Genomic DNA, 282,428 nt, shown 5'->3' with positions numbered 1-282,428 from the left:
GCCCCCATACTAAATCCCACCAATATAAACAATTCTGGGGTTATTACTAACTTAAATTATGTGCTTATTCTAATTGTGTACAAACAAGCCTGCTTTGGCATATAGGACGAGTAAAGGTTCTTGCTTGTTGATAATACTGGAATAAAGAGAAACAGGATTTTACACTACCTATTAAACATACAGCTGACCCTTAGATTTGCTTGCAGGTTTTACTGAGATACAGAGGACTTGGACTCGCATTTAATAAAATACAGGAAAAATGTCCCATTATACATTTTAGTTGTTTATGTTGGAAAATAGCAGCATAGACTAGTCCATAACAATGGCCCTTTTTCAGCTCAAGATGAAATACCCTGAGGTTTTGTTTGTGGGGTGCTTTGCTTCAACTGTATATTTGCCAATGTATTAAAACAATAGTCATATAAAGAGAAATGAGCCAGGTTTGTAAAAATTTTATTGCAAAATAAATAAAAAACATAAGTTACAAAAAAAACAATAGTCAATGGTAACATTGGCAGTAAACAACTACAATGAGTTATGTAAGACTGACATGAATTAATTTTGTGATGACTAATGTTACTGGCATTTTGACTTGTAAATAACCACAAATATGCTTTTTTTTTTCATTTTTTTGTAAACTAAATTGTACAACATAATGGGCTACCACCATTAAATATTTAACTTGTCTCATAGCTTTCTGTCAATTCTTAGCAGTAAGCAACAGAGATCCATAGCCTGCTGAATATCTAAAACTCTGCCTTTGTACTCCAAATATATAGCAGCTGTATACTCCAGAAGAAAAGTTCCAGCGTTCCAATGCTAAATCTCTCATCATCCTATAAATTGAGGGACATTGCTATGCAGTTTTTTTTTTTAGTGAATTGAGCTCTGATCAACTTAGCCAAGGCCCTGGTGTATATAGAGCATGCAACATTTTTACTAGAGGATCCTCTTGCATTAATTGGGCCCCCGGCCCTTGAGAGCTTAACTGAAAACACTGTAGTGAGCAGTGTTGCTTTAATATTTAAACCTTGAAGTTACTGGATAAGTTGGCAGCCCTATCTACTTCTGGACCAAAGGATAATCCAGTGCAAGAGCCAATGAAGATAATTAAATAACCTGTTTTTGAGTTTTGGCAGACTAAAGAAATCCAGGTTTATAATACCGGTATGGGATTCTTTATCTGGAAACCCGTTATCCAGAAAGTCCTGAATTACAGAAAGACCATCTTCCATGGACTCCATTATAAGCAAATAATTCTAATTTTTAAAAATGATCTCTTTTTTCCCTCTAACTGTAAAACATGAACTTCTACTTGATCCCAACTAAGATATAATTAATCTTTATTGGAGGCAAAACAATCCTATTGGGTTTATTCAATATTTAAATGATTTGTAGCAGACAAAGTTATGGAGATCCAAATTACGGAAAGATCGCTTATCCGGAAAACCCCAGGTCCCAAGCATTCTGGATAACAAGTCCCATACCTGGATATATTTAGGGACCCTATATGCCACACAGTACTGAATGGATATTCAGCATTAGATAAAACTTCATAATATCCCATTACTCCCAGTAATGTTGTTGCACATGGTCCCCTGAAGTGTTGTTACATATTGTTATATTTGCACTAATGCAATTTTACCACCAGCGGATGGTGTTGCTAAATGCTCTTGCAGGTTTTAAACCTGCCTAATCGACGATATTTGGACAGACATCAGTTGGTCAGGCCCATCTGAGGGCCCCATAGATGGGCGGATAAACTGAGACCACTGGCAGCTTTTATCAGCCTGTGTATGGACCCCTTAATGAAAGTTTACCATACTACTAAAGAAAATCCAGATACCTTATTGTTACATAGTTGAGTTAAAAATATACTTCAGTCTATCAAGTTCAACCCCTCCAAATGCCCCTCAGTACACATACACAGTCATACAGATCTATCCATACAATCACATATATAAACTATAAATGCCACTATCTATGCTAATTAACTGTAATATTTTTTAAAAACCCATCAGTTAATAGCACTTCTCCAACAGAATCCTGCATTGAAATCTGTTTTTCGAAAACACAAGCAGATTTGCTCTGATTAACTTCAGTCACACTTTACTGCTGAGCTGCAAGTTGGAGAGATATCAACCCCCCCCCCAGCAGCCGATCAGCAGAACAATTGGAAGGTAGCAAGATAGCAGTTCCCAGTAGATATCAGAATTGTACCTAATAGTATGAAATCCAAGTCTGGCTTGGGACTCCTCCAGTTACATGGGAGTAGGAGAAACAATTGGTTACCTGAAAGCAGTTCTAATGTGTAGCGCTGGCTCTTTTTGAACACTCAGAAAAATACATATCTTGGTTCAAGAATAACATTTTAAATCATAGTGAATTATTTGCTATCTAAACAGTGTAATTTAGAAATTAAAGGTACACCATATAAACAGTATCCCTTTATCACAATCACAATGATCACAATAGCCTTGGATACTATGTTCAGAAAATCATCCAAGCCACTCTTAAAGGGGTCAAAATTACTTGGCAGGGCATTCCACAAACGCCCCGCCCTCACTGTGAAGAACCCCCTATGCTGCGTCAAATGAAAGTTATATTCCTGTATTTTAAAAGAGTGCATTGATCAGTCCACCCTCATAGTTTAAATCCTCCATCCCTTTTATATGAGATTTGTTATGACAGTAATTCCCTCTGTAAAGGATATACTGAATTAGTGATACATGTAATCACTAGACATGCTTCAGAGGGGATTTCCATTATCATACTCTGCATCTCCAAAATATATCTGTTTAACTGTGCCAAGCAACATTTTGAGAGTGGACAGTGCTGTGTATATATCCAGAGAATATAATTTAATTTAATTATCTGTGATAACAGTACAGGTATGGGATCCATTATCCAGAATGCTCGGGACCTGGGGTTTTCCGGATAAGGGATCTTTCTGTAATTCCGTTCTTCTGCCTTAAGTCTTCTAAAAAAAATCATTTAAACATTAAATAAACCCAATAGGATTGTTTTGCTACCAATAAGGATTAATTATATCTTAGCTGGGATCAAGTACAAGGTACAGTTTTATTAGTACAGAGAAAAAGGAAACCATTTTTAAAAATGTGAATTATTTGATTAAAATGGAGTCTATGGGAGATGGCCTTTTGTAATTCTGTAAGGGGTCCGATACCTGTACTGTAATATTCACTTAGTTACATAAGTCCGTTTTTTCTATTTGAGAAAAAGTCTTGATCCCTTCTTTTAACGATTCTTAAGCATATTGGACTGTTAGATGAGCAGTGGAACAAGGTGTGACATTGACACGGTAAATAGTGTCATTTGAACCTCTTTAGTTGCTTCAATGTACTTGTCAGATGTTTATCTACTAAACTGACAAGGAAACATTCCCTTTTGGATAAACCCAGTATTGAGACAAAAAGTTTTAACAAATGTGTCATAATGCCTTGGCAATTATTTACAGAAACTGCAAATATTTAATGTAGTGTTGGTCTTGTGGGGGTGAGTATAACTAATTGGTGTTACTGCTGGTGTACAGTAAACTGAAGGAACATGGGAGTGCAATATAATGTGTGCAGTACAAATATACTGTAGATCTTGGGAGTGTACTGTGGTACACTTTACTGTACTTTTGGTAAATATCACTTTTTATAGGTTGAAAATCTTGTATGTTGCCAGTGCTAGAGCTACTTTTCAGGCCCATCTCCTTCATGTGGTATCAATCTTTTATCATAGGCTAGTGAACAAACATCAAAAGCAGCTGATATATTTAGGGAGATCAGGCTTTAAAATGATCTTGTGCGGTAACATCCCAACAATAAATCATAGGTCCAACAGGTCAAGACACTGACCACATGGGTTGACTTTTTCCTGAATTCATCTAATAGTGTTTAGTATGACTTCCTTTCTTCAAAACTCCTCAGATTGCAGATAATTATTCTTTTTCTCCTGTATGTAGTAGTTTGTTTTTTTTTCAAGTAATGTGGTAAAGACAGATATTGTTCTGTTTTTAAGATTATGAGAGCTGTGTATAGGGTGCAGTTAGAGTGTATGTTTCTAGTTTTTATATTTTTTCCAGTACAGGTATAGGACCCATTATCCAGAATGCTCGGGACCAAGGGCATTCCGGATAAGGGGTCTTTACGTAATTTGGATCTCAATACCTTAAGTCTACTAAAAAATCAATAAAACATTAATTAAACCCAATAGGATTGTTTTGCATCCAATAAGGATTATTTATATCTTAGTTGGGATCAGTTACAAGGTACTGTTTTATTTCTACATAGAAAAAGGAAATCAATTTTAAAATTCTGAATTATTTGATTAAAATGGAGTCTATGGGAGACGGGCTTTCCGTAATTCGGAGCTTTCTGGATAACGGGTTTCCGGATAAGGGGTCCGATACCTGTACACTATTATTGAAATGTAAATAATCATTAGCATTGTGATCCTGAGATGAATTTTGACCTGGAAACTATATACACTGAGTTTTTATGTTTTACTGGTTATTTTGGTTTTCTTTAACACTTAAAGAGCTTACAGTCAGGCTAATTGCCTCCTGAAATTGACCTTAGTGGTTAGTGTGAATGAATGGACCTTAGACTTGAAGCACCACTAGAGAAGGGAATAATGCTAATAAGGAACAACCTCTGTATGCACTATATCTGCTTCTCTTTCTCTCCTGCTTTTCTGAACATTTAGCCTGCCTTATCCCTTAGGGGCTGATTTACTAACCCACGAATTCGAATCCGAATTGGAAAAATTCCGATTGGAAAACGAACATTTTGCGACTTTTTCGTATTTTTTGCGATTTTTTCGGCGCCTTTACGACTTTTCGGAAATTATCGCGACTTTTTCGTTACCAATACGATTTGCGCGAAAAAACGCGAGTTTTTCGTAGCCATTCCGAAAGTTGCGATTTTTTCGTAGCGTTAAAACTTGCGCGAAAAGTTGCGCTTTTTTCGTAGCGTTAAAACTTAAAAGGCGCAACGTTTTGCGCAAGTTTTAACACTACGAAAAAATCGCAACTTTTTGCGCAAGTTTTAACGCTACGAAAAAATTGCAACTTTCGGAATGGCTACGAAAAATTTGCGTTTTTCCGCAAAAATCGTATTGGTAACGAAAAAGTCGCGATAATTTTCCGAAAAAATCGCAAAATACCGATCATTACGAAAAAAACGCAATCGGACGCATTCGGCCCGTTCGTGAGTAAGTAAATGGGCCCCTTAGTGTGGAGGTGGAAAAGCAGAAATGTTGACATACCATGCATGGCCACTATACAGTAGCTTTCCTTTCAGCACAGGGGGTGATTGGTCAGGTTCCATTTGCAGTCATGACAATAGCTCCCTGGTGTAGAGCCAGGGACCTGAGATATACTGCCCATTACTTTTCTGGGCTGAGTCACATCAATATTTGCTGCCTATCCTAAGCCTGTACCTGGTTTGCTTGTCCCCTGCCTTGACGGTTTACCTGAACCCAAACTTTTTTTTCTGCCATCCTTATATACATTTCTGGACAGATCAGTGTTTTTTCAGTTTTTGTTAATTAAAATAATATATTAAAACATAAAATCTAAATCTGGGCATCAGTCAAAACCCAAGTGTGCATTTTATACTCCATCCACCCAAGAAGACAGTCCTATCCCAATGGTTGTTCTTATGTGTTTAGACATTGCACATAATAGGCACCACAGTAAGTTTTACTAAAAGGCTTTTCAAGATATTGTAAAATATGTTTGGCATTTTTGGCATGTTTGCAAAATAACAGCAATTTAAGTGGGAAAAGAAAAAATTCATTTGAAGTTATGTACTTTGAAAAAAAGTCTCATATCACATATGGCAAATTAGGGTCGGAATTCATACTTCAATGTAGTCATGGATTGTCAGAGCAATGATGCCTGACACTTCAGTATTTATACATGTTTACTTAGCATAATATATCATTTGCTGATTCTCAGGCAATTCCATGCATACTGACCTTTCTTTTAATGTGAATGTGCAAACTGAGCAGCTCCTATTAGGAGAGATTTATATCAGAACGTGGTGCTTCCAGATTGCCATCCATCTCCTCTGCATACCATCAGCTGCCCTTTCACTTTACATTTTTTAATCATTGCCCTTTAAAACAAAAGAAATACATCTCTTATCTAATTAACCCAACTTGCACCTCCAATTAACAGATTCATTATTCATTTATGGTTATGAAAGACTGATGATTTGAGATGTTCTTAGTGGGGTTTAGAACTAGACAGTTTGTCTTCCAGAAAGAGGTAAACAAGAGATATGTTCCATGTGTGTAATACATTTTGGGAAAATGTCTGAAATAATGACGAAGAAAGAAGACTGTCTCCCAAAGTCCCAGGCCAATGATATTCCAATATAATATGGGCAGACATTTTATGTCACTCATTATCATTATCCCCTCGCTTATGTGCATTTTGTGCCCTTACCAAAATTCTTTTGAGTGGAGTTGCACACCTTCAATATGTAGTAGGTGGATCATTCAGACACAAGCTAGGGAGCACTGGCAGGGATTAAGTACAGGCTGCCTTGCCCCCACTGCAATGCACTTGGCAATTTGCAGAGCACAGCAATGCTCCAAATGTAAGTGTATATTTACATTCAACAAATCTAGAGAGAAAATGAATCTGAAGTTATAGAGTCCCTTTAAAGGGCCTTTGAACAGGTCAGTGTAAACATGAAACTGGGTAAAATAGATAGGATGTGCAAAGCAAAAAATGTTTTCAATATAGGCAAAGTGTAATCTATATAGGATGTGCAAAGTAAAAAATGTTTTCAATATAGGCAAAATGTAATCTATATAGGATGTGCAAAGTAAAAAATGTTTTCAATATAGGCAAAATGTAATCTATAAAGGCTGAAGTGGGCAGATGTCTAACATAATGGCCAGAACACTACTCCTTTACAGCTCTATAAGCTGTTAGCAGTCCATAATCAGTGACTTAAGAGGGGACATATGGGACATAACCGTTCAGTTGTATTTATAGTAATGCTTTGTTTTCCATTAGTTCAAAGCCTCCTCTGTGCTATTATGTAGTTTGAGGACCATAGTAGATATTTATCATTCAAATATATTTCTTTCACACCGCTTCTTCTCTGGGAATAACTTTTTTGTAATCATCAATCCTGTCTTGTATTCTTATATATTTTATTTTTTTTAAAGAAAGATATGGGATGAAGGGGTGCCAGAGGTTTGACTTTTGGTCACACAAAGCACACAAACAATTTTATATACACACAAAAACTCATTATTGGTATGAATTATTGGAATGGACTTTCTTACTTCAATATGCGCACAGCTTAACAAAGTATACACAAAATGTATTTTGTGTGCAGTTGCTTAGAAGTAGTTCTGCTCATATGGCATCTATGTGTGGCTCATATAAAATGCAATCATTCCTTACTACTTACTACTAGGGTTGTGACACCCCCAGTGTCAGACGGGGAGGTGCAAATTGTACAAACATTCTCCAGAGTGCAGTGCAACATGGATGAGTATTGTGATGTAAAAATATTACATATCCCCACTAGAGCAGTAAGCAATTATATTTGAAACAAATTTATCGGTGTATACATTGATATCTGTTTAGCGAATTACCATGTAAGAAGCTATCTAATGGTCACGTCAGACATGCATTTATATGAAATAATTCTATAAGTGAAAGTATCAAGAACTACCTTGTTCGACAGAAATATGACATGAAAAAAATAACAAATGCACATGATCAAAAAAAGTTTACATTATTAATGTATCCTAAACAAAGTAAAGAAGGTGCTGGTAGAACCTGCTGCTTCTACCATATGTCATGAGTAGTTATTAATGCACTGGGACCACAAACACACTGCTGTTATTGGTCTGTGACTGTTCACACATATTAAATATATTTCCTCAGCCTGTTGTCTCACAATTTCAAAGTGCCCAGTTGACCCTAGAAAAAGCATGAAATATCTTAAAGGCAGTGCCCCTAAAGATGGCAAATGCACAACAACAGACATAGACTACACAGAATGACATTGTACATTGTAAATATAATGAAAGTATGTCTTTTATGAAGTTAGTAACAAAAAACATATCACTGCGGCACAGATCATTGTTTCAAACTGGGTAGGTGGCCATCCTATCCAACCTATGTCCACTCACCCCTCCTTTCAAATGGTGTAACTAAAATGTAAAATACACATCCCTAGCCTTGTTCTTATTAACAAATGCAAACAAACAAAAACCCAGGGATTCTATGCAGCCCAAGTCAGAAGGAAGGTCAGTGCTACCGCCAAGGTTCTATAGTTAAAAGTTATATTTATCTTATTTTAACTGCATGTAATTGGCTTTGCTGTCAAGTAGGAGGTGAGAGGGTAATTTTCTTGATGACATTTTTTTCCATACCTCCCTATTATCCTTGTTTAGGCAACAAAAGTCTCAATCCAAATGAAAAACATATTGTGGGATTACTCATATAAACAAGTGCCCCAATAGAAACAAAACACAATAGGTCAATACTCTATGTCCTAATAAATTAATTTTCAATTTTAACTATTTCTCTTTGATATTTTTTTTTTGGGAATCCAGCATTATCTTTTTCATTTGGATCTTGTACCATGTACCCAAAGATCGGGGTGGACTGTAGGATATTCCCTCAAGCATATTCACTGGTTATATGCACCACCTAAAGCTGGTGCAGAACTTTATATATAACTTTTTATTACTCAGAGCACTTTTACATCGCTTAACCATGTCCTGCCCCCCCCCCCCCCCCAGGAGAGTAGTGTGGGATTCTTATGGAGTTTAAAGAGTTTATCACCACCTCACTTTTAAGGGTGAGGTAATGGAAGATGAACATTATTGATCCTATTTAGAAGGCAGTCTGGTGGATGCTCAGGAACCTTTAAATGTTACACCACAGAAAGGAGGCCATAATCATCCATTTATTAGTCATTCCAAATGCCTCATAGGCCTGGACATGAGCACAAGCTTTGTATTATGATGCTATGAGCAGTTTTTACCATGTCATATCACATTTATAGTGTTTTGCATAAAATTAAACCAACAATGTGGCTCAAAGCTTTCACTTTAGGTCCCTGTATTTTTTGTGTGGCATATTAGTAGCCAAAATAAATTTAATTTTAGCTTGCAATCCATCATTATTCCTCCCATACTCAAAATGATTTAAAAATAGAAAATGATTTCATTCTGGCCACAAGATGGCACTCTAATTGTTCTTAGAATACATCTCTGGAGCAGTAAAATACCTTACACACAGAAGCATAAAATTTAATGTGGTATTATTAACAATAAAACTGAAGTTGCTCATGCATAAAAGAACATGTTTAACATTTATGGAGGTTTGTACAAAAGTTTACGCATAGAATGAATCCCTCCCAACATGCCAGCTGTATATATAAATCGCACTGGTGGCTTTCTCTTTGTGGTATAATGTATAATGCATTTATATATGTATAATATGTATATAGAATTTTTATGTAGAACCAAAAGACATTGGCAAGGAAGTAGGATTGTGCCAAAAAAGGACTGGATCTGGGGTCGACTTCCCAGAAAACTAATTGCAAAAATGACAGAGGGTGTTACCCCTAGATAATTATACATTGGTTACAAGCCATTCTGCAAACCTGTTCAAGTTAAATTTTGACAGATCTACATTTGTAAGAATATTAACTCCTAAATCATGGTACACATGGGCAGGTCTGCATATTTTTTACTGACAGATTAACTGGCAGATCATTGGTTAATTTGGCAGAACATATGGCTAGGCAAATTAGCTAATTCAGGCCAAGATCTGGTCTTTAGACAGTCATTCCGAAGACTTGATCCATTGGAGGCATTATTATAACCCTTAATGAAATATTTATAAACAATCAATACAATCATATACATATGATTATATACAAATATATAATCATTGGCTTAATGAATTTTCCAACATTTTCCATTTTCTTAACGCTGTGCAGATTAAACTTGCAAAATCATAAAACAGACCTAACTGGCTGGCAAAGCTTTCTGTGCTGAAAATGCTATGTGTGTACCAGCTTTATCAGTTATATAGAAATCACAAGCCAACAATTACTTTAAGGATTTAAAAGGACACTATACACACAGGGGCACATTTACTAACCCACGAACGGGCCGAATGCATCCGATTGCGTTTTTTTCGTAATGATCGGTAAAACTTGCGCGAAACGTCGCGCCTTTTAAGTTTTAACGCTACGAAAAAGGCGCGACTTTGCGGGCAAGTGTTAACGCTACGAAAAAATCGCGACTTTGCGCAACTTTTGTAATGGCTACGAAAAACTCGCGTTTTTACGCAAAAATCGTAAAGACGCCGAAAAAAATCGCAAAAAATACGAAAAAGTCGCAAAATGTTCGTTTCCAATTCGGATGCGAAATCGTGTCTTAGTAAATCAGCCCCTTAGAAACACCTTTGCTAAAAATGAGCACATTAAATAGGATTTATGTTGAAATTAATTTCTACCTATTGTTTTGATTTTATAAAATCAATATTTTTCTATTTTTTGCCATGTAAAGCACTTTAGTTGTGCTAGGTTACCTTAACTTACCGCCCACTTTTTTTTATAAACAGGGCAATAGAGCCAGAGCTCCATATCTGCATTTAAACAAAGTGTAAGCAGCGGGTTTTGAGCAGCTCATTGTCATTGGCTTCTTATTCAGCTGGTAATTCATTTTCGGGGCTCTTTTGATAAACCATTCAGGAGAAACTGTACAAGAGTGGAAGGAGTGTCTGCAATTTAGGAGAGTGTGGGATGTGTATGCTATATATGTATGCTATATATGTACATATCTAGATTGTGTGATTTGTGCAACACTTGAAGAGGTGGTTTACCTTCAGAACAAAATTGTTTATATGGTTTTCTTTTCTTTCTTTTTTTTTTTAAATATATTTGCATTAGCACAAAAATAAATGGTTTCGGAGATATCCGCTCACAAATTTCCAGTGCACCGCAATAAGCTTTCTGAAGGTCTAAGGTCGTACGTCACACACAGATTCCGCAGGGCTTGAACGCAACTTGCACATGTGTTCACCCAGTCTGTTCTGTTGTGTGAATGTGTACCTATTGGTGCAACCCACTGCAGTCAATAGGTGCAGGATACAAGCACTTAAATAATCACATGCAGAAATCACTGCCAGTGGCTTGCATCAATCAGCGCACCAGTAAAACTGTGCAAACCCAGCAACACAACCTCCACTCTGAAAATGCTTGGCGTAGCTTGCACCCAGTTTAAATCAAACCACAATTGTGGATGGATGCCAGAGCATTGGCACATTTACACTAAAATTTTAGGAGAAACAGATGAATAATGGGTAAGAAACACTACAGTTTGCATCTGAAATTTCCCAGCAGGAAACTTTTTCAATCCATATTTCCATTTTAGTGTAAATAGACATTAGCTATGCAGTGTATTACATTATTTGCAGTTTATTAACTTGCATCAGTTTTAACGGCGTCAGTTTTAATCTGTTTTCCTTCATTACTTGCATGATGTCTCTGGAATCTTAAAATACTACCATATTGTAAAATTGGTGTCACTGTGATTGTCACAGCATTATATATTGTCACATTGTAAAATATATTCTTGCAGACACAAACACAGCAGAGTAATCATAAATGATACAGATCTGTGTAAGTATGAGCTACGCTGCAAAGTGCAGTGTCCAGGAGTCTTGACCAAGACACAAAAACCAATTTGATCAACATTAAGAGACACTTTGAATTAAAGCAAGCAAGGAGCTTGGCAAAGAAGTAGATTAAAATGCAACACAATAGAGCTAATTTATTATTTTCCAGGGCTCAAGTGCCAGAACACTAAAGGGCACAAGGGTGAGCCCCCTAATTGTGCACTTACCAAGCACTTGTGCCCGAGGGAATGCTGCTCTCTGCACTTAGTGCCCAATCAGAACCAGAGTGCTTGGCACAGAGAGCAACCTCAGGAGGCGCAGCAAAGCCCGTCCTTACCACCTTCCTTGGGGTAAGTGGTAAAACAGGGCCCCAATGTGTGAGACTCCCTAAAGTGCATGTCTAAATGACAGACAACTTAGGGGGTAGGTGGTGCCTATGCTTTTCCTCCACACCTGTTTTGTATAAAGTGTTGCATAATGCAGCAGTGCTCAGAAAAAGGGGCAAACCACAGGTCTCTGCACTTCAGAGACTTGCAGCAATTTATAAAATGCAGGATGCAGAAGAATTGTCTATTGCCTTTTTTTGCACATTGCGCCCTGCACTGTAAATGACACCTAATATGTTTTGGGCTTCTATGCCAGCCCAAGGTAATCACGGCCCTTTATCAATAAAGATCTGTGCCTCTGATAATGGCCACAGTAACTCCATTAATTCAGATTCACATTACATGGCAGAATTTCATCATCAGGCCTGTAACATCAGCTACAAAAGACCAATTTCATTTCCTGCTTAATGATACCCAAAACCCCTAAGCAGGTGCCATGTCACTGACACTCAAAAGATGGCCTTACAAGATTCAAGATGGAGAGCACATGGTGACAGCTTTTAAGTCATTAATCCTTACTGTTATATGGCTGTATTTTTTTAGTATGTAAAATACAATATTTCTAGTCATGTTTATAGTACACTTTAATAAGTTATTTGGCAATCATAATGATGGAGGATAGTGATGTTATCCTTGCCATATCACAGTTTGATTGCTGTGTCATGAGCTTTTTATTGTTGCTCCATAATTGGATAGCTCAATAGTCATCTTTTCTTAAGTATTTTTATTGTTTTAATCCCAAAGCAGTTATATCACTTTCCCTACAAGTCCTTCTCCTCATTGTTTTCTCTGATCCTAATTGTGTTCTGCCTGCCTGTCTGTCTGGTCTCCAGGTAAGCTCTGCTTTCTATAGTGCTTTGTAAATAAATATAAGTAGGGAAGATCACAACTACATGTTCCCTTAAAGCCTCACTGCTCCTCACCCCTTTCCATGACCCAGGCTAGGGCAAGGACTATAAAGGGATGACAGTGTGCTCTCCTATCTAATAAAAGTAGAGCTTGCTCTTTAAAACAGAAAATTCAGCTGCTATCAAATGTGCTTTGTGAGAGTACAGATAACTGTTTTTCTGGCTGGCTCTTTGATTGAATTTTTCTTTTTCATTATAATTGTTCCATCTGGTGAATAGGGTGCCCTCCTGATATTTCAATGAGAAAAGCCTATACCTGCATAAGCTTTATTCTTCTTCATCTGTAGTTGTATTCATAAAGATTCTTTTAGTGTCTTTTTCATAGGCTATGGTAGACAAGGCCATGCATCACCATTGCCATCAATGTGCTATTTTCATTCTGTATGTATGCTTTAGCATATTTTATTCTGTTTATTCTTTACAAGCTATTTTTATCTTCATTCTGCTGGGAATGTTTTAATTTTTTATAGAAACTTACATAGTGCATATACAAGCAAAAATGCTAAACAGCTTTATGTACTGCAATCTATTCCAGATGACAGTTGCACAAGCTGTTTTGTTGTAGAAATGAATGAAAACACAAAAGATCCATTGTTTTTGTGATAGTTTGTGTTTCATTCATTCCTGTAAGTTTCCTCTTTAAGTTGGACATCCAACAGATTCTCATTATCCAATGCCATGTTTGTAAATCGTTCCATGATATACAGTTACCCGCTTCTCTTAGGTAGACCTATATCACTCAATAAAAAGCTCTATTTGAGTCATAAGTGCTCTGGTGAGTTTATTTGGTTTTCTATGTGCAGTTTCTGTGGTGTAACTAGAACAGCTTCATATGTTCTTTTTGGTCCTGCTTGAGGCAAGTTGTCAGAGTTGCTGACGTGTTTGGATTGTGTTATCACTACCATCATCATCATTTATTTTTATATATAGCTCCAAAAAGTTATGAAGCATTCCTTTATAACAAACAGGGGTCCTGAAATAATTTTAAAAGCAAGGGCTACAAAATAAAAATGGAACCAGAGGGCCCTGCTCACAAGAGCTCACTATAGAGCTCCATGCCACAAAGACTTGTCCAGTGTACAGGTATACTAGTAATTTACAAAAATTATTTTTGCAGCTCAATATATCGTAGACACCAAGTAAATATCACAATTCAAGCTAGTGTAATGCATAAATACATCCAGTACTGTCATTTGTAACATGAAATATTTGTTTTTCTTTATATACCCTAAATGCCATTTATTATCGTATACTAAGGCAGTGTTCTCTGCTGTAGTAAAGACAATTGAAACAATGTTGGTATGGCAAGGCCGAAATTCCTGTGCTTTAAAGTGCCTAATATAGAAAATAACTTATCAGCTTTAATCATATACCAGGGAGAAACAGAATGCTAGAGAGCATCTCCATAGTAATCCAGTCAGTGGATTTACATTCATATGCCTGTATTTGGTACAACCATTAACTTAAGGGTGCCTCATTTTTTCTTATTTTACATTTTATAAGGTATCCAGGCATACTTTGCAGGTAAATGAACAAGGAGTGTATCCTAGTAGCATCCTAGTAAGATCCATTTGTATAAACTGGTTTCAGTACAGCTTGGAGAGCAACATTTTTAAATTAAACATAGGAAACACAAAACTGGGGGGGTTGTGCTAAGAATGAGGGAGTATCTTTTTGGTGAGTATAGCACCACCTACAGGAGGCAGCTCAGTTGGAGGGGGTAGTCTCTCTTCTTTTGCTTAGCCACTAAAAGGATTACTCTGTAGGATGCCAGTGAAGCTCCAGGCCAGGACTATCCAATAGTGTTTCCCCTTACACAGCAATGCAAATGGCTGAGTCTTTTTGCACTATTTGTAGCCAAAGTGGCTCCAGGGTTGAGTGTCCAACAGAGGGGAATCTTTCCTCATTGGTTTCATGGTTGGTTTACAAAACTTCATGGCAGTTTCATGGAGGGGTTCGTCAGCGGCTGTTTGTTAACCCCATAGACAACAAATGGGATCCATCTTAGAGTTAGCAATTTTAGGTAGGCTTCTACCATAGGTTCCTCAACTGGTCCGTGGAGTGCATCTCGGTGCACATCCCAAATACAGGATCAGTCAGGGACAATAGGCATAGCTGAGGTTGACGTGGTTACTGTTAGTGATGGTGCCAAGACAACTGTTCAGGCTTATTCTGCTACCTTGACTCTATGTAGAAGGCTTATAGAGTTTATGGAAGTTAATGACTTATACAGTATATGGCAATTTCATCAGGGGATGTCAGACATTCTCTTGTTACACAGGGATCACAGGGATATTAGCCTGTGGATGTGCATCAGAGCAACAGAATCCCAGTAGGAGTAGTTAAGGCAAAAATCCATTTCCACACACCCCAGGTGGCCCAGGGACTTTGTGAATGTCTGTCTCCCATTGGAAGGACCCAGAAATCAGGTCCCGTATTAGCAAAAGTCAGGAGTGAGTGAGTAAGTTAAATTCTGCCATGGCTGGGCATGACAAAGACACAGCATAATTGATTAGGGAGGATTTGGCTTTAGAATTTCTTTTTCAAGAGGGTAGACAAGGTCAAGATTGCACAAACCAGTTTTGGTGCACCCAGATGTAGTTAGGGACGCGCTTTCCAAGGAGGTGGAATTGCCACTTGCTAATTTGTGTTTATCCCCATTGGGCATGGTTCCCACTTGTCTTATCTCAAGCTATCATCGGTTAATGATAAGATTCATTAATCTTATCATTAACCGATGATACCTTCAGATAAGAAGCTTTTGGTGATGCAGTTTTGTTAGTAAAACAATATAATTGTGGAGCCTTAATGGTGAAAATTGGTATTGAATCAGCATTTTGGCTATTACCAATGCATCCAGATTGATTTAATTTGCTGGGCTATAGATTTGAATGTAAGATGTACATAGATAGCCTTTCCATGGGCATCTTCATCTCTTGTGCGTAGTTTGAAGTCCTTAGTTCTTTCCTTGAATAAGGTATAAGGGAGGGAACACATCTAGATGACTAGCTCATGCACCATGCACAGGAAAAAACTGAAGGCCCTTCAAATGTTGGAACTGATTCTCTGGCAATGCAGTGCCACCTTCCTCTAGAAAAAATAGTAGAACATGATTGACTACACCATAGGGGCAAAAAAGATTACCCTGCGGCAGCTGCAGTATCTGCTTGACAAGTTGAATTTTGCTCACCGGATTATGTCATTGGTAGGGTTTTTTGCAGAAATCTGGTGTTGGCAACTGCAGGAGTAGTCTGTCCACTCCGTTTTATTAGGCTCAACAAACAGCACAAACAGATCTAATGGTGTGGCAAAGATTTTTGTATGGTGTGGCAAAGATTGTGCTCACTTTGACTGGAGGGAGCACAGACTAATGAAGATTTGGAGTTATTTACTAATACAACTTAGCTATTTTTCCAGGGTCAGTGGTATGTTGGGAGATATTCTTTGGAACCTAGCAAGCCTTGAGCTTATTCACATTGTAGTAGCAGTGGAAGTGTAGGGTGGTGACCTGTCTAATAAAGCAGTACATTTCCATTCAGTTAACAAGGCAGTGGTTTCAATCAATAGCAATCAATAGCCTCACATCCAACTCCCCCTTTCCCCCCAATCCTTTTTCTGTTGAAGTGCTTGGTCTAATTATACCTGGTTTACAACCTCACATGTGCCTCGATTTCAGCTGGACTGATTGATACTGTGGCAGATGCCTTGCAATGGGGATACAGTTTAAAATATCCAGTGTAATAAGTTTTGATTATACTTCTTTCAGTTTCCTCTCTGAAAGCAGTGCAACAATGTGAGGTGGTATGGCTCTGTATCTTTTTTGGCATGTAACCCTAAGTACTCACCATGCTAGAGACACAAATCAGCTGGTGGTCTGGTTCCATGGTCCTGCAAATATTTAGGCTCATTGCCAGAGAAAGTCAATGTGTTATTAAGGTTATTAATGTTAATTTATTGTTGTTATATAATACCTGTTATTTATCATTGTGCATTGTATTCTTTACTTAATGTCATTAATAAAGCTGTTGCCATTATGTAATCATTCCACTGAATTTTAACTGTGTTGTAGTCACTTATTTCTAAGCCAAGGGATTGTTTGGATTGGGTCGGGGCAGGTAATTGATAAAGACATTCACCTGGAAATCAACATAGATCTTAGTCTGTTTTTACAACAAAGCTCCAGTCGCTGTCTTAAATTCTTGTCCCAAAAAGCACCTGATCTTTAAGCCCGTGAAAACTTAGGTGAGGATAACTAATAACTGTAAAAAATTGTTGTGCAAATTATGTATTAAATTTGTTACATGTACAACATTTTCAAGGCCCAAAAGTATGTGCTAACATTTACACTAGAAACTTGCATGTCCAGTGTGATTCCTCTGCTATAAATGCATACGCTCAAATACAAGCTTGGCACTATGTCAGGCAGCAGCATGGTGTAAGCTTAGGAGTTGGCAATCATGCAAGCCTGGGCACACTCACTCACCATCTAAAAATATATATAACCTTTCCCTCTTATAATCTTTTCCCTAAATGAATAAAATAAAAAAACAAGCCTAACCTCCATATGCCAGCTTTATCTTTCTTTATCTTTCTTGTAAAGAATCCATCTTTTTTCTGGGCGATTGTTTGAAGATATATGAGACAAGCAGCATACTGTATATTAAAATAATGCAGTTTTTTAAATTGAGTACTTTGTGACCCTCTAAGTATATTTATGAAATTGAAAAGACCGCAGAAAATCACTGGGTAAAAATCTCTACATGTATAAAATGAGTGCAAATGGCTTTTTTTTTTTTTTTACAACTGTGCTGTTATTTATTCTTAACCATTGATAGCTTCCTGTATATGTAACTGCAACTACATGGGATCTAATCTGCACTAACTCATGTTCAGTCTAGTAGAAGTAAATATAGAGCAACTGGACTTGTTTAGTAATCATTAAAGACGTTAAAGAAGTTTCACTACTCATCCAAGCAGCTTCTTCAGTTCAAATGACTGGTACAGAAAGTACTAAGCATATAAACTCTTCCAATAATCCAATAAACCATCACTGTAGAGCAGAGGCAACTGCTCACCAAGCTATTCATGTTAAGGTAAAAAAGCCATCCCTAAACAGAGGCGGGGGCCTTCGACACCACATGTCTGCTACATACAATGCTGTTCTAACATCTGAACTCTGGCAGTTTCAGAACACTTCACACATCCATTTATACAACTCTCACAAGTAACAACTGTCTCTATGAGTTGCATGACACCTTGGTAATCCTATCCCAGTAACCTCACAGCATTCACAACCTCTGTGAGTTTCAGTTCTTACCTCTCTGAAGAGTTACATTGCACCACTGTGATTGGATTATTGGAATAGTTTATATGCCAAGGACTTCCCATACCAGTCAGTGAAAAAGCTGCTCAGGTGAGTAGTAAAATATCTTCAATGATTACTCAGCAAGTCCAGTTGCTCTAGATTTATTTCTACTAGATAACCATGACCTGGATGAACGACAACCTTTATTGACAACTCATGTTCAAATAACCTTATTGAGAGCAAATTACAGGACCATGCTAGATCAGCGTCCCTTTGTTCTGTAGGCTCCCAAACTGTGGGGCTGGCCCCAGAAAGCTTAACGCACTGGATGAGGGGTCCTAGAGCAAAGACAGATTAAAGAGAAATTTGGAAGTATATAGCAGTGGTTACATCAATGTTTCTATTTATCTATAATCTTGTAAAAATCTAGAATAGATTAAATCCCATGAAATAAAGGTGTTCCAACTAGCATAACTAAAGGGTTATGACCCATGTGGCGCCTCTCAGCCTGTCATATTTCAGCTAGCTGAAAACCACCCCCTGCAACTGAAAGTCAGTTCAGTGGCAAATTTGTTTAACCCTACAGTACCTGATGCTTTTCAGCCCTAAAACTTTACATTGGGGGTGAATTGATCCGACCCCACCCATGATCTATAATATAAGGGGATAAATAAACAATGGAATGATTTACCACTGAATTGAAAAATTGAAGAATCCAGTACAAAAGCACAGATAGAAGGATAAAGACCACATATCCCTTAAGAGGATGCTATTAAGAAAATGATGGTAACTGAGGGCATACACTTTAATAAATGAAAAGGAAGATTTCATTATCTGTAGTTACATGTTACAGGTACAGGTTTGGGATCCGTTATCCGGAGACCCGTTATCCAGAAAGCTCTGAATTACGGAAAGCCTGTCTCCCATAGATTCATTTTATTGAAATAATTCAGATTTTTAACACTAATTTCCTTTTTCTCTGTAATAATAAAACAGTACCTTGTATTTGATCCCAACTAAGATATAATTAATCCTTATTGGATGCAAAACAATCATAATGGGTTTAATTAATGTTTTATTTATTTTTTAGTAGACCTAAGGTATGGAGATCCAAATTACGGAAAGCCCCCTTATCCGGAATACCCTTGGTCCCGAGCATTCTGGATAACGGGTCCTGTACCTTTACATGTTCATTTATTAGCTAGATAGCATAAAGCATATTAACATTATGCAACCATTGTAAGGTAACTGGCAGCTATAAAGTAGCAGTTTCATATATTTATTATTACTGATTTTTCAAGTGTTTATAAAGCACTACCATTTTACATACCATAGAAAATGACAGTATTCATGAAAACAAAAAGAATCAAGAGGTGAGGAGAGCCCAAAGTATGTCTTTTAGTGTCTGAAAGAAGCTGTTCTAGCTCATAACATATGACAAAATATGCATTTTGGTGTATCTTTGTGAAAAGTGCTACATTTAATATCCATCTTCATTTGTGCCTATAAATAATGGAATTCAGTGGTATATAAGGGACCAGAATTGCACTTTTATAAGCCATTAAATATATTTCATTAAACTGAAAGGAAAGCAAAATTATTATTTGCTGCAAAATGGAAATTACATTGAAATAATAATAAATACGTTTTATTCTATTTCACTCGTTTTTCGTTTTTTGACCAATGGAAATACAGGTATAGGACCCATTATCCAGAATGCATGGGACCAAGGGCATTCCGGATAAGGGATCTTTCCGTAATTTGGATCTCCACACCTTAAGTTTACTAAAAAATCAATAAAACATTAATTAAACCCAATAGGAATGTTTTGCATCCAATAAGGATTATTTCTATCTTAGTTGGGATCAATTACAAGGTACTGTTTTATTTCTACATAGAAAAAGGAAATCAGTTTTAAAATTCTGAATTATTTGATTAAAATGGAGTCTATGGGAGACAGGCATTCCGTAATTCGGAGCTTTCTGGATAACGGGTTTCCGGATAAGGGGTCCGATACCTGTATATTGATTTCCATTTTGTTCCTTATGCAAAAAAAAAGCCCAAACTATGTTTTAACCTCCCTTAGGAAATAAAGGATTTTGTCAAGTCTAGTGTGGCAAATAGATTTCACTAAAAGCGTTTCAAAATGTTTTTTAAAAATCAAAAGATGCTAAAAGTGAGTTCTGAATTCAAAGTGTTTTATAAATACAGTAAAGTTTTATTAACACTAAAGGTAGGGAAAATAGGAGAATTTGACCAAATTCAACCCATGCCAGATTATAGATAGGATATTTATTGTCTAATTTACATCCCACCACCAAAGATGGATCAAGCTGTGTATGATAAGAAGAACTTGGAATAGCCACACATTATATTCCCCTGGTTGCTTTCAGCATGTTAACAATGCATGGTAAATACCTAGTGATAAGAGAAAAAAGCCCATGTGTATACATCCTGCTGAGGGTGGGAATATTTCAGGACAAGGGGTCAGTTTGCAGGGAACCAATGACAGTGCAAGCACAGGACTTTCCTGGCACTATATGAATCAGTCCTTTTAGTGAAGCAATAGCTCACGCCTTCCACGTGTGTAAAGTGTATCTGAGAAGCCAAAACGGCAGAAAAAGAAGATGTCTGAAACTGACAGGAAAAGCTCCAATTACAACAGTCTGACTATAAGAGTTTACAGAAAGTTTAAGCATAAAATAGCTCTGAAGAACAGCCTGGCAAAAGAGACACTCTCTGAGTTTTTCGCCACATGTTTACTGATAGTAAGTATCAGCTGCTTTCCTGTTTCTACATGTGCGACTGTGCTGGGGTGGGAATATCACTGCCGCTATGTGCTGTTTGGCTACAGTTTTCATATGCTGTGAGTGTGGATTGTAATTATCCACAATGCAACTAACTTTTGTTAATTAGAACTACCGCTGACACAGAACTCATTTTATTTCCTGTTTAATGCCAAATTTGACTGTAAGTTTCGATTCAGAATTCAGTTTCCTGTTATCATAATATGCAACATGATTAGTACTGCTGCAGACTAAGCCAAAGTTCCCCCACAAGGCATATTCAGCCAACTATAGCGTTTTTAGGAACGAGAACTGTACAAAAGGTTACAGTGTGAACTCTGCAGACACCACATACTGATTTCTAGTGCAAAAACTTTCTTTCATATAACTTAGGTAATTAACCACAGCGGTATTGAAAGATATGAGAATATGAGTTATTATGCATTCTGAACATTTTATACATTGATGGTATTTCATACATTTGTGTTTGTAGTTCATCAGATATATTGGTGGGGGGAATATGTTTTACAATATTAATGTATGTTGAAATCCCAAGTGGTGTAAACTTTTTGCAATGTTTGAATTTCACCTCGTATTCCCTGTAAATGTAGAAATAATCAGGCATTCCATCTGTTATTTGCTGTTTGTTTTTGCCTTGAGTGCTATGTAAATAGAAAAAGACAGAAGCTGAGTACTGCACAGCATGGAGAACAGACTGCTTGTGACCCTACAGTGGTTGGACTACAAACTCCACCACCCTTAATATCACATTTAAATGGCAAAGTAGATGACAGTGTTTTAAAGTAAAATTTTATAAAGAGATTAAAAAAAAAAAAGAAGAAGAACAGAAGTAAGAGCCATTCAGGCAAAAGATTGCCAAACACCAACAGGCATATAAAGTGACCGGTGACCCGTAGCAGGGCGTAGGGAGGCAGGGGCATGACAGCGTTGTAGGGGTTGTAGGCCACTCCCAGCTGGTTTGGGATTGGTGGGTTCAAATGGCTGCAAGTTAGGGGTATAAATAGGTAGCTCAGTGCTTTCCTGCTTCCAGTCCATTTTAGACAGTACAGGAAAACGCCCACCCTCCCTCCCCAAACAGGTGAGTTGGTATTATAGTTTGGCTGGCGGAGTGGTTGAGTCCAGGAACCAATGGTTGCATGGTTATTGGTGGTTGTCACGCCTGTCACCTCAGGGGTAAGGAGGTGTGTCAGGAAGTGAGTTTGTTGAGAAGTAGGTGGTCCCGGTCTAGGATGGCAGCTGGCAGCGCTAGTGGCGTTGCACAGTTATTAGATTGTTATATGTTATGTTTGTTTATGTTTATCATATGTTTGTGTTATGCTATTTGCTTACGGCAGGGGGCTCAAACTCAATTTACCTGGGGGCCGCAGGAGGCAAAGTCAGGATGAGGCTGGGCCGCATAAGGGATTTCACAAAAAATTGGCTTTCAAGGGATAATGCAAGGCACGGCGGGCGGGAGCTGCTGATTGCGGAAATTACGTTATACCGTAACAGTTATTATGGGAAGACGTTCTGTGTGCACAATTAGCTGCTAAGGAGCTAATTGTGCACACAGAACGTCTTCCCATAATAACTGTTACGGTATAACGTAATTTCCGCAATCAGCAGCTCCCGCCCGCCGTGCCTTGCATTATCCCTTGAATCGCAATAAAAATCGCGACCCATTCATTGCTTTTGAGAAGGCGTTGGTGCGGGCCACAAAATACTGTACCGAGGGCCGCAAATGGCCCGCGGGCCGCGAGTTTGAGACCCCTGGCTTACGGTATGTGTTAAATTAAACTTCAGTTGTTAATAAATGTTCTGCGGCCCTTTCCATCCAAAAATTTGGTGTCCGTGTAATTCTTCTGGGATAGGAGGGGTGGTGTGGTAGGTTGATAAGAGGTGAAACAAATCCCAACGATGCACCTGTCATGTGTTTTCTTATGCTTGATAATATTAGGTTTGCCACTGGATTATTGGGTATTGGGGGGGGTAAGAAGATGTTTGGTCCAGGGCTGGAACTAGGGGTAGGTAGAAGAGGCACCTGCCTAGGGCGCAATGATGGGGGGCGCCAAGCTTGTAATTGCAATCCCCCCCTGTGATGTCACTGCGCACACACAATCGGGGGTAGGGTGCATGGCAAGATGGCTGGCCGGCTTGGCCCGCCTCTGGTTTGGTCTACCACTGTATGACTGGGTGTAGGAGAATTAGTAAGACTGATGTTGCTACATGGACTTTGGTGGTGATGTTTAGAGAAAGGCCTTACTTATATAGTTGTACTTTCTTCTGCAGCAGCCTGAACCTTAGAAGTCTTGTTCTTGTGCAAGAGAAATGCTATTGTTGTAGGATCAAGAGGATGTTTCTTGAGCTTTTTTGCTTTACTAAGTGCATATAGCTATCAGTCACCTAGCGCAAGTATGATTGTTTGCCTGGTAGCTGATGGGTATGTTTGCATGCCTTAGTCATAAGTGACACTAGATTGCCACTTGAATTGCTAATGTGCTAATTACCCTGACCAAGGCTTTTGTAGATCCCTCTTTTCCAATCACCTGACATTGGAAGCAGGTGCTTTGCAGCATGACAGGAACACAGGATGACATGAATGCTGAATAGTCCTAGATCCAAAGCCCTATAGTGAGAGGAAGTATAACATGCAATGTGAGAAATCAGGATTGAGCAGAATAAAATAGCTAATTAATTTCAATTTCATATTATAATTTTCTGTTCATATATACATACTATGGCATGCATTGCTCAGAGTACAATTTCCCCATGTATTATATTGATGAGTGGGGGGATTAGTCACAAGTGCTGTATGCTGGTAGAAGTTTATAGTTTTAAAAGAGCTTCTGAGTTATTGACTGGGGTTTATGAGGCTTGGTAAAGCTGGGGAAATTCAACTGCACAAATAGGGCATAGAGATAACAGTATAGGGGATAGAGATCGCATAGCACTGTTGTGTCTGTCATGTGAAATGCAGCAGTTAAACCTTGGAGGCTGGAAGACCTAAGAAGGATACAGACATGTATGTGTGATTAAGTATATAGCTGGAAATGATTGCTATGAATGTGTCCAATCTGCATCCTATAGTGTTTATTAATATAGTTTTGCACTAAATCACACTGGTAACATTTATTTTTTAATACAATAAGCCAGCGAAAATGACTACTGGAAATCATTTGAAAAAAAGGCCTGACTGACCAGATTAAGATAGAATAACAATGATCCATCAACCCACAGATTAAAAAAAGACTGAGTTAATTCAGTCCCATTTTTGAAGCAAAAATGACTGCACATATGCACATTCCAGTGGCTTGGCTAATATAGCTGCTGAGCCAGAGGTTCTAAATGCTCTTCTTGCAAGATCCTGATATCTGTGTTGGCTGCACACTTAGTGATTCTCAGACTTCACTATCAGTGCTTGGTGCTGTAATCAGAAGTGCCCCAGGACAACTCTCTCATCTAATGTTCCATAATTTATCAAGATGTACACGGGTATAGGATCTGTTATCCAGAAAGCTCCAAATTAAGGGAAGTCCATCTCCCACAGACTCCATTTTAATTAAATAATTCAAAATTTGAAAAATGGTTTCCTTTTTCTATGTAATAATAAAACAGTACCTTATACTTGATCCCAACTAAGATATAATCAATCTTTTATGGAGGCAAAATAATCCTACTGGGTTTATTTAATGTTTAAATTATTTTTTATTAGACAAAGTATGGAGATCCAAATGACAGAAAGACCCCTTATCTGGAAAACCCTGGGTCCCAAGCATTCTGAATAACAGATTTGATACCTGTACTATAATAAAGTCACAAACAGGTACCGTTTCCTACAGTAACACACACTTTATTGTTTAAATTTACAGCACACCAACAAATTATTTATTCTAGAATAGTTATCCTTATAAAGGTAAAAAATTAATGTAAATGTGCACATTTGTTTAATCTACTACCAGATTAGTATTGTTTTCTTATCTTGCATGTATTTAATATTTGGTGTTGAATTGCTTAGATTAGATTAGGTGCTTTAGTAATGAGAATTTGCCAAACAAAACTCTTGTATTAAACCATTCTCATATGAAAATGTGGGAGCTGTTATCTAGAGCAGTGCTGTCCAACTGGCGGCCCGCGACCCCCCTCTGTGTGGCCCCCCACCTGTCTGGCTGCTTTGATGGCTTACTCTTGTGTAAGCTTTAAATGGTATCAGTACTGAGATTAACTGGCCCCCTGCATGGTTCTCACCTCAGATTCAGGCTGTAATCAGGCTGTATTGTTTAAATATGTAATCCCCTGTGTTGTTCACACCTTTTAATCTCTGCATTGTTCACCCCCTGCAGTGTTCACACCTCAGGCTCAGGCTGTAATCACCCCCATTGTTCCCCTGTTCACACCTCAGGAGCAGTAGAAACCCACAAATAATCCCTGCATACTACAAAAAGAACATGTACTGAGGTGGTACTGCAATTAAAAAGGTTTTTAATATATAGTTATTGTGCAGACTGTAGGAGCAGTGCCAGCATTGTGTCACTGTAGGCTGCCTGTGTGTGCCATACAGTATGGCACACACAGGCAGAGTAGGGAAGGCTGAGTATGGCACACAAAGGCAGAGTATGGCAGGCAGAGTATGGCACACACAGGCCAAGTATGGCACAAACCAGCCAAGAATGGCACACACAGTGAAAGTATGGCACGCAGGCAGGGTAGGGCAGGCAGAGTATGGCACACACAGGCAGGGTAGGGAAGGCAGAGTATGGCACACACAAAGGCAGGGTAGGGTAGGAAGAGTATGGCACACAGGCAGGGTAGGGCAGGCAGAGTATGGCAGGTTTTTGCTGTACTACAACCATTAATATGGGTATGGTCATGTGATAACACAGGTGTGGTTTCAAGTGGGTGCGGTTTCAAAAAGGGGAGTGGTCAAAACTGGCTTCCATTATCGGCCCTCCACCATGTAGGTCGGAAAAATTCTGGCCCTCGGTACAACAGAAGTTGGACAGCACTGATCTAGAGTGTTCAGGGCCTGGGGCTTTTTGAATAAGGGATCATTCTGTAATTTGGAGCTCCATACCTACTAAAAATCATTTAAACATTAATAAAACCCAATAGGATTGTTTTTCCTCCAATAAGGATTAATTAAATCAATTACAAGGTACTGTTTTAATATCACAGAGAAAAAGAAAATAACTTTTAAAAAATATAAATTATTTGATTAAATTGTAATCTGTGGGGGATGGCCTTGCCTTAATTCAGAGATTTTTGGATAACAAATCCCATACCTGCATCAAGTTGTTTTAGAATCAGGAAAAATGTGGCTGTATCTGGAACCTTCGAATTTCCACATTTTAATTTAACGAATTTCAGACAGGAGCATAAATAAGTACCCAATATCTTAGGGAACATGAATAGTAATCTTTTGCTTGTCCTGTATAGACAAACAGCTATACAAAGCACTGAATAAATATATGCCTGGTGAGAGTCAAGGTGTGCTGACACACCTTGAAGCAAATAATAATGGGCATGAATCAATTCTGCCTGATTAGTTCAGTGTAAGTAAATACAGAGCTAGAGAACCCACCCAAAGAATTGCTATACAGTTACATTTGTCTTTTCAAAGGTATATAAATATAACTTTAACATAAATGTTTTGTTGCCCAGTCTAAGTGGCTTCCACCGCAGGTGACAAACGAGAAACATGTTGCTCACCAAACCCTTGGATGTTACTCCCAGTGGCCTCAAAGCAGGTGCCTATTTTTGTATTTCTAGTTTAAAGGCAAGTTTTGGTTTCATACAAACCAGGTGTCCTGCCACACAGAGCTTCCTATAGGCCTCCAATCCACACAGAGGCTACCAAATAGCCAATAACAGTTCTTTGGCACCCCCAGGTACATTTTTCATTCTGCGTTGCTCCCCAACTCTTTTTACATTTGAATATGGCTCACGGGTAAAAAAGAATGGGGACCCCTGCAGTAAAGGAACATTCTTAGTTGCAAGATGTTTTTTTTTTGTTCACATAAACATACTAAACACTACTTCTAAGTAGATGCTTTTCTTTTAAACCTAGGGCACATAGGTTATTTGTTCTCATAATAAGCTGGTGGCTCAAACACATGTAACCAGTGCTGCTTGTGTGTGTCTTTTACTATGTCACATGGTATTTATAGGCTGAAATAGCACAGAACTGTGGGCCATGTTAATATCATAGTACGTTTATCATCATTATGATTAGTGTTTATTTTAAAGACCACATACTTAAATACACCATATATTTTTATTATATGTCTGCTTGTCCTCAGTCATTGTGTTTATGGTATAACATTACTTTAAAAGATTTTAATCAATGCTCTATATTGAAAGACACATATTATTTAGTTGTTTTTACTGTTGTTCATTATATTGCTTCCCCTCAAGGGCGACATGTCATGGTTTGCCAGGGAAAAATTACGGAGAATTATATAGCAATATATTGCCAATATCTAAATCATATTTACTCAGTTCTGTGATCAATAGAACGTAAAAATGCTTCCCAGTAGTAAAAACAAAGAGGTCAGTTCACTTGAGATTAATGAAATCAGAATGTTCACCAAAACCAGGAGATGATTCCAAGACTATTGAATAAATGCCTTTCCCAATGATTAATGAGTCGTTAGGTTTATTTACTGGACACATTCATTGCTACTGAGTGTTCAAGTCAGTGAGAATTAACATATAACCAGGCTCCTGAGTTGATAAATCTGAGTCCTAGAACTTAAAAGAGATGAATGTTTTCTCAGGATTTCTTACCTGAGCATCACACATAGCAAGTTATTGTCTGTACTGCAGGCATATTATCTAAACGGTTGTCTTTTTCTCATACAGATTCTTGGCTGTGGTTGTGTTGCAACCTCTGTCCTAAGCAATACTTCAGATGCCTACCTCACAAATAACCTGGGTTTTGCAATGGCAGTGACTATAGCAGTTTATGTCTCTGGAGGGGTCTCAGGTAAGTAATTCATGTAAACAAGTGAAATTTCATTTATTAGCAGGACCCTTGTATTTTCCTGTAGAGGTGTGCTTAATAGAGGGAAATACCTATGTTGTACAATGGTTTCAGAGTAATCCCTGCCATGAATAGTTTAATTTACAGGCATATTGTTGTTCCTATTATATAAAGGTAAATGCTTTGGTTCAGTCATCAAGCAAAAATTTCTTAAATTCTTGGTTTTGCACTAGGCATTCAACTAAATGCAAACAATAGAGGTCAAATCTTATGATCTGAATGATCATATATTATGGAAGTACTGCTCCAAGCCAATAGCTATGGCAGACAGTAAATTACACAGTGGGTCATTCAATGTAAAGAATCATTTTTGTTTCACAACTCTGAAGCAGCGGAAATGTGTCCTGGAAAGGAATTGATGGTTTTGGCAGAGAATTCCAGCAATATTTGCTGGAGTAGGAATAATACCTGGGCCTGTTCTATGGTTTGGGCTAGGGCCCCTGGTTCCATTTAAAGCAAGCCTTAAGGTTGCATCATACAATGACAATTGTTATGATTCTATACTTCCTACTTTGTGGCAACAATTTGGTGAAGGCTATTTCCAGTTTCATCACAATAATGCACCCATAAACAGGGATAAATGCATTGAGTTTGCAGAGATAGGAGTAGAAGAAATTGACTGGCCTGTGCAGATTCCTGATCTGAACCCAGCTGGAGACCTATGGGATGAATTGGAATGTTGAATGTGTGCCAAGCCTGTTTTTAGCATCATTGCACTGCCCATCCTCACTAATGCTCTTGCGGCAGAATAGAAAACCTTTGCAGAAGATCAAAGTCTATTATAGCACCAAAGGGAGACCAACTTCATATTAATACCCGTTATTTATGAGATGTTGGATGGGCGTGTGTGTCTATGGCCAGCTGAAAACCTGCACATATTGGGCCAGATTTAATGTGATGAGAAAATGTATCACAAGTTCAGTTCATTCCAGATTTCCCTAAGAATTCTATTGAGTTTTTACAAGATAAACCATGAGATACCTTCCTCACTTTCCCTCATAGAATAGAATTTGACCTATTTTTGAAGCATGCATATTCCCTCCCTCAAGTAAAAGCTGAGAATGCAAGAGAAGTATGATTAACTATGTACTAACACCTAAAATCTTGAGTACCTGAAAGCCTAGGCATTGTGTCTTACATAGCTTACTGGTACATTCTTATTAAATAAGTGCCAACGTCCCTTCTTAGATGGCTCACTTAAAGGCCACTGTGGCTAAAATTACATATTATAGTGGATTTGCCGCAGAGTGGAATGCTCCGTCAAACCTCTACCACATTATTTATTCATACAGTACATGAACACACAATGTATGTCTGCTGTTTTGTACATTCTGATAATCTAGAAAAAGCAGTAACACAGGCACAGAGCCTCTATGAATTTTTTAGTTCTCCATAAGCCCTTCTCCTGTTGTATAGCATCACTGATGTGTTAGTGCATTAACTTATATCACAAAACCCCCCAGCAAAAACCATTTCTTTCTAGATAAATTTACAGAACACGGAGACTGGATACAGAGAAATCATCCAGTTCACAACCAGTGGGTTTTGTGAATTCCAGATGACAGAAATAATAGTTTACGTAATATGTCAAGCATATAATAATTTTGAAATATGGTCTTTAATAACAAAAAGCAGATCAATAGTGGTCAGAAATTTAAATGCATTTATGAATGGAAAAGGTCAGGTTTTAGAACCTCAATACCACTTAGCTGAGCCTATTGGATTTGCAATTACATGAAAGCACTCAGGTAGGCAACAACCTGTCTAACACTAGTAATTCATAATTTGAACTAGACGATAAGGAATAGCTTTAAGAACGAGTGCCAAAAAGCAAAAAGATGAATACCATTTTTCCCATATAAGGTAACATTGCATTTTGTTATTTTTATTATTAATATTAACGATGGAAAAGGGGTTTTCAAAGATGGCGGAGAGTATAAAAATTGATAATAAAAGGCTATAAGTACTGATCTAGGGACTGATATGATTGAGGTAGATTGGACACTGCTTAAGAGGAACACTATATATCTAGTAGTGCTATATGCAATAGTAACCTAGCCTCATCTCTAACGATTAGCAGTAAATGAACAAGGTTATTCCATGCATTTTATAAACAATGTTCCCTTTCCCATCCATAACAGATATTTTCTTAACATGGTATAATAACACACTTGCTAGTTACATGGTTAATCTTACAGTGGGGGTGTCAGTTGCTTAGGTGGTACAAACTATGGTAATGCATTACTTTAATTTGGGGTAGGTAATTGGGCAATATGCTGTCCACTCATTTGCATGGTCACCAAACTAGCAGATATTTGCCAGAATTTGCCCTTGCTGTTAGTCCACTACACAAACCAATACGTTATTAATCTGGGCAAGAGCATTTGGCCAGCTTTAGCTAAAAGATTTCCTTTAAGGTGAATGTGAGATCATTTTCGATAGTTCTGTATATATTAACACCATATGGGCAATTAGCAAACTGCAGGGTACAAAATGCAACCAACCCTGCCCTGGACTTTTTTGAACTGCCACAGGCCTCTGCCCTTTAAAAATTGAGCTCAGAGACCTGCATTTGCCCCATAAATACGGCAATGCTTGTGTTCGGCAAAATAGGTACAGAGAGCGGCCAGACCCTGAGCAGAAATACTTTTTGATTGAGCACCAAGAGGTGTGCCTTTGCATATGGTAAATGACTTCTTGTGACTTTTCCATCAGTACTGATTTCATAGAATACCAACACCACATATGCCATGCCCCATACAGTATATACATAAATATATCAACCTTGCTTTACACTATGTAAGACACTGCTAGCACAAACCAAAAAAAGATGTTACACAACTGTGCAAGACATATGGACTTATTTATCAATTTTTGAGTTTGTTTTTCTAAATCGAATAAACTCACGCACATTGAATGCTTGCTTATTTATTAAGGAAAACTCGTTTAGGTTTACAAACTGGAAAAACTCCAAAAATTTGAGTTTGAAAATATGGCCTGATTTTGCCCACAACAACTCCCATTGACTTCTATATAAATGCTTGCGCCTTTCAATAGAAGTCAATGGGAGTTGTTGTGGGCAAAATCAGGCCATATTTTCAAACTCAAATTTTTTGATGGAAACTCGAAAAAACTTGAATGGTAAAAAAAATTAAAAATCAAACGTTGATAAATACCAGTAAGACCACTGAAAATTGACTAATAAACATTCTATTGACTCCACACATGTCAGTAATAACCATAAGCACTCTATTAAAACTTGGTTGGGTTGAAAAAAGACCAAAGTCCATCAATTTCAATGATTCCAAGTGAACCCAGTGACCTATCTATACACTTGCATACATAATATACATATACAATATACAGTATATACACTATATATACCAATATTTATACTAATTGTAGATTTTAGCATAACAATAGTCTTAGATACTATGCTTGTTCAAGAACTCATCCAAACCCCTCCTAAAGGCATTAACGGAATCTTCCATTACCACATCACTAGGAAGGGCATTCCACAACCTCACTGCCCTCACTGTGAAAAACCACCTACGCTGCTTCAAATGGAAATTCTGTTCCTCTTATCTACAGGGGTGGCCTCTGGTGCGCTGATTGATTTTATGAGAAAAAAGAACTATCTGCCTATAATCCCCTCTAATGTACATGTAATGAGTAATCATGTCCCCCAATGCCAGTAAAACCACTGAAAAACGGACCAATAAGCACTCTATTAACTTCAGACATGCTAGTAAGATTACTAAAAATTAGCCAATTAGCACTCAATTAACTTCAGACATGCCAGTAAGATTACTGTGTAGACTGAAAGCATTACCTAAACTTGCACAATACCAGTTGTGATGTTTTCTACTTGTGCTCCTACACACCCTCTCTCATTGCCTTCCTGGATAGCTTAAAGGGATGTTTCTCCAATCAGAAGAGGCAGTGGGGAGCAGCAGAGAGGGGCGGGAAGGCAGTGGGGAGCAGCAGAGAGGGGCGGGAAGGCAGTGGGGAGCAGCAGAGAGGGGCGGGAAGGCAGCAGGGAGCAGCGGGGGGCAGGAAAAAAATGTATTTAAAAACTAAAGAAATAGTGGCACAGTGGGCCCCCCAAATTAGTGAGCCCCGGGCAGAAGCCCCTTTTGCCCATTTAGTAGAGCGGCCCTGACTGGGATATAAGCAATACAGCCTGTACTTAGAAATGCTGCATGGAATACAAACCAGCATGTTATCTGGAATCCTTGGGAACTGGGGGTTTCCTGGATAAGGGTTGTATTCTCAACTTGAAGCACCATTCTTCAGGGCTACTAAAACACATTCACTTAAAAAAATCCAATTATTTGTTTTGTTACCAATAAGAATTCATGCAGCCTCGTTACTATCAAGTACAATGGTCTGTTTTATTATTAAAGAGTAAAGACAAATAATTAAAAAAATAAGATTTTTTTTTTTTTTTAAATTGGGTCTCTGTGGAATATGGCATTTCCATATTTTGGGACATTTGGATAATGGATTTCAGGTTAATAGTGCCCATACCTGTTGATATTTATAAAATGTTTTCAATGCAATTTTGTCCCTTGTTAAAAGAAACCTTTGAACTAAGAGAGCTTCAAATGGCCTTGATGCTTTTAGTTCATGTTTGCTAGACCTGAGGTCACAATTCCATTGAGCAAGTAAATATAGATAAGGTGTGATCAGAAAGGAAAGCCTTATATTTTTAAACAGCAAAAAAGAACACAGGATCTAATGCATAACCTTTTGTAGGGATTTTGTGGGTATATCTGTTCTGAAAAGGCATATCTATTAGTGGGCATGCAGCACACTGATAATTCACCTTTTCCATACGATAGATCATAGAATTGTCTATTCTTGGCAACTTTTCAACTGGTCTTCATTTTTTTAAAACATTTTTATAGTTGTTTTGAATTATTTGCCTTTCTTTTCTGACTTTTTCCAGCTTCCAAATGGAGTCACTGACCCCAGCAGCCAAAAAACTATTGCTATGTGAGGCTACAATGTTATTGTTATATTTTATTACTAATCTTTCTATTTAAGCCCTCCTCTATTCATATTCCTGTCTCTCTTTCAAACCACTGTCTAGTTGCTAGGTTAAATTAGACCCTAGCAACCAGATAGCTGCTGAAATTTTAAACTGGAAAGCTGCTGAACAAAAAGCTAAATAATTCAAAAACTGCAAATAATAAAGACTGATAGTTACATAGTTACATAGTTACATAGGGTTGAAAAAAGACCAGTGTCCATCAAGTTCAACCCATCCAAGTAAACCCAGCACACCCAACCCACACCTACCAATCTATACACTCACATACATAAACTATAAATACAACCACTAGTACTAACTGTAGATATTAGTATCACAATAGCCTTGGGTATTCTGATTGATCAAGAACTCATCCAGGCCCCTCTTAAAGGCACTAACAGAATCTGCCATTACCACATCACTAGGAAGGGCATTCCACAACCTCACTGCCCTCACCGTGAAAAACCACCTACGCTGCTTCAAATGGAAGCTCCGTTCCTCTAATCTATAGGGGTGACCTCTGGTGCGTTGATTGTTTTTATGGGAAAAAAGAACATCCCCCAACTGCCTATAATCCCCTCTAATGTACTTGTACAGAGTAATCATGTCCCCTCGCAAGCGCCTCTTTTCCAGAGAAAACAACCCCAACCTCGACAGTCTCACCTCATAGCTTAAATCTTCCATCCCCTTTACCAGTTTAGTTGCACGTCTCTGCACTCTCTCCAGCTCATTAATATCCTTCTTAAGGACTGGAGCCCAAAACTGCACTGCATACTCAAGGTGAGGCCTTACCAGGGACCTATAAAGGGGCAAAATTATGTTCTCATCCCTTGAGTCAATGCCCTTTTTTTATACAAGACAGCACTTTATTTGCTGTAGTAGCCACAGAATGACACTGCCTGGCATTAGACAACTTGTGATCTACAAAAACCCCAGATCCTTCTCCATTAAGGAAACCCCCAACACACTACCATTCAGTAGATAGTTTGCGTTTATATTATTCCTACCAAAGTGCATAACTTTGCACTTGTCAACATTGAACCTCATTTTCCAGTTTGCTGCTCAGTTATCTAATTTTGTCAAATCGCTCTGCAAAGCGGCAGCATCCTGCATGGAACTTATAGTTTAGCACAATTTAGTGTCATCAGCAAAAATAGAAACAGTACTGTCTATGCCCTCCTCCAGGTCATTAATAAACAAGTTAAAAAGCAAAGGACCAAGAACTGACCCCTGCGGTACTCCACTAACCACACTGGTCCAATTAGAAAATGTTCCATTTACCACCACTCTTTGTACTCTATCCTTCAGCCAGTTCTCTATCCAATTACAAATATTATGTTCTAGGCCAATATTCCTTAATTTGATCATTAAACTTCTGTGAGGTACTGTATCAAACGCTTTAGCAAAGTCCAAGTAGATGACATCAACTGCCATTCCAGCATCAAGGTTCCTGCTCACCTCCTCATAAAAGGCGACTAAATTAGTCTGATAGCAAATTGTCTTAAAATAACATTATTTACATCATAGTTAAGTTAATTTAAAGGTGAACAACCCCTTTAAAACAGAAATTTGCTGTTTTACCTGTGGAGTCCCTGTGTGAACGTAACTAATTAAAAACATCTCTAGAAGTTATTTTAGCCTTGATTATTATTTGTCTCAGTTACAGGAAGTGCAGTACATTGGGAGCTGCTTAGAGTAAAATCTTAGCCATCGCCTGTTTGAGGTTAACCAGCTGCTACAGATATAGCTAAGCAAATTAGTTGGTTTCATAATACCGGAACACTGGTATTTTAAGCTAAAACATTTTACTAAGACACTTATGCTGCTTTCCTTAAACAAGTGCAGTTGCCCTGGCAACCAATGTCTTTGCTTTCATTTTCTCACATTAAAATAAAGTACTGATTGGTTGCTAATCAAATATCTATTGCATGGAACTTACCATGTACAGATCAGTTTATTTAAATGTAGAAAATGTTCCTATGTGGGACAATTATTTTTACCCTCCTTTCCTACATACTGAAATGGCACAATTTGTCTTAAGGTGACAGAGCTAAAAATGTATCTGAAGACAGAAAGCGCCTGGGGACAGGGAGCGTTTGGTCAGCTTCTCTCAGCCTGCGTTTTTTCTTCAGATGGAGAGAAGCGGATCTGCTTCCTAACGCAACTCTCTGTACCTGCACAGAATAGTAGTAGAAAAAAATAGAGAAGAAAAGAGTACAACAGAGGTCCACCCAAAAAACAAGAAAACAGGCATTTTCGGGCCATCCTCTTCTCTGTGTAGCTGTATTCTGTGCAGATACACAGAACTGAATAAGGCTAAAGTCCGACAGAGCGATTCAGATGTCCATGATAGAGGTCTTCTAATGCAGGTGACTAACCTCTCTGAAATTCCTTTCCACTGGCAACAATAGGTAGAAAATCCTACGCATCACTTTGGCTTTCCAAAGCCTGCAGCAGGAGGAAAACTTTGAAAAGGCGAAGTGATGCACAGACCTTCCCACCGGCGATTCCTATTGTTACCAGTGGAAAGGCATTTTGAAGTGGTTAGTGGTCCACGGTAGCAGAGATCTATTGCAGGCAACTAACTCATTCCATGGGACATCAGCCTTAGGGAACAGACCCACTTCTCTCAGCGTGTATAAAAAAAAACCAGAGGCTGTAAAAAGCAGCCCAAACGCTCCCTGTACCTAAAGTGTTCAATATATAACAGATTGCTTTATTGAATGTTGGTTTTGCACATAAACTCAGAGAATGTGCCATAGCCTCAAAATGCTGACAAGCAGATGCTCCAGATTTAGGCGCACATTTACTAAGCAATTTTGATAAAAAGGCCTTTTTTTTTTTACTTCTAGATATTTTTAAACTTATAATAATTTGAGATTTATTAAGGCTTAGGTTACTTTCTTGGAAAAAAAAATTGCAAGGTGTGAACTGTCGAGTACCATTGAGTCCTATGGAAAGCTTCAAATATTAGAAATGTTCAAGTTTAACTCGAAAATGATTAAAAAAAGTATATTCATATATTCATTGCTACACACTTTCAAGGGGAAGTTAATCCCATCATTGTTTTCTATTTCATCCAGTTTTAAGGGAAACTTAATCCCATCATTGTTTTCTATTTCATCCAGTTTTAAGGGAAACTTAATCCCATCATTGTTTTCTGTTTCACCCAGTTTCAAGTGAAACTTAAACACATTATTGTTTTCCAAGAATGAGAGCCAATGCTGCAGGAGCAACTCCTGTTTGGGAAAAATAAAGAGGATTAAACTCAAATTTTTTCGAGTATTGTTTAACAATACTCAAAAAAATTGTGATTTTCTAATGGTTCATACAACGATAACAGCATTATTGTGGCAATTTATAAATACAACAATGATCGAGTTTAATTCCAATTTATACCATGTCGAGTTTATACGACTTTGAAGTCCAGAAAAAAAACAAATTTTGTTAAATCAGCCCCTTAGTGCTGGTATTTAGTTATAATGCTCAGTGACAAAAACACTTACAAGATATGAGAAAAAAAGTGCCTTCTTGGAAAGATAATAGCCAAACCAATGTAGTTCATGGAAACCAACATCCCTTAAGCATCCCCATTGCAATGTAGTGTTCTACAAAGCTTTCCATGTGACTGGCCAATTGTATGGGGGCCTGAGTATAATAAATTATATCATGCAACAATATCAATGGCACGTAGGGGCTGTGACAGATGGGGAGATTAGTCGCCGCGCGACCAACCTCCCTTGTCGCGGGCGACTAATCTCCCCAAAATGGCAGCCCACCGGCGAAAATGTAAATCGCCAGTGGGATGGCATACGCAGCACAGCAATTTGCAGAAGTTGCCTTAAGAAGAAATTTCGGCGCCGCGTATGCCATCCCACCGGTGATTTACATTCTCACCGGTGGGATGGCATTTCGGGGAGATTAATCGCCCGCGACAAGGGAGATTTGTCGTGCGGTGACTAATCTCCCCGTCTGTCATAGCCCTAAAGGTATTCAAGGGGTAATATAATCTCTTGGAGGGCTGCATCCAACCCAAAAGCTTTTACCTGGACAGCCCTGATTTAATTATATGTTAAATAACTGATTAATAATATCAATTTCAGAGAATCAGTTGATGCTCCTGGTTAGTTCTGTTTACCATGTATTATTTGTGCAAATGGAGAAGAATGGAGTAATTTAACTTTTCAGTTTGACTGATCTGCCTGTTTTTTACTTTGATTTTTACCTTAATTCAGATGCTCTTACATTTAAGAACCAGCCAAAACATTTATGAATACTCTCATAATAAACATTTTATTAATGTAATAAAATTCAGTAATGGAAAAAAAAATTGCAAAGCAAAAATATATGCTTCAACAAACAAATTTGCCTTTGCCCAATGTGGCCACTTCCAACAGTGGAAGAAAGTTTGAGAATTTTATAGTTTGCGCCAGTGAGTAGTGAATGTAATAATGCTTCTTAATGAAAAAGTTATGATTAAAATTTTTACAATGCAAAAATACTCTAATGAATTATACTAAATCGCAAAATGCGTTTTTTTTTGCCTTTATGGCTTTTATTACGTTCGCCAAATAATCATTCAATACTAAAAATGAATAAGGCTGCTGTACAAATTCCCATGTTAAGTAGGCCAGTGCAAATGAAGGCACCCACTGAAGGCACCCATTGGATTTGCACTCTTATTTATTAACTTGCATTGAAATATTTCATGCTTTACACAGCACATCAGACCCGTTTTAGCTAAGGCATAGCAACTCTTTCCTGCTAACCCAAAGTGGGTACATAAGGGCAGATCTGCAAGTTTGTCCCAGTCATTGAATGTACAGCTCATTGGCTAATGTACATACAAAAGCTTGCCCAACACAGGTCTTGATCCAACCATTGCAGCAACAAAACAAATCTGATAGTTGGCTCACCTAATCCATATTGCCAGTGATAATATAAACTCAGTAATATATTCATGGGCTAAATGATTTACCAACATGTTCGATAAGAATAATGGCAACACTGGCAAGAATGCACACACATATATATTATATTCGTCTGTGATTTGTTTGCTACAGTGTATCCTTGGCATGTATCCGAATTTAAATAATGTGATTATAAGTTTATATTTTTGACATTTGATGCAATATAAGTGGCTTTATATGCATACAGAGTTCTTGGAAGTTTGCCCTATCCTTCAGCTGAAACAGCAGCTGAGTGTCATGTTTTGCCCTTTGGCACAAGATACCACAATCCTACTGTGAGAACAGTGCTACAAATTCAGATTGGAGTGAGAGCATGTTTTCCTTACTGTAAAATGAACAGATGCAGGAAGGCTAAAGACTGTCTCTAATACACTCAAAGTCTTTCCATTCTTAGTGCTTATACTGGGCACGCACATCGCTGCTTAACAATCAATCTTTGGCCAAACTATATGAGTATCTGTTTTTCTGGGGCCCCCAAAACAATTGATTTGGCTGATAAAACTCAGCAAAAGTGTTTTATTACTTATTATACATGTTAGGTGTGCAATATAGTACAGTACTTGGTAACACTTAACAGTTCCACTTCTTCCTCATCAGGTGGCCATATAAACCCAGCTGTCTCCTTTGCCATGTGTTTAACAGGAAGACTAAAGTGGGCTAAGTTTCCTTTCTATGTAAGTGCACAGTTTTTGGGTGCAATTGCTGGATCTGCAGCAGTTTTTGGCATCTATTATGGTGAGTAGTGTTTTCATATGACAATATATAATTGTCTGCTGTATGGTTTCCCAGGATCTGCTTGGCCCCATGAGTAACTCAATCATTTGATTGACCCCTAAACAAGCATTAGCACTTTTTTGTGCCCACAGTTTCTTCTGTACTATATGTCATCTTTATGATCATAGCAGATCACACTAAAGTCCCAGCAGTTAATAAACCTAGTTTGCTTAATGCAAGATGCAAAGCCCATGTAGACTGACACAAGTGCTGTCATTGTTTTGTAAAAATGTTACATTATTTAGAGGAAAAAGCAAATTATCCACTGCAGCAAATGGCGTTCAGCCACTGTACGAGAAAAGGTCAGTGTTTTCCAACCAAAAAGTTGGCTGAGCTTGGCAGGCAAAATGCACTTAATGCCTGTAACTGCTTCTTACTGAACAGACTAGAGAATGCTATGCACATAGTAAACTGTGGTGCTTATTCATTAAAAGGTGAAGCAAAGCTTGCCACAGAGGGAATTTGGCAATACTATATTCACTATATGGGAGTTTTAGGGGCATATTTATGAAAGGGTGAACTCTCACTCTAACCCTTTCATAGGTATGCCCAAAAATCCCATAAAAGTGAATGAAGAGCAGTTGGATTTCCCTCTGGCAAATTGTAGCAAGCTTTATTTAACCTTATAATAGGCAGTGTTCTAAATTCAGTATTTCAAGAGGTTTTCTGTGTGGATCAATGCCATGCAATTACGTTTTGGCTGCCACAGTTCTTCATAAGAGCACTACTGAAAACCAAAAAGTATGAACGCAGGGGCGGTTTATTCATTTAGTTCATTAAAGTTATACCCATGGCATAGGCAACTAATTGATATTTTAGGGCAAAGACACTACTTAGTAGCAGCTACTTGTCACGGCTACTAAACACAGGAAAATACCCTGCCATAGACAATACTGAGAATTACCTCTGCTAAAACACACGTAGAGACAATTATCAGTAAATGATCACCATTGTCTATTTTTGTAGCGTGGCAAGTAGCTGCTACTAGTAACTCCGTGTGTCTTCACTCTAAGGGCTCTGGCACACGGGGAGATTAGTCGCCCGCGACAAAACTCCCTGTTCGCGGGTGACTAATCTCCCCAGATTGCCATCCCTCCGGCGAAAATGTAAATCGCCGGTGGGATGGCATACGCAGCGGCGCGATTTCAGTGAAATCGCAACATCGCTTATGCCATCCCACCGGCGATTTACATTTTCGCCGGTGGAATGGCAATCCAGGGAGGTTAGTCGCCTGAGACACGGGAGATTTGACGCGGGCGACTAATCTCCCCGTGAGCCAGAGCCCTTAAGGTAACAAATTTGTTAGAATCAACCAGGAATCAGTTCAGGAATACACTTGTATAACACTATGTAGTCTTGATCACAAACTGGAAGTTGGGCCAATGGTAGCCAGAAAGAAAGGAACAGAGTAGTTGAGTGCTTGCTAGTTTATTTTATGTTGCAGCGCTGGGAGCAGTTCACGATCATACAGAGAAAAGACAAGTAAGCTATCATAGCTGTAAGCATTCAAAATTCTGTACCATTGTGGAAACAGAAATATACACAGTTGTGTGTTTTAGAGATGTCTGCAGCCCTCAGCTGTAAATACTGCATCAATCATCCCCAGTTACAACTGTAACCCCCAGATTTGCTTTTAGGTACTAGAGGTACACTGGGACTGGAAGTTTGGCCATGGAAAGCTATATATCCCCCATATTTTCATTCAACAAATAGATAACTATTGCTACTGTATATCAGCAATATGAGGAGATACAGGAAACCTAATGTAAAATCATTGCCCAGCAACTGTCTTCTTGAATCAATGTTATATATCTTGTACATAAAACATAAAAAAACAGTAATTCTTAAATGTTGTCATATATTGCAGATGCACTTTATAATTACACAGGAGGGATCCTTACAGTTGATGGTCCAAATGCTACAGCATACATTTTTGCAACATATCCCAAGCCTTATCTGTCTATTATGGGTGGATTTGTAGATCAGGTGAGTGGAAAAAAAAAAGCACAAGTCAATCCAAAATATAATTGTTTGCCTAATAAAAGAAAACATACTTCTAAGCAACTTTGCAAAATATATTCATTACAGATGTGCACTGTTTTTTTTACTTATTTGTATATATAATTGCTAGTAGAAGTAGTGTTTGTCTGTCCTCTCTATTCTCTGCCCTGGTGGATCTGGCATTTGAAACAATGTAACACAAGCAGCAGACTGACAGACCTGACTTGCTGCAGGAGACTGACCTTTGCAACATTGCTTAAAAAAGAACAACCAGGAGTTCAGCAAATTCTGCTTTCAATAGTAATTACATCTACAAATAACTTTTAAAGCACTAAAAAAATCAATAAACTCACATTGGAAAGTTGCTTGGAATTATGTTTTCTTTTATTAGGCAAAAAAATATTTTTGGGGTTCACCTGTGCTTTAAAGGAATGCCTTGTGCACCAGAATTCATGCACCACAAGCTCAATGGTTTCTTGGGGAAGTTGGTATTAATAAGGATACAAAGAGTTCTACACTTTCTCTCCTCAACTATGGTCTTTTATCATGCTGATAAAATACAGTAGTTAAAATGAACCAATGTATAGTTTAATAAACGCAATTTCCTAAGATTGCTGTCTGCACAGTCTACACAGAGCATAGTGACCTCGGGGATGTATGCCATTCTTCTTCTTACTATTTAAGTGGAGTTCTGACTTAGAGAACTCAGCTCCCCAAGAGTGATACCCATGTTAGTTAGGACTAAGGCACTGTCTTGATCGGGTACACCAGCTTATGGTTTATGTTTTGGTAAGATTTTAGGAGAGAACATTTTTATTATGGTTTAACCTTTGTTATGCTTTAACCTCAGCAACAAAGCACTCTGAATTGCTATTTACATGTGTTACAGGTAATGTCTACTGCTCTCCTACTCATTGGAGTGCTTGCAATATTTGACAACAAGAATTTGGGAACTCCCAAGGGGCTAGAACCCATTGCGGTTGGTCTACTCATTCTGCTTTTAGGCTTGTCACTTGGAATGAATTCCGGATGTGCAATGAATCCTGCAAGAGATCTGGGACCAAGGATCTTTACAGCTATGGCTGGATGGGGCATGGAAGTATTCACGTATGTTTTGTACAATGTTGAATTAAAGTTGTAGAAATATCACACTTATTTTTAACTGTTGCTGATCTATAAAGGTTTTAATTCACCCAGGTCATGAAATATGTAGTAAAGGTAGGTCTAAATTAAATGGGCTTATTCAGTAGTCTTGAAACGTTGTTTTTTTAATTAAAGATTATTAAGAGATATTTCATATTTGCTGTGGATGTTCACACTTCCAGACATTATACTAATATTAGGATTCCAGCTTCACATACAGATTTCTAGTACAAATAAAGAATATTTGCATCTATACCTGAAGTGCAATAAAGAATGGAAATAAAGCTCTGTTCTGTATACAGTACTTCCATTACACGATGACACTTCAGTTTATGTTGTTTTTTTACTGCTCTTCCATAATGTTATATTTGTATGTTATTGCACAGATCTGGAAATAGCTGGTGGTGGGTTCCTGTCGTGGGGCCTATGCTTGGAGCAGCTATTGGTGCCTTCATTTATGTTCTCTGCATAGAAGCTCATTTCAGTGATGACATGGAAGATGTACATAATAGCCTGGAAGCAGATCATTATGAGAAACAAGAACTTACCAGCATGGCGTGAAATGCCCACCTGGACTAATTTAGTCCTGTGTTTGGACTGGGAGACAAATACTGCCTTGTAGTATTACAGCAATCACCTACCACCATAATCTCATCTAAGGAATACAACATTTTACTGTGATGAAGCACACGTAACAGCAGCAATATTACCAGCTCACTATGAAAAGGAAAATGTGCACTTTTTTAATGGCTTGCATTTAAATTTTTATTCCCAGCCATCATTCACACAGATAAAAGTACTGGGGCCTAATCATATGACCTCTTAATTGCTGGGACATAAATCCCATGTATTAATGAAGCACTAATGGACCATACACTGGGTCACTAAGGTGTATGCAGGTGATTGGTCTTGTCATGCATTAATGTGTAATAGGTGTGATCAATCATCAGTACCATTAAAATATGCTACCTGGTAAAATGATTTTACTGTCAAGGGCCAACAGCTTTACGTCAATCGGATATTGTTCCCCATCTAAAAGGAAATGTATTTTACATTGTCATTAATTATGCTGCTAGAGGGGGCAACCTATGAAGCAATAAACCCACTGTGCTCAGGATTACTAGGACCTGCCAAGCCAATGAATGGCCCATTCCTAATTAGCTCTAATGATACAAAGGATCTCTCCTTGCTGAAAGCTCCACTGATGATCTTCTTTCTTTCTTCCGTATACACTTATATAGAGGAAATATAAAAATAGGTAAAGTAAGTGTTAGAAAAAGAGTGGAGTTAAGGTTGGGCAGAAAAAGAAACTACTGGTTGTTTGGTCTAGTGTAGAGTCTTTGTGGCCACTTCTTTCATTCATCTACAGCCAAGGACTGCATATTCTAATTCAATAATCAGTGAATAGTTGGGGTGAATTTCAGAGCAAAATGTTTGCTCCCTCTCCATGTGTCTGCACTCAGGCCGAAGCCATGCCTTTCAATGCAGACAGAGAACGAGCAAAAGAGAATGACCTCGTCCTGGCCCGAGAAAGTGTTATGTCTGCCATTAGCCTCAGGGGCACATAGAACAGTTTTCATTTTTTTTGATCAAGGGCCTAGATTTTAGTTCTAGCAATACAGTACTAGGAAAATAATAAAGACAATTCAAAAATATTTTTGTGTCTGTCTTTTGTAATGGCATGTCCATTTATATGTATATGAATATGAATATTTTTTGTTTGTTTGTTTTGCATAGAGGTGGGTGCAGCATCATACCTGTGCTGATCTTGCTTGTAGATTTCTGTATAAAGCATAAGAAGAAGGATCAGTAAAAAGGCACTGAGGAGCAATATGACGGTCTTCCAAATGACATTCAGCTCAGTTTGTTTTATATTTACTAGTAAATGGACAATCACAGGACCATTAACAAAAGGGATAAAGACTATTATGTGGTATGAGAGACTGGCCCTCCTGAGTGTACGGAACCCATGCACCACTGGTTAGGTCGCTGGTATAATATTGGTGGAAAAAATATACTCTAAACTGGTTTCACAAATTGCGACTTTCTATTCGCAAAAGAAAATCGGTGCTAAACTCTCGCATAATCAACACACACAGACGGCATGCACATGCTAATTGCGAACTTATTTGCGAATTTTTGTGCACAATTTGCATTTCATATATTCAAAATATATATATGCAAAATAAGGAAAGACGGCCCCAGAATTAAGCATTTAGGAGAAAACATGCACAAACAATCATTTGTGGAATAAAATATGTGCTGCCCAAACTTTATAAATGACCCCCACTGTGTCCAGATAAGAGTGTGGGGACTGGGGGGGATGTGGCCTAATGGCAGCCTAATCTGTAGCTCAGTGAATGCTCCAATTAAAGTGGATCAAAACTGAGGCAAACTGAGAAAATTCTGTCCAAGGCTAGACCTTTGCCTTAAATTAAACATAAGAATGCCAAGATACTTATTCTGCAAGACCTATCCTGGCACCCTCTCCAGCAAATATGTCTGCTAAAGCCAATAACAGATAAACTCAAGAAAAGGCAGCTATATTCTGCTGGGGCATCCCTTTTTAGATATACCGGATCACCCTTCTCCCTGGGAGAGAATCCTGGCATGATGTACAAACTCCAAAAATTAAACAGAATAAAGCAAACACCAGAAAAAAACAGCAATAATTTCTGATACAGCAGACACTTGAAACACGTGTTTAAACACTATAACATTGGAAGTGTTCTTTTTCCCTTCCACAGAGAAAGCCTTTCTACTGTTTGGTCCACTATAATTTTATTGCAATAATTATGTTGATTTTAGTTACAGAGCAGTAGGAGAGTCTCTGCCCATCAGTCACCTATCCCCCCCTCACACTGACAGGAAATATCAGGTTTACCTCTGTTTTCATATTTCCATCTTTAGTCTCCAGTAGTACACACTACGGCTGATTCACTAAAGGTCGATAAGTTTTATTGCACGCTTTTTTACATTAAAATTGACGCGAAAAAAAAACCGCGTGATTAAAGTATTAACGCATGTGTTAAGTTGCTTATTGCGTGCGTTAATTTACGTGCTACCGCATGCGTTAATTTTAATGCATGCGTTAATTTACGCCCCTAAATAACACTAACGTATGATTCACAAACACTTAGACACGGTAAATATCGCATTTGTCTGTGTGAAAATGAACACCTACTTGAGGCAGGCGGTAATTATAGAAAAGTACAGTTAATGAGCTTTTGGCAATAAAATATGGACTTTGAAGTGTTATATATTCAAGTCTGTGTTGGCCCTAGAGTGATGCAGCCTCCAGTTTGCAGGGAAATGGTCATTTTCAGTACAGTAATTTTCCGAAAGTAATGGCATGTATGGCTAACATGGCCTGCGTTTTTTCACACGCAGCGATTATTTGTACGTGGTGCGTTCCGTCAAATACCGCACAAAAATAGTCCTTGCGACTAAAATAACGCAAGCAGCATCGCGTGTAAATTAACGCAAATATGCTTTTAGTGAATCGTGGGTTAATTTGCGAAAAATTTGACGCAATAAAATTTTTAACACACGCTATAAATAACGCACCTTTAGTGAATCAACCCTACTGTGTGTGTAGAATCTACAGACCAAGTTTATTATTAAATATAAATGTAACATTTTTACAAAACTTCTGGCACTTAGGTTACAACCCTTCTTACCATTCTGGATACACAGAGACCAGGAAGGCAGAGGAGATACCATAAAAATCAATAAGTTAATAACCTGGGCACAAAAGCTTCAGAGGCTTTCTCTGCTCCTTTCTACAGATGCAAAGAGGGCCCTTGAAATAGTCAATTGTACTTTTTTAGATTTAGCACTAGATAGTATTGGCATTGGTCCATGGTTTAAACATAAATATATGACATTATACATCCAACTGTCTGGCAAAGGTAAAAGTCGATAGATTGCTGTCTAACTCTTTTATGATAAGTAATGTTACCAGGCAAGGTTGCTCTTTGTCTACTATTATTTGTTATTTGCTTGTAATATTTATTGTTGGGCATCTGCAACAATCCTGACATCACTGTTAGGCGTTTGCCGATGATTTATTGTTTGTAATCGCTAACGCCCAAATTTCTATACTGAATCTACTTTAAGAGCTCTCTCTTATGTCTCTCTCCCCAATTATAAAATTAATATGGAAAATTCTGAAGCTTTACTTATATCTCTTTCTCCACTACACAAATACGACAAATCTTTACTTTTAAATGGAAACCTGATAAAATCAAGTATTTAGGTGACTTAACGTTGTAGGCATAGATGTTTTGAAAGTTTGATGCTATAAAGTTATACCATCAAACTTTCAAAATATCTACGCCTACAACTTTAAGCCTCAAGTAACACAAATTGGCAATCTCTTATGATCCTGGTCCAGGAAATGTTTCACATGGTCAGGAAAAATTAACATTATCAAGATGTCAGTTTTACCGAAGCATTTACCATGAAGCATGGTTGGACTACTTTCCAACATGCAATCTGGAATGCATCTCCTCTTAAACAACCAGAGCTAAAATCTAATTTACAAATACAAATTTGATACTGGACTGGCTTCTTCATTTGGAATTTCTCAACTTCAGCTACATCATGTACTGTCAATGGTAGTATTAATCCAACTATTTAGCTACTTAGGGATGAATGAGATATCTGCATATTTCACACTACCAATAGGCCACTCTCTGAATTTTAGTGATCAAAACCCTACCTCACCCCAAATCATATCATACTTATACAAATTGTTACTAAATAAAAATGACTCCAGTTTACCTCCAAATCATGGGAATCGGGACTCCAAATCCAACGAACAGAAGAGGAATGGGATAACATAACACAAAAATGCTCCATAAGCAATATATATTAGGGAACTCTTTACAGACCTTTGGCCTGATGGTACAGGGTGCCAGAGAAACTCTATAAAATGTGATCAATTTGCAGCATATGTAAGGAGATCACTGGTAACCAAATTACCCTAACCCTTTGACAGATATTATTATTACACTCTTCTTATGAAGTGAAAAGCTTTAAACAAAGCCTCCTTCTCCAACTATTGCTGCCAGCACATTATTTGATACCAAAACACCTCATTTATTGCTACTTGGTTGCTATGGGTCTCCTATTTTGCAGAACGATCATTCTCTTAATTATATTACAAATCACAGGGACTACATCATCATAGTTTTATAAAATACTGTTTTTTTATCTATTCGCCCTATTTCCATGTTAATTTTACTGTGCAATGTGTTGACAAAGTGACAAAATAATGTGTACTTCTTTTTATTGTAATAATAAATGACCTTTTTACAAAAAAAAAGAGAGACTAGACTGGCCCTCCCAAACATTTCCATCTGTAATCATATTAGAGGGTTGAGGGTGTTAATAGTAATTGTACTGGAGGGTTAAAGTGTAGCATTGATTTCCTAGGATCATAAACGGGTCTTTATGTGTTTTCTTGTAATGCTTTTATGGCTATTTAGAGCTCCCTGAGGGATTTATTGAGGGCACATTATGGGGGCTTTATGTTTCAGATTCATATAGTACTTTAACTCAGTGTTTCCCTAACTGTGGGGGGATTAGAGCAGTGAAAGGGGGCCCAGCCTTTTGACCAGTGAGGGTGCATTTGCTGGCCAAATGTTAGACTAAAAAGGAGGGCATGAACATAAACTTTTTCAGCTCCACAATACCAAAACTTTAAGGCATGGTCTCTTAGGGCTCTGGCACACGGGGAGATTAGTCGCCCGCGACAAATCTCCCTGTTCGTGGGCGACTAATCTCCCCGAATTGCCATCCCACCGGCGACAATGTAAGTCGCCGGTGGGATGGCACACGCTGCGCAGGCGATTTCGGCAAATCGCCAAAGTTTCCTCGCGAGGCATTTTTCGGCGATTTGCCGAAACTGTGCCGCCGCGTGTCCCATCCCACCGGCGACTTACATTGTCGCCGGTGGGATGGCAACTGATGGCAACTCGGGGAGATTAGTCGCCCGCGAACAGGCGCAGGCGACTAATCTCCCCGTGTGCCAGAGCCCTAAGAGAGTCTTTGCAGTCTGATGGTAGGGCACAAATCTACTGACCACTAAACAGTATCACATGAATACTGTTTGTATTAGTGATAATCATCATAATCCCTGTAATAAAAGCATATATCAGCTGCAATCTAGGTGCAGGGTGGGGATTGGGGGTGTATGATTCATAAATATCTAGTGAGAAACAAGGAAGGGAGTAATAGTCATGGGCTTATTCAGTTGATTTAAAATAACTTTTACTTTGAAAAGAATATACATGCAATGTAGGTGCTGTCCTTTGGATGCTTTAGGGACATTGCCACTAACCCAACAGGGTGTACAGGTATTACTGAGGCTGAAGAATGACTGGTATATGGTTCAGGTATTGGATCCAATATCCAGAAACCCATTAACCAAAAATTCCAAATTACAGGAAGGCCATCTGCTATAGATTATTACAGAATCATTTAAAAATGATTCTGTAATAATAAAACAAACCTGGTACTTAATCCTAACTAAGCTGCATGAATCCATATTGGTGGCAAAACAATTCTATTGGCTTTATTTAATGTTTAAATTATTTGTAAGTAGACAAAGTATGGTGATCCAGATTAGAGAAAGAGCCTGATTTTTTTTTTCTCAAAGTAGCAGAAAAAATAATTGTCACCAAAACTGAAAGTACTTTTCAGGAAAAAAAAACAAATTTTTTGGGTCCACTGTAGTATATTAAATGACACACAGTAACAAAACTTCCATCACTTAATTTTTCATAGACTAGTGTATGAGAAAAGGGTTATATTGTAGCAACAATTAACTTTCCATAGAGCTCACACATGGAAAATATTGCAAAACACTCCACAGCATATAGTAGCAGAGATATATGCTACAACAGCACCATCCTGTGGTATAGAAAGATTTCTACTACTGTTAAAAGATATTATGCAGTCAGTCTTTACAAATCACTTAAATGCCATAATATTCTACATTATAGGCAGGCAAAATATATAACAATGTGCAATTTGTGATATTTTTAAAAGTAACTTTAAATATTAGGCCATCTTGTACAGCAATGTGAATTGCAACGATTTAAACAGCATTTATCTGTTTCGCACACGTTTCCTCTAAAAGTTGATTTTGAATGATTATTTTAATCTGTTTCTTTCCTGAGTGAAATCCTCCTAAATGTGCATGGTGAGTTTTTATTACTATTATTATTATAATTGCAGCCTTCCATCATTGCACAATAGGATTTTTTTTTCTTAAAGTGATCTTTCATCCAAAAATTGTTTTTTTGCACAGTGAAAGCAAATTTATAGCAAATATATATTAATTAAACATTTTCCATGGTTGTAAAGTTATTTTTAAATGTAAATGCCATGAAAAGCAATATATGGCTGTTTACACTCCTGGCTCTGGCTCTAGATCCCAGAAAATGATTAAACGGCAAATTCCCAGTTGTCTTAACAGCATTTTTTTAATTTCTTCACTCTACTCCTAAAATGGTCTTTTGTTTGTCAAAACATTGGAGTAAAGAAATGTCATCAGTTTACCTCCATCTTTCAGAATTGACATTATTGACTCCAGCACTCCAAAAAACTTACATCATCTTTAATTTGATATAAATTGCACTCCAGATTTTATGGAGAAATGTTGAACTCCAAACCTGTATAAACTATTTAAATAATGTCAGTATTTGCACAAAGTCGTGACCCTCCTTTTGTTGTTGAACACTGACTTCCAGGATGCCATTTTATGAACTTGAGATCTCCCTTTCACCCAATCTCTTACATATTTACTGGCAAGTTGCTAAACTGATAATGGTAGAATTTAGTAACTTGTGCATTATTTAGGTGAACAATTCTTGCCATGCTGCTATCTGGCATGGCATTTAATGCACAAGGGCCAGTGGCTGTTGCATCTCCCCAATATAACCTCTTACTACTATCCTAGCAATGGCTTTTGGCCTAAAGCCCCACTAACAACAATGCCTGCATACTGGTGATGTGCAGGTCGAGAAATCCTCAACCCGCACCCGAACCTAAAGCACCTGCTCCCAACCCTCCCCGACCCGGCTTCCTCCTTCTATTTATAGACCCGCCCCGCAATGACATCACAAAATGGGGGCATGCCAGGCGTGCACCAATAAATTTGAGAGCCGGAAGAGGAATAGGCAGTGTAAGGTTTCGGGTGGGGAGGGTGAGCGAAATCTTTCAATCCAAACCTGCCCGCAAGCCACAATTGATGTGCCGAGGTCAGCCCGAACCCGCCCAACCTGCGGGTGAACCCTGAAACTTGTGTATTACAGGTATGGGATAAATTATCTGGAAACCTGTCATCCAGAAAACTCTGATTTATGGCAAAGCCATCTTCCATAGACTCCATTTTAATTAAATAATTACAATTTTAAAAAGATGATTTCCTTTTTCTTAGTAATAATAAAACAGTACATTGTACTTGATCCCTACTAAGATATAATTAAACTAAACTGGAGGCAAAACAATCGAATAAGGTTAAATTTTTCATTATTTTTAGTAGACTTAAGATGTGGAGATCCAAATTACAGAAAGACGCCTTATCTTGAAAATCCCAGGTCCCACGTGTCCACTTTGGCCAAAATGGAGACACCATTTTGAAGTGGCTAGTTTGGGGGGTGTACTGGTAGCAAACAGCTATCCACGCAAAAAAATAAATAAAAAAATGTTATCTCCACATTCCTGCTATGGAATGGTCTTCTGCGGGTCCTACTGTATATTGATAATCTTATTATCTACCTTGCAAATACCAAATATGGAGTAGCTTCAGTTTCCTTGTCTGCCCTGTTTAGCTCAAGGAATAACAAAAACATTTATTTTTCATTACTACAACAATAGACAAAACTTATGTTTAAAGAGATACTGACACCTGAAATTAAACAGTTTTTTAAATATATCATTACACTGACTTTGCATAAGCGTTAGAATTTTGCCATAAAAGTATTTGCCCAATGCTTGGACATCACCTATCTGATCCCCCATGTTCCTCTGTGCAGCATTAGGCCGTTAGCAGTACAAGCTATAACTAACAGGCTGAGAAGGGACAGTCAGGTTGGCAAAACAGTCAGGTTTAGTAACTTCAAGTAACAATTACATACAAAAGCAGCCCTAACAGTGAAAAATTATCAATGTGACCTATAGGCAACTTTTAATGTACATTCATATTTTGAAAAGTATTTTTTTCATGTCACTATCACTTTAATACAAACCCTGTTCATTGCAATCAAGTTGAACAAGGAGCTATAGTGCCCCTTTAACACTGGACACACACATATATTGAACAGTATATATATATTTTATTTTTTTTTTTTTTTTACTTTATGTTTAAAGATTTTCAAGTTTCCGTATGCATACCACATCAATTTACAAACAAAGTAGGAGAAGAAAAAGGAAAGAAAAGAGAGACAGGAAGGTAAGATGAAACCAAGAGCAAGGGGGCAAGAGAAAAAGAATATAACTGGGGAAATCTTGATGTGTATTAGGTATATTAAGGGGCTGATTTACTAACCCACGAATCCGACCCGAATTGGAAAAGTTCCGACTTGAAAACGAACATTTTGCGACTTTTTCGTATGTATTGCGATTTTTTCGGATTCTTTACGAATTTTTCGTTACCAATACGATTTTTGCGTAAAAACGCGAGTTTTTCGTATCCATTACGAAAGTTGCGTAAAAAGTTGCGCTTTTTTCGTAGCGTTAAAACTTACGCGAAAAGTTGCGCATTTTTCGTAGCGTTAAAACTTAAAAGGTGCAAAGTTTCGCGTAAGTTTTAACGCTACGAAAAAAGCACAACTTTTTGCGCAAGTTTTAACGCTACGAAAAATCGCCAGATTTTACGCAACTTTCGTAATGGCTACGAAAAACTCGCGTTTTTACGCAAAAATCGTATTGGTAACGAAAAATTCGTAAAGAATCCGAAAAAATCGCAAAAAATACGAAAAAATCGCAAAATACCGATCATTACGAAAAAAACGCAATCGGACTCATTTCGACCCGTTCGTGGGTAAGTAAATCAGCCCCTAAGTCTAAGGAATCTATATGTCTATAAATCTAGCCAAAGTGTCCTCTACTCGATTTTTGCTGGATTTCAGTTAAACAAACCTGAAAATGAAGGCTGTTCCTTAGCCAGAGTAATGCAAAAGTCTATTTGATGGCAGAAAAATTCACAAAACAACAAAAATTTGCCCCTATTATTGGCTTTATTCAAGCATTTAATGGGTCAATTTAGAAGCAAATGGAGTGGGGAGTTTAGAATATCTTGATTTAAGAGCTGTTTCAACAGATTGTTTAGCCAGAATCCTTTAGCTATGGAACAAGACCAAGAAATATGTATCAAGGAGCCAGTGTCTGAACACCTCAAAAGCAGGGTGGGGAGGCTATAGAGTTGATTTTATGTTTCTTTGGGGGGGAGCAGATACCATCTTGAAGAATGAATGAAAATTTCTTGGTGGTGATGTTTCTAGAGGAATATTTACTTTTGTCCTGTTATTTCTAGGCCTAAATTTTGTTCCCACTGTGCAACGCATGTAGGCTATACATTCTAGACAAAGCGCCTATGCCATTTTGGACACATATTTTAATTTCAAATATATCATGCATATATATATTATTGATTATGTTCTCTTTATTTTTTGCCTCTTTGTTAACACATTGTTTAAAATCTTTTGATCATGGTTTTATAATATTGCACCCATATGGAAACCTATTGATGCAATAGTAATTTTCCACCACAAAAATATCATCTCCATATTAAGAATCTCTGTATTTCAGTATTCCTGCAGGCCTTTTTTTTAAAAGCAGTGGAACAGATATAACTAAAACTATAATCAATATAACCATAAAAAGTGTATTAAAAAGAATTCCAAATCAAAATACTGTAGCGTTATAAAACACATTTATAATATTTTGCACATTGTAACTAAGCAAAGAGTTATATCTTAAGAATAATGTGATGATTACCTACCATAATGCAATTGTTTAAATGGGCTATTATTGCTGCAGAGAATATGCAACTCTGTCTTTCATAATGATTTCTTATTAGAATTACTTTTTTATCTAATTATGGAAATTTGAATTACTTGAAGAAGTGATATGACATTAGCATTTTGAAGACTCTGCTTTTTCATCCCCTAGTGCTATTCTAGCAGGCAGTGAAGCCCCAAACCAGAGCATCTCAAGTGGACAATTGGATATTGGGCTGCATTCTTCTCATTGTTTTTATAATGTGGCTACTTTGTTGTAAGTAAAGAATGTGGAGGTTGTAAGTGGAAGAAATGGGAAAATTAAACTGACTAGCGATGAGCGAAGTTTTTCGGCAGGCATGGATTTGCAGCAGATTTTTGCGTTTCCCCATTGGCGGAGTATTTTGCGAAATCAATGCAAAAATTCCACGTCATAAAAAAAGTTGCGGAAAAAGAATTGTGTCATTTTTTTGCAACTATTTTTTTGCAGTGCGTCATTTTCTGCGTTATACAAATTTTTCACCACTTCACAAAGTTGTTGTGCTGTTTTGTGAATTTTTCAGCGATGCTAAATGGGACAGATTCACTCATCACTAAAAAGAATTGCATCTCATGAAGAGTTGTGCCCTTATGGTCATCATTGGCATCTTGCTCTTTTGCTGTGGTTATCACTGGCATTGGGGCAGCAGTATAATCACAATAGGTATACTAGGCCACTAGGTTCATGCTTGAAATTTATGCTCTAGGCTCTGTGTTACATGGACGCCATACATGTACAAAGCAGAAAGTAGCAAGAAAGTGTATGGTAGGCTAAAGCAGTGTCACTAGTTGACTAGACAAAAAAGTGTCTTTTGGGTAACAAAGACAGATGTAATACAATACAAACTGATACAACAGAATAAGGACTTAGAAAGAAGAGAGGGGAATTTAAAAAAAAAAATTGTTAAAGAACAACATGAACCAAAAAAAGCAGGCAAAGGGATACTGAAAGCTTTATTTAGAACAGGTTGCAGTAGACAGAGATGAAGTACAAGCTTGAAAGGCCAAGGTACAGTTTTAGCAATGAACACACATTGGCTGGGGTGCTAAGGTATGCAAAGGTAGAGAGAAAAGAGGGTGTAAAGCCACATTTTGATGGTAATGTGATTATACTTTGGATCTACATCCAGAGTGAAACTTTTAAAATGAACATTCTATATCTAAGTTATAGTTTTGGCATCATTCTAACAGCTGTGCATTAAGGGATTTGAAATTAATGCCGATACTGTGCAAAAGATGAAGTGGTTTGGCAATTGCTGCTTGAAAGACCACAGGCCTGTTTAGCAATACAGCGGCAAGGCAAAACTCCTCTAAAATGTTTTGATTACTTAAATAAAGATAAACTGAGAGTATTTTGAGTTAAACAGCTGAGGATTATACTTTGAAGGTCAGGAAGTGAATTGATTATGAATAAACATAACTTCTTTGGAAAATCATTTGGATTTAGTTTTAATAGCACTAAAGAAATGGAAATGTAAGTAAGTAGATTTCTGCTTTTCTCATATTTTCCATAGAAAGGAAAATGTAGGACTGCAAAAACTTCAGCCTCAGATACCCACTGGTATTAGAGCAGGTTTACAGGCAATTATAAAAATATGTTGGCTTTCTTTCTCAACTCATATTTATTATTAAAGCTGGCTTATTGTGGAAAGTTGTGAAATATAGTGTGATCCAGATTTTATATTGAAATCACTTTATTTCTAAGATTTACATTTCTGCAGCCTATTAAATATTGTTTCAGCAGGCTTATGATGATAAAATCCAGTTCAGCATTTAAGAGGAAACTGTTTTCATGACTTAAATCATGGCTGTCCAGCTGGAGACCTACCGGATGTGGCCCGTCAAGAGATTTTTATGGCTACCCAGTTAATCCATCCATTTACCAGAAAAGCTGCCAGGTCTGACTGAAGGGCAAGGCAGCCATAATGATGTGATTAAGAGTCCTCCAGCTGCCCGATCTAATGTTGCCAACACCTGATGCTACCATCTGTGCTGCCTTGTATAGCATACGAGCAATATTGTTTATTCCTCAGGCACGTAGGTACTGCATACACACAGCAGTACAGTTTCTTCTACATATATACATATTACTTTGTGTAAGAATACACAACTATAGAATATGGTATTCTGGAGTGTATGAGCCTAGCCTTGTCTAAAACAGATAGTTATATCTGTAATTCTCTGTTAAGGTTGCAATTGCATTTCAGTAATAAAGGTTACCATTCTCTGGAGCTTTATTTGTTATGTAGACCTACATTACTGCTACATCTACCTTGGAGAACACTATAGGGGCACTTCTACATGTGCAAGCAAGTTGTGTAGCAGCACTCAGTGGTTGACAATTAGGCCCTCTTCCTTTTATACAAGAATCTCTGCAGAGTTGCAGAAGATTGTGTTACAATGTCTCCTAAAAAAAGTTAACAAATTAGGAGTTTAGCAACTTTCCTTGCTTTAGTCATTCTTTCAGTGGCAAACACGGGTAGTTATTTTGGCTTATACTATCTACAGGCTTCCCTGATCATTTTAGGCTAGACTTCTTTCTCAGCTCTCAGCTCAATATCTACTTTCACTGGACAATCAAGGTCCATCCTGGGCTGAGGTCTAGGCTGAATTGTACTTTTCTATGCAGTCCCTTACTTAACTGACTCACCAAGATGGTAGTCAGAGACTTTTAAGAGGTCCTGTCAATCATATCTCTCAGAGCATATCTCTCAGCTGTTTCAATATATTTCAGGTGGATAGAATTAAACTTGTACTCACAACTTACAAATTACAAGCACTAATTTAGTTTATATCTATAATACAACATGTATGCATTCACACAAAACCTCTCTTTAATAGTGCTATGATGCACCACACACAGAGATATGCCTCCCAAGGGATGCCTGGGACACCGGTTGGAAGGTAAGTAAAATGCCAGGGCAGCGCTCATACAGTTTTTTTTACAGGCCGGTGCAGTTTTCTCCTAACAGGAGCATTGACCTGGGGAAAACATTTAGTGATCTATTTCACTGGTGGGTGCTTAAAGGAACAGTAACACCAAAAAATGTATATATTTCAAAGAAATTAAACTATAATGTACTGCTGCCCTGCACTGGTAAAAGTTGTGTGTTTGCCTCAGAAACATTACTAGAGTTTATATAAACCCTGGTGTGTAGCCATGGGGGCAGCCATTCAAAAGAAGAAAAGGCACAGGTTATATAGCAGCTAACAGGTAAACCCTGTAGAATACAATGGTGTCTTATCTGTTATCTGCTATGTAACCTGTGCCTTTTCTCCTTTTTTCCAGCTTAAATGGCTGCCCCCATAGCTACACATCAGCTTATTTATATAAACTATAGTAGTGTTCCTGAAGCAAACAGCCCAGTTTTACCAGTGCAGGGCCATGGTACATTATATTTCAATTACTTTAAAACACTTTCATTTTTTGGTGTTACTGTTCCTTTAATCTTTTATATAGATGGAAACAAAAATTGTAATTAGATCAACTTATATTTAAAATTGGTTTAAGGTATTGCTGCAAAAACAGATCACAATCACTTGGCCAAACCCAACATATTCCTTGCATGCACAAAGACACAAAAATGCAATATTAGATGTTATTGCTTTTAGAAAATCAACCATTTTGTTGATGAAAATGCTTTAGATGTAGAAAGCACTTTTCTGTACTTCACCTTCTTAGACCAAGGGCACATGCAACAGATCATCAGCTTTCCTCTGCCTGCATTTTGTAAGCATGTTGAGAAAAGCGGATCCGTTGTCATGCATTTCTTCTTGTGAGCGATGCCACCTGTCTGATCTTTTACCAGCCCAGCCAAGGCCGGGGCTAATTTATTGCCAGTAAATTTGTAATATCCCCTCATTTAGCTCCTGGCCCCCCTCCTAAGCCCTCCACCCACCTTAATCTTACCTTTTCACTTTTAGAATCTCTCCTCGACCCTTTAGCTTCCCAATGTGCCATAGCTCCACCCCTTATGATGTCACACACCACTATGCCCCCATTAACATCATCACCTGCCCCCTTTTGTCACCACCCCACAGCCTGTCAGTAAAAAAAAAAAAAAAAATTCAAAAGGTGGCAACCCTACTTTCTGTAGTTTCATTGACAGACAAGATATGGGCCTGTGCGGAGACACATGGAGCTGATATCTATGCCATGTATCTCCACACAGGCCAACACTATGACTGTTAATGGAACTACAGGAGTGCATGACCGCAATTCCACTATCCTCAGTCTGCGTACAAAGCACAGGTGGAGGAAAGCAGATAATGTGCGCCCTTGGCTTTACCTTGCCAGGTTATTAGTGCTAGGTATTAAGGCCAGTCTTTTTTCCAGGGAGGTATCAGCAGGGCTCTAGTAACAGGGCAAACAAACCGCAGAGCAACAGTATAAACAAATTCATTGTTTTCAAAAATCATACAATATTTTGAGGCTGTTTTCAAGGCAGAAGAACAGAAGGAACTCTTATCTGCTATTTGTATCTGTTCAAACAGATTAGAGCACACGAAAGGAGAAGGATTAATATGGTTAGAATGTGGAAACCTGTAACCAGCACTTCTGCATTTAAACTTGCAAGGGTTTGTCCTGCTTCACTCGACTTGTGTGTCAATGACACCTTTCTACTTGTGATCAGCAGCGAGTTCTATGTCTGCTGTGCAGAGTACAGTAAAGCTGGGCTTACACCTTATTGAAGAAGGAAAGGTGAAATCACTGCAGATTGGCAAACTGTTACGAACCATCAAGCTTATAGTTGCTGAGAACAAACCACAATTTTTTCCTGTCTTCCACATGCCCCCGTTGGGCTTCGACCATGTGAAGTACAGAAGCAGATCTGGGAGGATGAAAGAAAATGCCAGCCTTACACTCAGCAAACAGTACCCTAATGCATGTACATTTCAGGGCTCAGTGTCACCCTGAGAAAGCCTAGTCATTGCCACCCCTTTCTCTACGTACTTAGTTCATTTGCATCAAGGAGGAGCCACATGACTATTGCAGTAGCAATAGCTCTTTTTGCACTTGAAGAGCCAAAATCCCAATTGAAAAATTGTGATTTTGTCTCTTGAAGTTACCGTGAGCGTCTTTTTGTCTGAGGCAATTTTCTGAAATCACCTCATGGCAGCAGCACTTCAGACCCGATGGTGCATTGTGCATTTTTTTAACCAGCCTGGGGTAGCAGGTAAGTGACTAGAATCACTGGGAGTTGCATTAGAACTTAGCACCCCCACAGTGACTTTCCCTTTCCTAGTGATCTGCTCATTTAGCAAAGTCACCACACAAGCAGATCTTTAGCTGATTTAGCCACCATGCAGGGCCCAGCTGGGATGATCTGATCATTTGGGCCCTGAGCAAGTGATCAAATCATAATGGGTCCTGTGACAGACCTCTCTCTCTCTATGGAGAGTATTCCATCAACCCACCATTGTCAAACCTGCCTGACAGATACCTGGCAATTTTCAGTTTACATAATAATCCATGTTTATAAATAAATCGGTTTTCCATGTCATCAGAATCAGAATATATCCTATTTTGGGATAATCTGTCGAATATCTGCAAAGTTAGACATTACCTAAGAGGCTCTGCATAGTGTTAACATTTGTTATCATGCACAGTAGTGCAGGGGCAAACTAGTTTTAGAGGGTATAATTCTGTAAGTGTAAAAAAAGAAGGGAAGGTCCCCAATTTAACTTCAAACACATTTCTCAGCTACAAAGCATAATTTTATGCCTGAATTTGAAGTATTTGTATTTAGGTGTTGCCATGGCACAAAAACCCGATTCATAGCTGTTGTTCTAATTGCTTGGCACGAGGTTTGACAAGAAGGATTAAAAATCATCCTAAAACCACTAGGATATGGATGATGTGTAAGAGATAACAATAGCAATGATACATGCAATCGGAACATTAAAAATAAAAACAGTTGGATAGAAGCTGCAAGCTAACCTATTTCACTCATTGAGGAGAATAATGTACTAGCTCACGACTGGGTGATTAAATTATTGTTTAGTGTCGGCATTTAATATCTTGTGGCTCTTGGTTTGTAGAACATAACATCTGGGGAGATAGACTGAAATCAAAACAACCCAGGGAGCAAATGATTTTGCTAATTTGCTGCTTAGATTTGTTATCTTAAAATTGTATCTATAAATACAAATACTTGAAATGCGATGCAAAACTATGCAGTGTTTTATCAACCTTATATCCTTGGAAACTACTTAGGTGATTACATTTCACTTTCAAATGGTTTATGAGCGTCTCTTGTCATTTTTAGGCTCTGCATGAATTGAGTGCAATATTCAAGTCTCTAATCAAACTTTAGAAAGGCAAATAAAGTGTTGTTTTGGTTTTCAGAGCTAGACAAAAATTGTTTAATGCCTTTGGTGATGATCATACATTACCAAGAGAGTCAGTTGTAAACATAGCTGCCAGCATTTTCATAGGGGCATCTTATTGCATTAGATGGGCTGTTGGCCCTGGTGATCTGCTGTTGCAGTTAAGAAATCTTTGGGGGGAACAACACTGCTTTGGAAAGTTTATGTCCCCTCAAATGCCCTGGGGCATAGACATAAACTGGTAAAAGAAAGAAAGCAGATAAGCTACAAGTAAAGATTATCCAGGTTGGGTATGTTTTCTCGGAAAAGGGTATTTGGGATGGGACATAATCATTCTTGAATCTTTAAAAATAAATTAAAGGTCATTATGGAATTATAGCAGGGGAATTTTTTATACAGAAATGACCAAACCTCTTTACACTGCTGAAAAGGCATTTTTACCTGAAGCAAAGCAAATAGTTGTATATGTGTGGGAAGTCCTCTAACTCTGGTCCATTTCTGGCACTCATGCTGGCTGAAGCTGAGGTGGGGGGCCCATCACTAGTGCAGAAAGGGCAATTTAAAGTAAAGTAAAATTTTTGGATTAAAAACTGTAAAATATGGAGATTAAAACAGAGATGACTTTTTTGGTGCAAGGATTTCCTTTGCCTTATGACAGAAGCTCCCATGCTCTAACTGATTTTGTGTTCTCTGTTGTATTCTTATGCTGTTCCACTAAGGCTACAAATAGACCAACTGGCGGGAGCACAACTTTACAACATGCCCAGAAGGAACACTGGAATTTTAAACCTTTTTGCTCTTATAGTGTGTGCAAAACTCAGATATGTCACACAAAGTACTCATGGAAGCATACAAGGCTTCTGCCATGGGAGCTGGAACATTGGGGGTCCACATCTCCTCATAGCCAGAAATAAACTGTATTGCCAATAAAATAAACATCTTTACTTTAAGCCCCCACCTGAAACTCGGCCAAGGAGCGTGGGTGATTTCTTCTTCTACTGGTTCTGCAAGAAAATGTCAGGGAGCACACTGTGATTAAAGGTAAAAAAATGACGGCAGAGTTGGAGCTGAGATTAGGGGCACAGTTACCTTGGGTGCTGGAACACCTTGGGCTGGTGATAAAACACAGCAACTTCATACATAAATATTGACCTTTGGCTAAACGTGCCTGTCACACACAAAAAAAATCATAGAATATATATTTTTTATCTTGGAGCTGGTTGTGGTTAACTATTGTACAGATAATGAACTACAAGTCCTCTCATTGCTATTATTGCAACACAACAAAAACATATAACTTTCCCTGAAATAATCTAAGCTACATTGCTACATCCCCATTCACCTATCTAACGAGTACGTTTGTTTGCCTTTTGGCTCATAACAATGCAGAGCAGCTAGTAAGTTGCTAAGGGAGCTGTCATAAACATTTCATTAATACTGCTAATGTGGAAACTGTTTCGCACACAGCTTTAAACTCAGGATCAATGTTATGGATAACAGTAGTGTACCTTAAGGACAGTTAAATGGTAAGTTTATCTTAATTTAGCAATTTAGCAAGTAGCATTGATATGATCTTTATGCCTTGTTCATAGTGAAAATGCATGTTAATGTTGTTTAAATATCCATATACCTAGTGCTTCAGAAATTACAAGTAATTTCAAATGTTGTTACAGTAACTCCTCTTTCCTTAGGAGACAACAGCCAACCACAGGCTGATCATGCTGAACTTAAACAGCAATGAGATTCATCAGCAATAGGTAGGGAGACCCAGCAGGGTATTAACATCTAGGACACTGTTTTTTACCACCTTTTTTATACACTGAATAAATCATCAGACCATTGTACTCCAAGCAAATGTTACAGTACTAGAGACCATGAGACTTGTCACCTTTAGCTAAGGTAATACATGGGAGATGTTTTGGGCTATTTTATATGTTAACATACAGATTGGCATGTCTGCTTTATACAGGTATGGGACCTGTTATCCAGAATGTTTGGGACCAGGGGTTTTCCAAATAAGGGGTCTTTCTGTAATTTGGAACTCCATACCCTATGTCTACTAGAAAACCATTAAATAAAACCAATAGGATTGTTCTGCCTCCAATAAGGATTAATTATATCCTAGTTGGGATCAAGTACAAGGTACTGTTTTATTATTACAGAGAAAAAGGAAATCATTACTAAATATTTGAATTATTTGATTAAAATGAAGTCTATTGGAGATCACACTCCCATAATTCAGAACTCGTTGATTAAAGGTTTCCGGATAATGGATTCCATACCTGAACCATATACCATTCATTCTCCAGTTTCAATGCAAACAGTAATATTATATATTCAGGAATACCTATACACCAAGCTGGGTTAGTGTCAGTGTTTGTAAAGCATCCAAACATCATTGTGCTGCCTTGTTGTTCCTATATACTAACATGATCTATGGAACTCATATTATATGATTATATTTGAATCATATTTATAAAGTTTAGCAGTCATTTATATTCCTTTATTATTACATTTATTATTTAATCGATATATATGATGTCTTTTTTTTTTGCTGAAACTCCTTAATGGATGAAATCCTAGACTCCAAAAAGAAAAGCAAAAAAGCAATAACAACTGGGGATACAATAAGGATTTATATTATCTTGGCATGTTCTTACAGAAAGTCTCCAAAACAATGTAGGATGAGCTGTAATCCATCTGCAGAATGTGCTCTTTGCTCTGCCATGGCATTTCCAGCATTTTTCCACAGTGTAATAATGAACTGATACGATTACATACAAAAGTCAGGTATCTCCAAATAAATCGAGCCTTACTAACTTGAAATGTTAGGTGTCAGGCTGAGATCTAAGTAGCATTATATATATGGCTATTAATAGACATATAAAGCCACCCCAAATCTCTGTATTGCTTCCAGATTGTTCAACATTAGCCAGAGCTTAACAATGAAACTGTAGTTTATTGGTGCCAGAATGCGAAAGTAAGCACTGAAAGGCCAAATAACCAACAATAATTGTATTGCTTTATTTTATGGTAATATGAAATTAAATGTATTTGTCTGTGGATATGAAACATGATGGCATTTCTCATGTATTTTACTTGCAAATTAATAATAGGGAGAAAAATTTGTTTGTAATTTAATGTGGTTCTCCAAAATTAGTTTAATACACGCTTCTTGCAACTTGCGGCACTTAGGGGTATATTTATCATGGTATATAAAAAGTGGAGTGAAGCATTACCGGTGATGTTGCCCAGGGCAACCAATTAGCAATTAGATTTCAACAATTAAAAGCATCACGCCTGACGCGTTTCGTGCGCAAGCGCACTTAGTCATAGGAGTGCAATTGCGCACGAAACGCGGCAGGCGTGATGCTTTTAATTGCAAAAATAAAGTCAATCTTTTAAAGTGATCTTTTAAACTCCTATCGTCTGGTGCATTTGGAGTCATCTTTTTAGTGTATGGCTATTAACCACAAATTTCATATATGAGTTGCAAAAGTGATATTTATGCAGTAGTTTTTTAGTTCATTTTCTATTAGAAAATATTTATGAACCAACAACAATTTTTTTTATATTGTAGCTCTCAGAAAGTTTAAAATGGAAACCTCCAAGAACTCCTCAGATGCAGGCTCAGTAAACCAAGAACAGGATAAAGTACATTTCTTGTGCAAAGTTGCAGCTGAATCTTTCAAAAATGATGATATTCAGACAGCACTGAGAAAGTTCAAAAAGGCATATATGCTATCCTGTAAAGTGTCTGACAAAAAATTCCAAAATATATGTTTATTTAATCTTGGGGCAGCCTACATTTGTGTTGGAAAACTAAAGAAAGCCCTAAAGTGTCTTCTTAAATCAACAACGGAGGGTGGAGCACAAGACAGAAATGGAGATCTGTTTTTCAACTTAGCTGTCACCTATGATGAAATGAAAGAGTATGGCAAAGCAGTGAAATTTTATGAAAAATCCATCAATGTATATGGGCTGGATGAAATAAATAACATTTCAGATGCACTGATCAAACTTGGTTACTGCTTTGTCAGTCTTGGGGACCTTCCCTCAGCAGCACATTCATTTAGGCTTGCGGGTCATTCATATCAAAAGATTGATTACAAGGAAGATGCTGCAATGGCCATGAGAGAGGCAGCAAATTATATGATAAAGAGTAAAACCTTTTCAAAGACTGAAGTTCTCCAGACCTTGGATTCTTGTTTAGTGTTGTGTGAAAGACTGTCAGACAAGCAGCTACTGGGTAAGTCTAATTATTCAGCGATTCACAATATGATATTGGTGTGTGATATACATGGTAAGTTATTTAAGGTTCTCTGCTTTTTTAAACACAGGAGTCAGGTGTCATTTATGGCTGGCTACATGTTACATTGTTTTGCAAAATAAGATTGGTGCTTCCAGAAAAGATGTTTGTAAAATGCTAAACAGAAATAATAATAATCTCCCAAGTGTATAGCTAAAAGAAAAAACTGATACAACTCCTTTTGGTTTCCTGGTTCTACAGTCCATCAAAAACAGGAATGGACAGGAATATGAATATGACTGAACCCAAAAAGAAGTGCTTTACACATTTACGCTAAAAATATATTTATAGGTAAAGTTATGTGATCTGTTTTACAGACCTGCGGTTTTCTGGAAAAATGGGTCTTTTTTTATATTTACAAAAAAAATAATTGAAACATATAATAAACCTAATTGGATTGTTTTGCCTCAAATAAAGGATTAATTATGTTTTGGTTAGGATCACGTTCAATGTACTTTTTTATTATTACAGAGAAAAAAAAACATTTTTATAATTTTAGAAATTAGAATTATTTGATTATGATGGCCTTCCTATAATTCAGAGCTTTCTGGATAACAATTTCCTGAATAATGAATCCAATAGCTGTACTGCATTGAGTGTAATGGTAAATGATAATTACATTTTTCATATTTTGAGGTTTCTTGTCAGGCTAACACATTTATTGCCCAACTACAGATTTGCAAGTCAATTGTGCAAAGAAAAATGTGATCTTACAGAGATTTATCAAAGTTACATTTTTATCCCATTTAACTTGTTGAAGTTAGGGATTTATAAACAGTCATTTATGACTTCAAGAGTGCAAATTTCAGTCCTAGATACAAATGCTCATGTTTTTTATTCATAATAACATTTGCATCAGTTTTAGTGCTTTTGGCTGCGTTCGTCAATGACCCTTCGAAACGATAAACTTAATAGCCTTTATGGCAAGTTTACAATTAGTAAAATCATGTTATATTGATCCCTACGTAAAGGTGGAAAGATTTATGAATCTGGTATTTTTTTAACAAGTAACTATAATAACCACTGGGAAAAATAAAACCAAAAACCATCTTTTTTTAGATCTGGCCCTAAACCCAAACTTTTCCTAAAAAATTAACCCACCAGCCAAATTCACTCAGTAAAACAGCATGGCTGTGTATAAGTATTTGTGTATGTGTACGCTATTGCAGCTTTTGTTTGTGTTATGCTTTAGGGACACTTTATAACCACCTGGGCCTGCATTATGCTGAGACAGAGTGCTTCAGCCAATCCAGAAAGTGTTTCTCAGAAAGTATGAATCTGTGCAGAGGTACACAATTCTCTGTGAGAAAAATGGCTGTCTTACTGCAAAACCTAGGAGCAGTGGACAATGCTCTTCACCAATATGAAAAATCTCTTGGGTGCCATGCAGAAGCTGCAGATATGTATGGTAAGGTATTCAAATCATATTCATTATGTGTATTATTTAAAATATAGGAACATACTGGATTCTGGATCAACTTTGACTAAGAGCTATTTTCAATAAACATATACATATTTGTAGATAGTTGGCCTTTGGGCCTCAGGTTTGGGGCCACAATGCTATGATGAGCAGCTGAAGAAGCAGGTCAATTGTTTACCAGCTTTAAAACAACCCCCCCATTGTTTGAAATGATGCCTCTTTGTATCTTGCCTTGGACTCTCCAGGTGAGGAAGGCATTGACTTGCATCATAATAAAAACTTTTCTATATTTGTTCCCCTAGTGATAAAGAATAAATTCTGTGTATGCATATTTCCCAATAGCCTCAACCCCCCCCCCCCCCCCAACGTGAATGATTTCTGTTCTCAAGCTAGCCTGAACTGCAATGTTTGAATCTATACAGCAAGGGTTAACCACAGATTCATGCACCCCCTTCAGTGGTCAGTGTAGTCTCAAGGTACCCTTGCTTTCTTGGTTACATCTCAAGAGCGGGTCTTATTAGCTACTATGTACTGTGTTATTGTTTTCCAGCTGGAAAACAACCCCCCTGAAACTCCCTTTTCTTTACCAAGGACTCCCAAGAACTCCCTATACTTCCTTCTGCAGAGCTTTGGTATAATGTGCTTGTGTAAAGGGTATACAAACCCTCCCAATCATTTAGCTGATTATTCTGAGCAGAAACCATGCTAATCTGCAGCAGGGTTGATACTACCAGAACAGCATTGTGGTGTATTGATGAGCTGTAATTCTATGTTCTGATGTATGTACCCAGCTTTGTGACTTATATATTCTTTTTTATTTAGGAACTTTGGGTGAAAGAAATGCACAAGGACAGTGTCTGTGCAACTTGGCCTTTGCCTACAGCCAACTGAGAAAGTACAAGATGGCGGAGTTCTATTACCTGCAGGCAATGAATGCATTTGTGGATTCAGGTAAAAGCCAAAGCAATAGCCAGAAGGTGCACTTCTGCATTTAATACATTAATAATTTAATTATTACATGTTGAAATTAGCTTAGTCTAGCAGGAAGCTATTAGTTCACTTTATGCGCGTAAGTCCTTATCCTCCATAGTTATCCTCTATGTACATTGATTTATTTAGCAACATCATCATTGGTTGTACTGTAAAAACCATGGGGTAAAAATGTACAAATAAAAATATAATACATGAACATCCAAAGGGTAAAACATATTTCACATTCATTTACTTATATCCACAGTCATTTATTCTTCTTATATTTTTATTTTTTATTCTGAGGCAGTCGTTAACTTTAGGTTGCCATACATAGATTGACATGCTGAAGTTTTAGTCAATATAAACCTGACAATCACTGTATGTATTGGCTTATTAGGAGGCAGTCTCATTAAACTATTCTCTCATCCCGCCAAATCACAGTCTGTCCAACAAGAAAATGCTGTAGGACAGGGATCCACATTTCCCATTTCCTTTTTAGGTCTATTTAATTGGGCCGATGAGCAGATCAGTGGTATGCAGTTGGTCACCAACTTTGGTACATCTACAGGTATATGCTCTCTTATAGATTTGGAAACTTGGATCACTAGATAATTAGTAATTGGATTTATGCCACCTGGAACTAGTCCAAATTCCTTTATTTTTCACATTGTGGCATTCAGCACACTCTATCTCAGTGATCCCTAATCAGTGGCTTGTGAGCAACATGTTGCTCCCCACACCTTTTGATGTTGCTCCCAGTGGCCGCAAAGTAGGAGCCCATATTTACATTTCTGGCTTGGAGACAAGTGTTGGAAGCACAGAGACACAGTTTTACTCCAAGCAGAGCCTCCTGCTGGGTACCAGCCCACATGGGGCTAGGTTGGGGATCCCTGCTCTATCTGATGAAACAAGCAGTATGTTAATCCACACAGCCAGTGAAGGCACTTAAACAGTTTACATTCAACATAAAGCACACTTGAATTTATGTTGTCACAGCAAACTGCTCACCAAGTAACGCTAATAGCTCAGGTGTAGATATACCAGATTTGATATATCAGATTTGTGACAGTCAGTGTATTAAATAAAATGTAACTTTTAATACTATATCTAAAATAACATGTGCCTAAAAGAAAATTATTAAAAACAAAAGGAGGGTAGAGAGGACACTAATTGCTATCACCAAAGAGCATAGTGTACCAGGAGGCCACTTCTGGGAATCAGAACATGGTAACCAGCAATAGGCTAAAAACCATAATACACTCACAATCACCTTTAACACCTATAAGTGTCTCAAAGGTTGTTGATAAAGCTCAGGAGACTGAGTGAAACGTGCCTCGGGCGCTTTTAGCTGTGGGTAGAAGGGTGTTGATTGGGGACAAAGGGCTTAATCTGCGCTGAATATTGCTAGTTCAGGTATAGGACCCGTTATTCAGAATTCTCAGGACCATGGGTATCTTAAGATAAGGGGTCTTTCTGTAATTTGGATCTTCATACCTTAAGTCTACTAAAAAATCAATAAAATATTGATTAAACTTAATAGGATTATTTTGCATCCAGTAAGGATTAATTATATCTTAGTTGGGATCAAATACAAAGCACTGTTTTATTTTTACAGAAAAAAGGAAATCAATTTAAAAAATCTGAATTATTTGATTAAAATGGAGTCTATGGGAGACAGGCTTTCCATAATTCAGAGCTTACTGGATATTGGGTTTCCGGATAAGGGATCCCTTACCTGTACACCATTGTAATAGGAGGAAGGTGTTTGTAAGAATCAGTGATCTGATTTGCACATCATACCTCCTTTGAGACACTAATATCAGTAAATATTGTCCTTTTATATCTTTTACCTTAATCCACCATTATGTGGTGGTCTGAGTGTTCCCTCAGAGATCACCTGACAGGAAATAATGCAGCTCTAACTGTAACAGGAAGAAGTGTGGGAGTAAAATTTGTATGGAGTGGACTGTGAATCCTATGATCCCAGGGGCAGCGCTTAATTATAGTGGCAATTTTCTATTCTACTACTAAAATAGTGTATTTTTATGAACATGGTTTATTTAGATCATATATGTCAAACACAAGGCCCGGGGGCCAAATCCGGCCCACCTGGCTGTGTTATGTGGCCCTTGGTGAATGTGTCTGACCATCCAGCCTGATCAATTTCCATTTTCCTCACATAGTAACTAAGACTAAGGGGTATATTTATAATGCTGTGTGGAGTGAAGCATTACCAGTAATGTTGCCCAAGGCATCCAATCAGTAATCAGATTTCAACAGTAGCAAAGCATCTATTGGCTGCTATGAGCAACATCACCGGTAATGTCTTACTCCACTTTTTACACATTGTGATAAATATACCCCTTAGTATCTTACTAAGTATATATTAATTAAAAATTTGGCCCGCGACTTAGCCTGTGTTTTAGATTTTGATTGAGTTTGACACCCCTGATTTAGATGAAGCAGGGTTTTATGCAATATATTACATAATATTACTCAATATATTGCCGTTTTATGCAATATATTTTTACAAAGACCTACATTGTTCGTGGATATAGTTTTCCTTTAATATTGATTCTGCATTGCCACTTCTGATGAGAATTTTATTTTCGGGAAGTTAATATTCCCACCATTGCACACTATGAAGTGCCTCCTAAATTAGCTACTCTGTTTGCCCCACTCAATATCATTGGTATACATCCTCATTCTACACTTGAGGGCCTTATTAGTGGAACGTACCTATTGCTTAGAACAACCCCTACAGATTAATAAATAGTCTACATCAGTGCTGTCCAACTGGCGGCCCGCGACCCCCCTCTGTGTGGCCCTCCACCTGTGTGGCTGCTTTGATGGTTTACCCTTGTGTAAACTTTAAATGGTTTCAGTACTGAGATTAACTGCCCCCCCCTGCATGGTTCACACTTCAGATTCAGGCTGTAATCCTCCTGTATTGTTTAAAAATGTAATCCCCTGTGTTGTTCACACCTTTTAATCTATGCATTGTTCACCCCCTGCAGTGTTCACACCTCAGGCTCAGGCTGTAATCACCCACATTGTTTGTCTATTCACACCTCAGACATTGTAGTGCCTGGACTATGCTGTCTGTGTGTAGGCAGCATAGGGTAGGCAGAGTATGGCACATAGGCAGCATAGGGCAGGGAGGGTATTGCACAAACAGGCAGCATAGAACAGGGAGGGTATTGAACACACAGGCAGCATAGGGCAGGGAGAGTATGGCACACACAGGCAGGGTAGGGCAGAGTATGGCACACAGGCAGCATATGGCAGACACAGGCATCATAGGGCAGGCAGAGTATGGTACACACAGGCAGCATCGGGCAGGCAGAGTATGACACACACAGGCAGCATATGGCAGACACAGGCATCATAGGGCAGGCAGAGTATGGCACACACAAGTAGGTGCCTGTGAGAGGTGAACCTGGCAGGGGTTTGTTCTGGGAGTTTGTTAGCAGTTGGAAATAGCCATTAAATAATCCCTATGGTGTGTAATTATATGCTGGGGGTTGCTGTGCTATCCACAGGGGAGGAGGAGGCATATGGGTTTTAGGGTATGTCTTAATATGACATAATATAATTCTTTCACATATGAATGATGGTTGATATCCCTGCAGTGAGGACCAAGCATTTGGGTTTTTGCTGCACTACCACCATTGTGATAAAATGGGCGTGGCTTGAAGTGGGTGTGGTTTAAAAGGGGGGAGTAGTCAAAACTGGCTTCCATTAGCGGCCCTCCACCATGTATGCGCGAGAAATTCCGGCCCTCGGCACCACAGAAGTTGGACAGCACTGGTCTACATAATGGGAGTGGCAGTTCACATAATCTTGCATCTAATTGTTCTCCTTGTTATACTGCTTCGAAAAGACCTAGAAATGTTAATATATTTGCCTTCTATGGCGCACATTATCAGCGTCTTCAATTATAGATTGTATTCAGCACACTGTCAAAATGTGTTCTTGACATTTAAATAACTTTTTCTTTATGAAAAAGTTACTTTTTCCAGTATCTGCAACATAAATGAATATCAATATGGCAGATCACCAGCCAGCATGAAATATTTGCAGACATCAAAATGACCACATGACTGTGAAAATGACCAGGTTCCAAAGGCACATGCCATATGTTTTGACCAGTCAAGCGTTAGTAATAATAGATATTGCTCTTTGTTGTCAAGGAGAACATCTAAAGCTGCCTTATTTTCACAGCAGTCTATGTGGAGTAAAATATATGTATGGTATAACTAAACAAAATTCATAATATTTAACTTGGTTCTAGCTGTTCTTGATATTTGACACAAAAGCAGGACTTGTGACCCACTACAGGTAGCGGAACTATAAAACCTGTCAGTCCCTAGCAACCAAACTTTAGAACCTGGTTACAGATAAAATTATTATAAGAGAATGGAAATCATGTAGGACAAACTGCAATTAGTAAAGGCCAGGAAGAGACTGGGAGTGGGGACTCATGAAATGTTTACAAAAGAGATGGTTCAATGATTCAAACTACACGGGAAGCAATAAGACTAAACCTTGAAACTTGGGCAATGTTTCTCTCATTTGTGTTTTCTTATGTTCTGTCCCTTCCTACACCATTCTACTCCATCCTTTTTTCTTTTCAACCCTTCTTTTCTTTTCTCTTCTAAATTTTTTGATCTCCCCATTTTATTAGCTTCTCTCCTCTTGCTTCCTGCCTTGAATGGTGCATTCAGTCTTAAGTAGAGGAAGCACATATAATTAACTATAGGCAAATGCAAAACAGAAGGATCATAATAAAAATATATAATTTGACAATGCTAAGACTATTATATACTCCTGCAGTCCATGCAGAGGAGGATATTTTTAAGGTCTAATAAAAGTCCTGCCTTGGCAGAGACTAGGGGCAAATGCTATGGTGTTATATATCCCAGATGACTATAGCTAGTGAAGCCTCTTGTTTCCCATTGTTTGCTCTAAACTTCACAGGGTGGGGAAACAGAGTAGCTTTTCATTTTTAGAAAAGTGTTATTAAGTGCCAGAACTCTTTGAATTGGAATAATCAGTTGCCTATTGAGGGGAGGAGTTTAACATCATTCTGCAAAGTGTAAGTTTAGGTGATCTGCAACAATAATGGTATAGGTGGAGGGCTTTGGACTATGACCAATGTCGATCTACTGTACTAAATAGCTTATAATAGGTCACAGCAATGTATATATATATATATATATATATATATATATATATATAAATAAACTGTAACTGTTTTAAGTCTGAGTAAACTTTAGAGAACATTTCATCATCCTAACACCATTCACCTTTTTGACAGGCGATCTGCTGAAACAGTGTCAAGTCAGTGAGGGATTGGGAGCCACGTATTTTTGCCTAGGTAACCAAGATCAGGCCATATTCTACTACAAACAAGCTCTTACTCTGTTTGGAAAGTCAAAGGTAATTTCTGTTTGCACAACCTATTTGTTTTGCATTGCAAACAATAAAGTGTGTGTGAGAATGCATGTATCTAGAGAGCACTGGAGGAAAGTGTGTGAAATCTTTAATGAGAAAATACATACAAGACTTAAGCTGGCCATACACACACTGATACTATCGTACGAAACCTTGTTTCGTACGATATTCGGTGCGTGTATGGCATGTCGGCGAGTCGACCGATATCGCAGGAAGCTGCTGATATCGGACGACTCGCCGATCGGCCAGGTTAGAAAATTTTGATCGGGCGCCATAGAAGGCGCCTGACCAAAATCTGCCATCAGGGCTGAATCGGCAGAAGGAGGTAGAAATCCTATTGTTTCTACCTCCTTATCTGCTGTTTCAGCCCTACTGTGTGTGGCGGATCTGACGATGTTTCGTGCGACCGATGGTCGCACGAAACATCGTCAGATCGCCACGTGTATGGCCAGCTTTAGCTAGGAATCTTCACCATTCACATTAATTAATGAGTATTCACATATTTTTATATTCCTGTTTTTTTCGTTTTTTTTTTTTTTTTTAAAGTGTTAACAATAATATGTAAGGGGTTATTTTGGAAACTAAATCACAATTATTTCCGATCAATGCATTTCCCCCCCAAAGTTCTAGCATTGTTGAGAGCATGGTGAACACTTATTAGTATGTTCTTTTCAGTGAATAGCATGCAAGTTGCTAAAAATGTCAGAGTATTTTAGATTGTAAGCTCTTTTGAACAGGCCCTCGATCCCATTTTTATTCTTAAACCCTTGTTTGTTAAATTTTTAAAAGACCCCTGTTTGTTATAAAGTAAACTTATGAGAAACTTGTTGATGGTATATAAATAATTGTGTAGATGAGTAGAGATGGCACCACTTCAGGCGTTAGTGATGTCATGCAATTCTCTTGGCTCAAGTCAGTAGTGGCTATTGACTCTACTGATTAGCCACAGAACTATGTCCAGTCTGGAAGTAATTCCATGTAATTCTCATGCATGAACATGTAACTCATATGTGTCTTTAATTAAAAAGAGGAGGAAGCTGATTTCACTACTACAGAGGTACAATAAATATATAATTCCCCTACACCAGAAGCAAACACAGTTAAAAGTCTTCACATACATGAGGGCTCAAGTGGTAACACATTTTTGTTTTCACCAGCACTGATGTTTCCCTCACCACCTCTGTCCTTTGCATAGAGCACACTTTTCGTTTTCGTTTTACCCCAGGTTTTTTAACTCTTATACTCCAATTCCCTCACTTTTGCCTTTTGTGCTGTGTAAAATACAGATGACAAAAGTGAAACAATATTATTGGTCCAGTGCTGCTATTTCCAACTCTGCATCAAGGCAATCTCAGCTGAACTGAAAGTTTTATTTCCACAGTGATAGGATTATTAAAACGCAAAATTAAACTGTTATGAAGATTTGATATCCCTCAGTACCCAAGCTTTGTCCACAATAGATTTGTATATTTTACCATCTTATCTGGATAATAACAGGCCTAGTGTGGTGGGAATTCTTTTATGCAGAAACAATCCTCATTGTCATTTCAGATAAATCATATTTAATAGGATTGTTATGAATTAAAAGCATCAGCATGCTATCAGTGTCTGCTGCATTGTCAAAGGATATGCCTAATCAGACAGTGGAGTATCTCAGCAGCACCACTTATGCTGGCACTCTGAGCTCAGGCTGAGAATGGGCTATCATGTCTTTGACAATAAAAAAAATGCATTTGCCATGACTTAGCAGTAGTGTGTTGGTTATTAATGGACCTTGCATTGCAGCGACTCACCGACTCGAAACGTTGGATCTTTTTCAATAAATACATTTTGTTTTTCTTAAAGTCCCCGTGTGTGGCACTGTGTTTCTTTATACATATATACCTATATCAGTAAAAGAGCCTATTGTGGCATATCTTTGGTATATATATAAGATGTATACAAATGTTGCAGTAGAAGCAGTGTCGGACTGGCCCACCAGGATACCAGGAAAACTCCCGGTGGGCCCAGGTGCCAGTGGGCCCTCTTGCTTCTGACTATTTGGCCAATTGCATGGTCATTCCCTATTTCTGTATTGGAAAAAGAGATGGAAGGATAGAGTAAAGAAACTTGGATAATAAAGAGGTTAAGGGAGGAGAGAAGGATGAATAGTTTAGAAAGTGGGCCTATGGTCCAAGCTTTTCTGGTGGGCCCCTGGCATCTCAGTCTGACTCTGAGTAGAAATCAGTAGGAGTATTCCTAGGCAATATGTATGCGTTTTTATTTTTTTTTTCAGTTTTTAGTCCGAATTTTTTAATTGTTTGTAGACCCATTTAAAATGAAGATCAGGAGTACAAAATCAATGCATTTGAGTCTTTTTTAATTGATTTTTTTTAATTATATCAAGTTGTTTTATTCTATTTTTTCCATAAATCAGCAGACATTCGAGTTTAGTAAAACTTTGAGTTTATTTAAATTGAAAAAACCTCTATAACTCCCAAATTCGAAAACTGATAAATAAGCCTTCCCATACTGTGATGGCTGCCATGACTGCACTTTTCATAAACATAGCCATGGCTCTAGACATTTCTTAGTCTGCTCTAGATTTTGCTGCTGTGGTAGAAAAGTATATTTTTTCCAGTTGTATTTATTACCTTTTTCTATAAATCTTCAGGCACTTTGGTTACTTCTGCTTTACTGCTACAGACTCACAGTTTATTTAAACCGATACAGTATGTCTGCTTACTCAAGCCAATGGACTGAATTAAATGGGTTTTACACCTTTAAATTAACTTTTGGTATGATGTAGACAATGATATTGTGAGATCATGTGCAATTCTTTTTCATGTTTTATTATTTGTGGTTTGTCAGTTATTCAGCTTTTTGTTCAGCAGCTCTCCATTTGGAGTAGCAGCAACTATCTGGTTTCTATGATCTGAATGGTGGGTAATGAAAGACTGAAATATGAATAGGAGAGGACCAGAATAGAAAGATAAGGAATAAAAAGTAACCATAATAATAAAATTGTAAGCTCAGAGAGTAATAGATTTGTAGCCCCCCCCCCCCCCATTTGAAAGCAGGAAAGACGTAGAAGACTAATAAATCAAAAACTATATAAAAAAATGATGACCAATTGCAAAGTTGCTAGGAATAGGACAGTCTGTAATGTATTAAAAGTTTACCCAAAAGGTAATCTACCCCTTTTAATGTGGTGGCACAATAGTTCAGCACCCTTCTGGTGGCCCTGATCACATGACAATATAGCACAGCTTTACACCTAACAAAAATCATAATATTCTAACCATGTCATTTCTCTGCCTACACTTTCTATTATAGAAGAGAGTTCTTTACATTCACATTTTTTTAGGCTATATCAGCAATTATGTTCCTAGTTAAATCAGCTTCCCCAACCTTAGCTGTAATACATTTCACAACTGTCACAATAAGGCACACTGCATACTATTCTCTTTGAGATTGAAGTTGCATGGAATAAAATTGTTTATTATGTAAGCCACCATAGATATCTTCTAGCTTTCAGAGAAGCCTGATTTTACTTGATTTCCCAGTAGTTAAGGAAATGTATTGCCTTTTACTGACTAAGCAGTAAGAGATGTTACAGTTCTCGTGTATGGCCAGAAAGTATAAAGCAATACATTATCTGCATCAAACAGAATGACAGCTCTTATTTATATGATACAATCATAAAGGAATTTTACTGGAGAGCCAGGCAATTACTGAACTAGTGATCTAGTCTCCCTGAGGCAGAAAAAGAAATATCTTAGTTAAAAGTCAGTTCACATTAGACAGAATTACCAATGCAAACTTATTAAAAAGGCAGAGCACAAACATCTTGAGTGTTAAGCCATGGAGCAATGAAAAACATTATCCAGGGCTCTCTTTACACTTCTCCATGCATTCCATTACCATCCTTCTGTATTTACTCAGTTTCTTGTGTGCATCTTATTTTATATGGCCTTAAAAATTTAGCAATATGAGTATTTTCATGTTCTGACCCTTTAATGAAAGTGCCTTGTGCCTGTAAATTATAGATGGCCTTGACATAAGATGTGTATTTTAAAGGATGATTGGTTAATTCACTATTTAGCCAATAACCTCAAAACCTTTAGGGCTAATATCTGGTATGAGTATCTGTGCAGTATCTGGGTAATGTAATAAAAGCTGCAAAATTTGCACCAAGTGTCTCGAGAGCAACATGTTGCCCCTCTATGTTTCTCCTAATAGCCTCAAAGTAGGTGCCCAATTAAAAATCAAATGATGTCATTTTCACCTAAGAAATATTTCCAAAATATGATTTATCACCCAAGATGTTATCAAACTTCTTATTTACTCTTGCATCAAATCATGCCTGGACTACTGTAGCTCTCTATTAAATGACCTTCCCCTCCAGAGACTGTCCCCACTCCAGTCCATAATGAGTACTGCTGCCAGGCTCATACACCTCTCCAACCGCTCATAGTCTGCCATGCCACTCTGCCAATCCCTGCACTGGCTTCTGCTACCATCCAGAATAAGATTCAAACTTATGACCCTAACAGTGAAAGCAGTTCATAACTCTGCCCCACCCTACATCTCTGAACTTATCTGTAGATACTCCCCAAACTACTTGTTACGCTCCTCTACTGACCTGCTCCTCAGTTGTTCTCTCTTTACCTTCTTCCTTTAAAATATCACTTAAAATGCATTTATTTAGAGAAGCTTACTCCCATAAATGCAATACCCTGTACTACATCTCTCATCTTGCATAATTCTAATCTTGCCCATCGTCACACCTTGTGTCCCAACCCCTTGTAAGCTGTTTTGGTCAGGGCTCTCTTCACATCTTGTATTGGTTATTGTTTGCTTTGTATGTGGTTCTGTCTGATGTATAAACCCACTTATTGTACAGCACTGCAGAATATGTTGACACTTTTTAAATACATGTTAATAATGATAATAAATTTCTTCCTTGGAGCTAAGTTTTTCACAGAAACACAGTTTTACCCCAAACAGAGCTTTCTGCAGTCCAGCAGTCCACATGGGGCTACCAAATAGCCGATCCTGGACCTTATTTGACATCCCCAAATAGTGTTTTTCATGCTTGTGTGGCTCATCAACACTTTTTACACCTGAGTCTGGCTCACAAGTAAAAAAAGTCTGGGGATCCCTGATCTATAACAACCAATCAGATATTTGCTTTTAAAGGGGTGACTGCTTAATGATTGAATACTATAGGTTATTAGCCACAATTTAATATCACATTCTTGTGCTAAATGCATTGGAGTCAATGGGCAGTTTAGCTCATGTTTTATTTCGTGCCAAATTCATTGGAGGGAATAGACGTTTTTTCTTGCATTTTTTGCAACAAACATATGGTAAGATTCTAGCCCAGATTGCTAAAAATTTTCTCCATTCACAAAAACTCAAGTGTTGCCATGAATCCAAACCAAGAGAAAACATTTGCTCATCCCTATTATTTGCCAGGTGATGATCTCGATAATACTTTTCAGGCATTAATTTATATAGCTCACGCTTTTAGACAGCAAAGTTTACCTACAATTGTTATCATAGAAATATATAAAAAGCAAACATGGTTCTTATTAAATGCAATCTGTTAAAAGGAACTTACATTTAATAGCATCTAAGGTCAAGGCAAAGTTAATACATTTTACATTTGCTCTTGTAAAATATTGTACTTGCTCGTAATCTAAGTAGCTTTTTGTGTCTTTATTTATTTTATTAATTATTTGCCTTTCCCCTGCTCTCAAAGTGTCAGTGACCTCAGCTGCCAGATGTAGACTGATTGTGAGTCTTGATTATTTTGTATCCTATTTCTCTTTCTGCTTTCCTTTCCCTTTCCTATTTATTTTTTACTCTGTCTGCAATCCACACCTGGCTGACAGACTTAGTGCTCCAAGGTAAATGATCATTGTTTAAACGTCTATTGCTGGGTATAGCACACTATCATACATATACAGTATGCAGGCTAAAGGTCCCCATACACGGGCTGATTCTAGCTGCCGATATCAGCAGCTAATCGGCCCGTGTATGAGGACTATTGACGGGCCTGCCCAACCGATATCTGGCCTGAAATCGGCCAACTGCCCCATTGCCACCAATATAATTTGATCGTTTGGCCCCAGGGCAAAACGATCGAATTAGCCTACACGCTCCCCGATATCGTCCACCTGTAGGTGGGGATATCGGGTGAAGATCCGCTCGCTTGGCGATCTCGCCAAGCGAGCCAATCATAACGTGTATGGGCACCTTAACACTGGCTGCCATCTTGGCCACTCCAGACCAAGTCAGCATCTTACCAACCCATGTATGAAGACACAATCCAATATCTGATATGGGATAGAACAGTAATCTACTGGGCAAATCTGATCAAGACCCAGTTATGATCTGATCACTTTGATTTGCCTCATCATGTTTGTGAACAAATCAGGCAACAATGCACTTGGCAGTCCCACCAATCAGGAGGGTATTTTCTGTGTATAGTTAGCTTCCTTGGAAAGCTACAGACAAAAGTATCTTTTAAACTACAGAAAGTCAGTGCTAAAGCCCAACGGCAGCTTACAATAAAATACCAATGCACACATCTTATTAAACACGTACTTATTAAATATGAGATTTGTTATTTTACAGGAAACCTCTGATATTCCCAGAGAGAGAATTTTGGCCAAACTTACAGATGCCATTGAGTATAAATTGGCAAAAGGACACCCAGTATCAGAGTGAAAACATATCTAGAACAATTCTAAATGTGAGTCAAAGTTTCTTATAACATTGTTGCTAAAAGAAGCTATAAATCAATTGTGATTCTTCTTCCCAGTACGTGTTTATACCATGCACATTATGTGAATCCAAATGGACATTTTTGAAGACATAATTATGGTGTTTTTAATGTTATATAATGGTCTATGAACTGTCAACTCTATTTTGACAATGTATTTGATGAATTGCCTTTTAGTATGATTAAACTCAAAGCCACTGAGCCATCATCAATATGCATTAGCCACAAGAACAGAAGTTTGTTCATATATTCATATATGCTGAAGATGTTTAGTATATCATGCAGTGCTACATTTTGCCAAGATCAAGATTCACAACAATGGTAAAAAAGGCTTTATGCTGTGCCAGGTTAAGCAGAGCAAACCATGCCCCATGTATTGACATTTGATCCAAAGCATTCTGTTAACTCATTTTCATACCTTAGAGCAGTAATGTTTTTGTAATTGTTTAAACAATCCCTGAGCCAATTCCTAGTGTAAGCTGGTTTCATAGATTTCTAAGACAATCCACAGCTCTGAGTCAGTGTGGTGCAACTCATGGCCTCATCCCCTTACCAGCAGGGACAGAGTTAAAGTAGATGATACCATACTAAGAAGAAGTACAGGTGACTATATTTTCTTACTCTCTTGTGGTCCTTTTATCCCAACAATTTTTCTTATATTTTATCTAAAATGTAATTTACTTTCTGTGGGTGATAAACAATAAAATTCAATATCTGTCTTTATATAATGAATGGTGTTGCACATCCAGCCAGGAGGCAGAAAGCAGGGCTTAAAGAGTGTTGTCAGAAAAAAAGTTGGCTTTACGCCCCCCTAAACTGGCACCCCTGGGAGGCTGACATTGCACACAGCTTTATCTGCAGTAATAAATTAACTCTTGAGACCAACCTTGCTTTAAATGTCTATCTTACATAATCAGAGCACATAATGGCTGGAGAGAAGTGGGATACTCAGATAGCTGTAACCCCCCCCCCCCGCCCCCCCATATTATCAACCCTCACAGTGTTAAAATTTTAGATTGTAAGCTCTAACAAGCAGGGACCACTTTACTTATTTTCTACTGTACAGCACTGCGTACATAAGTAGTGCTTTATAAATAAAAATATACATACATACATACATTGTATAAGCGAGTGTTGTATATGCGACAGCCTGGAGATTTGATATATACACCCTTTTATATTGGTGCTTTATAGTGTTAATAATAATATTTCAAATTTGTAATTATAAAAAATACAGTGTATAGACCACATTCTGTATGCTGGTCAGTATTAATGTAAATTGAGTTTATTTGATACATTTTACAAAGTAATAATTGGACAATCTGTTAATCTTATGGGTTTAGACCTCAGTAAAACTAAACATGAGTGCTGTTAAACATGGCGTGTCCTCACAGGATAAATATGACTAAATTCATCGATATAATCGATAAACCCTCAGACTGGCTAACACTGATTAAATGGATTCTTCTACCAACTCACACACCAACCCAAACCACTGCACAAGACTGCTACAGCATGCACCAAGGGTACAGTCTGTGAAAGGTCACATTATAAAATAGTTGGGCCAGTATTTAAAAGATTGACTGTGCTAGGCAGCAGAAGACTCCCACGCTGGCAGAAAAGTGTTAGATATGCCTGCAAGGGATTCACAGTTCTCTAAGGACAGATGTCTACAATATAGGTAGACATATGAAGGATCAAACAGATCAGTGCTGTCCAACTTCTGTGGCACCGAGGGCCGGAATTTTTCCGGCCTCCATGGTGGAGGGCCGATAATGGAAGCTAGTTTTGACCACTCCCCTTTTTAAAACCACACCCACTTGAAACCACACCCATGTTATCGCATGACCATAGCCATATTAATGGTGGTAGTACAGCAAAAATCTGCCATACTCTGCCTTCCCTACCCTGCCTGTGTGTGCCATACTCTGCCTTCCCTACCCTGCCTGTGTGTATGGCACACACAGGCAGCATAGGGCAGGCAGAGTATGGCACACACAGGCAGCCTACAGTGACACAATGCTGCCACTGCTCTTACAGTCTGCACAATAACTATATATTAAAAAACTTTTTAATTGCAGTACCACCTCAGTATATGTTCTTTTTATAGTGTGCAGGGTTTATTTTTGGGTTTCTACTGCTCCCACAATCTGAGGTGAGTCTGAGGTGTGAACAGGGGAACAATGTGGGTGATTACAGCCTGAGCCTGAGGTGTGAACAATGCAGGGGATGAACAATGCAGGGGATGAACAATGCAGGGATTAAAAGGTGTGAACAACACAGGGGATTACATTTTTAAACAATACAGAGGGATTACAGCCTGAATCTGAGGTGTTAACCATGCAGGGGGCCAGTATTGATACCATTTAAATCTTACACAAAGGTAAATTATCAAAGCAGCCAGACAGGTGGGGGGCCACACAGAGGGGGGTCCGCAGGCCGCCAGTTGGACAGCACTGAAATAGATGGAAGAACTGGAAATCCAGCCACATCTAGCCACTGGTTGGGGATCATTGGTCTATAATATATTGGTCTAAAATTTACCACTAAGGATCTGAAGAACATTGCACAACAACCCAGCAATTAACATTTCACAACCCCAACCCAATGTCAACATTTCTTTCCCTTCATGTCACATTGCAATGGCACATTTTTTACTTAGTTACACTGCACTTAAAACTAAGCCACTCATGTAAAAGACAATTGTATAAGCCATATAGTAACAGTTCAAGAATATATATGGTAGAGAATAAGTCAGTACTGTTGCTGGCCAACTGTTTCTGGATAATAGGCTGGTTTTAAAATGTACTATGAGTTATGTTTGTCCCTTTGGCCTTACATAGTACTAGTTAATGGCACATTCTCTACTTGGAGTAAGGTTCTCAGTGGGGTCCCTCAGGGTTCTGTACTGGGTCCACTTTTGTTTAATTTGTTCATAAATGACTTAGGGGAGGGTATTATGAGTAATGTATCAGTGTTTGCAGATGACACAAAACTCTGCAGACCAGTCAATTCTATCCAGGATGTGACATCCCTGCAGCAGGATCTTGACCAACTGGCAATCTGGGCAGCTAAGTGGCAGATGAGATTTAATGTGGATAAATGTAAGGTCATGCACCTGGGATGTAAAAATATGCAAGCCCCGTATAACCTTAATGGGACTGCACTAGGCAAATCCATAATGGAGAAGGATCTTGGAGTCCTTGTAGATAATAAACTTGGCTGTAGCAAGCAATGCCAGGCAGCAGCTGCAAGGGCAAACAAGGTTCTGAGCTGTATTAAAAGGGGTATAGATTCACGGGAGGAGGGGGTTATTCTTCCCCTTTACAGAGCACTGGTAAGGCCCCATCTAGAATATGCTGTTCAGTTTTGGTCTCCAGTGCTCAAACGGGACATTATTGAGCTAGAGAGGGTCCAGAGAAGGGCAACTAAGCTGGTAAAGGGTATGGAAAGTCTCAGTTATGAAGAAAGACTGGCCAAGTTGGGTCTGTTTACACTGGAGAAGAGGCGCTTAAGAGGTGACATGATAACTATGTATAAATATATAAGGGGATCATATAATAACCTTTCTAATGTTTTATTTACCAGTAGGTCCTTCCAACGGACACGAGGGCACCCACTCCGGTTAGAAGAAGGGAGGTTCCATTTAAATATTCGGAAAGGATTTTTTACAGTGAGAGCTGTGAAGTTGTGGAATTCCCTCCCTGAATCAGTCGTACTGGCTGATACATTATATAGCTTTAAGAAGGGGCTGGATGGATTCTTAGCAAGTGAGGGAATACACGGTTATGGGAGATAGCTCTTAGTACAAGTTGATACAGGGACTGGTCCGATTGCCATCTTGGAGTCAGGAAGGAATTTTTTCCCCTCTGAGGCAAATTAGAGAGGCTTCAGATGGGGTTTTTTGCCTTCCTCTGGATCAACTTGTAGTTAGGCAGGTTAGGTATAGGCATTATGGTTGAACTTGATGGACGTATGTCTTTTTTCAACCCAACTTACTATGTTACTACTATGTTACTATGTAGTTGCAGTTCACGAACTGCCAGAGGGCTGTATTCTGTACAAGTACTGCAAAAAATAATAGACACAGACATGTTTTCCCTGTTTTACGGAAATTTGCCAAGTAGAACAAAACAAAGAGCATATCCTACATCCTTTTTTGCATACATGCTGTTAGATGCAAATTACACAAATGCGTTGACATCCATCATTGGTTTTAGCATTAAAGTGCTTTAACTCTTTGAAGTGCAGAACAGAGCCCCTGGATTATGTAAATCACTGCATACACACACACACACCCATTGCAAGTACTCTACTCCTGATATAGTAATAATATTCCAATTACTAAATGATTTGCAAATAACATAAGAAAGAGAACAATGGCAAGCTCTAATTGTATTTAATGCAGACTGCCAAAAGTAAAATATAAACCTTGCTTTTCTATAGCAATCTCCTAGCAACTGTGTTAATGATGCCTACAAATCAGTCACCTCTCAATATCATGAATGCTGGTGAGTTACTGAAGAACCACCTCGACAATACATTTTGTTGAAATGGGAGGCTTGGAAATAACCCTGAGATTTACAATCCTCGGCTCCACAGCTCGCATTCCTAAGCCACAGAAGATCAACTGTGATTTAAAGTTTCACATCGGCCAGGAGTCTTTTTTAGTATAGAAGTGGTCTCAGTTCTCAGTTCAGTTTCCACTGTACAACTTGAAATCCAGGAGATTACAGAATACAAAACATAATCAGTTGTGTATTTGAAGTGATGAAATTGGAGTTTATGGAGTATCAAAAACTGCAGCTCTCCATAATGACCACTAGGTGTTACATTCAATTGTTTATTATTATTATTATTATTATTATTATTATTATTAACATTTATTTATAAAGCGCCAACATATTCCGCAGCGCTGTACAATAAGTGGGTTACATACATTGGACATACAGAGTAACATATAAAGCAATCAATAACCGATACAAGAGGTGAAGAGAGCCCTGCCCAAAAGAGCTTACAATCTACAAGGAGAAAGGGTTGAGACACAAGGTGTGGGAATGGGCATGACCAGAGTTGTGAGAGGTGGGGCACAGGGTATTGCTAAACTAGATTAGGGTAAGCCTCTCTAAATAAATGTGTTTTTAGGGATTTCTTGAAGGCAGAGAGATTGGGAGAAAGTCTGACAGTTTGTGGGAGCGAATTCCAGAGAAGGGGGGCAGCCCTTGCAAAGTCTTGAATGCGAGTGTGTGAGGAGGGAATGAGAGAGGAGTTGAGGAGCAGGTCAGTAGAGGAGCGTAACAAGCGGGTTGGATGGTACCTAGAGATGAGTTCAGAGATGTAGGGTTTATTTTTCGTTATTTGTTTATTTATTTTGTCATGGCACCTGAGACAGTCAAGTTGGTTGGTTATATCAGTCATTTAGCCAAATAGCCAAATGCAGTCATGTAACTCTCTGTAGATGATCAGATCAGGAGTAAAGTGGCATTTGCAGTCAAGTATTTATTTATTGCTATTTGTAAAATACAAAAGATGTTGCAGATGTTGCAGCAATAAGCATAACAATCTAACTAAGCATGGCAGCCAAATATCTCAACTTTTCAGACAGTATGGATTAGTAAAGTGCCCTAATTAATAAATCTATTCATCAAAAATATGAGGATAATGTAATAAAGGATCATACTCCAGGTCTAATAACACTCAGGTTATTGTTTCAAACAGCAGCTCTGTTTTGTTCTATTCCAAAAGGACATATATAATCCTTCAAGTTATAAAGCATTTAAAAACTCAGACACGGCTTAATTTACCAGAATACTGCATAGTGCTTCTATAGGCTGGAGAACTGATTACATTTGTACTTCAGCCTATAGAAGGACTAAGACATCCCCAACCCAGAGTATAAGTATCAGTAAGTAATGCTGGGTAAGGAGGGTAAGCGTGTTTATGAATGATAATATTCTTCTGTTCATTTTAGTAATGTGTCAGTCTAATTTCATATAAAGCACTGAAGAGAGAAAGACAGGTTTTATATAATATTATAGAGTCATAGAGCTGATACACACGTCTAACAGTACACTACCTCTAGGAAAAGTAAATAATTCAGCTCTGAACACATGCTAACTGCCTTCCCTTGTGTGCAGGCTCATAAACATGTTGCTCCCCCCAGGGCTGACTTGCTCCTAGCTTAAATGAACAGTCCAGCCTCAATAGCCAAGGGCAGGCAGCAGTACACGGTTGACTTGGCCAGGGCACAGAGCTTATTGATTTTCTTTTCACACAGCTGGTCTTCTCTTAAAAGAATATATAAGCTCTCTGTTGGGGGTTCATTAGATAAAGCTTACATTTCTACAGTGTTTTTCTTGCAGATTTAAATACAGGAGGACAGGTTCAGCAAAGCTACAAGGACAGAGTCGGACATTTAGCCTATGTAGCCTACACCCAAGGGGGAAGGAGGGCACTGTGTATTGTAGCCATAAGCCACTCTTAAGCGGATCCCTATATTGTTTCTGCATATGGCCTTCTGCTGCCTGTACCTACTGCTATGCAAAAGCTTTATTTATAAAGTTATCAAAGTGTAGTATGTCATTTTACAGATGACACTAATATTTGTGACAGAACTGACTTTGGAAACTAATGCATACTGAAATCATATATACCATGGATAATATACTAGCAATTTGAACAGGAAAACTAACAGTTTATGAATTCAAATATGTATGTAATAAACGTAAATAAAGGTTAATGGACGTGCTAGATGTACCAGCTGGCCCTGGCCTTACATCAGTTTCCATGTTTCTAACATAATTAATTGTGGGATTCTGCAAAACTCGCTTGTTTAGTTCTGGTGAGAAAAGCTAAGTACTTAGCAGTAGACTTAGAAATGACATTATTTAAAGAGCATCAAGTTCTAATGGGAACAAATTCCTATTTATGCTCTATGATCCCTAGGAGATAGTGTCACTATATAGTGCTGGGTGAAAAAAGCAACCTCCTCGCTGCATGTAGTCTGCATTTTACAAATATAGTTCTCAGTGTATATATTAATAAGTACTCGTCACCAGGCTACGAATCGTGCACAGTGGCATTTATTGTGGGTGTGAGTCAGAGCTTGAAATGGTCGTCTCTGCAGAACCACTGCTGCTGCTGCTGGCACAATTTTTCATTAGACCCGTGCTGTGACTTTTGTATATAATATAAATAGCATGACACACCCACACGCTATCTGCACTTATAGCTATGTACAATACAAGCTGTATGACAGAAGGAATATTATTGGGCTTCTTATAATATTGATTATATCTTGAAACCAAATATTCAGAAAGCTCTGAATTACGGAAAGGCCATCTCCCAGGACTCCATTTTAAACACTCTCCCAAAATATTTGTTTTAACTACTATTGTAAAATAACCACACAGCAAATTATTACCAGAAACCAGAAAAAAAGATTATTCCCAATACTAGTTAAAGATCCTCCACTTTACATGTCAAAATCTATAATAAAATGAAACAATATTTCTTCACATTGCTGCATTTAGTTCCCAGAAATAAGTTAGCCACAGGGACAAAAAGGAGTCATTTGTGTCTCTACCCATAATTCTGTTACAGATATAAGGGGGTCAATTGAAATCCCCTCTGACTACAGCTGTTTATACTACATCATTGTTACATTGTGACTCTCCCTCTCAGCCTAGCTGTTGGTGCCTGTGGTTCTTACCGTGAAACAATGGTTTACTACCATGAGGTACTAACTTTGTACATTAAAAATACATCTCAGCATTTGAAAAATACAAATTGGGACAAAAAAAGAAATGCTGCTCGTAGCTCGTCAATTTATTTTTACCCACCTTTGACAAAATTTATCAGGTTATATAAAGTTTGAACACATTTCTTGGGGGGGGGGGTTGTGGTCTTGTTTTAATGAAGGTGAAATTGCCCTTTAAGATGCAAGTCCCCCCCAAGAGACCTGTCTATCCTATTGCAATTGTATCTAAGTGCAGGTGTTGAGTATTCTGGGATCTCTGCCAAAAGCCTACTTTTCTAATTAAGTTTGAGAAACTTTGTATCTTTTTTGACGTTCAGTGCAGGAGATCAAAGAAAAATGAGGGACTTTTCAGGAAGAATCTATACTGAGGCCTTCGTCCACCTCAGGCATCTCACCATCTGACAGATCCACCTCCTGCTATGGAGGAGACCAGAAACTGAATTTATTTTCTCTCCCCTTTTATACAATAGGGAATCAGGAACCAATGTTATACTCCGGGCCAACAGGGAATACTTCACTCCCATAGTACATTGGTTACTGACTCGGGACATCATGACCAGAAGGAGAATGTTAACCATTTTGTTCCCCCTCAGTTCCTAATGTAAAGGCTAAAGTCTCTCAATTATGGTTTTAAGGCTAGGTGCTAGGTGAGAAGCATGAAGCACATAAATAACTTCTATTCTAGGCTTATTATTATTATCATGAAGAAGGACTTTTCTGTTCTTTTGGGCCCTTCCCTCCCTAAATTGGGCAGATTTTCATTTTGTTGCCTTACATGTCCTACCCTTGAAAACCATGTTCTTGCACTGATACATAAAATAAATGTATAAAAAATATAAACAAAGGGTTTACACGGTTGGCTTGAAGGGTCTGAATTCTTGGGCAATATCTCTGCTTTTAAATCAGGAGTCTGAATTCTTAGTTGCCAATGGGGACATAGAGTTATTTGTATGTCTTCACCTATAAATGGCTATGTGTGGACTAAGGCCTCTTTAAGGCAGTGCTATGTGTGTAGGCCAAGTATAATTTTTACCAACCAGGCCAGAAAAATACAGGCCAGGTGGTAACCCTAGGCCTTGCATTCACAAGTCATTCAAGCAAGGCAACATGGAATGCACTGGGACTCACTGAAAATACCCTGGGTAGAAGCCACTTAAAGATAATTGCTGATTGACTGCCCTGTGTTCCTGTACTGTTTGTGAATTCCCTGTAAGGTAAGGCTTTTGATATAAATTATATATGAATAATACACATTTATAGAGCTATGCTGTCAGTCTTTAACTATTTATATATATTATATATATATTTATAAAAAATATATTTCTATAAATAGAGAAATATTGCCTTCGAAGCAGCATTAAAGATTTCAACTACATGGTAACAGTGGCTTCTCAGACCACTTTATTAGCCGTTTGTTAATAGCAATTCATAAATTAATAGCAAAACTAGCCTTGCATTATATATCTTCAGCTCTTCTGTGAGCAAACATAAAATGCTCACTCCAGTGATAGGGATAACTGAAATATATCAGAAAATCAAGAGTATTAATAATAAAACAGTGTGAGCGCTCCAAGATCCACAACATTAATCCACAAGCATTTGCAGATTGTACTTCAAGCCAACAACTCCCACAGTTCTGATTTTCATTATTTAACCCCTTTTGTTTCTAAAATGGAAATGAGATGGTAAACTCATTTCTCAGCACATTCCCTAGACTGAAAGCAGAACTAATCCAGATCGGTATGCATGCATGAACTAAGAAATGTAACCTGTGTCTCCCGAGTGAGAATTACAGAGACACCATTTATATTTGTGTGTGTGTGTATGTATATAGTTTAACAGTCTGAATTCTTTAAAACCAAGCAACGATTTCTTGGACAGATTACTTCCATAGAGTTGACATGAAGAAGTCTATAGCAGTAATGCCGATAAAAAAGAACTAGCTGCTTTGTTTGCAGATAGCTAGGCACCCAAGTAAGGAAAGGAATAAGCGAGTATTTCATTATACCAAAAAACAAGATTTACAGCATTGGTCTTGTTTATATTTTTGTAGGTTTTGAATTATTTGCCTGTTTCTTCTCCCTCTTTCAAGCTTTCAGATTGGGGTCATTGACTGCAGCAGCAAAAAACTATTGCTCTTTGATTTTACAATTTTACAATCATTTTATTTGGCCCTTTCCTATTAATCTTCCAGTCTCTCATTCACACCACTGGCTGGTTGCTAGGATAAAATGGACAGCTGCTGAATCAGATAGCTGCTGAAATTCTAGACTACTGAGCTGCTTAACAAAAAGCTATGAAATTCAAAAAAGACAAACTGCAAATTGTCTCAGAATTTTACTGTGCAGCATAATAAAAGTTAATAAAATGTGAACTACCCCTATAACACTTTATTTCAGTATTATCCAACCTGCAGCCAACAAGGCTCATTTACCTCTGCAAGTGCAGTTGCGGTCCCCACAATTTTTCAGCATTTAGTTGTGTGTAAAACCACTTTGTTAAAGGTACTTGGATCATAATGTATTCCTTGTACTTCCCTATAGTACAGAGAAGTACAAGGAATACAAAAGCTGCTGTTGACGTACAGCTCAGATCACCCACTGACAGTCGCCAGGTTGTAGTACAGCAAGAGTTGAAAGGCCATCAGTCCTACTTTACCAAAAGGTGCCAAGGTGCCACAACCAGTAAAGACAGGCCTCTTTGAAATAAAAAGTCCTTATAAAATGAATATAAGCAATAATAAAAGTGGATGTCCTACAGTTTTCAGTGCTGAGCTGACATTATCCGTTGCCTGACTTGCCATTACTGATCAGTACTGTAGAGTGGAAAGGGTCAGAAAGTGCAAACACTAGTATATGGGATTCTAACACTGCTTAATCCCTCCTCTAATAATTACCACTGAGGAAGCAGGATACACATTGCTGCATTTATATATATTGCATGAGTTGTGGCTGTTTTCATCAAACATTCATAAGTATGACTGAACCGATAGTACAAGCCTCAACATTTCTCTTCACTTTTTCCCCAAGGACTTTGATATAAATGATTTTTTTTTCTTTTTACCGACCTTTTTGGCAAAGAAGAAGGAAAAACATTAATTCTTCAACAATTCAGCAAGAGGATACAAGATACTGCAAGTAAAAAGACAACAAGATGCAGATATAAGCTGACAAATAACTAACTTGGCAGGATTGGATAATATTTAAAGCGTTTAAATAAAGAAATGTTTCTAATACTCTGTGAGGAGAGAATTGTTTATTGTAGATTAAACTGGATAACAAATTTATCACCAGAATCAGTTGCAGATTTCCCCATAGAAATCATGAACTAAACCATGAGAAAAGTCACACTTCATCAAAATGAAATGGGACAATTGTTTTTTTGGTTGACCCTTGATATCAAGTCATAATATATATATCTTCTGACACCACAAAGTCATTTCCTCAGTCTATAGTAGATTACTGTCACATATCGTTAGCCTCTGCTTCACTTCCCTCAGATACAAGAAAGCTGACTTAAAAGTAATCCTGATGATGAACAGGCTCCAGGAATTCCTTAGGTGAAATGTTTATTAAGGCATCAAATGCATTCTAGCTATGCAGCAGTATATAATATATATTAGAGTAAGATAAAATAAAAGGATTTTAGTCAGAACTACATTGAACAGTATACAGTAATGAAGTTTTAAATTGGTAATATAAAGAAAAGAATGAACAAAGGATAATAATTTCAATGAATAATAACACAAATGGAGGTAGAGACTGAGGACACTAATTTCCTTACACTGAGGGTACTGACCTAAGTTTCCAGGTGTCTACCTATTTACTAACCCACTGGCCCTCTAGACCTTGCCTTTGAGGTTTCATTTCTACTGCTTCCTCTGGTTTACTTTTGCCTGCTTTGACTTTTGGCTTCTTGCTGCCAGCCCTGACTTCCAGCCTGCCTTGACTACACTTCTGCCTGCCAGTTCTGACCTCTGGCCTGCCTGACCAAGTGTAAAAAACAAAAGTAATAGAAAACTACTTTTGAAACAACCTCACCCGCAACAGCTACCTCTCTGTCTGCTATTAAGTGCACACTGCATGGAGAACTATAAGAACAGCTTTAAGCAGTCATAGGTTCCAAGTTTATGGTTTGAGTTACATTAACAGATGCCACAGGAATCTTTTCTTAAACATGGTAGGAATTCATTTTTAGTTGACAGCTCTCTGAAAGTCCCAAGTAGAAGTCTACCTCTGCTGAGGAAGAATACGATAGTAATACATTAACTAACTAATTTAATTGCCTTTTATGAGGAGGTGAGCAGGAACCTCGATGTTGGGATGGCACCTACTTGGACTTTGCTAAAGCATTTGATACAGTACCTCACAGAAATTTAATGATAAAATTAAGGAATACTGGCCTATGTGAGTGTATAGATAGGTCAGTATAGGTTTGTGTGTGCTGGGTTCATTGGAGGGGTTGAACTTGATAGACTTTGGTTTTTTTTAACTCAACTTAACTATGTAACACCTAATGACAGTTAAAATAATAATAAAAAAACAACAACACAGGCACTCTCCATTAAATACTTCTTTGTGCAAAAATCTTACATTCTTTTATTTCTTTAAGTTGAGATCCAGAATGTGTTTTTCTTTGTAAGGTACATTTGCTCATTTTTTGCAGCTGAGCTAACACAAAGCACCTCTGTATAGTTTATTCGGTTTTTGCCATTTTTTTCAGTAAGAAAGGGACTAACAAAGAGTTAAAATAATAACCAATACATTTAACCCTATAAGCATCAGGTTTTGGTTGTCAGGCAAGAGTCACTAGATGTAGGCTTGTGAAGTATCAGGTTTTGGTTGCCAGACAAGAGTCACTAGATGTAGGCTTATGAAGTATCAGGTTTTGGTTGCCAGACAAGAGTCAATAGATGTAGGCTTATGAAGTATCAGGTTTTGGTTGCCAGACAAGAGTCACTAGATGTAGGCTTATGAAGTATCAGGTTTTGGTTGCCAGACAAGAGTCAATAGATGTAGGCTTATGAAGTATCAGGTTTTGGTTGCCAGGCAAGAGTCAATAGATGTAAGCTTATGAAGTATCAGGTTTTGGTTGCCAGGCAAGAGTCAATAGATGTAGGCTTATGAAGTATAAGGTTTTGGTTGCCAGGCAAGAGTCAATAGATGTAGGCTTATGAAGTATCAGGTTTTGGTTGCCAGACAAGAGTCAATAGATGTAGGCTTATGAAGTATCAGGTTTTGGTTGCCAGGCAAGAGTCAATAGATGTAGGCTTATGAAGTATCAGGTTTTGGTTGCCAGGCAAGAGTCACTAGATGTAGGCTTATGAAGTATCAGGTTTTGGTTGCCAGACAAGAGTCACTAGATGTAGGCTTATGTAGTATAAGGTTTTGGTTGCCAGACAAGAGTCACTAGATGTAGGCTTATGAAGTATCAGATTTTGGTTGCCAGGCAAGAGTCACTAGATGTAGGCTTATGTAGTATCAGGTTTTGGTTGCCAGACAAGAGTCACTAGATGTAGGCTTATGAAGTATCAGGTTTTGGTTGCCAGACAAGAGCCACTAGATGTAGGCTTATGAAGTATCAGGTTTTGGTTGCCAGACAAGAGTCACTAGATGTAGGCTTATGAAGCATCAGGTTTTGGTTGCCAGGCAAGAGTCACTAGATGTAGGCTTATGAAGTATCAGGTTTTGGTTGCCAGACAAGAGTCACTAGATGTAGGCTTATGAAGTATCAGGTTTTGGTTGCCAGACAAGAGCCACTAGATATAGGCTTATGAAGTATCAGGTTTTGGTTGCCAGACAAGAGTCACTAGATGTAGGCTTATGAAGCATCAGGTTTTGGTTGCCAGGCAAGAGTCACTAGATGTAGGCTTATGAAGTATCAGGTTTTGGTTGCCAGACAAGAGTCACTAGATGTAGGCTTATGAAGTATCAGGTTTTGGTTGCCAGACAAGAGTCACTAGATGTAGGCTTATGAAGCATCAGGTTTTGGTTGCCAGGCAAGAGTCACTAGATGTAGGCTTATGAAGCATCAGGTTTTGGTTGCCAGGCAAGAGTCACTAGATGTAGGCTTATGAAGTATCAGGTTTTGGTTGCCAGACAAGAGTCACTAGATGTAGGCTTATGAAGCATCAGGTTTTGGTCACTGACATTCAGATAGCATAATGGATAGGGCTAATAATGTAAAATTCATAAAGAAAAAATAAAATGAAGATCACTGGGAACAAAGAACAGGTCAGTCTAAAACTTAACATTCTAAATTATGTTGAAGTACAGATACTTTTTCCTAATAGTTTTTCTATGACACCTGCAGTAGTTTCTCAAATAAATTGTGCAAACTAACTGTTTATCATTGCTTTGAAGGTTTATTCTTAAGTATGTTAGTTACAGGAATAACTAAAAGCAATTTGGAATAAAGCTAGAATTCATTACTAAAATGTAGGCAAATGTGGGTGGAATGTGGTTATCTTTGCTGTCCTACACGTCTGGTCCCCAGTAGTGCAATGGCTGCAGGGAAGTTTTCTATCCTTCATGTGTTTGTCGTCACTCCTCCATGTGCTGTAGTTCCTACCACTGCCCAATACAAGCTGGCATTGTAGGTTAAAGCACTCTTCATTTAAATTGGTTCTGTTGTCATTTTATGTAGTAGATCATCTGCTTCTGTTTTTTACTCTCCTCTTTCCATATCACCATATAGAGGCATTCGGAATAGCTTAGATGTTTATTCACCTTCACTAACTATGCTACAATGTAGACCCTTTATCTTAGGCAAATATATTGTCCGACAGCACACATGTCACACTGTCCTTGTAATGTCGTGTTTCCCATTATGTCTCCATGTATCTATACAGATACCCCTATGCCCCGTGCACTTTGAAAAGATCCAGCATATTTACATGCTAATAGAGCTGACACTCTTCTTATACAAGTTTACTACAATAAAGAAGCACATAGAGGAAGAAATTTTCACTTTAAATGCTTATAAACATCAGAATATCTAAACAAGAGTAAAATCGCACTGCAACTTCTTTTCCTCTCTCTTGACTATGTACAGAGATTCACTCCAGCAAACACAATTTATTCACAGCTAAAATCTTCCATTTCTCATGCAGGAGATTTCTTCTCAATTTAATATCAGCGCATTGAAGCTTTGTAGGGAGAAAAAAATCTCCTTCCAAAACTAGAATAAAAAATTGTATTTCACAGGCTATAATCTCACTAAACATTTTTTCATTCATTCACTTTTTAAGAAAATGTATGTTCGGCCTCAAAGCATTTTAAATGTACATTTTTGATTATCCCAAAAATGGACTGACTGAGAACTGACTGCATGTTTTATTGGGAGTATTTCAGCCATGTTGTAAAACCTTTATGAAGAAGACGTACCAGGTACTAACTTGTATTCTGTACATCAATGTGATCTCACATCACTTTTAACTCTCCACTGATGACAGGTTATGCAATGTAACTACAGTTAGTAATGAATGTTTCTAATACTGATCACCCACTACTGCAGAAGAAGCTTTATTTCTGCCTTAAAGGAGAACTACACCCTAAAAATGAATATGGCTAAAAATGACATATTTTAAATAGTGAACGTCACTGCACCAGCCTAAAGTTTCAGCCTCTATAACAGCAATGAGCCAGGACTTAGAACTTGTCACAGGAGCTCCTCATCTTGGAAAGTGTCTGCGACACATTCTCAGTGGGCTCTGGGCGGCTGTAGAAAAGCTAAAGTTAGGGGTCATTGCAAATTGGTTGGCCTGCAATATGAGTTGATCCTACAAGGCTGATTATTAAATTCTGATGCTATTTTGCACTGGTTTCTGGGCTGCCATGTAATTATCTGTATTAATTACTAATCAGCCTTATATTGTGACATTTATATTGTATTGTGAGTGGGTCCCTAAGTTCAGTAAGTGACAGCAGAACAGAGCATGTGCAGGGAATCCGCAGAAAAGACTGGAGACACAGATCTTCCCTGCTAAAGGCCTGTGGGTGCCTTGGGCTGGTACAGAAGCCCAAAACATAATGTACAACATTTCTAGCCTACTTATTTAGTTAGGCTTTAGATCTTCTTTTAAAAGTCACATTAAACAACAGTCTTTTTTCCTTTGTGCTATTGGCCCCTGTCATGGGCAAAGCCAGATGTGAGATCATGCAAAGTGACACTTGGACAGCAAAGAGACAGAACACAAAATATAACAGCAAGATCACAGAAGGGATCATTGTCATATATGGGCTAGATTAGTTTGTGGTACTGAACTTACCTTGTTTGGATTGTAAAACCTAGTAAGACACAACTAGTTATACCAGTACATAATTATTGTAACTTGTTACAATAATTATTGCATATTAAAAGCAAACAAGACTATAAGGACCCTTATGGATCTATGTGGATAAAATTAAGGTTTTTATAATACATTATATTTAAAGGACAATCTCTTGTCTTATATATTAACTTATAGGTGAAGTCTTATTAAAGGAGAAGGAAAGGTTACATCACTGGGGGAGTGCCAAAATGTTAGGCGCCTCCAAGTGACTTTAATCACTTACCATGCGCAGTAGAGTGAAAAGCCAAACTTTAACAAAAAAGCAGTATTTTTTACTCTACTGCCATTGCGCCAGCCCCAGGATCCAGAAGACAGAAGAAGAAAGAGGAATCACTCGCTGCAGCTACCCCGGGTGGGTGTGGTTTTCTCTTAACAGGAGCTCCAGCCCGGGGTAAAAGGTAAGCAATTACAATCACTGGGGGGTGCCTAACATTTACACCCTCCTAGTGCACCCCCAAGTGACTTTAATTGCTTACCTTGTACCCCGGGCTGGTGCCCCTGTACGGAGAGAACAGCACCAGCCCGGGGTACCTGCAGCGCAGCGCTTCCTCCTTCCGCCTGCGTTTCACTAAGACTAACACAATAGGCGCATGCGCAGTAGAGTGAAAAGCCGACTTCTGTGTTAAAGTTCGGCTTTTCACTCTACTGTGCATGCGCGCACAGCGATACAGGAAGCGCTGCAGGTACCCCGGGCTGGTGCTGTTCTCTCCGTACAGGGGCACCAGCCCGGGGTAAAAGGTAAGCGATTCAAGTCACTTGGGGGTGCCTAACATTTTGGCACCCCCAAGTGACTTTGCCTTTCCTTCTCCTTTAAAGAAAATAAGTAACTTTTGTATACTGATTTGTATATCACTGATTTTTTTAATATTTAGAATTACTTTAAAGCACTGATATATTTGTAACACACTTTTTTACTAATGAATAGATACTGGAAATGTCATACATGCTAGTAATGATTTTCCCCTGGCACCAATGTGCCTGCAGCAGACACACACAAAAATTCTTGGTAAATGGCATTGTTGCAAAGGTTCAAGACATACAGTGTAGTGTTTTAATCCTTTCCCTCTAGATAAACTTTCAAAACACTAGATCAGATTGCCTCCATACTAATCTGTCTTCCTCTGTCACTTTTCTCATGTCTCTTTTTCACATTCCTTCCTATTTTTTATCTATCTCTTACTCTATTTATCTCCTATAATTATATTTTCTTCATTTCTTTAGATTTTCCTTAACCACATTCACATTCTCCCTTATCTCTCTTTTTTCAATGTGCTTTCTTTACCACTATTTTTGGAATCCAACATGACAGTGTGGATGCCATTTGCAACCACCAGAAAGTTGCTATAATATTTCTGTACCGTAGTTTAAATTTGTTCTAATATTTAAAAACCCTGTTACTCTCAATACATTTTCGCCAAGCACTTTAGTGTTATTTTAATCCCCTGTGTTAGACTGCAAGCATTTGAATCAAGTGCTTCACTATAGATTTGGACTAATTTGTTCAGCCCTGTGTAGAACTGTATCCTGACTGATGGTACATACTGTTATTATAATAAATCCTAATAACTATAAAGAATGGTGGCAGAAGACACTACATATTAATCAAACCTGTTCTGGGATTTGTAATTATCCCTTTAACTGATTGCTCATCATGGACATCAAAGACTCTCTAGCTCTGTGCGGAGTAATTTATTGCATTTAATTCTTTACCTTTCATTAAAAATGAATTGTATATGAGACATCTCCGGTTACCTGACAAACCATGTATTTCTCCTTTTTATTCTGTGCAATCTGGAAACTGTCTGAGCTCAAGGACTTAATCTGTGCGGCTTTACAAAATAAATTAAAAAGAAAAGTGCCCATGTGAATAGACCTGCATTGCAAGGAGCAGAATTTAATCAGTTAGTCTATTGCTATAGGTGTAAAATAAATCTAACTGGTATTATAAATCAAGATAATCGAACTAGCTGAGTTTTTCTATTGGGAATGCATGAATGCTGGGAAGGATTTATTGTTTTCATGTAACTTACTTCTTTGGTAACAGGCTCTAGACCTAAAAAATGTGCACATAATTCTTTATAAGTAACAAATATAAAAGAACAGTTTTCAAGCTGCTTATAACTCATTAACAGGCTTCTAATTAAACCATTCTACTAGGTTCTGCAAAAAATAGAATTACTTTAGCCACAGAGAAACAGTGCCTTGATGTATTTTGTGTTTTAAATATGTTCTATAATGTTTACTGATGGGTTGGTTTACTGATCTGGCTTTTGAAAGTGACCTTGGTAGCTCTATATTATAATGCATTGTCTTGAGATAAAACTACAAATTCTAAAACATAAATCACTCACTATGGCTGTTTATAATTTACATTTTTGAATGTATGTTTTTTTTCTTTTTTTAATTTTTAGGATGTCTTTTCTACAACATTTCCTTCCTTGCCAGTTTCAGTCTTGAGAATGAGGCTGAGTGTTGCTGAGAATATATTGTTCAGTTGACCTGCTACATATTGATTTATTCCTCTCACAAGTCATGTAATTGAGAAGAAATTAATGTTTACCTTTTTGATACTTAACTCTGATAAGTGCAACAAAAATTTTATCATATCATACCTGGATACTCTTCCACAACAGATTGGTATACAGATATATTGCCCAGTTAGTACATTTATTTCTGCTCAGATGTGAGGCACAGCTGCCAGCAGGAAAAGCCAGCTCAGAAGGAAGGGGAGGCTGAGAAGTTGATCACCTTCTGCACTCCGCTTTTGATTTCTTACTGACACTTATGCAGTGTCGGACTGGGATACCAAGGGCCCACCAGAGGACATAATATGTAGGACCCACCAATCATTAGTGAGCCTTTAAAACATTTTTCTTGCTGAGCATGCCTATGATAGATACGTTTGTTGTCAAAACTTGGCTAATATAGCCAAGTACAGGAGGTCCATAAATATTTTATACAAAGGTATTAAAGCAAACAGTGTGGGAGCTTTAGTAAAAATTCAGTACTAATGATATACAGTCAGTTTCGTAATTTTTGTTACATTTCACTTACTAGTACAGGCTGTGATAATACAAAGCAATGTAGTGGAAACACAAAAAAAAATGCAAAGGGTAGCACAAACAGATAGACAGGCAGTGTACCAAAACAGGCCAAACCCCTTTATCCCAGTGCAGTACAGCTTTGATTATTTTGTTGTTTGAGGAATCTATTAGCTCTTGCTCTCCCACTGAGGGCTAAAACAGACGGGGTGATAAGTTGCTGCGACTTTAGCTGACTAATTGCTGTGACAATACCTCCATTAGTATATACACAAATCTCTGCATGCAAAATGCACTGTGCAGTACAAGTTGCCAAGGCTTTTTATAGCGAGCTCATTAGCCGCCACTACTAGATTTTAAAAATAATCTTCACCCTTACACCCTTGCCAGCCCTGTGTAATTAGCAGCCTTCCAGGATTCTCATGCTTATCTAAGGAAATAAATGTGGCCTCTGTCTTTTTGTTGACCACACCACCCTAGTCCCAAATTAACTCTTAATTTCAAACATAACTTCCTTTAATGATTTGGAGTCCCCAGGCACCTTTCAAAGAAACACTTTTTCTTCTTTTTTTTCCCCACACGTTTTTTCATTTTGGGGGAAACTAGAAATACTGGTGGGAATAAATGAAACTTCAATTGAAACTTAATGATCTGTCCTCCAGAAATGGGTAAGATCAGCTGCATGGATAAGTGTGCAGATAGATATAAGCCATGGATTTCAGCCAAATGCCCAGTACCGGCACTGCCTTTCCCCTTTCCTTGCTTTGTACTCCCATCTTACCTAGTCTGTCTCTTCTGGTATCTTCCTTCATCCCTATTGCTCTCTGTGCTTTCTGCTCACCCTTCCTTCTTTCTCCAAATTTTTAATGTTGCCAGTTTTGCCCTGCAAATGTATAGAAGTCGACAAAATCCATGCACATATAGACTGTGTGTAACAAAAGTCATTGACGGGGATAAATGTTGCCCACAGGCCTCCAAGGGGACAGGGAATTCCTTAGACTCTCATGTATACAGTTAATACAATAAAGGTTCTAATAGAATTTGCACCTATTCTTTTCTGGGACCTGGGATCTCAAACAGAGCAGAAAGCAGGGCAATCTGCCTCCCACTTTGTAAATGCCTATGATGTTATATAGTCTGTAACTTTCTAATCTTTCCATTTTCTTAAATAAGTGTTAGCTTACTCCTTCTATAAATCTATGAATTGCAAGAGGATATTATTAAGAAGAATGGTTATACTCTACATCACAGGTGATTTGTATGACTCACTTGAGGAAGGTTGAGATTCTGTTTTTTTTTTCTCTATGAGTCTCTCTTGATGGCTCAAGCAATAAGAGCAAAACTGGATTCAAATATTCAGTAGCTCTTTATCTTCTTAGGGAGATTTTTTTTAAAGAACTTCCATTCCCCTTATCAGTCTTTTGCCACTTCGTTTTCTCTTTAAACCCTCAGAGCAATTGTCTTTTTAAGTCAAGTCATAATCTTTATGAGGCTTCATCCACATGGAGTCTGCAATCATTGCAGAATTAAGCAGTTCTGGCACATTGAAATTGACTGTACAGGTATTTTCTTTTAAAGTACAAATCTTACCTCAAAAAAACAACAATGAAAGACAGAAGTTGCCCAGTGAGAAATAATGTATAATAACAAAGACTGCTATTTTGAACAGAATGGATACCCTGAAAAAAATGTCCTACAGGTATGGGACCTATTATCCAGAATGCTTGGGATCTGAGGTTTTCCTGGAAAAGGGTCTTTCCATAATTTGGATCAACCTGCCTTAGGGCTACTAAAAAATCAATTAAACATTAAATAAACCCAATAGGATTGTTTTTCTTCTAATAAGGATTTATAATTATATCTTAGTTAGGATTAGTTATATCTTACAAGGTACTGTTTTTTTTTATTACAGAGAAAAAGGAAATCACTTTTACAAATTTGAATTATTTGATTATAATGCAGTCTATGGGAGATGGTCTTCTGGATAACAGGTTTCTGGATAATGGGTAACCTGTATCTACAAAGAAGCAATATTTTGAACTATGCAAGGATAAATGTTAAGTGTTGCATTTTTAAAGGGCTAGCTACCCTTCATTTTCCTCAAATTTCAAAACTCAAATTGAAATGAGCTTGATATTTGAAAATATAACTGCCATTGGCGTTCTACATAAAGTTGCCAGTTTTCAGATGTCGAATATTTGGAAATCAAAGTGTTTGTGTTTATTAGATCCCAAAAATGTAAGTTTTGAAAATGTAAATTCAAATTCACGATTTTTCAATCAATAGGAGTTGTATGGGGGTCGCACTGTATGACCATGTACATTTCCTCAATGTTTTTGGTTTCAGCTACTGAGGTCTCATTTGTTTAATAATTACATTTTTATTCATTAACAAAGTTTTCCAAGAGATGGAACTTACCAAAAACATTTTGGTATGTTTTTTTCTGTAGAGTGGGCAAGTGGGTAATTGAGTCCTGTGTGTTGGTTGGTGACTGGGCAACCAATGAGAAAAGGACTGCATGCCTTACTCAGCTTGTCACAATTAAACTTATACACTATATTGTAGCTTTGAGTATTTATCCTTCAGTATGAGCAAGGCCATTATAGCATTGCATGTGCTCTCCCACAGCTGAAACTTTAAAGCACTTGCAGACTTTATATTGATGCTTTCTCTATCCACAGCGTGAACAAGATACTGAAATTATTGCATAAAAATCTACAAACCAGTGTTTGTGCAGGGTTTTTACCTTAGAAGTCAACTTAATGTACTGGGAAATGTAATAAAAGTATTAGGCAGAATAACAATGTAAGCAAAATTCTCATTTTGTAATGTAATATCATTCTTTATACAATTTACCCTGCACGTTTTAATAGCACTTTTTGAAGACATGTTTGGAGATCACAAAATAACTTTTCCAGTAATAAGTTTTTATTACATGCACTGTGTAAAATATAACATTACTGTTTCTAAATTGGTATGTTATGTATAGTACATATACATTAATAAACTAAAAATAAAATACTCCATGCACTGCACACTTATTTCTTTTTGTGTTAAGGGATTTTGTCATGATTTTTATGGTGTACTTTTTATTTCTAAATGACACTGTTCACATAGCAAATAATTCACTCTACCATTTAAAGTTTTATTCTTGAACCAACAAATGTATTTTTTTAGCTGTAATATTGGTGTGTAGGCAGCCATCTCAGTGCATTGTGCCTGAATCTAAGCTATCAGAAGAAGCCAGTGCTACACATTAGAACTGCTTTCAGGTAACCTATTGTTTCTCCTACTCCCATGTAACTGGAGGAGTCCCAAGCCAGACTTGAATGTTTTTACTATTGAGTGCTATTCTGATACCTACTGGGAGCTGCTATCTTGCTACATTACCATTGTTCTGCTAATCAGCTGCTGGGAAGGGGGGTGAGATCACTCCAACTTGCAGCACAGCAGTAAAGTGTGACTGAAGTTTATCAGAGCACAATTCACATGGCTGTGGCACCCTGGGAAATTAAATTAAATGTAACACTTGTTTGGCTATGAAATGTTTAAAACCAGGCTAGTAGTGATATGAGAGCATGTGTTACATGCAACTCTCTTTATTAGGATGGGCCTTCACTTAGATGGAAGAAATCTGGACAGGAGCTGAGGGTGTAGTTGAACTACCGCTCACTGCAGCTGAGAGTGCACTCTGAGTGCACTCTGATGCAGAAGAGAGGGTGTACACTGGTTTATCCCACCTCTTGGTAGAGTCTGGGCAGGGAAATACACCTTTCAGCCAATACCCCTTGGGAGGTAGTCTGGGTAGATATCTGATCCTTGAGGTCGATAACCTCTAGTATATGAAGTCCTCCAGGTGAGTAGGGATCAGGGTTTATTCTGGCCTGTCACTATCTCTACTCCATGGCCCTGCACTGAGGTAACATTGCCAGATAGGAGAAATACTCCCAGATCTAAACTCTCCTTTCATGGGGCTATTAGACTGCCCTTTCTTACTAGGTGCTTACTACTTCACTTTCCTAGAAAGTGCTATGACAAATCTGCTGTGCTTTCTAACCTCATTCATGGGGCCCTGTCCCCGACTTTTCTCCAGAGGGATGATATCCTCTGGGGTATAATGGCTTCTGGGGCCTAAGTTCTGCTCCCAGGCTCAATCAACCTAGCTAAACCAATAGGGAGTAGTGGCTTAACTGTAACCTGAGTACAAAGGCTTTGCCCAATAACAGTAAAGATGTGAAGAGGTAGGATTGTAATGCCATAGGGAGCTTAACCCTATGGGTCCCTACATAAATGTAAAAAATCTGTTTGTGTTTTTGAAAAAGGGATTTCAATGTAGGATTCTGCTAGAGAAGCTCTATTAACTGATGTGTTTTGAAAAAAAATATGTTTTTTCATGACTGTATTCCTTTAATGAACTTTAATACATTTGCAACCTGCATTCTACAAATAATCTTAGATTGGCAAAATGAGTTCTTCTGAAATTGCTGTTTTGGTTAAACAAGCCTACAGCTGCCTTCTATCAGTGACATTGAATGAGACTATATATTGGCAGCTGTTCCCTGGGGCTCCTCTTAATTGAATATTTGTACTAAGTGTTATGTTGTTTGATATCACAAGATCCAAAAGAGCACATTTTCTACTTGGAGCTTCTGCATCCAGAGATATGAACTGCTCCTGCTGCAAGTTGGAAAATAAGTCTTTCCTTTCCTTTGATGTGTTGGCAATTTCATAACCCCAATTAAGATCTTGATAATTAAATGCCCCATGAGTAAGATTTGGCCCAGTTGTGCAGTCTTTTTCTAAATGCTGAAAGAGCTGTGCCTCTTCCTCTTCATTAATTTGATATGGTCTGTAACAAACTCCTACAATTAGCTAACCAGTTTTCTTATGTACTGAGTAAATTACTATCATCTAATCACTCACAATGATTTCCTCTGTTTTCATTAACAGACATGGTAAAATTAGAATTAGATTTTCATTTATTATGGAAAATACTGTTTTAAGGTTAAATTCCCTTAAAGGAACAGTAACACCAAAAAATGAAAGCGCTTTAAAGTAATAAAAATATAATGCACTGTTGCCCTGCACTGGTAAAACTGGTGTGTTTGCTACAGTAACACTACTATAATTTATATAATAAGCTGCTGTGTAGCCATGGGGGCAGCCATTCAAGCTGGAAAAAAGGAGAAAAGGCACAGGTTACATAGCAGATAACAGATAAGCTCTGTAGAATACAATAGTGTTTTATCTGTTATCTGCTATGTGCCTGTGCCTTTTCTCCTTTGAATGGCTGCCTCCATGGCTACATAGCAGCTTATTTATATAAATTATAGTAGACTTTCTGAAGTAAACACACAACTTTTACCAGTGCAGGGCAGCAGCACATTATATTTTAGTTACTTTTATACACTTTCATTTTTTGGTGTTACTGTTCCTTTAATATTGTGGCTCCCTGTATAACGAAGAATGTATTGTCTTGAGATTGCTTTTTGTACATATAAAATGTGTAGAGGTGTAATTGTTATGTTATTTGTAGGTGTGTAACCTTGGACTCTGTGTTGGGGCCACCTAAAATGGGCCACTATACCATAAATTTATTGACCTATTTATAATTGGAGTAATTTGTTTTTTATGCAGGGTTATACTGCTGGCAATCCATTAGGTTGGGATTGGGTAGGAATCTTATAAAGATTACCCAGTCAAGAATATTAGTGGGGAGGTACTATTGTGAATGTGCCAGGCAACGACAATAGAGCTTATCTCAAGGGCCTTAAAAACTGCTTTTTGCATGGGTCATATTTAGTGATGAATGAACCTGTTCCATGTTGCTTCTCTGAAAATTTTGTGACATGCACAACTTTTTTTGACACAGCCACAATTTTTGATGTGACCGTGACTTATCCATGTCGAAATTTTGCACCTGTTTCTTAAAAAAATTTGCAGATGTCGAAATGCAAAATTGCTCTTCACTAGTCATATTGTCTAAACTCCTTGGCTAGTCAGAGCGGTAAAGAGGGATAGGGCACCTCTAAGAGGTGGGCCATATAAGTAATTTTGGACATCTCTACTATGAGTCTGCCTGTCAAACCACACCATGCACTGTGAAGGTGGTGTTGGTGTGGGCAATCTGCTATGGAGAGAACGGATCATTCAGTGTTTGAAATGCTTTCATAATATGTCCATGATTATAATAGCACCACAATAAACCCTAATGTTTTGATTAACTGCAAGGTCTATGCAGCTCTTTGTGAACATAGTAAAATCCTGAACGTTTTTAAGCGGTTTGTCAAATATATAGCCCTCTTTCATATTTGCCTAATAGAGATAGCCTGATATGTATGCTTGTTTTAGCCTTGCCTTAACAGTCAATGTCTTGCAGGCAGGCTAGCAGGAAGATCCTCCTCATTATTTTTTGGGCTAAATGAATCCAGAAAGGGCCTGTTATAATATCTAGCAAAAAATGTGAGATCTCTCCTTTCTCCTCTTTAAAAAACATTCGGCAAATATGCATAAGTAAAAATGCAGGACTCCTATTGTGAGTTCAGCCTGTAGGTGGGAATGCACATGTATGCCTAGACCCATCCTGAATGCTGCCCCTTTCCTCATAGTTAAACTTGAACACATTTGAAAACAATGCTTGTGTTTGTAGAATCTGGAACTCTCAGGTTCCACTAAGAATTTCATGAATTTTTTTCTTATGTTTTTTTGTGACAAACGTAGCTGCCATTGAAACTAAGAACATAAAGGCATGGGCTGTAATAGTACCTTAGTGAATATAGCTGAAAGCACATTGCAAACAACTTTTTTCCCTTAGCTAGATGAATAACTGTTCTGTACAGCATTCTGTCTATATTTGACTCATTATCAGCATTTAAAGGCAATTGAGGTAGCACAGTGGCTGAAATTATGTGTTCCAGCAGTGTCAACTGTATTACTAAAGCTTCATACAGAGCCACATAAAACTTAAGCCAGTGTGTACTTTTGAAATACATTTAGATGCATACAGGTTTAATAAGGACAAGTTAATCCTCCCACTTTAGATCTTTATCAAAGCTTTTATCTGGTTTTACAAGGAAGCCCTATCAGCCCAAATGAAAGGTAAAGAATTAATTTAATATTATCTTGAAAAATGTGCAGAGATTTAGTGCAATTCTAATTGTACTCTTTACAGCTATAAGCATAGCCTTAAGCTATAATTATACCTTTTAAAGCCAGGAAAACACAACTTGCTAATATCATGTATTTTTTATTAATGTACTTTTGTCCTGTGAATTTGTCCTAATAACATTATTTGAAGGGATGTATTAGTATGTTCTTTGTATAATAACTGTTTCAGTATGGCTGACCAGAGGACCAAAATATTGCTTTAAACCTGAGCTCGGTGTTAATTGTATTACTCTTTGCAGAGTGATCTCATCTCTGGGGGGCTGATAAATATCTGCACGGAAATTGGCTTTGCACATACATGTCAGATATGTAACACATTTTTACCCTGTGCTAGTGTGTATCACTGGGATTGTGCATACTGAATGCTTAAATTGTGTAATCTATTCAATTAGCCGACAGAAGGCACAATTTCCTGTTTTGATCAATGGCTAAAATTATACAACACTTTACAACAGGCCTGTTTGATAAAGACAAGGCTGTGTCCCTTCAGCTTGCTGTATTACTAAGTACAGGTGTGGGACCAAAATACTAAGTTTACCAAAAATAATTTAAACATTAAAGGAATACTGTCATGGGGAAACATGTTTTTCTTCCAAATGCATCAGTTAATAGAGCTTCTCCAGCAGAATCCTGCATTGAAATCCGTTTTTCAAAATCACAAAAACAGATTTTTTTATTTTTAATTTTGAAATTTCATATGGGGCTAGTCATATTCTTCATTTCCCAGGGTTCCACAACCATGTGACCTGTGCTCTGATAAACTTCATTTAAACTTTGCTGCTGAGCTGCAAGTTGGAATGATATCACCCCCCCTCCCCCACACACAGCAGCCAATCAGCAGAACAATGGGAAGGTAGCAAGATAGCAGTTCCCAGTAGATATCAGAATAGCACTCAATAGTAAGAAATCCAAGTCCGGCTTGGGACTCCTCCAGTTAAATGGGAGTAGGAGAAACAATAAATTACCTGAAAGCAGTTTTTAATGCGTTGGCTCTTTCTGAAAGCTCACAAGGCACAATGCACTGAGATGGCTGCCTACACACCAATATTGCAGCTAAAAAAATAAATTTGTTGGTTCAAGAATAAAATTCTATATGCTGGAGTGAATTATTTGCTATGTAAACAGTGTAATTTAAAAATAAAAAGTATGCCATAAAAATCATGGCAATATCCCAATAAACCATTAGGATTTTTTTTGGCGAACAATAAGAATTAATTATATCTTAGGATCAGGTTCAAGGTACTGTTTTTTATGAAAGGGAAAAAGAGAATCATTTTTAAAAATTATTTGATTTAATGGAGTCTGTGGGAGTTGTCCTTCCAGTAATTTAGAGCCTTCTTAATAACTTGGTTCCAGATAATGTATCCATACCTGTACTTAACAATTTTTATATGGCCAGTTGCATTTTAACTCAACTACATGCTGAATGAGGGGGCTGGGGATTAACAAACAAAGTAGTATTAATTTTGGTGAAGATAATAATATTTTATATTCTCAATAAATATAATAAATGCTGCTAGATTACAGTTGGTCTTTATATTGAGGCAATTGCAGTTGGTCTTTAGCTGGAGGCAGCTGAGCCTTTAAACCTCAAATTCTCCTTTTCAAGAAAGCCCAACTTGTAAATAACACATTCATTTAGATGTATTTATTAAAATACATTACAAAATAAAACTACATTTCCCCACCTTTTATATCATGTGGTTTCACCATTACACCAATACTAGTAAACATATTATAAAATACAAACTGGCACATTGAAGTCATTTAGTCTTGGATTATTATAATGTAAAACCATACATGCACACATTGCACAGGGCTTTACATCTGGATTTAACCTAGTACTACCACATAGCACAATAGCCTGATAATGTAAAACTCTTTAATCCTGATCAAACAAGAAGCTGAATTTCTTCACTACATGATAAGAGACAGCGAGAAGAGGTTTTCTTGGAATAACCTTCATTATTACATTTAACAAAATGTCCTGCACTTGAAATATTTTCAGCCCTCTACCTATCATAATACATAATGAACTGCGAGTGGTATTTGATGTATTGCTTCATACAGCATCCTGTTTCAATATATTATGTATATTAACTCCCCAAGGAGCTACAGAAGCACCAATATATCAGTCAGAAGTCAGAAAATAAATCAGCTTTACCAAAGGGTATTCATTGTACAGAGGGGGCAGGCTTTAATGGTGCCAAGTATCTCACATAGTGCAACATGTTGCAAAGAAACAACACATACCACAATGGAAAAAAACTATATGTTGCCCTGTGCTGATCTGAATGGACCATTAAAGCCTGCTCTACCGCTCTCTATATATTTGGGTTAAATCATCTTGCAACAATAAGGAACTGACCAATAATTTTAATAAAGCTGACTCAATATTGGGTTTCCAGTAGCTAATTAATATAATCCAGAATCCAGCAAGAAGATAAGAAAGAAGAATGGCACCAAAACAAGCATAATTCTGCCGAATTGCAATAAAAAGACATTTTTCTGTTTTTATAAACTGATTGATGGCGTATCAAATCCTTGACCTTTCCCCCAACGGCTACTTGACATATGATATTTTGCAAGAACATATCTGCTTTTCCTTTTACACAACTCCTTACTCCGTAAGATAAAATGTGTCCTTAGAAACTCTCTGTCTTTATTGCACTTTAGGGGCATGTCTTGTGATTGTCCTTAAATGTCCAAGACCACAATAACATAAAATAAAAATCTTGCCTGACATATAAGGCAAGTAAATGCTTATTGGTAAACAAATCTCTATTTTTCCTAATTAAGGCAAGTGTCTTGCATGCATCTGTGTCCTGGTGTAACCATTAAGGACATCAGTTAGCCTGAAGTACTTTAAAGGAACAGTAACACCAAAAAATGAAAGTGTATAAAAGTAATTACTATATAATGTAATGCTGCCCTTTGTAGAATACAATGGGGTTTTATCTGTTATCTGCTAAGTAACCTGTGCCTTTTCTCCTGTAAATGGCTGCCCCCGTGGCTACACAGAAGCTTTCTTTATATAAACTATAGTAGTTTTTCTAAGGAAAACACACCAGTTGTACCAGTACAGGGCAGCATTACATTATATATAATTACTTTTATACACTTTCATTTTTTGGTGTTACTGTCCCTTTAAAGGATATGTCTTTTATTAGGCAAAAGATTATATTTTGGGTTGACTAGTCCTTTACTCCACACCCAGCCTCTTTCCCTTCACATTTTTATGAAAACAACCAATTATTTAATTTTAAATTGTCCTAAGCCAAGGATAATAATTCCACGTTATAATATATGCCACGTTATAATTCTATTTTTACATTTTCATTTCTTCAAGGACAATGAAAGTCTTATTTACTGGCAGGGGGTGCCAAATTTTAGGCACCCCCCAGTGCATTTGCTTTGAACCCTTCCTGGGAACCCTTGGCCATCCAAGGTGCATGTTCAGTTGATAAAAATGAAAACTTGTACATTACAAGGTACTGTTTTATTTTTACAGAGAATTATGGAATCATTCAAAAAAATTTAATTATTTGATTAAAATAGATTCTATGGAAGATGACCTTTCTGGATAATGGGTTCCCAGATAAGAGATCCCATACTGCATTAGGCACAGAGCAACAGCATTTTGAGATGTTTACTGGGATGCTGCACTTCAATAAAGTTCTACTGGAAAAGTCTAATCCATGAGAAGATTGGAGGAATGTTCCATGAGATGTGTGCTACTATATCCTTGTGCCCTGCAACCTAGGTTTATAAAGGAGCCATGGTCAACTACCTACTCCAGCTTCTGTTAGACTACCCCTGTCAAGTTGAAAGGGTAATTATCTGGGATTTTTAGGGTACAAGTTTCCTTATCATATTCTTCTTGTGTGAAACCTTTTTACATTTAGCTGCCTCAGTTTCAGGGAAAATAAATAAACAGACCCTCAACTGTTAGGGGCCTAGGAGTGTAGATGACCCATGAGCCATCAGTTTGCATTTGCAATATAATTCAACTTATAATTTAGGGTGCACTAAAATGATTTTACTACAGAGCCTAGTAAGTTCTAGTTATGCCCAGACTTTGGTTCAGGGTACACCTACAGATGTGTATGATATATACTGAGCCCCCCCCCCCCCCAGCTGTACACTGTTCATGATTTATGGCTCTGAGCACAGTGCAGGTGCAAGGTGCATTTTTGTGTAGCTTGACCAGTTATTTGTCTATAACTGGCTAATAAAATGCCTCTTTAACTCTTTTTTGTTGTTTTTATTTGCCAAACAAGATTGCAGTATCCTGTGCTTGGTGAGACAATTGTAAATATATTTTTAGGAGAAGTTCATGTATTATGTATGTATCTGTGAAATATTTCAGCATACAGGTTTTAATAAATGCCAATTAATATTTCAACATAAAGACCCATTTAAATAGCATGTAGTAATGTATAACTTTGTGTTTAACTTTGCTGTAATCATAAATAAAAGAATATTCTGTGTTGGCATGTATTCTGTTTGTACATTACATATTCTTGCTTTTATCATATTCTGCAGAACTTGTTTGGAGAGGAACAGCTTGAAACATGCTCATTATTTGATTGTTTCTATGAGAGTGTGCAAATAAAGCAGGTAAATCTGTTGAACCCCTGTGGCTGTTCTTACCTCCAGTGAAAGATCTGAACAATGATGAGAGAGATGGAATGTAAATGGTTGGTAGTGTCTGCAGTGGAATACGGGCCATCTGCATTGTATGAATATTGCAAGTTTAAGCTTCAGGTTTCCTCATTACTATGCTGCAAACCCATTTCACACACAAGTAAAGCCCAACTGCTGACTCAACTTTTTTTTTTTTGTAGATTAACTCATTGACTGCCAAGAGCATCCAGTCTGTTTCCCTAAAAAGACAAGATGAAGAAATTACAGAACACTTTTTGAATACTAAAAAACAAGGCAGCTAAGCTTCTGTTTCTATAACAGACAATAAGGATTCTTTCCAGATCTCACTTTTTAGCTGGCCTCCATGCTCCATATACAGTATATATACTTTGTGTGTAAGTGTAAACGTATTAAAGTAGTACTGACAATGACATCACATTACATTTGATTGATCTCTAACTAGATTAATTTATAAATAGGGGATTTAATATACATTTTCTTAACCACTGAATAGTAGATCTAAGCAATAGCAGAGATTATTTGGTCTTTCCTGTAGAAATGCCAGCCGCAGTCTTAATGTCCCAGGGCTGTCCGTTTATTTCAAGGATTTAAATGTATTTTCAAAGGTAGGACCAAAAAATACACCTTAAGAAGTCTTAACAGAGTATGAACAGACAGGGGAAGGCACAGGAGCCTCCTCTAACTGTCCTCTAACTTGAGCACTATCCAAATGCGTGTGTTAGGGGTCGCTGGGCCATAACAGCTTCATGATCTGATGCACCTGAAATCATGTTGCTCTTCTAATGAATTCCAGTTCTCATTGAAGTCTAATGACTGTATTTTTGGAATGGTCCAGCTATGAAACATAGTGCTAGCCTCAGCACAATTGGTCCTGGGGATGGCACTTTGTGCAGCAGTCAGAATTTCCAAAGTCTGTTCCTCAGTGCTCATTCAAAGAACACTTCCGTCCAGAGTCTCGCTGCATTGTGTACCTCATGCCAGATAAAAAAGAATCCAATGGGAGGTGCAGATTGCTGCGTCTGCAGACACAAGGCAAACCTGTCCTTAGGCCATAGCTGGACTCCTAAGATTTTCATTTAATTAAATATTTAATTGGGGAAAGCTGATTTTCACTACAAATAAATAAATGTATGTGTTAGGCCTGATCCTTATGGCCAACAGTAGGCAAAAGTAGTAACTTTTTATTGTTTTATGCCAAGGATTCTGGATACAAAGGAAACGTTTTAAAAGAAGGAAAGGGGGTCAATTATCCTTTATCTGAAAGGGTCATTTACATATACAGGCATCGGACCCCTTATCTGGAAATCACAGACTTCTACACCATCTTCTGGGTGCCAAAGCAGAATTCCTGTCATTTACTCTATACAGCTTTCCTGGTCTCCAAGCTTCTGTCCACCAGCTGGGACTAACTGGAGGCTACAGGGGCCTGGAGGAGCTGACCAAAGAGTGTTGTGTCTACTAGTGTCAGAATGTTATTTATTTATGTATATTAACGGTTATTTTACCATATATGGAAGTATGATAAAAGAAAAGGCATATATCATTCATAGCCCGTCAAACACCCATGAATTGAGATTTCCACAAGATTTCCAAGATTTTAGAGTTGACAGAAGAATAAGCAGATGTTTACCCTACTTGATTATATGGGGGACATTTTGGGTGTTCATTACTCAGATTTAGACAAAATAAATTCAGCTCACTTGTCATAATATGTTAAAATAGTTTGCTAGAAGGAGGAGGTCTCAGTAAATGTCAGGAGATCCACTTTTTTTGCTTACAAGATGGATTCGCAAATATTTTTCTAGAATAATATAAATAATTTAAAGAATCCATGACATTTATGGTACATCAAGCTCAAATTAATTGGAATGATCATATTTCTAGATCAGATCTACCAAGACACTATGTAAACAAATGTAAATTTAATATTTAAGTTTTTATCTGATTTTCTCAAAAATTTGAATTCATGGAAAATTTGCTCTGTGACCTCAAATGGGCGGAGACTGCACGGAATGCAGGTAAATATGACATCATAAAATGGACAAATCTTGAACCTTCCAGCTCAATCAATTTTTTTTTTCATATATAATTTTTTTAATTAACCTTAAGGGCTCTGGTACAGGTCGCGGGCGACTCGGGGAGATTAGTCGCCCGCGAGCAGGGAGTTTTGCCGCGGGCGACTAATCTCCCCGTGTACCAGAGCCCTAAATAAGATTTACCTGTGCAACAACTTGAGGAAGATTTGAGGAAAATGGAAGATAGCATATTGATTAGCATCCTCAAGATTATTTTATATCATACACATCAAATTATACACATGAAAAGATAAACATTTTTTATGGTTATTACTTATTATTTTTCAAAAACATTTGTGGGGTTTTTTTTATATGGCAATGTATTTATATTGTGACGTTTAAGTAAATGAGTGCATATAACCCCCTACCTTCTACTCCTTTACAAATTTTAAAACTATTTTTTCAACTTAAATGACTTAATTACAGTGTTCCCCCAAAATACCAGATGTCCCTTATCATAAATTTTATTTTTTTCACTTAAAATACTTTTTTTGTCCTGTGAAACAGAGTTTCTTCACCCTAAATTAGGTGAAAGGATCATCATTCTGAAGCAAGTAAAAGATCACAGAATGCATGATATGAACTGTTTTTTCCTAATCATTGTGTCTCGGTTTGGCAGTGTCACAACACAATCAGAAGAAACCATTGGTTGGCCAGCCTCGCATCACTCCACATGACTAAAGGCTAGCTTTTATAAAGGCTTGACACTATTTGTCTTTCTCAGAACTGGGGCATTCCACTTGGAATATCAGGTATCTCCAGCTAGAGAGGTTGAATCAAATGATTGCCGTGTAGGTGTAGGATTAAGCCAATGTACAAGGGAGACAGGAGTTTTCCAAAATCAGGGTTGAGGTTATTTATTTAATGGTTAATTTTTAACATGGAATTCATGTCTCACAATGTCCTGACCGATGTATATCTCTCTCTCTGTACGTAGATGCCTGGCCTCGGTTCTCAGCCTTCGTCATTATGGGAAGAATGCAGCTTTTGCCACTTTTACTGATTCTACTTCTCACTGAGCAGACATTGACTCAGAAAGGGAAACAGAAATGTAAGTAAAGTTCTACTTATGATCTGGGGAGTTTCCCAACAATGACTACAAGTCCTAGTAGGGCGGGCTACCTGGCTGTGACACCTCGTTCCAGACTTGAATTAAAGGTGAACCATTTCATGACCTTTTACCTTCTGGTGTATTGCATCAAGTTGATTTTATTCACAGGAATTGTTGACCTTTTTCAGTGTACCAACATTTCTGGGAATCTAACCCACATTTCTGGCATTTGTAATCAATGGCATTCCTATCTAACACTTTATTGTTATAGATTTTCTTTATGAAATGGTTTTTGATACAAGAGTGACAGTTTTTTAAGGGTTATCATTTTTAAAATGATAAATACTTCGTAATCAGGAATGAATTAAAACGTACAGTACATTATTAAATGGAGATCAATGAATATATAATAGAACATGTTTTAATTGTGTTCAAATTACATTATCTGTCTGCTATATACATACATTGGTAATAATTATGCATCACTTTAAATGATGTGCATTTAGGGCATACTACTAATGCCATATACAATGATGCTTTTATTAAAGTGACTGATTGCTGAGTAAGACCATGCTGAGAGACATGCATCTTCTGACAAGGGATAAAAGGTATAAATAAAGGTCAAAGGATATTTATTTGAAATGTATAGGTTGTGGAGCTGCACAGGTTCCATTACAACCCTATAATATGCCTTATTTACTAAAATGAATACAAGGACAACCAGACAACCAAATACGTGGTGTTGTTTAACAAAAGCTAGCCACCCCGGTTAGTCTATTACCATTACAAATTACATTTATGATGAGCATAGTCTTGATGGTACCAAGACATCTATACTGCATGCCACTACTGTTTGCTGTTGAATGACATTTTATGGCTTCTTCTTAGGGAAAACTAGGATTTGCAGTATGACAATTTGCACTTTACTGTAATAGAATATTTTTTCCAGGATCTAGATTTTTTTTTATATCAAAAATTGTTTCATTGATGCTTGAATTGTAAAAATATGTGCTCAAGTATCTTTACAAAAAGTGCCTATAGTTTTGTTACTACAAAGTACTGTGTGGGTTCTGTCATGAATTTTATGATATACTTTTTATTTCTAAATTACACTGTTGATTATTTCTGATAAAATTGCCTTTATTGCAAGGTAGGGCATGTGAGGCCTGAAATCCTGCTGTGCGATCCACTACTTAACTTGTAATAATGGCAGTGCTGTTCATTTCTACATATATTTGTGAATAATGTACTCCATTTCAGTTGATCATCACACCTGTATAAGGTGAGAACACTACACAAAACCACTCCTTAATCTGTTAAAGCTATTTTTCACTAGATTAGACAACAAGTCAGAATGACTAAACATGAGTATAACCAATAAGGAACACCCAATGTTTTAATCAACCAGTGAAATCTAGGAAATAAACCAAAGCATTTCAAAACACCTGGCACCTCTAGTTAGATGTAAATGTACTGTAGGTGGTCTGATGGGGAACTAAAGGGTGGGTTATACTGGATCATGAAACTTAAACAACAACTCCTTGATGTGTCCCTACTAATACAGAAAGTATCATTTTAACACTTTGCAATCATTAATACAATTGAGATACCATACAGCAGAAAAAGAAAAATAACTTCTGTTGGGGGGGTTAATAAGCAATAACTTATTTTAACTCTCCCTGCCCTACCCTACCTGTGTGTGCCATACTCTCCCTGCCCTACCCTACCTGGGTGTTCTATACGCTGCCTGTGCATACCACAGGCCCTATGCTGCCTGTGTGTGCCATACTCTGCCTGCCCTATGCTGCCTGTGTGTGCCATACCATGCCTGCCCTATGCTGCCTGTGTGTGCCATACTCTGCCTGCCCTATGCTGCCTGTGTGTGCCATACCCTGCCTGCCCTATGCTGCCTGTGTGTGCCATACTCTGCCTGCTCTATTCTGCCTGTGCGTGCCATACTCTGCCTGCCCTATACTGTCTGTGTGTGACATACTCTGCCTGTCCTACCCTGCCTGTGTGTGCCATACTCTGCCTGCCCTATGCAGACTGTGTGTGCCATGAGGTCCCTAAGGTGTGTAATTATATGATGGGGGTTGCTGTGCTATCCACAGGGGAGGAGGAGGCAAATGGATTTAAGAGTGTCTTAATATGACATAATATAATTCCTTCACATATGAATGATGGGTAATATCCCTACAGTGAGCACTAACTATTTGGGCTTTTGCTACGCTACCACCATTAATGTGGGTATGGTCTTTTCTACCATGTAGGCCAGAAAAATTCCAGCCCTCGGTACCACAGAAGTTGGACAGCACTGACCTAAGGCATACAGTTAGCAAAATAAAAAAACAATATTAGTCTGGCTTCAACACAAAGTAAAACAAAAAATACCACCAAATTAATAAATATGAGCAAATTAGCACAAGGTCTGTCACCCCCACAAACTGGGTCAGATGGGTAGTTGGTGGCATTTGTAAATTAATGACATCCGGGGAGCCACAGCTGTAGAGTTTGTACTGCCCAATAAAATGATCTTTATGTTGATTTGCAATGTGTATCTCTTCTCAGCAGTAGCATGCGCCTAAACCCTGTTATGGCACATTCATTTGTAGGATGTCTCAGCTGGACACAACACACATCTAACATTCAGAACAGTGTTTGAATCTACAGAGAATAATGGCCAGGTATAAACAGTAAAAAGCAAAGTTAAAATAAAATCCCCTTACTTTCAGATGCTCTTCCTATGCCCTTTCCATAATTGTCTTATTGTGTATGTTCAATTCCCAAAGGCTTCATGATTTGAAAAGTACTTTTTGATCTTGTTATTACATGTTACGCTTCTAAAAAAACCCTTTTCATAAGAGACCACTGCAGATCGATATTTCAGAAGCCTGATTTGCAGACAATGAAAGATCCTTTGGAAAATAAAATACTCTGGAGAGCATCGTGTAGAAAGCATTGTTGCAATCTACTTTGAGTGACTTCAGCATATCAGTGAACACTGCCTTAGTGCACAGCAAGATGGCTCACAATACAAAAATCAATAGTGCTATTTCATATGTGGAAATACAATGCGAATGGAGAGGAGAAATTGCAGGCCATTTGGCTAGCCTTTTCCTATCCACTTCATAAACTGTAGCACTGCCTGTGCTTTGTATGCTAGATAGCACACTGCATGTAATTCACTTTCAGTATCCCTACCTGTGATAGAGGAATAATCCCACTCTACTGCTTAATGGGATTTTTTACATCTCCTTCCAAGAAAAGGGTTTTTAATAATTTATTTCTTGGGACTCTTTTGCCTACTACTACTTTTAACTACTACATTACTACATTACACAAATACATCACTGTTAAAGTTTACTTATATCTGAATATAAAGGTACTTTTCCATGTTTTGTTGCTATGCCTAGTACAGTTGGCAAGATTACACTTGATGTTTTCTTCTTTGGTGGAAAAAGCCAGTAGAAAAAAACACCAATCTACTAAAACCCAGGCCCATGCTCTGCCTGTCAGTGATTACTGAACAAAGGACTTATTTGAGCAGATTTGCATTTTCTCCTCTGATATTTAACATAGACTAATGCTCTAAATACCCCCCCCCCCCCCCCAAGCAGTTGCTGCTTAGGTATAAACATCATCTGGGGAAGATTTATTAATATTTTTACCATTTAACCCTGAAAATGTGAAGTATACATTTGATAGAATGCTGGAAAATTTGTAACAAATTCACCAAAGCTGGATTATGCCCCTTTAGAGCAGGCAACTACTTCGGGGCAAAATACCCTTTGAAAAATTCATAAAATATATATGGCAGAAAAACTTCCTAGTGTATTTTTAACATGTACATTAGTGTAGGTGCCTCATTAGGTCCAGCTATTTAGATATTTATAGCACATTTTTTGATTGAAAAGTTGCTATGACATTATGCTATTATGTGTCATGTGACCTTCAAGTAAAGCATGCTGCATCTGAAGGTCACATTGCCATCTCTAGGTCTCTTAGATACCATAGGAAAGCCATAGATATGAGAGAATAACCATTGTGTTGGCATTCTCATATTAAAGAGAAAAAGAATATAAAAAGGTCCATCCATGTTGCATGTTCTAAAATAGTTTCATTGTGTTGAAGGAATGACAAGATTTACAATATAGGATTTGGAAATGGGCAGCTGTTTGGGCTTCTGTGTACTTGAAATACCTGGGCCTATTTTGAATCCCACCCCAGGTCTGATTGATCATAAAAATGTATTGAGTGTATTATGAAAGCTTTATGAATATTACAAATATCTTCACTTTATCCTAAATGCAGAAACTGCTTAGTTAGCAGGTGGTTAAAGGGGATATAAATATATCATTTTGCATAGTGAAAAAAATCAATTCTAAGCAAATTTCCCTTACAAATTAATAGCAAACTTTTTATAATTTTAAAAGTATTTTCAAATATGATTGCAATACTGAAAACAGTATTATTGCCTGCACTGCTGGTTCATACTACATGTGCATCGGAATGAAATTGCTGTAGTGACTCTCTTCCAGGCAAGACTCCATTCCCCACCTTTGCATTTCTATGATTCCTCCTGTTTACAGATTTGTTAGGCACAGAACATTCCAAGCAATGTAGGAATTAGACTCTTGGCTGGAGAAGCAACAACTCTTACATCGCTCATGGAATTAGGACAGATATATACTGCTGTCAATAGCAATTACATCTACAACACCATTATTGAAAATGTGTAATTAATGTATATTTAAAGCGTTGCTTAGTATAAAATTGTATTTTATTATACAAAATTGTATATTTAGATTTACAACCTATTTAAATAAGGGCATGGTGGGCAGGGTCAGGGTTGGCATATCAATGGGTCTGTGGATAATGAGTCAGTCTAGTACCACATTTTTCTCTGTTTCTCTTAAAATGTAATGACCAGTCTCCCATACCTCCTAATACCCACCCTCAGACGATTATGTATTATATGGTGATGATTGTTCTAATCTCTTTGACACACTTTGATTTAGAAGAAAAACCACAGGGGGCTTATTTATAAAAAGACACCCCACCCCCAAACATTATAGGGTCATTAAAGATCAATTGTACAAAATCCACTCAATTCTAGCCAATGTCTTAAAATTCTGTTTCAAAAATTGTATCAATAATATATAATAATCTAATAATAGTATCTATAATATTTTCTCTTATCCTTCTTTTAGCTATCAAGGGGCAATGTAATAAAAAAAACCATGTTCACCAGGTCTAATATCCCATAGCAACCAATCAGCAGGAAGCATTTACTGGTTTCCTGTCTGAAAACTGACATTTATTTTGTTGCTATGGGTTACTAGACCTTGTGCAAACTGCAGTTTTTATCAGATTACCATTTTATGTTTATTGTTGCTGCATTTAAGCTAGCATATTTATTATTATTATAATAATTATTATTATTAATAAGTGGGTTTTATACATTGGACATCTAGGGGCTGATTTACTAAGACACGATTTCGAATCCGAATTGGAAAAAAAAAGTTGCGCAAAGTCGCGATTTTTTTGTAGCGTTAACACTTAAAAGGCGCAAGTTTTACGAAAAAATCGCGACTTTGCGCAACTTTCGTAATGGCTACGAAAAACTCGCGTTTTTACGCAAAAATCGTAAAGACGCCGAAAAAATCGCAAAAGATACAAAAAAATCACAAAAGATACGAAAAAATCGCAAAATTTCCAATCATTACGAAAAAAACGCAATCGGACGCATTCGGCCCGTTCGTGGGTTAGTAAATGTGCCCCATAGAGTAACATATAAAGCAATCAATAACCAATACAAGAGGTGAAGAGGGCCCTGCCCAAAAGAGCTTACAATTTATATCATCTGCAAGCAATAGTCTCATTCTGAGTGTCATTGATTCATATACTGTTGTCTAACAACCCAGTCCCAGCAACATTTAAGACTTGCACCAGGAAATAAAAATCAGGTTAGGTCAGAAGGTTTCTGTCTAAAAAACATATCATACAAAAAATATTTAGTAGTTATCTACTATTATGGGGTACATGTAGTAACAGAGCTACTTGCAGCAGGGAAAAGGTTTGGTCAAAAGAGAGCACCAATAGCCCAAGAACCATAAGAAAAAATGCAAAACCAATTTGGTAACTATTCGCTATATTTTAGCTACTTGTTTAAAGCCATAACTGTCCCAGTTCCAGTGTTTTGGTGTTGTCTTTAGTTGACATGGGGGTCTACTTTGACATGAATATATTATAGTATCTAGTCATGCATTTAATCCTGATGAACAGCAACCATAAACTTCTTATTAATAATGTTTCACAGAACTGTATTTATCTCTTAAAGTGTAAAATAATGCACATTATCAGGCGATCTCAGGACTGAGTGTTTTATTATGCAGCTTGCAGTCTAGACTTTGGATGCAGTTTCCTGCTTTTTATTGCCGCCTCTCAGATAATTATAAGGCTTAGGGAGATGCCTGGAGCATGCATTGTTTGCTGGGGAATTATATGTAAAAGTACTGAAGCATTTAATTGGATATTATATATGCACAATAAGTATGTTTTTGCCTTCAAGACATATTACAATGGTGGATTCAAAGGAATAAAATCCTTTCAAATTAAGTGTGGAGTCAATCAAAATTTGGATTACTTGTAAGATTGTAGAGTGAAATTGGATTTTCGTAAGGTTTATTTCGGCATGCTACACTTTGCTTATAAAAGCAATTATAATAAACAGGGAGACCAATAAAGCAAACCTTGACACCTACGCAGTTTGAGTTAACATGTGGCTCACTGTGCCTGTCTCTTTACTGAAGCAGCTAAAACATTTTGCAGCCCACTGAACTTGCTTATCCACAGAAAGATTTGGCAGCAGGTAGACATAAAGCAGGGACCTCAAGAACAAATATCATTTAAGATTTCCTGCCAGGTTAAGGGATGTTTGGCTTGGGAAAGATATTTCATGATTTATCTGCAAACCCAGAGTGATATAGCCCATTCTTGGCTGAATTGTGGAATTAGTTAGTCTTGCATTGACACATTGGTCTGAAACATTTTTACATATTGTATATTTAAATGAGGACTCAACAAAGAATTAGGTTAGAAATGCTAAACCTTATGTTTTGGGATTTTGTACCAGTGCAAAGCCACCATAATCCTGTAACATTGGTTTATCTGACAGATGTAATCTCATTTTCTATCATTGTTTTGTTTGTTTTTAATGTCCAAAGGTACATTCCATTGGTGTCAGTTTGAATTGTTGATGGCAAAATTTTTAATTGTACTTTTAATACTTTTATTGTATAAGCACCAGAAAATGCAGGAAAAGGCAGTTTTCACATGATACAAATGTTTTGCCTTACAATAACCAACATGGGCAGGTGTTGTAGACAACTTTGAAGACATAGATCATTACTTTTATAGGGCTGCTCCGGGATAGTAGAATAGGGTTACTATATGAAATACAGCTAGGGTTGCCACCTTTTGCATCAATATCCGAACATGGGGCAGGCAATGACATCAGAAAGGTGGGGCAGTGACTTCAGGGGGCAGAGTTGTGGCTTTAAAAGGTTTTTCGGGGGGCTGCCCAGCTCAGAACTTTGCCTCCATCATTCTATCACTGGTCCCACCCCTGATGTCACTGGTCCCTTCCCTTTGTCCGATTTTAACTACAGGCAAAGGTGGCAACCCAAATTGGGAGTCTGCCCGGTTATGTTGGGGGTGTGTGGCTATGGCATCATTCCTTGCACTGTTAGTTCAAATTTGCCCAGTTTTTTTAAACTTTAAGAACCGGGAAGGATGTTTTGAATCCCGAACAGCTCCCTAAAAAAACAGGTTGAAACCAGAAATGTGGCAACCCCTAAATACAGCATCTTTAGCCAGACCAGAAAGGTCCTATTGAGGACCGTAATTCTGAATTCTTTTAAAACATTATGTCTTAAATAAACTCATGACAATTTTAAGGGTGTGCTGGCCACGGAATATTTATTGCTATATATATATATATATATATATATATATATAGCATATGTGTCATATATTTTGCTTAAAGATAACATATATTTTGCTGCTTGCATTTATATGTGTTCTCCTACCCTTACACTCCATCCCAGCAGAAGCAGCGACAAATCTGTTCCAGAACACACACAGAAGTGGAACGGTCAGAACAACTTTTTGTGGTAACACAGGCCTGCCACAAAAGTCATAAATATATGTCAATTGCCAAAGGGGTCTCGGAAGCAAACTGTAGCAGTTGCAAAAGTTTATTCAGCCCAAAAACAAAAAAAAAATGGTTTTCTTGTAAGTTTTTGGCCTGAATACATTTTTGTATCCCTTCATTTGCTAAAATGTGCTGCTGTGACTGCTTTTCCTAATTCTAGATGATATTTCATCCAAAATGTATTTCTGTTTGTGTAGGGACCCATAGGGTTAACATGCCCCTATGGCTTTAAACCCTACAACTTCCTAGTTTATGCTGTTACTGGGCAAAGACCCATGTATCCAGTTTATAGTTTTGCATATGTGCCTTATTGGTTTACAGGTTGACACCACCCTTTGCATTCCAATATAGTGTTTAGCAAAGGGGTGGGTCCTCCTCTTTGGCTGCCTCTGTATCTCAGGTGGAAGGTCCACTGAGCCTGGGATCAACAGGGCCCCAGTAAAGCCATTCCTACCCTAGAGTATCCATCTACACTCTAGTGAAGTCGGGGACAGGGACCCCATGAATGAGGACCAGTTATATAGTTATACTCAGTCGAACACTTTCTTGGAAAGTGAGATAGAGAGGGAAGGAAGAAGGAACAGATTTTGGCTCCACCAAGGAAAGTAGCTGGAAGTACCCTTCCATACGGGCACTGTTGCCTGTATGCACAGTCGGCTGTAGGACTCCCAAAGCTAGAGGTATTCAACCTGAGGACTAAGGTATTAATCCAGACTGCTTCCATAGGGGTGCCGAGCTGACCAGGTGCTTTACCTGCCAAGTCTCCCAGAGAGGTGGGATAAACCGGAGGACTCTGAGTATAATACTGCATGTTACATCTGCTTTGTGAGTATAACCCTGCATCTTGATTTGTCTGACAATAAACCCAATTGCTATTTGTTCACCTTTAAAAACCTTCTGACATCCATTTTTGCTAATTTACTCTGCACACAGCTACAGTGAGTTGTAGTTGGCTATTTATATTTAGCGAAGGCTTATCCTGTTTAACGGAGTCGCATGTACCCCATGCTGTAACCTATTCTAGCTGGTGTTGGACTGTTTTACAGCCTAATAGGGGTTACATTTGCAAATAGTATCAACAACTTTCTCACATCCAAATACTTGTAGTACCATTTCTAATCTGTTTCCTATGAGGTAAGGATATATTATATGACAAAGCAATGCCACAAGCTGTGATTTGCACTTTCATGATGAAACAGAAGAATCCATAATCAAAATGCAATATCTATTGAACAAAGAACCTTGAAATGACTCTTATTTTTAATCAGAGGAAAACCTCACATACTGTTTTATGACCAGGGGAATAAGCACACCTTACTAGCAAGCATTTCCTTTCCTGTTTCAGTGTTTTTACAGGAATCAGACAAATCCCACAGCATTAAATACATAGAGAAAAACTTAGCATGTGAATGCTAATGTGAAAGGGTATTCTCATATAGTACAAGGTAACTATAGGTCAGTTTAACAATATCTGTATGTTAATCCTAGGAGAAAGTTCAGGGGGTTTTAGACCGACTCTGATGACAACTGCTTGCATTGTCAAAGTCTTTGACAGTCAGTCTATACCTCATCTGGTTTCTTGTAATGGGATTATATACACAAAAGGAGCCCTGGGTAAGGCTATATGGGCTGTGACAGACGGGGAGATTAGTCGCCGCACGACAAATCTCCCTTGTTGCGGGCGACTAATCTCCCCGAAATGCTGAAATCGCCGAAGTTTCCTCTCAAAGCAACTTCGGCGATTTCGGCAATTTGCCGTGCCACATATGCCATCCCACCAGCGATTTACATTCTAGTCGGTGGGATGGCATTTTGGGAAGATTAGTCACCAACGACAAGGAAGATTTGCTGTGATTTGCCGGAGTTGCCTTGAGAGGAAACTTCGGCGGCTTTGGCAATCCGCGGCACTGCGTATGCCATCCCACCAATGATTTACATTCTAGCCGGTGAGATGGCATTGCAGGGAGATTAGTCGTCCGTGACAACAGAGATTTGTTGCAGCGCAAATAATCTCCCTGTGTGTCACGGCCCTAAACTTTCTGGATAACAGCTTTCCAGTAACAGATCGTATCTGAATCTTATACCTGTACTCATACTGAGGTGAACTTGCCAGCCTGTGTGCATGAAACATACATTCTTTTATACTGTTTTGTAAATGTTACAGCATAATCTTTAATGGTAGTAATGTAGTAATGATGCAAACATTTTAACAAATGCGTACTTTAAAATGCTTTGGTTGCCTAATTGCTGTTTAGTGCAAGTGGTGTCATTTAAAGTTCTGAAAGTCAAAAGGGCTCGTCTATATCAAATTCTTGCATCAAAATGTTGTGCTTGGTGCCACATAGACCTTCCTCCCTCTCATTCCAAATTGAGCGATGCTGCACCTATTAATGCCAGAATGTTATTCTTGAACCAACAAATGTATTTTTTAGTTGTAATATTACAAGAATATAATAAGAATCTGGTATATGAATAGGTGAGGACTTGGATAGAAAAATAAGTTTCAATAACAATAAAACTGTATCCTTACAGAGTAATAGTTTTTAGGCTGCTGGGGTCTGTGAATCCCTTTTGAAAGCTGCAAAAAGTTACAAAAAGAAGGCACATAATTAAAAAACTATAAAAAAATAAACAATGAAAAGTTAACTTAAATGTGAACCACCCCTTAAAGTATAAAACACAGACAAGAGGCATGGCTAGTTTGCCTTCAGTAGCCCCTTGGTGCCATCTGTTGCATTGCCCCCTTTTTAAAAATGAATGGGTCACAGTTGAACTGTGTGTAAAAATAATGTCAACTAGAAAGAGAAGTTCCAGAACAAACTTCATGTTGGTTTGAAAAACGTGAAGTCACTGAATGAAATCTGATTGGCTGTTGTTGGCTCTACCCAGTTTTTCTAACCTTGGACAACAGTTATATAGTAAAAACCACTGTGCAAAGTTTGGGGGCCCTGGTTTTAATAGTGTCTGAATGGCAGCAATTTAAATTTCCCCACTGAAAGTCAATTAGTGACATCTGATTGGCGGTTGGTGGCTCCACCCCCTTTTTCTAACCTGGTGACATCTGATTGGCGGTTGGTGGCTCCACCCCCTTTTTCTAACCTGGAACTGCAGTTACCCAGTGACTAACTGCAAAGTTTAGGGACCCTAGGATTAATAGTTAAAGAATGGCAGCAGTTTAAATTTAAATCAGTAAAAGTCAATAGGTGAATTGTGATTTTTCGAACCTTGAGTCTAAGTCACCCAATGACAAACTGCAAAGTTTGAGCACCCTGGCAGAAATATTGTGAGAATGGGAGCATTTTATATTTAAGCCAATAAAATTCAATGGATAAAATCTGATTGGCTGTCAGTGGCCCAACCCATTTTTCCTATTTTTAAACTGTAGTCCCCCAGTGACCAACTCTGCAAAGTTTGGGGACTGACAGCATTTTACACTTCACCATTGAAAGTAAATAGGTGAAATGTGATTGGCTGTTGGTTGCTCGGCCCACTATTTCTAACTTTGAACCGCAAATACCCAATGGCTAAGATTGCAAAGTTTAATTAGAATTAATAATTATAATTAATACTTTAATAATGGCATCAGTTTAAATATAAACCAGTTAAATTTAATGGGTGGAAATGGATTGGCTGTTAGTGGCTCCACCTACTTTTTAAAACTTAAAAATGCAGTCCCCTAGTGACCCTGGTGTTAATATTGTGAGAATGGCAGCAGGTTGAATTTTCCCATTGAAAGTCAATAGGTAAAGTCTGATTGGCTGTTGGTGGCTCCACCCACTTTTTCTGCCACTGAACCGCAGTTACCTGGTGCCTAACTCTGCAAAGTTTGGGGACCCTGATGTTATTACTGTGAGAATGGCAGCAGGTTGAATTTCCACCAAGTCAATAGGTAAAATCTGATTGGCTGTTCACAGCTCCGCCCACTTTTGGCATCCAACAATCATCATAAAGAAACGCAAGAGTTTCAGAGCTGATATCCCTTGTGTTTGCCTGCACCTGGGCTGATTTAGTGGTTCTGGTTGCAGGCAAAGAAGAAGGCTGATGCCAGAGGAGGGGATGATTTTCAGCCCCTGTTTTTCTGCAGTGCCATGTGGCATCAGCCTCACAGCAGCCCCTCTGGCATTTGCCAGAATCTACAAATTGCAAGGCCAGGCCTGTTCTTGTAACTATCATTTCTTAGCTTGTATTGTCATACTGAATCTTGTAGCTAAATTTATTGTACATACAGTAGCCATCACTACTTGCATTAAAGAAAACATATAATCTCCCACACAAAATGTGGTGTCACTTTGCTTTGTACATCCATTTTGTTTCCTTTGAGCAATGAAGTGTTATGAGGCATGTTGCAGTCCATAAATTAAGGTGCCTCTCTAATGCTCTCCTCTCTGGATGGTAAAACTGAAACACTGTCGGACAGACTGTAAATCTTGTCGCCTTCATTCAATTAGTTGAAATGTAAAATAAAGTGTTTGATCATAAATAGCTTGTGCAGAACTCTATTTCATTTCTATCAGTGGCAGCCTCAATTAATGTAAAGCAGTAATTAAAAATAAGCTCCTGGAAATAAATAAAGGGTGTAATGTTGCCTCAGTCTAAGACGATTAAAATTCATGTGCTATAGTAAAGTGTGTATCTTGTGTTAGCAGGCAATTCTGCTAAAGTGGCAGGCTGTTCTATGAAAATTCTACTAGTAGCTCTGATATTCTCATTACCCCAGTTAAAATACCATCTGAGCTGCTGGATGGATTTAGAAGATTGTATAAACCTTTTGAAAAAATAAATGTAATATTGTTCAGGGTTTTCTAAGCATTAACTATTTTTTTCCCATTTCAAAGTTATTAAGCTGTTTACCAACCTCTAATACAGGTATGGGACCTGTTATCCGCAAACCTGATATCCAGAAAGCTGCAACTTACTAAAGGACCATCTCCCACAGACTCCATTTTAATCAAATAATTCAGATTTTTAAGAATGATTTCCTTCATCCCTGTAAAAAATAAAACAGTATTTTGTACTTGATGGTAACTAAGATACAATGGGCCTGATTCACTAAAGGGCGATAAAACTTGCGCTATTCTTATTGTGCGCTAAAATTTTTACCGCCGCTTAATTTTGGCGATTTTTCGCACGATTCACTATAAGCATACTTGCGCTTTTTACGCGCGATATTGCAAGCGTTATTTAACTCGCGAAAGACTATTTCAATGCGGTATTTGCCTGTACATGCGCTAAATTACGCGAATAATCACCGAATATGAATGGTAGCATAGAAATAGTGTATAAAAATTGTCGAAGCATATAAATGGTGTATATAAATATTAGCCACATATAAATAGTAGATGCTTATAAATAGTAGCCACTAGTGATGAGCAAATGTGTTCTGGTCTCTTTAGTGAAAAATTAGCAAATCTTTCGAAAGATCCCCGAAACGGCAAAAATGTTGTGCGGGCAAAAAAATTGTTGCCCGTGACTATTATTTTTTGACACTTGTATCAATTTTTGGATGTGCGGTGAATTTTTGCGTGGCGAATTTTTTCATGCGTTTTGCCATTGGCGGAACGCATGAAAAAATCCGCCGTGAAAAAATTCAACGCACGTCCAAAAATTTGCTGCGAATCCATGCCTGGCGAAACATTTCATCACTTGTAGCCAAATAGAAATAGTCGCGCAAATGAATGCACGCCATGTTAGCCATACACGCCAATACTTGCGGAAAATTACTGTATTAAAAATGAACATTTCGCTGCAAACTGGCGGCTGCGTCACTCTGGGGGAAACACAGACTTGAATAAATAACACTGTAAGTCCATATTTCATTGCAAAAAATCATTTACTGTACTTTTGTATAATTTTTCGCCTGCCTGTAGTAGGTGTTAATTTTCGTATAGCCGAATGCGATATTTAGCGCGCAAAAGTTATAGTGAATCATGCGATCGTATTCTTTTCAGCGCGGAAATTAACGCAAAACGGTAAAACTAGTGCGAGAAATACCCCATGCGAAAATGGCGATTTTTCGCACGCGATAATACTATGGTGAATCGCGCGCAAGTTATTTTGCGTTTTTTAACGCGAAAAAGCGTGCAATCATTTTTATCGCCCTTTAGTGAATCAGGCCCAATGAATCCTTATTGGAGGCAAAACAATCTTATTGGGTTTATTTAATGTTTAAATTATTTTTTAGTGGACTTCAGGTATAGAGATCCAAATTATGGAAAGACCCCTTATCCAGAAAACCCCAGGTCCCAGGCATTCTGGAAAATTGTTTCGATGTTGCTCTGCTCAGCAGTTAACAGCTTAATTGCTTTAAAACAAAACACAAAAAGTAATGTAAATTGCAAATGTGCTTAAAAAAGCACCCTGAGCAATATGACATTTATTTTCAATGGTTTACGTATTCTTTAAGAAAAATTTGCTGATGTATTGCTATGGGCAATAGCATGGTACAATTTATTTGGTAAATGAACCTGTGTATCTATAATGACTACCTAAATCCTCAAAGAATACACCCAATTCAATAAAATTTATATATATATATAGTGTACAAACACAGTCTAATTAGACAATTTATAAAAGAGATCAAAGTTAAAGACAAAAATCTTTACCTAAAAAAGGTGTTGACCTGGGTGTATATACCCCAGGTCCCTCGCCAAATATTTCAAATGCTAGAACACATGCAGTGAAGATCACATAAATATACACACACTCACCGATGCCGAAATTTGGTTCGGGTGCTTGGAGCCCTGAACCCGTAGCCCAAGGGAGCAAACTCAAATCTCTGATGAAAGCGGCTCGCAAAGCACCATGGTCAGCCAGAGAATGGATAAAACTCGAACTTTATTTACATTCTTAAAAACCCAGAACGCCTGACGCGTTTTGTGCGTGCCCGCACTTAATCATAGGCATACATTCTGAGACAGTAACATGGTATATAAAGCCTATCAATTAATGACATCATGATGTCCTTAATTGATAGGCTTTATTTACCATGTTACTGTCTCAGAATGTATGCCTATGATTAAGTATGGGAACGCACGAAACGCGTCAGGCGTTCTGGGTTTTTAAGAATGTAAATAAAGTTCGAGTTTTATCCATTCTCTGGCTGACCATGGGGCTTTGCGAGCCGCTATTTATAATGACTAAACATAAAATGCATGTTGGGCAATTCACCTGTTGCAAAACTCCAGTCTAGATCAGTGCTTGTCAGGTTAGAACAAGGACAAACATAACTTTACTGATGGAAAGAATGACCCTGTAAAACATAATAATCGTGGTTAAATAAGATAAAACAATTTCCATGTCTGGCAAAACCTGGTCCCGGGCAAATACTGTAAATTATACAGAAAGGTACAGAAAGGTACCATTGCAAAGAAGAAGACCTCTGGGCACACAGTTGTTTTGCCATCATATATACTATTTATTGAACTGCAAATTAATCAGCTGCACCTATACTAATAATAGGCTATGTATACATTTAATTGAATGTTTATGAAGCAACTGTTTATACTAACTGCCAACTTGTTGGCAAATCTTGGCTGGGAAGAGCAGAATAAGAGTTCTGCCACCTCAGTTGTTTTCCAGCTCAGTGTATAAGATGTTATCTCTCTCAGAGAATATACTATAACACACAAAGTTCCAAATGACACAACAAAACAGAACTATATGACAACAGCTCAACCTTTATGCAGAAATGTTTCCAAACAATCTATGCCTTGGTAGATCTAATATCTTCCTGTGACAATTGCATAATAATCATAAAATTAGTTATTTCAGGGGAAGTATGTCACCTGCCAGAATACTCAGTACCCCACCTCACATCCCCAAACCACTGGCAAATTGGTGACAGCCCATTAAAGGGCATAGAGGTTGTGGTTATGGTATGATTCTTCCACCCCTGTTCAATTATTTTAACATTTGAATCACAGCTGCTAAGAGGGTAAGGGAAGTAGAGCTGGAAAAAAATTGCCTTCTCCCATATTTATACCAATGTCATGTGTTTCAAACCTGTTTTTTTACCTTTTGTGATGATACAGTTGAGTACAGGTATGGGATCTGTTAAGTCGAAACCTGTTATCCAGCATGCTCTGAATTACGGGAAGGTCATCTCCCACAGACCCCACTTTAATCAAATAATTTGATATTTTAGATGTTATTTCCTTTTTCTCAGTAGTAATAAAACAATACCTTGATATTAAGAAGACAGCATGAATCAATATTGGTGCCAAAACAACCCTATTGAGCTTATTTATTGTTTAAATTATTTTTAGTAGACTTAACATATGTTGATCCAAATCATAGAAAATTTCTTTATCCAGAAAACTCCATGTCCCAAGCATTCCCATACCTGTAATACTTCACATACTTTAGTCTCAATAGCAACTAGATACATTGAGGGGTTATGGTATAATTCCTCCATAAAAAGTGGCAAAACTATGGTCATTTTAATTGTAATATAGCAGGTACAGTTGAAAAAGAAAAATGCTTATTGGGATCAACCCAAGTCATTAGATATTATTGTGCTTAGATTGTACTGGTAGCTATAACCTATGCCCTCAGGGATAGATGTGTTCCCATAGGCCCAGTTGTCGTGTCTATAGTTTATATAAGGGCACATATTTTTTCCTCTTTAGACTCCTCTTCAGGAGGACTGGGGAATCTGGAGCATTAGGCCTCAGGATGTTCTGTGCCCTAAGGAAAGGAGAACCCTTGGCAAAGTCAGGAAAATGAACCCTGTGAATGAGTTATAGATGGTGGATAGCAGATCCTGTATTAGCACCCAAGTTGATATAATGTGGGTTTGGTTCCCAGGTTGTACTCAAGTGTAGGGACTCAAGTGGGTAGCAAGAGCCGTGTGTAATCCTATGTAACACATTTGAGGCAGTCGAAAACACTGGGAGACAAGACCAGCAGTGGTGTAAGTAAACCCCAAAAGGACTTGGAATGTAAGTACCTGAAATATTTTATATACTGAGAAGTATTTGCTACTTGGTAATAAATAGTTAACCATTAGTCCACTGCCCTTTATTGGTTTAAACACTGTGTATGTTGATAGTTACAGTTCAGGTACCTCTTACCCATTCCTACACCTTTGCAAGGTCTTGCAAGAGAGAGAATCATAAATGTCTGAGAGCAGCTGGAAAATAGGCAATATAGCCAACAAAGGGTTACACTTCTATGAACTACAATCACTTGTGACAACAGGCATTATCTGCCTCCGACCCAACCAATAGGCTAAGAGACAAACCATTAGACACAAAATAAAATAATCTGATTGGATAGGTGCTATAATCCGTTCTATAATGATAATCAGCCAAAAACATTTTCCAACACATCCAACAACTTTAGGTTGTTTGAATCAATACAAAAAGGGCAGATGTAGTACAGGTTGGTCAAAACTTGGCCAAGCCAGCTATAATAATCTATCTTAATGTAGGGGTTTACCAAAAACGGGCCCTTAGGACAGGAACCCCTAGGACAGACCACAGGGTGGTGCTGGGACACAGGGACACTGGGATGACTGGGTGCTATATAGTTAATGGGGAGGACCCCTGTAGTTTGGGTTATGACCACAAGGTGGTACACAGGCCCATATAAATGACGCAGCCATGTGCTGTGGGGGTTGGTTGGTCTAGGGACTGCTCCAGTAATGGAGTGGGTGCCCTGGGCACAGTTCTGATATAGGAGTTTTGTAATAGATCGCTCTAGGAGTGATATGTAGAGTAGCGAGTTTAGAATGGGCGGACATGGCCCCTCCAGGAGTAGTAAGCGAGGTTAAGACCTCCCGGCAATACATCAGCCGGAGTGCAGGGAATTAAGAGGCTAGGGAAGGTGTACCAAGGCACCACCAGTCCAGGAGGCCGGATCTGAGGATGCCCTATGAGAGTACCGGTGTGGGTCCCTGTGGGGTAACGTCCTAGCGTGAGTACCGGGGGAACTCTATGGTAGAGTGTCTTGCCGTGAGTACCGGGGAGAGCCCCTAGATGGGAACACATGTCGGGAGTACCGTTGGGTAGGCCAACAGGAGATGGTACTCAATGAGATGTATGGAGATATACCCTGCACTGTATACTATGGTTACGCTGCTCCTGGAGAGGTGTCCGTCCAATAAACCTTTTCATTTACTTCATTCATATACCCGTGTGGTGAGATCTATTAGTCCGGAGGGGCACATCAACCTATGCAGTTCCCAGGGGGTAGGAAATAAGTCCATACCACTATCCCTGGGTGGAGGCACGCCATTGCTGGGAAACGCCTGTCCCCATAGTAAGCGGGGCTCAGGGCTCCTGTAGCGCCAAGTAAAGCAGTAGTACCACAGTATCTGCACAGGTGGGCTACATTTGGAGGCACTGCTGAGATGAGAGCAGGAACTTTTTGCCAGACCGGGCTCTAAAGGAACTGAGGCCTAGTGTGTCTGTGAAACCCTTTTCCCGACCGGATTAGATTTGGGCCCTCCTGATCCGCATCCCCAGGTGGGATTTGGCGCGAAAAGAGGAGCAAGGGCGCTCCTAGCCAATAGGATTGCAGGAAGATTGGCGCCAAGGGAGAGCCGGGGAATACCCGTGAGATTTAGGCGGGCCAGAAGGGAAAGTACCTGATTTGCATACCGACCGCCCCGTGAGGGTCAGCGGCCAATAGGACACGTTAGAAAGTGCGCACAGGGCTGAGGAAGTGACGTTGCTAGCTGATGTCACAGCGGCCATTTTGGGACTTTCTCAGTTGGCAGTGAGTCGTGAGAGTAAGCTCCTCTACAACTCCACAGCAAGCATGTCGATTAAGTCCGGAAGTGAAAGAGGGAGTGAGACACCCATGCTTTCTAGACCGGAAGTTGGTAGCCTGTACGATGCCAATATTCGTTACGTGTGGCTAGGATCTTTTGTAGAGAAGCCCTCGCCGTTGGGAGAATTCCTCATGGTGCCCATATGTGGTGACTGTGGGGCCGAGGTCCATTCAGCTCTAAAACAGGCCCTGGGCCGATGCCCAAGCTGTGGACACAGAGGTTGGATGGGACCTTTGAGAGAGGACAAGCTCAATGATGGATACAGAACCACGCTGGCAATGTTGACGACTCTAAATACCAACCAGTCAAGTCCAGCCGTATACGGGCGATACCTAGGGGACGGCGATCTTACCCTGGTGTCCGGACCACTACAGTTGTATCCCTGGAAGGTGGAGATCTCGGGGTCCGTAGCCTCCGGGGATTGTGAAATGTCTAAGGGACAGAGACTCTTATGGGGACTTTCACCAAGACTATGGAGGGTGGGAATGTTTTTATGTCTCATTCTTCCTTTTCAGTCATCCATTGTACCCTGGCAGTCTCCTGGAGGAGCTGTGAAGCGTGATGTGAAAACAACATGGTAAATGTATTGTATTTAGTAGAATGTGTGTCAGCCAGGAGGTGACAATTTTCTTGTAGGGGGAGAATGTAGGGGTTTACCAAAAACGGGCCCTTAGGACAGGAACCCCTAGGACAGACCACAGGGTGGTGCTGGGACACAGGGACACTGGGATGACTGGGTGCTATATAGTTAATGGGGAGGACCCCTGTAGTTTGGGTTATGACCACAAGGTGGTACACAGGCCCATATAAATGACGCAGCCATGTGCTGTGGGGGTTGGTTGGTCTAGGGACTGCTCCAGTAATGGAGTGGGTGCCCTGGGCACAGTTCTGATATAGGAGTTTTGTAATAGATCGCTCTAGGAGTGATATGTAGAGTAGCGAGTTTAGAATGGGCGGACATGGCCCCTCCAGGAGTAGTAAGCGAGGTTAAGACCTCCCGGCAATACATCAGCCGGAGTGCAGGGAATTAAGAGGCTAGGGAAGGTGTACCAAGGCACCACCAGTCCAGGAGGCCGGATCTGAGGATGCCCTATGAGAGTACCGGTGTGGGTCCCTGTGGGGTAACGTCCTAGCGTGAGTACCGGGGGAACTCTATGGTAGAGTGTCTTGCCGTGAGTACCGGGGAGAGCCCCTAGATGGGAACACATGTCGGGAGTACCGTTGGGTAGGCCAACAGGAGATGGTACTCAATGAGATGTATGGAGATATACCCTGCACTGTATACTATGGTTACGCTGCTCCTGGAGAGGTGTCCGTCCAATAAACCTTTTCATTTACTTCATTCATATACCCGTGTGGTGAGATCTATTAGTCCGGAGGGGCACATCAACCTATGCAGTTCCCAGGGGGTAGGAAATAAGTCCATACCACTATCCCTGGGTGGAGGCACGCCATTGCTGGGAAACGCCTGTCCCCATAGTAAGCGGGGCTCAGGGCTCCTGTAGCGCCAAATAAAGAAGTAGTACCACAGACTACAGCAAAGGTGGGCTACATTAAGATAAAACTAAGAATCACGTATATGAGGCACAGTATAGTTTAAAATCCATAAAGGGAAGTATAAATAAAAATTGCAACTAAAACAATTTTTTCAAAAGTGTTCTGTTTTTGCACTTTTTAAATTGAATCTTTGTTTCAAAACCCCTATTTGGGTTTGTGGCCATTTGGATGTTCTTTAACAGTGTTTCCTTAATCTTTAGGGGACTCAAATTAAGCCAATGAATCAGCTTCATGACTTGAAAATCTGAGATTATTATATATTACTATTTTCTACTGTAGGACCAAATGTCACATTATGAAAGAGGATTATGGGGCCCATTCTTAATAGCATGGGGATCTCTGATTTTTCACAACCCCATCTAAATGACAGAAGCAGGACAAGGTAGGGAATTAGTGATGCCCTCATTACTTATCAGTTAATCACCTACACTGCTGTTTAAAAATGCTCTCACGTGGCGAGTATACAAAGGAAATGGTCTTCTTCCATGGGCATCACAGAATTGCTAAGGCTGTTCCAAAAATGCTGGAGTGTTATCTACAGTAGAGAAGTACAGTTTGTAGAGACTTACTATTGTGGAATTCCTGCAGTAACTCATTTACTAAATCTTGGCTAAGAGCCACTGTAACCTCAGTCACCTTCATACTAAGAACTGCATGATGAAAGATTCCTGTTAGATGGTCCTACAGTATGGGATCTGCCTGAATCCATTGGGGATACACAACAAGAACGCCACACTGTGCTTTAAGGCTCAGCCACAGTTTTTGTCTTTTTGAAAGCAGGACCTAGTAAACATGACACCCTAGTCAAGGGGTGCCACCATTACTTTTCCTTCTTCCCCTGCCTTTTGAGCCTTTTACACCTGCCCTACTTGCCTCAGTCCCCACACATTCAGATGAATCTTTTACCTTCCCACATGCTCAATGGGAAGAGATAGTGCTACACTTAGCAAGCTAAGCAGAGCAACCATTTTCCATACAGGGAGTGCACTGGAGCTGATGGGTTTACCTGAGTGCAGGGACAGAGGCAAATAGGGGGTTAGTGATCCTAATAATGCGTCCGAGCGTCCTGCCTCTGCTGCTGACCCCCAGTTCCAGCTTTTGGCTTCTTGGCATTCTGAGTTAACCATTATGCTGGAATGGTTTTAAAAGGGGGCCAGCATCTTGTTCAAGAATTTAGATTATACCCTCTTACTATGGTTATAGTTCTTTAGAGAAAATAGACAAAGAATCCACTCCAATATATGTTTATTAAAGTGAGTATATATTGAGCACTGAATCAAGTGACTGATACATGGTCATGCACAGGCATAGGCAATAGTGATGAGCAAATCTTTTCGCCAGGCATGGATTAGCAGCGAATTTCCGCATTTCGCCATTGGCAAATTTTTTTTGATGCAAGGTTGCATCAAATTGGGCGCAGTCACGTTGAAATTGACATGGGCGTATCACAACGGGTGTCATAGCGTCACGAAAGTTGCGCAGGGCACCACTGTTTCGTTAACTTTCCGGTTGTTTCGGCCAAACAGGACAAATTTGCTTATCACTAATAGGCAACTACTAGCATGTAACCAACTGGTTAGATACCAGAAAGACTCACCTGTACACCTTCTCCTTTAAGGGCAACAACACAGGGGCAAACCCCCCCAAAAATGCCTTAGTTTTCACCAGTGTGAATTGCCACATATAGACTGCTTGATAATATAACTTTGAGTATAACTTATAATGCAAGTCTTGCAGGAACCCCGCTCTGTAGTCAGCTCACAGCACTCATACACAGTGTATAAAACTCCATGTCCACAATCACACACATATAAAATAATGGCAAAACCCAAGATAATCAGTTTTATACACCTGTTCATACACTTCACCTTTTATTTTATATTTTAAAAGAATTGTTTGTTTTTTTAGAGCGATGCATCCCCTTCCATTTCTAAGCCTTAGGGGCTGATTTACTAACCCACGAATCTGACCCGAATTGGAAAAGTTCCGACTTGAAAACAAACATTTTGCGACTTTTTCGTATGTTTTGCGATTTTTTCGGATTCTTTACGAATTTTTCGTTACCAATACGATTTTTGCGTAAAAACGCGAGTTTTTCGTAGCCATTACGAAAGTTGCGTAAAATCTGGCGATTTTTCGTAGCGTTAAAACTTGCGCAAAAAAGTTGCGCTTTTTTCGTAGCGTTAAAACTTACGCGAAACTTTGCACCTTTTAAGTTTTAACGCTACGAAAAATGCGCAACTTTTTGCGTAAGTTTTAACGCTACGAAAAAAGCGCAACTTTTTACGCAACTTTCATAAAGGCTACGAAAAACTCGCGTTTTTACGCAAAAATCGTATTGGTAACGAAAAATTCGTAAAGAATCCGAAAAAATCGCAAAACATACGAAAAAATCGCAAAATACCGATCATTACGAAAAAAACGCAATCGGACTCATTTCAACCCGTTCGTGGGTAAGTAAATCAGCCCCTTAGGGTTACAACATGTTCTATACACACAAAAGGCACTATTTTACTATCTACTTAGGTGCACTTTCATGACAAATGATTATTGCTCAAAAATTCCCAATGGCATTTTTTGAGTGATAATTGTCTTTCATGAAAAGTGACCAAGTATTTCTCAAATATACAGGACCCATTTTAATATTAAAAATTGCAAGGATAACTAGAAAGGGAAGTTTGAGAACAAACTTCATGTTGGTTTGAAAAACGTGAAGTCACTGAATGAAATCTGATCTGTCGTTGGCTCCGCCCACTTTCTCTGACCTTGGACAACAGTTATATAGTAAAAACCACTGTGCAAAGTTTGGGGACCCTGGTTTTAATAGTGTCTGAATGGCAGCAACTTAAATTTCCCCACTGAAAGTCAACGAGTGACATCTGATTGGCGGTTGGTGGCTCCACCCCCTTTTTCTAACCTGGAACTGCAGTTACCCAGTGACTAACTTTGCAAAGTTTAGGGACCCTAGGATTAATAGTTAAATAACGGCAGCAGTCTAAATTAAAAACCAATAAAAGCCAATAGGTAAATTGTGATTGGCTGTTAATGGCCCAACCCAATTTTCCTATTTTTGAACTGCAGTCCCCCAGTAACCAACTTTGCAAAGTTTGGGGACTCAGGCATAAAAATTGTGGGACTGACAGCATTTTACCCTTCACCATTGAAAGTAAAAAGGAGAAATGTGATTGGCTGTTGGTGGCTCCACCCACTTTTTCTACCTGAATGACAAATACATAGTGACTAACTTTGCAAACTCTAACAACCCTGGAATTAATACTTAAATAATGGCATCAGTTTAAATATAAAACAATTAAATTTAATGGGTGGAAATGGATTTGCTGTTGGTGGCTCCGCCCACTTTTTCTAACCCTGAATACATAGTCAGCCAGTGGCTGACTGTGCAAAATTTGAGAACCCTGACAGAGAAAGGCAGCATTTTATATTTAAACCAAAAAAAAAATCAATAGGTGAAGTCTGATTGGCTGTTGGTGGCTCCACCCACTTTTTAAAACCTTAAAATGCAGTCCCCTAATGACCCTGGTGTTAATACTGTGAGAATGGTAACAGGTTGATCTTCCCCATTGAAAATCAATAGATAAAATCTGATTGGCTGTGGTGGCTCCAGCCACTTTTTCTACCTCTGAATCACAGTTACCTGGTTACTAGCTCTGCAAAGTTTGCATGCACCGCGACAGTGTCTTTTAAATCTTTATGAGTGCTAGGATCATCATTAAAAGTACATTTCCTTTCCTTGGGCTTTATGTAAGTATAATATCTATGGCCACCTTCACCGTGCATTTTATTTAATCTTGGTTTTTAGTGTCATGACTAAACATGCACTTTTGTGACCCTGTTGTTTCCCAGTACAGGTAGTTCCAAATTATGGGAAGGCCATCTCCCATAGACTCCATGTTAATCAAATAATTCATATTTTTAAAATGATTTCATTTCTCCTTGTAATAGTAAAACAGTACCTTGTACTTGATCACAACGAAGATAGAATTAATCCTTATTGGAGGCAAAAACAATCATACTGGGTGTAATCAATGTTCAAATGATTTTTAGCAGACTTATAGTATTGATTAAGTATTGAGATCCTACTTACAGAAATACCTCTTATCCAGAAAACCCAAGGTCCCAAGCATTCTGGATAACAGGTCCCATACCTGTATAAGCTATTTGATTGTGAATTTTCAGGGCACTTTGATAATGTGAGCATGTAGCAGAAGGCTACACTTTGGGCCCAGAGGCAAATATGAGGCATAATGTATCCGTGTATTGAAGCTGTGGGAAGGCATGTGTTTTTAGACACTTCTTTTATATTCATGTCAAGATCTTTGTTCAGTAACTTATTCACTGTTCTCTATTTGTCACTGGGCTACATATACACACAATACACACATATACACACTAAAATGATCCCAGTCCCAGCACTCATCTGCCCAGTGCTAAGATACTTAGATGCACCAACTCCTTTGCTGGAGTGATTCTTGTGATCTCCTTTAATGGCTGCTCTCTATGTAGCTCCTGAGTAATTCCAACAATTTATAGCTTTTATTTTTGTCACTTGCAATATAGTATTCCCCATGTCACATTTTGTCTGCCAACTCCCAGTTATATATGGAGGTGATAAAAGTGTGCTAATGTTTTATCAGGACTTGGGATCATTTGTAGACTAAGCTTAAGGCTAGAACAGCTGTTTGCTAAATGGCACAATGTCGTTGCTGCTTTGCATAGCAAGGCGTTGATCTCCCTTCATGTCGGCACCAATTTAGCACTAACAACACAATCATATTCTCTAGTCCATTTATTTATTTATATATTTTGCATAATGACAGACTTCAAAGACACCGCAGGTTGCAGACATGATGTAGAGCTTAGGAGCTTTTTTATTAAACATGCTATTTCATGTGTTGTTTTTACAGCTATGCAAATCTATTGATAAACTGCAGCTTTCCAGCTCTTGTTGGATCACAACTTCAAGCATGGCTCAAAAGCCTTCAAAATCAGCTGGAGGCCCACACACTGCCATCCTTCCTATGATTTCTGTGCAGAGGGATTCCAGTTTGTTGGGGTTCTGCTGTTACAATAGCAGTACTCCCATTTGGAACTTATACCAAACACAATACAGGTATAGGATCTATTATTCAGAATGCTCGGGACCCGGGCTTTTTCAAATAAGCAATCTTTGGATTTCCATATCTTAAGTCTGCTAAAAATATTTAAACATAAAATAAACCCAACATGATAATGGATAATGAATCCCTTTACCTATACTAACTAAACTGGGTAAGTTTCATAGTTTTTAATTTCATGCCAGATCCTGGGCATCTGCTTGGAAAAATATCTGATTAGTTGCTGTGGGGGAATAGACCAGGCCAGCTTTGTGCCCTTTATTACATTACCCTGTATATCATTATAAGTTCTTCTCTGTAGAATAGTGATAAGCGAATCTGTCCCATTTAGCTTCGTCGAAAAATGTAAAGTTTAAAAAAAGGTTGTGAAACGGCAAAAAAATTCTTGAAACACAGAAAATGATGCATGTCAAAAAAATTGTCTTGTGCACCATTATTTTGACACACGATAATTTTTTGACACAAATCCATCACTACTGCTGAAGCCCCGAGGCCGCCCCTGTGGGTGTCCCACCGTGCGCATGCGTGAACGCGCCCCCAGTGTGCATGCGCGAACGCGCCCCCCCCCCAGTGCGCATGCGCAACACGCCATCTCCTCATTGCGCATGCGCGAACGCTCCTTTAAACTCCCATACGGAGCAGTGGGGAGAGGTCCCGACTGCTCCATATGGGAGCCAAATTTAAAAATTTTCCTTGTGGCGGGGCGGCATGCTGCCCCTAAACTTCTGCCGCCCTAGGCCCGGGCCTTTATGGCCTCTCCACAAATCCGGGCCTGCTGAAGCCCTGCAGTGCTGGATACCCTGCAAGGAAAATCTAAGAAGGGGTTCCCTCCCTTCCCCCTGCTTAAGGTAGGAGAAGGGCAGACCCCATGTTCTAGGCTCCCCTGTCGCTCGGGCCCCCCCTCCGGACCTGCTGTATATATAATAATGCCACTGAACCCCTGTAAAGAACCACTCCACTGTTTATTGTTCCTGGGTCCTCTGCATTCCTTCTTGTCATTGTTCTTTCCCTGTGCTTCCTGTACCAGTTCTTCACCCATGGTGTTTCCTCATGTCTTGTCACTGTCTCATGATACAGATGTCCTGGTCCTGATTCCAGTCTGCCTTCTATCTGGTCTTAAACTCTATGTCCTTCTAAGGGCCACCTAAGGGCTCTGGCACACGAGGGAGTTTAGTCGACAAATCTCCCTTGTTGCTGGCGACTAAACTCCCCGATATGACATTCCACCGGCGAAAATGTAAATCGCCGGTGGGATGGCATACGCGGCGGCGCGATTTGCAGAGAGAGGCAACTTCGGAGATCGCGCCACCGCGTATGCCATCCCACCAATGATTTACATTTTTGCCGGTGGGATGTCATATCATATATGTACTACAAAGGGGGAAAGTTTGCTACTGCAAAAATAACTCATAGAAACTTAGCAGATAGCATTTACTTTCAGTGGTTTGAAAACAAACATTTAATTGGTTGCTATTTGTTACTAAAAATGAAGCAACTTTTATTACATTACAGTTAGTTCCCTTTAATATGATCACATGCCAGTATTACACCTTAATTACTCTTTCTTCTGCATCATTGTTCCCATGGGAAATGTTCGATTTACATGCTGTGAGCTGTGGCAACCATGGAGATTCAGATATAAGGCCAAATGTGGCTGCTGACATTGCATTGGAAGCTTGGGTTGCTTTACAATCCATACTGTCTTTCAGACCCCCCCCCCCTACCTTTTCCAGTTGTAGCTGGATAAGGAATAACTGACTAATTAGAAGTCCTTAATAGACTCCAAAAGACCCATAGCCTACCAAAAAGTGGTTTTACTGCCATTTTTCTGGAACAGATATCACTACAATTGATGTCACTCTGGGACACTGACCAGGACTGAAGATACATTTTTGTTGTTATATATATATATATATATATATATATATACATATACATAGATTATACAGGGACCTGGACTGAGTATGAGTCCCTATGCAAAATGCCTGTAGACCACACACACTAAGGAAACTATGACTTTTCCACAAAAGCAGAATGGTTTGGGGATAACCCACTGGGTACCAGATCTGATGCAGGAAAATTAGAATGTAAGCTTCACTGTGGCAGGGACAGATGCGAATATATAGTGGTGTTTATAAGATATTAACAATTTGGTATGAGCTTCCCTTTCTGAAAATTACTCTTCAGTTGTGAAGCATGAGGCTCAGTCATGGTCAAAATGTTCACTCACAAATGCCCCAGGCCAGTGCTACCAATTCTACCCTGTACATAAATATTTACCAGCTCTGGGCAATCTGCTCTACTATAGCATAAAGTAGCTGATCTCCTACCATTCACATCGCTCTCTCCCTGTCCACAGAAGCCCTACCTGGGTTAGCACAGCCATGTTCTAATAAGGAGGTCAAATTAGGTTAGAAATTCCAATTAACAGTATTTATAGAAAACACAGTAACAATGTGCTTTACCTGTAGATAATCACTTCTCAATAGCAGAGAAATAAATAAATACCAATGGTAAGTATAAAAAGCTTAAAATGTTATCAGGGTAAAAGCCAAAGATAATTAGAGGAATTAAAGGGTGACTTCATGCTCAGAATATCACTTAAAATGGAAGAACTATAAATACACACCAAAGTAATGGCAGTATTTGTAGCCAGAAGAAAGAGTGGCTGTGATAATGAATGTAAGGACATGATTTCATTTATAGCTCTGGCATTAGTGAGAAATAATGATTACACCTTTGAGGCAGCCAAGCATATCTTTGTATTAGAGAGATAAAACTGCTAGTATGCATAGAATTCATTAAAGGAACTTGGACTGCCTCTTAGGGTGTCTTTGGTGTAAAAAAAGGTGATCAGCTTTAATGAGCTGATCTGAGAAAATGAGAAGGAAAAAGTAGGTTATGATGAGAAATAGCAATTGTGCTTAATAATACTGACTATTTAGCTATAACATGGCTCCTATAGATGATTATATGTCTCACTGGCCTCCCCATACAGCTTTAGTAGGGGACACAAGGGAGATGCTAATGAGTTTGTTTTGCTGCTGCTCAGAGGGAAAGTAACTGCTGAGATTTATAGTGATTAACCTGAACTGTAAAAGTATTATCCTGGGACTGGGGGAGTCAGGTCACTAATCCCTGTCTGAACTCCTTCCAATATACAGCAAATGGGGTGCAAATATACTGCAACCATAGTCACTACATATTGTCAGGGGTTAGGTAGCAGGGACCAGCTTTCTGGGGGTAAAGCAGCCCTTGGCACAATTACAACACGTGAGAGTGTATTCTCTTTTAGGCAGTTTATTTTCACTTGTATAAAAAATTACAAAATTGTTCAAAATAAAATCCTTGCCACATAATGGGCTCTACCTAAAACAGGTCAATTGTCCTAACTAACCAGGAGCAGACCTACCGCCTGTCTCCCACACAGAGAAAAGGAAAACAAAGTTCAAACCTTGTAGTGCTTTCAAAAATCTCTCAGTCAGCTCACACAGGCAGCTTCCCTGTGTTTTTCCCCCAGACTGCAGCATTCTACTTTGCTCAGGCTGCCTTTTAATTAGCCAGCTGAGATGCCTCAGGTAAACTCACAACACCCGGACTAGCAGTCCCGGAACCATTCTTTTAGGAACCTAGGACATATATAAGCTCCGTCCTGGACTTTCCCAGGTATCCTGACAGTGACCTTATCACAATATGAACCCCACTGAGGTGGCATAGGTGGGAATGGGGTTGGACCATAATTACAATACCCTCGCATGAGGGTTCAGAGTAGGGAACATCATTTTTGGATTTGGCCAAACACTAAATGCTTCACAAAAGACATGCAAATACTGAACAGAACCTGAACCCTAATATTAGGGTAATATTAAATTACAGCATTAAAAATAACACTTACCTTTAATATATATGGATAATATAATGTCCCCGGTTGCACGTGCTTATTGATTGAGCTGAAGCACTACAAGGAGTTTGTATGTACTTCCTGCATCTGGGTGGGTTTCTTATGGGTGCTCCAGTTTCCTCTGACTCCATAGTGTGCGTGAATGTGATAGGGACCTTAGTTCGTAAGATCCACTGGGGCAGGGACAGGTGTGAATGTTGTATAACCTCTGGCAAACATTTTCTATTCCAATATTAAATCCTAATGTTTAGTTTTCCACTGTTGTCATTTATTGCATTTGTGCTAACAGTAAGCCATGTATTTGCTTCCCTTGGCTAATCCATGTAGTCACTGATAAATATTAGCCATGTATACAGATTAGACCAAACAACTGTGTGCCGACCCAATAGAAAACTTTACTGCAACTCAGCTCTTCCTCTAAGTCATTCCTTTAGCACTGTTTTTACACTCGGAATGCTGCATGCTGCAGTTTACAGTTGGCTTCAGAGAAATAAATTGAATATGACTATGACTAGTCCACTAGCTTTAATAATCTGTAGGGCAATCAATCAAGAAGGGATATGTTTGGGCAATTTGATAACACGACTCAGTAGAAGATCTTAAAGTCTTTCTGACTGCAGTTTGTCTTCAGAATGACTTCAACGATAAAATCAGAAAGCCAAAAAAGTATAGAAACTCACAGCAATTTATTACAGGGTACAGTCCCAGATGCTACAATAAAATAATTCCATTTAAAAAGCTACCCTAGGTGATAAATGAGGTTTTTTCACATACTGTACACAGGTGATGATTGGAATGAGAAATGTGTTGTATTTCTCATCTGTTCTTTTGCCTCTATTTTTCCTACAGCTTACAGCACATCTCTGAAGGATCAACCGATAGATAGGACATTGTTTTGCCCTGCCCTCCTACTAATATTGTTCAAATAAAACTCCCAACCAATGGCCCCCTGACTGTTGGTGAAGTGAGTCTAAAACAGATGCAAAATTGAGAATGCATTGAAACATATTACAAAGGTACTTGCACCCATATTTTCACCCAGTGAGGAACACCAGTTCAACCATCTTGCCAGCTCTGTTAGTTTGTTGAAATTACCACCACGCTGGGCATAGCATTCATTCCCAGGTTCCACTTACCAGTTGCATCCATGGACATATCTGACTTGTACCCCACTGAATAGAATGCTAATAGTGTTAATATTGGCACATGGCAGAAATGACTGCTTGAATGGTCACTGAGCCCAGGTTGCCAAAAGTTACACTAAAATTCCTTATGCTCAATTATAGTTAAATTCGTGTAGATTTGGACTGGAAAATTGCACAGGATTTGGCCCAATTGTAAATGAGCCTTTTTTATATTGTGGCAGTAACCATAACCCTAAATATTCTGCACCTGATATCCAAGTATCCCAAACATAGACATAGACATTTTTTTACTGCGTATACTATGTTCCGACCCTCCCTTTTCCTTAGGGAACTGCTTATTAGAACTTGTGTTTTCACAGTAATGTAGTATATAAGTTTGAAATAGCACAAGGACTCTTAGTTTACCCAGAGAAACGTGAAACCCCTCATTTGAAACCTCTTCTATTTGCCTGAGAGGGAAAAAATCCTTCTTGACTACACAATGGCAAATAGTGTACTGAGAGCTATCTCCCATAACTCTGTATTCCCTCACTTGCTAAGAATCCATCCAGCCTCCTCTTGAAACTATATGATGTATCAGCCAGTACAACAGCCACGGGGAAAGAATCCCACAGCTTCACAGTTTCAACTGAAACCTTCTTTCTCTAATCCGATGTTTGCTGGAAGGCCCTAGTGGTAAATAAATCATTAGAGAGATTGTTATATAGTCCCCTTATATATTTATACAAAGTAATCATATTTGCCCCACCAACTTGGCCAGTCCTTCTTAACTCAGACATTCCATACCCTTTACCAGCATAGTAGCTCTTATTTGGACTCTAATTCAATAATATTCAATTAAATTCAATAATATCTTTTTTTAGGACTGGAGACCAAGATGGCCCTGCATATTCTATGTGGGGCCTTACCAGTCCTTTGTAAAGATGGGGAATAATCCCCTACTTCTGTGAATCTATGCCCCTTTTAATACCTTGTTTGCCTTTCCTGCTGCTGCCTGGCATTGCTTGCTACAGCCAAGTTTATTATCTATAAATACCCCCAGGTCCTTCTCCATGAAGAATGTGTCTATTCAGCTGTATTAAAGTTGCACTAAATAAAGGATACAAAGCACTAGCCCAAGTTTAGTAAACAAGCAAATGTTTGCAATATGAGAGTATACAGTATATACTATAGTATACATTGATAGTATACACTGATTTTCTCTCCCCGTGCATCTAACTCATATGGTAACCATCCATTATTGCTTTTCTTTTATTTATTTGCCTTATTAGGGGATTCTAACTTTCCTTATACATTCTACCTTGCATAGATAGCCCTTTTATTGACTCTGTTATAATTTTCTTTAGCTCTAAATGCCCTGTTGTCAGCGTTACCCTCCTAACTGAGCCGACAGGTACACATGGCAGAGAGATGCATTTACACTGAATTGCATAAGCCCCCACCCTGCTTTGAGCCTTTTTAACTACATGAGCCAAGCTGTAATATAGAGAAGGAGTGAAAGGCCTCAGCTCATTCTGTCAGACTTTCAGACTGGAAAATGTCATAGAAAATTGGCCAGCAGAGAAGTGGTTTAATGTATTGGAAGCACATACAATATGTTTTTATTCTTCAAGAAGGAGTTGAAAATGAACATGTGATGCGGCCTTCATTGTACAAGGAAAACAGTTCTGTATTACTGGGTCTAAATCAGGTTGTATGTGCCTAGCGAGAGCTTTATTATCAGCCTGTAATACTGTTCCATAGCGATGGAAAATATATTCATGTTAGCTAATGCCATACCGTTTTCTGCCGTTTTTGTGTCAAACTATAAAAAACCAAATATGGATCAAGTTGCAAAGCCTATTTGACATCCCATTAAAAAGAGCCCTGAAAAAAGGACCCATAATTGCATTCACAGACGCACACAAAGTCATTCTGCTGAAAGACTGCTGAGCGCAGAATTTGTCAGGGAACTGCTGGAGGTTCCATTTATCACCTAAGAAACCCTACTGTTTATACACTGCTAAGCTGCCCCTGTTTCAAGCCTAGGACGAGCTATGCTTCATTTTTGAAGATTCATAAAAACAGACAGGAATGTAGTACAGCGCTTATATGTCTGATGAATATTACCATAGATCAGGACTGTCACCTTAATAACCAGCATAATAAATGCATGCAAGGACTTGTTGCTTGTAGCAATTAAAAGCACCATAATATTCTTTATTACTAGTAAATTGTGCAGCTTGTCTTATTGTGGCTCTGAGATTTACAATATACTGATATTATTGTACAGATAATTAGACATGCCTTCCAAAGTCACCTTGTATGAATGTATCAAATAAACTTCCATTTCAGATTCATTTTTGAACATAAATGGCACAGAGAAATATACCAACACAACAGAAATAAACCTGAAATGTGTAGATTTACCTTAATTCATGGAGGGATTGATAAGTGCATCGAAAGACAATAATATAGGATCCATTTTCTGGAAACCTGTTAACCAGAAAGCATAGTATTACAGAAAGGCCATCTCCCATAGATTTCATTTTAATCAAATGATTCATACTTTCAAAAATGATTTCCTTTTTCTCTGTAATAATAAAACAGTACCTTGTACTTGATCCCAACTAGGATATAATTAATCCTTACTGGAGGCAAAACAATCCTATTGGATTTAATTTATATTCAAATTATTTTTAAGGTTTAAAATATGGTAATCCAAATTATGGGAAGATTCCTTATCCAGAAAACTTTAGGTCCCAAGCACCCTGAATAACAGGTCCCATACCTGAGGATTGTGCCTGTATGTTTAGTTGTTAATGTTGATGAAGGGTTGCCACCAAGCTGATATTTGATTGGCCTAGCTGGCAAATTTACCGGCAATAAATTTGTAAGGGTAGCAACCCTTCCTATAGATCCCTCCCCTCCCTGACCCTCTCTCTGTGACGGACACTCCCCTTTTAAGTAGATGTCCACTTCTGCCCTGCCTATTTCCCCACCAAGATGCCCATTTCCCTGCCCCAAGCGACATCATTGTATCCCAAAGTCCAGTATTAATGCCAAAGAAAGGTGGCAACCCTATGCTGATGTCTAGGGCATTATGATCAATGGCTGTCAGAGGCAAAACAGCATCGTAGAATCAAAACAATATAAATAATAATATTTCATAACAGATAAAATGTATAAATAACAAATTGAAATCTATACACCCCTACCTGGAATGCATGCCCATTGAGGCTACCTGCAATGCTAACATTTCCTATAGGAGCGATAGATGTGCAAGTGAGAGTGCAAATGTTCATTCTCACTGGCCCACGTAGCACTGGGGGACATGTAATATCAACTAACCACAACTTTGGCATATTTGCCCTTAAAATTGGTCCTGACCCCCTGGCAAGCATTTCTTCCAAGTGTGACAAATAACATTTCCCCCCAGCTGCATCCATTCTCTCCTCCACCAAAGAGGTAGCACTCCTTACCCTATATTGCCCCCTCCTTAAAGGAGAATGCAAGTCAAAATTTAAAAAGCATACTGCCCAATAGTCCTCCTATTGTTTAGTAAAAACGCCACACTTTTGGCTCACCTAATCAAATATTTACTCAGTCACACTTACTTCACATTTTCTAGAACAGGCAGCCATCTCACCTAAAAAGGTATTCTCCCTTCCTTTCCCTCCTTGCTTCTTACTGCACATGTGTTTCATTCCCTCCCCCCCTCCCCTCTGCCAGATCCGCTTCTGATTGGCTGGTGGGCATGTGTAGCTCAGAACAGCAGACACGATCAAGTTACACACATGCTCAGAGAATAGGAAGGCATATGGTGCTGGCAGCCTACAGGAAGGGAAGAGTGATTTTAGTGATGTCACTGGAGTCATCACACTGCTGTAGGCTGCCAGCACCATATCTCAGAGAAGCAAGCAGGGATCTGGGAATGTAGATATGCAGTAAGTACTTAAAAAGAATGCCTTTAGACTTACTTTTAATTTATATTAACCTTTAATTGTCCTTTAACTTCCCTAATCACACCTGCAACACTGTCTATTCCTTCAGCCTTTTTCCCATCTGTCCCAATAAATAGTGGCATCTTACAGCAGCCCCTCTGGCATTTGCCAGAATTCACTGATTGGCAGTCTGCTCTTACTTGCAACTAGTCTTCTACCTTAACATAGTTACTATGTTACCTTCCGGCATAGGGGTAATCTGCAAGGAGTTTGTATGTTCTGAATCTGTAAATGTGACAGGGACCTTAGATTATAAATTCCACTGGTATAGGGACTAATGTGTAAAGAACTGTGTAAAAGTGCTAGCACTATATAAAGATAATTATAATGATACAGAGCAGTACAGAAATAACATCTTTTAGCAGCAAGCATTAATTGTGAATAACTAGTGATGAGCAAATTTTTTTCGCCAGGCATGGATTTGCAGCGAATTTCCGCATTTCGCCATTGGCGAATTGTTTCGCAAAACTGCTGTGAAAATTCACCATGGAAAAGTTCGTTGGGGCAAATTTTTTTTGTTGCACATCAAATTGGGCGCGGTCGCGTCAAAAAAGGTGCGCGCGTCAAAATTGGGCACGGACGCATAAAAAAAACACGGGTGACAAAAAAATAGACGCAGTCGACAAAAAATAGACGCGGCCGACAAAAAAAATTGCACAACAAATGCGTTTCGCAAATGTTTCGAACACAGATTCGCTCACCACTATGAATAACCACACTGGTTATTGGAATGAAAGTTGTTGGTAGAAAATTTGGTATAGTGACTGCTGTAGGGGGCAGAATAACAAGATCTCTGAATAACAAATGGAAGAATGTAATAAAAGTCAGTAATGTAAAGAATATGTACAATGTGAATAATTTTTGTGTTCATCATCAGTTTTGCAAACACTTAGCACCTATTCCACCAGCAGAAAAAAAGTTGCACATTTTATAGTTTGTAATCTGCTTATAGCGAAGAGCACTTTCAAGCATGTCTTAAAATGTGATGTACAGTATACAATTACATTTTCATTGATGAAATTTCAATTTCATTCCCTTGCCATTCACTTAAATTCAAAAGGAATGCAATGGATCATGGCTGTACTGAGATCTTTATTTGCATCGGTGTAATATTGTAAAAACCTCCCAACCTTTAACGCAAGTTCATGCTTATTTTTTGTGAAGAAGAATGCTTTAAAAGAAGTCATGTTGGAGTAACAGAGTTTCAGTTTACTAAAGGCAATATACAGTTAATGAAAAATAGCTACAATATTAGTATGGAATTAATAGTAAATAGTCTTCTTCTATTAGCCTCTGTGTAGTAATAATAATGTAGGTATTGGAATCCTCACTCTGGAAACCTGTTATCCAAAATACTCCAAATTATGGGCTAAATCCTGTAGAGTCTATTCTAGACTAATAACTTAATTTTTAAAAATGATTTCCTTTTTTCTCTGTAAAAATAAAACAGTACCTTGTACTTAATGGTAACTAAGCTGCCTGAATCCATATTGCTGGTAAAACAATTCTGCTGGGTTTATTTAATATTTAAATGTTTTTTAGATATGATGATCCAAATGAATGAAAGATCCCTTTCCCTGGAAAGGGTATCATAGGTCCCAAGCATTCCAGATAATAGATTCAATACCAGTATGATGCTGAGTTTTAGCACCCTTAAATTCTGAAAAAACTCAATGCACTTTTGATAAAACCATGTTCAAAGTGTTGAAAAAGGTATACAGGTATGGGACTTGTTATCCAGATTGCTTGGGACTTGGGGTTTTATATCATTATAATTTGTCTAATTAAACATCATTGAAACATTAAATAAACTCAATAGGATTGTTCTGCCCCCAATAAGGGTAATTATATCTTAGTTGGGATCAAGTTCAAGGTACTGTTTTATTATTACAGAGAAAAGGGAATCTTTTAACCATGAAATAAACCCAATAGGGCTGTTCTGCCCCCAATAAGGGGTAATTATATCTTAGTTGGGATCAAGTACAGGTACTGTTTTATTATTACAGAGAAAAATTAAATCATTTCAGAGCATTTCGGATAACAGGTTTGCAGATAACATGTCTCATATCTGTAAGTATATATATATATATATATAATTGTTAGAGGTTTTCGGATTTTTGAAGCTGGCTTTTTTGCAACAATTCGAAAGAGATGCAGTTTTTGCAACTTTTCCACAATTATTTGCCCGCACGTGCTTTTTAAGTTCAGATTTTTTTACAAATGTCATTTGTGGAAATTAGTTCATTCAAATTTTTTTTTTTTTTTTTAAATGAGAAAAATTTGAGTTTTATTAAATCTGCCTCCAAATGACTAAAACATTGGGTTATCACTTAACAGATTACTCATTATATTTTAGCAGGCTGTATTGAGTGCTATACTTTTTTTGAACTTTTGCATACTTTTTTGATTATTTAAACACCCAGGCATTAATATTTCAAACCTCTGCCCATAAAAGTAGATAATATAACCCCTTACTTACTGCATGGGCCGACTGTTGCTGACTTGATTTCAGGGCTGTGGAGTCGGAGTCGAGGAGTCGGACTCGGAGGCAATTTTGGGTACCTGGAGTCGGAGTCGGCAAAAAATGAACCAACTCCGACTCCGACTCCTACTAAATTTAAATGGGAATAAAAAAAAAATAATAAAGCAAGTTTAAATGTCCCAATTCACAAACAGTCAAAATTAATTACTTCTCTGCTATAAGAATAAAGCCCAAAGCACGCAGTGCATAAACGAACACGCTGAGTGACCATGAATCTTTTCTTTGACTGTATGCTTCACTAAATGGGATGTAATGCACAGTTAAGGTGCGGCAGCTCCACTGCGTCGTGTTCCTCTGTTTCAGGGAACCCAATGCCCACTGTGAACCCAGCCTAACTCTCACTGATAACTAATTAAGTAAAAAAAATTTGCAGGACTAGAAATACTTGTATACGTGAAGGGAATGGGTAGTCAATAGTTTAAAGGAACAGTAACACCAAAAAATGAAACTGTATAAAAGTAACTAAAATATAATGTGCTGCTGCCCTGCACTGTGTGTTTACTTCAGAAAATCTACTATAATTTATATAAATAAGCTCCTGTGTAGTATGGGGGCAGCCATTCCTGCACTGGTACAGCTGGGGTGTTTGCTACAGAAACACTACTATAGTTTATATAAGTAAGCTGCTATGTAGCCATGGAGGCAGCCATTCAAAGGAGAAAAGGCTCAGGCACATAGCAGATAACAGATAAAACACTATTGTATTCTACAGAACTTGTCTGTTATCTGCTATGTAACCTGTGCCTTTTCTCCTTTTTTCCAGCTTGAATGGCTGCCCCCGGGGCTACACAGCAGCTTATTATATAAATTATAATAGTTTTACTGTAGCAAACACACCAGTTTTACCAGTGCAGGGCAACAGTGCATTATATTTTTATTACATTAAAGCTCTTTTATTTTTTGGTGTTACTGTTCCTTTAAGACTGAAGCTTTAAAACATTTGAAAAACTGCTGTAATTCAGCTGTAATGTTAGCTTAAACTTTAAACATGACTATGGGATTCTACGGAAATCATTAGGAGTAGGAGTATAGATAAAATTGTCTATCAGTTTATTATCAGTTCAGTTGTGTTTCAGTCGGAAGTATCAGAAACAGAGGAGTCGGAGTCGGAGAATTTATCTACTGACTCCGCAGCCCTGCTTGATTTCTGCAAACTGTGGCCACAAAATTTATACAGACAGCAACAAGAGATCCTCTACGCTCACCCATTATCAATATAAATATAGGACATTAAGACATCCTGTGCATTAAGCTACCAAGAAATGCCCTTCCCTTTAAGCAAAACAGGGATTGTTTGTCCATATATTGCGATAAACTTCAAGCTGGCCAACAACGTCAAAGTCATCCCTTCTGGCCAGTCCTACACTGACTGTGATTCATTAAGAATTATACTGCTTCAATATACATTTAACAAAGAGACTGAGTATTAGATATTTACTGATTAAAATTAGGTTGTTAACAAATGTTTTATGTTTTACAGGTAAAGAAGAGGAACATGCGATGGCCACAAGAATTAAAAAGCATCAGGACATACCAGAGACAAAGTTTAAGTTATATGAGGAGGGAAGAGATGAAGATTTATGTCAGATTCAAATATTTCAACCAGAAACTCTTGAAAAGTGCTCATTTAATGAGTCACTTCCCCTTGTAATCATTATCCATGGATGGTCGGTATGCAAACAAATATTTCTTTTTACTATAGAGTTACTCAAAGTAGGTGCCCATTTTTGAATTTCTGGCTTGGAGACAAGTTTTGGAAGCACAGAGACACAGTTTTACTCCAAGCAGAGCCTCCTGCAGGGCAGCAGGTCACATGGAGCTATCAAGTAGCCAATCACAGCCCATATTTTGCATCCTCAAGGAACTTTTTCGTGCTTGTGTGGCACATTAACACTTTTACATCTGAGTGTGACTCACGATTAAAAAAGGTTGGGGATCCCTGATGTCACATTGACCTGATTCTCATTTAATCTCCTAGTCAAGAATAAAAGTAAATATGCAATTATAAATGAAAATCAGATACAAAAAGTTATATGTTTTAATAGTTACCTGTATCAATCCCCCATGAAGTTTTTTATAGATTGTGATGTTTTTATATTTCTATTGTTTAGGTTGATGGGATGCTGGAGAGTTGGATTTGGAAGATGGCATCAGCGTTTAAATCACAAAAAAGACAAGTTAATGTCATTGTTGCAGATTGGTTGACCTTTGCCCATGTTCACTACCCTATTGCCGTGCAGAATACTCGTATTATAGGTCTAGAAATAGCTGAATTTCTGGAATGGCTGGAGGTAAAATCTTAAAAGTAATGTTTTATACAGTGGAGGAAATAATTATTTGACCCCTCACTGATTTTGTAAGTTTGTCCAATGACAAAGAAATGAAAAGTCTCAGAACAGTATCATTTCAATGGTAGGTTTATTTTAACAGTGGCAGATAGCACATCAAAAGGAAAATCAAAAAAATAACTTTAAATAAAAGATAGCAACTGATTTGCATTTCATTGAGTGAAATAAGTTTTTGAACCCCTACCAACCATTAAGAGTTCTGGCTCCCACAGAGTGGTTAGACACTTCTACTCAATTAGTCAACCTCATTAAGGACACCTGTCTTAACTAGTCACCTGTATAAAAGACACCTGTCCACAGAATCAATCAATCAAGCAGACTCCAAACTCTCCAACATGGGAAAGACCAAAGAGCTGTCCAAGGATGTCAGAGACAAAATTGTAGACCTGCACAAGGCTGGAATGGGCTACAAAACCATTAGCAAGAAGCTGGGAAAGAAGGTGACAACTGTTGGTGCGATTGTTCGAAAATGGAAGGAGCACAAAATGACCATCAATCAACCTCGCTCTGGGGCTCCACGCAAGATCTCACCTCGTGGGGTGTCAATGATTCTGAGAAAGGTGAAAAAGCATCCTAGAACTACACGGGAGGAGTTAGTTAATGACCTCAAATTAGCAGGGACCACAGTCACCAAGAAAACCATTGGAAACACATTACACCGCAATGGATTAAAATCCTGCAGGGCTCGCAAGGTCGCCCTGCTCAAGAAGGCACATGTGCAGGCCCGTCTGAAGTTTGCCAATGAACACCTGAATGATTCTGTGAGTGACTGGGAGAAGGTGCTGTGGTCTGATGAGACCAAAATAGAGCTCTTTGGCATTAACTCAACTCGCTGTGTTTGGAGGAAGAAAAATGCTGCCTATGACCCCCAAAACATCGTCCCCACCGTCAAGCATGGGGGTGAAAACATTTTGCTTTGGGGGTGTTTTTTTGCTAAGGGCACAGGACAACTTATTCGCATTAACGGGAAAATGGACGGAGCCATGTATCGTGAAATCCTGAACGACAACCTCCTTCCCTCTGCCAGGAAACTGAAAATGGGTCGTGGATGGGTGTTCCAGCACGACAATGACCCAAAACATACAGCAAAGGCAACAAAGGAGTGGCTCAAGAAGAAGCACATTAAGGTCATGGAGTGGCCTAGTCAGTCTCCGGACCTTAATCCAATAGAAAACCTATGGAGGGAGCTCAAGCTCAGAGTTGCACAGAGACAGCCTCGAAACCTTAGGGATTTAGAGATGATCTGCAAAGAGGAGTGGACCAACATTCCTCCTAAAATGTGCGCAAACCTGGTCATCAATTACAAGAAACGTTTGACCTCTGTGCTTGCAAACAAGGGTTTTTCCACTAAGTATTAAGTCTTTTTTTGTTAGAGTGTTCAAAAACTTATTTCACTCAATGAAATGCAAATCAGTTGCTATCTTTTATTTAAAGTTATTTTTTTCGATTTTCCTTTTGATGTGCTATCTGCCACTGTTAAAATAAACCTACCATTGAAATGATACTGTTCTGAGACTTTTCATTTCTTTGTCATTGGACAAACTTACAAAATCAGTGAGGGGTCAAATAATTTTTTCCTCCACTGTATGTTTGCTAATCTTCTGAACATCTTCATTGCACCATAAGATGCAAAAACAAGGAGTACTAAAACAATTGCATGAATAATTGTACAACATAAGCCCCTGATGTTACAATAGGTTAATGTACGGGTACATTGTATAAATTGACTCATTCTGGTGCAATGTAAAGTCTGCATATTTATAAAAGTAAACAATTTCATTTATATTTATCACTTTGCTCCAGAATTATTCATAATCCGCCTCTCCTAAACTGGCTGGTTCAGCATTTTGTCCATTTTATTTATTTAAACTTCACTGAGAAAATGCTTCAATTTTTACATTAATTTTAAATTGTAAATAAAACAAAATACAACTCAATTTCCAAAAAGTTTGGGACACTGTGTCAAAAATAAGTAAAAACAGAATGCAATCATTTGCAAATCATTTAAACCCTATATTTAATAAATAATAGTATATAAGACTACATATCAAATGTTGAAACTAAGAAATGTTATTGTTTTCTGAAAAATATATGCTCGTTTTGAATTTGATGCCACAAACACGTTTAAAAAAGTTGGGACAGGGGCAAGAAAAGACTGGAATAGTTGTCTAATGCTAAAAAAACACCTTGTAGAACATCACGCCAATTGGCAACAGGTCAGCCACATAATTGTGTATAAGGAAAGCATCCCAGAGAGGCTGGGCATTGCAACAATTTAATATAAAATTGCAAAGAATTTGGGAATTTCATCATCTACAGTATGTAATATCATTAAAAGATTCAGAGCATCTGAGGAATTTTAGACAAGGCCAAAAGCCAATATTGAATGGCTGTGATCTATGAGCCCTCAGACAGCACTACATAAAAAAAACACAATTCTGTAGCGAAAATATGGGCTCAGGAATACTTCCAAAAACACTGTCTGGGTACACACAAATGCAAGTTAAATCTTTACCATGAAAAGAAAAACCATATTTAACCATAATCCAGAAGCACTGCTGCCTTCTCTTTCCTAAACTTATTTAAGATAAACTGAGGTAAGTGGAAAACTGTCCTGTGATCTGACCAATCAGAATTTGAAATTCTTTTTGGAAATCATGGATGCCGTGTCCTCTGGGCTAAAAGGAAGAAGGAGCATCCAGCTTGTTATTAGTGCGCAGTTTAAAATCCAGTATCTGTGATGGTACAGGGGTGCATTGGTGCACATGGCATGGGGAGCTTGCATATCTGGGAAGGCACCATTAATGCTGAACTACAGTGGAGGAAATAATTATTTGACCCCTCACTGATTTTGTAAGTTTGTCCAATGACAAAGAAATGAAAAGTCTCAGAACAGTATCATTTCAATGGTAGGTTTATTTTAACAGTGGCAGATAGCACATCAAAAGGAAAATCAAAAAAATAACTTTAAATAAAAGATAGCAACTGATTTGCATTTCATTGAGTGAAATAAGTTTTTGAACCCCTACCAACCATTAAGAGTTCTGGCTCCCACAGAGTGGTTAGACACTTCTACTCAATTAGTCCACCTCATTAAGGACACCTGTCTTAACTAGTCACCTGTATAAAAGACACCTGTCCACAGAATCAATCAATCAAGCAGACTCCAAACTCTCCAACATGGGAAAGACCAAAGAGCTGTCCAAGGATGTCAGAGACAAAATTGTAGACCTGCACAAGGCTGGAATGGGCTACAAAACCATTAGCAAGAAGCTGGGAGAGAAGGTGACAACTGTTGGTGCGATTGTTCGAAAATGGAAGGAGCACAAAATGACCATCAATCGACCTCGCTCTGGGGCTCCACGCAAGATCTCACCTCGTGGGGTGTCAATGATTCTGAGAAAGGTGAAAAAGCATCCTAGAACTACACGGGAGGAGTTAGTTAATGACCTCAAATTAGCAGGGACCACAGTCACCAAGAAAACCATTGGAAACACATTACACCGCAATGGATTATAATCCTGCAGGGCTCGCAAGGTCCCCCTGCTCAAGAAGGCACATGTGCAGGCCCGTCTGAAGTTTGCCAATGAACACCTGAATGATTCTGTGAGTGACTGGGAGAAGGCGCTGTGGTCTGATGAGACCAAAATAGAGCTCTTTGGCATTAACTCAACTCGCTGTGTTTGGAGGAAGAAAAATGCTGCCTATGACCCCCAAAACACCGTCCCCGCCATCAAGCATGGGGGTGAAAACATTTTGCTTTGGGGGTGTTTTTCTGCTAAGGGCACAGGACAACTTATTCGCATTAACGGGAAAATGGACGGAGCCATGTATCGTGAAATCCTGAACGACAACCTCCTTCCCTCTGCCAGGAAACTGAAAATGGGTCGTGGATGGGTGTTCCAGCACGACAATGACCCAAAACATACAGCAAAGGCAACAAAGGAGTGGCTCAAGAAGAAGCACATTAAGGTCATGGAGTGGCCTAGTCAGTCTCCGGACCTTAATCCAATAGAAAACCTATGGAGGGAGCTCAAGCTCAGAGTTGCACAGAGACAGCCTCGAAACCTTAGGGATTTAGAGATGATCTGCAAAGAGGAGTGGACCAACATTCCTCCTAAAATGTGCGCAAACTTGCTCATCAATTACAAGAAACGTTTGACCTCTGTGCTTGCAAACAAGGGTTTTTCCACTAAGTATTAAGTCTTTTTTTGTTAGAGGGTTCAAAAACTTATTTCACTCAATGAAATGCAAATCAGTTGCTATCTTTTATTTAAAGTTATTTTTTCGATTTTCCTTTTGATGTGCTATCTGCCACTGTTAAAATAAACCTACCATTGAAATGATACTGTTCTGAGACTTTTCATTTCTTTGTCATTGGACAAACTTACAAAATCAGTGAGGGGTCAAATAATTATTTCCTCCACTGTATATATAATGATTTTAGAGCAACATATGCTGCCATCCAGACAGCATATTTATTCAGGGAAGGGATTTCTTATTTTAGCAAGACAATGCCAAACCGCATTCTGCATGTATTACAACAGCATGGCTGTCCCGATCTGTCATACACTGAAAACATTTGGCACATTATGAAAGCAAAAATATGACAAAGGAGACCCCAGACTGATGAGCCGCTGGAATCCTACATCAGGCAAGAATGGGGCACCATTTTACTTTGGTCTTCTCAGTTCCCAAAAACTTACAGCATGTTGTTAGCAGAGGTTGCTGGCATCAAATTCAAAATGAGAATATCTTTTTCAAAAACTGATAGCATTTCTTTGGTTCAGCATTTGATATGTTGTCTTTGTACTATTAATTAAATATAGGGGTTAAATGATTTACATATCATGTCCCGGCTTATTTGGAAACAAGATTGTACATAAAGGCTCATTTACTAAAAGGGGGTCATGTGTAAAGTGTAAAATCCGGGAACAGGGCATTTATTTTCCCTACAATGCACATTGCTCTCCCTGTATCTGCTCCTAGGGCACCGATGGGTGCAATTCTTTGCTCTTGTGGGTGAAAATCTTTGTGCCTGATCCAAATGAGCAAATATTTGTACCTCAAAAAATAAGAAAAATGACTTCAAATCCTTAAGGGCTCTGGTACACGGGGAGATTAGTCGCCCGCGGCAAAACTCCCTGCTCGCGGGCGACTAATCTCCCCGAGTTGCCTTCCCTCTGCCATCCCACCGGCGAACATGTAAGTCGCCGGCGGGATGGCAGACGCGGCAGCGCGATTTCGCGCAAATCGCCGAAAAAGCCTCGCAAGTCTTTTTCGGCGATTTCCCGAAATCGCGCTGCCGCGTCTGCCATCCCGCCGGCGACTTACATGTTCGCCGGTGGGATGGCAGAGGGAAGGCAACTCGGGGAGATTAGTCGCCCGCGAGCAGGGAGTTTTGCCGCGGGCGACTAATCTCCCCGTGTACCAGAGCCCTAAATAATCAGGAGCAAATATTGGTTTTTCAATTTGCAGAAAATATGAAAGAAGGCAAATATCTGATAAATACTGCAGATAAAACAAATAGAACAAGGTACATATTTAATTAATACTAAAAAGCTCTTTCATTAAACATGTTAAAAAAAAAAAGAAAAGAATTCTTTGGGAGATGCTTAAAAACCCATATCCTTGGGGTGTATCTGGGTTCCCCAGGGGCTTTGTTATTGTTATGCAGCTCTGAGAAGTTTCCCGAGAACTCTGTAATGGTGAAACTTCCAATGAATGTTCATTAGTGCATGTAGCAGAGCAATGGTCAGGACACCAAATGTCTTTTAAAGGAAAAATGGCTTTTATTTCAGCCGGGAGCAGAACATAAAAAATAAAAGCTGTTTTTCTTCCACAAAAAAGATCAGCAAAATAAAGCAGCTTTTCTCAGCAGTATAAAAATGTACGTCGGATCAGAGCAGTTCAGCAAACCTCTGCTTAATACGTTTCCAGTTCACAGTAAAGTAAATGGGCTGTGTGTGTTCCGAGCACGCCGAACTCTCCGAGTGAAACTGACCGGCTAGATCAGACCCAGATGGCAAACTTGTAGCTTTGCACTCTTCTACACTTCACCTTTAACTTTCTGTGCTTTTATTTTCAAGTAACAATGACAGTATTTAGCAATGTTTTTTCTTACTATTCTGATTCCCATGCTTTACTGCTCTCCCTTCCTTACTGAAAAAAATACTATATACATTTGATTGTGTTTTTCTGTATAGCCACACAGCATTTGATAAATCGCTAAAAGAATTTCCAATACTGGTGCATTAATGCATGATAGTGAGGGAAGCAGTCTTATTTATTACATTTTCTAGCAGATCTCCCAAAGATTAGATTTCTCTTACCAAGAGGAAAATGCATCCATCTCTATATCTTGGCGCTTTCCATTCCTTTCTGAATATGGGAATAAGGATTTGCTACTGAATCTTAGTTGCCATAATGTTTCAGCTTATTTTTAGATACTCAAAGTGACATGTCTGAGACTACTATAAAAGAACAATAATGATAAAATACTCTTGTTCAGTTTCATTTCTTTTCTAAGACAAGGCATGTTTCTGTGTTTTTGTGTGGTTATATACATTTATCTTTGTCATCATTTCCAGGGTCGAACTTGGGGATGTAGGGCCCACAGGGGCTTTTGCCTCGGGGGCCCCTGCACCCCCCAATGGCCCCGCCGCAGCCTTTCAACCCCCCCACCCATCCGACTCCCTCCCCAGAGCGCACCTAAACTTACAGTCAGCGCGTTGGGGGAGGCAGACCTGCAGCTTGGTATAGTGCCCTACAGGGATCAGATCTGGGCCTAGTCATTGATCATTTCTCATAGCATATATGTATTAAATTGCCTACAAGATTTATTGTAATATTTAAAAGAGTTTCCCAATCAAAGGCAGAATGAAAATGTTCTGTTTAAAGTCATCGTCTACTCCCTTCATTCTTGACTTGCAGGAGCAGGGTTTTACTGCCTGAGGCTGGCAACAGAATATATACCAATGAACAGATAAAATGAGTAAAAAAGAAAAGAAACTCAGAGACGGGAAAATGTTCAGGTTTGGTGACAAAATACATACAATACACAACATTAGTAGTGAAATATGCAAACATTTAATGGTTCTAATTAGTTACCAAAAATCAAAAAATGAAGCATACTATGCCAAACGACATAAGGGTGCATCCCAGTGCCACATAGTCTCCATACTCCGCCCTCATTATGCTTTTCACACCATGGGGTGCTTCATCCTCCTCTGATGGAGGTGCGTAAATGCGTTCTGCCTGTGTAAGCCTGCATTCTTCACTGCATTAATTTACAGATGTAAATGTCACCGAAAAGGTGTGAGAGGGAAAATGGGGAAAATGTAGGGTTTACATGTCCTTTGAGCTTGCTACAATTGGTCATCACTTACTTATATGATATAACAATACCTGGTGGTCTAGTGGGGCAGCGGGGACGCCCGCCGCCTCCTCCATTGCGGGGACGCCCACCATCCTCTTCTAGGCGCACGCGCGGCGCTGCCTTTTGACACGCATGCGTGTCAAGTGATGCGCGCACATGCCCGTCACCCCTGCGAATGCGCACTCGTGTCTGCCGCTCGGCGCACGCGAGACGTCATTCTGGTGCCAAAATTCGAATATTTAAGCCGCTTGCTGCCTGTACCTGTACGTAGGTTTACTTACTGGGTGTGATTTAAATGCTGATTCTGCCGTGTTTGACCTCTTGCTTGCTGCCTGAATCGATATTTGCCCGTTCCTGACCTTTCTTGTCTGCTGCCTGAACCGACCTTTGCCTGTCTGACTATTCTTTTGGATTCTGATTCTGTGCTGCGCTGCCTGACCGTTGCTGACCCCGGCTTGTCTTAGAGTACTCCCCACCTTCCTGCCACACGATTGGTTCCCGTGTCTGCTCATAACTCTCTCACAATAAGTCCTGGCGGCATCCGAGTAGTGAAGGGCTCCTCCCAACGTGAAAGGCGGCTGTTATAGGCAGAAGTGTGAGCCGTGACCGGACCCTTGGCGCCTGTTCTGAGTTTTGGGATATATGAACCCAATAAGTGCCCCAGCCATAACACAGAGAAAATATTGGAATGCACTTTCCTTATTTGTTACAGGCCCTTGTAAAGCATTTCTCTAGTTTACAAGCTATATAATTAGCATAAATATGTTCAGCTAAGCAAATTATTGCACTGGGTATTCTGGTGCCAATACACATTTGTATGTAAAATTTATCAGTGTTATATAATTACCTCAGCTTCTTTCTTCAAAATTATGGTGATGTATTTCAGCTACTAAATAGCAGTTCTTCCAAAGAACAACTCAATCCTCTGATTCTTATACTTGCTCTGAATTTAAATACATGGGGAAGCAGAGCATCTTGGCTGTAATATACAGTAAAACGAACTGCAGAACAAGGAAGATCTTAAATGTCCTTATGGGAAAACCTAAACAAAAAAAAATTGGAACTCGCTGTCTTTTGGGGCATATGTGCGCATTACAGAGTCAGTGTTCTCTTAATGGAATTCTAACGGCTATAAAGCCCGGTTAATATAGGTTATTATTGAATTCCCTTAAATGTAAGCAAAATAAAAACAACATCACATTATAATATCGTGGGATCAAAGGACCATTATCTCTAAAATAAAATGTGATCACAGAATTATAAACAAGATTTTCAGATACAAGTGTAAAGATTCCCAAGATATATTTGGTATTTACTATAAAACTTTGGACATTCATTAGACTATAAGGAACAATATACACCTATCCTTAATATAAGCCTCACAAATTAGGGCTAGTATTGGAAATACATTCTGCTATTGGTTTCAGTTAAAAAGATATCTATATGATTCCTTACTTGTTGCACCAAACAGAACAGAGAAAATAAAGATTCAACCTCTCCAGGTTCTTCAGAGCATGTTGTAGAAAATGTTCTTGTAGTTTGTAAATTATTAAAATGGAGTCCCTTAATTCAGGAGCTTTCTGAATAATGGGTTTCTGGATAACGGATCCCATACCTGTACTGCAAATTTTACATGTTCAATATAGAAGCAAAAAGTATTAAAATGTTTCACTATGTGTCTGATAACATGTTCTTTAATTCATTTCAAACAACCTGTGTTATACAGTATTATCAATGGCCACCCACCAGAAACATTGAACCTAAAATGAATATTAAACAGACTATAAAACATATTAACTATAAACAGATGTAGAATATTGTTTGCCCGGAATCATCTATAAAAGTCACATCTGTATTTAAATTGATTGCTAGTGCAATTGGGGTTGTAACGATCTCAACATCACATTGCTAATTGTGAGGTACTTCATTAGATAATATGTGCACCTCGGTTAGTAAATCATCCCCAAAATGCAGATGGTGAGTAACTGTTCTGTTTTATAATATATGTATTAATATAAACAAATCTGATAAATATATTTAATATTATATAGTGTGACAAGGAAGAGCTGCAGTACAAATGCATGAGCAATTTTTAGTAAATTAATAAAACATTGGTTACTTTTGGATCAACAGAATTTTCAGTGATTAATGGCATTGGTGCCCTGTCAACTGCAGAAGCTTTAGACTTCCCTTGGTCTCTGCTGCCCACACCAACTATAGTTAATGGGCTGCTCCTCACTCCTTGATCCTCTAAGTTTAGGATTGTTAGCTCTTTTGGGCAGGGCCCTCTTCACCTCTTGTATCGGTTATTGATTGCTTTATATGTTACTCTGTATGTCCAATGTATGAAACCCACTTATTGTACAGCGCTGTGGAATATGTTGGTGCTTTATAAATAAATGTTAATAATAATAATTCAAAGCCATACCTTAATTAACATTCAGTAAAAATCAAGCAGCATTCCCTTAGGCCAGTGCTGTCTAAATGGCACCCCCCTTTGGCCCCCACCTGTCTATCTGCTGTGACTGCTTACCTTTGTTTAAGCTATAAATGGTATCAGTACTGAGATTAACTGCTCCCTCTGCATTGTTCACACCTCAAATCAGTTACTTACATAGTCATGATAGGTTTCCCTGTCTTCTTCTCTACTCCTGCCTACCCTGCTCTACCCTACCTATGTGTGCCATACTCTGCCTACTCAACAGTGCCTTTGTGTGCCATACTTTGCCTGCCCTATGTTGCCTGTGTGTGCCATACTTTTCCTGCTCTATGCTGCCTGTGTGTGCCATACTCTGCCTGCCCTATGCTGCCTGTGTGCGCCATACTCTGTCTGCCCTATGCTGCCTGTGTGTGCCACACTCTGCTTGCCCTTTGCTGTCTGTTTTTGCCATACTCTGCCTGCCCTATGCTGCCTGTGTGTGCCATAATATGCCTGCCCTATGCAAGCCTGTGTGTGCCATACTCTGCCTGCCCTATGCTGCCTGTGTGTGCCATACTCTGCCTGCCCTATGCAAGCCTGTGTGTGTGCCATACTCTGCCTGCCCTATGCTGCCTGTGTGTGCCATACTCTGCCTGCCCTATGCTGCCTGTGTGTGCCATACTCTGCCTGCCCTATGCTGCCTGTGTATGCCACACTCTGCTTGCCCTTTGCTGTCTGTTTGTGCCATACTCTGCCTGCCCTATGCTGCTTGTGTGTGCCATAATATGCCTGCCCTATGCAAGCCTGTGTGCCATACTCTGTCTATCCTATGCTACTTTGTGTGCCGTACTCTGCCATTGTGCCTGTGGGAGGTGAACCTGGTAAGGGTTTATTCTGGGAGTTTGTTATAATTTGAAAATAGTTGTTAAGGTTTCCCTAAGATGTGTAATTATGTGCTGGGGCTTGCTGATCTATCCACAGGGGAGGAGGAATTATATGGGTTCAAGGGTATGTTTTAATATGAATTTGGAGCCTATAATTAAGTGCTGGGTAAGCATGAAACACGTTAGGCTATCCACATAGGGCTGTTGGTGTTTTTAATGGATTGAAATAAACCAATTTTTAACTGTTTTGATTAGAACAGTTTATTTTTGGTGTATGCATTACCCTTTTTGGTCACTAGGGGGTTCTTCTGTTATCTTCTATATATAGACTGTTTATTAGAAATGAAACTTCCCTATTCCTTTTTTTCTTTTCTTTTTTAACATTTTTTCTATGTTTTCATATGTGTTTGAGTTTGATAGGGGATATCCCTGCAGTGAGCACCAACCATTTGTGTTTTTGCTGCGCTACCTCCATTAATTTGGGTATGGTCTTAAAAAAATGTTTGTGTTAACATGGGTGTGGTTCAAAGTGGGTGTTGTTTTAAAAAGGGAGAAGTCAAAACTGACTTCCGTTATCGACCCTCCACTACATAGGCCAGAAAAATTCCAGAATTCACAGAAGTTGGACAGCTCTGCCTTAGGCTAATGGTAGATGGGCTGATTCTCAGTCTATGTTTATCCACAGGCCGAGAATCAGAGCCCCATCTGGCATTAGCCTTATATCAGCATTAAAGGCCCCCTTACTGTTATTGGTTTTTATTATCTTAGCATACCATTTTGTCCTATTACTCTATTTCTTACACTACGTTTGTTATAATTCAGTGTGTTAATGCCATCCCCATCCCTGTGTATTAATTAATTATGTAAATCTTGTTGTTTTCCAGTCCTCTATTCAATTTCCAAGAAGTAACATCCATTTAATTGGGTACAGCCTTGGAGCACATGTATCAGGATTTGCTGGCAGTTATATTAGTGGCTTAAAAAAGATTGGGCGAATTACAGGTAATAAAAAATTTTCTCCATCGTGCACACATTGATTCATGAGCGGAATTTACATATGTTGTAGACTAAAGTTTAACTTAAAGAAATGTGCAGATATCAGAAGTACATACATTGACTTTACAATATGCAGCATGACTAAGGAGGGGTTTACTGTTAGTGTGTATGGGCAAGGCAATGGGCAAGTTGTGATTTACTGATATAAATTGGCTTCATTTTTTCACTGATGTTTTTTTTGGACATCTAACATAAAAGTAGATGAAACATAGCATACATAAAGTAATCAAGAAACAAATGTAAACTGTAATTCTAAAAAAGAAATGCTCTCACATTTTCCACATCAATGAGATATAGATACAATACTGCAGCACTAGCAAGAAAAGGTAAGAGTGCTGCTCCAGAATGAATTATATTTACCTGTACTAGAAACCATAAATATTGTATAATAATAATATCATGTGAGCATCCTTATTGCATTTGTTTTGTAGGACTTGACCCAGCTGGACCATTGTTTGAAGGAATGTCATCTACAGACCGCCTGTCACCAGATGATGCTAACTTTGTTGATGCCATTCACACATTTACTCAACAGCACATGGGATTGAGTGTTGGTATCAATCAGCCTGTTGCCCATTATGATTTTTACCCCAATGGAGGTCATTTTCAACCTGGATGTGACATCAAGAACCTCATTGCAAACATTGGATTCTATGGTGAGACTTGATAAAAGCCATTCTGAGCTTCTGTTAAAATGTGATAAGGCAGAATATTGCTAATTTAAAAACTGCCATGTGCTATTAGTGTTATGTTACTAGTCTACTCACTTCAGGCAGGTAATGTGTAACAGCAAATGCACTATATGTTGAACATAGAAAAAGATATAGTAGTTTTATCAGTGGTTTTATTCACAAGTGCTAGCAATGTAAAACAGGTGGATGAAATGAAACCTACAAGCATCTGTGCCCAGTGCATCGCTGTGGAATACAGGGCTGAGCTCACACATGCACAGGAGTCTTTGCAGCTGCTGATTTAGTAGTTCTAGAACAAAAGTCCAACAATGGGATCAACCCGATTTCGTTCCTCACGTGGGTGGCCAAATAGGGCCCAGATCTGCTGGTTTGGCGAAGTCACCAAACAAGTGGATCTTTTAGTATTAGAAGTTCTGGTAATGTTTACTGGTACATTAAAAGGGAAAGTGACCAGATTGTGACTACATGCTATCTTTAGGTAAGAGAAGTTTAAATTGACTATAAATATTCATTTTTTTCTGTGTGACTATAAATATTCATTTTTTTCTGTGTGACACAATAGACACAAAGTGGGCCTCTTTGATATACTCTCTTTTATAAACTGCCACATGAACATGATTATTACTTAATACTTCTTATATGTTTTTCTTTCCCTTTTCTAGTTATTTCATCAGACTTTCAAATAAGCTATATTAAATGACACCTACTGTAGCTATTAAGGTCTAGAACAAGGGACATAGTAAAAATAAAACTAGATAATGAGAACCCAATTAAACAAATGAGACATAAAGCTTTTTAATTCATTTTTTGTAATAAGTGCAATTAAGAATTCCAGTAACTGTTGATCAGTCCTGCACATTGGTTTGGGGAAATTAAGCCCATGCCTCCTTACAAAACAACTTCAACTATGGGAAGTTCTATTTTGGTTGTATCCTTCCATGGAACATCTTCCAATAGCCTTCTGACTGTGGTCTTTAGTAAACTGTAGCAATATACTTTTAGGATAGAGGCTTTTTTAATAGAGACTTTCTCTTTTCAACCCTGCCATGCACACCATTGTTGTTCACTGTTCTCCTGATTGGGGACTCATGAACACTGTAGATACATGCACAGTGTATCTGTAATGTAATGTATCTGTAATGCAGGGAATGTGCATTGATCAATCCCCCCCTTTTTTGTATGCTTGGACTCATGAACACTGACATTCGCCAATGCCAGAGAGATCTTCAGTTTCTTAGACATTAGCCTGGGGTTCATGACTTGCTCTTAGGCTGATGCCACACCAGGCGTAGGGCTGATTTTTTCGGCAAACGGAAAAACGCTTGCCGAAAATTCAGCCCTACGCCTGCTACTTGTGCCTGCACCCGAATGAATGGGATACGCTCGGGTGAAGGCACAAGTAGCCGATATACACATGAAAACGCGAGAGAATGCAAAGTCTCGCGTTTTCATGCGTATATCGGCTACTTGTGCCTTCACCCGAGCGTATCCCATTCATTCGGGTGCAGGCACAAGTAGCAGGCGTAGGGCTGAATTTTCGGCAAGCGTTTTTCCGCTTGCCGAAAAAATCAGCCCTACGCCTGGTGTGGCATCAGCCTTAGTGTGATCACTCCTAGGAAGAGTAACAGGTGTATGTGATGGAGTTTTTTGTATTGCATATTGGGTGTGGGTGCCATCTTCCTTTACTCCTATAGCACTGGGTTTAACTACTTCTAAGAGACCAGGTGTGCGTGTGTTTTTACCTTGGAATTTGCCTAAAATTGTACATGATCTGCTTGACTATTCAGCAGAATAGTTTTTGTTTAGAAACTGTTTTTGGAGATCCTCAGAAATCTCCCTTTTAAAGCCATGACAAAGTTCCATAAACCTGTATTGCTAAGATCAGACTTGGATAGTGAAGGCCCAGATTTTTGTTTCTTATAACAGACAGGGCCGCCCATACTCACATTTTCCCATTGACTGAAACACCTGACTCTAATTTCCCCTTCACATCACTTGAGGATCCTAGAGGTTCACGTACTATTGCCACGAACAAACATGTAACTTTGGGTCATTTTCCTCAATAAATAATTTAATATGTATAATGTTTTTTAATAATTTGTTTAACTGGGTTACATTATCTAGTTTTAGGACGTGTGAAAAAAAGATCACATTTTTGGTTATGCTTCAAAGGGGCTCACAAACTTTCAAACACCACTGTATATGAGACTTTTTACCAAGAGCTACATTATGTAATCTCTTTGCTACTCCTAAAGAGCCACCATGGTCATCAAAGACATAAACTAACATCTATCATCTCACTGTGCTTTTGTCTATCTATACTTGATAATGTGCACTTTAAATGGCAGCTATCAGTCCATAGTAATTATTTGTGATTATGAAAGGACAGACTAAATCAGACTTATGTTTTAAACAATTTAAAAACAAAGTTATTTCTATAGTTAATTTGTACAAGTGCAAGAGGCTGTACGTTATGGCATTTTGGGCAACACTGTGCATAAAAATGGTGGCAGTATGAGAGCATTTGCCATTTCATTGTACAGGCTGAGAACCTGTAAACCATATAGCACAAATTCCTTCTGCTTGCTTTCAAAGGGCATTATTTAACCATTGCAAAATAAAGTAGCAAATTGTCAGAAACAAAGTGAGCCTGATGCAGTAGGAAGGCTTTTCCTGCACCTCCCACTATGTAGCAGTGTCTAAAGCTGGAACTTAGTGGGAAAAAGTAGAGTACTAGCAGAACCTAAGAACTGTGCCCAAAAAGAGGACCAATCCCACCTGATTGTACACAGTTTTTGTTAATCTTATATTTAGCAACAGATAAATAAAAATATATATATATAGCAATAGATAAATATAAGCTGCACAAAATGTCAGATTCCTGTATTCTAAAATCGTGGAACGAAAAGAATGAAGGGAACAAGATTAAAATAATTTTTATTATAATAATTTTATTAGGGTGACAGGTCCTCTTTAATTCCCCATTTAGGATCCAGAGAAAGGAAATAGCAGTTACAGCAATCATCATGTTATGTCTAATGCACTTAATTATAAGGGGAGTGAAGTAACAAGTGCCCGCTGCCCTTAATTGATCAGGAGGATACTGGCAAACAGGGCATATTTGAGAAATAACAGAATTCTTGTAAACAAGACCTGGGTGATGTGTGTGTGGGTAGAGTCTCACCTTTAAATTGATGATAGCACTAAGATAAAGTGACACCTTTGTTTTATTCTTACACTTTTTAAATGTTCACCATTAGTCACAACAGTAATTATTCTGTGTGAGATGTGCAGATGTATTTTTTTTCAGTTACATAGAGAATTGGTTTGATACCACAGTAGACACAAAAATGACTTTAGACACTGCATTCTACTTGCAAAAATAATGTAGGGCTTTTCATTTCCATAGAGTGATAAATCATTACATCCTTGTGTCCCTTTGGTAAACGGTAAAGCTTGGTGCCTGCAAATAAATTGGCATCATCCATTTTGAACATTTTGATGAAATTCCATTGATAAAAAGAAACATGGACCACATTATAATATATACGTATGTGTGGGGGCGCGAGTGGGTTGAATAATACAATTCAAAAATCTGTCCTGCGAGAATTCATTTCTTACAGAATGTCCATTACATATTCAATTTTTCCCAAGAGTCTAATTCTAGAGGAAAATCTAACTGGGGCAAAACAATCCCAGTAATATTAAGAAGAAAGAAAGTTCTGTGACTCCAGTTCAAGGGTCCACATTCCATCTAAAGAAGATATTGGCAAATGGAGACCCTCAGCTGTTTGGTGGACCTTCGGCCTTTTTGGGGGTGACCTTGTCCAAAACATAAAGGATATATATTGTGTAGCTATTGTTATACATTTTTATATATACTTTAGGCAGGTCAAACATGTGGCCCTCCAGCTGTTATTGATTTGATACACCAAATACCCCAAAGGCAGACAGTTTGACCTGATTTACTGTATGTGAGTTTTCCCTTTAAATGGAGGCCCCAGGGTTCCTGCCAAGAGCCCCTACTCTCTAACTTCAACCCTGTATTTCTGGCAACTAGATATCATAAAAATGTACCCCAGGTATTTTTGGTCCAACTATACTGAACAATGAGAATATTAGTAACAACTGAAAACATTTCGTTAACATTTAGTTTTATTCTTGTGTCTAAATGTCAGGCATTAAAGAAACTGTGAAATGTGCCCATGAGAGGTCAGTCCATCTGTTCATTGATTCTCTGCTGAACGACGACAAACAGAGCATGGCTTACTGGTGCAAGGACATCAATACCTTTGACAAGGGTGTGTGCCTGAGCTGCCGGAAAAATCGATGCAACACCTTAGGTTACAACATCAAGAAGAAGAGACTCCAGAGGGCAAAAAAGCTCTTTCTCAAAACACGATCCAACATGCCATATAAAGGTAAGTGATATTAATGACAATTAATTGGATATAGACATATAATGTTGCAGTACTAAGCACTTTGTGGAATAGTTTGGATACACGGTCTCATTTGACTTGTAAAAGGATGTCAAAGGTACTGCACGTATTGTCATTCATGTTGCAACATTGGTTTGTGCTGCTCATTATTCTGTCAGTGCAGGAAACGGCAGACGTGCACTGAGTACAAGACATGGCTGCTCACCCTATAGAAGGATAGAAATAAAGATTTTTTTTTAAAAACTTGATGTTAGGCTGTCAAGAATCCAGTAAACGGGGGAATAAAGAAATTAGTAGAAAAATTCTGTCTGTTCTACAGCCTGATAGAGCAATGTGACATTGTATAATAATATACCCACTAGTAATGTGATCAGCCAGCATGAGTATATAATAGGAAAGGCAGAACCAATTGCTGCCCCAAAGCCCTGGAGTGCGGAGGGCCCAGTGAGGTAGTGGCCAATGTGCAATTGCAATGTGCTTTCATGAAACAGTGTTAAAGAGAATATTTAGTTATTGTTTAGCTCAAATAATGGGGTAGCAATCTCCCACACTTTGCCTAGTTAATATAGCAATCACAAGTCCTGTATACTTAGTCTTCAAGGCCAAGTTAAGTCTAGGCCCACAGAGCACAATGGGATTGTTAAAAAAAAATAGAAATTTCAAACTTATGGGCTAATGTACTTAACAGTCACAACATTTGAACCTGGTCAACTATGCTATGGCAAGAAATCAGGTATTGAGCACCTAGAGGTTATGTAATAAAAGGTCCAAAGTTTGCTACTGATCTAGTAACCCATAGCAACCAAGTCAGGGTTAATATCTTCCAGAGCTGTCTTTATTCCTTTTATTGCCCCACAGAGAAATGCTGTGGCCCAATTATGCCATTTAGCCTAGAAGATCTAATATTCTGGACAGCAATAGAATGAAGAACTGAAGAAATCCTGACATTTGCTGTAACTTGCTGCTAAATATGCTGAACGAATGGCAAAGTTCAGAATCCCTTTACAAAAACATATGGTGAAATTTTCACTGAACATTAACTTTTCAGCCAATAATTTGTTTTTCCAGACGCGTAGGGCAGCTGGCGTTCTGCTACCCTCTGTCCAGTACATATGAAATATTATCTGTGACATTTACAGAAAGATAAAAATACTGAGAGAAAAAGACAGATGTGTTTGATGTTCAGCAATGCAGCCTATTCGAGCACTAAATAATACATACAATTCTCCTTACCATAAGGAAGTTCCAGTGATGTTTTTAGATAAAACACAAGGTATAAAACATTTGATTTGTTGCTCTTCTAGAAATAGCAGTGAAGCCATCTCTTTCATTTATCAGGTGAGTTTCTCAGATAAAGTTGTTCAAAGACACATTTGTGTCTGCTGTTTCTGACCTCATTCTTAATTAGTATTCTTAGTCATTGGTGGATGTCTGATATATAAATAGTACTAAAGAAGGTAGCAGAGAGCAGCTAAAATATTTTTCTCATGCCTTCCCAGATGGGGTTAGCTTGCTAAGTACATGAATCTTGGATTCTTACAATTGATGCGAACGTGCAGTTGTATAAATGAGAGGCCTCAAAGAAAAGTGTAAAATGCATCACACTTGAATGACTATAGCGGAGTCTAAGCACAAGCAACTGTGGCTGCCCTGCAATTCTAGTTATGTATTATCAGAACGGATAAAATAAGTGACTGTAAAATAGCAGCTATAGTAAGGCTAGACAGTACTAGCATAGTAACTTCTTAAAAAGAACTGTGACTGTGAATAAAGTGTAAGATGGTACCTATAGCAGCAGTGGGGTTATAGCCACTAGAGTGAACTGTGGCTATGGGATAGCAGGTGTAATATGGTGATACAGTGCAGGTAGCAGTGGAGACTCTGGGAACTGACTGTCAGATGGAACCTACAGTAGAGGGGTTAAAATTATCTTGGAAGGAACTGTGGTACTACAATTATAGTTGAATGAAGTAGTACCAATGGTAGGGGTTATTAGAATCTGTGATGGGACAGCTAGCAATTATTATGTCATAGTACTCTTAGTGGTGGGAAAAATATCCTCTAAATACTGATCCATGCACTTACATTTTATCTTTAAAGCCTATTTGAAATCATAATACTGCGGACAATCTCCAAGTCATTAAATAATGTAACACAAATGTATGCCTCCCGACAGTCCTGATTTTCCAATGACAGTCCTGATTTTAACAGCTCAGCCCACAGTCCCAGAATCTTACTGAAATGTCCCTCATTTTTCTTTAATCTCCTGCACTGAATGCTAAAAAAGATACAAAGTTTCTCAAACTTAATTAAACAAGTAGCTTTTGGCAGAGCCCAGAAAACTTAACAAACTACACTTGCACTTAGATACAAATGTTACTAATAAGATAAATAACTCTCTTGCGGGAAAGGAGACTTGCAGCTTAAAGGGCAATTTCACCTTTTTTAGAAAACCTGTAATAACACATAAAACAAGACCCCCCAAGTCCCCAGAAATGTGTACACACTTTAGTTAACCTGCCAAATGTTGGTTGTTAGGGGGCATGGTCAAACATTTTCTTCCCTCTTTGTATTTTTCAAATGTTGGGAGGTATGCAAAAGGACTCATATATGCAGAAAGCACTACTTTCAAAGACACAGACCCTCCCCCCTCTTCCTAGAACTCCCAGACGTATTTATTCATTACAGTCTCAAGATCTTTTTTTTTTTAAGTTTATTATTTTATTATATCCCTGATTTTAAACCTCTGCTTATTTTGCACTGATAGGATGAGACATGATTTTGACCCATATGTCACCTTTCTGGCTTGTTGGGGGGAGAATTGTATTACAAAAGTGGACTAGAGTGACAGAACTGACATGACTGAATACAGCCATAAACACAACAGAGGATTTATTGGTGGATTCTGACATTCTTAATTATTTTTTGTGAAACTGAAATGAAATACAAACAATGACAAATTAATATGCTGTATATTTGGAGAACAAATGTAAACACACTTCTAAGTATCTTGGTATAATAAGAGATTTACAGACAACTGATGTCCCGGGGTTGAGGAAGAAACACCTAGGCGCACAAGGAGAAAACATCAAAATGAGCAACCTCCTGTGACATCGGTCACGTCCAGATTACATATTTAATACATTAACTGCCTTCATAAAAACATCCACAAGATAGCAATACATATATATTCTGCCAGAATAACTATGAGGGCAGCATACTCCCTGCCTGGCATAATATTTTGTGCCACTACATTTAAACACTAATTATACTAAGAAAACATAACATGATATAACATCTCTAACTATCTTCTGAAAAAAGAACAATAATGTCTGAGTATGGTCCCATATAAACTTTAGCTGTTTATGACAGGACTGAGTTTCTTATGACAACTTTGCTTTGGAAGTTCTCTTTGCTTTTTGATACAGTTGAATTCCAGTCCAAAGAATCTGTGTTTAACAGAAGAAATTGTCACAGTGTTTGCTTGTGAAAGTTCTTCCAAGCTGACTTGTTCGTGGAAAGTTTTCCAGCTTCCAGGTCAATTGCTACCGGTTGATGCCATGGGGGGCAGGGCGAGTGATGTTGGGGTGTGGTCAAGTATGTCAGGGGCGGGGTTATGATGTGATTATGTGCATCTAATCTAGTAATCTAATCTAGTCCTGCCCGGTTTCCCTAATTTCAAAAACCAGGCAGGGAATTTTGACCCGGACAGTCCTCCCGAAAACCAGACTGCCTGGGTCAAAACTTGGCAGGTGGCAACCCCTAACTTGGCGTAATAAGAGACTTACAGACAATTGATGTCCTAGGATTGAGGAAGAAACACCTAGGCACACAAGGAGAAAAAATCCAAAATGCGTGACATAGGTCACTTCCATCTTACATAGTTAATACATTATTTAACTGCCTTCATAAAAATGGTCACTAGATGGCAATACATCTATCAATCATTTTATTCTGCCAGAATAACTATGAGGGAAGCACAGGGGGGGAATGTATCACCATAAAGGAAAGGTGGCATACACATTGCTTGCTGAACAAGCAGATCATCTCCCAATATATCCACTTAAGGTGGGTAATATGGTGCTAACTTGATCATTTGGCCCTAGGGTCAAGTGTTTGAATTAATACAGTGGGCATAGGCACCATCAGACCAAAGACCGCATCCACAAGCCAATGCAATCCCCAATCCGATGGAAAATCAGACCTGCCCAACCAGGATCTGCTCAATTTTAGGCCACATGTCAGTCAGCTAGGCCCATTGGGGGTGCTCATAGACAGACAGATAAGCCGCCATTTTGCCAGCTGAAATCCACCCCCTTATGGCCACCTTTAGTGCCCCAAAGTCTCCTAGACTGTATCTCCTCTAGGTCAGTGTAAACGGGCTTCTCAGTTTTTCCAGGTATGTTCTTATACAGTTGAGAGGATGAATATAAAGAAAGTAGCTGAGATATACATTTCTGCAACTCAGGCTGCTCTGGTAAAATGATTTGTAACTGTCATATTATTTTTTGGATCATCAGCCCATGACCTAGAAAAAAAAGTTAAATTGTTATAAAATTCAGAAGCATCAAGAATAAAGAGCCCTGCTCACAAGAGCTTGTAGCCTAGAAGAGATAGGCTAGAATATGAGTGCCATGGAATTAAATACTGCACCTCCAACTGAAAATCCCTTGGGTGTCATGGCTATATGTTCATTGGGCATGCATGTTTAAAGCCACAGATACTAAGGGGTATATTTATCATGCTGTGTAAAAAGTGGAGTGAAGCATTACTGGTGATGTTGCCCAGGGCAACCAATCAGCAATAAGATTTTTATCTAATTGCTGATTTATTCCACTTTTTACACAGCATGATAAATATACCCTTAAGTGTGTGGATCGAAGTTGGAGTGAGTTTTACAATGCAGAAACTTGGGTCAATGTGATGATTTGCCATTGTTTGTGAATAATATAAGACAAGACTGATGCATTTAAAGAACATTTTGGCCACAATGTTTTTTAAAATTGTTGCAGATCTGATTGCGCCCCTTTGTTCAAGCCCAGCTAAAGCAAATTATGTTGCCAGAATAAGGACCACATTTATCAACATTCAAATTTTCGTGGCTTTAGAGGTTTTTGAAACCATGAATGCCAAGTGATTTACTAAAACAGCATGTAAAAAAAGCATAAACCAAAAAACATGAAATAAAAAAATGCAGATTTTTGGTTTTGTCGCACAAAAGCTTCAAAATACTGCATAAACCTCTAAAAGCGTGAAGCAAAGAAAGATCAGCAAGTTGAAAAAGGGCAGTTGCCATTGACTTCTACTTGACCTCGACAGCTTTAAGATTAAATATTTCTACAGATTTTGGCAGTTTTGGCGCATCATGAAAAAAACTAAAATACAAACATCAGTAAATGCCCCCCTTAGTACCCTGCATATAAGTTGTCACCAAAGGCACAATGTTCTGTGCGTTCTACAGTCTGCTTGCTACAACAGTACAGTATAACTTGCATTAATGCAGTATTACTCACTGTGTGATCCTTTTAGAACATCATCTTCTGATATGGGATTTGGGATTTTATCCCCTAGATAGTAGCACAAAGTCTTTCAGTGCAGAAGTAGAGGCAAGGTTAGATCTTGTGGCTGTTTCCTCTGACTTTGAAGTTGGGGAACAGAACCACAGTCTGTTCATTATAAACCTGGCTAGATTATTTTATCTGCTTTAGCCACAGGCAATAATATTATTCTCACAGAATCTCATTGTACCAATAAATGCAAGCATGTAATCTAGTTTGTACATTGTCTGCTCTGTGCCGGAATACACAATACAAATTGTAATTAGGAGTACATATTCAATTGAAGGGATAGGAAAATGCAATATATTATCCAGTAGCCACACGTTAGCAGGTACCGGATAATATTATGTCGCTTTTGATAAAATGAGTTTATTAGTTTGATCTATTTGCTGCTTTATTTTTCTTAATAATCTGTCTTACTGCCTAAGTGTTTCCAGCGTGACCTAGTTTAGTCTTGTGATTCTATAGCCTGTAATATGCCAGCTTAGTTCCACTGATAACTTTCTCCTTCACTTAAATTAAAAAATATCCAGGTTTCCCATTGTCTAATAAGATTGCATTTCCAATATAAATATGCACATAAGGATTGGCTGTCTGCATCCTAATATGGAAACTATTCTTTTCCCATCTATTTGCAAGGCAGTAAGTAAATATGCTGGCTGGGATCCAAGCTCAGGAAAGTCCTAGAAATTGCTCTCTAACACCTGAAAGAACAGTGCAGGCCTAGCCAGCTGGGCAAGCTAGGCAACCCAGCTGGCACCTCACCCACTGCACAATCTACTGCCGCCTCCCATCGTGTTACCCTTCCTCCTCATGGTCAGTGTGCATGTTTGTTCCCATGTGTGGGGGGAGCACAATGCACTGATGCAGCAAAACAGGTGCGGGGGGCACGGAGCAGGGGAGGCACTTGCCTCTTCTGCTCTATTTGAGCTTGTTTGCTTATTTGTTTTCCTCTCCCATTTTCATCTTCCCACCTCTGATTGTATCATCTGATGATGTCACAGGGGCGGGGAAGAGGCAGGGCTGTGGCACGGCAATCTGCAATTGCCCAATCGCTGTGTCAATATCAGTGAGTCCTGGCCGTAATTAGGAAAACCGGCCAGGAGGTTTTGACCCAGACAGTCCTTCCAAAAACCAGGCTTTCCAAAACCGGGCAGGTGGCAACTCTATCCGGACGTGATGCTTAGCCTGGCTTAGGCCCTTTGGCTCATTTTTACATGAAAACAGGGTCAGGGTGTTGATGTTCAAAAGAAATAACTTTGCAGCAGATGTACACTGGCTATATAACTGTGTGGTCATTTCTGGTAAGGTATGCCAAACACTAAACCAGTAGTGGGACTTTTCTCTAACAATAAATAATTTTATTTACTGTATATAGTGCTACTTATTTAAGCAGTGCTGTACAGCAGAACAATAAATTATTAGAACAAACAGGAAAGATGTCCCTGCCCCATATAGCTGACAATCGAAATGGGTGGGTAACTTACAGACACAAATAGAAGGATATTAAGTGGTGCAGGTCACAGTGGTTGGCACTGCAATATAAGTGCCAGGACTGAATCAGAACTACTCCATTACTCATGTAGATAAGAAATCTACAAGAAGAAGCTAATCTGAAGCCCAAAAGATGACTGGTTCTTCTTTTATGGGCTACAAGACCCCATTTATTTTCTCTTATTTATATATTTTAATGCAGCAGCCACACAAAAACTGAAAATACTAGCTACTCCACGAAAATATGCACATCTATATCTATAAGGACTATGTAAAAGTAGAATGGACCTGGATACCGCCTACCCACTGTCCAGACACATTAAACTATTGCACAAAAGTAAGAAATATAATTGCACCAAACATTGGGGTTTGTTTATATGTGTGTTTTGCAGTGTACCATTATCAATTCAAGATTAATTTCATCCACCAAACAAAGGACATGCAACTGGACCCTACATTCACAATCACTTTAATTGGGACCAAGGAAGATGTAGAGAATGTGCCGTTCACTCCGTGAGTATTATTGAGCTCCTATATTCATAGCTGTAGCTTGCAAAGCAACTTGCTTTATTGAACTATCAGGAAAATAGAAAGTAAAAATGTCATTATATAATTCTCACTCCATTTATGTGTCCACAGGGTAATGGCTTTGGCACAATGGTTTTGATCCCCCCAGTGGTCTCAGGTAGAACAACAGTGGGCAAAATGTATTTGATGATCTCCCACTGCCTCTCACAGCAGTTGCTTTGGTTATGGCATGAACTGGTGATAGCAGGCAGCCACAGTTCATGTACCTTACTGATAGGAAAGGCAAGCACATACAAATATAAAGATACCTTCATAAAACCTGCCTAGGACAGTTGCTATCATATTTTTAACCTTGGGTAATCATTGCAGTAAGGCTAAGCCCTGCTCTATGCATGGACAGGGTCAGACTGGGCCGCCGGGACCAGGGCCGCCATCAGGGGGGCACAGGGGGGACAGTTGTCCCGGGCCCGGGCGTTTAAAGGGGGCCCGGCCGTGCTAGAGTTTTCTTTTACCTTCACTCAAGAAGCAGCGGGGAGCAGGCCATTGTATGGGAACACTGGGGGAGGACCGCAATGTTTTAGGGGCCCTGGGCTGTCTAGCAATGTTTTAGTGGGTCCCTGCCCTGGCACTAATGCAAAACGTAACCCTTGGCCACAAATGTTTTAGGGGGGCCCTGGCTACCAATGTTTTAGGGGGCCCTCGCTACCAGTGCTTGTGTATCCCTTGTATTGATGGGAGGGCCAGTGGGAGGGTGGGGCCCAGAAAATTTTGTTGTGAGGGGTCCCGTGATTTCTGATGGCGGCCCTGGCCGGGACACAAACCCTTGCCGGCGCTCCCCCTGCCCGACTGTTCCTCCCCTGATGCGCTAAATTTATGCACGCTTGGGGAGGACGTCGGGTGGGGGACCCTGTGGGGGGTTAGGGAGGCTTAGCGGGAAGTGGGGTTAGGGGACGTGGCCGGTGGGGGCTAATGCATGGCCCCTGGGGTGGGAGCCTCGTGGGCCCTGCACCCCCCAGTCCGACCCTGCGCATGAAGATTAGCAGCATTCCATTCATTTCATTAGGCCTCTATTATTTTAATGCAGCAAAGTATAAACTGAGTTTATGTTCATTTATTTATGCAAAATATGCTATTCTGCTGACTCCATAGAGCTGATGGAATAAAAGGCAACAAGACTCATTCATTCCTTATAACACTGGAGACTGACATTGGAGAGCTGATGATGATTAAGTTCAAGTGGGAAGGAGTAGATGTCTGGGCTAATATATGGGACACAGTACAGACAATTATGCCTTGGACCTCGGAAGCAGATCGCCCTGGACTACTTGTTAATATAATCAGAGTCAAAGCTGGAGAAACCCAAGAGCAGTAAGTCAGTATGGAGTTCTGTTGTTGCTCGCTGACAGCTACCAAAGTACAACGCTTATTTAATGCAGTATTATATATTTACAATATTCACACCAAAATTGTTCTAAAAGCTTAAATAGCTGTCATTTGTTTTTGCACAATTTAAACAAAAATCTGCAAGTTGGGATGAGGCCACATGGAATGTTGGCTCCACTGCTCCCCAGCCTGGTTTTTATTTTTCATTTAATAGAGCTTCTCAAGCAGAATCCTGCATTGAAATCTGTGTTTCAGTTTCACATGGGGCTAGTCATATTCTTCATTTCCCAGGGTTCAAGAATACAATTTTAAATGGTCAAGTGATTATTTGCTACAGTGTCATTTAGAAATAAAAAGTACACCATAAAGAATCCCTTTAAGGATTTCTTGAACAGTCAACAGATGACGCATTTGAGGGACTATGTGCAATTCTAAATTCCAAGACAAATAGATTAAAAAAAAGTGGAAATAGACAAATAATAATAATAATACAATAAATAATATTCACCTAATTTAGTAAATTCTACTTCATTAATACCACTCATTTCCTAGGTGATAAAAAACACAAGTAATTGATTTCCATTGAGGTTTTTACCTACCTGAAAAATTAAGCAAAGTAACAATTAGTCCAAAAGCAGTAACATACTGTAGGTGCATATTAGGAGGGAAAGTGTATTAGCTATTTGGCAACTTGTAGATTTGCATTTCTACTTATATTTGTTCAGGGTTGGACTGGGAGGTGCCCCTGACCCGCGGGATCAGGTCTCGGCCGCTGGGGCCCATCAGGGTTTCTTCCCGGGTTTCCCAGCAGCCCAGTCCGACCCTGAATTTGTTGATTAATTAAAGATAAGATATGACAACATATGAGGGTCTGGAGAGCAGTGAGTAAATGTGGCCATACACGGGCAGATGGAAGCCACTGATTCAAGTCCTTTGGACGTTTTTGGCAGCTTATCTGCCGACCGATATCATGCAGGTTTGATTTTTTTAGTCTGATTGGGGACCAAATTGGCTCATTGATGCAGTCTTTACTCCAACCACTCCTATCTTCGTCATTGTAATTTAATTGTTAATGGCCCTAGGGCCAAACAATCAATTTAGCCAAATATCGCCCACCTTAGGTGAAAAAGATCAACTTGTGATCTCGTATGGTCACCTTAACTTCTTTCTTTGCTGCACCCAAATAATCACCTAGCACCCTTACTAGATTGTGATAGAAGCAAGTTCCCTAGGGACAAAGGTATACATTATTATTATATTACATCTTGTATATTAGTAAGATATTTGTAAGAAATAAGTGGTTGGGACAGGAATGTGGAAAATAAGTAGCTAAAATTAGGGTAAAAATAGAAGCAATTATTTCATATTAAACAGCATAAAACTGAGAAAACATGAAAGTAGCATTGGTTGGTTGCAGTCATAGGGCTAGCCCAAATCTCACAGATGCACACACATTCCTACGCAGTCTGATATCAACCATGACACTTTGGGACTGAAACAGTGTTCCCTCTAAGCTGTGCACTCATGCGCGCTCACACAAATTTAAGGCCAGGGCATACAGCAAATTCTGGTGCGCACAAAGAAATTGGTGTGAAAACACAAAGTTTTGTATCCATTCTGACCTAAGCACACCATTTGTAAAAATCAAAAATTGAAACAATTTTTTTGTGCACATAGCCGAGAAGCAGGGGCTTTTCAGCCCCTAGTGCCACAACAGCACACTAACAGAGCCAAAATTACCAGGAGCAGATTTTTGCCAACCATGGTAACTTTGGAGTGCGTTAATGCAGCACTCAACTCTGCCAAGAAAGAATTAGAAGGAACATTGGAATGAAAACCCCAAATATCAAAGGTGGTTTTTCAGATAATCGGCATGCTACAGGGAAAATGTTGCACTGCATTTTGTCAGTGTGTACATCTCATGTGGCAGCTGTATATATATATCAGTCGTCAATGTTAAAAAGCAAAACCTTTTATCTGGAAATGTTGTAGTTCACTGTCCTAAGATCCAAATAAGAACTAAAATTTTATCCAAACTGCATCTACTTTAGAACTCAATCATCTATTATAATGAAACTCAGCCTGTGGGTAAATCTTAAAGCATTAGGGAAATCCATTTTATCTTTTACCTGGACTGCTTTGCTGCTGTTACCCGTTTGGATCACAAAAAGCAGAGCACTATTGGTACAGGCTTTAAATCTACCTTTTTAAATCAGTCTGGCTAAAAGAAAATTTCTGCAGTATGAATTGTACTATTTTACTCTGTTCCCTATTAATAGCAGAATTTCTTAGATTTTATCTGGCATCTCTGAAATGAAGTGCAGTGCTCCGTAACATTATATAGTTACATTATGCGACAGTATAACATTTCATGTAATAATGGGAGCAGTTTCTCATTGGTACTATTTCAGGCACTGACATCATATCTAGAAACATAAATATTAATAAACTCAGTAAAACATGCTCTTCTACTAGAGGTTTTAAAGAGACTCTGTTATGGATTAAACAAGGGCCCACCAGGACAATGGGTCCACCACATACTTTCAACTGGCACTTCACTTCAACTTTTTAAAGAAACAGATACCTCATGTAACCATTTCAATTTATTTTCTAAATTTTCAGTTCAGCTTTCCATTGGAACCTGTGTTTCTTTGGGTATATTTAGCAGAGAAATTTTTTTCGTGTAGTATTGCCATTTTGACATGATGGTTTATCACTTCCCGTGGCTGCTGGCTAAACATGTCTACCTAACATGTCTACTTATCTATATGCTACTTATCTACTTCAGTAAGCACAGACCACTTCTTAAAGGAACAGTAACATAAAAAAATAATAATGTTTAAAAGTAATTTGCTGTGGTTCTGCACTGTATTTGTTTGCTTTAGAAATTTCTCTTTTTCTCTCTCTCTCTCTGAAACTGGTTCTGAAGCAAACACGCCAGTTTTACCAGTGCAGGGCAACCATACCAGATATTTTAATTACTTTAACACTTTCATTAAATCTACCCTGTAGATTATACAGAGCACCATTTTTTTTATTTATCCATAAAGATTCAGGGGTTTATGAATCCTCTATTCTGAAGTCAATTCTATTGGATTAAATTCAAAAGTAATAAGAATCGGTCTTATATTTTGAAGAAAAATGCATTTTATCAATATTGATACCAATGTTATTAATAGGGAAAAAGGCAAAAATATAGGATGGCTGGTATTTTTTCCTAGAAAAAGTGGCAACCGTACGTGTGTGGCAGGTCACCCGTGACCTCCCTTCCCTACACGGGTCCCCTAGACAAAGAAAGCGCACAGACCCAGCCCACCCTGCGGCCACGGAATGTGTTTCTTTTATAATTACACCACAGGATTCAATATCTCTGACCAGTCATTTAAAGATCGCAAATACTTGACAGCTGGGATGAAGCTAAATATTTATTTAATCTGTGCCAATTTAGTTTGAGCCAACAAGTAAGGTGAACCTTTTCTTAGTGCTTCTAGTTATGCAATTCTAGGACAAGGCAATTTTTCCATATTTCTAAAGCACGAGTAAAATGCAGGCACGTAAAATTCCAGCTGTCCGGGTAAGATCAAAGTTATACAGAAACACAGAGCAGCAAAATTCAGGTGGGTGTTTTACAATTTGATCTCCCGAAATAAACTGCATATTAAGGATGAGACCTTACAAACTGTTTATAGAAGGCATTATCCCAGTAAGTGGTGCATATTAGCAGTAAGGGTGTACTCTATGGTTCAAGAATAATATTCAGACAATGATTTAGTTCTTGAAACATTCATAGGATAAAGTATGCTATAAACATGACAATTGGATATTTTAATATTTAGACAACTAAAACCATGACTGCAATGCTGGCACTTTCGGTTATTTTTTTTTGTAAATAACTCTTTTCATTTAAATCTACTTTATAGGGGTTTTCTTCAATACTGGGAAGATTCCTTTATTTCTAGATCAGTGTGCGTTCTCATTAATGCCTTATATATTGCCTTGGCAGGTCATATGAAAGGACACACAATTACATCCTAACAATTCAATGGCTGCTTTCTAATTTCATCTTTTATTTTTCAGGATGACATTTTGCTCTGAAAATGTCGACAACATCAAGCTTCTCCCTGGCCAAGAGAAAACCTATGTGAGATGTAAGAACAATGTGAAAGTGAAAAAAGCAAGGACAAGCTGAGCCAAGGATGAACTTACTAAAAACACTAGGCATATGACTATAACAAGTGTGTGGTTTTTTGTCACGTTTGTACAGTCAGAAATACAGAGTATTACACTTATGTATATATGTATTCAATTTATTTGTTTAAACATCCCCTCTGGAATGTATTTTCTTAAAACTATGGATAATTCTGTTAACGATAAAGGGCACGGGACACAGGGCTTATGTAGAGCACCATTACTGCTTCACTGCAAATTGTAACTGTTCCTTTTGAGAGGAAGGCAGTCCTAAGTGGTTGAAGGATCAGGGGTACACAAGCCAGTGTTGGGCCCCCATATTAAAGGAGCACACTCCACTATGTGAACAACAATAAGGTGGTTTAGGGACATGTTGTTGAGGCAGCTATCAGGGCTATATATACTTATTGAGAAGGTACCAGTTTCCGTGCATGGAACTGTACCATATGCGGAAACTATTGTGCATTAAAATAATTGTGCCCTCTATTTACTTCTCAAGTGTGGTGCACAGAGCAGCTGCTACCCTTAGGAATGGCTTTGATTACAGGAATAATAAACAGATTACCCATTTGCGCCATTCAGGCATTTAAGGAGCAGCAGGGGCATAACATTCACTCTCTGGGGCTCCCCTGCAAAAATATTTCTGGACCCCTATCACCAGTCACAATCCACAGTTCAGCCCAATTCTTGAAAGGGACCACCTATGGCTTTGGTTCCCCTTAGCTTCAGGGTCTGGTAAACTTATAGCTATGCCACTGCATTTTGGTTATATGTTGTGCCTCACATAAATACCCTGGGGTAAAATGTTTCCATTTTCTGAACAAAATGCCCATTAAAAGATTAAAGCTTGCAGTCACTATCTCTACACAATCTCTGTGGCATGAGACAAGAAGAGGCCCAGAAGCTCTCACTGGCTAGCATTGTCACATATACTTTCTTCTTGAGAGTATTTAAGATTTGGATATTATTGGAGAAATGTAAGAACGCAAATGTAAGAACGGTCACAGTTTCCTGCAGGTCAGGTCATTTGTAAACTTTGTTTATGTCATTTTATTTTTTCAATAGAATATACTAAGGGCAAATTTGTTATGGTTGTGTTTTTTAAAGGTGAAAACATCAGTTACCAAAAAAACATCAGCACTACTGCGCTACTGCAACAACGCTGAAAGGAGTAGTGCCACTTTAAAGTAAATGAAATGCAAATACTTTCTATTCTATATTCAATTATTTGATTATATTCTGATTATATTGATTATTTGATTATATTCTGATGAACTGGAACATCCAGTTAGCCAAAAAGACTGAATGTGGTAATTCCTTGAAAACATTTTCATGGGTACCAGGAAATTCTGCTCATATGTAGCACAGGCTAAAGGTGCCCATACACTATATGATCCGCTCGCTTGGCGATGTCGCCAAGCGAGCAGATCTTCACACGATATCCCCACCTACGGGTGGGCGATATCAGGTAGCAAGTAACTTAAAAAAAAAAATCCGACCGTTTGGCCCTGTGGCCAAATGATCGGATTACATTTGTGGTTATGGGGCAGTCGGTTCGGGGACCGCACCAACGAGCCGATGCGGTCCCTGATCCGACTGGATTTTCTAACCTGGGCGATCGAGATCTGGCCAATTTCAGGCCAGATATCGGTCAGCCAGGCCGCTCTGTTCTGCCCATACACGGGCTGATTAGCTGCCGATTAGCTGCCTTAAGAGACAGATTCATCAAAGTGTGAAATTAGAGTTCACCGCAATAAAATTCCACTGCAATCTTTCATTTCTATGTGATTTTTAGAGGTGTATTTATTAAATGGTGAACTTTCACCCATTAAAATACACCTCTAAAAATTCCACAGAAATTAATAGGAGCAGCAGAATTTTACTGCGGTAAACTCTAATTGCAAGCTTTGATAAATATGCCCTTAAGGCATTGTAGGAAGGCAGGGAACTGAGGAAGAATAGTAATGCAACTCAGTGATGTCCAACTTGTCCAGCTAATGGCTGTGAGACACTGGAGGATTACAGGCTGGAAATCTTTGATGTATGTTCTAAAGTATTTAATAATTGTTAAACTATATATTTTTTCCTTTATTGTTTCTTCTTCCAAGGATTTCTGTGGTTTCTGCAAACCATCAAAATGCCCCCACTATCCTACCCTAAAAAAGTGCCCTGTTTGTGCATTTGCATGCAGAAGTCTATGGAACTGAAAACCCTGCAGAATGCTACATCTGGCTGTCAATAAAAAGATTGGTATCTATATATCTGCTTCATAGCCAGGGATTTAATTATGTACCTAAATAGAAGCACTCATACATAAATGCATGGCTGAAATCCTCCATCGATCACAGTTGATTGCAAGTATAACATCCACAATAACTTTATTAAGCTGCTCGTAAATGCATGTGCGGTGTAAAAGCAATCTTCTGTTTCATATCTCACATCACTATATGTAGAATGGTTTCATTGTTATCATTGTGACTTCCCTTCAGCTCTGACATGGGAAGGAGGCATGTACAGATGCTATGAACATGTCAAATAACACTCAAAAGAGTGACAAGATCCAATTGCCTCAGTAATCTCAAACAAGCCAGCACTGCCCATAATAAATGTTTTATTTATACACTGTCTTTTCAGATGGATTAACAAACCATTTACAAGCTGTTGCACGGTATTCACACAGCCATACAAGTTAATTTTATTCAGTGTATTTTCTACTAAGATTTATGAAAAGTCTCAGCTCTTTGTAAATTAAAGTATCTAAAATTTTACTTTTATGTAGAACTCAAAGCAAATATTGAGAAAAAAATAAATATGGTTTGGGGATACTTAAAAAATGGTGTTTGCAAGGCACCCTTTGTGTCTCTACCATTAAAGTTATATGATATAAAGGAAAAAAGTGCTCAATTTAGGTGTAAATATTAAATACCCTTTGCACTAAAACTACTATGTGTGTATATAAAATAATCTCTCCTACTTGCTGCTACCGTGATATATCCTAACTGAAGCTGGTCATGGCAGACACTATACATACTGTATAAGGGGCTGTCTGGGTCAAAACCTTCTGCCTGGCTTTTAACATTCTGAAAACTGGGCAGAAACCCTCTGAACTGTGTCCGATGGACGCAATAACCCTTCCCCTGATGCCATCACATGACTAGAAACATTGTCACATAATGACATCATCTGTTTCTATGATAACATCAGCGATGCATGGTGCTGTTGTCATCAGAGGACATGGAAGAGCACACAGATTGTTCTATTCTGATGGATACAAATAAACTGTGACCAGACATCACTTTCTTTATGTGGACATGATGGGGGTCTTCTTTAAACTGTCGCCGCAAAGTAGAAAGTATGGAATTGATTTCACTGGATCAAGGGCCCCGGATTACATGAAAATTCAAGTACAAGTCTAAAAAATTCAGTTATAGGGTCTGGTAACTGGTAAGTGATCTGGTAACTCTACACTAGTCCAAATTATTCCTCCTACACCAAACTATACAGTGAATATTACACATTGGTACTGAGCATAATCCTGGCATCTGGCCCAGACTTTGCCATCCTTCCATAGTAATGTGTGCATTAAATATATAAGTATACATCTTCCTTGGTTCTGAAAAAGCTAAATTGGCTTCTGAGATTGGGAAAACATTTTATGTAGGGCATAGCAAGATTCTGCCCTCTCCTTTTGATTGTTCCACAATGATGTAAATGTAGTAGTTCATTTTATTAAAAGGGCTCCAGGCATAATGTTCCAGTTATTACCAAATTGTATTGAAATTAATTTACGTGATAGATTGCCTATGGTTGAGGGCACTATTAAAGGCAGTTTACCTTTTTGCACAGTATTGACATTTGGGTGTCTTATACTAGCTGCTCTAGTCTGGTTTTTTTCCAATAATGAGCATCTCTACAGCATTTGCAGCCAAATATATGATTCTTGTGCTTTTTTATTCAAACTTGCTACTAGAGATCAGAGGTAAAAAAGGTTTCCTTCACAGTCTTCAAGTCATTATGCCACGCTGCAGCAGTAATGTTAGGCTGCCGTACACACCTGCGGTGTCTCAGGAGATGCTTTAAAGCAGCACATACAGCTCATGGGCTTCAATATAGCTACACATGGCTGCCTATAACTGCAAGTTCCTTCTTTTAGGAAATAGTATGTCAATATGCCAAATGTCAGTATGTATTTGTTCTGAAGTTTATACTGGCTCATTTGACTAACAAATCTTTCCCCAATTTGGCCAACCAGATGGTTGAACAAATCAAGCGGATTCTATCTTTAAACCAATGATCAGGCACATGGAAGGCCTGTGTAGACCCATTAGGAGAGGAGTCCCTTCAAGGCAATCCAAGTCAATCTTCAAGTCATGGAAGTCAGTTAAAGGGTTAAACAGTTAAACGTAAAGCCAAAGCTTGCTACAATAGGTGAAAGGCACACAAACACAGGAATGGCTAAAAACTGAAATGCACAAACATCAGCATTTTGAATCCCACGCTGTTTATCAGTAAGCAGGCAGAGTCACTGGATTTGTAAATAAATGGTCACTATAACTGTGTAGATTTTTATGAACTAACTTAAACTCCCAGATGCATGACAAAAGACATTTTACTGAGGTTTATAATGTAAATAACCTTGAACAAAAATGGCAAGAATCTTTTAAAGGGGTAGTTCACCTTTAAATTAACTTTTAATGTGTTGTAGAAATTAATATTCTGAGACAATTTGCCATTGGTCTTCATTTTTTATGGTTATGAATAGCTGTAGCCTCGCAGAGCAATAGTTTTTGGCTTGTCAATGATAAACTGTTGGATAGGCCAGGTTGATTGTAGCTACATTTTATTTGTACGAAGGCAGTATCCAGACATTCTTAACAGAACTGTCTCTAAGCTGATACTACATCTATTGTAAGAAAACATATTAGTCTTATCAGTAGTTAGCTCTGCTATCTCTAAGTACAGAACAGGCAAAGAGGCCCAGTTGACCAACATGCCCAACATACCCATGGGGCCCCTTGTCACAAGTTCAATGACTTGTCAAAAGGTTTTTCAACAGCAAGAAGAAAACATTCTTATACAATGTATTAAAAACCCCTCTTATATTAAATGATATAAACAAGATGGTTTCTTTTATCTTTCACTGGCTGCCAGGGTCAGTGACCCCATTTGAAAGCTGGAAAGTGGCAGAAGAGAAAGGCAAATTATTCAAAAACTAAATAAATAATGAAAACCAATTGCAAAGTTGCTATGAATAGGGTATTCTATAACATACTAAAAGGTAATGTAAAGGTGAACCAACCCTTTAAGAAATAAATTATCAGAATACCATCAACTTGCCTCAAATAAAATATTAATAAATTTCAATGAATAAAAAAAAATAGATTTTTGTTCATTTTCCTCAGACACATCAAGGACATCAAGGGCAAATCTCCTAAAGACTGAATTGATATGCAAATTAATAATTATGTACATCTTTCATAATTAGCCTTGATTTGCACATGGGAAAATGTAGGTTACCTGGGTCTAAATAGGCATGAAAATGTCTGTATTCATATCACATAACAGGTTTGAGTCAGCTCAATCCATATTCATTAGCTGTACTGAGTATCTACAGTGTTACATAGTAAGTTCTGCTGAAAAAAAAAGATACTTGTCCATCGAGTTCAACCTTTTATGTCTAAATGAAGGCGAGGCAATTTCGCCGATTTGCCGAAATCACCTGCGCAGCGTGTGCCATCCCACTGGCGCCTTACATTTTCGCCGGTGGGATGGCAATTCGGGGAGATTAGTCGCCGGTAAACAGGGAGATTTGTTGCGGGCGACTAATCTCCCCGTGTGCCAGAGCCCTAATAAGGTACCCAAAGGGCTAGTTTGTCAAGATCCTGCTGTAAGGATGCCCAGTCCTGATGACTGGGGCTGCATAGTTTTGTGTCACCTGCAAACAATCATACATTACTTACACTACTGTCTCATTCTTGAAAAAGTCATTTATCAAAATCCAAATAGATAACATCTACAACAACCCCCCTATCCAACCTCTAACTAACCCCATGTATTAAAGCATTCGATTAAAGTCAGATATGTCTGGCATGACCTATACTTCATAAGGTTATGCTGATTATAACTGATATTGTCCATTGTGATTGGATGAATGTGATTACTTGGCAAACCTTCAAATAACTCGCCCAAAGATATCAAACATATTGGGCCTATTTTTGCCAGCTTTCCTCCAATCCATAGGTACCATACAAGATTAAAGTGATTACAGTCTGAGAGTGAGTCTGAGAAAACAGAAAATGAGGCCTGGCTAAAACTGAAGCTCTCTCAGTACTCAAGGGTGCATTCCACCTGGCTCTGGTTATTTGTTTACATTCATTTTGAGTTAACATTTGCCATATGCAGCATCATGTTAAAAATCAAATCTAGGAATATTTTACTGTCCAGATTGGCCTATTAAAAGGCTTTACAGAAGCAGTGAGTCCTCCATTTCTTTAGTGCTATTTATAAAGGGACCAGAGAATAGAGTAGTTATAAGGGTGGATAAAACTGCACCAATTATGATAACATAACCCACTGTATGTGCCTTGCCAACTAAGTACAATAAGGTCCCAATAAAAAAATGTCTTAATAGACCCTCTCCTCCCCATGCCTAAACATGCCATCGATCCACCTCAAACCATGCCCACGCTCAGAAAGCTCCACCTATTTTTGGACCTGCAAATAAATGTTTCTATCAGGCTCCCCCACTGAATCTGGGCCCCTTACAGGACTTGCCTATCCCTCTACGATAGGTCCCTCAGTAGACCCAAGGACAGGTCCATCTAAACCCGGTAATTATTCATTCAATGCCAGCACACTTGACAAGACCCTGGTGTTTAGTAAATGACTGGTTAGTGAGAACAAGAAGGGTATGTGATTAAATTTTTTTTTTTTTCATAAGTTTGTATTTTCTCACACAGTGCTGCCATGAATAAATCCTGTGTGTGCACTTAAAAAAGGGAACAGTATCCTGGGAAAATATAACCAAGAAAGTATGCAAATATCCATTCATTTCACTATGAGATGTCATTTGCTGCCTGAACGACTGCGATCTTCAGGGACACAAAATCTGCAATCAAAAAGCTTTCAATACATTTCCATTGTCAGAAAACTCATGTGAACTTGCTGCCGGTTGCTCAGAAGTTGCCTCTTTCCTTGTTTTCTTACATATCACTGTCACACATTGAGATTTATGGCTGAGCCAGGGACTCCACATCATTTTCAGATACTGAATGAGTTGCAAAACGAATGCAATGGGATGTGTGCATCTGATTCTGGAGTACACTTGCACAGCCTTTACACATAGGGCATACCTCCCAACATTTGAAAAATGAAAAGAGGGACAAAAAGATTTGGCGCGCGCAGCAAATTTTTTTTGACCACGCCCCCTTTTGTGGTCACGCCCCAATTACCACACCCCATTTTAAAAAAAATACCCCTTTTATATAGATCAAATGGCGGGAGCAGATGAAAATGTGCTATACCCTCATACTGAACGACCTAAGGAAAACAATACAGCAACTCCTACATTAAAATACAAATATAGAGAGAAGGCAGTGAGTTATATGTGAGTTATAACTAAGTACCAGTTTTTCCCCCCATACACAGTAGCCCGCCCCATACACAGCAGCCCCCCCCATACACAGTAGCCCCATATACACAGTAGCCCGCCCATACACAGTAGCCCCCCATACACAGCAGCCCGCCCCATACACAGCAGCCCGCCCCATACACAGTAGCCCGCCCCATACACAGTGCCCCTATACACAGTAGCCCCCCAATACACAGTGTCCCCCTATACACAGTAGCCCCCTATACACAGTGTCCCCCTATACACAGTACCTCCCATAGGCGCTCCGCCTTCATCTGTGGCTTCGTTATGCCTCTCCTTGTGCAGCGCAACAGGCCCTTTTATAAGGTTGCGCCCGTGCGTAATGACGTCACACCCACAGGCGCAACCTTATAAAAGGGCATGTCGCGCTGCACAAGGAGAGGCATAACGAAGCCACAGACGAAGCGTGAACATCCGGCACAGCAAGCGCATCCCGCTGTGCCGGATAGTTCCATGAATGTCCCACAATGCGGGACATTCATGGAACTATCCGGGACAGCGGGACGCGCCATAAAAAGCGGGACTGTCCCGCGAAAAGCGGGACAGTTGGGGGGTATGCATAGGGGTGTATTTATTAACAAAGAAACATCACCAGTGATGTTGCACGTAGAAACCAAGTTATATTTTTTCTTTTGTTTTCTTACTTGTAGATGACCGTTCAAATCTAATTGCTGATTGGTTGCTATGGGCAACATCACCGGTGAGGTTTGTCTCCAATGTTAATAAATACACCCCATATTGTACTAAACTGCAGTTTAAGAATACAATTGTTTTTGTTGCAATTTTGAAACTTGTTCTGCTTCTTCACATAAAGCATTTGTTAAAGGGCATGTCAACCCCAAAAATGTCTTGCCTACTAAAAGAAAACATAATTCTAAGCAACTTTCCAATGTGAATTTGTTAAAAAAGATTTAGTGTTTTAAAGGTTATTTGTTAATGTAATTGCCATTGAAAGCAGCATTTGCTGATCTCCTGATGTTTCTTTTTAAACAATGTTGAAAAGGTCAGTCTCCTCCAGCAAGTCAGGTCTGTCAGCCTGCTGCCTTGTGTTACATTGTTTCAAATGACAGAGCCACCAGGGCAGAAAACAGCCAACAGAATAGCAAAGACTGACAAACACTGCTTTTAATAGCATTTATATACACAAATAAGTCCAAAACCATTGCCAATATGTAATGAATGTATATTGCAATGCTGCTTAGAATTAGGTTTTCTTTTATTAGCCAAAAAATTATATTTTGGGTTGACTTGTCCTTTAAGGGATGTACAATTACAGAGGAGTGTGGAAAAATGCTCACAAATTGCCAAAATGACATCTTCCAGCAGAGCCATGGCTGGAATAATAACTGAAAATCTGCAATGAATTGTTCTATAATATGGGGGTGGGCACAGGTGCATTGCACTTCTAAACCAGCTTGGCCAAATAGTAATGGAGATTTGGTGTTTAGTGTGTGGTGTGTAGTTATATATTCCATAGTGCTGAAATACTATAAAATTATAAAATATATATGATAGATATAAAAAATTCAACATATATAAATGGTTTAATTAGAAATAACGACCAGCATCTTGTTTGGTGGAGCAGTACCCAGCAGAGGACAAAAAAAATAAATCAATGCACAGTTTATCCTAACCATGATGCATTTCTAAACCCACCTCAGTAAGCAGCACCTCACTAAGCAGCCATTCTGGTAATTCCAAGACTGTAGAAATCCAAAAAATAGGAAAAAAGCTTCAGCAGGTTTACTGCAAAACATTTATTGTGGGTAGTGGTAACACGACATGTTTCAGGTCAATACCCTTTATCAGGTGTACACAAAACTGTGTCCTAAATGACTTGCACACAACAGATCTGAGCGTGCCAAGTGAACCTTAGTTCTGTGATGGAGAGAAACCAAAGAAAAAATATAGAAACCTACAACATTTGACAGGAGCAAACTACCCAAATGTGGTCAAACTACCCAAATCAGACAGTCAGAGGACCTGTACCCTTTAATAGTTACATAGTTGAGTTGAAAAAAGACTAAGGTACATCAAGTTTAACCCTTCCAAACAAACCTCATACTGACCTATCTATACACTAACATACATAAACTACAGTATATATACCACCATCAGTACTAATTGTAGATCTCAGTATCACAATAGCCTTGGATATTATGCTTGCTTAAGAAATCATCCATGCCACTCTTAAAGTAACAGTCCATTTTAAAAATAAAACTGGGTAAATAGGTAGGCTGTGTAAAATCAAAAATATTTCCAGTAGAGTTAGTTAGCCAAAGATGTAATCTATAAAGGCTAAGAGAATGTCTAACATAATGGCCAGGACACTACTTTCTCCTTTCAGCTCCCTAATCTTAGTAACTTTAGGGGGGACACAACTGTTCACTTAGGGGGACATTTATTAATGTATGAACGCTCAGAGCGTATTTTCTGCAACAATTTCATACCTTGCGACAAATTTTATACAAATTTGAACAAAATCGTATTGTCGCGCTGAGTACAAAAGTTTTGGATTTATTCAAGCTTCGTTATCGTGACTTTGCTTGGGCCAGGTTGGAGCTGCAGAGTGCCATTGGGAGGCTTCCAAAATCATGCACAGAAGGATCAAAGTCGGAAAGGTTTTCCCGCTGTTTACATTCGGTACAAAAATTTTGTGACTTTTGGATCGCCAATGCAATATTATCGTGACTATTCTGATTTTTTCGTAAGCATTTTCGTGATATTTGCGATCATCAGAAATTATCCTATCCAAATGAATTTTACCCATTTCGGAATTCAAACTCGTGATTTGATAAATATGCCCCTTAGTGTTTTTAATCCTTAGCACACAGGTATGGATTTGAAAGCAAACAGGTTAGAGAGCTGCAGAGGAGGAAGTTAAGTTCTGGCTATTATGCAGTGGCGTAACTAGACATTCCCGGGCCCGGGTGCAGGGCATGCACTTTCTAGGGCCTTCTAAGCGACTGGTAAGCAGCAAATATACACAGACATAGGCAGATTTTCAATAAGGCTAAGGGAGGCTAAGCTTCCCCAAACCAGCTTGGCACCTTAAAAGAAACAAACAAACAAAAAAAACCCTATAATATCCCTATCACCTACCCTAACAGATGAATGGTAAGTTAACTCTTTCCCCCTGAAAAAGCTAATTGTGCTTTTATACATTTGTTGTTGTTTTTTGCACTTTCTATTTTTTTTCTACTTTTGTCATTGTTTTGTTCATTTCTAGTTACAGTGGAGCCAATGTATCAGTGCCAGTGTTATAGTGCCAGGGCCTGAATATCTGCCACCCGTACCCACGGCTTCTCACTGCATATTCAATTTAAATAACTTTATTAATCCCAAAGGGATATAATGTGCTGGTTTTGTAAATACAGACTGCATCTCACTGTATATAATGTGCCTTGGATGTCAGTACCCACTCCCTCTCTCTCTATAAAACTAACGTAAACACATCTAAAGGGGTGGTTCACTTTTAAGTTAACTTTTAGTATGTTATAGAATGGCCTATTCCTAGCAACTTTGCAATTGGTCTTCTTAATTGTTTTATAGTTCTTTCTGTTTCCTGAATACAGTAATGAAATAAAAAGCACTAAATTCTACTTAGCATAAGGAAATACCTTATCCAGATTTATGGTCTTCATCTGTATAAGGTATGAACACACTTTGGGGGGTGTCCTTACTGCTAACTACCCAACCCCCCCCCCCAATAAGTTCATATTACATAGTTTCAGCCCCCATGCTGGCATCACAAAGAAGAGCAGGGTTTTCAAACTCTGTCATCAGTCCAATGCCAGGTCACAAACACCCCTCATGTATCCCCTAAATCTGCATGCTGGCCTGTGGCCATTAGTTTTTCCAAGTTACATTGCTAAGAACTAAGGGTCTCCGAAAGACACAAGGGGATTGCCATGTGTTTGAAGCTCCTGCTGCCTGGCATAACTTTACATCTTATCTAAAAATGGAACCATAATTCATCTTGGCTATTTTTTTTTCTTGTGTGACCACCATTGCCAAGTGATTATTTGTAGAAATTAGAATTGGATCAAAGAACATTCAATAATGCCCATCTTATTAGTCATTTTAACATCAAAATACAAAAAAGCAAATTATTATTCAGACTGGACCACTTCCATTCACACATTTACTACCCAAAAATAGCCAAGACAAACATACATTTTCATCAAGTCTATTTATTAATGCATTTCAAGTTTTGGGAAAAAAAAATTACATATCTTTGCACAATACTTTTTATTTATTTTGCAAATTTTTAGTAAAAATTTTCAAAGTGAACAAAAAAAAAAAAAAATACTGTATAAAACACAGTGGACATTAAATTGACAGTAGTATTAGATTGAATTTGCTTTTTCTCCAGCTTTGCTTGCCACATCTTGACTTGCTGTGGTTCAGTGCATTTCTGTTTCAATATCACAATTAAAAATAATAGCCAGTTCTTCCCCAAACCTTACCACAGAAAAAAATATCCGAAAGAGAAAAAAAAAAAAAAAACCCTACACAACTGTATGGTTCTACCATTCTGAACAGCTTACAACCAACCCACCCTTTGGAAAAATCAAACTATTTCCCCACCATTTATCTAGTCTGAAAACAACAAAAAGCAGTGAAATAATATTAAAATACTACCTAGTTACCTAGGATTGATCCAGAATTATTTATAGTTCCTAGCTACTGTACTGGGATTTCATGTACAAAATTTGTTTCTAAACTGTTGTACAAAAAGATGTGTTTTTGAAAAAAAATTATCACACACTGTACAATTTTACAAGGGAAAGTTTTTGTCACTTTTTTTTTTTAACGTTTTTATTTTTTTACCTTGCTGGCGTGTCATTAGGAGCATGAATGTGTAAACTTTATACTCAAAAGGGAACTGTACACAAAATCTAAATGTCTCAATTTTTTTAAAATCCTTAGACACTTTAATACCTTGACAGAACAGGATATATGAATGACTGCTCCAATCTGTTTGGGCATTTTATCATTTGTACTCCTATATTTCTTTTTTTTTTTTTTATATATATATATTAAAAGCAAGTTCACCCAGAGCAGGTTGGTTATACAAATTTAATTTAAATTGGGAGAAGCAGAAAAAATTGCAGCAAAACTTCAAATAAATGTCAACTTTGTAATTGCACATTAACATTTAGAAGTATGTTTTTATATGTTAACTGGTTCTGTTCTACATATCCTTCTAGTTCTCTTCCTGCCAAACCAATACTGTGTGTAACATAACTTAAGCCATTTGGGCCAGGGTGAGAAATCTACACTGGGGCCTCCCTTCCTGCAGTACTCCCATTGCCCTTGCTAATAAAACAAGTTTCTCGTGTGTTGCAGCACCACCACAGCATTTTTTAGTTCTGCCACGCAGCCAGCCAGAGAGGCTTTAAATTACTCGGTGGCAGAACTATGTAAAAAGGACAGGTCAGGAAAATGGTCAACATAAGGGATACAACACCATGCTCACTCCAAGATGTTGCCCAAACCAAAAATCACAGATACCAAAAAAACAGATTGAACGGAAAGAGAAACTGTAGAGGTGTTTTAGTAATGCCCAAATATTTACATGCATAGTATCTGATGCATGAATAGTTTATATATTAATGGTATACATATTGAACAAGCATCCAGATGCCTGAATTGGGATTATGGCAGAAGCAGATACTACCAGTGTGTGAAGAAGCTGAAAACAGACTTAGTAACACATTTCTTCTCTTAATATTGAAAGACACAAATTTAGTGGTTATACATTTATCAGCAACTCAGCGCTGAGAATATTCCATAAAGGATTTTGCCCAAAAATACACAGAAATTCAACTTTCATTCGTACACATTACTCCATATGCCCCTCTTGTAACAAAACAGTTGACACAGCACATGTACAACAATTATACCATGAGATTTCATACAGATGGCAAATCAGATAATAGACCTGTCTTTTTATAAAATACATGCCTAAACATGTAATCATCGAGGCCCTTCTCACCTGAATAATCTGGGAGACATTAAAAAAACAATCATAAAAATAGTCTTAAAGTCCAGAGTTGTGTCTGTTTTGTACATTTGTTGCTTGCGTGAATCCAAAGGAAAAGTCTTGTGTGCCACACCGAAAAGTGGCTGGTCTAAGGAAATCTATGAAATGAAGACTTTAACCAACTCTGTTTCTAAGACTTATAGAAAAAGAATGCAGGTGGATTTGCTTTCCATATTGAGTAGATGCATCCAAAAAAATATTCAGTCTCCTTTATACACCAAATCCTCTGTAATCCTGAGTATGTCACTTAAACAGTAATGTCTTCATTAACAGTGGAAAAAAGCTATAATACAAAGTAACATATCCATATTGCAATTATTTGTTTTTAAAATTGCACATAGATGTATGCTCGTACATTAGAGATACACATCTGCATATAATAATGTATACACATTGGCAAGAGATGTCTCCAATGCTGAAGTGGTCTAGCTTCCTAGCCTTGATTGGTGGTAAGAAAAAGAAAGATGTAAGTTTAGTAAGTGAGAGATCAGTTGATAGCACATAAGAAGCAGAGAAAGGAAGGGGGCATGAAACGAAAGAATCAGGATATTCTAACACTTTGTGCAGTTAGGTTAAAAATATCTGTTAAAAAACCCAAGAGTTAATTTGTTCATCCAGAATTGAATGTTTTAGCAAGTTAAAAACAGTATCACCATGTGGCAACACTGATTGGAGCTTGCCTTTCTTCTCTCTTTTTGATCTAATTCTTGCTTTCTTGACTGGGGGACTGTGACTATTGGTAGGTGTTTCTTTGGAGTGAATCTTTCCTATGGTAGGCACTAGGAAGAACCAAAGGCAAATAAGCTCCAGTTAACGTCTCATGTGTCCCATCTGGTAACTCTCTCGAGGTCTCTGGCGTGGAGGTTGTTGAGTTGTCTGTGGTTGTCTCCTTCTCTTTAGCGTGCCTGCAACATAACATTGGATTGAATAAGATGATCAGAAAAATAATAATAGAAAATGGCAACAGAACATTTAATGCACAACAACTCAACAGTTATATACAGGAATTCTTTATGGTTATTTTTTATAATTGTACCATATTTACAATTTATCAGCTGCATATGTAAATTTGCATATAATAGCCCCAACAATCAATATTATTCATAGCAAAATATTTGTTTTTAATGGAGGTCTGTTATTAACAGTAAAACCTTTAGATGTTACCCAGGAAATCACATACAGTCCATCCATTGATAACAGAAAGTTCATGTATCTCATTCATTAAAACAGATCTAAAATCAATACATTTTGGGTCTATTTTAGGCTTTTTGTTATAGACATGCAACAAGGCTTTACCAGTAAGCAAATATAACAGAATATGATGCAAACAGAATTTCCACTCAAGAAAATGGATTTGAGATTTGACTGTGCAGATTCTGATGTAAAATAAGGACGTATTAGCTATTAAAATGACTGATATTAGTATTCACAAAGTGACAGATGGGCATTTAATGAAATGTGTAACATCATACTGCAAATGCACAATTAAGTGAAGCAACATTCAACATATTTCATTTGAAAAGCAATCAAAGGACATTAAAAATAGTTACATTAATATATTTGCGCACAGAAAGCCCAGAGTGGCAAGAATGGGTAACTAAATATAGTTACCTACTAACTACTAACTGTGTGAGGTCAACGTAGGTCTTAATGGATATGTACTAAAGAAAAACATGAATGTGTGCAAGAGTAATCATTAATATGCTGTAACATATTCCCATGAATATTGTTAATTGCTAAAATGTGACTTATATGCACAAAAAGTGGTAAGGCCAACGTATTTTACAATATACAATGTACAACACATGGGATCATAATGTAAGCATCAAAATTTCTGTTTCTTGCACATACCTGGAAGGGGTTTCGGGGGTGGCAGCTTTGGATTGCTGCTTGGTGTGTGCACACTGCAAATCTTAATAAATCCAGCCATAAGCATTATTAGTGCTATTCCCATGAGCAGCACTGCCCACCAGTGTGCCTGTAGGAGAAAGACAGAAACTGGCTTAAACATTATCCAGGTCAATGCTTTTACATATTTTTAATTTGTATAAATGGTAAGAAGTTAAAGAAAGGGAATGAGTGCCCACTGCCCCTTGCAATCATCTTCTTTATAAGGCACCTAAACAGAACATGCTAAACAGAAATCATAAAATAACACTACATTTTGAACATGAATTATGCCTAACCCAGCTGATGGCAGCCATTCTTGTGCCACATGAAACATTTCTGTAATCAACTTTATTTAGGAAAATTGATTCAGGAATAAAATGGCATCTGATTTGGGCCAATTTTCAAATATATAGGCAAATAAAAATAAAAGGCAAGTAGCAGCGCTCTCAATAAGGGCACCACAATGAAACCAGTCTTTATTTAGAAAAATCCATTTAGCAATATTTTCATATAGTTCAGAGATAAAATTTGCTTTTTTCAGCCAGGTGAGTGGACCATCAGCATCCACCAATTGGAACTGTATGTTATTAGTCTTATTATTCTGCAAATCTTCATGGTAAGATTTCTGTGTAACTTGTTAGCTATAACTTGGAATATATATTTCCCCAAGTTAACATTTTCTTGGAACCGATTGCTTTTTTCCCAGTACCAGGCAGCCTGAATTTTCTTTTTTTCCCATTATGGCATGTGTGCGGAGGCACAACATGCATAGGTAGGGTGTTCTCCATCTTAATATACCCACAAGCTGCCATATTGGTATGAATGTACAGAGGAAATTTTCATATATACCCAACAGATCCGTGTGACATTATGGACAGAAGACTTGGTGGTGCTGCTTTTGTTTAATCAGAATGCTCCAGCTTAACAATAAAATACAGCAGCTTGCAAACAATTTTAGATTTGGTGACCTCGCCAAACAAGCTAATCTTAGCACATATGGCCAGCTTAACTGGTAACTGCATCTACTAGTACAGGTATAGGACCTGTTATACTGATATACCTGTTATATTTAGGACCTGGGGTTTCCAGATAAGGGGGTCTTTCTGTAATTTGGATGTCTATACTTTAAGGGGCACATTCATTAAAGTACGAATGATTCCGAATACAAAAAAAACGTATTTAAGTTTTCGTACTGTGTGCAATTTCGGCAATTTTTTTTGCTAATTTGCGCAACTTTTCCGTACTGTGCGTCAAAATTTACGCAACAAAAGCGTATTTGCCACGCCGAGTGCGAAAGTTTTGGATTCATTCAAGCTTCGGTATCCTGAGTTTCCTTGGGCCAGGTTGGAGCTGCAGAGTGCCATCGAGTCCTATGGGAGGCTTCCAAAATCATGCACAGAAGGATCAAACTCAAAGGTTTTCTCGCCGTTTACGATTGTTCGGATAAGAAAATTTTGTGACTTTCGGAACGCCAATACGTAACTATTACGATTTTTATGTAAGCATTATTGTGACATTTCCGATCATCAGAAATTATTGTATCTAATTTGAATTTTACCCATTTCGGGATTCAAAATCGTACTTTGATGAATCTGCCCCTAAGTCTACTAAAAAAAAATTAAATAAACGGAACAGGATTGTTTTTCCTCCAAAAGAATTAATAATATCTTAGTTGGGATAAAGTACAATGTGCGGTTTTATTACAACAGAGAAAATGGAAATGTTTTAAAATTTTGAATTAGTTGATTTAGTCTATGGGGCACATTTACAAAGGCACGAACACTCTGAGCGTATTTTCGGCAAATTTTTCGTGCATTCGCATGAGTTTGTCGTACGCCGCACGACTTTTCGTATGCTTGCACGAAAAAATCGGAAAAGTTTTACCGCTGTTTACAATTGTACGGTACGAAAATTTAGTGACTTTCGGATCTCAAATACGATATTATCGTGACTAATATGATTTTTTCGTAAGCATTTTCATGATATTTGCGAACTTCATAAATTTTCGTTTCCAATCCGAATTTTTCCCATTCGGGATTCGAACTCGTGATTTGATAAATCTGCCCCTATGGATGATACCCTGAAAGTTTAGACTTACGGGGAGGCTAACAGGTTACCGGATACTTGATATTCTCAGTCAGCCTGTGCAAGTAATCTAGCTATGAGACCGACTACAGAAATAAGAGCTGAGCATTTATGTTCTAGTAAAGCATTTAATTCAAATGAACTGGCCACATTACATTCTAAGGGGCACATTTACTAATCCACGAACGTCCGAAAAGCGTCTGAATGAGTTTTCTTTGTAATGATCGGTATTTTGTGATTTTTTCGGAAATTGTTGCGACTATTTCGTAGCGTTACGACTTGCGCGAATTGTCGTGACTTTTTCGTAGCCATCGCGCGGAGTGCGCAAGTTTCGGATTCATTCAAGCTTCGGTATCGTGACTTTCCTTGGGCCAGGTTGGAGCTGCAGAGTGCCATTGAGCCCTATGGGAGACTTTCCTTGGGCCAGGTTGGAGCTGCAGAGTGCCATTGAGCCCTATGGGAGACTTTCCTTGGGCCAGGTTGGAGCTGCAGAGTGCCATTGAGTCCTATGGGAGGCTTCCAAAATCATGCTAAGTTTGAAAGTTTTGGCCACAGTTTACGAGCGCTCAATACAAAAAATTTGCGCAAGTCGTAACGGCTATGAAAAAGTCGCGACAATTTACGAAAAAATCGTAACGGCGATGAAAAAAATCGCAAAAATACGAAAAAGTCGCAAAATGTTCGTTTTCCAATCGGAATTATTCAGATTCGGATCAGTGGGTTAGTAAATCAGCCCCTAAGTGTTAATAGCTAAAATAATACTTACCACAATCCATTCAGCAATATTTTCATATAGTTCAGGGTTAAAAATAGCTTTTTTCAGGCGGGCCAGTGGACCATCAGCATCCACCAATCGGCACCGCATGAATACATCACAGTATCCTTTAAATTCATTACATGGAGATCCTGGTTGTAATGTAATAGTTTTTCCTTTAAAGTGAGCTCTCCATGCTTCTGAACCAGTGCTAGCACAGGTATGTGGTTTCACTGAAATGGAAAAAATGATTTAAAAAAAAAAAGTTTTATTGCATTAAAAAAAAATAAGAATAGGTTTCTCTCTAAAATTAATGCATTGTGCTCTTTCTTAAACAGTCCAAATCCCTTGCATCTGTTATCATCAGCTCAAGCGTTTATTTCAAAGAGAGGAAGTGTTTAGGGAATATACTGTAGCAGAAAGAGAAGCAACACCTAAATTATTAGTGAGTGCTTCAGGATTAAGGTTTTCTGAATAGAAGCATTAAACAGATTCATATTTTCCTTGATGAAGGCTGTATATTTCAGTTTGGGCAAAAGGTCTGTAGGAGTTATTTTTATTAGTTTTTATTCAGATACATATGTATCTGAATAGTATAATATCATGTATTATTGAAAATTGATATAAATTTTCAATAATACATGATATTATACTAGAAAAGTGCTATAGTGTTTGCTAAAGTGTATAAATGTAAAATGTATCTTTTGATCATTTTAATATCAGGACTAGTACTGGCTTTGAAATGATCCGGTTCAAAAAAAAAAAAAAAAAAAAAAGAAGGGGGGGGGGGTGTCACAAATGTGCAAGTGTATTGCACACCACATGCATTAGTAGCCTAAACACACAGGGTCAACACTTTATCACCACTTTCCATTGTTTCTTCTGAGAAACTCCTGAGATGAGAATTTCCACAGAGGGCAATGGGGGCTTGTTTTGGCCCTGCATTTGGCCTACTAGAAGACTTAGCAGTGGGGCAACACTCAAAACTAACCCGTGTGTAACTGACATTATTAATCTTACAATATACTATTTTAATTATCCTTTTGCATGTTGTGTGATTTCAGGGTTCTAAATCAAATTTAAAAACAATTTTATTAAATGTGACAGCTATCAAATATGAAGCTCAAATGAGATTGTAAAAGGGCAAAAGTAAAAAATGTAAAGTAGGCTTCAAAAATCAAAACTTTGTCTTTCCATTCTGATCAACCAATTCTCAGTTAGATACTAAGCATAATAATGGGCCTTGACAATGAACAAATTGTCTCTGATGGAGCAGTGTGCCAGAAGTTCATACAGAGTGGATGTTGCTGCATAAAGTCTACATACAGATAAAAAAATGAAAATTTTACAAATCTAAAAGTGATGGGGATAAAGATGGGAAGCTGTGTTTGTTTGTTTTTTGTTTTACCGGAATGGCCTTTGAACAGGCTCTAAATGTGTGGGGTAAATAAGTTGAAAATTGGCTAAAATTTTAAGGGTTACGCCTAAAAGCAAACAAAAGTAATAAAGATTCTAAACTGTGCCTGCTTTACAGATTCACCTCTACAATGAAAAATGTCCCCCAAAGCAGTGAATAGTATAGTCCAGTGTGAAGGTTTGTTAGGGTGAGATTTAAGGAGAACGTTTACTATCCATCAGAGATTTTCCAGGCCAGCTACTATGAAATGGCTTTGCTAAAGACGGTGTATGAACCCCCCAAAAAAGTGACTAAGTGAAGCTAAGGGTACCGTATTATGTATAAGTATGGGATCTAATAACCAGAAACCCATCCAAAAAGATATGAAATACAGTAATGCCAATGCAGGGAGCAACACACCCACATCAAACAGGTGGAATTAGACTAGTTGGTAGATGTGTTCCTTTTAACTGCATGGATTCTGTCTGTTTTGATGATGTCCAAGCAGAATTCAATGCCCAAGGCCCATGCATTTATTCAGAGATGATGTTTAAAGGGGATGTTCAAATTAAAATTAACTTTTAGTATGATGTAGAGCTTGATATTCTGAGACAATTTAAGATGGTCTTCACTTTTTATTTTCTGTGTTGTTTTTTTTTTTTATTATTTAGCTCAGAAAGCTTTTCAGTTTGGGATTTCAGAAGGTATCTGGTTGCTAGGGATCAAATTACCCTAGTACCAGGCAGTGGTTTGAAGGCGATATGGGAATATGAATAGAAGAGGGACTGAATAGAAAGATAGGTAATAAAGAATTGCAACAACAACATTGTAGTCTCACAGAGCAATAGTTTTTGGCTAGTGGGGTCAGTGACCCCCCTTTGAAAGCTGGGAAGAGTAAGAAAAAGCAAGTAATTAAACAATAGGAATTAAAATATAAAGACCAACTGTAAAGTTGCTAAGAATCAGCCATCCTATAACAAAGGTGAACCATCCCATTTATGTGCTTATCTTAGCCACTAAGTGCAACCTGCATGAAAATATTAGCAATCATGCTTGTCTTACTTTTCTCCATGCAGCAAACGTGGCACAGCTCCTTGTCATCTTTGCCATCACTACTGCCACAGGTGCACTCTTCCAAGTCATACTTTTCACAGATAGATCCTGAGCATTGCTGTGGGGAAGACAGAGAAAGTAGTTATCTAGTGAGTACATATGTTAAAGAATATATGTAAGACTGTGCGCCACTCAAAAGCAAACCTTTTATTTCAAGTCCTAATGTGAGGCTATTGTGCAGTCAAAGGCAAGCCATTTAGTGGTTAAAAAGTGGATTTCAGACCAGTAAGGTGTATATAGTTTTATAGTGGTTATGTAACATTACCGTTAAAAAAAAAAAAAAAATTTAAATGCAAGCTTCTTGGCTTAGGGATGTTACTAAGCAAATGATGTAGGGTCCCATGCTTATGTGTACATTGTAAATGCAAAAAGATTACATGAATATTCTATGTTCATAATTAGTGTACTATAATCTGTAGCAGTTATGGCTACTGGAGCATCCTGGCCCCCGCAATTTGCTTATAAGCATCCAGCCCACATTCTGCCTGCACATCATCAAGACATAAGCCATGCAGTTAACAGGAACATATCTACCAACCAATCTGATGTAACAGATTCCACCTGGTTGATGGCCATATTGCTAGCCACATTGGCATTACTAAATTTAATACCTTTTTGGATAATGGGTTTTTGGGTAAATCCCATACTTACATACATAATACAGTATCCCCAGCTTCGACCTGGGTTGGTTCAGTCTTACTGATGGTAATTAGTTTGAAAAGGAGCCTACAATAGTTAGCAGCCCATGTAAGAAAATGTATATGCTGTAACTTTGGCTTTGAATCCAGGACTAGTCATTGTACTCAACTGAGATACTCCTTCCCCCAAGGTGGCTTTAAACATTTATTGGATCTCAAATAATAAACAACTTGCCTTATACTTAGTTAAAAAAAAAAAACAGATTGCCGTAATGACAATAAGTACTAACCCCCTTGATGCAAACTTGGGTTGCCCTGTTACACTCAGTGAGGTTGTCCCTAGGATCTGATGGTGGACACTGAGCAGAGACACCATTACATGTTCCCATCTTGGCGCAGTCAGATTCTTCACGGCATTTCTCACTTCGCAGTTTGAAGGTACAACCTGAGTTGCAACATGGGCCCTGACTGGGACTGAAAACATAAAACAGGTATAAGCGCCCCTTTTCTCTGTTGTCTTTGCTTAAGCATGTCATTCAAAAGCTCACGGTTATTGTAAACTGAAGAGCGGCAGGTCAGCGATATCCCGCCGTTAGAAAATTAAAAAGGCAAACACACACTACACACAGGAGTCGAATGTAACTGTTGAATTAACTTTAAAAATGTTGTTTTACTTGGCCGTTGTAAATAGATTACTGTATTAGAATGCATTTATTGTGCTCTGGGTTTTCATGTTGCCACTGTTAACTGCTATAAAACAATAGTCAAATATCAATTGTAAAAGCAAACAACCAGTCTGTGTCCTGGTTATAAAAGGTAGTATAAAAGGAGTAGAAGAGGGAAGAATGAATTCTGGGCAGATGTAACAATCAATTCACTGTAGTGCTTCCCAGAGAAAGGCATTAACACAAATGCAGGGTGAGCTTTTACAGTTAAGGAAGCCAAACCATTGGTTCATTGCTGCCATACACAGAGCACAACCATACATAGAAGCACATAATACACAGATTTACACAATACACAGATTTACTTGTTTGAAGGTGAAAAGGTTTTTGGAAAAAGGGAACGATTCTGACCTCATATCAACACTGCAATCTTACATAACGCATTAATATTCATGAGCATGAATGGTAGAGCATGGATACCTGCACTGTTTTCCAGGCTTTAATGTGCATTTTAAATTTTCTGGCTGATTGGCATCATAACAACAGTCATCCTTACACTGGTCGCTGTAACCACAATCACATTGCTCTCCTTGCTCCACCAGTCCATTGCCACATATTGGCTGACCAGACTCTGCAAAACAGATAATTATACAATGTTAACATCCTACTGACCCCATCAACTAATTATCAACTGTAATAATAATATATATAAAAAGAGAAATCAGTTACAAACTTTACTTTGGGTTCAATACTGTGAAGCTTTACATGAGATACTAAAGCCAAAATGCTGAAGCAGGAAGGTTGGAAGAACATCCTGTAGCAATGACCAAATAATGTGCTCAAATTTGCACACTAGAGAAGATATTGTAAAATTGCAACACTATACAGGGAGAACTTTGCAAAACCCAAACAAGATGGAAGTAACACTTACACTATCCTGACTAATGAAGACCAACAGTGGATGAGGAAGGAGTTCCACAGAGTCTGGTTTCTCACAGCACCAAGTGGCCCTTATATAACTGACATAGTAAGAACATTTATAACTATTTACATACAAAAATATGCCACACGTCTAAAATAATATACGTTGATTTGGTCTGAACAGGTCTGACTCAGCAGATTTCAAAAATTCTATGTGAGATGGAACTGCAATATTTATACTCTTACTAAAGCTATCTCAATCACTTATAGCATTCTCTTCAGGTTCAATAACAGACATGTTTTATTAAAGGGAGAAGTAATCTAAAAATGACCAAAGGTTTACTTACAAACCAGAAATAAAAAATATACCCACTTTATGATGTGTACTTATTCAATTGGCTTATGTAAAAAAGCTGCATCGTGAACTTCCACTGTTTTTTTGTTTTTTGTTTTTTTTACACAGACATACTCGATTCAACAGATTAAAAGGACACCACTTTAGTCTCATCCTTTCAATGTGGAATTAGGTATGGATGTGCAAAAAACAAAAATACAGCTGAAGTTCAGATCTTTATGCAGCTTTTTTATGTAACGGACAACAAAATGGATTTCAGTGGAATGATCTCATGTCAAAAAGGGTGGTATATTTACCCTTAAAGATATTAAGTCAAACTTTGGTCAGTTTCAAAGATTGGCTGAAGCTCTTACATAATCTTAGCTCTCTAAACAAAGATCTTTTAGAAGTTCTCTTTAGATAGCATGCTAGAAACAATGTTCCATATTTGATGGACCAAGACCAGTTTTATAACATAATTTTCACAATTCTACATAAAGGGATCCCTGTATTTCCTTATTGGAAACTATGCCAACAGGGGTATTGTCAACAAATTGACAATTATTAAATTAATAATTTCTTGCCACACATCAGACAGTGGCTAAATCCGGGATATTACCTTTCTTTAATTTGGAACTGGAAACAAAAATTGGCTTATTTTAGGTAATGAGATGCCTTTCATCTTAAAGGAGAAGGAAAGGCTAGTAAAGAGTTAAGAGTTAATCTCAAGCTACAGGCATACCTTCAGTTGTCTCAATAGTGCCCTTAAGTCTCCCCATATTTCACCTGTTCAGAAGATCTGAAGCCAAACATGAAAAACACTGAGCTGTGTAAAAAAAAGTTCCCATAATGCCTCACTCCTGCACAGACACCCAGACCAGTGTACATGCTCAGTTAGTTAGACTGAGTCAGCTTCCATAAGCTTCTATGTAGCCATGGAGGCAGCCATTCAAAGGAGAAAAGACACAGGCACATAGCAGATAACAGATAAAACACTATTGTATTCTACAGAACTTCTGTTATCTGCTATGTAACCTGTGCATTTTCTCCTTTTTTCCAGCTTGAATGGCTGCCCCCATGGCTACACAGCAGCTTATTATATAAATTATAGTAGTGTTACTGTAGCAAACACACCAGTTTTACCAGTGCAGGGCAACAGAACATTATATTTATATTACTTTAAAGCTCTTTCATTTTTTGGTGTTACTGTTCCTTTAACACTGGATGGAGATGTATTTTTCCAAAGGCATAACAGATTATAAATGCCAGGGTTTTCCCAAGAACTCACTTGATATCCCTTTAACTTGGCATACCCACCATTTAGAAAATTAGTTACTGATAACAATGAACTGTATCTATTTTACCTCATTCTTAACTAAATGTGGCTATACACAGCTTGACCATGTACAGTATCTGGTCAGGCTGTGGGCTGACACCTACAACCTATAAGGGGTCATACAAAGTATAACAACTGTTCCTTTGTTTTGATTGTAAGGGTAGAAGCCCAAATGATATCTGCCAGTGTATGGTGCCTCTACAAATGAGGCAGTGAAGAGGAGCCACAGCTTTACATCATTTCATTACATATAGACTACAAAGATAGGGATTACCATATTAAAACTGATCATTCCCTAATAACAAACACAGTTCCTCTGGATGGCCAGTAACATAAAACAATAAACTGTTTTAACAAAAACATAAATAACAATGGTAGTCACAAGCATAAAAGTTGATGCATTAAAACTTTTGTCTCCTTATTAAAAAAAAAAAAAAAAAAATTTACATCTACCACAATTTTTAATTAAGTTCAGTCCATCCACTTTAGAAGCAAAAAAAAACAAAAAAACCTCAGGGCTACAGAGGAACAGTTTAAGGAATGAGTACAGTTCTAACACACGTTACTCACACAACTGGCAGACAGTGTCTGAATTAAGAATTAAATACATACCTACAAAACAGGAATTCCTCTTTTTGTCCAGCACTTGGCTTATATTTCGAACACTGCAGATTGAGAACTTGTTGTTATTGAGCTTGTCCCCAGATGTGGCTCTGGCATACATAATAAAATTGCCATTTTCTTTAAATCCTAGATTCTTGGATTCACCTGGTGTACACTCATTGCCGGAGTCATGCTGCAGGTAAAAAAGGTAAGCAATATATAGAGAGTTAAAAACATAAGCCACCTGTATTGGGGAAGGATCCATTGTTGGGTGTAGGGGACACTGTAGATCCCAAGTTACCTCCCCAAACCAAAATGAATCCATATGATGTAAATCAGACAGCATATTGATTATATTGCTGCCTCTAAGGGGGTCTAAATTTAATTCCAAAAAAAAAAATCTATGAACATGGGACTTTGCCATGTTAAATGGATGTTTAGTGCTAATTTCCCTGAAGCTAACTAACCTACATGTCGGTAGGTTAGTTAGCTTCAGGGAAATTAGGCCCTGCCATAGCGAAGCTTACAGTGTAATTCAGATAACTAACGCATGGCATAATATATTGGAAATATATAAAGACACAATTACAATTAACCCTTTTAATGCGGACTTTGATCATGCTGCGATGTGTACTGTCAGTAAAGACATGGTATGGCACAGATCAAAGAAAAACCTGGAACCGGTGGCACTATGGTACTTTGATGCCTCAGTATAATGTTCTGTAGTGGACAACACTAAAACGGGTTAATAGAGAACACCAACTGCAATATCATCTCCTATCACCAGATGGAACCATAGAGCTGTTCCATTCACTACACTCGACAGGTCTGCCCTTTGTAGGGTGTTCCAGGGCAGAAAGAATTTAGGCGAGTATATAGAAAGCAGAGATGCTACCTGGACTACTTCAGGTAGGAGCACTGGCTGGACATACCCAAAGCGTACCAAATGTTCTTTCACATGCATGCATAATATATATTATAACACAATTAGCACATCAGACAGCAAAATATCTTAGAAACAACAGTCCCTGTGCACAATAAAACAGTCCTTTTTATACTTGGCAAAGCAGTAAAAGCAAAATTGAAAGCACATAAAGCACAAGAGAAGGCAGAGCTGAGCCAAGCAGTCAGAAGGGCAGGGTCAGAAATGGAGTGTACATTATCAGTTTACCATGGCAGACATTACACATACATCATAGTGTAATACAATGAATGCAGAATACACTAGTCTAAACAACCTGACATACACTGAAAAATTTCAGCTGGTCAAATCCTGCAATCTTTTATTAAAGGAACAGTAACACTAAAAAATGAAAGAGCTTTAATGTAATAAAAATATAATGCACTGTTGCCCTGCACTTGTAAAACTGGTGTGTTTGCTACAGTAACACTACTATAATTTATATAATAAGCTGCTGTGTAGCCACGGGGGCAGCCATTCAAGCTGGAAAAAAGGAGAAAAGGCACAGGTTACATAGCAGATAACAGATAAGTTCTGTAGAATACAATAGTGTTTTATCTGTTATCTGCTATGTGCCTGTGCCTTTTCTCCTTTGAATGGCTGCCTCCATGGCTACATAGCAGCTTATTTATATAAATTATAGTAGACTTTCTGAAGTAAACACACAACTTTTACCAGTGCAGGGCAACAGCACATTATATTTTAGTTTCTTTTATACACTTTCATTTTTTGTTGTTACTGTTCCTTTAATCCTGCAACAGAAACAAAAAAAAAAGCAAAAGAATGTGTAATATTCACTTACTGGGGAACCAAAGTTATGTCCGACCTCATGTGCAAAGGTGATATGAGAGACCTTAGGGGGGACGTGGGAGCCATAGTTCTGAACAGTAATGATTCCAGTATTCAGGGATTTCTTTTTGCCATCAGAGTACAGTTTGTTCCTTTCACATATTCCGCCGGAGCTACCTAAAATTAAACCAAAAGCTATAGTATGCATTGCAATAGGCGACAATAAAGAGACATGGTCATTTACCTTGCGAGCTATTCACAAATAGTTTAATAAAGGCACATAGGACATTTCGACTGCACCAGGCTCTGAAGAACTTAAGTATTTAAAACAGCGCTATTTATATCAAGCAGAGAAATTTAACTGCTGATAGTCTCCCTGAAAGAACTGCTGCAGTCAAAACAACCTGTTTGCAACATAAGCTCTTTTTATTTAATATCTAGGATTATTCATTATTTGCCAATATTTGTGCACATATGCAGAGTTTTGCATTTTTGCACAGATTTCCTCCCCTTGTGTCTGCACACAGGGTAACATTGTGAGCAGCAGAGAGAAGAGCAGAATCTGAGGTGCAGCTCAGTGTAACACTGGCCTAAAAGTACAATGTATGAAAATGTTGACTGTCACCACCCCCAGCTGGAGAACAGCAGCAGCCAAAATTCCCTGTCCACTACCTCTTACTGCTTCTGATAACACTCTATAAAGTGCGTCACTGAATGCATGAGGAACAGTGACAGGTGAACCTTGGCGCCATATGCACTGTAAGGGTTTTGGAGCCGAACCCCAGGTCAATGCTCTGTGACAGCCTAACACAACACTTTACATTCACTACTATAAGACAGTAGCTGCTGTGACAGATGCACAGCAACTTTTTTGTCTGCCACTGTTTTCTGATTGCAGGGGAGAAAATGCTGCGTGCCACAGCTATAAAGGTAACTCTTACAGACAACATAATACAGCATGGTTTTATGCAAAATCCCCTTAACAAATGTGGTGAAAAGAAACATGCTTGGCACAAAGCTTTATGTTTCTGTAGCACTTCTATAGCAAGCTCTCCTCTCATATTGCGCAGTCTGGGAAGAACTTTCATTGATGGAGAAGCAGTCACACAGTGGGAATCCGCAACATCTCAACAAGGAGGCTAGCAATCCCATTAGCTCCTGCTGTGAATAGGCACCTGCAAGTATGCATCATTTACCCCCCAACACAACACAAGATATTCAAATGCCACACAAAGGCACCGAACTGCGTTACAGAACATCGATGCCTTTTTGTTATTTATCAGTAGATCAGATATTTGATTATCAGAATTCCTCAAGAAAACAGATGGCAACTTTGTCCTAGAATAGCTTTTATATATACACATCCTTTATTGCAAAATCTTGCAAATTATTTAACTTATAGCAACATGAAAGCAATATGTAAAACCACTGCACAATAGGCATTAATATTTTCCCATATAGCAATAAATGAATATACTTGCTGCCCGTGAATTTCACAATTGTTAAATAACCCTGCTGTGTTTCCTACAGTTCCCAACAATATATAACCCATAAATAATCCCAACAGTCACTCATAATATGTAAAATTAAATTGTAAAAATATTAACATAAAGCCTTGCCTTTCAATGCACTGTATTTATAGCTAGACAATGCTCTCTGCTTTAAGCGATGCCATTACTATGTCAGACTAAGGAGATATTGGACAGACAAGTACACCCCAACTTCAACCAGAAGTAGGTAAGGATGAATACAAGAAAACCTGGAATGGAGATTGCAGTGAGCGTTAACGCTCCCACAAAATAACCTGTGGTTTTCCAAGCAGTCAGCTGCCCTTTAATATGTATCATTCATCTTCAGAATAAAATGCTGCACAACATGTAGCCCCTTACTGTCAGACTATAGAATTCTAGTGCTGCTATATGTTTGCATCTAATACAGGTAAGGGATCAGTTATCCAGAAACCAGTTATCTAGAAAGTTCTGAATTATGAAAAGGCCATCTCCCACAGACTCCATTTTAATCAATTTTTCGGGTTTAATTAATGTTTAAATTATTTTTATGAGACTTAAAAAGTATGGAGATCCCAATTACAGAAAGGTCATTCATCAGTAAACCCCTAGGTCCCTAGTATTCTGGATAACAGGTCCTATATCCACATGCCTAGCAGTACAGGCCAATTACCTGAAGGTGCTCCAACCCAAGCAAGCCCTAAGACACCATCATCAAAATCCCGGTCTGTAAATACATATGCCAGGCAATAATCATCATGGTTCTGCTCAGAGTTCAATTCAAGGAATTTCTCCACTCCAATATTAGGAAACCGAAATGGATTTGTGGGGTCTTTCTCATCACTTGTTACATTTATCTGGAAACAAACATAGAATAAAACGCTCATAAAACATTTAAAACAAACATTTCTTTGTAAAATAATAATAATAAAAATCTAACAAATACACAGAATTATTTATATAGGTGAAGCAAAGTTAAGAGTAAATTGGTTATTCAGGCGCAATTTAATTGAACAGAACATCACTTACGTTTCCTTAGTACAATTTCTGCTAAGTACAGGGGACTGAAAATTAGAACGTTACCCATATACAAACTGTGCATTTATATGCCATTTATATGAGAAATGTTGTGTGTAAAATAAAGAGTGTGACAGTGCATTATACTCCTCTAAATATACAAGAAATGTGCTGAGGAAAGTAGTGTTTCAGGCTGATTTAGTAAAATTTTTGCTGTGGGAACCCTGGGGTGGTGGTAGCTCCATGGGCGACCTTTTATTTAATGCAATAACGGTGGTAGAATTCACATGACCTCAACTGGGGAAGCAGTTTGTATATGAGCCCTAATGTGTACCATTTGTAAAACACTTCTTAAAGATTTAGTTCTTCTTTTAAAGGCAGTAAAATGTAGATGTATTGAATATTTATATTCTAAAAACTTACCCGTATCCTTTTCACCATGAAGCTGATATTTCGAATTCCACTAAAATCGGTTGACTGATAAATTGTGTCAATTGCCTTCACATGGCTGGAAATCTATTTATTGGGACATGGAAACAAAATGTAGTAAATCTGCAAGTTATATTTTACGTATAATGTTAATTAACACATACTGTTAAAAAAAAAAATACACCAACAACAAATACACCACTTTTTAGCCAAGAACATGTTTTTTGTATGTAGAAAACCCAGAACAATGGGTTTAAAAATAAGGGAGAAATAAGAGACAGCGTCTCAGGAAACAAGTTTCTAACACTTGGCTTAATAGTATAAATCATATTCTTATTTGATATCTGTGGGAATAGAAGAAATTCTTACTAATTCTTACTGGTAATTAAGAACTACGCTGTTAAAATCATACTTACTAATTTTAAAGGACAATGAAAGGTTAATATAAATTAAAAGTAAGTCTAAAGGCATTATTTTTAAGTACTTACTGCATATCTAAATTCCCAGATCCCTGCTTGCTTCTCTGAGATATGGTGCTGGCAGCCTACAGCAGTGTGATGACTCCAGTGACATCACTAAAATCACTCTTCCCTTCCTGTAGGCTGCCAGCACCATATGCCTTCCTATTCTCTGAGCATGTGTGTAACTTGATCGTGTCTGCTGTTCTGAGCTACACATGCCCACCAGCCAATCAGAAGCGGATCTGGCAGAGGGGAGGGGGGGAGGGAATGAAACACATGTGCAGTATGAAGCAAGGAGGGAAAGGAAGGGAGAATACCTTTTTAGAGATGGCTGCCTGTTCTAGAAAATGTGAAGTAAGTGTGACCGAGTAAATATTTGATTAGGTGAGCCAAAAGTGTGGCGTTTTTACTAAACAATAGGAGGACTATTTGGGCAGTATTCTTTTTAAATTTTGACTTGCATTCTCCTTTAAGGGAACTATATCAAAATGAAACTATAAAAGTCAATGTTATGAATTTAATCAGAATTGCACAAAAAGCTGATAAAATAAAAACACATTCATCAGTTTTATATATAGCATAGTAATGAAAATACCCATATTGCATCCAAGATGCTAGAGTAGAACAACAGTTTTTAATTGCAGTCAATGTGACGTAAAAGCACTGAACCTTTTGTTGCTACTGTAGGGGCCACTTGTAAAGCAGAGTAAAGAATGGCAAATAAAAAGACTGCATATTGTAATATAACAATCTGTCAGCACAAAGCTTGCAGATGCTAAAGTAGGCCTTTGTGAATAAAAAGTATGATATTAAAGAGAGGCTGCATTCACCATCACCATAACCATCAGACTGAAACCAATCTCTTTAATTATTGTGTCTAAGGAGTTTTAAGAGCTTTAGCTGGTATTTGTGGCAATGAACAAAATTCTGCTACCTGCAGTAGATTAGGTTCACTGCAGGTAGCATTGTATGTGCCATAGCTATAACATGTGCATCTGACAAAACATACAGATGTGTATACAAACATAGTTATAGTAATCCAATAGTAATCATAAGTTAATACATAGGAAAAAATTATGCATGCACAAGGTAATATTGACTACCAACTTCGGCTCTCTTGCATAGGCCAATAAAAACTGCAAGGTCAATATCTGAACAGGAGTTGGTAAGATAACGAACTGGCTAGATGCTGAGGATTGAACCAGGTTGAAGTATTAAACATTCTGCCAATGTGATTGGCAACAATTCTGTTTCAAGCAATACTTTTTGTGCTACCCCTCTTGTTAGCTCTGAGTGGCTTTGGAAGCTTTCTGTAATTCTTATGCTACATTACCCTACCAGATACATGAGACATTCACCTTCATGGCTGCCACTTTCCGTTTAACTTTAAGTGGTATGATGAAGCATGACGTTATTTTCTAAGACATCTACCCAAAGGATATTCACTCCAAAAGGTTCCATCCATTTCTGTATGTGGTATATTCTTCCATGTGTATGGAAGAAACTTGTAAGAAGCCATGCTAAAATGCTAAATTTATGTCCTGACATTAACACAATGAATGAGGGAAATAACTGTACAGTAAAGAGGACAAAATGGAATAGTGCAGTTCTCACTATGAATATAAAACCAAGAGTGAACATACAGCCCATTACAATAATGATCTCTCAAGAGGTGCAGTGCAGACAGCTGGTAGAGAATACCTTCCTCAACATTAATGGGCAGAGATAGAAAACCTTGCTCTGCATCAGTCTGCTTTGGGGGACAGGCACCAAGTCAATGTGAAACAAAATAAAAGAAGGGGGGAAAAAGCAATGTGTTGTGATTTTTAAGGTATTCTTTCAATATATTTTTAGTTCAGCAACACTGTATTTGAAATAATTTCTGTAAGTCTTGTGCCATTCAACATAACACAAAATGTTAGTAGGCCGAGATATATTGCCATTAATAGTTTTGGGAAAGTTCCATTCAGTAACACATGGGTTACCATCATTGTTTAGTACTATACTTCTGCTTCAGTAAAGCCTTTTGCCAGAAAACTACACCACTAGTTTTAATTAGAGCCTAATAATCCATAGGGTTTGATGGAAGGATGCAAATATATCCTGGCATGGATTAGACAAAGCTTTTAGAAGTGCTATAGAACTGCACTTCTATAACATTTAAAACACAGATGCTACTGCACACACAATACAATAAAATACCTGGGCTATCACTGCCTCTCTGGTTTCCCCATATCGTTTGTAGAAGAGATGATCAGTTTGGATGTACAACTGGCACGTATTTTTTTCTGCCTGGGCAGCTCGTTTTTTCCGTAGGATGAGAGGACCACTACCTTCATGGTCTTCCTTGTGATCCTACATAAAAGACAGTAACAATGAATTTAATGGAGTCTTCATCTGTGTTGTTAATGGATAATTCATATGGATTAATGACACTTTAGCATTTGCTGGTTCAGATCTTGAGCTGCTGCCTTTGGTTCGACTGAGGGTTTTGCAATTTACAACAAACACCAGAGATCTGTTGTATATGCAAAATGGTCAATCAGGGACAGATAATACCAAAATATTTCTTAAATTCTGGACAGCAAAAACTAGAGAAACCATGTCAGTTAGATGCCACAGGTGCAGCACTCTGTATATTTTTACTTCTATACATTACTTTTGGCAAGGATGGGCAGATAAAGTAACATCTTACGTGTTTTTCCGATTCTTCTTGCGCTGACATCTGATATTCTTTCATTCTTTGAAAGACAGAAGAATCAGCACATCCTCCTTCAGATCCATACTTATGTGGGTACTCTAGAAGAAAAATTATTTGAGGGGCATAAATACACCAGTGGCAGACAGCAGTCAAGCGTGGTCAAATAGACAGCAATTGCAGGAAAAGACTGAAGTGGAAAAAATGGTAACCCCATTTTTATTGCCAATTCCCTGAACCAACACTACTGTTTTCTAGAATTTCTACCGATACATTATTATGCAAAAACAAAACTAAGGTTAAAACTATGTATAATGCAGAGAAAGGAAATGTATTTTCTTTCAAGAAAAAAAATGTATAAGGCTATCTTATTCTATTTTTCTGTTTCTTCTTATATTAGGCTAATTAAAATACTAAATGTTAACTTTTAGCAGTGTCGGGGTTGCTTCACTAAAGGCATTTCTAGTATTTGTCCCCACAAAAGGAAAGTTAATGGGCTAACCAAGGCTATGTGGGGCACTCACCATCATTCTGAGAATGGTCTTGAGTAGGCAATCAGTAGCTAGAAAATTAAAAAATAGCTTTTAGCTCACTACGAATCCCTGGATTCAGATAACTCGGCATGTGTAACCAGTTCAACTTGTCTGGGAAGATGTGTTATATCGTTTCTCCTGTAAACCTTTTTTTTTTTTTTTTTCTATTTACCCAAAATAGGCATAGTGTTTATCTACAAGTTCTATTTGATACTGCAGCAGCACCTTATTGTCATAAGGTTTCATATGCCTTAATTAAGGTGCCCATACATGAGCCAATATCGTATGAAATTAGGTTTTGTATAATATTCAGTGCGTGTATGGTGGGTTGACGAGGCGACCAATATCGGCAAAAGCCTTGGATATTGGTCGTCTCGTCGATTGGGCAGGTCTGAAGGCGCCCGAACATCAGCTGTATGGTAGAATTCTATTATTTCTTTCAATGGTCACAGGAAAGATTATTATTATTATAACGTGTAAGTGTATTATACGAGCCAGCTTTACACTGAAAAGGCAACTGCTGTAATGGCAGTGGCATTACAAGGCAGTGTGCCTCTGCAACATTGGTAAAAAAGCATGATATTTTAATTAAAAAAACAAAAACAAATTGATTTACACTACATCGCATAGAAAGTGAAATTTAAAATAGATCAGCAGGCCTACAGAGGCCTAGGTCTGGATGACTGCTGACTAATCATCACTGTGAAGTCTGACTCCAAAGCAAACTCTAAATAAATAATGGAGTCACCAGTAACACTCCAGTAAACTCTAGATAAGAGCTATTTATGTATTTATGCATGAATATATTTATTTGTACAGCACTATGCCAGTTCTCTGAAAAATAGTGTATTAAGTAACCAGAAAGCTAAAACAAGGAAAGATTTTAAAAAGGGAGAAACTGGGTGTGAGCTATCCTGGCTAAAGTTTAATAGAATAATTTTACAATTAAAAAAAATCAGCCCTAGAGGCTTTTAAATGAGACATCCCTGGTACATATTAGGTATATAAATAGCTTTCCTTTTCTAGATCTCTGGAGTCTGCTAAATATTATGAGCAGTATATCTATGTCCAGTAATTGCCATGCAGTTTCTTTGAGAAATAATGCTAAAAATATACATGCTGTGAATATACTAATTATATAGTTAAACATTAAGGAGCAGGGACAGGTTTAGCTCCTATATAAGTCAGTATTTGCAGATCATTTGTGTGTTCAACACACCTTCTATTGAACAGCACTGCGAAATAAAGCAGCATTTGTAAATACATGTTAGAAAATCCAACTATATATTTTAATAGCCTTTTATTTAACCTCTAACCGTCCTGCCTAAAAAAAAAAAGTCCCTCCTTGAAAATGACCAGCTAGCCTAACTCCCTTGTATATTTAGTGACATACAGGAAAATTGCCTATTCTAACATCAGCACAGAATAGACAGCTTTATACAGCATGGAAGCTGGAGCAGGAAGAGAAATCACAGGATTACAAACTATACTGTGTTTGCAAGATGTTAGTGCTTGATTTTAACAGTGCTATCTCCCATTAGCAGTAAATATACAGTGGTGTGAAAAACTATTTGCCCCCTTCCTGATTTCTTATTCTTTTGCATGTTTGTCACACAAAATATTTCTGATCAACACATTTAACTATTAGTCAAAGATAACACAAGTAAACACAAAATGCAGTTTTTAAATGAGGGTTTTTATTATTTAGGGAGAAAAAAAATCCAAACCTACATGGCCCTGTGTGAAAAAGTAATTGCCCCCTGAACCTAATAACTGGTTGGGCCACCCTTAGCAGCAATAACTGCAATCAAGCGTTTGCGATAACTTGCAACGAGTCTTTTACAGTGCTCTGGAGGAATTTTGTCCCACTCATCTTTGCAGAATTGTTGTAATTCAGCTTTATTTGAGGGTTTTCTAGCATGAACCGCCTTTTTAAGGTCATGCCACAACATCTCAATAGGATTCAGGTCAGGACTTTGACTAGGCCACTCCAAAGTCTTCATTTTGTTTTTCTTCAGCCATTCAGAGGTGGATTTGCTGGTTTGTTTTGGGTCATTGTCCTGCTGCAGCACCCAAGATCGCTTCAGCTTGAGTTGACGAACAGATGGCCGGACATTCTCCTTCAGGATTTTTTGGTAGACAGTAGAATTCATGGTTCCATCTATCACAGCAAGCCTTCCAGGTCCTGAAGCAGCAAAACAACCCCAGACCATCACACTACCACCACCATATTTTACTGTTGGTATGATGTTCTTTTTCTGAAATGCTGTGTTACTTTTACGCCAGATGTAACGGGACACGCACCTTCCAAAAAGTTCAACTTTTGTCTCGTCGGTCCACAAGATATTTTCCCAAAAGTCTTGGCAATCATTGAGATGTTTTTTAGCAAAATTGAGACGAGCCATAATGTTCTTTTTGCTTAAAAGTGGTTTGCGCCTTGGAAATCTGCCATGCAGGCCGTTTTTGCCCAGTCTCTTTCTTATGGTGGAGTCGTGAAAACTGACCTTAATTGAGGCAAGTGAGGCCTGCAGTTCTTTAGTTGTCCTGGGGTCTTTTGTGGCCTCTCGGATGAGTTGTCTCTGCGCTCTTGGGGTAATTTTGGTCGGCCGGCCACTCCTGGGAAGGTTCACCACTGTTCCATGTTTTTGCCATTTGTGGATAATGGCTCTCACTGTGGTTCGCTGGAGTCCCAAAGCTTTAGAAATGGCTTTATAACCTTTACCAGACTGATAGATCTCAATTACTTTTGTTCTCATTTGTTCCTGAATTTCTTTGGATCTTGGCATGATGTCTAGCTTTTGAGGTGCTTTTGGTCTACTTCTCTGTGTCAGGTAGCTCCTATTTAAGTGATTTCTTGATTGAAACAGGTGTGGCAGTAATCAGGCCTGGGGGTGACTACAGAAATTGATATTGAAATTGAAAATTGAAATTGATAAACCACAGGGGGCAATCACTTTTTCACACAGGGCCATGTAGATTTGGAGTTTTTTTTCTCCCTTAATAACGTAAACCTTCATTCAAAAACTGCATTTTCTGTTCAATTATGTTATCTTTGACTAATAGTTAACGGTTTTTGATGAGCAGAAACATTTAAGTGTGACAAACATGCAAAAGAATAAGAAATCAGGAAGGGGGCAAATAGTTTTTCACACCACTGTGTGTACACTACATATGATCAGACAAAAGGAGATTTAGTTACTTGCCCTAGGTAATAAGGAGGCACTTGGGTATTTAAACAAGGGACTATGAAATGAGACTAAAGCAGAAAGAGAACACGCTGTATAATGTCTAATTTGCTTCCTGGGGGATTAATTTAGTTTCTTTATCCAAAGCACTATCCAAAATGATCAAAAACATTAAAAAAAATTGATAATTAACATGTATTCCTAATATTTTCATTAAAAAGTTTGGACTAAATCCCTAGCCAGCCAGAACCTAGGTTGATGTTAATGATTTGATATATAGCATTGCAGAACTGCAGACCCCCTAGCATGAAAATAGAAGAAAATAAGAATCCATAGAGCAATTATCACTTTGCACCCAGGCAAATGTCAGATTGAGTCATCAGCCTATTACTACTTCCAAACATCACAAGCTGTGAAAACACATCAGTTAACCTGAGAGACCCAATCATTATTAGCTCTAATTGGACTGTGAACTGTACTAATGATTCTGCCATAGAAAGTTCTGTCCCTCTTTTGTGATCTTCTTAAAATTAAATCGCTTGTGTACCACCCATGATTATACAACTCAATTATTAACCATTAGTGTTTTCCATAGAAAAAGATATAAATGCTCGTGTTCAGCAAACAAAAAAAAAAAAACTTATCTGGCCTCAAAAAGCAGCTATGCCCTTTATTGTGAATTATCTGACTCATATCTCCATGTCTTCTCGGTATATTAAATAAAAATGCTCATGCTATCTGGAATGTAAAGAAAAACTTAAAGTCATCACCCCTTCTGCAACTGAAAAGAATGATGTTTATTTATTTACAGGGCATATTGGGCATGTTTGTACATTTGACTGGAATGATATAATTGCTGCATGAAAACCTCACCAAGCCTAAGGATAACAATGTAGTGCTTAGAGCACACCTGTAATTTCGATAAACTCATTATGACTCAAGTAATTGGACTAAGCTTTTCTCTTAAGAACTGATAATCTCCTGTCTTCCATCATCATGACAGGGTTTCAGCAGGACAGCCTTGCCAATAGTTTACATGGTTTCTGAGGGCTATGAAGGGTGGTGTTCTTGCTGTTTACAAAGCAACTACTGTCACATGGAAAACACTAAAAGCTGACAAGCATCAGCATGTTAAATATAGAAAATTCATATCACAAAATATGTACTCTGCATTGAGGACATAGAATAACACTTTGTCTGTCACTTCAGGATATGTTTTGGATATGTCTGAAACTGGCTGTTCAATTTTCCAACCATTTTTTTGGTTGGAAAATGTAATACAATGACTCAAGAAAATATAAATGAAAAACACATTAAAAATTGTTTGAGAGTCATTCTGAGTTTGGGGGCTGGGTTATATCAGTCTGAAGGCTAAGCTTGGGCATTGAACTGTTATAATATGTATTCAAATAATGTACACTTTTTTTTTTATTGTCTATGGGGAGGGCTGCACCCATATGTGGCCAAAGAGTGACATCTGATCCCAAAGAATGAAAATGTCTGTCTAGGTTATTGGGGAAAGATGGACAAGGGCAAAAAGGCTACATGCAGCACTAGTAAGAGCGCAACACATACCGTGTTTAAAATAAACCAAACAATTATGTCTTGGATTTAAAAAACAAAAAAAAAACACAAAACTATTTACACCAATGTCTTCTATCTGGACTCCACCAACCTTGTTTACATGGTTGGGTTCTCCGGTATAATTCATAAGGAGTTCATAATAGAGGTAAATTAATGTATTTAATAGACCTACTTGGCAGTTATTTTTCTGTTGAAAAAATTAGGTTAACACACATGGCGGTGCCCACCGTAAGGAATTAACTTAGTCATAAAACACCATTATTATATATTCAGTAAATGAAGGAAGGAACAACCCATAAATAAAGAATGAATGGGCAGATAAGTGTATTACCTTTGACCAGGAAGCATTGGAATTCTGGATCAAAGTTTTAGGCAAAAGCCTTAACCTTTTTAGTGCCACAGGACGTAGAATCTACGTCCTGGGTACTAAAGGACCTAAGTGCCACAGAACGTAGATTCTACGTCCTGGGGCACTTCCGGGTTTGGGAGCGGAGAAGCGGCTTTTCAAGCCGCTCCTTCGCTCCCCGCTCGTTCCCCAGCCTCCAGACAACAGTCAGAGGTGGGGAACGAGTGGCCCCTGGGGCGCGATCGCCCAGGGGCCACATAAGAAAAGGCAGGCACGTGAAATCCATTCCTGGATTTCACGATCGCCTTCTGCCTTTCTCTGCTCCCCCCCCTGCTGGCCCCCCTCCTTCCTGCTGCAGATACTCACTGCCGGATCGGCTGCGTGTGTGTCTCCCTGCAGATCCACGATCTCCTACACAGGTAAGTGGCAAAAACACACAAAAACACACATACACACACATAATACACTAATAATACACTAATACACACTTATACTCACATTTACACACAAACACATACATTTTAGGGGAGTTGGGAGATTTCAAACATTCACAACACTTACACTTACACACACTTACTTGCATACATGCACACAAAACACATTTTACCTAATGTACACACACACTTACACACTTATGTAATTTTGTAATTTTTTTTTTTTTTCTAATCGCATCGTTTTTATTCCTGCCTGAAAAAAATGTTTTATTGCCATTGCGGATAGTGTATTCGCTAACCGCACTGCGCAATATCTTTTGTGTATTATTTTGGTGTTTCTACTACATTTTCTGTGATTTTGGTGGATTTTGGGGTATTTTACTGCATGTTTAGCCATTTTATAGCATTTTCAGTTATGCATAGTTCTTGTTCGCTTGATTTTCAGAAATGTCACAAAAACCGTTCTGTTTAGCATAGCTTTGTAGTTTGTAGTAGAAAGTTTTATTTACCCATTTTTGTTTTGTCAGGATGTGTACTTTCGGAAAATATATGGTTTTCTAGGGTCTCCTTACTGTTAGGTGGTCGTATGGCACATAATACACATACCGGGTGCAAAAACTGCATGAGCCGAAGCATCTTATGTGAAAATTCATATGCACTATTTTTACTTGGGTGCCCCTGTACCCCACATAGTTTGGTAAATCTATGAATATAGGGCATCAAACTGTTCAGTAGACCCCTGGCGTTTATATTTAGAATGTTTTATGTTGATACGGTACAAAATGTGGGGGTACATAATGGGGTAAAATGCAAGCTTTGTGACAATTTTCAGAAATGTCATAAAAACCGTTCTGTTTAGCATAGCTTTGTAGTTTGGTAGTTTGTAGTAGAAAGATGTATGTACCCATTTTTGTTTTGTCAGAATGTGTACTTTCGGAAAATATATGGTTTTCTAGGGTCTCCTTACTGTTAGGTGGTCGTATGGCACATAATACACATACCGGGTGCAAAAACTGCATGAGCCGAAGCATCTTATGTGAAAATTCATATGCACTATTTTTACTTGGGTGCCCCTGTACCCCACATAGTTTGGCAAATCTATGCATATAGGGCATCAAACTGTTCAGTAGACCCCTGGCGTTCATATTTAGAATGTTTTATGTTGATACGGTACAAAATGTGGGGGTACATAATGGGGTAAAATGCAAGCTTTGTGACAATTTTCAGAAATGTCATAAAAACCGTTCTGTTTAGCATAGCTTTGTAGTTTGGTAGTTTGTAGTAGAAAGATGTATTTACCCATTTTTGTTTTGTCAGAATGTGTACTTTCGGAAAATATATGGTTTTCTAGGGTCTCCTTACTGTTAGGTGGTCGTATGGCACATAATACACATACCGGGTGCAAAAACTGCATGAGCCGAAGCATCGTATGTGAAAATTCATATGCACTATTTCTACTTGGGTGCCCCTGTACCCCACATAGTTTGGTAAATCTATGCATATAGGGCATCAAACTGTTCAGTAGACCCCTGGCGTTTATATTTAGAATGTTTTATGTTGATACGGTACAAAATGTGGGGGTACATAATGGGGTAAAATGCAAGCTTTGTGACAATTTTCAGAAATGTCAAAAAAATCTTTCTGTTTAGCATAGCTTTGTAGTTTGGTAGTTTGCAGTAGAAAGATGTATTTACCCATTTTTGTTTTGTCAGATTGTGTACTTTCGGAAAATGTATAGTTTTCTAGGGTCTCCTTACTGTTAGGGGGTCTTATGCCGCATAATGCACATGCCGGTAGCTTATATTGCAGTGTATACACTTTGTATGCACTAACTTCCTTTTGGGGTCTCTAAATGCCAGATACATCGGTGATCCTATGCACAATGGGCATCAAACTGTTCAGCGGACCCTTGGCTGTCATATTTAGGGTCTGTTCTTTTGGTACCTAATGTTATGTGGGAGATAAGGTGCTTGAAAGTGGAAGATTTGATGTGTTTTTCAGGTATTTCACCAAAACTAGCAATTTTGGGAAAGCACTGCGACTCTGTAGTTTGGAGTAGAAAGACATGGGTACCAATTTTGAATTCGCCCGAATGTGTACTTTCCAAAAATATATGGTTTTGGGGGGTCAATGTATTTTTTTGTGTTTTTACCCCACAGAAAATGCAGTAAACGTGTTGAATTTTCAGTAGCTAAAGAGACCTCTGGGGCAATCTCTATGCACTAACTTCCTTATGGGGTCTCTAAATGCCAGATACAGTGCTGATCCTATGCACAATGGGCATCAAACTGTTCAGCGGACCCTTGGCTTTCATATTTAGGGTGTGTTTTCTTGGTACCTAATGTTATGTGGGAGATAAGGTGCTTGAAAGTGGAAGATTTGATGTGTTTTTCAGGTATTTCACCAAAACTAGCAATTTTGGGAAAGCACTGCGACTCTGTAGTTTGGAGTAGAAAGACATGGGTACCAATTTTGAATTCGCCCGAATGTGTACTTTCCAAAAATATATGGTTTTGGGGGGTCAATGTATTTTTTTGGGTTTTTACCCCACAGAAAATGCAGTAAATGTGTTGAATTTTCAGTAGCTAAAGAGATCTCCTGGGTAATTTGTATGCACTAACTTCCTTATGGGGTCTCTAAATGCCACATACATTGGTGATCCTATGCACAATGGGCATGAAACTGTTCAGCGGACCCTTGGCTTTCATATTTAGGGTGTGTTCTTTTGGTACCTAATGTTATGTGGGAGATAAGGTGCTTGAAAGTCGAAGATTTGATGTGTTTTTCAGGTATTTCACCAAAACTTGCAATTTTGGGAAAGCACTGCGACTCTGTAGTTTAGAGTAGAAAGACATGGGTACCAATTTTGAATTCGCCCGAATGTGTACTTTCCAAAAATATATGGTTTTGGGGGGTCAAAGTATTTTTTTGTGTTTTTACCCCACAGAAAATGCAGTAAACGTGTTGAATTTTCAGTAGCTAAAGAGACCCCTGGGGCAATCTCTATGCACTGACGTCCTTATGGGGTCTCTAAATGCCAGATACAGTGCTGATCCTATGCACAATGGGCATCAAACTGTTCAGCGGACCCTTGGCTTTCATATTTAGGGTGTGTTTTCTTTGTACCTAAATGTTATGTGGGAGATATGGTGCTTGAAAGTGGAAGATTTGATGTGATTTTTAGGTATTTCATCAAAACTGGCAATTTTGGGAAAGCACTGCGACTCTGTAGTTTGGAGTAGAAAGACATGGGTACCAATTTTGAATTCGCCCGAATGTGTACTTTCCAAAAATATATGGTTTTGGGGGGTCAATGTATTTTTTTGGGTTTTTACCCCACAGAAAATGCAGTAAACGTGTTGAATTTTCAGTAGCTAAAGAGACCCCTGGGGCAATCTCTATGCACTGACGTCCTTATGGGGTCTCTAAATGCCAGATACAGTGCTGATCCTATGCACAATGGGCATCAAACTGTTCAGCGGACCCTTGGCTTTCATATTTAGGGTGTGTTTTCTTTGTACCTAAATGTTATGTGGGAGATATGGTGCTTGAAAGTGGAAGATTTGATGTGATTTTTAGGTATTTCATCAAAACTGGCAATTTTGGGAAAGCACTGCGACTCTGTAGTTTGGAGTAGAAAGACATGGGTACCAATTTTGAATTCGCCCGAATGTGTACTTTCCAAAAATATATGGTTTTGGGGGGTCAATGTATTTTTTTGGGTTTTTACCCCACAGAAAATGCAGTAAACGTGTTGAATTTTCAGTAGCTAAAGAGACCTCTGGGGCAATCTCTATGCACTGACGTCCTTATGGGGTCTCTAAATGCCAGATACAGTGCTGATCCTATGCACAATGGGCATCAAACTGTTCAGCGGACCCTTGGCTTTCATATTTCTGGTGTGTTTTCTTGGTACCTAATGTTATGTGGGAGATAAGGTGCTTGAAAGTGGAAGATTTGATGTGTTTTTCAGGTATTTCACCAAAACTAGCAATTTTGGGAAAGCACTGCGACTCTGTAGTTTGGAGTAGAAAGACATGGGTACCAATTTTGAATTCGCCCAAATGTGTACTTTCCAAGAATATATGGTTTTGGGGGGTCAATGTATTTTTTTGGGTTTTTACCCCACAGAAAATGCAGTAAATGTGTTGAATTTTCAGTAGCTAAAGAGATCTCCTGGGCAATTTGTATGCACTAACTTCCTTATGGGGTCTCTAAATGCCAGATACATTGGTGATCCTATGCACAATGGGCATCAAACTGTTCAGCGGACCCTTGGCTTTCATATTTAGGGTGTGTTCTTTTGGTACCTAATGTTATGTGGGAGATAAGGTGCTTGAAAGTGGAAGATTTGATGTGATTTTTAGGTATTTCATCAAAACTGGCAATTTTGGGAAAGAATTGCGACTCAGTAGTTTGGAGTAGAAAGACATGGGTACCAATTTTGAATTCGTCCGAATGTGTACTTTCCAAAAATATATGATTTTGGGGGGTCAATGTATTTTTTTGTGTTTTTACCCCACAGAAAATGCAGTAAATGTGTTGAATTTTCAGTAGCTAAAGAGATCTCCTGGGCAATTTGTATGTACTAACTTCCTTTTGGGGTCTCTAAATTCCAGATACATCGGTGATCCTATGCACAATGGGCATCAAACTGTTCAGTGGACCCCTGGCTTTCATATTTAGGGTGTGTTTTCTTCGTACCTAATGTTATGTGGGAGATAAGGTGCTTGAAAATGGAAGATTTGAGGTGATTTTTTAGAATTTTCATAATTTTTTATAGAAAATGCTAAATTCAGTAAAGCATTGCCGTTTGGTACTTAGGAGTTGGAAGACATAGTTACCCATTTCGGATTCGTCAGAATGTGTAGTTTTCAAAAATGTATGGTTTCCTGGGGTAAACCTAATATTCCAGGATTTTTGGCTTTGGAATGTAAAGTATGCCGTATTCTGCTGTAATGCTTTGAAAATTTAGTAATTTACTGCTGGGAGTTTTTGATCTATAGAAGTCAGAAATCTCAATAAAACTATACATATCAGGTATTGGCACGTTCGGGAGACATGAGGCTTTCCAAATCAGTAGAATTTTTGTCCATAAAATAAAATGTGTTTCTGGTATAAATCCTTATATCATGAAAAATAGCATTTTTTCTTTTTTTTTTTGTATTTCAAGCTCTAAATCTTGTTCCAGAAGTGGAAATACACAAAAACTCAGGTAGATTTGGAAAGCTCAGGTTCTCCTGAAAAAAACAATATATAGTTTGCCTACCTAAACTTAACCCTGCCCCCAGTAAAAGCCCCTACATTGAGAGAGCACAGAATGTTTACAAAACGTCTGGCACTGGGGGGAACTGAAATGACGAATTCGGCTGGCACTTAAAGGGTTAAAGGAGAAGGAAAGGCAAAGTCACTTGGGGGTGACAAAATGTTAGGCACCCCAAGTGACTTGAATCACTTACATTTTACCCCGGGCTGGTGCACCTGTACGGAGAGAACAGCACCAGCCCGGGGTACCTGCAGCGCTTCCTCCTTCCTGTAGCGCTCGCACGCGCAGTAGAGTGAAAAGCCGAACTTTAACAGAGAAGTCGGCTTTTCACTCTACTGCGCATGCGCCTATTGTGTTAGTCTTAGCGAAACGCAGGCGGAAGGAGGAAGCGCATCGCTCCAGGTACCCCGGGCTGGTGCTGTTTTCTCCTAACAGGGGGGTACGAGGTAAGCGATTAAAGTCACTTGGTGGTGCCTAACATTTTAGCACCCCCAAGTGACTTAGCCTTTCCTTCTCCTTTAAGGGAAGTGGCACATGTGGAGATTAGCCGCCTGTGATAAATCTTTGTTACTGCAGGCAACTAATCTCCTTGACATGCCATCCCACCAGCAAGAATGTAAATCTCTGGTGGGATGGCATACGCCCGCTTTCGGTTTCCCGAAGTTGCTTCTCAGGGAAACTTCGGGCGACTTTGGTAAACCGAAGCACCGCGTATGCCATCCCACTGGTGATTTACATTCTTGCTGGTGGGTTGGCATTGCAGGAAGATTAGTTACCCGTGGTAGCGAAGATTTGTCGTGGGGAGACAAACCTCCCCCGTGTCCACTGCCCTTAAGGGCTCTGGCACACGGGAAGATTAGTCGCCCGCGACAAATCTCCCTTTTCACGGGCGACTAATCTCCCCGAATTGCCATCCCACCGGCAAAAATGTAAATCACCGGTGGGATGGCATACGCGATCAAGGCAAACTTCTGTGATTTCGTTGAAATCGTGGCGCTGCCGCGAAAAGGGAGCTTTGTCGCGGGCGACTAATCTCCCCATGTGCCAGAGCCATAAGAGAATATTCTCAAGTGAGCGATAAATTCTGAGGGCAATTTACCAGTCACTGTCAAATCTGAATACTGTAAATTAACTTTCCAGTAGAAGAATTACTGGGCTGCATATAAGACTAAATTAATGTGATAATAAACTTAGCATAACCGTAAAATCACGGTTCCTTTGGAATCCCTCTGCTTATACGGTTGCTGTACTTATATATAACTTATATATATGTACATGTATATGTACCTCTATATAATAGTTTTGAAAGTACACTAATGTAAGGCTAAGCATTTAAAAACAAGGGGAAAAAAACAAAATTCAAATTTATATGTACAGGTATAGGACCCGTTACCCAGAATGCTCAAGACCAAGGGTATTAAGGGGTCTTTCCGTAATTTGGATCTCCATACCTTAAGTCTACTAAAGAATCAATAAAACATTAATGAAACCCTATGGTATTATTTTGCATCCAATAATATTGGATCAATTACAAGTTACTGTTTTATTACTACAGAGAAAAAGAAAATCGGTTTTAAAATTCTAAATTACCAGTATTTGATTAAAATTGTGTCTACGGGAGATGGGCATTCCATAATTCGGAGCTTTCTGGATAACTGGTTTCCGGATAAGGGATCCCATACCTGTAGTTGTGTTTCATTTCGTGGATTGACCACATTCAGTCTAAATGAATCACTGTAAGGTAGACTTTATTTATTGAATATATTTATTTATAGTTATTTCTAGATTTGAGAATTTAGAAGTATGTGTACTACTGGAATTAGTACTTTAGCATTTTGATTACTGCAGTGCATCTCATTTAGATTGGCAAGTGTGAACTGTACTTTTATTGCTGCTATTAGATAACTTGGACAACATGCTGCACTAAGAATTTGCATGACATTAATCTTTACGTTTTGTACAATTGAAGACAGAGTGTAATTCCTTGCATTTTCATACCTGATTCCGCTGTAATCTGGAACTTTAAAGGGACAGGTTACATGTGTTTTATGCATAGGGCTTGTGCTCAACATGCCTTTTGCCCATTGCTTCAAGGAAATAACTAAGGTTTTTGTTATTTCTTATGCCAACCATTTTTAATATGATTCTAAAACCATATTTTACCATCTGGTCCCAACAAGCAGTCCAATCAGCAGTTCATTGAGAAGCCTCTTAATAAATAAGCCCCCTCCTTCCCCCAGCTATCTATGTATGGATTTTGTTATTTCTTGTATTACACGGGGAAATTATTGAAACTGAAAGTAGCCTTAAACACAAGAATGGGGTTCTTAGTTACATTTCTGTTTTGATACTTACTAATGTCATCTTCGTGATACATGACAGAATGAAACGGAACTGCTTGGTTTTTAAAGAATCTTTCAGATGGCTCCAGATAGAATGTGCCTTGATGGGTTTTAATAAATCCTTCAAATCTACCATCAACAACAGATCCATGGCTCAAAGTCCCCTGTTCACCTAAAGAAGAATACAAATACAAATTGAAAAAGTTACTGAAGAAATATTATGTATATATGAAACAATGCCAGTTAATCCAATGTTTAATGAAACATATGCAAACATGACGTTTATAATGAAAGTTTTGAATTCTGTTCACCTTACCTGTTGTACAGCTACTTTTAAAATTCACATTGCATGGCATTTTGAGACAACTTCAATTTCCAAATCTTATTAAACCACCAACAATGCTCTCAGCATGTTAGAAAATCCATTTTCCATTAAAAAGTGGGCTATTTTGAACCTGACACCGAGAACTTCCTATATGCTTACATCATAACGTCCAGGCTTTGCACTCTAACCAGCTGCATTATTTAAAGGTCATTAGTTAATTTCTCCCTTGCAATGGGCATAAGCAAACTAACTCAGCATATCACCAATCTAACATACTGTAATATGTTAGTTTGCAGCACTCTGGCACAGGCACAGGAAGCAGTGTCAGACTGACAGGAGCAACTAATCTCCCCATGTGCCACTGACTTTAGGCCTAAAGAAGCAATAAGCACACTTTTTGGTCATCAATACCTGTGGCATCAATCACAGAGCAGATAATTATCCAAGATAACTTTACATGCATGTGAATATTAGTGCCACTGATCAAACAAAACAATAATCTGGGTTTCTGAGTGTTAATTGTGGTTTGAAGCTGACCCTTGGCATTTGCCCCTGAAGTGAATGAAAACACTGGGACAAGTAGCAGCCTTTGATTGCCACAAATGTAAAATGTGACTAAAATCCATCATCATTGAGCTGACAAACTTACCAAATAACTGCCCAGTGTATATGTGAGAGGTATCATAATCCACAGTTTCTCCTCCAACCTCCAATTTAAAATCAGGTGAAAATAAAGATGTGTCCCTCTTCATTCGAAGGTTGAACTGCCTAAAAAAGCAAAAAATCTCCAATAATTAAGATTCAGTGAATGTTCTATAGCATACTATGTCTCACTGTCTTAAAGGGGAAGTATACACCTCAATATACCTTTGTTCAACATCACCACAATATAAGGTTATTATTCTTTATTTATATAGCATCAAAATATTTTACAGCACTTTACAGAGATTATACATTATTACATTATTAACATTAAAGGGATACTGTCGTGATTGTTATGGTGTACTTTTTATTTCTAACTGTAAACACTGTTTACATAGCAAATAATTACTAAAATTCTCTAAAATGTTATTCTTGAACCAACAAATGTATTTTTAGTTGCAATTTTAGTGTGTAGGCAGCGCATTGTGCCTTAGTCTGAGCTTTCAGAAGGAGCCAGCGCTACACATTAGAACTGCTTAACCTATTGTTTCTCCTATTCCCATCTTACTGGAGGAGTCCCAGACCACTTTCTTTACTACTGAATGCTAATCTGATATCTACTGGTAGCTGCTATTTTGCTACCTTCCCATTGATCTGCTTATCACCTGCTGGGGGGAAAGGGAGGTCCAACCCTCACTTTGCATCTCAGCAGTAAAGTGTGACTAAAGTTTACAGGTCAGTTGGCTGTGGCACCCTGGGAAATGAATTTCAAAATTAAATATAAAAAAAATCTGTGTTTTTGAAAAATAGATTTCAATGTAGGATTCTACTAGAAGCTATATTACCTGATGTGTTTTGAAAAAAAAACATGTTTTCCATGACAGTATTCCTTTAATCCCAGCTAGGTTTGCCACACAGCCATTATTTCACTGGCCTAGTTGGTAAAATACCTACCAGAGCCAGTATTACAAATTTACTGACAATACACTTGCCGGTAAACTTGTAATTCTCTTTTGTTCTGCCTCCTGGCGCACAAAGGCCTGGGTCCTTGGCAGTTTATTTCCAATTAGAGTACCCTCACCTCTTGTCACCTCAATTGCATCATATTCCACCCCCCATTGCCAACATCCAGAAAGATCTTCCATACCTTTATCCAATTTTTAAAAAGGTGGCAACCCTAATACCTGCCCTAGTGGAGTTTACAACCTAAGGTCCCTATCACACCAACTAGAATCAATTTTATCAGAAGCCAACTAACCTGTGACATTATGTTTTAAAGGGGTGGGAGGAAACTGGAGTACCTAGAAGAAACCCACCCAAACACAACAAAAGTAGAACATACAAGCTCTCTTGTAGATAGTGCCCTCACTGGAATTAAACTCAGAAGGACCTGAATCTAGCGAAGCAGTAGGGCTAACTACAGCACCACCATTCGTTAAAATGTATTCTGCCTATTCTAGTAAATTTTTTATTTTAATTATAAAGCACTAATTTGATTGATTGTTTTTACATTAACTACCGTAACTTTTTTTTTGTAATAAAGATGAGCTCTGTATATAAAAAAAAAAAAAACACAAAGCAAAGAAAACCTCTCTTCTATGCCAGATAGGGAAGAACTCCTTATATAGAAGGCTATAATCTGATTAACTACTTTCTGTTCATCCCACAGAATGAATGAGAAAGTTAAAAAGTGAACTTTCAATGTCAGTCTGCTTTGTTTGGGTCAAGAAATAACAAAAAACATTTAATAATTAAAATAGACAAAAAGTATGTTTAGCACAAGTCCTACTCATTTTAGTTGTGTTCAATAACGGGGAATATTAGCTGCATGAGTTCAAGTTGGACAGGGCTTATGGCATACATTTTGGAAAATAGTTAACGAAAAGCAGAACCAAGATTTTGAATTAGCTCCCCATAGACTAATATGTAATTGGCCAAAGAGAGCTTGTGTCAACATTGTCAGGCAACAGAAGTTTAATTGTTAGTACAGGTATAGGACCCATTATCCAGAATGCTCCGGACCAGGGGTATTCCGGATAAGGGGTCTTTCTGTAATTTGGATCTCCATACCTTAAGTCTATTAAAAAATCAATAAAACATTAATTAAACTCAATAAGATTATTTTGCATCCAGTAAGGATTCATTATATCTTAATTGGGATCAAGTACAAGGCACTGTTTTATTTTTACAGAGAAAAAGGAAATCAATTTTTAAAATCTGAATTATTTGCTTATAATGGAGTCTATGGGAGACATGCTTTCCGTAATTCGGAGCTTTCTGGATATTGGGTTTCCGGATAAGGGATCCCATACCTGTACTAAGATACCTGCAGATACCAGTAAATATAGTAAAGGACAGGTTTTCCTACCATGTAAAGCACGTTTTCCAAACATGCATAAAGGTTGGGCACATCACCTGCACCAAAACGGCATTATTTGTACCGCATCCCCTCCGTTCGTCAGCACCATTATATTTTTCTAAAACAAATAGCTGCCATATTTCCTGTGACACAAACATGTTTCTCCAGCAGAGTGCACAGCAAGAGCAGAATTTACATGGAAACCAGCAATGCCATCTCTTCATTGGCTGCTAGACTGGAGGGTGTGTTTAGTAACCGGAGTTGAAAAGAACTGAGCATGCTCAGTCAGCCAAAAGCCAAAGTCAACTCCTAAGAGAGGGGATTGAGTGGGTTAGAGGAGCAGAAGGAATCCCGATTAAGGGGATGCTGCAGCCTTACTATTTATCTTTTAACAACCAGAGTGGCAGGTATTTAAAGAGGCTGTTCACTGATTATTATTTTGTGGGGGGTTTACAAGTCTTTAGAAATATTATCTTGTAGGAGTTACTAGTTTAAACCCTAAAAAGTTATTGCTTTACTAAAGTAATTCCTGTACAAATATGAAGCCTTTTAAATTTATGGTCTAACAGACTTTTTGATCCACATTTCTCAAATAGGTAGTGATGTCCAAAGACCTTATCAGAATTTAATTCCTAGGGGAAGCTAATTATGCAGATGGACAGAGCTTGTTTATCATAAGGATAGTGGCAAGCCTGAAATCAAGAAAATATGCAGCCTAGATGTGCTTATTAACATGCATTGTTGACACTTTATAGTGTTTAGTCTTTCTTTACATCAGATAGCAAATGTCCAGCTAGTAAAGCTGCAATTCTTGGTGCTTTATCCTATATAGCAGACCTTTCCAAAACAATAAGTTACTAGACTTAAAATTGTTAATGTAGGCAGGGGGAAATGCAGGTTGAACCAGCAACAGGAAGTAGTGAGAATAAAACCACACCCCTGTCCATTCACTGGCTAATGCAGCCTTACATGCATGTATGCCTTTAAGAGTGTGAGCATAGTGTCTCTTACAAACCAGAAGGATGGACTTTACTACTTTAAATAGCATTTTAATACGGGATACTTCAATGGCAAGTTTATTTAAAAATATATATTAATCATGAAAGTGTTTTAAATATACAAATAATAAAAGTAGATTATTGTAATGCAATATGTTTTATAGAGACCTATATTTAAGTGGTATAGTTCCTCTTCAAATAAAAACTGTATTTTATTTCAAATATGGAAAATGGCACATTGGTGAAATATTAAACATCCCGGAAAAAAAAAAAAAAATACATCAGCACATGTGGTACACTGACAAAGACAGACTAAATAAATCAATGTACAGGTATGGGATCCATTATTCAGAAACCCGTTATTCAGAAAGTTCCGAATTACCGAAAGGCCATCTCCCATAGATTCCATTATAAGCAAATAATTCAAATTTTTACAAATGATTTCCTTTTCCTCTGCAATTATAAAACAGTACCTTGTACTTGATATAGTTAATCCTTATTGTAGGCAAAACCTATTGAGTTTAGTCAATATTTATATAAAATTTTTAGCAGACTTAAGTTATGGACATCCAAATTACGGAAAGATGCCTTATCCAGGTCCTGAGCAGTCTGGAAAACAGGTCCCATACCTGTAATAAAATCTTAGCAAGGCAAAGGTGGGAATTATTATTGTAACGGTTAATGTTTTGATTTGCATTTTTTGGTCTAAAAAGTGCTCACTTGCACTTTTACTCTTTTCCCATTCAAGTCATCAAGAGTTTACAGACTTTTCAACAGTCAAAACTACCCAAGCTGAAAAACATTGCAATGTGCAAAATATATATTCGGCATCTCCAGGTGCCACTCGTGGATAATATGAATCACGTGATCTCAAATTGTGTGATTTAGAAGTTCATGTTCCAGTGAAACAAATGCATATTTATCAATAGCTGAAAAGCATGACCAATAGCTGAAAAGCATAAACATGTCCAAAAAGAGCATTTGCTGAAGGCCAACCAGCAGACTGTAGTCATGTCTACATGTTGAAAGACACAAAATGCGTCTGGATTATTGTGAATAAAGTTATTTCTTAACCACCTTCATCCATGTCTGGAGTGCGTACCCATAGAGAAATTGTGCTTGTGACTGTTGGGTCTCCCCCTTTGCTGCAGGTCTGGGGCGCTACACCTGGACCACCGGATCAGTGGAGTGAGTGTCCATGAAAAACTGTGATTCAAGTGATATTTTAATGAAGTAGTAGTGGAAAAATTTTCCCTGAGTGAAGGGAACTCTGTAAGGGCTCTGGCACACGTGGAGATTAGTCGCCCGTGACAAATCTCCCTGGTCACAGGCGACTAATCTCCCCGAACTATAATCCCACCGGCGAAAATGTAAGACGCCGGTGGGATGGCACATGCAGCGCAGGCGATTTCGGCAAATCGCCGAAATTGCCTCGGGAGGGAGATTGGTCGCGGGAGACAATAATACATTTTAATACATATTTTAAGAAATGTATAAATGCCATCAATGACCTGTAAAATGTCTCTTACAAGCATGTAGTGATTGGAACTCGTATGTGAGAAACTGAGTCATTTGTTGCTTTAGTACATCACAGACACATCTGCATTATATAAATTCAAAGTAAAAGTATAAGTGGGCATTGAACATACAAAACAGTAGTAGCTGAGGGGCCAACAGAATATTTTAGCAACTACATTTAAACTAATTGGCATTTAAATGTATGATTAACACCCATTACATGATTAGGGAGGTGAATTACCCATTCTGAATTAATAATGGAACACAGAGGTCCAGTGAATGCAGCCAATAGTAAATTACAGCTCCTCAGCCAGCCGTTTCATAGAATACATAGAGTATATACATAGAACTGTTTTGACTTGAAAAATAAAAGCAAAAAAAAGCCTCAGCTGTGTACCAACTGGTTACAACCTTGTGGATACTGTTAATTAACATCCATGCTTCAACAATTTCAGCTGAAGCTATCTTAGTGAACTGATTATAGGATAATGCTGCTAATAATAGCAAGACTGACCTAAAGCATCAACGTCAAAGGCAGGCTTATTAGAAATCAACTGTGACTGTTTCTCCAATGCTGCCTCTTGCTTGCAAGTAAGATCAGCTTGTTACAGTTATTCTTACTTCACAGTTGTCTCTGATGTTTAAGGTTATTTTTTTGCCTCTCATAAGGACATACAAAGTATTGTATATCATACTTTCAGTCCTATAGCGCTGACATACTCTGAAGCAGAGAAATGTCAATTCATTATCAAAACAAAAACATCCTTGTGACAGTGACCTGGCTAGAATTAGACCAGAGTGCTTCTAGGCAGCAATGCTAAGCTCTGCACCATCACACTGCCAATCAACCCTGAAATCACAAACCTGTTTTCCTCTTCAATATTTTCCCTTAGATAAACCCAATTTGCAGTACTAATCTCAGTGTACTGGTTTAAACTTCTACATGTAAAGGGCTAATTTTCCAGTATACATGTTTGCCTGCTACACTATATTAAGGACAATGCAGATGTCACATGTAAGCAGCATTAAAGGAAAAGTAAAAAAAAAATTTAAGTAAAAAATCTATTCTAGAATAGTTTTTTTTTTTTTTAACTTAAATTTTTTTTGTGTTACTTTTCCTTTAAGACCAAGTCAATTCCTTGAAGGGCCAGAAGGGCCTTACCTTTTTTACCAAGAGCAATCTCTATGCTGTAAGCAAGTTAACACCAGCAATGTTGTGCTGCTGTGAAAATACACAATAGAGATAACAGAAATAAACCTGCCAATTATACCAATGCAGACAGTTCTGTCAGTGTAAATTTAACGGAGAACTCAGGGGCATAACTGGAACAGCAGAACTCAGGACCTGCTGTGGGGCCCATTGGAGTTCACCCCTTGTTCCTGCTCTTTCAGAAAGGATCAGTTGGGTCTCTGAAATCCCAAGAAAATTTGATTCTACTCAACTTTCCAATAATCTAAGGTTTTCAATATTTTCCAAGTTACAGAAACATAATTGCTACTGAAAGCACTGCTTGGCTGTTTAAATCTTCCGCTCTGTTAGTTTCGACTAATGACAACTGCTACGCGGTTTCAAGATTTTAATCCTGAATACAGAGACTGATAAACATATAATGCCTAATAGCAATTACTGAAACTTTAATGAATATATTAGAAAGTTGATTAAAATTACTTTAAATCAGGCAAAAACTTTTTGCATGTTGCAAAAAATTCTCAGTTGGGAAATTAAACCCAGGCATATCCAGGCACGGGTAGGAGAATTTTTAAGCGTAGGGGCATATTCTCTACAGGTGTTTTTTAGGCTTGCAGACAATATGTTACGTGTAGCATTAGCTACAAGGGTTGATTTACTGGATTTTACAGTGTGTGGGGATTGCTACCGCTGCTTTTTTCTGTCACTGTCCTCAATCCCTTTAGCTTGTTCGTGTATCCCCACTCCTGGCTCTACCTAAGCTGATCAGAAAACCCTGTGCTACACTGATGAGCCCCAAAAAGGGCGAAACCGGTCTGTAGTTGGGAATCTGATCAGCTATTATCCTGGCTTCTGCTTTAAACCCAGTGGGTGAGTTTTAGCCTATAGGATAAACCCATGTAAATGGGACAAAGCCCATTGTAAATGGACTTTTCTAGGAGCCTTAAGGAATTTCTTCCCAGAATCCTGTTATGACATGTCCACTTAAAAGCACACTCTGAACTAAAGAACAGGACTAAAGAATTTTTAACCTGGTGCAAATACCTGCAACCACAATGCATCTTATGGTGGTTTGTAAAGAGTAACGAAAGGGCCCTGCCCATTCAGATTGTTAGTTTAGCTAAAAGCTACAGAGCTGAATGACTATCTAGTTTAAAATGTTGTTGACTTTAAAAAAGAAAACAAATGACTGAGAATGGTATTATATAGTTAACATTTTTTCAGGCCCCCCTTTCCAATCTTGGAACACAACAATATTAAATTTCACACCCCTTTTTTTTTTTTTTATTATAAACACATCCAGCTGTATGTAAATAATAGGTACATAAATGCTGTAAAAAATAAATAGTAATAAATGCAAATAGAGGAACACAACCTCAAAAATAAATCCAATGCCTGGGTGCCAGTAATGCATAATTAGTTATTTTACAAAGTACAGCAGATCTTTTCAACAACATCAGAATGTATTTATTGTTTCAAACCCCCACCCTATCATTATCTATCAAATTAAGAATTGGTTTGGGGGGTTATATAAGCCTTGCCAATTAATAGCTGCAAAACAATCAGAACCCCTCTAGATTTATCTGAACAGCAATTACATATAATCCAGGGTGCCTCAGAAATGCATATTTTCAAATAGCAAATGCCTGACATGCAAGTGCAATTGTGATTGCCGTTTAAGGGCTTGTACCGACAAGTGCTTTTATCTGCACTCCCCTGTGGTGGCGCTCTCCTGTGTTCCACCACAGGACAAAATACATTCCATTCTTCTTAAATGGGCTGTACAGGCGCATGTTACATTCCACCTGCCTTCAGCGCTTAGAGAGTAAAGCCCCATATGGAAGAATGGAACGCGTTTCTTCCTGCGCTCCCCTGTGGTGGAACAGAGGTGAACACCACCGCAGGGGAGTTCAGGAAGAAGGAATGGGGATTCATTTCTGAACATTTTGTCACAAGCCCAGGGAACTACCAACTGATGTAAAGACAAAACACTTTTACATTACAATTCCTAAACACCCCAACCAACCAGCATTACTGCTACTATATCTTACTTTCAGTCAGTATTTCACTTTAGACAAATAACTTCATGTTCATGTGATGTTTGAGTGACTATAGCAAGAGCCTAATTAAGAAAAATGTCAGTTGCAAATTGCCTCTGCACAGGCAAAGCTAATTCTGCTGGTGCCATTTAAATTAAACTCTGATGTAGAGCAAGTCATGAATTTAATTCCCCTGATTACAACAGGCAAGTGATGTGTGTTCCCCCCTCTACAAATCTTAACAGCAACATTAATACTATACATATGGTGTGTTCAATATGCAAGATATTCAGCTTATTACACAGAAATTAATCGATAACTCCTACATAAAATGTACATACCTAATTTTAGCTAGTCCTAGCCTTCTAACGCTACCTTACTGGTTCAGAATAAACTGAAAACTGGGACATGCTTTTCCTTCACTGATTTCAAGAAAAAAAAATTCATTAGGAAAATTCCCCCTTTGGGGTGCCAAATGAGCAAATCTTTCTCCCAATATTCCCACCCTGGGTGTGCAATATTGTGCTAATGCGACCATTCACACCGTAATGAAGGTAATAGGAAAAGTTGGAGCAAGGACTGAATCAATGAGCCAACGCAATGCCCAATCTGATGAAAAGCCTGTCCAATTGACATGTGCCTAATTTTTGGCCAGATATTGGTCGGGGAGGCCTGTCAGAGGGCCCCATTGACAGGCATATAAAGCTGCCAAGTAAGGTCTTAAGGACCCAAATCGGTAGCTGAAATCTGCCTGCGTATGGCCAACTTTACACACAGAAACAGATTACTGTACAAAATGTTGTATTTGATGGCAAAACAGCCACCTTTAAGAGAGAGCCAAAGGACCATTTAAATAACTTAAAGGCGAAAGAAAGGCTAATAAGTGTAAATCTCAAGCTGCAGGCATACCTTCAGTTCTCTCAATAGTGCCCTTAAGTCTCCCCATATTTCACCTGTTCAGATGATCAGAAGCGTCATAGGAAAAAAACCACTGAGCTCTGTAAAGAAAATTCCCATAATGCCACGCTCCTGCACCAAGACCCCTGTACATGTACAGTTTGTAAGACTATGAGAAAGCTTCCTGCTGTATTGCTCAGATCACACATTCTTAAAGGGTGGATGGAGTTCTTAGCATTCTTATGGGGGGGGGGGGGGGGAGAGAGCTGCAGGAATTAAGAACGTGTTAACAAAAAGGAGACAAGAAATCATGTGTTTCTTTTGATAGAGGACTCAGTGTAGCATTTGTGAATGCTTATAGCTGTATTTACATAGACCTTTCTGATAAAGCTTACTTCGTTTTTAACTTTCCTTCTTCAAGTGAGCTAGTAAAAATGTAAACCTACCATGCTCTCTATAAAGTGCAGAAAGAAAAGTATAAATATGAAGCCCTTTTTTGCTCCCTTTTATAGCTGCATTTTTTCATATTAACCATGCAGGAAACATTATTCTTTCCATTTTATTTCATAGAAGCATTTTAAGTTATACCAGCCAGAAATCTTAAAAGGAGAATAATTGAGAATATGGACATTTACTATACACTTCATTTTATTGAAATAAACTTTCTAAAAAAAAATGCTGGCGATGACAGGCCAGTTTTGTCCCTGTTCTCTATTTCTGTGCATTTACAGGACTGTAATCTGCCTGTTACTGTGCACACATAAATGCACACTTTAGTGTTTTAGCCCACAATGCAGTGACAGAAAGATGTACCATGTGTTTTGGTTTGATATGTAATAGAATAATCATATTCATTATCTTAGAACATTAAAACTATTAAAGAAACAGTCAGAACATCAACTCTATCTCTGTCCTTCGCCTCATAAAGACTCTTAGAAACTTGTATCTTGTCTTTTACACTTTAACTTTGATCTTTGAATTTAACTAAATTCCCCACAGATGTAGCAATTTAAGAGTAGGATACAATTCAATCCAAACAGGGCAGCATATCGAAGCCAGGGCGGCCACATTCGTTTTACATTATAGGCTTAGATTTTATTTAATGTATATAAAGAAAGGTCATGCACAGCATGCTCATGCTCATGATTCAACCCCTTCAGACCTATTCAGGTTCAATTTTCCCATCCAGTCAAGGACTGCATCGGTTTGTTGATGTGCTCCTCGCCCCAACAGCGTGTATTGCAGTCGTGATCAACCAGTATCAACCCACCCACCTGGGCATGTCAAGGGGGGGGGGGGGGCTTAAATCAGTTCGTTTGGCCAGCTCTAAAGTTGGCCATACACGTGGCGATCCGACGATGTTTCGTACGACCATCGGTCGCACGAAACATCGTCAGATCCGCCACACACCATTCAGGGCTGAATCGGCAGGTAAGGAGGTAGAAACAATAGGATTTCTACCTCCTTCTGCCGATTCAGCTCTGAAGGGAGAATTTTGGTCAGGCGCCTTCTATGGCGCCCGATCAAAATTTTCTAACCTGGCCGATCGACGAGCCGACCGATTTCAGCAGCTTCCTGCGACATCGGTCGGCTCGCTGACATACCATACACGCACCGATTATCGTACGAAACGAGGTTTCGTACGATAATATCGGTGCGTGTATGGCCACCTTAAGGTTATGATCGTTCCCACCCCACAACTGATGTTCGGGGCTGAATCATCAGATATGGAGGTAGAAACAATAGGCATTCTACCCCTTATCTAATGATTCAGCCCTAAACGCAGATTTTGATCAGGCACCTTCAACGAAACCTTAATAAATACTTTTGTCGCACCGTATTGACGAGACGTCAGATATCCGAAGGTTTTGCGATATCGGTTGTCTCGTGGAAACCTCGTTTTGTACGGTATCGGTGCATGTATGGTCAGCTTTAATCAGTGCATGGGTTTATTGCGTCTCAGCAAAGCTATACTCTGTCCCACATTCACTGCTAGATCAGCCACAGTCTAAAGGTGGCCATACACGCACCGATATTATCGTACGAAACCTCGTTTCGTACGATAATCGGTGCATGTATGGCATGTCGGCGAGTCGACCAATATCGCAGGAAGCTGCTGATATCGGACGACTCGCCGATCGGACCAGTTTGAAAATTTTGATCGGGCGCCATAGAAGGCGCCTGACCAAAATTCTCCTTTCAGAGCTGAATCGGCAGAAGGAGGTAGAAATCCTATTGTTTCTACCTCCTTACCTGCCGATTCAGCCCTGAATGGTGTGTGGCGGATCTTACGATGTTTCGTGCGACCGATGGTCGTACGAAACATCGTCAGATCGCCACGTGTATGGCCACCTTAAGCAGCAGCACAGTAAATGTAAATTAGCTTTTCAGATAAAGGGTAATTGATCCTGTTTTGTATTGGAGGACTGTAGCACTGTTCCAGAAAGGATATCTAAATCCCTGCCACTAAGCTGAATAAGGCAATTGTCTTTTGTAAGAAAGGAAACAGAATAGTACCAAAAATGGATTTCTCCATGGAAACATAAAAGTGTCAAGTTTTGTCTAAAATAAAAGATTTTTTTGCAGAGGCTACACTACATTACACTACAAACCAGGGGGGGTCCCCAACCTTTCTTACCCGTGAGCCACAGACAAATGTAAAAAGACTTTAGAGCAACACAAGCATCATAAAAGTTCATGGAGGTGCCAAGTAAGGGCCAAGATTGGCTTTTAGGTACCCTCTATGCACACTATCAGCTTATAGGAGGCTTTATTTGGTACTAAATCTTGTTTTTAATTCAACCAAAACTTGCCACCATTTTTCATCCAACATTGGTCAGAAAATCCATTGGGCAGGTTTGAAAAATGTAATTTTTAATGAGAACTGCCCGTTGTCGAATTGTTTGCAGGATCAAGCAGGAAGTTTTCCTTGCTTTAAATGGTGGTTTTCGTTTTTGTAGGTAAATTATACTTTTAAATAAACTTTTCAGGATAAGCTTGGTCCTACGATAACAAAAAGATCTTTTAAAAATCTTAACGTGTATGGCCATCTTAAGTTTAGTAACCCCCCCACACACACCAATCTGCCAGTGAGTGTTTGACTTCCCCCACCCATATAGCTCTATGAGAGTTGGTAAGAAGACAGCATCGGTCAAACCCCCCCCCCCCCCCCCCCCCAAACTTTGTTACTGTACTTTCAGAAGGCTCAAGCTGCCTAGCCATAGCATTGTTCTTATGTTCTTTGTTTGCCTTCAATCAACAGCACTGCCAATCTGCTATTCATAAGGGAAAAAAACACGACATTTTCAAGGCCAACGCTAGCGCATCACAACAACAAAGAAGCACTTATGAGAAAAATTGACAGGAACAGTACTGTGTGGTTTTATTTTTTTCTTTATTCTTAAACTGAGGCAACTGGCTGAAAAGCAGTAGTGTACACTCTTTAAACACCTTCAAAAATAAAAATCAAATATTTGCAAAACAGTAGCATGTAACAGCAGACGTTAAATCCTGGGAACAGAAACTAAACAGCCTTTAAAAAGGCTTTGGGATTTTTGCCAAGAACAAAGTTAATACACAAAAGACAGATACACCTTTGGGTTACATTTCCCTAGGCTTTTAGGTGCAGCACAAAGGCTGGTTCATTGAGAAGGGTACATCTATGCAGGAAATCAGAGCAAACAGAAAACTATACTTTAAGGCATGCTTACTGACATGAATTCTACAGGGGTTTCAATATGAGAGATACCATCCCTAGAACTTAATATTCTGGGATGGGGACTTTTTTCTTCACCCCTCAAACAGCGACATTTTAGGCGCAAGTGCTGTAAGATTACTAATCAGCCTTATATCTTGATTTTAACTTACCGGTAATATTTTATATATACTATGCATAGTCAGTTCCTAAGCACAGGTAACAACAGCTTGTGCTATAAATCAGCAGAAAAGACTATGGGGAGTTATTAGGGGCATAGTCTGAGCCACAGATATTCAATGTAAAAGCACTGTGATTGCCCTTAAGCCCCACAGAAAGATTAGTTGCCCTCAATAAATATCTGCTACTGCGATTAATCTCTCCAAAATGCCTTTCCTCCGGCAATAAATAGAATCACTGGTGGATAGGCCTACGCGTTGCTTTGTTTTTCTGAAGTCACGCAAAGTTTCCTCTTGCATGCTACTCTGCAAAGGTCTGAACATCGCTTTGTTTTTCCATCGGCGATTCCTTTTTATTGCTGGTGATGAGGCTTTTCGGGGATACTAGTCACCGGCTGTAGCAGAGATTTATAGTAGCGACTAACCTCTATGTTAACAGCGATTATCTGTGCCTCAGAACATGCCCCCAATAGCTCCCTTCATCAATATGCGATTTTTAGCTATGTTTGTTTTTAGGGTCGACTTTCCTTTAAGTAGCAATCATTTCCAACATTCACACTTGAGGCAAAAATCATTAAGCATCACTTGATTTATAATTCCACATGATATATTTAATTACTTTGCCCTTGTGATTTATAGTACATTGAGACAAGTGGTACTACATTACTTGAATGCATATGGAATAATCACAGTGAAATCACATCAGCCCTCGAGGCAGGAAACTCGGAACAAATGGTGTCTTGTTTTGCCCAAGGCTCTCTTAGCTATCCCTTGAAATATTTAAATACTCAAGGTTATAGATTATGTACATTAGACAGACAGTGCAAAATGTCCACTAATTATGTAGAAATTTAACATATGGGGGTTGTACATTACAAGCAATTTAATAAGTTGGTATCCTTGGTGCATATCAATGACTTCACTTTAAACCCTTGCATTTGCTTCTTACTTGGTCGAGAATAATTTTGTCTAGCCATCTCCCACGTGTTATATTTTGTCTTGATTACTTAAGTAACATTTTTGCTTAATAAAAGAGATGAGGTGAAGTGTCAATGTAGTAGATATAACATTTCACAAAAAAAGAGCACCTTTTATGCTGAAGGCTAACAGATAAATGTACTTTTGCTTTTTTTTTTTTTTTTTTATACATCTTAAAACAAGCGACTCTTGAAAAGCAGGGCTGATCTAAGATCATTAACTGCACCAGAGCAGTTATTCATTGCAACCAATTAGACCTTTGTTTTCATTTTCTAACTTTTTAAAGCCGTTAATTGGTTGCTACAGGCAATTGCAGTAGGGCAATGTGCATACATTCAATATATTAAATATGATTAAGATATAAACACACACAACAGCAGTTCCTGTCTCATATTATGAAAAGAAATGCTGTATCCATACAAACAATGCAGAGACAGTTCTAAAACAAAAAAGATTTTCCCACAGTAAAGGTAGTCATACACATTACAATAATGATCTTTCCTGCGACCACTGGTTGCAGGAAAGATTGTTTGTCCACTCCACTAATGTTAATAGCGGACTCAACAGATATGCAGGTAGAAACAATAGAATTCTACCCTTATCTGATGATTCAGCATTATCATACGACACTTCGTTTGGTATGATAAAATCGGTGCATGTATGGGTACCTTAAGGGCTGTGACACACGGGGAGATTAGTCACGCTGCGACAAATCTCTTGTCGTGGGCGACTAATCTCCCCATGCTATCCCACCGGCTAGAATGTAAGCCGCAGAAGTTTCCTCTCAAAGCGACTTCTGCAAATTGCGCCGCTGCATATGCCATCCCACCAGTAGGGTGGCATTCTGGGGAGATTTCACTAATCTCCCTGTGTGTCACAGCCCTAAGGAGTTTTCACCTTTCTCTAACACACTAAAGGTATGAGATCTCTTATCCGTTATCCAGAAAGCTCAGAATTACGGAAAGCCCGTCTCCCACAGACTCCATTTTAATCAAATAATTCAGAATTTTAAAACCGATTTCCTTTTTCTCTGTAGTAATAAAACAGTACCTTGTAATTGACCCCAACTAAGATATAATAAATCCTTATTGGATGCAAAACAATCCTATTGGGTTTAATTAATGTTTTATTGATTTTGTAGTAGACTTAAAATATGGAGATCCAAATTACGGAAAGACCCCTTATCAGGAATACCTTGGGTCCCACATTCTGGATAACAGGTCCTATACCTGTACTTGACAAATAAATAGTACCACTCCTTTAGTGAAATGTTGCTCATGTGCAAATTTACACAAGGTTTAACCTCCACCAGCACGCCCATAATAACCAGATCAAAAAAAAAGACCAAGAAACTGGGAATGTTATGTCTGTTAACACTTAAATTCAGTAAAGGCTTAAACAATCAGAGTGCTAAAGTGTTAACAGACATAACATTCCCAGATTCTTGGTCTTTTATTTGGTCAAACAATACTCGTGTATATGGGTTAGCACTCATAACATAATGCATGAAGCAGACAAAGGAGTTAATAACTCGGGCATTTACAATGTATAAAAATCATTCTGAATGAAAGAGCAGCAAGAACTGTTTATGAAATTAACCTAGGATCATTTAACACTTCAAATGCAAGTTATTTACAGGTTTCACAGCTGGCTAATAAACAGCAAATACTATTTGTATTTTAATGCAAATATGCAGCTGCATTTTGTGTGACGTATTTTCCCTTAGGGCTCTGGCACACGGTGAGATTAGTCGCCTGCGACAAATCTCCCTGTTCGCGGGCGACTAATCTCCCCGACATGCCATCCCACCGGCGAAAATGTAAATTGCCGGTGGGATGGCATACGCGGCGGCGCAATTTCAGTGAAATCATGGAAGTTGCCTTGAGAGGAAACTTCCGTGATTTCAGTGAAATCGCGTCGCCGCGTATGCCATCCCACCGGCCCTTGCATGATAAGACTGATAAATGCATTTTAAGACACTCCACCCTGATCTGTTCAATTTAATTTGCTTGCTTGCAGTAGTTTAGCCGTGTCTTGGGTTGCCAGCCTGTCTGTACTGATATGGAATGTTTAAAGGCTTACTAAACAGAAAGGAAATGTTATATTTGTCACAGGGTGGGAAGAAGCGATAGGTTACAACACAGATTAAACATTGCTTATCTTTCCTAGCAGTGACTTCATGTAATGTTTTCCAGTGCAATCCCAAAAGGAGAGGCAGCAGTGGCTTCCTGTAAAGATCAACAATACATTTGTCTGTATATTTTTTAACTGCCAATCCTGAAAAGAGAACTTATCAGCCATGTAAATTTATAGCTCAAACTATGCAACAGTGATCCTTTAAGAAGTTTCTGTCATCTAGCCTTATCCATATACAAATGAGCTGTATAAAAAAATAATTATAGCCAAGTGCGTTGGATTTTTTCAGTCTTGGCGTGGTTTCTTGCTCAGGATACATCTGCCCTGAAATGAGTGACTGCGATGCTTCTAGGGAGGAGCAAACACTCAGCCCTCTCACACTAGACACCACATGCTTCTCATATGATACTCATATGGCTTAGAGTATTTAGGATTTAGCTTAAAGGAATATTGTCAGGAGGGCAAAAATGCATCACAAGTGGATTTAAAAAGGCAGAAAAAAAAGACTAAACTGTCAACTGCAGTTCACATGGATAACAAGTTCTAGCACACTGTGACATTCATGCTTCATTTTTTAACAATCCTGCCCAAAGGAAACATTTCTTTTGCAAGTTTAAAGAGAAGGGCAGACACAAGGTTTTAGACACAAGGTTTTGTTTCAACCCCAGGTCATTTCCTCACTGACATCAGCTTTACATTGCACTGCAACAGCGATCACTAGAAACCCTGAATTTGTCCCAACAGTTTTGGCATTTTACGTTTATAAAAATTACATCACATATGAAGTAACTTTCTGTTTTCGTTGTGTGTCTAATCAATATACATTCCTATATTCTTGCATCCAATTAAAACAAGTTTTAAAAATCAATGATATAAAAAAAATCAAACACAGCAGCATTAAATCAAAAGGCATTCACGATGCAGCAAAGTTGCTAGTAGTTATAGAAATAATTCATTAAGCAGTCATTCTGCTCAATGATCACCAAGCCCTAGTTGAACTAGTTTAACATTATAAAGTAAATAGAATATCATTTAACTTAATTTAACATTTTTAGCAATATTACTATGCAGGTTGCTTAGGAAGGTACATAAACTTAAACTGGCAAGTTCCTATCAAAGACAAGAATTGTGCCAATAAGACTTAATACAAAATGCAGCAGTTTTTAAGTTTCCTCAGAAAAACAGCCTTCCCCATTCCAAAAGCCCAGACTAAATTTGATGGAGCCTGTTAGCACTCTTAGCACATAGTGAAGCTAGCGATGTTCCACATTTGCCGGACAGTATTCCACCCTATGTATATAATTAAGTACAGGTAACCAATAAGGATCCAACACAGGCCAGTAAATAATAAATATCAACAAAGCATTCTCAACAATGCCTACAGGACTAACCTAATATAACCTGCACCAGATAACTCAAAAAAATACTTTACAGTGAACTATCTATAACCTAAACCCACAGGATTCAGACTGGCCTGAACATCACTAGTAACAGGGTCATATTTGAAGCCTGTAAATATCAAGTATTCTCAAAGAGTTGCATTTTTTGGGTTAACATTGCTAACACTTGGAACAGAGCTATTAAGTCTGGGATTGAGGACCCCTACAAAGGACTCTGGACAAAGCGGGGAAAAAAAAAAAAAGCATAATTGTATTATATTTTTAACAGAAGCTTTAAGGTGGCCATACACTGCCCAATTTCAGCTGGTCCTTTAAACTGATTTGGCATCTTATCTGCCTAATTCTTATCTGCCTTTAGGACTGACCTGGCCTAAAATTGTCCAGATCTCAATTGGGCAGGTTTGATTTTTTCAGTCAGATCGGTGACCGCATCGGCTCGTTGATGCGGCCCCTTAAGTATTTTGTCATACAGGTCATTCCGGCAACAACAGGAGAAACTGCGAAACTTTTTGTTTGGATTAGAAAAGCATTTTCCACCTCATGGTTTGCTGCCATAAAATGTTTTGTTGGATACAGACAAAACTCCCACTGGATGTGGAAATAAATGTTCAGGTTTTGAAACAGGTTCTAACAGATGTGTTCCCTAGAACTGTATCAAACTATTAAGCGCAAAATATGCGCAGAGACAGCACTTGTGTGTAGGAGTTTTTATTTCTGGATCAACACAAGCTGTGAAAATAGACATTTGTATCTCTTGGTGGAGATGTGAACCGGCATTAGTAGATGATAAAATGGCCCTGGTCTTTACAGTTAATAAAGGCCGTGTAAATGCAGACTATGGTAGGCAGACAAATATAGCTGGGATAGGGTCATTGTGCATTATGACCAATTAGCAGCTGAGCTCTTTAGAACCAGAGCAGCTCAGTAAGAAGACAAATACCTTGCGCTCACACCACGCTGTGCCTGACACACTACAACAACAAAGCCACCATTATAAATCATCCTACAGGTCCTCTTTGCAGTGGTTGTAAACAACGGAATTATTGAGCCCTAAAGACTCAATGGGTAAAAATCAAATCTTTGTCAAAAAGTTCATAAGATAGCTACAGATCATACGCTGACAAATATTACATCAAACATTACTTTAGGCAAAATTTAAATTTTACATGATAGAACACCTAAACTAATAGTTTTAACATGCCCTATGCACAAAGGCACACGGACCTCTTCTGTGTATTTTGTTGCCTGGGTGATTTGCCGCTTGGCAGGCTAAAAAATCTATGCAATTGTTCCCCGTTCATGTATGGAAATCCTACATACCTGCTCTGTATAAGAGTGTACTATGCCAACTGAGAGAACTCTGTGGCACAATAAATAAACCTATACGTCATGCATTCATATGTCTGGAAATGAGTTTATATGCAAGTTCATGTTCTCTCGGCAGATACTACAGATTTGATAAGAATGCTAGTCACATGTACAATCCACTGTCGAACGTGTGAGAATGTTGATCAAGGCTGTAAAGGAAGCATAACAACTCTTACCTGCCATGAGCCTGAAAATCCAAGTGCACAAACTGATCCTCCTGAGACACAGCTCTTTTGGCACGTTGGTGTTTTTGGTGCAAGGAATCCATATTGTAGTTTAATCCTTCATAATGCCTTATGTATTTATTCAATGGGTTGCCATAGTGACCTAAAGAAAGAATAAAATAAGACGAGTATTCAGATTTTTTCTCAGAAAACTTGTGGCATATTTTGTGTTTTATTTTAAATTTGGACCAATGCTGAACTTTACAAGGCACTCTTAGTAAATTTTACACACACAATCTAAGAGTTATTGAACGCGAATGCAATTGGATAGAAAAGAAAATCAAAGGACTACAGAAAGATATATTGTACCAATAAATAGCATTTATCTTTCATGACACATGCGGCACAGACTCCTCTGGGGTATTTTTGTGTCGGAATCCATTGCTGCCAAATCCAGTTCACTTGTATGGGAAACTCTGGTGCTGGTAATTTTTTTCAGCTTTGAAATGCTACAGTGATAATTCAGGTTGAAAAGTGCCACTACCAGCAACCTAAGTAAAGGTCCCCATAAACGCTAAGATTCTCTCGCTTGGCGAGATCGCCAAGCGAGTGGATCTTCACCAAATATCCCGACCTACGGGTGGGCGATATTGGGGAACGTGTTGGCTAAATTTGATCCTTTGGCCCTGAATTATATAGGCGGCAATGGGGCAGTCGGTTCGAGGACCGCATTAACGATCCGATGCAGTTAACCTGGCCCCTCGTTTCAGCCCCTACACGGGCCGATAAGCTGCCGAATCGGTCATATCGGCAGCTACTATAGGCCCGTGTATGGAGACCTTAAGTCATTACCTGTTCCCCAAGTAAATGGAATGCCACAACAGGCATTTGTAGCCCTTGGGCTTATAGCTTCTTCTACAGCTTTTTTTTTTTTTTTTTCAAAACACACTAAAACTCATAAAGTGATCTCACACTACAGTGAATCAAATAATTCTTGTAAATGGAAGGCGAATACAGGTATGTAGATTTGCTTTGGGACAGCATTTTCATCAACAAAGCAGTCAAATCTAGTGCAAACTATTAAATAAAGGGATGAGGTGGTAGCTACATTTGACTGCAGATTAAATCAAGTTTAAGGGTAATAACACACAAGGAATTGTAACCTACAACAAGAACCTGCCTATATGCTCTTGCGTGCCATGGACAATATTTGATTTATTACCATAGATACATAGATATTATATTAAGAAAACTCATTTGTGCCATGACATTTATATTTGGTAAAATATTGCTAATTGGCAAAGGCTTTATACCCAGGTATTTGCTACCAGATGACTTTCATCCTTAATGGCCACAAGTTTCACTAATATAGTACGGACGAATAAGGCTGACTATACACTGACCTATATTTTGGCCTATTTTGCAGCTACTGGCAAACTTGCTGTAGCTGTATTTTTCTTATGAATTTCCAGGGCAATCTTACTTCTTCACTACAGTACTCACAGCATAACTAACAAATCATTGTCCTCAAGGAAGGACATCTGTTGTTTTTTTTTCCTTATCGTCTTGTAGCTACTTGCTCCTCTGAGAACATCCTAGTAAATGGATTCTAATGTCCTCTAATCTCTTGTCCCTCATGGTCTAATAGAGCTCTGTATATTCATTTATCTTTCATGCATGACAGCTCATCTTTATCTGTATTCGTCTGTCACTTCAGTCTGTAATGTTTGAAAAGGTTTCTCACTTTTCCAATGAAGGATTTGGGAGTTTTAGGTTTACTATCTTGAGTTTTTATCAGTGGGAAACGTACATAGTTCAAACAACCCTAAACTGTTCTTAAGAGAAAATATTACATCAATATTTATATTGTTACTTGCATAAATCATGTCTAGCCAACACCCTTGAATAAATTCAACAAAAATCACAGCAAAGGTGCTAAAGCTGTCAATAGTATGTAGGCCTATGTGTATAAAATAATTGGTTAAACTCCAGTTTTGTCAATATACATCTCCTTGCTGCAGCAAGCAACAGTAGCTGAACACTGGCAGATTTAGTCACCATGGTGTTCATGACCTTCAGTATTCAAAGAAAAATTCTACACGTTCAGTCACATTCTACCCTCCCAAATTGTTATTAATTCATGTATGAATTAAGTGTGATGTAGACCATGGTATTGTGACAATTGGCAATTGGTCTTTATGTTTTGTTGTTTTTCAGTTATTTTTAACTATTTGTTTGACAGCTCTCCAGTTTAATTCAGCAGCTATCTGGTTTCTAAGGGCTCTGGCACACGAGGCGATTTGTCGCCAGCGATTTTTAAAAGAGCGATTTGGAGACAAGACGAGCGACAAGACGCTAATGCTAAATCAATGGAAATCGCCAGTGTCAAAACATACGAGGCTACTTCAAATCACCTGCTGTTTCAAATCGCACACAGACCCTTTTCTGAGCGACTTGAGTAAACATGAGGGGGGGTTAACTGTTGTGTACCATGGGTAGCAGATCGCCTGGAGCTCAACTCGCATGAAATCTCTTCGTGGGTATTGTCGTGGCGACTTGTCGCCAAAGCGCCAGGGGGAAAAAACGCAGGCGACAAATCTCCTTGTGTGCCAGAGCCCTAAGAGAGAAGACAAGGAGCTACTTAGTAGCAGCTGCTTGTCGTGGCTACTAAGGCCCCTCCCTCAAGAATGCTAAAGAACTCCCTCCCCCCCGTTAGGAATGTGGATCTGAGCCAATCAGCAGGAAGTTGACTCAAAAGGGGAGATTTACTAATCCACGAATCTGAATCCCCTTAGGGAAAAAATTGTATTGGAAATGAAAATTTTGCGACTTTTTAGGCGCAGTCACAATTTTTCGTATTTGTCACAACTTTTTCGTCGCCGACGCAACTTTATCGTATTTTGTGCAACTATTTCGTCACCGTCGCGATTTTTTCATATTGCGATTGTAAACTGCGGAAAAACCAATCCGATTTTTTTTGCGACGGCGACAAAAAAGTCGCGGAAAATATACGAAAAAGTCGCAGAACATACGAAAAAGTTGCAACGAAAAAGTCGCAAAAATACCAATCATTACGGAAAAACCGCATTCGGACACCTTCGGACCGTTCGTGGATTAGTAAATCTCCCCCATAGTCTAACTAACTGGATCTTGCTTTTGGTGCAGGAGTGAGGCATTATGGGAACTTTCTTTACACAGCTCAGCGTTTTTTCTTCCTGTTTGGCTTCGGATCATCTGAACAGGAGAAATATGGGGAGACTTAAGGGCACTATTGAGAGAACTGAAGGTATGCCTGCAACTTGAGATTAACTCTTTATTAGCCTTTCCTTCTCCTTTAAGCAACAAAGCAGATAAAAGAAGGGCAAAATGTGTGGAAAAATTATGGCACTGTTTGCAATTTTGTTTTGTTTTTTTGCACAGGCTCGGTTTTCTCCATTCCCTCCCCCCATAGTCCCTACTGTCACAACGCTGTAAAACGAGGCACATTAAAAAGAGAAAACAAGCCACACTGAGTGGGGATGCAAGCATTTGCAATCAGGAAGCAGTCCCATAATGCTTAGAAACATCTACCAGTAGATAAATGTGGAAAAGATAAAGAAATTAAAGTAAACTGTAAAAATTTCTCAGAGGAGCACTATGAGCGCATTCAATTTAATCTGTTTGGCGTTTTTACAACCGCTTTAAGACAATCACAGTATTACACCTCTAAGAGTTTTGCCTGATTATCCTGACCTATTACACATTTGAGTCAAAAGCCATTTTTTTTTTTTAGGTGAAAAATGCTGGTTCATACGTTTCTCAGAAAATGATCTGGGATAATGATGAATAAAAATAAAATTGATGACTTTGTGAAAAAAACTACTTTGATGGAGAGATGAGCCAAAAAGATAAAATATGAATCTCTTCTGTTTCTGCATAAATACAACACTACATTTATTCAATTCTGAAAGGAAAAGAAAGCAGTACATTTAGGGGCACATTTACTAATCCACGAATCCGACTCACGAATGGGAAAAAATCGTACTGGAAACGAAAATTTCGTAAGATCGCAAATATCACGAAAATGCTTACGAAAAAATCGTATTAGTCACGATAATATCGTATTGGTGATCCGAAAGTCACAAAATTTTCGTACCGAACAATTGTAAACAGCGGTAAAACCTTTCCGATTTTTTCATGCAAACGTCCGAAAAAGTCGTGTGGCGTAGGAAAAAGCGTTCGTGCTTTTGTAAATGTGCCCCTTAGAGTTTCATAGCCTGTATTAAAGCACTAGGCCTTCAGCCTTGTGCTTTGACATGGTCATAGAACTCCTAGGTAACTAATAATAGTCTTATATTTTCCAAAAGGTGGTACATTATAGACTATATAGCAACACAAACAATATTTGCAGGTTGTTTCTGACCAAAGAAATGAGTAGAGTTTGGCTGCATATTTCCACCAAGTTTGTGTTTTTGGTATGCTCTCACACTCTAAAAATATACAAGTTAATTAAGTCCAGTAAATACACTGACCCTAGTGAATGTTACAGCCTCTGGAAAGTGTTGCCTAATAAAAAGGTGGTGAGAACAGTTTGTGTGTTGACAACACAGTCCAACTTCTGTGGTACCGAGGGCCGAAATTTTTCCGGCCTCCATGGTGGAGGGCCGATAATGGAAGCTAGTTTTGACCACTCCCCTTTTTAAAACCACACCCACGTTATCGCATGACCATAGCCATATTAATGGTGGTAGTACAGAAAAAACCTGCCATACTCTGCCTTCCCTACCCTGCCTGTGTGTGTGTGTGTGCCATACTCTGCCTTCCCTACCCTGCCTGTGTGTGCCATACTCTGCCTGCCCTACCCTGCCTGTGTGTGCCATACCCTGCCTGGTTGTGCCATACCCTGCCTGTGTGTGCCATACCCTGCCTGTGTGTGCCATACCCTGCCTGTCCTATGCTGCCTGTGTGTATGGCACAAACAGGCAGCATAGGGCAGGCAGAGTATGGCACACACAGGCAGAATACAGTGACACAATGCTGGCACTGCTCCTACAGTCTGCACAATAACTATATATTAAAAAACTTTTTAATTGCAGTACCAACACAGTATATGTTCTTTTTATAGTGTGCAGGGTTTATTTGTGGGTCTGAGGTGTGAACAGGTGAACAATTGGGGTGATTACAGCCTGAGCCTGGGGTGTGAACACTGCAGGGGGTGAATAATGCAGGGATTAAAATGTGTGAACAGTACAGGGGATTACATTTTTAAACAATACAGGGGGTTTACAGCCTGCATCTGAGGTGTTAACTATGCAGGGGGCCAGTACTGATACCATTTAAATCTTACCCAAAGGTAAGCCATCAAAGCAGCCAGACAGGTGGGGGGCCACACAGAGGGGGGTCGCGGGCCGCCAGTTGGACAGCACTGATATAGATGATACAGAAGACAAAGAATGTCTAAATGTAAACTAGCACATATCAAATAAAAAATTAAAACCCTCAGGATGTCTTGTAAGTAAGCAGGGAACACCATAAGATCCATTCATACCACCTGAGTTGCCAAAATCATGCTGTCAATCAATCAATCAATGGAGCTGATGCCAAACAGATGGGTGGAGAGAAATTACTGGGAATTAGTATGCTATTTCTGCTGTGTCAAAATTGATTATTTCTCATGTTTTTTTCTCTCTTCCCATAAAGCATAAGTCAGTTTTAGCATTGTGCTTAGTCTTCTCAAACAAAATGTTTGCTTTTTTTCTTACTAACTGTAAGCTTTCTCATTTCCTACTTTATAAAGCTCATCCTTTAGGTATGTGTGGAAATATGAAGTACAGGTATGAAACCCGTTATCCAGAATTCTTGGGACCTGAAGTTTTCCAGATAAGGAGTCTTTCCGTAATTCGGATCTCCTACATTAAAGGAGAAGGAAAGGCTAAGTCACTTGGGGGTGCCAAAATGTTAGGCACCCCCAAGTGACTTAGAACGCCTACCTTGTACCCCGGGCTGGTGCCCCCGTACGGAGGGAACAGCACCAGCCTGGGGCAGCTGCCGGCGCTTCCTCCTGCCTCCTCGCTTGCGCGTGCATGCGCAGTAGAGTGAAAAGCCGAACTTAAACATTAAAGTCGGCTTTTCACTCTCCTGCGCATGCGCCGGCCCACGGATTTCGCCAGCAGCGCGCAAAGGAAGGAGGAAGCGGTGTCTACAGGTGCCCCGGTAGGGCCGTTAGCATTAGAAGCTATAACTGACAGGCTGAGAAGGGGCAGTCAGGTTGGCAAAACAGTTAGGCACCCCCAAGTGACTTACATGACCTACCTTGTACCCCGGGCTGGTGCCCCTGTTAGGAGAAAACAGCACCAGCCCGGGGCACCTGTAGACACCGCTTCCTCCTTCCTTTGCGCGCTGCTGGCGAAATCCGTGGGCCGGCGCATGCGCAGGAGAGTGAAAAGCCGACTTTAATGTTTAAGTTCGGCTTTTCACTCTACTGCGCATGCACGCGCAAGCGAGGAGGCAGGAGGAAACGCCGGCAGCTGCCCCGGGCTGGTGCTGTTCCCTCCGTACGGGGGCACCAGCCCGGGGTACAAGGTAGGCGTTCTAAGTCACTTGGGGGTGCCTAACATTTTGGCACCCCCAAGTGACTTAGCCTTTCCTTCTCCTTTAATGTAGGAGATCCGAATTACGGAAAGACTCCTTATCTGGAAAACTTCAGGTCCCAAGAATTCTGGATAACGGGTTTCATACCTGTACTTCATATTTCCACACATACCTAAAGGATGAGCTTTATAAAGTAGGAAATGAGAAAGCTTACAGTTAGTAAGAAAAAAAGCAAACATTTTGTTTGAGAAGACAAAGCACAATGCTAAAACTGACTTATGCTTTATGGGAAGAGAGAAAAAAACATGAGAAATAATCAATTTTGACACAGCAGAAATAGCATACTAATTCCCAGTAATTTCTCTCCACCCATCTGTTTGGCATCAGCTCCATTGCTTCTCTTCCAAGCAGCTATTCTCAAAGGTATATCTTGTGTCATAAAAGCTTAGTGTGTGCCAAGTTCATAGGAAGAGTTTTAACCATCCACACATTATGCTCCAGGGGCACACGGAGCAGATCATACATTTTCGTCCGCCTATGTATTTTACCCAGACGGAAGGCAGTACATTCACCGTCAGTGCCACTTCCTGTACATCCATTGACAGGCACAGCATCAGCCTATTTTTTCTGTCCTGACAATTTTTTTCCAGTCAGACTTTCATAAATAAACTCAGAGGCAAAAAAAGTCACTGTGATCGTTACAGCTAAGATGCTGGGCAATGAAACAGGATTGTATATTTATTGGCTGCAATCCTACTACTAGAGAATACTTATTTGGCCTACTATAAAAAAAACATTTAAGGTTTGAATAAAGGTAAATTAGAATTGAGGAGAGAATATCTTTTGTTGGAACTATGTCTGAGTAATGGATATCACAATTAAATATTTTAACAGTATGAGCTAAAGATTCTTGTTAGCTAAATTGCAGGGGTCGCACCAAAGGCTGAACTCCAAGCAGGGCATAAACTGAAAAAAGCCAGACAGCCACTGCCTTAAAGAGATACTGACACCAGAAATGAAACCTTTTTTTACATCTATAATAACATTGTCTTTGCATGAGCTTTATAATTTTGCCAAAAAAGTATTTCCTGATGCTTTTCCATTCCGTATCTGATCCCCCATGTTCTTCTATGAGGCGGTGGCCATATTTGTGCAGCGGTAGGCCGTTAGCATTAGAAGCTATAACTGACAGGCTGAGAAGGGGCAGTCAGGTTGGCAAAACAGTCAGGTTTAGTAACTTCAAGCAACAATTACATACAAAACCAGCCCTAACAGTGAAAAAAGCTCAACATGACCTATAGATAACTTTGTGTAGATTCATAATTTGAAAAGTCATTTTTTTGTGTCAGTATCACTTTAAGAACATGTGCTAGGTGATAAGTTCTAGTAAGGTAACCAAAAGAAAGCTTAGTTCTTCTAAAAAAAAAGAGGTTTGCTTGATATTTAAAATCTTAGGGTACATTAAAGGAATGGAGTGCTAGGTACTGTATAACCTGACAAAATATAAATGCCATATTCCCCCCCCCCCCACCTCCCCCAGAAAATGACAAAATAGCAAGAATTAAAAGTTACCTTAAATCATCTCGATTTAAAATCAAAACTTGCTTTTCTCAGACTGTTAACTACCTAAAATATTGCACATAGAGCACTATTACTACACTATTGCCCACACTTGACCCAATCTGTCTGAAACCACCATGTTTTACCATGTGATTGTACCAAAAAATCAAAAAAGAAACAAAATCCAGTAGAATGAAAATTCAGTTAGCTGATCTCACACAATTTCTCCATACTCAAAATGACTACAATTCCTTTTAATTCCTCTGTAAGCATTTCTAGACAAAGGGCATAGCTGAAAACACGTTTCCCTTCACCCCTGCTGGGAATAAACCGGCTAGAAATGTTTGATGCTACAAAATATATTCTTTTTTTGTACAAAGTCAACAAACCTACTGCAGTTAAAAGGCAATATCTTGCTTGATTAGAACAGTACCAGCAATTTTGTACCAGTGTAGAAAGTCAGGTCTGTGCTTCATTAGCATAGCAAAGATCATGCAAAGACAACCTTAGACATAAGATCCACCAGTAAGTAAAGACCAGCTGCAAAATTAATTTCCAAAAAAATATCTGTTTCAGTCTTTGGGAACAGTTTTGTTAAACTTGCTCACTGGCTGTCCTTCAACCCCCATTCAACTATTATCGCCAGCAAGGAACAGATTTCCTCAACCATTGTGCACAGGAGGACTGCACTTCCTGTCATCCAGCCAGACTTCCACAGCCCTCTGAACCTGCAAATCCGGCTTTGTAGCCTCTAACATCGCACCTCTGCCATTGATTTCTGTAGCTCCAATCCAGTTTCCGCTTTTTCTGCACAATAAAACATGACGTGTCAGAAACTGCTTTTACTGCTTTTGATCGGAAATGAACATGACAAAAAACACTCTCTGGTCTATACACAGTCAGTTAAACACATTTGATAAACATAAAGGGGACAGAAAAACAAAACTGCAACAGAGGAAACACCGAGTACCTGAGTGGCAAAAGAGCATTTCAGTAGTACTATGTTCTAGGATTTCCTGCCAATGTATAAAGGGGTTACAGAACATAAAGGAGTGCATGTGATAAATGGAAAAATGCATTTCCTTTATAATTTTACCTTCAGCTAAGAAACCCCCAATAAAGGTATAAAAGACTTCACTAAATCAATCCTGTAAGTTTCATAAACAAGTGATTTTCTTAATAAAGGGAACTAAAGTCAAACAAAATAAATGCAAACTTGTTCAGTGGTCTCCTGAGCACTTTTGAAGTTTACATTAATGTAGAATTTCATCGCTTACTAAATCACTACTGGGTGCCAAATGTTAGGCCACCCAGCAACTGTCACTGCTTACCTGAAACCACAGAAAGTGCCTGTTAGGAGAAAACTGCACAGACAAGGGTTTTTTGCTTATTACTGGAGTGCCACCCCGTGATTGTAACTGTCCTTCTCCTTTAAGAAGTTTCAGATGTCTAATATCAGACTTGGGGGTCACTTTCTCTCATTTAGGCCTACTCTGTCAGCAAACTAGGGGTAAACTAACTGCATAGGCAGCATTTCCAACAGTTGCCACTCTGCACATTTCCCACCCTTGTCTGCTGCTACCCTACAGCTTAGAACAGCTTTATAAGTAACCCTGTAGAAAAATATCTAGACCTATCATTTAGCTGATGTGGGTCAAAGAGCTTACAGTCTGCACACCATGTACACTTGAAAAGTGTTTAAAGCAGAAGGAAATGTATAATCACAGAGAGGTTGCAAAATTCTTCGAACTCCTAGTTATTATAATTGCTCAATTAAGCCCACAAGCCAGTGCCCCTTTTCACTTAAAACTGCACTGGCCCAGGGACAAGCTGAGTTATATTCTTTCCAAATCTATTCCCCATTCCATTCCAATCCAGTTGAATATGTGCAGTGCAGTACAGTGAAAAGCCAGACTTACAAGGAAAAAGACAGATTTTTACTATACTGTTCATGTGCTGTGCAGCTTTCAGTAACAACAAAAGCCCTCAGGTGAACGATTTGGCACCCCAAACATGATTATACTTTGCCTTCCTTTAAGAAATCCTTATACAGGTACTAAAGCACTATAAGACAGGTACACTTCCAGCATTCTAAGGTGTAAGAAAGGTGAAACCCCAAACAGAAGAATAAGACAGACTGGTGTAATGGCAATAACACACAGATTTTGGTTTGGCTACAAACACTGCTGAAACACTTGAAATGTGTAAGCTGTGACAAAACACCATGTGTCACTGCCCTAAGGAGAAAGAAAAAGAGGACCCTGTCTGTGTGTGCCATACTCTGTCTGCCCTACCTTGCCTGTGTGTGCCCTACACACAGACAGCTCCATACGATACACACAATGCTGGCACTGCTCCTACAGTCTGTCTGAGGTGTGAACAGGTGAACAATGTGGGCACTTACAGTCTGAGCCTAAGGTGTGACCAATGCAAGAATTAAAAATTGTGAACAGTACAGGGGATTACATATTTAAACAATACAGGGGATTACAGTCTGAATCTGAGGTGTGAACAATGCAGGGAGACAGTTAATCTATGTGCTACTGCATCTACAATGCTAAATAAAACAGGCCTCACAATGGCATCATTAGATTTTGTAGATAGTAAGCTCTTTTGGGCAGGGCCCTCTTCACCTCTTGTATCGGTTATTGATTGCTTTATATGTTACTCTGTATGTCCAATGTATGAAACCCACTTATTGTAAAGCGATGCGGAATATGTTGGCGCTTTATAAATAAATGTTAATAATATTAACCCGAATCTGAAAACAGTATGTAAGTTTGGTATTTGGTCATGTTTTAGGGGGGGGGGGGCACCATTCCTAATCTAAGTAAGAATTCTTCACTACAATGCAAAATACTCTTGTGGCACGCAGAAGAGTGTTTGAAAGCAGCAGTGTGATTTTGTAAGTCTGTCCCCTTAGCAGCACTTCATCAGCACAATTAGTTTAAATGGGAGTTTTCTGATGATACACTTATGAAGTAAAGCTGCTAATTATGCCTGTTGGAGCATTTCATTTCAAACATCTCCAAAAGGGAACAGATTTCTTAGATGACACCTGTAATTGGATTCCAAGTATTTTCCCCTAAGGAGCGATTTAAACAAGGTTATTAAAGGAACACAAAGCATATAGAAAAGTGTGTTTTGGTTAGAGGGGTTGTGCCTGACAATTTTCGGGAGGCGATAACACTCTACATGTGATAGAACACCAGATTTTGATTTTCAACAGGGTGACTTCTGTTGATATATCTGTAGATATCAGCACAAACAACATTTCAACTAAAAATAATCAAAACGCCAAACTATACTGCATACTATGTACGATCAACTTAGATAAAACCATTAGGAGCTTTGATACTGTTTCAATTATAATGATGCCATGCTATCCTTGCCCATACAGGGTTTTGATAAAAACTAAGTAATCTTTATCAGGATGGTCTATGTAAATACAGCCATAAGCACGTACAGTAATGTTTCAGTCCTCTATAAAAAGAAACACAGGATTTCTTGTCTCTTTTTTGGTAAATATGATGTCCCAGTGTCTGACTTCCTTTTTTAGAAACAGCCTTAATTCCTGGGGCCAGAGTCTGCGCAGCTCTCTCCTGCTCCCCCCCTCCCACCAGAATGCTAACATAAAATGGCAGCAACTTAAGGGCTCTGGTACACGGGGAGATTAGTCGCCCGCGGCAAAACTCCCTGCTCGCGGGCGACTAATCTCCCCGAGTTGCCTTCCCCCTGCCATCCCACCGGCGAACATGTAAGTCGCCGGCGGGATGGCAGAAATCGCCGAAAAAGACTCGCGAGGCTTTTTCGGCAATTTCCGAATTTATCCGCACAACCTGCCAACATTCAACTTCTTTAATGAAATTGTGTGTCTAGTATGAAGTTATGTAGGCTAACAAGGGGTAATAATGTTTAGAGTTTAAATCAAAATCATCTTTCAACTGTACTGGATATTGTAAGAATACCTACAATGACTCCATTCTTTATGATAGCCTGTGAAGCACCACGACACAGTTGGATACTCCCAAGATTTGTTTTGTGTGCATGTGCACTATACACTCTGCTAGGCAGCGCATGTACATTACAGGCTACCAACATGCTCCAATTAAGTAAAACAGCACTACAGCATAGGAGGGCTCTTCAGAGAAGTGGAGTGAGGCTGAAACAGTCGTATGGGGTTATTTATTAACAATGGAGACAAACATCACCTGTGGCATTACCCGTAGCAACCAATCATATCTTTGCTTTTCGCTAATTGCTTGCTATGGGCAACATCACCAAGTTTGTCTCAAATATTAATAATTACACCCCTTAAGTTGGCCATCCACCATAAGTGCCACTCATTTGGTAAGGTCGACAAACAAGCAGATCTTTTCACCGATATGCCTATCTAAGGTTGGAGATATCAGAGTAATTTGATCGACTGGCTCTCGTGCCAATCGATCGAATGACAATTATGGCAATAGGACCAGTCAGAACGAGGACCGCATTGGCTTAAGATACAAAAGAAAACACCCAAATCTAAGGCATGTCTTGTACTTAACCATTTACTTTGTGTTTGTACACAAAAGCACCCTACAATTATTCAACATATTTTGCCCTAGCAGTAACTTTTTGTTGTATTCTGACTGAGCTTGCTTTAGTCAGTAACAGGGTAAGAGCTTCCACTCACATTAGAGGGGGCCCAGAGTCAACACTGGATGTTTGGGATTGCAGCACAGATATTGATGGAGGGCCTGATCTTCACAGAATAATGGCACATTTAATTTTTGACAGGATTAATATGAACATACGAGTTGCCACTCAACAGATGGAAAGCAGGTTTCTAATGTGTCCGTCTGTCTGCCAGACCAAGTTGGAATCCCAAATCAAAATTATTTGCATTTAAAAGAAAAAAAAGCCATCAGATTTTTTTTTTCACATTACACCCATACATCTAATATGGTATTACATCTATAAGCAAATAACTTCTTAACAAGATTCATCTGTTACATGAGATCTGTAAGAGAAAGGGAAGAAAGTAAACAGTGAATCTGGGTGACTCAGATGTGCCAGCTCATATTATTAGCCTGCATTCATGTCTCAGGGTGTCACTGCTGGTTCCAGCTAGATGTGAAAGAGAAAATACCTTCCTGCATCACATATTGCCTCTTTCTATAGAATCTGTAGTACATAGTTTATGTCAAGCTTAAACCGCTCACAGATATTTCGCCAAATAGGATTGCTGTGGTGTAATCTAAATCTGCAACCTCTAAGTAATGGTGGCCATACGTAAGTAGATTTCAGCTGTCGATTCAGGTCTTTCAGACAGATTTGGCAGCTTATCTGACCGATCGTTTGGCCATAGGGCCAAACAATTGAATTAGCCTGATATCACCCAACTATAGGTGAGCATATAGGGAGAAGATCTGCTCACTTGGCGACCTCACCAAGCAAGCAGATCCTACCGTATATGGCCACCTTTATAAGTGCCCCTTATCAGTAAGCAGCACAAGTAAGATCTACCTTCTGTTTTTGGAACTTCAACTTTACACCCCAAAACAGCACTGAAAGTACTGATGCCCATCTAGCCCACTTCTTTAACACAGGATTTCTATCCCTTTTTAAACCATACATAGCTCCACTCCAATAACTTTTATTCTGGTATTGAAAAAAATAGTTTGCCCCTAAATTACAGGTAGAGAAATTGGCAGCAACATTTTGTCTAGCATCCCTTGAAGAAATAATGTGGCCAAGCTGTCAGTAAGGAAGATGATCTCTGCATTTTCTGTCTGATTCAGGGGCAGATTTTTTTTCCAGTGTGAGGGGGGCATGTTATGGACCAACTTATGGCCTTCCTTGCTCTATATGTAAACTGGTTTAACCTTCAACCAGAATATTAACAATTATTTTGCTGGTGATTAGAAAAAGGTAAACATGAGATTATCTACTTAGGACATATTTAGTTCTGAACAAAAGATTATATGTTGAGAGAACAGTTACTAGGATTTGGAAGCAACCATCCTCACTTTTATAGCAATAGCCCAATGGAGACTGATTTTCAGCAGCTCAGGAGTCAGCCCAGCCCCAGTGCTGGGCTACCCTGGAAACCACTGCCAAAATAGAGAGTGAAATTTATATCATAATGTCTCAACGCATGCAGTATTTAAGCTACAGAACTAGCAGTCAGATCAGTTCATCAAAATAAGCAGATCACGGGGAAATGGTTATACAAGAAATTATTTTAGCACACCACTCTGTACAGGCTATGAGCACATTTAGAGTGTTATCACTTTTGCTGCTTCAGTTTATAATTTGTTGAACAGAAGCAAGAACATACTATTAAATTATAATCAACTGCCTGAAACTGTGCTAAAGCCAGTGCTTTTAATTTATAGAGGGATGGTTTAGAGCACTTTGTCCCCTGTCTGCGGATGGCTATAGGTTACATACACACATATTTAATACATTATCCATATATATTAATTTAAATATGAAACAACTAATTTAAATAAAACATTCACATCCAGACAGACTGGAAAACCAGTTACTGATTAAATATCTGCCTGATAAAGATAGGTAGGAGATGAAAACATCATGTAAGCTTTAATTACAAACATTCTTTCTTCATATGCATGTTTCATATGCCAGAAGTCTATGGAATGATTGCTTAGGTAAAAAATGCATATTTAATAAGTGCTACTGTTTCAAAATTTCCGTTATACAATTACAAGAGAGTAAAGTGGGTGAAGGGAACCTTTCATTTGACAAGCCAACACAGGCTTTATAAAACAGCTCTAAGCATCTTTGATGTTCCCCGCTAAAGATGTTGATGCCTGTTGTAAAAGTATGACATGTCAACAAAATAACCAGAAGTTTAGCAAAATGTCAGAGAAAGGCAACATCATACATCAATCACTGGCTGTTCACAGAGGCCTATAAGGGGCACTAACAGGTTGATACAATATTACGTGGTTTTTTTTTTGTATTTTTCATAACACTGTCTATCAGTTAACACAGTAGAGAATCCATGTTCAAAAATGGAGGTTTTCTGCCACCAGTTCAAAATGCATTAAGCTGCTTACATAGATAGTTGGATCTCAACAGCTTACAGGGGCACCCAAGAGCTGAACCCACAGACTTCTGTTTCTGAAAGCATTTCCCTTTACATTTTATCTCACAAAGAGTTTTCAGCTTAGAAGTGGAAATGCATGGAAATCCTTGCAAGTTACTAAATGCAATTTATATACATGAGAGATCAGGGGGCTGATTTATTAATATTAACCGCAAACAATGATCTATTTGCTTGCTTTCATTATCTAACTTTAAGGGGCTGATTTATCAACACTTAGGGCTCTGGCACATGGAGAAGATTAGTCGCCCGCAACAAAACTCCCTTTTCCCCAGGCGACTAATCTTCCCGGATTTCCATCCCACCGGCAAAAATGTAAATCGCGATTTACATTTTCGCCGGCGGGGTAGCAATCCAGGGAGATTAGTCGCCCGAGACACGGGAGATTTGTCGCGGGCGACTAATCTCCCCGTGTGCCAGAGCCCTTAAATTTAAATTAGATTAGTGTTTTTTTCTTTTTTACACTAAAACGTACAATTAGGGATGGGTGAAATGATACGTGTGACTGTAAAATTTACTGCATGTTGGCTTTTAAAGCATGCATAGTTTCTTTTAACATGCGCGTCATAGAATGTGATGTGTGGTAAATTTTACCTTTGCGCTGCAAATGTTTTGTAATTGCCTGCACCTGGGCAGATTCAATGCTTCTGGGTGCAGGCACCTAAATCAAGAAGATTTTTTAAGCATAGGGGTGTATTGTCTGTCTGTGCTTATCCAGAGGCTGACAATATGCCCCGTGTGCCCTTGCCCTAACACAGTTTTGGGAGAAAAAATGGGGTCTTCAAATACTGATCTGTAACTTGACATAATAAAGGTGGTTGAATCTGTATCCTGCAGCTTCTGTGTCCTATTGTTACAGAAAATTGGAGCAAAAAGGGAAGCGCCACTAAAAATGCACCTTTGAAAACATTTTACTTGCTTTTTTACCAGAAAGGAAGAAGTCAGAGTAACATTATCATGCCATCGATTTACACAAATAAACCAGCCGTCTGTTTAAACTGTACCCAATCTTCAGCCAGGTTTAAAGGAAAACTATACCCCCAGAATGAATACCTAACCAATAGCTAGTTTATATTATGTTTATTGACCTATTAAAGAATCTTGCAAAACTGGAATATACTGGAATATACATATTAGTAAATACTGCCCTTTTACATTCTTTCCCTTGAGCCACCATTTAGTGATGGGCTGCTCCCTCAGAGATCACATGACCAGAAATAATGCAGCTCTAACTGTAACATAAAGAAGCGTGGAAGCAAAAGGCAGAACTCTGTCCATTCATTTGGCTGATGGGGCCTAGCATGTATATGTGCCCAAACTTGTTTGTTTGCACTGTGAATCCTATGATCCCAGAAGGCAGCCCTTAATTCTTAAAATCGCTATTAAGAATACCCAATAGCACAAACTACTAAAAAAGTATATTTTTATGAAAATGGTTTATTTAAATGAAGCAGGGTTTTACATATGAGCTTGTTTATGCAATATATTTTTATAAAGCCCTACATTGTTTGGGGGTATAGCTTAGCTTCAAGTAAGAAAAATGAATAGATAAATAGTATTTGTTATCAATTGCTTAATTCTTCAGGATCTATAAGACAAAATGACCTTGTCATGGCTATCACACATTGATGTCGCTTAGATGCAGACTGTAACGGCCAGGATTCCTTTGCCTTCTCTGATTAACTTACCCCCAAATAATAAAATCAGACATATGAGACCGCTTAGCATGAAGCTGGGCACATCTTTGCTGTGCCATATCCCACACACTATTGCAAATCTTCCAAACATATTAGTGAATGATCCTGCCCTTATGTAAAAGCATACTTTTCAGCAATGCTCAGAGAAAACAAAAGGCAGCAGGTGGTTTAAGATGGAATAAAGTTTAAAAAATAAAGACATGACCCTAAAAGGTTTTTCTTTCCATCTTAACAGCTCACATATAACAAGTATTATATACATATTCAGATCTTTTGTGATAGCAGAACAATCTGCACCCACACACTTACATCTCGCATGAATTTTTGAGCTTAGTATGCGGTAAAGTTTCTGAAGAGTTTCATATAGAACTTTATCTTTATGTGGGTGTTGAAGAGAATGCATTTATGATTTATGTAAAGAGGTCTTTGGCAAACCACAGGATTACAGGAGTAAATGTTCCAAAAAAAAAAACAAAAAAAAACAAAGTTGTTCTTACCCCCAGGGGCAGCAGGATACAATTTTGCCCACCTGAGAACCCTATCATTTTTAAGCTTATATTTAATTTAACATTAGATCTTAAGACTTTAAGAACTACACACAGAAATCAGTCAAAAGGGCACCAATCCTTTATCAAGTTTATATCTGGCCAATTTATTACTCATTTTTTATTAGTTGTTTTTGCTATTTGGCAATTAATTTCCGTGTAATTATTTCTATGGCAATTGCCTGAACCCAAGGGTGTACTCATGGGTTAGACGTTTGTTGCCAAATAAAACTGCTTTATCACATCCGACACTACTTTTACATGAAGCATAGCCTAGCTGCAATAGATGTGATTGACAGAAATGGAGGCATGGCCATATCACAGTCCAAAAATGGCAGCAGCAGAAACAACTAGGCTCAAACCCACAAGGGATTTCAGATAGGCACTGGTTTTAAGTGGGCAACAGGCAAAACTCTTTAATACCATTGACAGAATCCTGGTTCAGGCACTACTCCACAGGCTAAAAAGTGCCACTGGAGAAAACATCCTGTGTGCTGTGATTAAAGAGATACTGACACCAAAATGTAAACCTTTTTTTTTTACATCATAATTGTCTTAGCATTCTATTTATAATTTTCTCTTAATAGTATTTGCCCAATGTTTTTACATTACCTATCAGATCCATCATGTTCCTCTATGAAGGGGCTCCCATATTTGTCAGGTTGGCAAAACAGTCAGGTTTAGGAACTTCAAGTAACAATTACTTACAAAAGGAGATCTTTCAGTGAAAAATGATCATGACCTATAGGTAACTTTTAAAGTACATTAATATTTTGAAGAATAGCTTTTAATGTCAGTTTCACTTTAAAGCTGCCCATACCTGCAGACCTGGTCAGGCAGTTTGGAAACTTTGAAACATACTGCCTGACTAAATGCATATGCATGTTAGCTAGGAGGTGGTCATTTTAACAGACAGGTCATTCTGCCATCCTATTTGACTGTTCTGTCCAGTCAGGGTGCATTGGCAGATGACTAAACATGAGCTATGGCTCTACTTCCTTTGAGTGCCATTAACCAGATTGTACAACAGAATTTGGCCATCACAGCGTGTGGCCAATGGAACATTATGTATTTGTCCACAGGTTCATCAGTGGTTCATGTTCAAGGGTAACCTAAGAATAGTCCAATTCTACAGCCACACAAAGTTGAAAACAAGAGAGGAACCACATGTCAAATGCTACCAAACGATTTTTGCAATTGCCTGACTGGGATACTGCCTCTCCCTGTAGATGTTATTTTCTAGTACAGAGTTCTACTGTACTTTCTGCATGTGGTGGTGATTGCTGAAATAACTGCAAGTTGTATAACACTTGTGCTTGACTTGAAAACATTCAGAACACTCTTTGGAAACAGTGATCTCTTTCACTTAATATACGTTTTTTCCTCCTCAAAGTACAGACAATATTTTCCATAAATAGAAACTTTCAATCAAAAATCTGAGAATGATATAGCATGGTCATCAGCAGAAGAGCAGTTTCAGTACTGTATAGAAAACGGTTTTAAAAGGTTATCCTTTGAGAAAATAATTATAAGCCTCAAAGGACCACAAAGAACTTGATTTCCCAAGCAGAGCTCAATTGCAGTTGCCCTTATGGCACATAACTGGCCAGGTGAATTTGCAGGCTGTTTGTTTCCATGGAAGCACAATATTTCTTTAAAAAAAAAATAATATAAAAATTCTTTGTATTGAATTCCTGATGAGTCACCTTGTAGCTTAGAAACTTTTGAACTTCCTCTTATCTTTTCTGTCCAAAGGGCTGGTCACATAATGACAGCAGCTAGGAAGATAAATAGCTACAGATGCATAAAGAAATGATTTATTAGAAAATTAACCTTTTGCTGCAGTCTTGTAGAACAGCTACGCATGGATATAGCATGTGCAGTCACTACAGCAAACAAACCTTTGTACCTACAGAACAACTGTTTACATAATAATCACTTTTAGAGAAAGAAATATCTTCAAACAAGCCTACCAGTACTACAATTACAGTTTCGATTAGCTGGAAATCCATTATACAGAAAGTCAAAAACTGCCAATGCTAGTTTGCACAGTGTCCTGTTAAAATATATAATTTCTTGATTCATTTTAGAGGTAGATGTGAGAAAAAAATATATTTTGTACTTGTAGTGTTAACCCAGAATAAACCCAGAAGCAGAAATGCAAAATAAATTTGTTTGGCTTTCAGCTGGTTTAAAGCAAGGTGGTGCTCTAAACTAGAGCTGGGCGGTATGACCAAAAATTTATATCACGGTATTTTTCAAAATTATATCGGTATCACGGTATTTGACGGTATATAAATAAAAAATAAATAATATTGGTGGCCCCCCACCCCCCCAACAACAACCCCAACAACCCCAGCCCCCCCCAACAACCCCAGCCCCCCCAGCCCCAGCCACAACCCCCCCAACCCCAGCCACAACCCCCCAACCCCAGCCACAACCCCCCCAGCCACAACCCCCCCAGCCACAACCCCCCCAGCCACAACCCCCCCAGCCCCAGCCACAACCCCCCAGCAGAACTTACCCAACTTGTGGTTCCTCCAGCTCCAGCGATGCGTCCTAGCGACGTCGCGTGCGCGCTGAAGTCACATGCGCGCCGACGTCACGTACGCAACCCGGATGTGATTGGAGAAAAACAGCAGGAGGCGCGCATACCGGTATAGCGGTATGTTTAAAACTCATACCGTTTTTTTTAAAAAAACCGGTATACCGGTTAAACCGGTATACCGCTCAGCACTACTCTAAACTACAAAAACATCCACAATATCTAGAAATCCCCAGGTCTCAAGCATTATGGATAACAGATACCTCTAACAGTTATTTGAGGTGAGCTAAGCCTTATGACTTTTTCTATGGGTTCCACAACATCTCTTTTTAAAACAATAAACCTAATACACACTGTACTCAATATGCATCCTCTACTGCTATATTTCTTGGATTTTCTCAAACTGTGAGGCTCTTCTGCAAATTCAGAAACCTCTTAATTATGGGACGTCACCTAAATTGGGACAATCTAAATTACTTACAGATCCCTTATTCGCCCATTCCCATTTCTCAAGAATTTCGGATAACAGATCCTATACCTGTATTACAAACACAAAGAAAAAGTATGGTTGGCATCCAGAAATTAAGCACTGCTTACCACTGACTTGCTTAGGCAATAAAAGGCTGATTTAGAGAGGCCATTGTGTGGATCTGAAAGTGGCATGGAGTGTGCACCACTAATCAGGCTCTGATTGCTGCTGATAATCAGTGGAAGTCAAAACTGTGTTCTAGTGTATTAATGGCTTTTTAATTTTCAATGTAAAAACAGTCTGGATATTTGTAGACAGGAAGCATACAAGTGATATTGCAACTCTAATGTGTCCTATATCCACACAAAAATACATTCATCAACAACAAAGCTGCAAAGGTATAAGATCTATTATCTTGGAGGATTGAAACCTGGTGCAAAAATTATTGAACATTATACAGACCGAACAGGATTGCTACAACTTACTGTGTTATTAGAGAGAAAATCGAAAATTATTTTTGTAAAATTCAAATTTGCGTATAATGGACTCTATGGGAGATAACTTGTAATTCAAAGCTTTCTGGATAATGGGCTTCCAGATAAGGGATCTCATACCTGTAGTAAGAAAGGTAAGATAAAATATAAAGTGGTAACCCTGAAAAGAAAATCTATTTTATTTTATTAACAATGAATTAACAGTCATAAGGGTAAGGGACCTGTTATCCAGAATGCTCAGGACCTGGGGTTTCCCAGATAAGGGGTCTTTCCATAATCTGGATCTCATTACCCTAAATCTAAAAAAATTATTTAAACATTAAAAAATAGGATTGTTTTGCCTCCAATAAGGATTCATTATATCTTAATTGAGATCAAGTACAAGGTACTGGTTTATTATTACAGAGAAAAGGGAAATCACTTGTAAAAACTTGAATTATTTGCTTATAATGGAGTCTTATGGGAGATGAAGCCCGTCTCCCATAGACTCCATTTTAATCAAATAATTCAGAATTTTAAAAAGGATTTCCTTTTTCTCTGTAATAATAAAACAATACCTTGAAATTGATCCCAGATAAGATATAAATAATCCTTATTGGATGCAAAACAATCCTATTAGGTTTAATTAAGGTTTTATTGATTTTTAGTAGACTTAAGGTATGGAGATCCAAATTACAGAAAGACCCCTTATTTGGAATACCCTTGGTCCCGAGCATTCTGGATAATGGGTCCTATACCTGTACTTGATCCCAACTAAGATATAATTAATCCTTATTGGAGGCAAAACAAAGCTATTAGGCATATTAATATTTAAATTATATTTTAGTAGACTTAAGGTATAAGGCCCCATACCTGTATTAACTATAATTATACAGTTACATAAAAACAATTTTAAACAATATCAGAGGGCTTTGTCACTTTCAGTTCATAAAATAGTCCAAATACAGCTTCCAGCTTACATGTGTTATCTTGGGCAACTCCCTTCCTGTAACTAACTGTACCGGCTGAAAAATAGCTAAGATGTAGAGATTGCTGACTTCAATAACCCACAGCATTACATGGTGAAAACGACAAGCAGAACAAGCAAAAGCTTTCCACTGGCAACGCCTATTGTTGCTGGTGAAAACCCATGTCGGAGCGGGTAGTCACCCGCGATAGCATAGATCTATTGCGGGCGACTGAAAAGTTCCATGGGTTCTTACCCTTAAAGAGCAAGGAAAGGCCAAGTTTTAACAGGTATTTTCTATTAAAGCATTCAAAATACTAAGGGGTTTGCAGGATAGGGCAGTTATTGGGGCAGGGTAGAATAGCTTTTTCACTTAAAAAATGTTAGTGTTACTTTTCCTTTAAGGGCACTATTGAGACAACTGATGGTATGCCTGCAGCTTGAGATTAACTCTTTATTAGCCTTTCCTTCTCCTTTAAGCTATCTAGAAATGTTGCAAATACACAGATATTTGCCCCCTTTGGCCAGCTGGGGGGTCAAATTAGACTGAAGTGGCCACATTAGGAGGCTTCTGAAGACCAGTCCGAAACAAATTCAGTAACCATTAAGCTGGGTCAAGTGGTGGCCCAGTAGGCAGACAATATTGCTCTGCATATGGCCAGGTTGCATACGGCCAGGTATGTAGTACATGCTTAAAGAACAGTAATACCAAAAAATTAAAAATGTAATTAAAATATAATGTACTGATGCCCTGCACTGGTAAAACTGGTATTTTTTAATGTATTATGTCACTCACTGTTGAAAGCAACATTTCTTTATTCTTTACTCTTACTGAGCAAAATGAAAGCTGGCCATACACACACCAATAAAGGTACAGGTTACATAGCAGATAACAGATAAGGTCTGAAGAATACAATCAGATTTTATCTGTTATCTGCTATGTAACCTGTGCCTTTTCTCTTTTGAATGGCTCCCCCATGATTACACAGCAGATTTTTTTTATATGAACTATGCCTTTCAGAGGCAAACACCAGTTGCACCAGTGCAGGGCAAAAGTACATAATACTTTCATTTTTTGGTGTTAGTGTTTAACCTGGGCAGACATGTTCAGATTTTAGTCTTCTTACAACAAACTTTCGGATAGCGACATTTAAATGCAACTATCTAAAACTAAATATTCAGATAGAAATTGTAGGATAAAGTCCTAAAAATATCAAATCAAAGGATAATCTTAATATGAAATAATTGGCAGACAATAACTGTACAAAAGTGACGTCCCGGAAAGTCATTGTAGGTCACCCAAGGATTATTAGATACACAATACATGCACAGATATTATCGTTATCTGACCTAAATTTTCTAACCTGTCTGATTGACTAAAGGACTTATTGCCATGGTATGAAAATTATTGGGAAGATAATTCAGAGACACACACTGTCCAAAAATTGTACGAAGTGTAGTTTTTTATTAGTGCGTGTATGGCCAGCTTTCATTTTGTTCAGTAAGAGTAAAGAAAAAAGAAATGTTGCTTTCAACAGTGACAGTGAGAGTGACAAAATACATTAATACAGCCCACTGCGTTCAGGGTCTGTTCTAAAAAGAATGCTTAAACTAAAATCAAATAACTATTGGTGTGAGCACACCCCTAAACATTATAATGCGTTTACAAGGAGCAATTTGGGAAAACCCTGCTGTGCATCCTTGGAAGGGAACACTGTGTGTGATAATCAGTTGCCTGTCACCAACTCTGCTGTTCAAAAAATTCCCTTGTTGTCCTATATAATCAACACCAATCTTAGATGTCAGCAACAATTGCCTCTAAAAAATCCTACGTTTATATTTCGATCTACAGAATGCAGTTTTGGGCAGGCATTTTCCCCTATTCCTACACAGGCTACAGTATACAACATTTTTCAATAATTACAACAGGATGTTACCTATAAACAGCAAAAAAAAAAAAGAATTGCAACTGCCATCACGATTACCCTTACATATTCAGATGGCCAAGGTCAGTAACAAAGTGGCCTTGATTATATGATGAGTTTTGATTACAATAATTTCTTGAAACACTAAAATCACCAGTGGTAGATCTGCGCTACCACAGGCGACAAATATCCCGAAAAAGCCTTTCCCTTCAAAAAAAGCTTTAGATTGCTGCAAGTAGTGCTGGGCGGTATACCGGTAAAAACCGATCACCGGTTTTTTTTTTGAAACCGATATGAATTTTCGACATACCCCCATACCGGTGTGCTGAATACTTCCGGGTGCGCACGTGACGTCAGCGCGCACGTGACGTCAGCGCGCACACTCTACAAAAGCGCCATTGCTAGGACGCATTCAGAGTCGGATACCAATGTGAGCTGTCGGGGGGTGCCTGGCCAGTAATTATATTTTATGTGAAGGGGATGGGTGGGGGTGGGTGGGTTATACTTATGTGAAGAGGATGGGGTTGTGTTTGGGGGGGGTGGGATGGGGGGTTATATTTATGTGAAGGGGATGGGGGGGTGTTTGGGGTGGGGGTGGGTGGGTTATACTTATGTGAAGGGGATGGGGTTGTGTTTGGGGGGGTGGGATGGGGTGGGGTGTTATATTTATGTGAAGGGGATGGGGGGGTGTTTGGGGTGGGGTGGGGGGTGTGTGCGGATGGGGGGGTGTTTGGGGTGGGGGGGTGCGTGCGGATGGGGGGTGTTTGGGGTGGGGGGGGTGCGTGCGGATGGGGGGTGTTTGGGGTGCGTGCGGATGGGGGGTGGGGGGGCTGCGTGCGGATGGGGGGGTGTTTGGGGTGGCGGGGGGGGGTGCGGGTGGCGGGTGTTTGGGGTGGTCACCTAATCATGCATGGGGAAAAAAAAAATACCGTCAAATACCGTGATACCGATATAATTTTGAAAAATACCGTGATATAAATTTTTGGTCATACCGCCCAGCACTAGCTGCAAGTAATTACTTGTGGCGATCCGGCTTAATCAAAGGCATTTCTTCGTATTTTCCCACAATTAAGCCAGATCCCCATGAGTAATGTGCTTTTTGAAGGAAAGGGCTCACATCTACCTTAGGTTCCTGCATATTTACAACAGCAGTAATGTCAAGTTTGATATTAGCCTAAGAATCTATGAATCAAGACAATCTGTATGGAATATTTTGAGGCTTTTGCCTGGCTTAAAATTGGCAAACTATCTGACAAATTCAGCTAAAAGTATGTATGTGTCATCTTATTGCAAAAAACCTCCATCGCTACATGAGCTTGAGAAAACAAAATTGAAAAGAAGCAAAATACAAATGTTATATTTGAGCATGAGGCTTCTGGAGGGCAAGATAACAATAGTATCTGGAAAACAGGAAAGGGGAAGTGTGCCAGAGCCCTTAGGCTGATATCCCATGGAGAGATATAGTCGCCTGCAATAGATCTCTTCTACCATGGGCAACTAACAACTCCAAAATGCCTTTCCACCGGCAACAATACTTATCGCTGGTGGAAAGGCCTACGCATTGCATGGGTTTTACAAAGTCGCAAGAAGTTTCCCCTGCACACAACTTTGCGCGACTTTGGAAAACCAAAGCGATGCATCAGCCTTTCCACCAGCGATTAGTGTTATTGCCGGTGGAAAGGCATTTTGGAGAGATCAGTAGCCAGCGATAGCAGAGATCTATTACAGGCAACTAAATTTCTCCATGGGACATCCGCCTAGAGTACTACTTAAAATTAACTAAGCGCACATCCATAATGTTATCTTGAGTTTTGACTATACTGTAGCATTATGGCACCTTAGCTTTTAGGCATGACAGATTTAAACTTCTTTGCACAGATCGCCATTTTTTACGCCAGTGTTCTCCCCTTAAAAGAAAAGCCAATATGGCCAATATGCAGAATACAGTGTTTGTCACTTACACGTAATCACTGCATCTTTATTATACCTGGGAAAAGCAGAATTAACTATTGCTACACAAAATAACAATAAGCCATTATCAAGTGGTTTACCATGACAAGAATAATTAGGTCACAACAGTTAAAAACACTTAATATTATAATTACTTTTAAGAACATAACATTTGTTCCAGCAGCAGGTGTCAACTCTCACTCAAACCTAAAAAATATTTCTTATGTCGATATATAATTTCAAAAATTTGAATAAGGTCTACAGGTGACTGTAAATATTACTGTTATCGCATCCGCTTAATCATTGTAACAAGAAACTGAATGCTTCTTAATCATAAGGGCTCATATTATGTTTTACTAGCGGTGATTGCAATGTTAGGCAATGGCAAGGCACTTTCAGGGGATCTGCCGCCCGCGGTAGCGCAGATTTAACCACAGACGATAAACTTTACCTAGTACCACTGCCCTTAGCTTCTTGCTTTTTATAGAGACTATATCTAAATCTGTCTTGACGCATTATAAGAAACAATAACATCAAAACTATTACATACTACTACTTATAAACTACAGTACCTCACAGAAGGTTAATGATAGAATTGAGGAATATTGGCCTAGAACATAATATTTGTAAATGGAGAGAGAACTGGCTGACAGAAAGCAAAGAGTGGTGGTAAATAGAAAATTGGTCTAATTGGACCAGTGTTGTTAGTGGAGTACCGCAGGGGTCAGTCCTTGGTCCTTTGCGTTTTAATTTGTTTATTAATGACCTGGAGGTGGGCATACAAAGTATTGTTTCTATTTTTGCTGATGACACTAAATTGTGCAAAACTATAAATTCGATGCAGGATGCTGCCACTTTGCAGAGCAATTTGACAAAATTGTAAAACTGGGCAGCAAACTGGAAAATGAGGTTCAATGTGGAAAAGTGCAAAATTATACACTTTGGTAGAAATAATATAAAGGCAAACGATCTACTGAATGGTAGTGTGTTGGGGGTATCCTTAATGGAAAAAGAATCTAGGGGTTTTTGTAGAGAACAAGTTGTCAAATTCCAGGCAGTGTCATTCTGTGGCTACTAAGGCAAATAAAGTGCTGTCTTGTATAAAAAAGGGCACTGACTCAAGGGATGAAAACATAATTTTGCCTCTTTATAGGTCCCTGGTAAGGCTTCACCTTGAGTATGCAGTTTAGTTTTTGGCTCCAGGATATTAATGAGCTGGAGAGAGTGCAGAGACATGCAACTAAACTGGTAAAGGGGATGGAGGATTTAAGCTATGAGGTTAGACTGTCGGGGTTGGGGTTGTTTCTGGAAAAGAAGCGATTACGAGGGGACATGATTACTATGTACAAATACATTAGAGGGGATTATAGGCAGATAGGGGGTGTTCTTTTTTTCCATAAAAGTGATCAACGCACCAGAGGTCACCCCTTTAGATTAGAGGAACAGAGTTTCCATTTGAAGCAGCGTAGGTGGTTTTTCACGGTGATGGCAGTGAGGTTGGGGAATGCCCTTCCTAGTGATGTGGTAATGGCAGATTCTGTTAATGCCTTTAAGAGGGGCCTGGATAAGTTCTTGAACAAGTTTAGTATCGAAGGCTATTGTGATGCTGATTATCTTCAGTTAGTATTAATGGTTGTATATATATAGTTTATGTATGTGATAGTATAGATTGGTAAGTATAGGTTGTGTGTGCTGGGTTTACTTGGAGGGATTGAACTTGATGGACTCTTTTCAACCCTAAGTAACTATTAAAAGTATTTTTTTTTTTATATATAGAGTCTCACAAAAAAATAATTTTCCCAAAAAAAGCTGGCAAAATTTTACATTAAAAAAAAAAAAAAGTAATACTATAAGAAAGAATTTTTAAAAGGTGACTTTCCACATAAACTTATTGCTTTTCACATTCAAAGGAAAAAGTAAGCAAAAATTGCTCTACAAAGTATTATGTCACAAAATCAAACAAAAACTCTCTGCTTCCATTACATTACTTTGGTTCCATTGCACTGTGCGGTGGCTTTCCTGCATCCTATACTCTGAATCATGCTGCTGCCAAGGGACTTTCGAGTTAACTATACAGAAATCACATTGACAAAACCAACTAAGTTCTCAATCACACAAACAAAAGGTCATGCAGGGTGAATAAAGGTTTATAAGGAAGTACAGATATCACAGTATAGAGTTGTAGATGGCTGAACATATTAAGGACTATGCAATGCAGCAAGAGCTAGCTTTAAAAAAAAATTATTCAAAGCAGCAATATTCTGAGATTACTAAAAACCGTGACGGCATTAACCTATTCTCCCCTGATTTCAATACAAAATGCCCAGCAGCAAATGGATTCAGTAATCTACAGGCTACTCAAAAGGCAGACTGTCACACAACCAAATGACCAATTAATGCAGCTGATTCAATATCCTTCCCAATGGAGACCCAAGAAATGTTTTGATCCAGACACAGAGCAACCCCACCATGTGGTTATTCCTTAATGTTTGTGTCAAAGATACTTTTGCTGAAAGGGATTTTTTCCCTTCGCTGCAGTCAGCTGACAGACAAAGCCTTCATTTATACACTCTCTCCCATACTACTATGAACAATGCCAAACATTCCTTCGCACACATGCATAAGAAGAAAATAAATGAAATAATGACATCATTACATCTAGCTGTGTTTGTGCAGACTGCAGCAGAATTTTACTAGAAAATGACAATCTTATTAAACCAAGGAGATCAAGCACCCATTAGATGTTGGCATGGTGTTATCATTACATGCAGACCCTATTACAGTACACAGACAGGATTCCCTGTAAATGTAGCAGATTTTGAGTACAATTATTTGGATTTAGCACTTTATTACTCATTTATGTCCTTGGTTTTAGCACCTCTTGGGCTATGCATCCTAAACACACAGAATGTACAAAAATATGGCAAGGAAAATCATCATCCACCCTTTCCCACCATGAACAGCGTCAGGGTACAGGGAGGTGGGGGTAGAAATGGTTAAATCTTTCACAGCTCATTTGTGACTTTAAAAAAGGAGGGGGGAAGGGAAAATAACCCAGTAACACACAACAGCTTCAATGCCTCTGGGTCTTGTAACGCCTAAACCCTCCATATTTCCTTTATTCTCTCCCACAGCCGCCTACAGAAGAGGGTGCTGGGAAGTCTGCAGCAATTCTCTCCTACACTAAAGAAGGCTGTCCTCTGATGACACACACACAAGCGCCAAGCATACAAAGCACAACAACAACAATCAGCATACGGTACAGTGGGAGCTCCTAGACAGATGGCACTTGGTGGGTGCCCTATTAACCATTACAAAATGTGGGTACCAACTAAATAGAGCTTGCTGGGCCCAGGTGGTTTTAACAGTGAATGTATTTTTACAGGTATATTACAAGATATTGTGAGATTAAGACATTAGAAAACAGGCAACATGAGGTTCATTTAAGTGAGAGAAAGCAATGCTACCATTATTATTATTATTATTATTAAAGTATAAAGTGCAAACATACTCAGCAGTGCAGTACAAAGCACACAGCTGAGGCAGAAAAGTCTGACAGGCAAGAGACTGGACAGTGTGAGGAGAAAATACAAGACAAGAGTGTTTCCAGCACTATCAGCAGCTTTCACTTATTCCTATCTGATAGAGGAGCAGGGTGGAAACCGGGAATGCTACAGAGCTGCTGTGGAACTACAACTTACACACCTCTCAGCCACTGACTGCCTCTCCCTCTCTCCCTATCACAACAGCACAGACAGCCTTCTCAAATGAATGAGGTGCCGGTCACTCACACAGCAGCCCCGATACGAGCGCTCAGCACAAATGCAAGTTCCACACAAAGCCTTGCCAAACGCCGGCCCAGCATGCTCAGCTGTCCAGCCTACACTTGGCTAAGGGAGGCATTGCGTGAGGAGAGCGACTCAGCAGGGGCCAAGCCTGTATAGCGGGGACTGCACACCGTATCTGCCACCTGCATATACCCAGGTGTTTCTCAACTCTCAGCATCCCCCCCCCCCCCCCCCCCCCCCCCAAACAGCTCTTACACCCGCCGCCGAGACTCTCATTTCTAACCACATCTGAAAAGCCGCAGCGTTCTGGGAGTGTACACCTTTATTCTCCCGCCCTTCCCCGCTCAGGTAATGAATGATTAGGCAGAGGGCTCAGCCTCAGTGTGTTCCCTCACCTCCCGAACAGGCAGCCCAGGACAGCAGGAACACGAGCCTCAGCAGTGCCATGATCAGGGAGGGTCAGCAGCAGCAGCACTCGCACATTGACCCCCAAAACAGCAGCCAAACACGTATTCTCTATCAGCTTTCTCTCTCCACCCCTCCAGCTGCTGGGGAAGCGGAAGCTCCCGGTGTCCCGAACGGCGCTATCCGATTGGGGGAGGGGCTGCAGGGCGTTACCGCCCGCTGCATGGCGTCATTACGCCCCACCCAAAAGAATTCTCCAATCGCTGTCTGCCAAATAGTGTCCTAGCTTTATTTACTCTTCCGGTACCAGGTTTCATGCTGGAACACTCCCGCCAGTAAATAGGGTGGGGGAGGCATACTGAGAGTGTAGGAAAATGACTCGACCGATTTAACACGATCAGTTACGCTCACGGCTGCTCTGGGGAGCAGGAAGCACAATTACAAAACTCCGCCGTGATCGTGACTGCTGCCCTGAGTCTGGGGGAATAGGCGAAAATAGCAAAGATGGTTTCACTAGCTGTTCTACCCACATAACGCTGCAGGTGCTTGTCTGGGCAACTTGTAGCGTGTTGTTTGCCGGAAGCTAGCGGCTCCCTGCCCTGCTTCTTTCTCGCTAGCCTGAGATTGGTTCAGCTAGTCCTGGCTGTTGCTAGGTAGCTTAGTACCCACTGTAATCATCTGGATGAGCACGTTTGAAAACGTTTACGTTTTCTGATCCTCTGTGTTTTGTTTCTTGTGTTCCTTAATGTCTCCTTTTATTTTGGTTTTTCCTTGTTCTAGTCTCACATATTTATCAAGTTAAGTCCATTCCACAGCGGTGTACAATAGAAGGGTTGATACATCACACATACCAAAACTGATCAATAAATGGGTGTTTTACCATCTCCCAAAATGACTTGGCATTGACATTAAAATCATTAAGATCGGCACAAGTATATTATAATATATTACTGGCTGTGATCTGGCTTAATCACTGCAAAATGAGAAGTGAGCCAATTTCCTGCAAATTAACTGGATCACTTCATGTAATTTGTACTACTTGATGCCGATCTTAATGTTATACTATGGCAAGTCACATTCAGGACACTTGTTTCCCACAGTAGCACACATTTAACTGCGGGTGACATCTTACCATGTGCCATCATCCTTAAGCCGGCCATACACACACTGATGATATCGTATGAAACGTGTATGGCGGATCGACAAGACAACTGATATCGCAAAGGCTGCGGATATCGGTTGTCTCGTCATTCGGCCGGGTTAAAAGATTTGCCAGTACAAAATCTGTGTTCAGGGCTGAATCAGCAGGTGGAAGTAGAATTTCTATTGTTTCTACCTCCACATCTGAAGATTTAGCCCTGAACGTCAGTGGGGGAAACAAACGATTTTTCTTGTGACCGATGGTCGCTCGTGAGCTTATCACATAAAAATTTACCTCATTTCTATTTATTCCTACAGAATTTTTAGAAGTGTACTTCTCAAATGTTGATAGGTCAAATGGTAAATTCTTAAGGTGGCCACACACGTGGCGATCTGACAATCTTTAGTGCGACCATCGGTCGCACGAAAGATTGTCAGATCCGCCACTAACCTTCAGGGCTGAAACAGGCAGATAAGGAGGTAGAAACAATAGGATTTCTACCTCCTTCTGCCGATTCAGCGCTGAAGGCAGATTTTGGTCAGGCGCCTTCTATGGCACCCGATCAAAATCTTTTAACTGGCCTGATCGGCGAGTCGACCAATATCAGCAGCTTCCTGCGATATCAGTCGACTTGCCATACACGCACCAAAGGTTTTGTACGATATTATCGGTGCGTGTATGGCCAGCTTTAGGGCAGTGACACACGGGGAGATTAGTTGCCGCGCAACAAATCTTTCGTTGTCGTGGGCGACTTATCTCCCGGTAATGCCATTCCACCAGCTAGAATGTAAATCGCCGGTGGGATGGTATACGTGACGCTGTGTTTTGCCGAATTCACCCGAAGTTTACTCTCAAGGCGACTTTGGCAAATCGCGGCACCGCGTATGCCATTGCACCTGAAGATTTACATTTTAGCCGGTGGCATGGCATTTCAGGGAGATTAGTCGTTGGCGACAAAAAAGATTTTCGCACGGCGACTAATCTCCCCGTGTGTCACTGCCCTTAGGGTGAAGACACATGGAGCTACTATTAGCAGCTACTAAAATATACAATGCAGATCACTTACATATAATTGTCTGTGGGTGTTTTAGCACTGTCTATGGCAGGGTATTTTCTGGCATTTAGTAGCCATGGAAAAGTAGCTGCTATCGTGGCAGACTAACTGCTCTGAAATGGCTTTCTACCAGCAACAAAAGGAGTCGCCGGTGAAAAGCCCTTCGAATTGCTTCCTTTTCCGGTTAGGTTAGAGTGGTTAGTCGCCTGTGTTCTTAGGTGACAACTACTCCGTGGGTCTTTACCCTTACTTTTAGCTATCGATAAATACTCTTCTAGAAATCCCATAGGAATAAATCAAAAGTGGATACATTTTTTTTGCAGTGAGGTCTAATTTCCCACTTTAATAAATCTGCACCTAAAGGAAGTCTTTGCTTCTGAAGAAAGATCTTGGATACTCAAATCTGGGAGATTGATTTCTTGCTTTAATCATTTACAGGGGATGTTTTGGGCTTTTTTGTTGAATCATTTCACTCTGTTTCCATTAACTCCTTAAAATGATTCATCAGGACACATTTGCAAGAAGCATGTTTCGTAACAACTGATATTTTCTTCTCTTGATCTTTAACTACATCTCAAATAGGTTTTTGTGTTTCTTTCTGTTAGTAACAGAAACATATTCTACCTAGTTTTATGACACACAGGAATTTTGATGAAAATGAAGCCTCATCTAACTCATCAGAAACCTGATAAATAACAATCAGATTACCTTTTTTTCTCAGAAGTATCAGTCTTAAGGTGGCCATACACGGGCCGACTATAGCTGCCGATATCGGTCCCTTGGACCGATTCGGCAGCTAATCGGCCCGTGTATGGGGAGAGCAGATCGGCCTGGCCGACCGATATCTGGCCTGAAATTGGCCAGATCTCGATCGGCCAGGTTAGAAAATCTGGTCGGATCGGGGACCGCATCGGCTCGTTGATGCGGTCCCCGATCCGACTGCCCCATTGCCGCCCACATAATCCGATCGTCTGGCCCCAGGGCCAAACGATCGGATTATTATTTTTTTTACCTAAATGGTCCCCGATATCGCCCACCCGTAGGTGGGGATATCGGGGGAAGATCCGCTCGCTTGGCGACATCGCCAAGCGAGCGGATCTGCTCGTGTATGGCCACCTTTAGAGGTGTGCTTTATATCTTCAAAGGTCTACAACATCATAATCTTAAACCTTTCCACAAAGCAGTCTGACTGCACAGTTTTGTTATTCATATATGGCATATTTCATGCAAGGTGTGCAGAATCTCTTTTCATTGCAAGAGAGGCTATTGACATGCAGCACACATTACGTGTGTAACTT

General features: G+C 38.7%; 4 protein-coding genes across 6 annotated transcripts; 3 read left to right on the top strand and 1 right to left on the bottom strand.

Annotated features, from left to right (window-relative positions):
- The first annotated feature begins 20,822 nt into the window (after positions 1-20,822).
- aqp9 (aquaporin 9) lies at positions 20,823-43,685 on the top strand. The gene is made up of 6 exons (XM_002937673.5): positions 20,823-21,050; positions 27,927-28,050; positions 38,710-38,847; positions 40,754-40,872; positions 41,777-41,994; positions 42,417-43,685. The coding sequence occupies exons 1-6, from the start codon at positions 20,910-20,912 to the stop codon at positions 42,589-42,591; spliced, it is 915 nt and encodes a 304-aa protein (XP_002937719.2). The 5' UTR covers positions 20,823-20,909; the 3' UTR covers positions 42,592-43,685.
- Positions 43,686-60,856: 17,171 nt separating this feature from the next.
- Positions 60,857-97,500, top strand: LOC100493773 (tetratricopeptide repeat protein 24). The gene is made up of 7 exons (XM_031899171.1): positions 60,857-60,937; positions 62,992-63,660; positions 64,913-65,128; positions 65,963-66,091; positions 71,433-71,554; positions 78,194-78,311; positions 96,844-97,500. Exons 2-6 carry the CDS (start codon positions 63,009-63,011, stop codon positions 78,284-78,286), a joined length of 1,212 nt encoding a protein of 403 aa, XP_031755031.1. The 5' UTR covers positions 60,857-60,937; positions 62,992-63,008; the 3' UTR covers positions 78,287-78,311; positions 96,844-97,500.
- A 14,524-nt stretch (positions 97,501-112,024) lies between these two features.
- Positions 112,025-182,158, top strand: lipc (lipase, hepatic type). Of its 3 annotated transcripts, none has more exons than XM_012970028.3 (10): positions 112,025-112,135; positions 112,321-112,434; positions 151,167-151,357; positions 151,798-151,977; positions 163,600-163,717; positions 164,203-164,427; positions 168,642-168,884; positions 176,347-176,467; positions 177,632-177,850; positions 181,943-182,158. In XM_012970028.3, exons 2-10 carry the CDS (start codon positions 112,353-112,355, stop codon positions 182,052-182,054), a joined length of 1,491 nt encoding a protein of 496 aa, XP_012825482.1. In that variant the 5' UTR covers positions 112,025-112,135; positions 112,321-112,352; the 3' UTR covers positions 182,055-182,158.
- A 12,591-nt stretch (positions 182,159-194,749) lies between these two features.
- Positions 194,750-279,115, bottom strand: adam10 (ADAM metallopeptidase domain 10). Its single transcript, NM_001044404.1, is given in 16 exon segments — positions 194,750-196,658; positions 197,605-197,731; positions 200,495-200,715; positions 202,941-203,049; positions 203,920-204,103; positions 204,775-204,925; positions 207,498-207,681; positions 209,252-209,415; positions 211,420-211,603; positions 212,187-212,279; positions 214,856-215,008; positions 215,349-215,452; positions 229,055-229,213; positions 230,016-230,134; positions 248,940-249,090; positions 278,926-279,115. Coding segments are annotated over 16 exon segments (2,250 nt in total). The 5' UTR covers positions 278,978-279,115; the 3' UTR covers positions 194,750-196,563.
- Positions 279,116-282,428: the final 3,313 nt, after the last annotated feature.

The sequence above is a fragment of the Xenopus tropicalis genome, chromosome 3, assembly GCF_000004195.4.
Source record: "Xenopus tropicalis strain Nigerian chromosome 3, UCB_Xtro_10.0, whole genome shotgun sequence".
NCBI classification, from domain to species: domain Eukaryota; kingdom Metazoa; phylum Chordata; class Amphibia; order Anura; family Pipidae; genus Xenopus; species Xenopus tropicalis.
Note: the sequence above shows the minus strand (reverse complement) of the source record. Positions and strands in the feature narration are given on the sequence as shown.

Excerpts from the sequence above, each read along its gene's own strand:
- LOC100493773 (XM_031899171.1), top strand. The coding sequence starts at position 63,009 with ATGGAAACCTCCAAGAACTCCTCAGATGCAGGCTCAGTAAACCAAGAA. Across the intron at positions 65,129-65,962 it reads AGAAGCTGCAGATATGTATG|GAACTTTGGGTGAAAGAAAT; the intron begins GTAAGGTATTCA and ends TTTTTTATTTAG. Across the intron at positions 71,555-78,193 it reads CTCTGTTTGGAAAGTCAAAG|GAAACCTCTGATATTCCCAG; the intron begins GTAATTTCTGTT and ends GTTATTTTACAG.
- lipc (XM_012970028.3), top strand. The coding sequence starts at position 112,353 with ATGGGAAGAATGCAGCTTTTGCCACTTTTACTGATTCTACTTCTCACT. Across the intron at positions 176,468-177,631 it reads GAGAATGTGCCGTTCACTCC|AGCTGATGGAATAAAAGGCA; the intron begins GTGAGTATTATT and ends CTGACTCCATAG. Across the intron at positions 177,851-181,942 it reads GCTGGAGAAACCCAAGAGCA|GATGACATTTTGCTCTGAAA; the intron begins GTAAGTCAGTAT and ends TTTATTTTTCAG.
- aqp9 (XM_002937673.5), top strand. The coding sequence starts at position 20,910 with ATGTCTGAAACTGACAGGAAAAGCTCCAATTACAACAGTCTGACTATA. Across the intron at positions 38,848-40,753 it reads AGTTTTTGGCATCTATTATG|ATGCACTTTATAATTACACA; the intron begins GTGAGTAGTGTT and ends CATATATTGCAG. Across the intron at positions 40,873-41,776 it reads TGGGTGGATTTGTAGATCAG|GTAATGTCTACTGCTCTCCT; the intron begins GTGAGTGGAAAA and ends CATGTGTTACAG.